The 286,042-nt window shown below is 43.5% G+C and overlaps 5 protein-coding genes across 8 annotated transcripts in view; 3 read left to right on the top strand and 2 right to left on the bottom strand.

The window, feature by feature from the left end:
• Positions 1–9,723, bottom strand: part of SYNM (synemin) — a 20,813-nt gene extending 11,090 nt beyond the window's left edge. Inside the window, exons 1-2 of the mRNA XM_039723554.1 lie at positions 8,847–9,723; positions 3,402–3,526 (exon numbers count right to left, since the gene is read on the bottom strand). Coding sequence (XP_039579488.1) covers positions 3,402–3,526; positions 8,847–9,632 — 911 coding nt within the window. The 5' untranslated portion in view covers positions 9,633–9,723. The remainder of the gene's footprint in view (positions 1–3,401; positions 3,527–8,846) is intronic.
• Positions 9,724–57,810: 48,087 nt separating this feature from the next.
• IGF1R (insulin like growth factor 1 receptor) lies at positions 57,811–227,909 on the top strand. Of its 2 annotated transcripts, none has more exons than XM_039722726.1 (21): positions 57,811–57,974; positions 87,386–87,931; positions 184,250–184,562; positions 187,007–187,152; positions 188,608–188,752; positions 191,685–191,899; positions 193,864–193,990; positions 195,232–195,470; positions 195,935–196,102; positions 196,216–196,420; positions 200,530–200,816; positions 202,261–202,397; positions 202,693–202,852; positions 203,872–203,977; positions 205,331–205,401; positions 206,697–206,926; positions 207,188–207,298; positions 207,920–208,079; positions 210,213–210,342; positions 213,926–214,060; positions 220,449–227,909. In XM_039722726.1, exons 1-21 carry the CDS (start codon positions 57,881–57,883, stop codon positions 220,813–220,815), a joined length of 4,092 nt encoding a protein of 1,363 aa, XP_039578660.1. In that variant the 5' UTR covers positions 57,811–57,880; the 3' UTR covers positions 220,816–227,909. The 2 variants fall into 2 exon arrangements, with proteins under 2 accessions (XP_039578660.1, XP_039578661.1); XM_039722727.1 differs by having other exon boundaries at positions 57,881–57,974; positions 203,875–203,977; positions 220,449–220,815.
• A 1,283-nt stretch (positions 227,910–229,192) lies between these two features.
• PGPEP1L (pyroglutamyl-peptidase I like) lies at positions 229,193–240,316 on the bottom strand. 3 transcript variants are annotated; one of them, XM_039723493.1, is made up of 7 exons: positions 240,093–240,316; positions 239,184–239,265; positions 237,436–237,488; positions 231,729–231,806; positions 231,163–231,279; positions 230,504–230,733; positions 229,193–229,602 (listed from the first exon to the last, which is right to left on the bottom strand). In XM_039723493.1, the coding sequence occupies exons 2-7, from the start codon at positions 239,215–239,217 to the stop codon at positions 229,413–229,415; spliced, it is 702 nt and encodes a 233-aa protein (XP_039579427.1). In that variant the 5' UTR covers positions 239,218–239,265; positions 240,093–240,316; the 3' UTR covers positions 229,193–229,412. The 3 variants fall into 3 exon arrangements, with proteins under 3 accessions (XP_039579427.1, XP_039579426.1, XP_039579428.1); XM_039723492.1 differs by lacking the exon at positions 239,184–239,265 and having other exon boundaries at positions 240,093–240,315; XM_039723494.1 differs by lacking the exons at positions 231,729–231,806; positions 239,184–239,265 and having other exon boundaries at positions 240,093–240,311.
• A 4,695-nt stretch (positions 240,317–245,011) lies between these two features.
• LOC120509150 (protein FAM169B-like) lies at positions 245,012–280,804 on the top strand. The gene is made up of 9 exons (XM_039723491.1): positions 245,012–245,077; positions 256,859–256,992; positions 259,689–259,788; positions 265,817–265,902; positions 267,438–267,612; positions 274,198–274,380; positions 276,732–276,860; positions 279,485–279,555; positions 280,513–280,804. The coding sequence occupies exons 1-9, from the start codon at positions 245,044–245,046 to the stop codon at positions 280,540–280,542; spliced, it is 942 nt and encodes a 313-aa protein (XP_039579425.1). The 5' UTR covers positions 245,012–245,043; the 3' UTR covers positions 280,543–280,804.
• Positions 280,805–281,030: 226 nt separating this feature from the next.
• LOC120509149 (crooked neck-like protein 1) lies at positions 281,031–284,856 on the top strand. The gene is made up of 2 exons (XM_039723490.1): positions 281,031–283,148; positions 284,761–284,856. Exon 1 carries the CDS (start codon positions 281,048–281,050, stop codon positions 283,106–283,108), a length of 2,061 nt encoding a protein of 686 aa, XP_039579424.1. The 5' UTR covers positions 281,031–281,047; the 3' UTR covers positions 283,109–283,148; positions 284,761–284,856.
• The last annotated feature ends 1,186 nt before the right edge of the window (positions 284,857–286,042 follow it).

The raw sequence follows: 286,042 nt of genomic DNA, 5'->3' as shown, positions 1-286,042 counted from the left end.
AAGGGGGGTCAAGGCCATTCCACATCCTTTTTCCATCCTCCCAGTGTGAATAACAGCAGGTAACTGCATGTTAAATTCCCCAGGTATTGAAAACTCAGTGTGTTCTCAAAATAAAACCCATACAGGAGTAGAGCCTATTGGATGAAGTAATGAGACTGACTGAAAAAGCTGTGGTAAGTAGCTCAGAGGAGCTTAATGCTGGTGATGATTCTGTGAGAGGAAGGCATGGAAAGGGTCAGAAGTGCTGATGGAGGAACACAAAGTCCAAGTTCACCTGGCAAGTGTGTTCAGAGATCCTAACAATGGCCATGGAAATAAAAAAGAAAAAAGGTGTGTAGCCTTTGGTGCTTCAGAATGCAGGGTGCTAACCTGAACAGAACACTTCTATGACACTGCAATTTCAATGTGAAATATTTTACCCTTGAACAACATATTTTAGAGAGGACAAAGAAGCTCCTGAACCTATTGGTACAGGTTCTGGGCAGCCTCTGCTATGAGAAGAGAAGTTTCTGCTAGGTAAGGAGAAAGGCCTGAGAATAATTCAGATTCTAGGCAGGTTTTCCATCTCCTTTTAAAATCAAGAGTTTTACAAGGTGACTAATTCACCACTTCTCTCTGGAAATAAAACCTAAGCATAGTTAAGTAGCTGTGGTTTCGAAGGATTCCAAGGACACAGAACAAAACTGTGAGACACTTGATAAATATTTACTTCAACAGTGAGAAAAGGGCTTAGGAATGAATATTCCCATGAGGTGTAAATCCTCAAAGCCACATATTTCTCTTCCTGAGTGAATCTCGGCTCCCAGAGCAGGAAGGGTGAGCAGAGTCAGAGAGGAAATCCACTCGGACCTTAAGGAAGGGTGTTCCTTGCCACAGTGATCCTTCTTCCCAGTCCAGGAGCAGTGGTGACTAATGGAAAGAACTGACCTTGTAACAGAACTGAAGGAGTTGTAAAACAAAGAGAAAACACAGGGTGGGAGGTAAAAAGAAGGCTCCAAGACCAGCTACCACACCCTTAACCTATAGGACCAGGAGGAAAGGAAACACCAGGGCCTTGGTGGGAAGCTCTCCATGGAAAGTTCAGGATGTTGCACTGAGTGTGGATAGGAGCCTTTTGTTCCCAGTATGCATAAGCCAGGGTATATGCCAGCATCCTCTGTGAAAACCAGCTGAATCTATGTTCACATGCCCTTTATTTCACAGGTAAAAAGACCTGGGAGAGGAACAGGATTTGAAAAGCACATGAGGGAGCTGTCCAGAATTCTCCTACTCAACCTTACTGACTGGGTGCCCTCCCACAGCAGGGCTGACAGAGACACAAAAGAAGAAGGAACTATTTTCTTGAACAAAGGGAGAAAAAGAAGAGAAGAAGAATAGGTAAAACTGCATAAATGTAAAACCACAGAACGATAGTTCTTCAGCTTCTGATATTTTAAAATAATTTTGTTTGCTAGCATTTGCATGTTTTTTATCTGTAGCAAGGCCCATTCTCTTGTTCTCATCTCATCTTCAGTGGGCAGATGCTCACTTTTCCACTGACATCTGCCTTGCCAAGGCCATCAGTGACCCAAGCTGCATTCACATCCACCAGGTGAAGAAACCCTACAGATTAAGGAGCTCTTAACTGGACAACAAACACACTGCAGGTGATGCTGAATTGTTCTCCTTCCATTAACCAGGGCAGGGAATCCTTAGACAAACCAATAATGCTCAGATAATCAGTGATATAACTCTGGAGAAATTCCAGAATTTCATGGGCTTAGAAGGTTTTCAAACAACTGAATATCTGGGCATTATCATTCCTAGTTCTGGATGAATACTAATCATCAAAACAACTCTGATAATTCCGTTATTGAGACAGTGCTAATCCTGTTTTGCAGATGAATAAACCAAGGGAGAAAGTTTAATGGCAGCAGTGAAGGTCAACAACAGAGCTGGGATTAAATTCAGAAGAATCATGTTTTTTAGCAAAGTTAACAGAATTAACACACAGAGACAAGGATCACAACTGGCTACCACTGCCACAGTAATGCTCCAGACACTACTGGCTTTCCAAGGACCACAGGGATCCCACTCCACCAACAAACATCAAGCAACATACTGCTCTTATCAAGTGACTGCAGGTTACTTGTTCCCCACTGTTTGTGATTTTATCTCATCCAGAAACCAGCCTTGGTTTGTGCCTCCTTGCAGTCATTCTCAAGCCATCTTGAACAGAGTTTTGGTGCTCTTTCATGAAGACATTCTCTGCTCACTACTCCTTACCAAGCTCCTCAGAAGTTATTTCAAGTTTCTCATGTTTTCAGTTATGTAACTGAAACTAAATTTCAAAGGCATCATTGGAGTGATAGTCCACACACCTCACCCATAACTCAACTGGTGCTATCTTTATCCACACTTACTCATTCACACAGGACACAGCATTAATGCTTTAGGACACAGAAACACATATTGTATTTACTGGAAATACCCCATCTATTTACACTGGCTGAATATTAATAATGCACCCAGTGTAGACAAGGTAACGTCAGAGGCAGTCTCCTCAAAAAAACAGAGAAGTAGCCTGACATTAAATTTTTGCAAATTATCCCAAGAATTGCACATCTCTCTGTATTTGAAGATCAGTATCTCAATGAAATTTATGGAAAACATTGTGCTGTTTTGTAGAAAAAACACATCATCTTTACAAGAAGGAAGGATCTTCCTCCAGTTCATCAGTTTTGGGTTACTTAGGATTTTTTTCATTCCAAATCAGTTTTGTGCCATGTACATCATGATTCTTGGCTTTTCAACCTCACTACTTTTCAATTTTAGGCTTTTCAACTACTTAGTGGCTAGAGAGAGGTACAGTCCTGAAGATCCATTAGCAGAGATGTTGTTTGCTCTTATCTCACACTTCATCTAAACATGTTTTCATAACAAATCAAGGATGGAGAAAGCCAGGACTTAATCAAACAGACTTTTCTGTTGTCTTCCCACTATCCTACAACTGCAACAAGGATGTGGAACTCACAGCTCACATCAGTGCTGCAGGTTGTCACTAATCAACATATTTAAAAAATGAAATGTGCCAAGTAAGTTGATGGCAACTACATAACCTCAAGTTTTATTGATTGCAATGTAGGGATATTGTCTCCTCAGCTTGTAACCAAATATTGCCCCAAAAATCCCCATCAATCTGATATCCACTTGACCAGGACTAAGAAGGTTTCTTCTATACCACTATATTTGTACCAAGTTAATAGGACTCCTATGAATTATATTGGCTTTAGAGCCTTGAGACTCCCAAAGTCACTGTTTATATTTTAAATGCTGGAAAGGGGATGAATGGGGCTCCCACATCTACAAAAAGGGATTTAAATTATCCTCTGTCTAGACAGTAGTGTGACCACAAATCTTACCTGTAGGTTTCAATTTCAAGGATGAGGCCTGCTTTCACCTGCAGGAGTTCTTGGTAGTCCCTCAGGTAATCTGTGATTGACATGGTCAGGAACTGCTTTTCTTCTTCCAAGGCATCAATTATTCTCTGAACAGAAACAAATTATTTTTAGTTTTGAAAGAACATAAAAATCTGTACACTTCAATGCCTTAAAACATAAAATTTTTAATTAAGAAAAAAAACTGATACAAAAATACATCAATGCTCTAATGCTTCAAAAACCAGAAGAAATCAGCTCCATGACCTCCCCATGTAACAAACTGAAGTAAATTGTTCCTGAAGCAAGTTTTATGCTAAGTTCATTTTATTCCTTACTAGGCTGGTTAAATTATTTCAGTTAAACCCATTCAGATGCCCTGTGCAAAAGTTATTAAGCACACATAGCAAGGAAAATACACTTCTTTATAAGATTTATATGTGACTAATTTGGCCATTTTAAGACATGCTTAAATCACACCTGAGATCAGAAATTTCAGCAATTGTTTTGCCATGAGAACCTTATTTCAGTTCCAGTATTTTCAGTTCCACAGATGTGTGGGTTCAAACCAGTTTTGGAATTTGAGCATCTGAAGACACTCACAGTGCCCACAAGGTAAAGATGAACCTCCAGTGGCTCCTTCAAGTTTTTTACAGGATTTGGATGCCTGCTTTGAGGCCCACCCAGCTCTGTCCTAACTGCTGCTCAGAAGATGGATAAAAGATTGCTCATTTTCATCTCAATAGCTATATATGACCTTATGCAACACAAATAAATATCAAAGGTTATATATATATATACACACACACTAAATGGCAGAAGGAAGAAAAGACTAGAAAATGCTTTAATCACTGGTGTTACCTCTCACATGAAGGGTGAATTGTCATTTTAATATATATATATATTTTTTTTTTTTTTTTTTTGTACCAAATCTAACCTTGCTAACTAATATGCTATAGATTGCACTTTGTTCTGGGGGCTGGCAAGACATAAATTAAATATCAACAAAGGCCAATTCCGTTCTGTTCCCATCACTCTGCACTATGCAGGAGCTCTGAAATGTCATTTACAGAGCAAAACCTCATACACATGTACAACACTGAACAGGAATTCACAACAGTGTATTTTAGATTTCATCCAGAAAACTGCTTTGCAATCAAACTGGAAAATCAAAGCACTGATGGTTTAGTTTTAAAAAATTCAAGATATATCACTTATAGGCAGCAAGTGCTCCAGTATCACAGTATGAGCAATAGCATAAAAATCAAGATACAGCAGGGGACTCTGCTGTTAATGCCAGCATGATGTGCTAGGCAGGAGTAAGAACTAAGAATATAAAGTGCTGGCATGTCAAACATTAATAGTTTTGGGGTTTTTTAAGTAAAACTAAAAAGAAAGCTCCATGAAGGAAGCTGCCTATATTTGCCTTTACACGTGGGTACAGTTCTCTATAGAACATAAATTTCCTTCTTCATTTGCCTTTGCAGCTCTTGCTAAAGGATTACACTGATGTTTCCCTTGACACAACAATCCTTGCCTACAGGCTTCCGTGTACTTAAAATTCCCTTTTTATGGCAGAAGACAAATCATATCTGCATATCTGAAAGAGCACCACAAACCCCCAAGAGCCTCCTGCAGACCCCAGTGGAGGCACCATCCCATGGCCAGGCAGACATTCAGCAGCTCTGAGGTAACAATCCTGCTCAAGAACAGCACAGACACAATGGAAAATCCCGAGGGGAGAAGGGAAGAAAAGTAAAAGGACTGTTTTTTAAAGGACAAGGTTACCCAGCAAGAATGACCAGGGTGCAACAGAACCAGGAGTCAGCAGAAGGTGCAGAAGAAAACCAATCCCTAAGAGCTCTGGTACAAAAGTTAAATGATTCATACGTTTCTTGCCTCTACAATTAAACACAGAATAACCTATACATGTGAGTGCATTCCTTAAAAAGAGATTTAAAATGCTGCAGTCCCAGAAAAATCAATACAGGAAATTTCTACACTGGACTACAGAGTGTGGGGAGCTCTGACAGACAGGGGCTGTTCAAACAGGAGCTTCAGTCCCTCACCCCCAGGTTCTCCAGTCTGGGTTTGAAAAGCCACCTGGATTGTGCCCATGGGGCTGGAGAGCACTGGGGATCCAAGAGCTGGAGTCAATGATTACCATAAGGGGCCACACAACCCAGCCAGCTGTGCAGTAGCTCCAAAGGAATTAATTCCTCTATGGAGTGGGTGGCAGACAGCCAGATACCCAGCTCTCCATCACTGATGCTCAAACATAAAGCAGAAGACAACTGGACTCAAGTCCTGTCTCCAAGCACACCAAAAGCACAGAAACCAATCCATCAAAGTCCAGGAGACTGCGAGCCAACAAACCCATTTTGCAGAAGGTAACCTCTGCTTGGCAGATCTGGTGTTTTCTTCACACAGGACTCTCTTGGAAAGATCTGCTTCCCAGCCACATCAATCACAGCCCCCAAATCCCAGTGATGTCCTGCTAGGACTAAGTAAAGGAATAGAAACTGTTTTCTCACCCTCCATGTGTTCCTTTCCAGGCAGCACTGGGAAATTTTAGAAGGGCAGCAGGGGGGAAAGAATTTACTTGGGTTGTCCAAGCTGTACCTACTGAGGGAATAGAGGATTCCAGGCCCCAGCCCTTTCCATCTGGAACTATTTACTGATCCCACAGCTCATTCATGGCTCAGCAGGGGAGGAACTCACCCTGCACTTGGCTGGCTCAGAACTGGTGCACAAAGGCACATGACATATCTATTGACATTAAATGTGCATTTGACAAGATGTTTGCTCCTTCTCTTGAGCTCACAGCACTGACACAGGAACTGATCCTAAACCCACCCTTATCAGTGAAAAATACCTGCCTCATCTCAGAGCTGCAGGATGGGCCATGGACATTTACATCCAAATAATTCAGGGTTCTCAAACCACCAGGAGTTTTTGCATCAGTATTCTCATGGCACACAGCTAAAATTATGGAAGAGACCTACTGAGTTCATCCCTTTAGCACTCAGGAGCAGTGAAAACTTTCCAGTGTATGATTTACTGCCTGCCTGGTTCAGCTACATTATAACTCCAAATACTTTTTTTCTATTTAACACTGCTGAAAGCTTCAGTGAGGATAAGGGCAGTTCAGGAGGCAAAGATGAACATATAAGGCAACTGGATGATATATGGAAAATATGAATAAATCTAATTGCCATTGCAGCTGCAATGAACAATAATAACTTGACTTTAATCTGTACATACATATCATTTCTGCATGACACTCTACAGTAAATAAGCACGGAATTGATGCTTTTTAAAGAGTAGTTTAAAACCCATGCTGAACATACTTCAACCAGTAAGAGAAATGAGTGAGAAAAAAACAACTTTGATCCCAAGAACGAAACCTGAAACAGCTGCTCCTAGGCATTCCGTAATTTTTCTTCCTGGATGTGAGCAAAAGATTTTATTTGTCATGTACAGGAGACTGGCAACTGCAAAAAAGGCCTTTCTCATTAAAACCCAAACAAAAGACCACTCAGAATTAATAAACTCTATGACATATCTGAATATACATCTAGATAATATTTCATTTCCGGTGGAAATGGTCAGATATTTTCAATACACTTTTTTCTTCTTCTTGTATTATTAAGATTTGAAACTATTTTTCAAATAGTAAAATCTAAAGATGCCAAATGTCCATGAGAGTAACAGAGAAGTCTGTGATGTTGGTGTCAAAATAACAATCCATTTTGGAGCACTGCATCAGGACCATTCAAGGGCATCCATTTATTTTAATTATTTGACTTCTGCAATAGATTGCTGGCATCTACAACGGGTTTCTCCAGTTGCTCTTTCAAAGAAAATTCTTTAAAAATACAACCACATACACAGAAAACTGGTTTAAAAACACCTTGCTGAGCTGAAAAAGTTAAATAAAAGCCATTCTCACCGGCTTTAGAAGAAAAACTTGTGGCATGGACAGCAAGCTACACAAAATGTTCTCTTTACTCCATATTTAGAGGTTTTCAGTTTGAGCAATGATGACTCTTATTATAAATCCGTAATAAAAACATAGACAGCAAGAAGGCCATGTTTTGGAAATCTAAGAAATTTTAAATATAAAATGGAAAAAATGAAGAGGTTTATTTCTTCTTTACATTTTCAGCAGCTTTGGCCTGCTGGATAGATTTAATTAATGAGGGATTTACAAATGTCATCTTCTACAGCTTTGGGAATGTTTACATATGTGACTGTCAGAATGAATTGTCCTGTCAAAAACGGAAAAAAAAAAAATTTAAAAGTTAAGAGCCTTTCCCATTACTTCTTACATACCTAATCTGTCTCAGTTCACAGCATCTGCAAACTATGCAGCTTCCAAACAACCCAGCAGAGTACAAAAACCAGACACGCACACAGCAACAGGTCCCAGTCCCCCGCCAGCTGCCAACATCTCCATAATCTGCACAAAGCTGGGCAAACACGGGGTCCAGGCACACACCGAGCTCCAGCAGGGTGTTAATAAAGGGTCTAACAGTGAACAAAAGAAATGTTGCCCTCGGGAAATGGATGGATGGGCTGCATGATCTAATACGTGCCCACCCCTCGGAGCGGGATGAGCGGACACTGATCCTCCCACCACGGGGGATCGCACAGCACAGGGAACATCACCATCATCCTGACAGCAAACAAACCCCAGCTGCAGGGTATGCCTGTTTGACACCACCAACATCCACCTCCAGCATCTTCTCGCCTCTACACAAACTTTTCTTAACTACGCTGGGGACCACAAGCTTTTCCTGAGGCTCAAAGCGCACTGGAATGGGTGTAAAACAGAAAGAAATTGCAGATTATTTCTCTGATGGGGACAGGCCACCCTCAAGCCTCAGGGTTCATTTTCTCCCAGGGGCTGCTCCGTGTCCCAAGCGCTCCTGCCAGGAGCCCTGGCAAGCCCGTGTGCCCGCTCCATGCTCCTGGCCACCTGCCCAGGGCAGGTCGGGAAGGGAGCACCTGTCACCAGGATGATGTCCTCAGGGTCACTGTCTCCCTTCTCAGTCACACCCTTCGCACCCAGCTCTCCCCAAACCCCTCGGGGGGCTCCGAGGGGCTCCCTGCCCACACAGAGAAGGGAGCGAGAGGTTCCTGCTGGACCACCTCCTTCTGCAGCCTAGGGAAATCCCACTGCCAGGAGGTAAAGGGAGCCCGGACCACCTCCTCTTGCAGCCTGGGGAAATCCCACTGCCAGAGGCAAAGTGAGCCTGGACCACACCGAGTCAGAGCGGCTTTGGCAGCTCCCAGAGCAGAGCGAGGAGGAGGGACAGGGAAGCCGGGCTCACATCGCGCCACGGACCAGAACTGAAGGGAAAACGCGAGTGACAGGAGTGTCATGGGAAGCGGGAGAGCCCCGGGGCCCGTGCGCCACCCACCCACCTGGTACTCCTCCAGCTCGGCGCCGTGGCGGTCCTGCAGGGCCAGCATCTCCTGCTCCAGCCGCTCCCGCAGCGCGCACAGCTCCTGGCCCTGGCGGTGCAGATCCTCCAGGTGCTGCCGGCACTGCCGGCTCTCCTCCCGCAGCAGCTCCAGGTTCTCCCGGTTGCGCTGCGCCTCCTGCTCCTGCAGCACCTGGATCTGCTCCTGGTAGCGCAGCAGGGTCTCCCGGCAGCTCTGGTTGAGCAGCATCTCGTAGGTCTCCTCCAGCTCCTCCAGGCTCAGCCCGGCCAAGGGGGGCGGCAAGGCGGCCAGGTTCAGCCGCAGCTCCCGCATCTCCACCGCCTCCCGCCGCTGCCGCTCCGCCATGTGCCCGTGCTCGGCCTGCAGCTCCAGCAGCAGCTCCTCCAGGGCCACGCACTCGCCCCGCAGCCGCTCCAGCAGCGCCCGCTGCCCGGCCAGCTCGGGCTCCAGGCGCCGCCGCATGCCCAGCACCTCCGCGCCCAGCGCCCGCAGCTCCTCCAGCTCCCGCCGCAGCCCGTCCCGCTCCAGCTCCGCTTCCAGCTTCGCCCGGCTCAGCTCCTCCAGCTGCATCCGCAGCCAGGCCAGCTCCTGCTCGGGCACCTGGAGCCCGATCAGCTCCTGCTCCCGCAGCTCCGCCAGCTCCCGCGCCAGAAAGCGGTTCTCCTCCTCCAGCTCCCGCACGCGGGTCACGAAGACCCGCAGGCGGGAGTTGAGCTCCTGCAGCTCCCTCTTCTCGTCCCATCCCGCTTCCCAGCGCCGCCACATCTTGCCGGGCCGCGGGGTCGGGGCGCGGTGGCCCCGGGGCTGCGGGCGCTGCGGCGGGAGCGGCGGGCAGTGAGCGGCACCGGGACGGGCCCCGCCCTCAGCCCCGGCCCTCAGCCCCGGCCCCGCCCCCGGCCCCGCCCTCTGCACCGCGGCGCCCCCTGCCGGGCTCATGGCGGCTCCCGCCGAATTCCTGTGGGGGACTCAGAGCCCGGCTTAAGGAGCAGTGCCCAGTTTAAGGAGCAGTGCCCAGTTTAAGGAGCAGGGCTCGGTTTAAGGAGCAGGGCTCGGTTTAAGGAGCCAAGTCCTGCTCAGGGAGCAAAGCTTCATTCAGAGAGCAAAGTCCTTCTAAAGGAGCAAAGCCGGGCTTGGGAAGCAAAATCGAGCTCAGGGAGCAAGGCCAGGCTTGAGAAGTAAAGTCAAGCTCAGGGAGCCAGTCCTGCTTGGAGAACAAGGCCCTGTTTAGTCAGGAGCCCAGCCCTGCTTAGGGAGTTCCCACATTGCTGTCCTGATCCCGTTTCCTCGGCATTCCCGTTCTCCCTGCTGGCACCGCACTGTTGGGGCACAGCCCCGGCTGCTCTGCTCCCCACCAGGGATTTCTGGATTTACCCTCTTTGCCACCCCCTGCTGCTGGTACTGCACCTGGCCGGGCTTATATTTATATAAAGAGTCAAATGCCGCTTCATAGCACTACTTTTAAGTGGAACACCTCCAGTTTTGACTTGGTGTCACAAGCATAAACCTTTGCCCGGCAGAAGAACGCCTCACCTCGGGGCCGAGGCGCCTGCACGTCCCTGGGCCCGCTTGTCCCGGCCTCATTTTGCTCCATATAAGGGCTGGATCCAGCTGGATCCTTTCATTGACTGCCTGGAACTCAGCGAGGAGGCAGTGAAGCATCACACCCTGTATTATCTACCAAATTAGACAAAAAAGACGAGGAGTGACTCATTTCAGCCTTTCTCATCTCCCCAGGCATTCTTCTCTCCCTCTCTGACACACACACACACACACACATTTCTGTTTCGCCCAGTGCTGCAGCACTGGGAGTTTTGCAGAGATTTGCTGCTTCACTCAAGGCAGCGCAGCTCCCACCTCCGTGGCTGCCCCTCAGGACCACTCCCAACCAAAGTTCTCTCATGGAAAGGACTGGAATTTGGCACAAGCCCCACAGAGCTGGGATCAGGGCACAGATGTACCACACTGACCTGCTCTGAGCACTGCTGCTCTGTGCCACCCTTCCCAAAGCCCTCCCACAGAGCTGCACCTCCCTGCCCTCAGAAAGGCGAAATTTTGGCTTTGCTCTCTGCTGAGCAAGTTTTCTTCTAATCTCAATAAAGCCTCCAGGATTTGAGCCTAACCAACACAGATAAATCGTTGGCTTTGGCCTAAAATTCAGCCAGTTTAGCCTTGGCAAGTTTGCTCCCTCAGAGGTCACTGAGAAGCCGAGGTTTACTAAAGGCACTTGAGTTTTGCTGGCTTTGTGGCCAAAGTCCCTGGGTGACACTCCAACACCTGCTGCTCTTTTATGAGGGAAACCACTGTGCTTCTGGGAAGAGCTACCTCCCTGTGGTTTACGAGGCTGTTTCTGCCTCTGATGTCACTGTTGTCCTAAAAACCCCGAGTGACACTGACACCCTCACAGAGCGGCCACAGCTGGACTCAACAAGCTCCCAGGGTCCACTGTGGGTGTCCAGCCAAATGTCCAGCCCTCAGCACCTTGTCATCTCTTACTGACAATTTGACTGCTTTCTTGCTGCAGCCATATTAATAAAATTTTATTATTTTGCCATTGAAAACAGGAGATGCTGAGTCTCTGCTTTTACGAAAAATGTCTGGTTTCTTGAGAAAACACCATAAGTCAATCTCTCTAGATGTGGGACAGCTTTCCAGGCTGGGGGATCTGCCTCTCCATTGGCTGTATGTATGTGGTGGATCTGCAATTGAGCAAGGAATTTGTGGGCTAGGGCAGGGAAGGCTTAAAGGGGCAAAGTTTGGGCAAGTGATTTCTGAGACAGATCTTGAAGTTTTGTGGCTGGCTTCCAGCACTCAGTGGACCAACAAGAATTGCCTGATTGGTGCAAATATGTGAACACATTAACTCATTTTCACCTGCAGGAAAAGGGAAAGAAACCTGACATAGTCAACCAATGGTGGGCAAATTAAAACCTGCTTTTGCTGCCACAGCTATTTCTCTTTCTCTGTGGGAGGAAACACTTTAGAGACCTTGACAGAAGGGAAAGTGAAGAACTTCAGCGCTTCCAAGGTGGAGGTGTGGAGCATCCCTCCTTCCAAGGTAAATCCCTGCTGCCAGAGGCCACATCCTGCCCCTAGGAATTCAGCTGCGTGCACAGATAATAGAACCAAAGACCTGGGGAGGGGGAATTTACAATCTCCTTTGCCAATTCAGTGACAGCTGAGGCAAACTGGGGCTCTGTGTCACTTCAGCCCCAGCAAAGGCCTCGTGCTTTGGCGAGGCTCCTTGTCAGCATCCTCCAAACTACAAAGTGTCACCCTGGTAACTCCTAATCCTGCCTCAGCACAGCTTGTTCCGCGTGCTCTCTCATCTGCAGAGTTTAAAGGATGGAGCTGTCACTGGGGAAATGCTCTGATTCCGACGCTCCTGAGATGGATTTGACGGGAAGAAAACAGGGTTCATTAAAATGGTGCAAGATGTTGTGGTTGCTATTTATATGGGAGGTTCAAAACAGGTTTTTGTTTACAGACGGTTCCTGCAATTAGATCAGTGGAGGAATATTCCCGCTGTGGTGGGTGGGAGGGAGTGTGAAGTGCAGTATTTCCCGTCCTCACCTTTTGGCTTTCATGGCCACCCTGCTTTATAACAGAGAAAATAAAGCAAACACCGGCCATTTCCTGTTAAATGAGTATCAGATATATCCCCAGTACCAGCAAAAGGTGGACTTCAGCTCTCTGCTCCCCTTCCCGGGGTTCTACAAACCCTGGAGACCCTCAAAACTGGCTAAAATATTGCTGGGGCAGGGAGTGATTCTCCATGGGCCAGAACTGAGGCTCCTCTGTGCTTCCAGCCCTGGGAATGCTTTGCCACTTCCACAATCCCTGCAGCACCTCAACCATCCTGATTCCATTGGTAGTTTCACAGTTTATGGCTTTATTCTTCCTTTTAGGAAGATCAGTTCCCTACATGCCATCCTATCCTCTTTGCACCCCTTTGGATAAATCTTTGCCGAGCTATGACTCGAAATAGCAAGAGCGTGTGGGGAGAGCCATTGGTGCATCCCTACCTGCCACAGCCCCCAGCAAAGCACCTCCCTCCTCCTGTGCCCTTCAGGTGTTCCAGCAGCGACCTGCATCTCCTTTGGAAAGCCTTTGAAAGCAGCAGCCTCACCTGACCCGCTGCAGAAGGGCCTTTGTTTGGAGCTCCCTCGGAAATACTCATTTCCAAGAAGGCAGAGGTAGTGATCAAAGCACTTTGTTGCCTGTATCAAGGTGATTTTCCGTCCCGGGGAGAGGTTTGGCCACTTCTGCCTGCGTTTTGCGGAGGAGCATTTGCAGACGCGGTGGCCACCTCTAGATGGTGCGTTTTACCCAGGAGAACTCTGTGCCCGGCCCTTTACATAACTTCAGCTCCCTGTCTGAGGATGCAAACACTCCAACCAAACCACACAGATTTTAGTATGTTCTTGTTTCCTTTACTCAAGAACCTGGCTGCAGCAGTGCAAAAAAAAAAAAAAAAAAAAAAAGATATGCCTTAGATACTTAAAAAAGTATTATGTGGCACATTTAGTTGGACCTCAGAGGTATCTACTATGTGTAATATCTGCCATATAACTGTTGGCATTCCCTGTCTTCTGGGTTCCTCCTGTGCTAAACTAATCTAATTTTTTTTAAATACAAAACTCTGCTCTTGTACATGAATGCAAAGAAAGAGGGAAGGAGCAAAGATGGGTAATGCCTTAGAGATAAAATGATGGTGATGTTGCAATAACTTACGCCATCTATGGTATCTATACTTCTTTTCTCTGGACAGCATTTCCCTGCTTGAAGGAACAACACAAGATAATTTAACTGCCCCAGTTTTGGTCGCTTTAGAAAAGCCATGAGGAGGCCATAGAGAATTAACATCACTAATTTGGGGCTGGGGATAAAGGCCATTTGGTTTTGCTGCTTTTTGTTGTGGGTTATTTCATTTTATTTTTAGGAAATTGAAAGAACATGTAGTTGTCTTCAGCATTCTTAGGCATAGGAATGGTACAATTAAATTATCCAGGAGCAGAAAAGACACCAAACTTCTTGCACTGTCCAGCTCTACAGACAGTAATTAAAATGGAATAAATAATGAAAAATACATTCGATTAAAAAATCTGCTGGGCTTTCATAAGCTGAGATGTTCTTCACAACACAGGTAAGGGAATTGCTTGTGCTTCTTCAATGGGTCCAAGATTTTCTCCACGATTTCTCACCTGAAACTGCTGCTTTTAGAAGCTTATGAAAAGGCCACGTATGGAATAAACTCTTCCAGTGCATTATGAGTAATATCCACTGCTCCTGTTTTACATCTCAGCCTAGCGACAGAGCTCCCTTGTAAATAAGGGTTATTTCCACTCAAAGGCTATATTATGAAGCTATCTTTGATGCCGAGGCTACAGTCTCAGCTCCCAGGCGTAAAAGAACACTTTAGGATATAAATAGCTTTGTTCCGGCTGTTTAAACACCGCGTTTTGTGCAGGAGCAGCGCGGGGAGCAGCGGGGACACAACCTGGGCTGCTGCGTGCGACATTCCGCAGCTCCGGCAGAGGCCGGGGGCAGAGCCCGCCTTTCATGTGGTTATCGCAGGCTGGGGCTACAGGGCTTTCACCGGGCTTTTACGAGGAGATTGTTGCTCCCGATAGCCGAGAGGCCCATAAATGCCATCAGAAGCGCCTCTCCCGCCGGCCCCTCTCCGGTTGTGTTTGATGTCACCCGGGCTGAGCAGTTTTGTGGCTGTTGCTGGGTCCCGATCTAATGTGATGCTCTCCTTCAGTGGTTTAGGATGCTGGAGGTGGGAGTTGAGATTCATTCTTACACCATTTGAGTTTTTAAAATTTTTTCTTCTTTTTTTTTTCTCCTGGTTTATATCCCCAGTTTCAGCGTGGATGACAGCTATTCCTTGCTGCAACGCAGGAGCCACTGGGAAAAGATGGCACTTGGAGCCTTCTTGGAGGACACCTCTGTCTCCCTCCCACTTCTTCTTGCTCTTCTGGTCTCCAACCTCCCATCCTCTGCCAGTGTCTCACTCCTCCCAGCCTCCCATCCCACTTTTGGGTCTCCCATTCCCTGTCCTAGGAACCCCAGCCCCTCCTGGTCTCCAATTCTTTTGCAATCTCCCACTGACTCCAGGCCTCCCACTGGTTTTTTGCCTCCCACCCATCTTTGGCCTCCCTCCCTTTCTGGCCTCCCATCCCACTATTCAGCCTCCAACCCCTTTTCTGCATCACAACCCTTCCTAAACTCCCACTCCTCTTTTTGGCCTGACACCCCCATTTTTTGGCTGGACACTCTTTTTTACAGCTGGACACTCCTCTTACACCCCTTTTTGAACCTTCCTCCCCTTCCCTCTGGGACTGCAGTCCTGTTTTCCTCTTGCTGTCTTTTTTTTTTTTTTTTTTTTTTTTTTTTTTTTTTTTTTTTTTTTTTTTCTGCCTGCAACCCTCTTTTTAGCCTGGCACCCTATTTCAGCTGTTTTTCATCCTCTCACCCCTTTTTAGCCTTCTACACTGTTTTGGCCTCCAGCCTCCTGCTGCTGTCCTCCCACCCATGTTTTGGCTGCCCCAGTTTGGGGGTTGGTGAAGGGCAGCACTGCATCTGGGCTATTTTAGATTCTGGAAAACACACCTGAGAGGCTGTTGATCACATTTTTTTAACAGCAGGTTGTTTGCAAGGAAACTGCTGAGAGCATTTGCACTCGGAATTTAATCAGTCCCAGAATATTCAGAGGAGCCTCAGCAACAGCGCTGCTCTTCTGCTGTCTGTCAGCCGGGCGTCTGTGCAGGCAGCAGGGGCAGATCTGCTCACAAAGAGCCACCACCTCTGGCTTCAGCTGCACCATCCTGTTTTCCCCACAACCTTTTGGCCATGTCTGACCATCAGCTGTAATTGTTGTTTAAGGTTGAAAGCCCCTGTACTCTTGGGAGGGGGTGGTAGCTCTGGGGTGGTGGTCCTGCCTCAGCTGGGGCAGTGGCACAGGGACAGGAGAGCCTGGTTAGGGCAGCTCACGGGAGCCAGGCTGGGCTCTCATCTCCTCTTAGCTGTGCTAGCTTGGGTTAAACCTTCAAAATGGGAGTTTCCATCCCATGTGTTGATACAACATCTTCCCCAAATTTTCCACACCCCGTTCCACTCTCTGTGTCCTTCTGGTTGGGAACGCACTGGCTGTTTCCGCATAGGAGATACATTTTAATGTTGTTCATACACAAACAAATGCATTTATCAAGCTATGCAATGATTTTCAGTGTTCTATAAAGCAGTGGTGGGACAGACCTTTCCAAATTTATCCCAGTTTTATCTCAGACTTGTCTAAACTTCAAGCAATTGAATTGGCAGGACAAATCTTAACTCTCCTCTTCCCATGCCCTTGTCCATTTTGATGGTCAGCTAAGGAGGATGAGTTTGATTTGTTATTCCAGTCATACTGACCATTAACCCATCCTCATTTAGGACAATATTTAATCACAAGCTCAAAAAGCCTTGAAAGGAGTAATTTTTATAAATGATAGTCTGAGCCATTTGTCCTGCTGGAGGCCTTGAGGGTTAACAACAGGAACATCTGCAAGGCAGTTATTGTGGCAATCAATCCCAAAATACAAATAACTCAATAATTTATAACAGACCCCCACCATTAAATTGTACTGTGCTATTTTCATTTATCTCAGTGCTTATTATGGTGTTACACTGATTTTTAATAATCTCTCTGGCCTTTTCATTTGCCTGCTGGTGCTTGTCAGATTTAGCTCTGGTTTGGTATTGGGGAGCCTGTGAGCCAGGCTGGATCTACCATTTTAATTATTCCAATTCACTGGATGAAACAAATCTGAATTAGGAAGTAACATTTAGCCATGTCAGAGTGATGAATTCCTGTCATTCAGAGAAACAAATACATGCACTTATTTTGTCTTTTCAGGGTTCAGTGATCCAGTCCAAATGTTAAGTTTTGCCCCCATTTTGCCCCTCATTAGGTCTGTCTCAGAGAGTAAAGTCACCTGGTCCTTACCTCACCTTTGCCAGCACCTCTGAAGCAGCACTTTTTTGGTACATTCAGAACCAAAACAATGGTCTGGTTCCTGCTCTGAGATCTTTTATAACACCAAAGCTCTCAACATTCCTGTGCCCTGGACACATCCCCAGCTCCCAGGTGGAAGCTCTGGCTCTGTGGTCGGAGGGTGCAGAACTGGAAACCCAGAAACTCAGCCCTGTGAGCAGCGGGTGTGAGGATAAGCAGACAGGAAAGAGGCACAAAGATACTGTGATTTTGGGCATTGCTGCAGTTCCTCTACAGCCTGAGGGCATCTGCATCCTTAGTCATGCAGCAGAGGTGGCTTGTGCAGGGAATGTGCTTCCTGTCTTTTCCTGTGCCAGGGTTCTCTCAGGTTTTCCTCGCCAGACAACACCAAAACGAGACAGATGTAGGGTAAAAGCCCTGGGACAAGCGAGTGAGGTGGTGCCAGGGGTTTCAGGGGTGTTGTTTCTGAGTGAGAGCAGAGGCGGTGTTGGGAAGGGCGTTGTGTTGTGCTGGCTGGGGTGAGTTGGGAAAACCAGGTCACTGGGGATGTTGTGCAGCACCAGGAAGGTTTTACAGCTCCTCAGCCTCGCCTGGAATCTCTGGTTCCTACAGATTAAGGAGCTCCATGCAAACCCTCCTTTCCCAGAGGAATCAGATCAGGTGCTTGCTCAGAATCCAGTGATTTGGTTTTTAGACATCTTTCACCAGAGAGTTACACAAATCTGTTTTTCAGAAGGGAGGCCTTTCCACAGCAGACTTGCTCGCGCTGTTCCTCAGATGGTTTCCAGCTCCCAGCAGCCAAGGCTGTGCTCCTGCTCCCTTGGCATTTCGGAGGGGTGGGCTGATCCCCGCCGCTGTTCGCAGAGGGCTGCGCTCCAGTCCCCATGGAAACAATTTGGAGAGTTTTCCAGCTTGTGTAGCATCGCTGAGCTGTGTTTAGCCTTCCCTTTCGCTTCCATCAGGAGGGCGGCAAAGCTTTAACGCATTCATGTTTGAAAAGCACTTTGAGGTGCTTGAGGAAGGTGCTACAGAAGAGAGAAGTGTTATTACCCAGGTTAACTGTTTCTGTTTTGCCTGGGAGTCACAGCTGTGAGTGTCACCGTGCAGCGAGGTCCCCGTGTGCCCCTGGCCTTGTGGACAGCTCTTCTGCAGGGTCACCTCGACACCAAGGGAAGGCTGGGCAGGGCTTCCACAGCTGCAGTCACGCAGGGAATGCATTCTGGAAAGCTCAATGGCCTGATTTGCACAGGCTAAATGGAGGGAATTCGCCACAAGGAATGGCTCCACACGCTTCAGGTGCAACAGGAGAACAAAGCCAGGCGAGAGCTGGGCGGGGAGCTGGGGATCCAGTGCTGCCTTGGATGTGAGGCCCCCCCCAAAGCTCTTTTAGGAGACACTATTTGTGCTGCTGAACTACCCGTGTCAGGGGTGTTTATCCCCTCCAGGCCCTGCAGTTAGGCCAGCTCCTGCTCCTGACTGTGAGTGCAGAGCCCTCTGCACAGGCTGCACCCGGTGCTGTGGCAGGGTAAAACCACATACTTGTCTGGAGCTCAGGAATGTAACACGCTAGGGCCTAAGGGATTTCACATTTCTACTCCCTGCCGAGTGCCTCAGCACCTTCCAAGCGCCTGCTGTGCTCCAGACACACCTAAGCTCTGCTAATCCATCTGTACTTGGGAATCGCTGCACAGCTCTGGCCACTGCTGCATCTAGGAACTGGGCTCCAGTTCCCCCACCCCTCATTCCTCTACCTGCTTCCCACAGGGTGGGTCTCCTGCAAAATCCTCTCCAGTTTCTAGGCACATTGTCGTTCCCCGCTCTGGAAGAGGAGCCTGAAGCTGATGACAAGGGTTTGTGAGGATTCTGCCAAGGGATATTTTCTCTGGGCTGCCCCTCCTTCAATTCTGGTTTGGTTTTGTCATTTTTTGCGGGGGGATTGGTGGTTGTTTGCAATTTTCCAAATTATTTTTCTAAACTTATTATTTGTAACTTTCTGAAAAAGAACATTTTTAACAAACACCAGCTGAATCTGCACTGCCTGCCTTGTTGAGGGTATAGTGAGCTGGGACCACATTACCCCATCCCTGCTCTTAGTTTCAGCAACAATTAAAAAAATCCAGTTATAAACCACTTGTTTTAACATTTGAAACAAATCTTTTCCCATCCATGCTCTCTCTCCAGTTCAGTGTGATCAGCTGAAAACAAACCATACCAAAAAATGAAGGGATTGACTTCCATCTGTCAGGTCCTCACCCGCCAGGCTGCCCAAACCCTCGGAAGGGAGAGCCCGTGGGACACGCGGAGGGTGAGTGCAGCCAGAAGGGGCCCTTTCTGTCACAGCAAGCTTTAGTCAGCTTCAGCCACCCACGAGTACACCCTCACTTCGCTCTCATCTTTCCTGGAAAGGCTCTGGCCCCTTCCAGCCTGTCCCCTCGCTCCTGGCCCTCAGCAGTGCCAGCTGCTCCCTCTCCTGGCCTGCCTCAGTTCCCCTTCCCCCTTGCATACATCCTCCCTGTGCTGTTGCTGTGATTCATTAACGCCCCAGAGACACCGGTCTGAGTGGAAAAAACCCAAGCAAGCACCAGGTTGTGCCGCTCTGTACATTTTCTATAGTGACTCACAGGCCTGACCAGGTAACTCCCCTTCCCTCTCACTTAGTCACTGTCTCCCTCCCGGATGGGCTGGTCTGACTCCTCACTTCACTTACTGCTCTTGTTTTCTTTGCTCTCCCCTCCCCAGCTCTACGTGTGAGCTTGAGGATGGGAAGTTCTCCCTCGCTGACCCGTGGCACACAATGAAGAGCAAAGGAAAACACTGACTGCAGCAACTTTGCCTGTGGAGGGACCACAGAGCAGAGCTGCCCCCCTTTCCCCCTGTGGGCCACGCACAAATTACTTTGTCATTGTGGAGAAACAAATAAGGCTTCGTTCTCATTACCATCCTGATGGGAGTAAACAAGTTTATTTACACTTGAGCACTGCTGAAGAATAAAGTCATAGAGAAAAGTTCAGGGTAGGTGGCCTGTCTTTGTCATTAGGGCCAGCTTTTACAAAATCCCTGCCCGCCCGGCCAGACAGGCTGCTATTCAGGCAGGCCCGGGTTAATGAAAGTACGGTGTGTGCTTGTTAAAAGGAGGACTACAACACTTGTAATCATGGGTGGTCACATTTTTATTTAATGATACGTATCTTTCCTTTCTCCGGCCTTCCCTCATAACCCTTTGCCTCCCACTCAGCCATCCTTCTGCAGTGACTAATTATGAGTCCTCAACTAAAATCTGATACCGGGGCCACAACCAGCTAAACCCACTAAACAAGTGATTTTTTATTTTAAAATAATCTGTTCATTAACAGCCCTGGGATTCTGTCGGAGCAAAAAGCCCTCAAAGCATGAGGGGCCCCACATGTGTAATCGCTGGAGCTAAGATAATAATAAAAGGACAGCTGCAAACAAACTTTGGAGAAGAAAGGGCTGTGAAACAGAACTGCTTCCTCTCTTTCAAGGCCTTCGTGTGGCCCCGGTGATAAATCTGTTGGGACAAGGATACTTCAAAGCCAGAGGTCGAACTCTGCTCTCATTTGTGTGAGTCTCATAACCCGTGTCAATGGAGTTTCACCCAGGCAGGAGGCTCAGACCTGCTTCTCTGCTCTCATGAATGCAGTGAAAGGCAAAGCCAGCCATGGTGGGGAAAATATCTATTTATCTGTGACACGACCTTGCTGAAGTGCTGAGTACAACCAAGCTACACTAGAAAACCTCCCAATGTCTCCCAACTTTCCAGCTATTTCTAAAGACTAACCAGTCTGAAGTGCTTGTGTCTGGGCTGAGGAGAAGCTCAAGCTCAAATGTATTTTTTTGGCATTTCCTGGGTGTATTGAGGATTCTCACAGAAGGATGTGCTCACACTAAAAGCATCACTCACCCAGCACTTTCACCTGCCTGTTGCAGGCTGTTGCTTCTTTCTGTGGTCATGGATGGAAAGTTTGTCTGTGTATACCCCACAGTCATTCTTGAACTTCACAGTCATTTTTGACAGAGGAGCAGAAATGTGAGGACACTAAATTTTTCCAATTTCTAGAAAACCCGCAGCTGTGTGAGAAGCTGATGCTTTGGTACACGTAAATTATCACTGTCACTGGGGTATCTCATTCACAAGCATTTTCTACTGTCAGTTAGGAATGTAAAACCCAGTTACAGGCAGTTTTGGGAATGGAGAAGTGTCCCTCCTCAGTGAGACTTCCCATCTGCTGGTCACCCCATCCACTGAGGACAGGGAGAGCAAAAACACTTAAGACAAAGTGTTGTGCAACAACGTTCCTTAGTTACAGTCTTTGTTTCTTTGTGAGGTTGGAAAAGACCTCACCTTGGTGTTCCTGCCCTACCTGTGCTTCCCTCACCTGGCTGGGCCCAGAAATGTGTCCCCACATCCCCATCCGAGGCCTGGGGCAGTGCTCAGCAGGAAGAGCTGCTCTGATACCGATGGGGAGTCAACAGGAGCGTGCCACTGCCTGCCCCAGTGCTCCCAGCACTCTCTGGCCCTGTTTTCACCTCTCTTTCAAGGCATATTTATTATTCCAGAGGAAACAGCCTGTTGGCTCTGTGAGTTACGGTGAGAGTGAAGGAAGGACTTCCAGACTTGGGTCAGCCTGAGCCTCAGCCTGCTTCAGGTTCAGCAAGGAAATCTCAGGTGGAGAAGGTACAGTTCAGTGGTATTTGCCACAAGCCAGTGGGAATTCACTCCACCAAGGCTCCCAGTGCATTCTGAAGAGCTCAGGAGCACTGCAGGTGATGAGCATCACCGAGGGGTTTGTGGGGTGCTGAGGCTGTGCCCCAGGCTGGAGGGGCAAGGAGAGCATGGCTGGGGCTGCAGGAGGCAAACAGGGCCTCTGAAGCAGTGCAGACTGACACATTTATTAAATAAACATGCTGAGGTAGCTGGCAATGCTAAACAATGTGCATAACTAATACTCACGGCTGGAAAATCATCAGCCTCCCCAAGTGCTTTGCACATATTAGTGAGCAACCCGTGGAGCACGGCTGCTCTCCCCAGTGGGAGGCAAGCTGAGATCCAGAGGGTGAAGGATTCCAATCCCTGATGCTGTCCCTCAGTTTGGGAGCATATAAGCAGCCCCCTAAACTCAAGGGAATTCTTTGAAAAAGGGAGATGAGAATGAGGGGGTTAATGCAGAATGGCAGGAGCTGTATGTCTGTATTTGCAGCAGAGATTAATTTGGGTGAAGAAATTTCACAGTGATAACAAGAACCTCTCCCTTTATTTACTGCTTCATGCTCAGAGGCAGACACAAACCCAAGCAGGGAAGCAGGAATAGCCAAGCCAAGGCCAGGCTGGATGGAGCTTTGGGCACCCTGATCTAGTGGAATGTGAACCTGCCCGTGGCCGGGGTGTGGAACCAGGTGATCTTCAAGGTCCCCTCCCATCCCAAACCAGTCTAGAATTCCATGATTCTGTGATTCAAAAGCCTCCCCTGAGCTCTGCAGCTAACAAAGGCACCTCTGAGTGTTTTCCTTCACCTTTTCCTCTTTTTTTCTTGGCTCTTTCCCCATCATTTCCAGAAAGCATCATCGGTGGTGTGAGGGTTAATGAACGCTCGCTCACACCTTGCTACAGCGAGGCACAAACTTATGAGTCCTCATGTTGTCACGAAGGTGTTGCTGAGCTTACGCTGCATGAAATATCCCAGAACTCCTGCAAACTGTGGGATTTAAATTCACAGGCTATAATTACAGAGTCTCCGGCACCCTCCCACACTTCGCAATGCCTTCACAAGTGGGAGCAGCAGGAACACCTGTCCTGGGCTCCTGTGGGCTTGTAGGTCCTTGCCTGCAGCCAGGCAGGTCTTGCTCCCTGGCAGGAGGCTCCCAACAAAGCCTGCTGCCACGCTGGGGTGATGGGCTGGGAGTCTGGACTCTCCTGGCTGTGTTTAGGAAACACCCCAAGGCAGAGTCAGCACGGTCACGTTTGCAAACAGGTGCTCACAGCCAGGTTAGCTGGATGCCATTTCACAGTCAGCCTGATGACAGCCTCGAACACAAGGTTTGGAGGATTTAGAGAAGCAAGGGAATGAAAAGAACTTGCCTGGGATTGCTCCTTCCTGAGGGAGCCTGGGGAACATCACAAGCGTGAACCCCAGCAATGCTCCTGAGGCTCCTGGGGCTCCCCCAGGTCAGCATCAGCAGACCTGGTACCAAACTGGTTCCCAGGGTGGGGACCAGTTCTGATCATGGGTGCTGTGGTGTAAATCAGGTGCACATAGAACGGGCAGGTTCAGCTGGGTGTGAGGGAATGGTTAAGTTGGTATAAAATCCCCAGTTAGCAAAAATGCCATCCTGGAGTGATCTTGGCCTTTGTTAGGCCAGTGCTGCTTGAGGTGAGGGTCACCTTCATGCATCTCCTGTGCCCTGGCAGGGGGCTGGGTGTCAGGCAGGGTCTCAGGGGCTCTGGGGACAGAGCAGAGAGTCCCTCTGAGGTTCCAGGCTGTCTGCTGTGCAGCGTGGATCCCGCAGGCAGAGCAGTTCCCTCCATGGCACAGGCAGGGTCTCCTCGGAGCCTTGTGGAGCTGCTTGGGAGCTGATGTCATGAGGGCTCTGCCCGGGCTGGCACAGGCAGGCTCTGCACTGAGGTGGTTCTCTCTGCCTCCAGGGCACTTTTTGGAGAGCCTTCCACAGCATCCTCCCCTCCCTGCCCCTGCAGCTGAGCAGCAAGGCAAGGAGGAGGAGGAGGAGGAGAACTTTCCAGGGCCACCTCAGGAACGTGGCTCCAGCCTTACCCAACAAATCCTCCTGCCAAGTGGGTAAATGTAGAGGCTGGAGCTGCCAAGGATACCCACAGCCACCAGCCAAAATGCAGCAGCTCTGGTGATGGTGGAGCCTTGGGTTGTGTGGGGACAGGGACACCCCCATTGCGTGGGGTAAGTGCATTCATGCTGGAAAAGCTCCTCAGTTCCTTCTCTATCCTTATGTGCTTAATTTTTTTTTTAATCCTGTGCTGATGCTTATCTCATCCCGTAGTGATACAGGAGGGTATTTCTCTCCATAATGAGTTGGAGAATTAATATTGGGCCCTCCTTTGTGTCAGGAGCTGCATTTAGTGCAGCCTTGCTGCAATGCCTGTCCCTGTATTTGTGTTTGCCTTCCCCTGCACCCCTCGGGCCCTGCTGAGCAGGACCCCCATAGCTGAGAGGAGCCTGTAGCTCCTCAGCCTTCAGCCCAGCTCTGCCCACAGCCTGGCTGCTCTAGCAACAAGTCCTGGAGCTGCAGGAAGGACCCTGAGAAGCCCTCTGGCATCCCAGCGCACAAACATCCTCCACATCCCAGGGGAGCAGAGGGGACATGGAGCCCCCTCTGTGCCTCTGCTCCAGCCTGTCCTGGTGGAACATCTGCTGGATCATCAGAGGGGACAACTGCACCCCAAGCAGCTCCTGCTCAGCCTGTGCTGGCATGACCCTGCCTGACCTTTCCAGCACTTGTGTGTCTGACTCTCTGCCTGGATTTGGGCTGACTGGAGCACCCCAAACACGGCTCTCATTTACTGGCAGCCATCACCACGGGAGCTCTGTCTTTATTAGCCCTTAGCAGTTGCTCCTCTGTGGTCTCACTCCGAGGTGACTGATGCAGATCTGATAAAGGGCGCCTGATATCACTGTGAATAGCTGATGTAAACTTAGCAGACAGTCCTGTGACACATCATGTGGGCAAATTAATAAACCCCTTCCCAATAAATTCAGCATGTGTCCTATAATCCCAGTTCAAGGGCATCTCTTATGTCAACATCACTAAGTTAGCTACTCTGCTCCCCTGGGAATGCAGCACCAGCACTGTCTGGTCAGAGGAATTCCCCCTCTTGCTGCTGCCACCACAGAGCAGCAGCTCTGGCTGCTGTGGGAGCCAGCTTTGTGCTGGGACATCCACCAGCTCCGGGACAGAGCAGCTCCAGCTCAGGGCTCTGCTTTCTGCAGGGTTACAGGCTGAGACCCCAGCAGCCTGTGGGACACCAGGGTCCCCACCTGCCACTGGGGTGTTCAGGGGATTGGCACCAGGACAGAGCAGCTCCAGCCCAGGGCTCTGCTTTCTGCAGGGTTACAGGCTGAGACCCAGCAGCCTGTGGGACACCAGGGTCTCCACCTGCCACTGGGGTGTTCAGGGGAATGGCACCGTTGGGACCAGCATTTCCCACTGGTTTCTCATCCCCACTGCTGGGGTTCCACCCTGCAGAGCTCCCGTGCTGCTGCTGAGGTGGCTGAGCCCCCAGTGCCCTCAGGTGCTCTGGGGGTCTCCCAGCAGGATCCCTGCATGGCCAGGCTCTGCTGCTGCAGGAGGGTGCCCCCAGCCCCACAGCACTGCTCAGGGTCTGCTCTGAGCACCCCATCCCTCAGCTGTGCTTTTCTGTGGGAGTAATCCCAATCCTGTGGGTGCTGGAGCAGCATCCCTCCCATGCCAGACATCAGACACCCCTTCAAAAAGGGCTCGTTCTGCCCCCAGATTCCCATTGGGATCAAGGCATTGTGGCTTCTCAAATGAGCTGTTTCAGTGCTTATTTTGCCCTTGCCCAAACAGAAAAGCAACCAGAGGGATATGGAAAAAGCAGAAATAGCGTTTTGTTTTTCAGAGTCCCCAGATGATCTGACTGAGGAACCAAAACATTAACAGGAGGGCTCAAACCATGTAAATGACATGGGCTGGCATGTCTCACAGGACCGAGTGGTTTGTCACCCTGCTCCAAGTCACCCTCCCATCAGCCAGCAGCTCTCCAGGGAGAGCACAGCCCAGCAGCATCAGGGCAACCCACGGGGGCCGAGGGCCACCCATGGAGCTCCACCAGCGTCACACTCGCTCCAGAGGGCTGAGCCCAGCCTGGCTGTCCCATCCAGGCTCCTCCAGGAGCAGCTCTGAGGTCCAAGGCTCTCTGCAGAGCCACCGCCACGGCCCCTGCTCAGCCCCGTGTGCTCTGTGAGATCCCCCTCGGTCCTGTTTGCTCTCCAGGACCTCCTGCTGTACCCACAGCCCCCAGTGATCCCTCCCTGCACACCTAAAATATCCCCAAAAACACCCCCAAAATCATGCTAAAAACACCACCAGAAACACCTCGAAAACACCCCTGAAAACACCCCTGAAAGCACACCTGAAAACACCCCCTAAATGCCCCTGAAAACATCCCTAAAAATACACCAAAACACCCCAGAACCATCCCTGAAACATCCCAAAATACCCCTGAGACATCCCCAAAAATCCTGCCAAAAACAACCTGAAAACATACCTAAAACCACCCCAAAACCACCCCCAAACACCCCAGCTTGCTCCTCGGCGCTGTTCCCCAGCGGATATTTATTTGAAGGGTTTCATTAAATTATCGCACAACATCACTTGGTACACAACTACAAATTAATTTAGTCAGTTTGCATTTGGCTGACCTAATATTCATTATATTCCAGTCAAGTGGATGTGTTTGCTGTTTGACGGGCTGCTCCACGATAAGATACGTGGTCCAAAGTACCGTACTTAGAACTAGAGGTAATATTTACAGACACTCCACGCAAATACTGCAATTACCTGATTAATTATAGCCCTTCTGTTTGGTTCTGCAGATCACACTCTTATCCCTCCCTTCCCCATTTCCATATTTGTCTATAATACATGGGAATAGCCCTTAGATCTATGTAAAGCAGAACTGGATGTTTTTTAAACACTCTGTGGTCACTCCAAGCCCTCCTCTCCCCGTGCTGTGCCTGCCTGCAGTGGTTTGTTGTGCTGGGATGCATGGAGCATTACCAGTGCTGCATTTTAATAACAATCTCAGTCCAGGAGATTGGAAATTGGAATCTAAACATAGCCCTGAAGAAGGACGAAAAAGGAAGTCAAGAGGGACTTGGAAATAGTGTTAAATGTGCAGGAGTGCTGTAACTGCAGATCCCCTTAACTGCAGGAACAAGCACACTCAGACTGTGCTCTGGAGATGGACAGACAGACAGATGGACAAAGAAATCTTACTGTTATACTGCCCTTTTCCTCCTGGGATCAAAAACACTTGAAAAATTGTGAAACTGAGCAAAATGCAGCTGCTGTCCCTGCAGCACCAGCATGCGTTATTAGCTGGTGCTTCTGCCCATGGTTTACTTTATTTTTTTTTAAATGTATGGTTAGTCAGAGAGAAAGATTCAGGCATCAACATTTGGCTTCATTCTTTCTGACACTGTGTTTTGCCCTTCCAATGTCAATGTAGTAATTTGTGATGGAGTGGAGTCACTCCTCCAGTTTAGGAGGGAATGGAGATGGGTGGTTTTTGCAACCCCAGCAAAGGCAGAGGTGTTTGCTCTGGCTCAGGAGGGAGGGTGGCTCCACCCCACACCCCAGTGATGCTCCTCATGGGGCAGCCTGGGCAGAGGTGAGCCCCTCCACCCATGGAGGAGCCCAGAGCAGAGCAGGGGGATGGAGCTCTGCCCTGGGCAGCTGCAGTGGCACTTGGCACTCAGCATTCCAGTTAAAGCCCATCTGCTCTCCTCAGAGCACAGGGTGACACTGGGGCTGGGCAGAGGGGAACCCTGGCTTGGCCACGTTTCCAAATCCCTTTCCCAAGTGGGAGAGCCACAGCAGCTCTGTGCACTTCCCAAAAGAGGAGATGGGAAGGGCTGGAATTTCTCCTGATGGCATTGGCACAGGAGTGGGATGAAAAAAGGAAATGATGGAAAGGAGCACTCGAGCTCAAACTGGCCCCATCACCCAGCTCAACATTTTCTTACCTTTGTAGGATCACTTCATCCTCCCTGTGCCCTTTCATCCTCCCCTTGCCCAGCTGGGACTGGGCACCTTCAGCCTCTGCTCTTTCTCACCTGCCTGCAGGTACAGCTTTTCCTGTCACCTCTTCCCTGCTCCCTGCCCATGCCAGGCTTCCTGCCCCCTGCCAGGAGGTTTCCTAGGGGCTTCCTTTTGTGCTTAAGCACCTTGCAGTCAGGGACCCTACAGCAATGCAGTCTCATTATCTGCCTGACAAACCCATCAATGAGAGGATCTCCAAGGTGAAATAAAACCATGCATTACAAATGAAATGCTCTGCTGCTCTCCTTTGCCTCCTGCCATCACCGGAGATCTTTGTGGTTAGTCTGCAAGACAGCTCTTCCCTGCTAATTAACATTTAAAAGTCTTCCTCTCTCACTCTGCCACCGTGACACGGGGGCTGCTATCGCCCAGGTTGTTCCTTGAAATAATTCATCACTTGGGAAACATCAGAGGCTCATTGTAATCCCACAGACCTGGCCTAAAACCAGATCTGTCCTCCTGCATTCCACACAGTGGTGTCTGCAAGGACTGGCTCAGGATGTCAACCAGATTTAATTCTCAGAAAACACCTTTCCAAACTCTGTGTGTCTGATTTTACAAGCAGGATTTTGTTTTTCACATCAGTAAATAGTCTGAGCAATGAAAATACCCTGTGTGGCCTGTGAAAAATCACTGAATATATGCGTGTTTTCACCTCTCTGTTGCAATTCCACCCATTTTTGTAGCTGGGGAGAGAAATTGCCCTTTCCTTTGCATATTTGCAGTGCTTAGTACAAGGGTCTAATTCCTCAAAGCTTTTCTCTTGTCCTAAAAAATACATCAAATGCAATTTACCTGCATCTTCAGCTCTCACAGAGGAGCAGAGGAATTTGGGGGATGGAGGGACTTGCTGAGTCCCCATTTCCACAGGGCTGTGCTGCTGCTTCAGGTCATGGTGTGCATTGCAAAAGGGCCCCCAAGCCACCCTGGGCATCAACCTCAGAGGGATGGTGCTCACCCTGTCCCCATCCTGGCCACAAACCTGCAGGATCAGGGAAAACCCAATCTCTCCAGCTCACCTCCCACATCCTCAGGGCCTCAAACCACGCTGGCAGCTGCTCCTGTTCTCTCTGTTCATGGACTCTTGCAGCAGCAATGAACTTTGGAGGTCTTAACAGTTCTGGTCGTGCCTCCTTTTCCTTCCAGTGATATTCCCACTGCCAGATGGAGAGCAGATTGGTTTTCAGTGCAAGCCAGGCATTACCCACCAACTGCTCCTGCCACAGAGCTGGTTCTGCTCAGGCTTTATGCAAACACCTCGGAGGCTTTTATCAGCAGACACCAGGGATTTTGTAGTTGGACCTGTGCTTCATTTAGTCAGGGGAGAAGACAACAGAGTGGATCTCCACAACACTGGCTCAGCCTTGGAAGGTGGGGGAAAAGTATTAAATCAGTGACTGTCAGTGTCTCTGGTCTAAAGCAGCAGAACCAAACTCACTTTGCTCAGGCACTTTTCACACGGCAGCAGGAGTGCTCTGGGGTTTGCTGCAGCTCCTGCAGCTCTGTTGGTTTGCCATGGGATGTGATGGGGGATCTGCAGGCAGCACCATGCATGGCTCTGACAGAGAGGAGTGTCTGTGACACAGCCTGTGCCAGGCGTGGGCCACTGTCACCTCAGGAGCAGGCCTGGCAAGGAAGCATCCCTTGTTTTTATGTTCTTCAGTGGTTTTGGCCTTGTTGTGCTGTCCTGCAGCAAGCCCTTGAAGACTATTGGAAATAATCTCATAAATAGAGCGGCACCCTCCAGGAATGTCTGCCTGGCTCCCCTCAGGCACAGCAAGTCCCACGGCTGCTTTTATGGGATGTGTTGCTTGAACAACAACCCTCTCTAAGAAGAAGGATCTTGCACGTGCTGCACAGGAGCCAAAATCTGGACTGTCCCAGCAGGGGCTGCTTCTCGCTCTCCTTAGGGCACAGGAGAGTCAAGTTCAATCCAAACCAGCTGCACCTGTGAAGATCCTGCTCATGATACAAGACGAGAAGGGCCAAGTCTCGATGATTACTTGGAAATGTGAGCCTTGGAGAAAGAGTCACAGTTTTGGGAGCGGATGGTGACAGAACGGTAAATTACATAATGTCCCGTAAACGGAGCCCGTTCGTAGCCCAATTACCCGTCCCACAGCCCCATGCAGCTGATTGCAGGATTATATAAAGGGCTTTTCATTAGTCAGAGAGTCACAAAGGGAGCTCTTTCCACGTCCTCCTCAGGATTACTTAACCATCACTCTGGACAGGACCAGCAGAGCGTTATTGGGATGTGCCAGAGCAATATCCACCAACCTTTCCCCAGGCACGTCCGCGCCGCTCAAGCATCATCCTGCAGAGGGTACAGGGACATGGTGGTGGCTTCCAGACAGGGTTACCCACACACCGTGCCCTGGGGTGGAGGGAGGTCTGCTGTGCCTCTGCCAGGCCAGGACATCTCCAGCTGGGAGCACCCGGCCCTGTGGTGTGGGCTGGGCGAGGGCAGCCAAACCCACCCGGCACCCAAAACGAGCACTGGTGAGCTGGTGGAGCTCCTCTGCTGCCACAGCCAAACAAATGCAGTGGCAGCACTTTGCAGATATCCCTCCCTTTCTCCTGCAGCCCAGGGATTGACAGGCTTTTCCAATTTCCCCTGAGCTGGTGCACATAATAAAGACGCAGAGCGCTTGTGACAGCGGCGCTGGGGTGGTGGCACTGGAGGATGTGGCCAGGGAAGCAGGTCCTCATCACGTTCTTATCGCTGCCTGCTGATGTGACCTTAGAGGAGTTGCCTAATATAGCTCGTCCGCGTTTCCCTCTCCCTGTGGCAGAGATAATAACAGTTCCTGGGTGTTGCAGAACTCATTCATTCCCATTTGTTTCTGGTATCTCAGATTATCAAAGAGCAGTCAGGAGGAAGACTGGCAAAGAACAAGCTCTTATTCACTTGTCAGTTAGAAACAGTAACCTATTTTAGACTTTAAAAAAGGGGGGAAAATATAATCCTGATAGAGGTTTTTCCTTGGCTTTTCCTGCTGCTCAATTTAAAATCTCCCCCAGCCTCCACCCTGCCATGGCTGGGGTGAAATGTTGACCATTTCACAGAGCACCAAATTGGTGTCTTCCCTCCCCTGGCAGGAATGACAATGCAAACAAAAATAGATAATGCATTTAAAAAATCTCCAGTGGATCGTCATGGCGATAAATAATTGTAGCATGTTGCCATAGTAACTCTGGCTGTAATAAAGAGAGGCCTATCTGCAGCTTAGCTAAATTTAGTTGTTCCAAACTATTAAAAATATTTTCAAATACTCTGGTAACTCTTTTTAACATTTTCTGGGGCTGGAAGCAAGACTTAATCTTCATTCATGCCTTTGTGTTGTCTCCATATTCCAAATACACTTCATCACTGAAATAATCAATGCCATCCAATTAAAAAGTTGTAAAACTGAGGAAATTGCTGAGGATCTTTCTGTTTCCCACATCTTCAAGCCTTTTCACCTGGAAGTGTTAAATCTGCCTGTAGAAGGATCCAATTTTGCCAGGCCTGGTGGGAGCCCAGGATTTGGCCCCAGCGTGTACTGGTGGGCACTGGGAGATGGGAGGGGGAAGAGCTTGTGTGTGGGGTTTTTGGGGGGAAAGGATTTGGGAGCCTGGGCCCTCAGCTAACACAGAGGAGTGCGGGGGTGCTGTGCAGAGCAGATGGGATCTCTCCAGTCCCAAACTGGGTTGGGTGTAACTTTCCCAGTGACCTGTCTTGTTTAAAACAGAGCCACATCTAATGACATTTAAACACGGCTCAAAAGTCCCAAATCCCTCCCTGCCTCCCCCAGCTCGCTGCCTGTTTGAACTGGCAGCTCCATCCTGTCTGGAGACCTCCCCTCTACCAAATGGGCTTTGTTTTCCCAGAAGGAAACCCTAACACCTGTAATTCCTGAATGTTTTCAGGCTGTGACACAAGTTGGTCTCTTCCAGCTACATCTCTCTGGGAGGAGGAATGGCAACACACTGCAGGGGGTATTAAATTAATTTATTTTCTTGGTGGTGCCACCTGTGGGCTGAAAAACCCCGAGTTTCCCCCCAGCCCCGTCGTTCTGCTCCTCCTCAGCAGGAAGGAGCCTCACACTTGTCCCCAGGGACAGGGTTTCCAGGTTGCCAGCTCTCAAAGGCACTTTCTGCCTGTCTGATTCTGCCTCCTTGGCTTCACATTTCTGAGCTTATCTGGCTCCACGACAGCAAAACTTCCGGAGCTGGAGCCTTTCATGTCAGTGCTCGATAACCGGGGCTGCGGTTTCCCCAAAACCCCTGGGACCCAGAGCCAGGCTGGAGGCATGGGGCCTCCTCCCCTGCTCCCCCAGGACCCTCTGCTGCTGCCTTCTGCAGGCCCAGCTTGCTGGAATTGTCTGAGATTTCTCCATTCCTCAGTAAAAGGTGGTTTCCAGCTGCACTAGTGTGGGTTTTTCCTGCAGAGGGTGAGTGTAAGCCTCGTGTCTGAGGTGGCTGCAGAGCAGCAAGGCAGTCTGTGCCTTTGCTCTGGGCTCTGTCCTGCCAGTCCTGGCAGCAGCAGCTCTCCCTCGTTTTGGTGGGACCTGCTGGGCTGCCCAGGACACCTCTGTCCATCCAGCAAGGTTAAAGTCAGCTCTTACTGTCTTGCTTGGATTTTCTAAGCCGCAGAGGAAGAGAATCCCAGAATGGTTTGTGTTAGAAGGGAGCTCAGAGCTCATCTCTAATCCCCTGTCACGGGCAGGGGCACCTTCCCCTGGACCAGGGTGTTTAAAGGCTCATCCAGCCTGGCCTTGAAACATGTTAATGACCCTCTTGCACGAGCAAAGCCACGCTTCCAAAAGGCGCTGTGCAGTGCTCTGGTATCCTCTGAAAAGGAACAAAAGCAAGTCATTCCATTGTTTCCTTACTGACAAGAGACTGCAGCCTATGGCTCAAAAACAACACAGCACAAAAACAGGACGAGCAGCTCCGTGGGCAGAAATACTTAAATTCCAAATAACCGCATGATTTAGGAAAAAAAGAAACCATGCATGCCTGCTTGCTCCCATGCAAAACCAGGGGAAAGCATCTGGGGTGCTCTTAACACATCAGTGCCTGTCATTATGGAAGTTTTCTTCCCTGAGTGCCCTAAAAATCCACTGGAGTCAAGGAGAGGGCAGGAAATGCAGCCACCAGCCCGAGGCAGGGAGAAGAGCAGGTGATCACAGCCCCAGAGCTTTGCTCAGCTTTATCTTGGACTTTTGGTAGGACCTTGGGGAAAATCACCTGCCAGTGCACTGCTGCTGCTGCTGCTGCAGAAGGAGAGGAATGCATTCAGTGCCTTTCAGAGGGTCAGTGCACCAGGGCTGGGCTTTGCCCGTCACCCAGCCCAGGCTCCAGCCAAGCCCCGGCCACAGCCAAAGGGACAGGCAGTGACAGCTCTTGTCCTGCCTTCCCCGGGCTGTGCAGCAGCGTTTTCCCCACCAGGACCCTGCTGATGTCCTGCTCCAAGCAGCCACAACCCTGTGGCAATGACGGGGATGTGTCTGGGCCCTTGTTGGGGCTGGCAAATGGCCACGTTTGCTGCTGCAGCAGGCATCCTGGGGCTGGAGCCTGCTCCCCTGGGCAGGAGCTGCTCATTCCCACCTGCCCACGGCCCTGGGCAGCTCCCCGGCAGTGCAGGCTCATCCCTCCCAACCTCTGGGATAGCACTTCATCCCCTTGTCCTGCCTCTCCTCCCCTCGGGTGCAGTGACAGCCAGCAGTGACACCCCAACAATGACACCAGAGCAGTGACACCCCAACAATGACACCCAGCAGTGACACCCAGCAATGACAGACACCCAGCAGTGACACCCCAACAATGACACCCCAGCAGTGACACCAGCAGTGACACCAGCAGTGACACCCCACAGGAGCTCCCAAAGCCCGTGGGAGGGAGCAGGGCGGATGCTCTGCCTTTCCCGTGGGACAAAGCCAGTTTTTAGGGCCAAAGGGACACCCCTGGATGTGGAGGCTGTGCCCTGGGCTGTCTGCTGCTGCGGGAGCCCCTGGGGGTGACACAATGGCACAATGGCACCACCTGCACTGGCGCAGGACAAAGGCTGGCGGCTCCCCTGCCCAGCGGGGCTCCCGGTGCCCTCATTTCCATGAAAAACCTTGGAGAAGGGAGCATAATCCCCCCTCATTCATGCTCTGTTGTGACTGATATTTTGGATACCAGCTCTAAATTAGGTTTTAAAAATAGAGCAGTGGTCTTTTTTTTTTTTCTTATTCTTTTTTTTCCTTTCTTTCTTATTATAAACAGAAATTATTGTCTCATGGAAACATTTAACCTCAAATGGAACCTCATCAGATTTTTGCTGTGTTTATTATAGCCTGTGAAGCAGGAATGAGCATCGCTGATAGAACTCCAGATGATGGTGGAGCTGTGATGGGGCAGCTGGAAAAGCCTCAGCTGTTTGGATAAAGAACTGAAAGTTCTGATATCGTCCTGATCTTTATTTGAGTGATCCCAACCTCTGAGGCACAGAATGTTGGCTCAGAAAGCTCTGGGAATTGGCCCTTCTAGTTGGATTTTATTGTTTCTGACCCTGGTCGTGGCTGCAGTCAGGAAACACAAGAGTCAATGGGAAAAATGCATAACAGGTTGAAAAGTTACTAATTTGCTTGCAAAAAAATTTAAAAAAAAAAGAAAATTAATTGAAAAACATTAGGTTTACACTTTTATTTTTTCAGTTATTAAAAGTTTCTCTAATGCAGTGTGTTGGAATTCATGCTTCCCTTTTTGATGCAACCCTAAGTAATATATTTATTATTATATTATATAAATATTTATTTACCATATGATATTCTGAATATATGAAATACATTAGAAATATATCATGTTAAATTTAGAGTGGGTCCCTCCCAGCTCAGGATATTCTGTGGCTCTGTGAGTATAGACAATATAAAAAATACATAAAATAAAACTGCAATGGGAAAATGTTGCCTGATCCTACATAAAAGTATGGGTTTGTTTCCCTTTCATTTGAGCCAGTAGTTTTGACATTATAAACTTAAAATCAAAATAATACTTTAAGCAAATCTTACCAATCCTGCAAACAGTTCCTGAAAACCACCGTGACTTAGTCAGGTTGGGGAATTCAAGGATTATCTTTTGGCTCTGGCTCTCCCTGGCATCACATTTCAGAGCTGGGTTTTCCAGACATTATTCTGAGAATCATCAAATCAGGGACTGGTTTAGGTTGGAACAGACCTCTAAAATCTTTAATCCCAGTGATCAGAACCCTAACCAAGGCTGATAGAGCTGTGGAAGGACAGTGCTCAGGTTTCAGAAGGGAGCAAGGGAAGTTTTTAAGTTTTTTTAAATTTTAAGTCTCTTTAAACTTCAAAGAAACTTTTCAGACTCCTCACTTACAAATTAATTTATGCAATTGGGGAAAAGAAGGGTGTATTAATAAAACTATACAAAGTTTCCCACTTTTAAATATTCCTTTAATTTTTTTAAAGTGGAAAGGCACAGATGAGAGGATGAGCCCCTCTGGGGATAGGAGAGACCCTGCACCACGAGAGCCACCACAACTCATATTTTGCAGATTTGGGGGCTGCAAATAGCAGGGAGGTTTTAAAAATAAAGGGGTACAAATTCCAGGGTGTCAATCAGAGAAAATCAAGTTTCCAGTTGGATTGCTGTTGGGAAAAGCTGCATTTCAGTGTTCCTCACAGTGGTTTTACACAAACACTGCTCCACTGGGTGCAGCACTTACACCTGATTTACTCTCGTGGTATGAGGTGGAAATTGGACCTACCTCAAGGCCTGTTTTCAGATAAATCCCTGTTACTCTCAGAGGAAAATTAACTTTGTGAGCAATCTGTGTACAGCACTGATTTTCACAAAGCCTCTGCAGAAGCCTATTGGAAAATGTAACAGATTTAATTTCACTTATTGGATATTCCCTGAAAAATCCTAAATTGGAGAACCCCAGGATTTTTCCAAAGGAAACAAAGAAAACAAAAATATTCTGAATTATCAGTACAGTTTTCAGGTCAATTCTCAACCACTTTGTAAAGAGGTTTCACTCTAGAAATTGATTGTAGTGTTTGTAAGTTTTACCTTAAATCTGTGCTTAAAACAATTAACTTTTAAAAAGAAAATATTAAAATAAGTTACTATTATTAAAAATGTTAAAATAGTTACAATTAATGCCTCTTCATGAAATGAGCAGATAAATATTTCCATTGAAAATGGCAGAACTGTCCTGAAGCACAAATAAAATATGGCAAATAAAAGACCAATTATATTGATTTCTTTCCACTGGAATTTTCCTACTTTTACATATGGTACTTTTAGGGTAGAAATAATGTAACTTAATTTCAGCAATGCATTAAAAAAATTAATTTTGCTTGTGGGCAAGGTGTTTTAGTATGGAAATAACTAAATAAAATTATGTTGGGGTTTTTTCAAGCAACAAAATAAAACAGTTGAATAATCAAAGAGCTACATATGATGAAAACAGAGATAATTCTGTGGGACATCCTTATTATTAGTTATGTTATTTAATAATTCTATTGCTTTTTAGGTGCCCAGCATTTAATTTTTGAGTGGTGTGCTCTCTGCTTAGCTAAACAGAGATTAATTTATATTCTACAATAAAATGTTATCTACTATCTTGGGGTTTTTTTATTGTCTATTTAAAACCACCCAGAGATGAGAAATCGCTCAGTGTCTCATGTTCATTTTACACAGCATATAATTTAAAATATATGCAGGGGCTGAGCTCTCTTTGTAGGCTCCCAAATACCCAACACCCATGATTACTCTGAAATAATAATAATAATAATAATAATAATAATAATAATAATAATAATAATAATAATAATAATAATTGCCATTAAGCCATTTGGATGCCAGAATCGTCCTGTGAGGGAAATAATTCTCCACGCTCGTGGGGAGGGAGCAGCTTTTGGGGTAAGAGCCCCCCTGGTTCCCTGGGGCAGTCTCCAGTCTGTTTTTCCTCTTGGCAGCTTGAATCTGCATCCCAAAAATCCCGTTTTTCCTGGATCTCCCCTGCAGTGCCCCAGCAGGACCAAGAAGCCACTGCTGCCTCTCCAGGGAGAGGGGAAGGACAGCAGTTTGCAGTTCAGACAGAAAAGGGTTAATGATGAGAAGTGTGCGCTTGATCTTCCTGTCCTCAGAGCTAAAAAATATTGAAAAATAATAAAAAAAAATGTTTATGAGCAATTACAGAACCACGGAATTGTTAAGGTCAGAAAAGCCCTTCAAGATCATCAAGTCCAGCCATGAAATGCTGCTCAGAGATGTCAGATCCCCTGGCTAAACCAGGGAGAGCAGGAGGACGTTTAGAGAAAGGGATGGAGGCTGCCAGAACAAAATTGAAAGCACCCACATGGTCTGTGCTCTGTTAAAAATATAAATTTAATTTTCTGAGCATCTCGGGCTGCGGTGCTGAGCGATGGGACAGAGGGACAGAGTGGCTCAGAGATGGTGCTCAGGAAAAGCTGCCTCCAGCCCAGCCTCCTCCCATTCACACCAGGAAACACCCAGGGTGGCTTTGAACGCTCCTGGAAATTTGCCAGCATTTGTCTTGATGTCAGAAAGTGTGAGTGCTACATCATAACAACAACAGAATCATTGAATCACTGGAGTCAGAAAAAATCTCAAATCGTCAATTCCAGCCTTCAGTCTGGTGCAGGAGGTGATCCAGACGAAGCAAAATGCAAAAAGAGGGAACAGTTTTTAGATTTTTTATTAATTTTTTTTTTTTCCTCTCAGCCTGGTGCAGAAAACTTTAAGACCCAAACTTTGAGTCACCCCGAGACGGCTCCAGAGGAGAGATCTGGGCTGTGCCGCGTGTGAGCTGATGGCATCTGCAGGGAAGCGCCGAGGAGGGGCACAGGGAGCGGGCTGTGACAGGCAGTGATAAGTGGTGTCCTGCCCATCCCCACCTTCCATCTGGGAGCATCCTTCGGGGCCAGCGGGATGCTCAGGTGCAGAGGAACCTGCTCGCCAGGGCTGCCAGTCCGGTATTCATCAGGCAACGCTGACGGCCCAGTGCTTAAACATCTCATTGATGGTCTTTTAATTAAGCAGGCGAGGGCGGCTGGAGCTGCCCCGGGCTCTGAGTCCCAGGCTCTCCCTGGATTTGCCAAGCACTCCAGCATTTGCTGACTTGGGGTTAGGGAAGGTGGAGGCACCCAAAGAGCCTCATTGACTCATGATATTTTCCAGCCTGGCTTGTTTGTTTTCATTGTGCACACAAGTCCTGTTTACCTGGATCAAAGATGGCAAAATCAACAACAACACTGTGCAGACAGGGACTTGCAAAATTCCTACTGAAGGCATGGCTGTGCCCGGACCTGCAGCTCCTGCTCTTCCCCCCATGCTCTGCTTCTGCCATCGCTCCTGCCTCACCCAGACCCGTCTGCCAGCCCCCAGCCTCCCGTTGTTTTTCTCAAGAGTGGCACAATGAAATCCAAATTTCCCTGGCAGGACCGGCAGCAGAGATGGGAGGAAGGAGGTGCAGAGGCACTGCAAGCTCCTGCTGCCCTGCTCGTGGTGTACCTGCTCCTCTCCCCGCCCTGGACTTTCAGGCACCGCTGGATTTTCAGCCTTGCAGCAGCACCTCCTTGTCATGGTTTATGGAATGGGCTCCTGGAGTGCATTCCCCACCGAGGGGCTCCCCTGGCACAGCACACAGCTGGCAGCCTGTCTTCCCTGCACTGGGGTCTGCTCAGCTTTTGGGGATCAGGGAGAAGCAGAGAATTAATGAGGACAGTCCTGGAATTCTGAGCTTGCAGTTGGTCCCGAGCAAGTTTCTGCACAGCCCCAGAGCACAAACCCTTCACCACCCAGATTAGGATCTTCTGTCTGCTCCAGCCTCTGGAAAGCTTCTGCTCCTTGGAGGAGCCACCTCAGACACCCAGAGCGTGGGGTAACAACAGAATTAAAAGTGGAGAGTTATGCAAAATCCTCCTGCAGCTCACAGCTGTGATGCAATGGTGCAGCCTCGAGCAGCTCTTGCACAGGTTTGTGCAGTGCTTGCAATCCCAAGGACCCAACCCTGGGCAACGTGAGCGGCCCCAAGCAGCTCTGCCAGCCCTCAGAGGGGAGACAGAAGGAAAGAAATGACATTTTCTTTTTTAAATTCTTTGCTCCCTAGGCCCATTTTAATTGTTTAAATTTAAAGGCTGTCAATACTTTGGGTTCCTATTGTCCAGGTGGAATCTGTGGCAGCTTCTTCATCTGATCACAAGGGTGATTTTGTACAGGAAAGGCACTGGGGAAAGTTGTGCTCCTGCTAAGATGACGTGAAGGGGATGCCCACCTGTGGTCCTGTCTCAAGACTTCACAACTCCAAATAATTCACACCACACACCTTTCATTTAATTTCATTTCATTTCCCCATAGCATCCCAGCTTGGAAGATTTTATGAATGATCAAAGCAAAAGAAAGGGACCAAGGGACATCAGCACCAGGGCAGAGCTCTGGGCTGCAGTGAACGGGTGTGGGATAAGCAGCGCCTCTGCAGCGGAGCACAGCCGGGGTTCTCGGGGGTTTTCCTTCTCTCCGCTCGGGATGAATGAGTTTCCCTGAGAGGCTCCAGGCTCCCCCGGCAGAGTCCGCCCCGGGTCTTGGCGCCAGCCCCGCCCTATGTCATGGGCAAAGCATGCGGCGCCCCAAAACCCGGAGCGGATCCGGCCCGGGATCGGGAGCGGGGGAGCAGCCGGGGCACTCCTGGGGAGGGAGCGGGGGGAGACATCCAGGAGCGTCCCAGCACCCCAGCATCCCAGCACTCCAGCATCCCAGCTCCCCAGAATCCCAGCACGCCAGCATCCCGGTATCCCAGCATCCCAGCACCCCAGCACCCCAGCATCCCAGCATCCCAGCACCCCAGAATCCCGGTATCCCAGAATCCCGGTATCCCAGCATCCCAACATCCCAGCATCCCAGTATCCCAGAGTCCCAGCACCCCAGTATCCCAGCACCCCAGCATCCCAGCATCCCAGTATCTCAGCACCCCAGCAGCCCAGCATCCCAGCGCCCCGCTCCCCACCGAGCTGCGGGCTCCTCCCGCAGCCCCCGAGCACGGGCTCGGCCCGGGCTGGTGCTGCCCCAGCGCTCGGGGCTGACACGCTCGCACAGACCGATAGACAGACAGACAGACAGACAGACACACGAGAGCAAAGTGATTTCCGTGCCCCCGCGGCTCCCATGGGATGTGGGTGGTGCCGGCGGCAGGAATGCGAGCGGTGGGACCCGCGGAGCCCCGGGGTCATCCCTAACCCCGGAGCATCCCCATGACCTCGGAGCATCCCTAAAAAGAGTTGTGGGGTTTTTTTTTCTTTTTTCTTTTTTAATTTTAAAAATTTTTTTATTTTTTAAATTTACCTCCACACCAACAAAAAGGACGGGAAGAATAAAGCGTGGCTAACCCCCCCCGGTGCCTCCCCACGACACAGATTTACATCTCTGAGTCAGCTCTCTGCAGCTCCCCGCGCACGGTCCGCATGGGATGCGGCTCCTGGGCAGTGACTCACTGCACACCGCCGGAAAGGAGCCGTTCCAAGGGAGCATCCCCAGCTCTCCCGGTGGGATGCGGGACACGGCCCGAGCCGGTCAGCCCGGGCCGGCTCTCCCGGGATAGGCAGGAGCGGCTCCGCCGGATCCTCTCCCATTCCTTTCAGAGTTCCTTAAAATCGCCTTTCCGCCTGATTTTTTTGCTGTGGTCAAAACTGATGTCTAAGGTTACAAAAATTGAAAGAGATAAGAAGAATGGGTTTATCTCTTTCTTTGCAGGTTGTTTACTTGGTTCATTCGATATCACTTTGCGGAGAGGGTGTTTGGTTTCAGTGTTTCCACTGTGCGGTCACTCGGGGAGTTTCCTTTTGTTCTTCGTCTGGGGTTTTTTTTCATAGTGATGTAAAGAGAGTGAGAGGGAAAAGCCTTTCAAACCTGGTGGTTAAAGCCACAAAAACTGGCAGGTGGACTCACACATGTCAAGTCACAGAAACTCAATCCAATCAGCTACTCATTAATAAAAGAAGAATTTATTGTGGAATTGATTAAATTTCCAGTGGACATTATGCTAGATGAGCTCACGGTCAGATCTGTGGTGTCAGGTTTGCATGACATTTAGATTGCTTTTTTTTGGGGGGGGTAGTTTTGAAATTTTTAAGTCACTTTAAAAACATGCAATTCAGCTGTCCTTATAAAAGAAAAATAACCACGGTAGGGAAAATTGCTGAAATCATATAATCTAGAATTTTTCACAAAGAGAGTTATCAGAAACCCCACAGAAACTCATCTCTTGATTTTGTGGGCTGTGCTGGTTCCCAGCACTTTTCCCCTTTGTACACTCAAGAATTCCAAATTCAGAACCTGGAAATAATCCTCTGTAACTGAGCAAACAGACTGCAAAAAGTCTCAGGAATCCCAGAATTAATTCACATAGCTATCTTTAACCTCCCTTCTTTTTATTTAAAAGAGTAATATGAGATCCAAAGCCATTTAATTAATTGGAAATTGTTACACTTAAGCATGTACAAAGGAGGGATCAAAAGGGATGCTACAGCCATTAAATAATCAAATAGCAATACCATTAAGTAAGTGATTAGTATGTGCAATAAATGGCCAGACTGTGCTAATGAGATCTCCCATATATCCTAAATCAGGTCTGATCCTTTGCGCAGGAAAGATCACCTCGTGTGTTGATTCTCTGCTGAGGGATGAGAGCGTTTCCTTTCCTTTTCCAGGATATCTCCTGTGTGCACAACATCTTCTATCCAGCCTCAAGTCCCAGCATTTGTATTCTCAGCAGTCCTTTTTCTAGGAAAGACTTCCAGAATGTCCCTGGAAATTCTGACTGAGGAGAAAATCTGGATCCTTTTTTTTTCCTGAGAGCACTGAGGGATGAAGCACTATCATCCTCCCTGATGGAATGAGTGGTGGGCAGGTGATTCCTGTGCTCAAGTCCCAAACCAGTGACTGCTATTGAAGAAACAGAACATCCTCACTCTCCTGATGGCTCTTCCACAGCCAAATGGAGGAAAATCCACAGGAATAACAGGTGCTGACAATAAGCAGGTGTGATAGATTAGAATAAAGGAACATTAAAAAAAAAAGATGAAAAGCATGAGATGATTTTGACCATAAGGTCTGTGGAAGAATTCATGGCAGTGTTAGGAGGAGGAAGCTCCAAACTGTGTCCAGATGAGAGCATCCTGAAACCTCCTCAGACCTGATTCCATTTGCTTGTTCCCCCCTGAGCTGCAGCAGCACCTTGGGGTGCCTGGCTCCAGCACAGGTAAGGGCACCTGCAGAGCCCAGGAGCAGGAAAATAAAGTTTAGAGATTGTGGGCAGGGACAGGAGAAGTGTCTTGGCTGTTGCCAAACAGGTCAAAAAGGAGCTTAGGAGCAAATCCCAGGACTTGGAAATCCTCCTCTGGAGATGGTTCCTTGCACCACGCTGCTTTCACATGAGCAGCCTCACAAACAGAGGATAAATGACAATTTTTTGTGAAAAGAACCTGGTCCCCATGATAATGCAGGTGCAGCTGTTGGGATTTTGGGCAAAACTACATCTTTTGTGCTGACCAGTAAAAAAACCCTAAAGAAAAGAGATTCAAAAGTAACCCAACTCCTTTTACAAGCGATTTCCTGATCTTGCCTGCTTGCAGTCTGCCACCCTGGCTCTGGAAAAGTTAATCCAGGCTATGCACATTCCTGGGAGTGGATCCCACCAGACAATGTAACACTCTAATTAGTACCAAGGCAACTGTTTACAAGTCTGTTCCAAATGCCTCCCTTGCGTTTGCACCCTCCTACCACACCAGCAATATTTAGTAGGTGTCCTAGGTAAAACTCTCCTGGGGCTTATTCACATGTCAGTCAGCTCAGCACAAGCACACTGTGAAAATGGATGAAAACAAAAGAGGATGAGTTTCTGCCTTCCTTGGGAAGCAGCAGGTTTGTCAGGAGAAGGTTTTGGATGCACCAGTGAATGTTCTCTAGTAGAGGCTGTAAGAAATAAAACAGGAGCCCATCGTGGGAAGGGCTGCCCTGAAGCCTGGATTCACTGCCCAGTGAATCCCAGTGTATTCCCAGTGGACAGTCACGGGGGGGATGGAAGTTTTTGCATCCCTGTGCCACCAGTCCCTTCCTGCCTCAGCTGCTCGGCTGTAAAGCTTCGTGAGGGAGGATGGGAAAGCACAGCCACCCTCACTAATGTTTCCTCTGTAGCCATGATGCATCGGCTTTTCTTGCTCTTGGAAGTGGGCTCTGCTGAGCTGGGGCTGAAACAAAGCAGAGGATGGGATGTCTGGGCTGCTTGAGGGACACGGGGAGTGCTCCTGTCACTGCACATCCCGGCAAGGAGGAGGTGGTGAGGGATGGGGAGACGGGAAAACGCTGCTCTGGGAGCTCAGGGTGTGATGGATGAGGCTCTGCTGTGGCTGCCTGCAATACTCTCCTTTTCATCCACCTCACACCATATGCTCTTGGCAAAATAGCTGTGATATAAAGGAATCACTTCACTTCCATTGAAATGCAGCTGCGTTAGACTACTCAGCTGTAATCAATGGAAGAAAAATACCCCGTGCCTTTTAAGCTGTAAGGGGAATTTACAGAAGCATAATGAAATTATTCAGTATGAATTCAGCTGGGCTGCAAGTATGGGTAAAACCTTCCTCTTCCAAATCAAGAAGCAAAACTTTATCCAGAAGTTACTTTGCTTTTCTGTGATCACCAGAAGGAAAATGACACTAAAAGGTCACGGATATTTCTGAGCTGATATGACTAGGTCTGACTCAGACCAGTGGAAATTACAGGATATTGTCTTGGAGGGCTCTTGTGAGTTAATATAAAGTTTCCTGGAATGATTTACAAATCTGAATTGCACAAAGGGATACAATGAAGGGAAATGGGGAAACTCAGGTTACACAAAGCGCTGCAGAACATTTGTGAAAGTCATTTTCTAACAGTCATGAGTAAAGAGTGGATGTCTACGAGTTTCTGGCATTTTGCACACTGCTAAGTACTTATTTACCTTAATACGTAACATTTCATAACTAAAATAAGTGGTTTCACCTCTCAAGTTTGTTTTGTTTTGTTTTGTCTTTTTAAAGGAGCTCTCTTGAGTGTGCTTCCTATTGAACCAGCTTGTGCTGCATAGTCAGGCTGGTGCATTCTTTCAGAGAAGAGGCTTGGATTAGAACTGCAGGCTCGCCTTGAAAATAAGTTGACCTTCAAACACTTGTTTGGGTAAGGCATGGAATAGCTGAGGAGTTAATGGAGGGCTGGAAGAAAAGCCTGGTCGGTAGAATGTTCAGGGGACAACCGAATAATGATCCTAACATCTGGCTTGCCACTCTAATGCAAGCAGCATGACAATAAAACCTGCCATGAGGTTTTTACAGTGGAATATCCAGGAGGATCATCAGACAGGTGACTTCAATGGATTCTGCTGGGTTATGCCAGCTGGGGAGCTCCTCTCCCTTGCAGCACAGGGAGGGCTTTGAGAGGAGAACCTGCAGGTGGGGAGGGTGGGCAGCAATCCCAGCCAGTGGGAAATGAGTTTATCTCTGTGCATATGGGAAAGGAAGGAGCAGGGCGTGCTTCTCTGCAGGACCAAAATGTGAGGAGTACAGAGGAGGTCTAAAGAGACAATTCTTGGTTCAGAGTGGATGTGAATGGCAGCTGAGAGCCCAGAGGCTGGCAGCGATGGGGTAGGATGCCATGGTGGGGCAGGGCTGGCTGGTAACATAAAGCTGCACTTTCCCCACAATGCATCTGCAATTATTTTTTTGTTTTCCTTCCCACGTGAGGCCCCTGAGCTCAGCTCAGGTCTGGCCCCTGAAAACTGCTGCTAGGCTGCTACCAGTGAGGTTTCACTGGGAGGAACTGGGCTCATGAGCTTCCTGTGGCTGAAATGGCCCCAAAGGCTCCTGCTACCTCCCCTGGATTTGGGAAGGTGTGTCCCAGCTTCTCACTCAATCTCTGCAGAGGACTTGTGTGTGTTTTCTTCTCCTTTTCTAATCACTCAAATTCAAATAGCAGTCAGATAATAGCTGTAAAATATTAACCTGTTATACAACACATTGTGTGGCAGACAGTCCTGGTATGAAGGGAATTTCTTCAGAGTTACACACTGGTGAGAAATGCCAGGCTTGCAATTAGGAGGAAAAAAAGACTGAAAGAATAGAGTAACACAGCTGGATATTCCCCTTCTTATTTAGAAGTAGGCAGCTAACATTGGACTATTCAGGATTCTGGCATTACTATAGAAAAGCCCTAATTAATATGCATGAAAGTTTTTTCATGGGTTTGTGGTGACAAATTTATATAAGTTTATCTAGAAGATTTCTAAAACTAATAGCATTTGTCGTATGAATATTATACAATTAATGTCTAGCTGAAATACCAGCAGTCTACTATTAATTTTAACATAAGAATGGAAATGTTAACATTATCTGAATTCCAATTAGTGTGGGAAGGAGCAAAATACCACTAATGGGGAAAAAACCTGGTCTCTACTATTCCCTTCTGTCCTGTGCTCACTGCTCAGGTGCTGGGACATTGCTGCTGCTGGGGAGTTGTTTCAAGGCACTGGGAACCCAAAACGAAAAAGATTTTCTGAGCAAGATGCTCTCAATTTGAAAATGTGATGACATTTGGTATATCACAGACTTAATTTGTGTTAGCCCTGCATATGTGACAGTAATTACCAGCACCCAAATTTTCCAAAGTGGCAATGCATTGTACACTGTTCCTGTCATTTTCCACTGCTGTTCACACACCTCTTACTGATGGCAAATAAGGGATGCATTGCAGACACAGTGCTGCTTCTTGCTCAGTCATCCTTCCAAAAAAAAAAAAAAAATCTGGGAAAAAGAGTAATTTAACCCCTACTTTTCCTAAGTGCAGGACCATCCCATAAAACCACACAGGCAATGCAAGCTGAGCTTGATCCTACCCACCAACAGTGACCTCAGAAACCTTCTCCAGCTGATTTTTGGAGGGAATGTTCGGTTTTGGGTCTTTCTAGATTGGTTTAGGGGTTTGGTTTCTCTTTTTTTAGGTGAGTCCTTCCACAGGAATGGAATGTCAGGAAAATATTTCAGGCACACCAGCCTGTGATCAGCTGCTAAGGCTTGTGTAGTGCCAGGAGGCTGCTCTAGGCATGATGCTCCTGTGACTCCTATAGAGAGGCAGAGGAAAGTAAAGCCCAAAGGCAAGGCAGTTTTTAACCTTAATTTCCAGCTATTTTCAGAGAGCAGATGGGAAGATGGAGACAAGTTCTGCTCTCTGGACCCTCACAAGAATCCGGAGGCTGCAGAAGTGCCAAATGCCAGAGCTGAGAAGAGCATCATCCATGTTGAGTGGGGAGAGGGCTGTAATGTAGCTCAAATCTTGATTATTCCCTTGCGGGAACAAGGACAAGATGATTTTGAGGAGTGGTCTCACTGGGGCAAATGGAAAATAAGTTCTCAAAATGTTGATTTGATCTGGGGTGTTTGGCACATGCTGTGGGATGTGCCACTATGGAGGTGGCCTTGAGTCCTGGCTTGGGGTTAAAGTGTGGAGGAGAGCTTGTTCTTAGAGGAAAAAAAACCTGGATGGGTGCCATGAGCAAAGAAAACTTATTCTCCCTTTGAAAATGTCTCTGCTACTGCAATGTAGGTCATCCCTAGCAGCAAATAAGCCAAATTCCCATCTTTGGCTACACCTGCACCACTGCAGAAAGCTCCCCCTCAGCCTCCCTGACAGCACTGCAATCCTGAGCAGCACTGCCCAGCTCCCACTGGAGGGGATGACACCGATCCTGGGACTGGGAGTGCTGGAAATCACCCCCTGCTGTGCCAGAATTCAGGAGCAGCAGCACTGCTCGTTATCTGATATTAATAGTGTGATCTGAAGAGGCCACTGCCGCATTGGGGCTCTGAAGTTATGCAGCACCATAAGCTGCTAAACACATAAAAACACATAAGAACCTCGTATTACCCTCTAAGACCTTGATTGTCTTCAGTTTACTGTGCCTGCTCCACAGTGCTGGGCTTTACAAGGGACAATATTCCAGCACAATATCCCAATATTTTATGGGATAAAACTCCTGTATCATCACTACAGCCAGAGTGGCTCGTGCTGTGCTCCGTGAGGACATGTGGAGAAACCAGGAGGTTTCAGTGTTTAAATGCAGGATTAATACCTGGGATCCAGGAGGAAAAAAGTGACTGAATAGACCTGTTGTTGTTCTTCAGGCGCAATGAGAACCCCCAGCCCCAAAAGCTGATATTCTTCAAAGCCTTTCCTGAGGTGTTTCAGACTTGGTAAAATCAGAAGATGCTTTTCGCAGTAATTGATGAAATACTTTTCTCCCCATATCAGGCTCTGCACAAGTATTTCTAGTGAGGAAAATCTTTGGTTTGAGCTGATGCAGGATGGTGTTCAGGACCATGAGCAGAAAGTTTGAAAGGCTGCTTACAGACCATATCTTCTAGTATTGCCTGCTCAATCTGACTCAGAAATCTCACAATTTTTTCCCCTGGGCATGGTTCCTCTGGGTTTGTTGAAGGAGTTGATATATCTTTAATATATAAATGACAATAATCTGGATTAAAAGCAATTTAGAAGATCACACAATTATGGCATGGTTTTGTTTGATTTGTGAGCAATAGCTGCTACTGTGAGTATCTGGAGTGAAGGAAAAACCACCACCTAGAAAGAAAAATAAGGAAGAAAACACCTTGAATCTCCCTGGCACCCCTGCCACGCATCTTCCTCTGATGGAACTGCCCTGCTGCCTCCTCAGGAAAATTCCTGCAGGTTTGCTTCTTGGAAAGTGAAAATAACATTTCATAAATGTCCACAGGCAGATTTCTGCCAGCTAGAAGCTTACGAGAGGATTTTTCAAAGGCATGTTTGACAGTGAGTGTGGTGGCACTAAATGATGGGAGGAACATTTTGACAACTCTGCTCGAGCAGGTGAGGACGTGGCCTTGTCTCAGTTATTTCTATCTGGATTGAGAAGATGGAGAAAGTAGCCAGGCATCCTCCTATCTCACTCAGCACTTTATCTCGAATTTACATAAACTAATCTATGCCAAACTCCTGCGAGAAGAGCCCTGCCTGATAAGAACCTGCCCCTACGATGATGGACATCCCCCTGAAAAATCTGCTCTCACCAGATTTCGCTGACGAATCGGAATCTCATGCCTTAACCCACACATCATTTTGCCTGGAGATTATAATGCTATTTTAATTTTTCTACACTTGCTGTTGCAAATACTACAAAATGCAAATCCTCTGGTATGAAGATACAGTTATGTAAGACCTCATTCAAAGGGTCTTATTTAAGAATGTACTTAAGCATATGTTCAGTTTCAGCGACACATCCCAAAATGTGAGGGTCTTAAAAATGCACCTGAGAGTTTTCCCTCCCCTCTCAGGGATTTAAATAAAACGTTCTGGTGCTATTTTCCTCTGTAGGATGACTTAGCAGAAAGAAGATTTCTTCAGACAAAATCATGTTCCTTTTCAGGAGAGATTCTTTCTGAAATTATTTGCATTAGAAGGTTTTTACAGTGATGTTTAAAATTCATTGCATAAGAAATACTGTGTCATGAAGGAAAAAAAAAGACAAAATGAATTCTCCCTTTTAAGCCTCAGTTAAAAAAGAAAAGGGATATCTTGGACTCACCATCTTTAGACAAGGGGAAGTGTGAGTTCAAGAGAACATGTCAGATGTTCACACTGGGGCACAATGGCAAGAGCAGCTCTGCAAGACTGGCAGGTATTTTTTTCTCTACAGTCTGTTGAAAAGACAGACTGATTCCTTTCCTAGGGACAGCAGAGAAGTGTATTAAGCTTTGGTTCATTCCCAGCATTCAGTGAAGAGAGTTTTTGGGAAAGGTGCCAGATACTATGGACCGAGTTCAGCTCCAGCCCAAGCAGACAGAATTCCCACTGAAATCAATGGGAGTTGCACCTGCTGACTTTGGAGTTGAATATGGCCCAATATGTGGATACTATAAAGGTTCTGTTTCCAAAGTTTCTTCTGGCTTGTTTTGTGGGAATGCAGACCTGGCGCCAGGAACGTCAGAAGACCAATAAATTCACTATGGGAACTTCCAGACAAATGACAACTCTCCCCCACAAAACAAATCCAGAAGCTCACACGATGCTGAAGGACAAATTGTCAGTGTTCCCCCAGTTCATTTGCATGAATACCAGTTCCAGAAATGCTGTGAGAGAAGAAAATGGGGAGTGTGTGGCTGGGAGAGATACGAGGGGAAATGCTTTGATTGGTTTGTCCAAAGTATTTAGATAAATATTTAATTGATCCCAAATGTTTGTTAACTTGCAGGAAAAGTGATCCTAAGTGACTAAGGAGTGTATATTATATTTACACAAACTATTTGATGGCTGGTCTCAAGAGCTGCTATTCTACATCTTCCCAATTTGGATGGAATTTAAGCTGTGACTGTCTCCAGGGGCAGAATAAAAGTCCAGACAGGCTAGAGGAGTCCATCCAGAAAAAAAAGCAGTAGCTTGAATGTATCCACGTGGCACTGAATACAGAGGAGTTAACAAAGGCATTATGTAAAGGAGCCAGTTTGTCTCTGTTGGGGTTATAATTGGCTGGTAACTGGGATTTAAACAAGTGAGATTCAAAGTCCATTTTTTGAGTAATTGGTGTATAATGGCACCAGTCTCCTCGGAAAGCACACGTGTTCTTGGCAAGTGGTTTGGAGGTAGTGGAAGCACCGGAGGAGAAAGTTAAGAGCACAACACAAGAAATAATCTTGAAGGCCCTGCATTACAAAACTAGTCAGTTTTAATTCTTTCAAAATTCTAAATAAAACCAGCATTAGATTCACAGCCTGTACGCTGATTTAACCTAAAGTTTGAAAGTACTTAAAGTTCATATTTCTAGTTCATTTCCTTGATAACACAAACCAAGAACTTTCTGTATTTGACTGATTTATTTAAATGCAGTAGTTTTCTAAACAAGGTGTGGAGAAGGAGACACTTCATTTCGTGGGCACTCACATGTGGAAAAAGGGAAAGGACAGAGGAAGGGGTTAAAGGCAGTGAGTGCCCGGGTGCTGATCTGATGGAAACCCATCTTTCAAAGGAATATTGTAACTTCTTGTAGTTGGCATGTCCTGGAAAAAAAACTGTTTTGAGATTTCTTTTCCAAGCTGCTTATGATTAACAACTTTCTTTCCATGTCCTCCATCTCTAGCCCAATATTCCTTCTTCTACCACTAAACCCATATGAGTCATCCCTTTTAAAATCCGTGGTGGTCACACAGAGCACTCACACACACACACAGAGCAAATTAGGGGAAAATTGATGTCAAGACCTATCGAGTATGAAGGGCCTTTTAAAACCAGCCTTCAGAATGTGCTAATATTTACACATTCCCAAACCACCTGGAAATATGTTCCAACAGCTTTAAAGCATTTGCAATATGATTTAGATGTATATGCAGCCATTCAGGGTTGCACATTAATTTACCCTAAAATCCAATTTGATCCAATCCATGATTTGATGTCTTTGAAAAAATACCTACCCAGCCCTGGATTTTATAGGAAGTCAAAAATCTTCTTTCAGCCAAGAAGGAGTCAGGGTTTTTTCCTTGAACAATTTTCTGAAACTTTTTTTTTTTCTTTTTATGCTGGAGATACAATTTATTAGTCTTAAGGCTGTGCTTTTCCATAATATTTTTGAATAAACGCTTTACTTCTTGTAAATGTGAGATAGTTTGGAGTTCTTTAGATTTGAAGGAGTTTTGATGATAATTGAAGTGATGGAAATGTGGATAAATATAAACATGTATTTTTGTATATATTGTGCTTTTATAATGTTTAGGTCCTTTTATTCTGTATAGAAGTCTATCAAATATTTTATATAAATTAATACCTACAGCCTATAATTCTATTGTTTAAGCCTATTTAACCCCGTGTTTACTTTATTTTGGGTTCCATTTATAAGTTCTGCCAAACTAGAACAAATAATCTTAAATTTCATATATTCAGCTCCATCTTGAGTCAGCTGCAAATGTAGAGACAAGCAAGAATTTTATTTTGAAATCTGTCATAAATAAATGATTGTATACCTAAGATTTTTTAAAAAAACAAACGTCCCCCCCCAAAAAAAAAAAAAAATCAGGTTGGGTTCTTTTAATGCTCCTGCAGGTAACAGGGGTGAGCTTAAAGTCACTGGAGTAAATTCTTCACCTGTATTTCTTTCTTTACAGCAGCAATAATTATTCTCCTTACAAATGAACTGTGACATTTAATTGCCTATAAATACGTTATAAGATCTAGTGATGATGTTACTAATCAATTGGAAAATGCAGCAAGTTTCTTCCAGGTATTGATACGAGCATGTCCCTCTCACTGCTGTGGGTCAGCATCACATCATCCCTGGGCCTGGTTCACAGAATCCTGGAATGGTTTGGGTTGGAAGGGGCTTTAAACATCTTCTCTTTCCAACCCCTTTGCCATGGGCTGCAACATTTTCTGCTAGACCAGGTTGCTTCATGTTCCATCCACACCCATATTTAAATTTAAGATGTGAAAACCCAAAGTGGTCAATGCAAATATCACATAACACAGTAGGGACAGCCCCTTGCTGCACAGTACATGGGGTAAAAATCAGATCCCTCTCCTTGTTAGCTTGGTGAAATCCTTGCTGGTGATGCTAAAGCTCAAATGCACGTTGCTTTGAAAGAGTTAACAATACAAGATTAATAGCTGTTATAAGCACGTTGCAGACATCGGGAGGTTGTGCTATAAAATGCAATAAGCACATCAACAGATGGCCTGGTGGATGCTCATAAGCCACGGTTACAAGCACGCAATTGACCTGTTGGACTCTGCACCAATCTCCACAACTGACTGGCCACGTCTTCCAACACCTCCCAGGCACTCATTAACTCTTTGTAAACTATTTACACACACACCATTAATATGCAGCTTGATCACCTCAACACTGCCTGCAACAGGCGCAGAATAGAGCCCTAATTACTTGCAACAGTTTATTAATTCAATCCATTAACAGGAGGCAGGTTCTGACAGCCGGAGTGGGGAACCTACAGGCGCTGGGAGCAGCTGGTCCCCTGCACCTCTGGCTCACTCTGCTCACCTTCGAGGTGCCTTTTGTCACAAATTTCTCACACCCAGAAGCACAAGAGGGGACGCAGGCACGGGGTCTGGTAGGGAAGGGGTTTGGCTGCTGCTGTGCCGTGCCACAAAGGCTCAGCGTGGCTGCAGAGTGCACTGACAGCCCTTTAAAACCCTGTCAAAAAGGCACAAACATCAGCATAATTTATCGGTGGCTATTTTAGGCAGGTGCACGGGAACTCTAAATATATGGCATTCACCGCTTGCTGCAGTTGCTATGGATATGATATCTCAGGCCTGTAACTAGGGTTATAAATGCTGTTGTGTGCTTATTATTGTTGTTGTTATTAAAACATGAATTTTATAGTTATTCCTACTCAGCTGCTGCCCTTAAATCATCCATGTAACTGCATATCCCTGGTTTGAAGGAGGGATGTGAATGGGAAAGAGGTAATAAACAGTACCCTTTCTTCCTTCTGCTTTTTCTTTCCTCCAGAAGGGAACAATCTTCAGCTCCTGCTTGCAGTAGTTTTAGGGCCAGGAGAAATAGAAATCACTCAGAGCCAAAGAAATATCCTTCATTTGGGTCTATCTGATTAGCTCTCCGGTAGTTAAATCTTTCACACATCAAACGTGTCCAATTGTTGAGGTTTTTTCCCCTTCTCTTTGTCCTGAGAGGTTGTTCTCCTGCAGCTGCAGGATTCTGCACAACCCTCTCCATGTTGCAGTGAGATGTTCACTTCTACCCTATTCCTGCAGATCTGGGAAAGAGAAGATGGTCAGAGGCCAAAGAGGCTCTACAGACACAGGAGTTAATAATGCCAACCTGCCCACCCAGGGTCCATCTGAGGTGTGCTGTGCTCCTGTCCCCTTGCAGGGAGGAGACTCAGCATCCTCCTGCAGTCGGGAGCCTGAAGGTCATTGGTACAGGGTGTGATTCAATACAGAGCAAAAACCGGCAAAAAGTGAAAAACGTGGTAGAAAGGGGCAACCCACATTTTGCCTGGCTTGTTATGAGTCCATAAAATGCTGTTTATAAGGGGACATTTGGAGAGGGGGAAAAGAGTGAATTCCCGGAAAGAAGGATTTCTCTTTGCCTTTCAGGTGTACAAAACCCACTCACCCAGGCTGTGTAAAAGATGTATCACTCACCCAGGCACAATTCCCACCTGGAACTCTTGCCTACCCACACCTCCCCACAAGGAGAACGTTCACCCTGAAGCAGAGGCTGAACAAGGTGAGCTGGCAGCACCAGCAGCTCCTGGAGCAGACGAGGTGGCTGCAGTGGGTGCTCTCAGCTGCTGGCCCGTGGCAGAGAGCTGCAGAGACCTTCCAAAAAGCAGCCCCTGGAGCAGACAGAGGCAGTGCTCCGTGGTGGCTGACCTTCATCCCGGGGAGCTGACACGGCTGGAGAAGGCAGGAGAATAAATTTCAGCAGCTCCTTTCTGCCGGTAATACAAAATGTTCAGAGGCATAAAGGTTATGACAAGCGAGCGTCTGGTAAAGAGGTCAGGCTGCCCTGAATGTGCTGCAGAAGCCAAAATAAAGTCTAGTCAAGCCTATACGGAGTCCGAGCACCGAGGCAGGGGAATGAGTGAGGCCTCTTCCTCCCCAGTGATGGCCCCAGAAAGCAGTGGTGAGGCTGCTGTTAAAACAAAAGTATGGCTGAGTGTGAGGATATTTGCCTTGGGCAGATACATGTTTTGAGAGACCGAGGTCAGTGGCTGTTTTAACCAAGTTGTTTCATCCCCACTGCCACATTTCCTGAGTTTTCCACTTAAGTGGCACTTTAAACAGGACACAGCTATGCTGGTGGCATTCAGCATCACGCTCTAGAGGGTAAAATGTGTGCGTGTAACCAGGTGTTTCTTTCTGTCCATCTATCTCAGGGACTACAAAGCAGTGGACCAAGGGGGAGCACAAAGCCTAGTGCAAACAGAGAGGAGGAATGACTGTAGAACCAACAGGACAGAGAAGAGGAGCCATCATTTTATGATTTCATCACGAAGCATATTGTTTTGAAAATTAACTTTAATTTGTCCAAATTACAACTTTAATTTTGCACATGGTACAGGAACAGTGTGCTTGAGGTTTTCATTGTCAAGGATATGACTATGGAGTGGTTGTACATGTTGAAAAATCCTGATTTAAATATCTCCACTGAAAAGAGCAGGAGCCCTGCTGGAGAAAGATGCCAACATACAGGAGCCAGGTCTGATTAAAAGAGTGCACTAAAGCTGAGCATGTGCGAGTGCATGGCTGGCACTGGAAGCTGCTGAACATGGGAAAGCATGAGGAAAGCTGAACATTGTGCACAGCTCTCCTCTTAGGAGGTTAAGAGAACAGAGCTATGGGCATTCACAGAAAAAGGAATTCCTCCCTCATACCTCCACAGAATAAAAGGTAAAGCCATCCTGGCAGAATCCAGCCAGATCATTACAAATTATGAATTTCACATCAGCAGCTCAGGAGGATGGAGAGCACTGCAAATGCCTCCCATTCAATGATGTGCTGTTATTACCAGATTTTATTTTTTAACTTTTTAAAAGAATCTGTCAGATTCCACAAACAAACAATGTTATGACACCTATAGGGCTGTGTTTATATGAGAACTGTGAGCTCTTTGGGGGCACAGCACATCTTTCTGCTCTCTGCCTGTACGTCACCCAGTACAACGGGCTTGTCCATGACTTACCCTATTCGCCAAAGTAATGAAAGAAAGGCTATTTGACAAAAATAAAAGTTCTTTATGACAGCAGAATGATGAAGGATAGACACGCAGTTCCCACTTCAGCTCTGCCTTTACACAACAATACATTAATTGGTAAATAAGACATTACAATTTATGCTGCATCAATGCCATGACATGCACAGAGAGGACACTTGTTCTGCTCAGAACCGGTGCCCGTAGCAGCCACAGCTGTACCAAGCAACAGTAAAAATTTATGGCACATGAAGATCTCTCTGGTTCAGTTTGAGGACGTGAGAGCCTGTGTGTGGTTGATAAAATCAACGACAGACACACACATGGCAGTCCAGGATGGTGTCAGGTGAAAATGCCTGATTTCCCTACAAGGAATCTCAGGGGAGTTGTGCTACCACCCAAATGCACACAGTTTTGAGTTATTCTTGAATTACTGACAGAGTCCTGCATAGGTGTGCTCATGTAGCAATTGTGTGGCTCCTGTTGTACTCAGTGATGATTTTCCCTTCAATTTCTGTGACACAGAATTGAACCTTTCCATCTTTCCTAAGGGGTACGAGAGGTGATGAGTAACTCAGACAACTGGACCATTCACAAGGCAAACAGTAGAAGAATGGATGGAGAAGCTACAAGAAGAAAAACATGTACAGTACAAAGTTGTTGGAAATTATGGGGTAGCATCACTGAGGGATATTCTAATACAAGATGCTCAAGAAGAATTCAGGTTTAAATGTAAAAACTTAATTTTGACATTTGAATTAATAATGTGACATTTGCAAATTTCTTAATGTACTTAAAAAAAAAAAACAACCAACAGCCTAGAATATAGCTAATGCTCACAGATGTCTGCTTTCTTATACTTCAGCATCATTTTGCTATCTCCCCATGCCAAAGTATCGCAACAAATCTGTGATTACTCAGGACACCCATATGCCGCGCAGCATGGCTACTACGAGCTCCGGCGAAACAGCGGGAACACGGCCCACGTCTTCCGATTCCCAAAAGCCCAAACCTCTTCTGCTTCAACTCAGCCCGTGTCCCCACCATTTGGGGCCTGGGTGGCCAATGTCATTGAGGGATACGAGTGAACAGCTGAGAAACAGAGTGACAATGTTGGAGCGTTGGATGGCACGGTGAGCGCGCGAGGGGAGGACGGTGAGTGTGGATGGGGACATGTTCCACCGTGCTTTGTCCCCTGCACTGGGCCAAACCTTGGCATGCCTGTTCCTTGCTGCTGACCCACATCCCTGGAATAAAGCCCCAGGGTCAGCCCTTGGCCCTGCTCTCAGTATGAAACTGAGGAGCGGCTTCCATTAAATGCCATAAATAAATAAGCATGCCATGTAAAAATCCCAGCTATAGATCTCTCCTTCCTCCTAACACCATCCCTGCCTTTTAAATATGTTTAATTTAATTAATTTATTAATTAATCAGTCAGGAACACAGCAGCGTTTCCACTGGCAGGGCTCGCTCGTGGGCTCTCCCGCCGCGCCGCAGGATGCTCGCTGCTCATCCACCAGGTCTCCTTCTCCCGCCTCCCCGTTAGGGAAGGCCGGGGCAGAGGCAGGAGCAGCGGCGGCCCCGCAGCATCCCGAGGCGCAGCATCCTCCCGGTCCCGCTCCGCTCCGGGTTTTGCTCGGCGCTCGCTCGCGCCGCCGCCGCCAGGGTCTGCTGCTCTCAGCGAGGGCCGGAAGGGAAGGGAAGGGAAGGGAAGGGAAGGGAAGGGAAGGGAAGGGAAGGGCGGGCGCGAGCCCCGTCCCCGCGCGGCCGCAGAGCGGAGCAGCGCCGGCGGAGCGACGCCGAGCTCTTGTTTACCAGCGCTCACTCTCTGTCGTGCACAGGGAGGCAGCGCGGAGGAGAAGGAGGAGGAGGAGGATTGAAGCGGGGGGGGAAGGCAGACGCGGCAGCAGAGCGCTGCGAACCGTGCTGCAAGCGAGCGGCGAATTAATCGGGAGGAGCAGCAGAGCAGCAGACCCTTCCCCCCCGTCTCCCTCCCCGCCCCGTTCCCTCCCCGGAGGAATTACAGACCCTTCGCAACAAGCTCCTGGGGTTTGACCTTCAGCAAACCGGATCGCCTTCCTCGCCCCCCGCAGCCCCCCCTGCTCACTCACTCACTCTCACACACACACACACACACACCCCCACACCTCTCCCGGATCCCCCTCCCCCTGCCTTGGGCTGGGCAGCGCCGGGGGAAGGTTCGCAGCGCGCGCGCACCCAGAGGAGGAGGGAAAAGAGGAGGAAAGGGAGGAAAGGAAAAAAAAAAAAAAAAAAAAAAGGAAAAGGATTTACAAATTCGTTGGGTGGTTTTTGTTGTTGTTGTTGTTGTCGTCGTCCTCCTCCCCCCCGCCCCCGCCGCGATGGCAAGGCGGCTCGGAGGGATGCGAAGAGGAGAGCTGCGGGGGGAGGAGGCGGGGTGCTGAGCGCTCCGCTCGCCCCGCTGCTGCTGCTGCTGCTGCCGCTGCTGCTGCTTTGTGTGTGTGTCCTGGATTCGGCTTTTTTTTCTTTTTTTTTTTTTTTTTTTTTTTTTCTTTTTTTTTTTGAGAAGGAGCTTGTGGCAGCCGCGCCGAGGAGAGGAAGAGGAGGAGTAGGGGGGAAGCCTTTTTAATTCATTTTCGACCCAAATTCTGCATTTCGAACCTCTGCAGGCAGCCGGACTCGTGGTGGCGGCGGCGGTGTTGTTGTGGGTGGTGGTTGTGCGTGGGGTGTCCCCCCCAACCTCCCCGGCGGAGCGGGGAGCGGAGCCGCGGGGATCCCGCCGGGGCAGCCCCGTCCCCGCGCGGGGGGACGGCGGAGCTGTTGTTGTTTTGTAATAGGATTGTCTGGGTCGCGCCCCCCCCCTTCCCCTCCCTCCGCGGCCCTCCCAGTTTTTGTGTCTCTGTGTGTGTGCGTGTGTGCGGTGTTTGAAAATGGAGGTTGAAGATGCCGACTGCCAGCCCCGATGTGCCTCGTGTTTGCGGCTCCTGTGCACGATGTACCACCGCAGCCAGCGCTGAGGGGAGACGGCGGCGCCCCCCGCCCGCCGCCCCGAGCCCGCCCCGCCGCCCCGGAGACAGCGTCGCCCCGGGGCTTCCATGCCTTGTTGTTGTTGCCGTTAATACATCGTGAATATCTGTGTATTTTTGGTGTGGTTGCTCCGGAAGATCAACACCCAGGGACCTCAACAACCCTCCGGTTTGCCGCTCCGAAGGGTCGTGGTTTTTTTTTTTTTTTTTTTCCTTCATTTCTTGAGGCAACGTGGATTTATTTACCCTGCCCCGCTGCTCCTCCGCCGCTCGTTATTTTTAGAGGACGGCGAGAGGAAAGAAAGCGAACAATTTTGGACTTCTTTTTGCTTTGTTTTGTTTTCGGAAAGGGGGATTTTGTCCAATTAAAGAAAGAGGAATGAAGTCTGGCGCTGGAGGAGGGTCCCTCGCCGTCGTCTGGGGGTTCCTGCTCGTCTTCGCCGCACTTTGTCTGTGGCCAACAAATGGGGAAAGTGAGTACAGTGCGTGCCCGGGGGGTGCGGCGAGGGACCCCGCCGTGAGGGAGCCCCCGAGTGAGGGGCTGCCGGGGAGGGGGGCGAGGGCGGCGGCTGCCTCTGTGTGTTTGGGGGGCGTGAGGGGGTCCCTGTGTTTGTGTGTGGGGGGAATGTTATTCTGTTAATGTGCGCGTGTGTGTGTGTGTGTTTATGTGGGTGTTGTGCGCGTATGTGAGGGGGGGTCCCTGTATGAATGTGTGTGAGTGGGCTGGTGATGGGGGGGCCTCCCTGCGTGTGTGGATGCGTGAGGGGCTCCCTGTGTTTGGGTGTGTGTGTGAGGGGCTCCCTGTGTGTGCGAGGGGGCTGCCGGAGGGGTTCCCTGTGTGTGCGAAGGGGTTCCCCGTGTATGTGAGGGGGTTCCCTGTGCGAGGGGCTCCCTCACCGTGTGTGTGTGTGCGTGAGGGGCTTCCCTGCGTGGCTGAGCTGTGTGCGAGGAGCTCCCTGTCCTTGGGGGGGGTTGTGAGGGCTCCCCGTTCGTACCGGGGTCCGTGTGAGGGGCTCCCTGCCCGTGGCTGTGAGGGGGGCTCCCGGGGCTCGCGCCGTTTCCCGCCGCGGCGCCGAGCGGGTCTCGCCCCTGCCCGCGGGGCTCTGCGTGTTTTCCTCCTGTTACGCGTCTGCTCCTCGAGCACGTTTAACAACCCGGGGCCGCGCGTCTCCCTCCCTGCCGTGCCCGCCTTCCTTCCCGGGAGGCGGCTGCCTGGTTGTACACACGGGTCGGCAGCACCGCAGCCCCGAGCCCGGCGGAGGGGGCCGTGCCCCTCCTTTGTGTCCCCCCCGAGCGCGGGGCAGCGCTCAGACGCCGCAGCCAGGGCTGCGAGCTGCGTAGTAAACACTCGCAGGCTGGGAAGGACGCCGCTCGCTTTCCCCGCATGGAAGGAGCTTGATCTCTGTCAATATTTAGAGGCTGTATGCAATAACCTGCCGTAGTGAGTGAGGAATTCCTGGAAATGAACGCCTTGCCTTTTATTGCCGCTTTACCGCCGAGGAGGGGTTTCACTCGCTGTGCGCGGGGTGCGGAATTACGGCGGCATCCCGCAATCTAAAGGTCACAGGCTGCCGTTAATTAAAAAAAAATAAAAAATTAATTCACACTTTGACGCCTTACGTTTGTGGTTAAATAGAAAGGTTTGATGGCCGAACGCGCTGCGATCTTAGGGGTGATGCATTTTCCTGAGCGGCCGTGGCGCACCCAGCGCCGAGGCTGGAGCAGCGCGCGAGCCGCTTCCCCGGGAACACCGGGAACACCGGGAGAACGTGGATCGGGGTGCGGGCCCCGCTCCCTCCTGCTGCCGCGATCCCCAGCCCATCCCCGCGGCCGCCCGCCTCGCTCGGGAGCTGCCGGAGCCCCGACTTTGTTTTCGTGCCTTTCCAACCTGTGATTGTGTTGCAGTGCCCGCCCCTCTCGGGCGCAGGGGGAATCGAGGGGGCAGGGAGGGCTGCGCTGCCATTGATTACACTGCAATCATCGCCGGATTAATCCCGGGGCTGATCGGTTTTCTCCTGGTATGTCGGGCTCACGCTGGATTGAGGATCTCTTGCATGAAATTAGCCTTCCCTTGTTTCCTGGAGTATCTCTGTGGACGGGGAGATGGTAAATGTGCCTTGGAGCCCGACCATTTTAAACAGTGCTCCCTCTCCTTCAGCGTCTGCAGAAACAGGGATGTTCCTGTACTGCATCCTGATGCTTTAATTTCTTCTGCCGTGTGTTTTTCAGTACCCTCCTGGAGCTGTTGTTGTGTGCCTCTCCCTTTCGGAAAGATACGCATTGTTGGAGGGAAGGAACGAGGAGATCAAATTTCTCCATTTTAAATGTAAAGGGAAAGAATTTAGGAGGCAGGAGGGCTTTCTGAAAGAAGTGGTTTCAGATTGAAAAGAAAGGGAAGTTCTTTGGATGCACTGGCAGTGAGGCTAAGCACACAAAAAAAGATAAGTGAGCAAGAAGCACATAGACGGAGCCTGTAATGCATGTTGAGTAATAATTATGTTTCGTTAGGCAGTAAATGCCTGTTAACTCCTTTCAAATGAAGGCCCAGCTTAGGCTTTTGGGCCAGCCAGGGCTGGAGAGCTGCAGTCTTACTTCCATGAGTTGAACTTTTTGGCTAGAGCTGTTTTCAAGAGGGGAGATTAATCTTTAAGTTTAAAAACAAAACCCCCGTGCCCTTCTTCAGGGAAGGGCTTACAAAGGATCCAGTAGCGTGGAGAAACAGAGCAGGAGGAGGAGGAGATTTGGTGCATTCTTAAACTGCTAGGATACACACTTAGAATTGTTTTCCTTGTCTTACCTGGTACAAAGTACCTTGAAATAAAAATGCTCACCCAGCTCTGGCAATGAAGTAATGCAGGAAGAATATGTTAGGATTTTAGGTTCTAGTCCTCTGAAGTGTTTGTGGTTACCACTTACCTAAAATGAGCATCCCGAATGAAATATCTTCTGAAGAAGATCCAGGCATTTAAATAAGGGAAGATATGCTGAAAAACTTGTCTTAGCTGAATACTGCCTCTAATCGATTGTCTTTGTAGTTTACAGTTTAATAGCCTTTGTTTTCACGAGTTATTGCTGAAAGAATTTTGCTGTTAGGGGGAAAAATGATCTCCAGAGCAGATGTTTTACATCTCTTCATATTCTTCTCTCTCCCCACAATAGTGGAAGGAAGATTAATCTTAATTTTTATTTGTTTTTCATATATACTGTGTCATAGCTAAAAGGCACTTCCATTTTCGGTCAAACAAGCAAGGCATTCCTAAATAGGAATACAAAGGAGTTACAACTGGAGGGGAGAGACCCATCCCTTTAATGCTAAATTATATAAAATGTGTGTGTAGTTATGTGACAGAAACCTCTTTAAAATGCAGGTAGCTTCAGTGGAGAGCTTCTGATTCAGAAAAAGTCATTAAAAAATGCTGAGAATTCCCTGAGATTGTGTTAGAACGGCACAAAAATGGAAATGAGAAGACCTTTCATTAAGCTAGAGTTTGTGGTGCTGTACCCGTGCGTTTGATGTGTAATTCTACAACTGTTGGAGGCTGTTTGATGCTGGGGGTGGGTTTAGGATGAGGCATAAACACGGTGTGTTTTCTTCTTTTTCTCCCTACAGCATGATGGGTGGTTTGATTTTCAGTGTATTTACAGAGGGAATGTCTAGGAGGGAACGGGTTAAACACTTAGAAGGAAAATAATAGTTTTAGGTGTGATAATACTTCAGATTGATGGATATCTTGATGGGTCCGCTCATGTCAGCGCCGAGCTTCTGTTTGTCTATCCAGGCTGGATGTTGTGTTTCTGATAATGAGCAGTAGCTCATGCTGATGCCTAATCTCTCTCCCAGGTTGCTTGGTAAAGCCCTCATGACCTGCTGAGTGTCTGCGTTACACACACCTCGCTTTTGCATCAGCATTGTCCTGTACGCCCAGTGGTTAGGGAATGGTGGTAACCGGGAGTTGGATAATTCCTGCTGTAATTTGGGCTGTGAGTAGAAAATGCCAGAGCCAGTGAGGAGTTGGCGTCAGGGGGGTTCAGCACAAAGGGGAGAGGAGGGAAGTGTGCAGGGAGTGATGGTGCCTGGAGTCCGGGGCAGGGAGGGTGAGCCAGGCACTACTTGGACCTTTTTTTCATTGTGTTGGGTTGGACTCCTGGTTTGCAAACCAGAACTGGAGCAAAGGCTTGTGTGAGTCAGAAACTGAGAGGGTTAGGAAATGGAAGGGACTTAGCTAATATCAGGCAAAATGTGTTAAACGTGAGGAAGCAGAGGGATGGGTGTGGAAAAAGGGTGTGTTGGAAGTTTCAGTGTTGAACCAGCACTGGGGGGTTTTGTGTGTGTAAAGTGAAGAAAATTTAACTTAGTTTTTATGTTCTGAGAAGTGAGGGAAGGAAGGGGCTGCCGAGAGCAAGAAGACAGATCAATTAGATTGACTTCAGCAAAACAGAAGACATCATTTATTTGGTTTAATAGGGAAATTGCTCAGATATGATCAACTACTGTGTTAATTTTCATGTCAGCTTTTCCCTGACGTGTTTTTCCTCCAAACTAATTCTAGGGTATAGCTAAAGCACACGCCAGTGATGCTGAAATTGTTTTCATCTCGAAAGATACGCACGAAATCTAATGTTAAAGAGCATCCACGTGATGATTTTTGAATCTTTCTTCATTGGTAAATAATTAATTTCTATCAGTATGTGTTACCATGGGAAAAGTTGTTTCAAATCCTGTTTAATTTTCTGCTAAACTGGCAATTTACTAAGGAGCTCTTGGAGGAGAATTTTTTTTGAGCATCTAACATTTAAAATTAAAATCCATTTCAGGGCTGAAACTATTAGCTTTAAAGGATAATTTCAGTTCATGTTTAACTAATGCCTTTTCTCTTCCCCAGTAATTTCTGTTTTCTTTTTACTCTGAGGTAGATTTTACCAGTGATCACTGGAACGATTATCTCAGTGAGAGCAGAAGAGGCAGTTTTGTTAAATGATTAATTATATTGTGTGTATATTCCACCTGTGTGAATTGTGAGCTACCGCAAACTTCATTGTAGAGAAGTTTGTTTATGGTCCTGAACTTTGAGAGAGAGAGGGAGAGAGAGAGGCAATAACCCATGCAGGAAACCTGTTTTTCTCACACTGGATGTTAACTTTGTGATCCCACACAGCAAACAACTTATCTAGCTCATCATCTCTAATGGCTCTAAAGTTCATAACTTACAAAATGTGATGAATTAAATTATTTTCAAGAAGTTAATGTATTTATCTGAATTATCTGTAGTTAAATTAATGAACTTCATGGGCATTATTGAACTTGAAAAGTGGATGGCAACTGAAAAAAATTCCTGGAACTTTGGTTTATGAAATTAAATACATTCTTACTTGCATCTCAGTGTAAAGCTTTCACATTTGGAAATGCTTTCGGATGTTATCAAGTAGCAGCTGTTTTTTATTTATATGTGATTGCGTACATAGGAATGGGTAAACTGCAGTTTATTATTGAAAACTATTGTGGATGCTAAATTTAAAAAAAAAGCTGCAGTTTAACTAATTGTCTTGGGAGTCTCATAATTAAAGTTGTTGCAGATTTGTAGTTGCAGTTTAATTTGGATCTTCCTGACAGAGCTGAGCTTTTAAGGTTTCTGGGCTTTGGTGCTAATGGAACGTGCTGCTTTTAAGAGTTTATGTGCAGAAAGACTTTGAGAATGCAGTGATGTGTTTGAAAGGTAGAAATACTGTTTTAGTATTTTGATCTATTTGACATGTATAATTTTTCTATCACTGTAAATTGTATAGACAGCTTCTTTGTGTAGGTTAGTTGGATTAGTTTTTATGATTTATGAAAGCCACTTAAAAAAGAATAGTTTCACTTTTTTTTTTTTTGTACAAAAGCAGAACTCAACAAACAGCAGTAGATGAAGACACATTGGTGGTTGTTAGCCAGCCTGTCTTGTGTGTGGTTTTTTTGGGCTGCTTTTTTTCCCTGTTAGCCAAGTCATGACAGGTACAATCTGGACTGATTTCTGGAGTACTGTATTTGTCTTTTTTTGTGTCCAGAACTGTCTGAGTGAAACTTTGAGGACAGGCAAATGATCAGCAGCACACAGTGTTCATTCATATGTTCCTGTGCTCTGCAAACAGCTGTACCGAGTCCTCAAGCTCAAAGATAGATTCTGGTTCCTTTGGACAGGACTTGTTGGTTTTGCTCATTAAGTTTGATAACAGTTTGACTTATTAATTAATTAAGGAGATGCATTTTGGCAAACCTAAGTGTGTTGTGAAGGTTTAACTCACCCTTATCGCTGAAAGTTTTGCTTTCTAACCTTTGCAAATGCAAAACATGAACCGTTCCCTTAGGATATCTTGCAAGACACCAATTAACTTCTTCAGTGTTGATATCCTCAGGAAGTTGCTGTTGTGGCACAAGATTGTTTAAAATGTGCTGAAAAGCAAAGTTGTTGTTTCTTTATTTACAGATTGATTTGCATATGACTCCTGAGCTTTAATGTAACAGAATTGTATTTTTTTGTTTGTTTTGGAATGTACATTTCCAGTTAGTCTGTTTCTTTCTTGGTAAACTTGATGGTATGAGCAGAAACAAACATTTGTATATTTCAGCAACTTCCCAGAGAATTTTTTTCAATGAGACTGTTTTCTTTGACCTATCTGAGGAAAATGGATCTTGTGCCCCAATAAAGTACTAAGTTTATTCCTTTTGAGGACCAATCCACTAGTAAATAATTGGGTAGAATACCAAATGCACACTTTTGACACAGCACAAAGTAATTTTAATAATAATAATTTAGAACAGTAATTCCCGCTGTCACTAAAGTGCTGACCGGGTTGATTTTTAAGACTGTTTCATTGTTGACTTTAAAAAAAGTGTCCATGATACAAATAAATCTTTTAAAGCAGGAAACAGTTGTGCTGCTCGTGTATGTGCTTTACCACCACAGTTTGTAAGTGCGGTGTGTGTGCCCTGCTTTGGTTTGTGGAGGTGTGTTTGGGGCATTCCCCTGGCCGAATGAGTTTGTTTGCCTGTGCTGCCAGCGAGGCACACGTTGCTGCAATGGCTCTGTGACCGGTCAGGGAATGTTATCTCCAGCCCCTTATTGGTGCCATTACATGCTGTAAAGATAGCTCTGTTTACTTGGAAGTGTGAGCATCAACTGATCAAAACACTTTCTCTTAACAGGTGGGCTTTTTTTGGAGTTCTTTGTTGAACATCCCTTCTGCCTGTGCTGGGAGCGGTGTCTGAAAGTGACAATATCAGGCAGATGCAGGAAATATTAAGAGGTTTTAATGATGGAGGCAAACTTTACACAAGTGGTTATCCCCTGCTGTTGAATTGGTGATGGGTCATTTTTACTGACTGTTTCCAGCAGCTTTGTAGTTTTTTCCTTTAATATGAACAATTTGCAAATTACTACACTACTCATTTAAGTGAGCTCCTTACACAATACTGTTCAAATAGCAGAGGGTTTGATTGGAGGCAGGAAAGAAGAATTTTTTGAAGTTCAGAATGCATGAAATGAATACATGCTGAAGTAGTCAAAGATCCCTTGTACTTTATCAGAGAGCAGTCTGCTTGAATGAAAGGTACTGTACCTGCTGTTAAGTTTATAAACTTGGTTTATACAGATTACTTTTTAAATTATTCATGATGCTATGTTACAAGTATATCTGACAGGTTTAAAATAAATGGCTTGATGGTAAGAGGGAGCATGCATAAATTAGAGCTGGGATAATGTGCTCTTTGAAGTATCTCTCCCATTTGTTACTACTGGAATACAGTAGGTAACTGCAGCTGAGTGTGTGATTCTGAAGCGAGAGTACATCATTATCTTCAAACTGTGGTGTAGTGGCAGTTCTTGTGTAAGACAGATGAGACGAAGCTGCAGGGAGGACCAAGGTGCTCGCTTTGTTTTTAGTTACAGACGCATTTCTGCTGAAACAGGCAGAGCGTTTATGGGCTGAAAAGTTTAAGCGCAGCAGTTGAAAGGGTCTGCTGATTGCTGTGTGTTGCTGAGGTTAGGGTGGCATCGCTTTGTTTTATTTACTCTTCCCTGTTAGCATTGCTGTGGGTTTGTAAGAGCTGTTCTAGCAAGGTGCTTGTACTTAGTGGGACCTGGTGTCTGATTTGCATATGGATCGTGGTACTCAGCTTGAGAAATCTTCCAGGAGAAGTTTGCAAGAGCTGAGCCTTTGTGTTTGGAGAGCGTTTTTGGTGGGGAAAGAGAATTCCAGGTCTCTTGGATGCAGAAACAGCTTCCCCAAACATAAATTGACTCAGTGCTGATTTTCATGATTCTGTAGACAGGCAGCTCATCATATTGAGAAGCCAGGTCCCAAAGGAGTTTATGGGATAGGGGAAAAAGCCCTCATAATGATGTGTGATAGAGCAGCCATAAAAATGATTGCAGGATTTTCTGAAAGTGGAAGGTCTTCTTGTAGACAGGGATAGTTCAAATCTTAAGCCTTAGTCAAAGGGATACAGCATTTTGGAGAAAGATCTGGTGACAGCTGCCCCTGGAAACTGTCTATAACCAACTTCTTACAAGAGAATTGGCTTGTGCTTGCAGGGAAGGGTTTTATCCTGGATCTCGCTGGGCTGCTTTCCTTATTATTTCCATTGGCTTCAGTTTGGAGTTGTCTCCACATTTTGACCTTCTACAAGTAGTACTTTTTACTCCCCTGCTGCTCTTCTCACATCCCCTTGGTATGTCTGTGTGAGAGCAGGCTTGAAAGGTTTGCAGAGTGCACTCTGTTCGTGTTGGGCAGGGAGTGAGGAGCCAGCCCTGCACGGTAGGAACGGGCAGCTGACCTCGGAGTAACACCTGGCTGAAGTGTGAAGGGTTGAAATGGCAATGGAAGTTCCTTGTTTGCCGTGTCTCTGTGCTCTGCCAGGGCAGGAATTAGTTTTATTGTGTTCTTTTTTTCTCTTTTTTGGGATTTTTGGTGTGTAGATCAGTTGTTGTCTTCCTTAGTCAATTCAGTGTGTCCCTCTGGGGATTTGGTTTGTTCTCCAGAATACTGCTGGACTTACATAGCATGGATTGGTTTGGATAGAAGGGGGAGCCCACTGGAATTGTGATGGAGCCTGACTTCCACTACTGGATCAGCTGTTGCTTCTCTCTGGTTGTTCTGAACCCCAGCAGGATGAAGCAGCTTGTGATGCTGTACTGCTTGCAGTTAACATCATCTTTCAGTTCATTGTGGCTGAAGCTTTTGTCATGTTGTTTGTTTGTGAGATGGATGTCAATTATTGGTCCCTTGCAAACACTGTGTGTCCTGTGATGTATGGAATGAGTGAATATCCACCTGTGTTCAGAGATACAGGTAAGTTACTGTTACTCTGTGCACTTTCCTCCTCTTCCTCACGCCGGAGAGATGGGAGGCTGGGGGAAACTGAAGACAAACAGGATATGTGACCACTTGGATGTGCAGGAGGATGCAGAAAGTCAAAGAGTCTGTTGTTAGTCCTGTTGCTTGTGCACCTTGGATGTGGAGGATTTGTGTTATTAAGTGATGTTGTTTTCCCTGCAGCTACGCCTTTGGTGGAGCTGGGGTCTCTGCAGTTGTCCCTGTAGAGAAGAGTAGCATTGGGGTGTAAGAAAAACAAGTTTGTTACTTCAAACTTGAGACTTGGCTTGGTTAGAGACTGACTTGAGCCTGCCAGGGTCCTGCCTGGGAGTGACTGAAGGTTTGTTTGTTTCGTTTTTTGCGTGACTGCTAATAAAATGTTTATATTTTTGTCACATTGGAGTAGACTGACTACGTGTACAAATATTTTCACTTATACTGTCCCAACAAGAGGCATGACATACATATTGAATGTTCATATTCTGGTGTGAGAGTCTCTTTTAAGATTCAAGCTTAGATATTCCTGGCTGGGTTGTGGTTCTGAATGGCCAGTGAAGGAGCAAAGGCCCTTCCAAGTCAGTGCAGTTGTTGTCCTGCAGGAATCAGGCAGAGAAGTGCAGTGGAGTGTGTGTGCTGGAGGTTCTGGGCTGCAGCAGAGCACACATGGAACACACATCTGTTTGTACACGGGCTGTGCAGCTCTTTGGGTAGTTCATTGTTTAAATAAACATGTTGCATTAGCTGTGAGGCTGCAGTGCCAAATGCCCACTGATGAGATGTATGAGGGTTTTGTTGTTCCCAAGCCACAGTGAGGAACACAACAGCTTTATAATTCAACACGTTTGAGGAAGATTACAGAAAGAATTTGGGGTGGATCGAAATCAGCACTTCAAAAGCGACAGCTTTAGAGTAACTCCGCTACAGCACAGCGCAGCCCATGGAAAATCACTGTCATCTTAACAGATGCAGTGTTATTTTGGAGATTCCACTGTATAAATACATGGACTGTGGTTAAATTGTGATGGTAACAGATGCAATCTCAGTTCTCGATTCTTTCATCTCCTTAATATTTAAAAATACCCCACAAAGTGAAAAAAAAACCCCATCCAACATCAAGGCTGAAAATATTCCTTCTGTAAATCGCTGGGGCTGTACCTTTAGGGCCTGATATTATTTTGGGTGCATCACTGTGGATGAAATTTGGGGAGAGTAAATGCTCATCTCTGTGACGGAGCTGCAAATGCTGCTACTCACGATTTATTGTACCATTTGCATATGAATGGAATTATTCAGCTGTACTTAAGAAATGTCAGCGAGATTGAAGTCAGAGTTGGTTAACCTGGCAAAAAGATATTTCCAGTATTTTTCATGAAAGAAAGTGATAGTATGTAGACAAGAATTACACATTCCACTGGCTAAGCCAGCACTGTCTGAGGATTTTCTTGGTGTCTTTGTAGTTGATATCAGTGACTTTATTTTTAAATTTGTCTGTAATACATTGCAGTGTTGAAGGGAAAGAGAGTTGCAATGTGGGAATCAGATGCTGTATCATAATGCTGCATAGTTGTGTTCACATTTGTTTTTCTTTCCAGATTTGATTTTGTTTAAATACTGTTTTGAAAAGTATAAATTCAAGGCAAGGGTCTTCCTTTTAACGAAGAGCAAATAAAGCATAGCAAGATGTTGCTACCAGTGCATTCACCTTTATCCATCCACTAGTTGGATAGAAAAGCCTCAAGTTAAATACTGTAATTTTAAATACAGGATTTTAAAAGGAACTAGATAATTTGTGTGAGCATTGGTAGTCATGCATGCTAAAATAAGGAGTGATCACATCTCGTGCTTCAAGAGCTGCCAGTATTGAAGAAATTGTATTCCTCCTCCAGGTGTCTGTATTTCCCTCCCCATTTGTAAAATACAGAAAGTGCTGCCCTTGGGGGGTGGTTAAAGGCTTAGTTTCTGCAGCAGGGACATGACTTGGGATGCTCGTGTGGCTCTGTCATCCAGGTGACAGCACTTTCACTGGGAAGCTGCTCCTTGCCAGGCGTTCTATGACTGTACTCTGAACAGAAGTGTGAGGATGGGGGTGTTGGCATCAGCTGACTGATGAGGAGAATAGTATATTACACTAAAAATACACCCAGGTCTTCACAGGCAGCTGTGAACATTACCTGGTGTCATGTGCAGCAAGAATGAAACAAGAGTTGAGGCGGGTTGAGCGTGGCTCGGCCTCGCAGCGAGGATGTGCTGGGATGCTCTCCGTTCCTTCCGTAGGATTTCTGTTCCTTCAGGAGCAGCTGCTCACAGAAATGTGCAGCTCTTCAGTGTTTCCTGCTTGTTGCACGTGTGGCCACAGCCCTTGTTCAGTGCAGGACCAAAACGCTGCTCTGAGCTCAGCATGACTGTCCCTGCTCCCAGTGTCTCGTGCCTCCAGTTTGTGTTCAGTGCCCTTGCAGCTTCTCCCAGAGCTGCTGGCATGGGAGGAGGTGAATCCTGTTTTCATGGGGAGAAGGGCAGAGCAGAGGGGCTGAGGATGTAATTCCCATGTCATGTTTCCTGATTTTTGCAGGGGGAGGGAGGGATGCTCCATTTGGGATGTCTGCACACCCTGGTTGTGTGCATTCCCCTCTGTTCTCATGGAGGTGCTCTGTGAGAGGCCAGGGGGATGGGATTGTGTGGCTTTGCAGCCTTCTGGCGAAAATGTTGTGAATTTTGGTCCAATTTGTCCTTCAATGTTTATTTCTTCCTTAGTATGAAGGCCTCAGAGCACTACTAGTATGTATTCTTTTTCCTTTTCTTGAGATGAAGTAAATGGTTTTCATAGTGACTTACAACAGCAAGCAGGAAGAGCTCGCTCGGAATACACAGTTTTAATCTCATTTTGCATATTTTTAGTTGGATTTTTTTAATGACTGAGCTGTTAGAACTCTGATTCACAAACAACCATTTTTGAAAGTACAGACCTTTTTGCTAGTGAATAGCAATGTGTTTCTACAAATTCATGTAAATAATTAGATGCCTTGGATGCATTGGCTCAGATCCTTAATTTTCACATTTTTAAGTGACAAAATGGCAAATGATGTATTTTCTGGTAGATTACTTCTCATTTGTGTTATTTTTTTATTTGGATGGAAAATGGAATTTTAATTGAAATGCAGAAGATCTGGGTTTTGAGACTTAATTAAAACTCCAAGTGTGAAGGAGAGGCATGATTAAAATAAAATAAACAGAGAAAATAGTTTTTCATTGTTTCTCAAAAGTTTAGAGTTCATAGATCTTGCCCACTGACTGCTTCCCAGGTTTCTATGCAGGGAGTCCTTTTTAATTTGGGATTAAGAGTGAACTGTTGGAGTAACCTGAAATGAGGCACTGCAGAAGTAGCTGTTGAAGGTAAAAGCTCTCTGAGCATTGCATCAAAGGGTGGCTCCAAGAGAGCGCTGAACAGCAAATTCGCCAGTCCCAGCTTTTTTTTGGGTGTAAATTATATGCTTACTATTTTTATTTTATTTAAATTACAGTAGGCATTTGCCCTAATATATGCTGTTACAATTTCATGTTAGATTTGTAATTAAGTTTATTTTTAGAAGAATGCATTTAAGTGGTTTATATAAAATGATTTTCTATTTTTGTAAATGAAATAATTGTTTTTTATTGACTTTCGATTTCATGCAAATGTGGGGTTTTTTTCTTTGGCTTGAAGGTTGTGTAAGCAGAAAGAAATTAATGATTTGAGAGTGTTTTCATAATACGAAGAATAGAAGATTTGTTGTCAGTAGCTGGGGACACTGATGGGCAGAGTTAACTCTTATTTAAACGTGTTCAAATTGAGCGATGGATGGATGTTAGAGGGTGTGGTACAGTTGGTTGGTATAATAAAATTTGCCATTGATTATTTTTCTTGGTTGAAATGAGAAAGACAAATTGTGAGTGCGTTCGGGATCTGACGCAAAACCGTCAGAATGTCGCAATCCCAAAAATTTCGCAATCCGGGGAAAATCTGATGGACAAGTGAGTGTTAATTGTGAGTGAGCCAGATTTGCTATTTTTAATTTGGCCTCGCTATCACGTCTCTTCACAGATGAATTCAAAGGCTACGGGGAGTTGAATGATGAGTCACTATTGAGTTAGTAAAATCACAATTGATCTCCATTTCCTGTTGATTCCAAAATTACTGAAGTGTGAAAGCTGAGAGTGACTGATCACTTCTTGGAGGGGAGTTCGAGGGTGGAATGTGGAAGTGACTGTCTCTGCAGTACCTCAGCGCTGCCCCGGTGCCGGCACAGGGGAGTGCAGCGGGAGCAGGTGTGTGTGTGATGGGCTGAGTTACCTCCCAGCAATGACAGTCCGCACACTCCAACACGCTCGCCCCGCAGCCAGCTGGGGGGAAGAGGTGTCTGAAGTGGCTAATGATAGAAGCTGAAGATTAAAGTTTGCATGAGTCTCCTCGGTACTGGAGTTCTTTCTAACTGGCCTGTGTTCCTGTTGCTTGGCTCAGACCATTCATTCTCCCCCGAAATCCCAGTGCTCCCAGTGCTGCTGCTGTGGCAGTGCCCTGCTCCTCTGCAGCAAGGCACAGTGGCACAGGAGGGATGCAGGGGCAGCAGTGGGGTGGGACACAGAACATTTTGTGTGTCTGTTGTTGTTTGTAATTACCTTTTGATGGATGGCAAATCGTCTGTCATTCTGCAGCTTTGTTCTTTTCTTGTGATGGAAATGCTCTTTTGACAGATACTAATTAGAAACACTGTGGTTATGTGCAGGTAAGATTTAAAATTTGTCTTTTTTCCTTCCTAGAACTTACTCTTAGCAGAACCTTTTCTTCCTTTGGTTAGGAACTATTAAGTCACATTACTAGACTCTGCCCACGTTGCATATGTGAGAGTAAATTCTGCTGAAAGGGGATTTGTTGGAAGAAATTAAAGGGAGGATGTACACTGTTCTGAGTTATACTGGAAGCAGGCTATAAAGAAGCCTTGAATTATCACTTCAGGAAAAGAGAACTTAGTTTAGTTCCCTGGAGGACTAAGAGGAGGTGGGAGGATGCTCTTCTGGTGCATCCCTCAGAAAATTCAGATTTTAAAGAATCTTTCTGAAGGGGTATTTTCAAAGGGGAGGTAACAGCCTGTGTTCTGCCTAACTTTTCAGATGGTCTTTGAACCACTGTAACTTGTCTTGGCTGTACATTCTGATATACTGTGTTAAAAAAGAAATAAAGAACCAAGAGAAGAAGAAATGCTTTTCCTTGGAAAGCATTTACAAGTTTTCCTCAATGTTGCCATAATTAGGATTGTCGAAAACTGAGAGTGGGGGAAAAAGGGATGGCTGACCCTCCTGTCTGTGAACAGCTCAGTTTTTGAATTTGTAAACAAAACAGGAAAAAAAAAATCCTGCCGGCTTCCTGACAGGCAGGGTGTGCGGTTTTCAGTCAGAGGAGCTGATTCAGTTGGTCTGGCTTTTGCAAGGGAACAACGAGAGGAATAAATTGCTCTGAGAGGGTGTAAAGAACTTTCCTTTCCTCCAGAAAAAAGTTGAGCAAACATGGAGCACTGAGTTGCATGGTTGAAATTTGGTGAGGCGTGGAAAGGACACTGGTTTTCAGCAAAGTATGATGTTTGTTCAGGGTGTTGTGAATTCAGGAGTAAGAGCTGCCACACTTTAAAGACACCTCTCAGTCGAACTGAGGTTTAGAGGAGCTGCAAGAAGCTTTATGAGGAGCGATCTTGGCAGTTCTCAATGCTGCCGCTTGCAGAGCATCTTCAAATACTTACAGCCACACCTTGACACCTTATATCTTGTTTTGTAGGATCTCTGTTGATGTGCCCACTACAAGAGCACTTTGTTAAGACCAATTAAGTGGATAATATTTTTATAATACTTGTGTTTTGGAAAAATCAATATGACCAGTTTCCCTTTGAAATGACAAGAAGCCTGTTGTGCTGACAGAGTAGAACGCATTAGGAAGTGGTGCTTTGTATCCTCTCAAGTGTAATGTGCTCTTGTTTTCTCTTAATCAGCAGGATGTTCTCCTGTATGTCAGATGTCTTAGTTGTTTTTGTGATCTCTATCAGAGAAGAGTGAGGGGGGAAAATGTCAGAGGAACAGAACAGGTTTAAAAGCTCCATAGCAGAGAAAGCCTGCAGCTCTGCATTTCTGTTTAAGTAAAAGTGGTAATCACCACCTTAGGGTTGGACACTTCGTGTTTATGTTTGTGCTTTAAACAATAAATAAAAGAACAACTTGCCCTTCAGAAGAACATAATGCAAAGCCTGTTGAAATACTCTGGAGCATAAGGAATATAATTAACCCTTTTCCCTTTAACGTGGTTGTGTTTCAGAAGCAAGATGTCGAACACATTATTTGCCAGTTCACTGAAGTAAGGATTTTTCAAGTTGATTGTCTGAAAATTAGACTTCTTCTTCCTCCCTCCATTGCCTTCCCCTCCTTCCCTATTTGCAGTTTCCAAATTTGTAATAGGTCTAGTAGTGGTTGCTTTTTTTTTTTTTTAACTTAAAAGTAGCCATTGAGAGGGAAAGCTTATTTCCCATCACTCTTGCTCAAGGCTATAGAGAATAGATCTTGGAAGTTCAGGCGCTTGTCCAGGCTTTTCAGAGGAATTTTTAAGAGATGCTTTTGATGCAGTGAAGGAAGAGCAAAGACTTGAAAGGACTGACAGCACAACCAGGATTTGGCTCAATGCATGAACAAAACCTCTTCCCGCGATCCTTGAATATTTTGCTTTACTGATCAGGTCTTGGGTAGCACAAATCAATTCTTAACTATTCCCTCAGATAATTTTGGTATGATTCAGTGAAAATGGGCTGAAATAAGACAGAACCTGAAATGCTTCCAACTCTTTTTTTTTCCCCATCTTGACTCTCCTTGAAGTATGTGAGTTAGTGTGAGAAAGTGTCTGTAGCTCCCACCGGGTCAAATGGAGGTTGAGATAAAAATACTCGTCTCTGTGTGTATTGTAATATTGATCGTGGTGTGGTAAATAATTCCTTGGCAGCAGGATTGCCAAGTCTGATGTTTTACACTTCATTTGTAAGTTCTGGTGCAGTCTTGCTTCTGGCTCTGTGCTCAGACCTGCTTTTTGTTCTTTGATGGATATCTGCTTCATTACTTCCTTTTGACCAGCCTTTCCTTTCGGATAAACCGTCATCCTTTGGATTGGTTTAGCTGCCTGGAGCTCCCAGGGTCTGTTAGTCACAGTATTCTCTCTTTGTTGTGACATTTAAATAAATTAATGGTCTCCATGAAGACCCATTCCTGTTTCTCACCTCTCTGCCACGGGGATGCACCAGTTCACACCAAAACAAAGATTGCTTCCCGGTCTCTTTCTTTGAATTTCTTTGTTTTTATCACTTCTATTGTATACATCTTTACACAGTGTTACCCAACACGGTCATTCCTGTCACTTAGGGACCTCCTTCTTTGGGCACTCATGTTTTGCAAAGCGGACTAGGAAGTTTTCTGTTAGAGGCAGTGTGGCCCTTCCACAGATCGGGGCGTTCAGGACTCTGTCCGTGTCCTAAATTGCTGGTTAACTGTGGAGGCAGTGAGGAGACCGAGTCCTGGTTTCTGACTCTGAAGCTGAATGAAGCTGGCATGTGGTAAAGCAAAGCACTGTCGGCTCAGATGTGTTTTCTTAACATGGAACCAACTAGCCTTGCACAAATACCGTGGTTTTCTTTCACAACAGCGGAGCGGGGCCGGCGGCGCTGTCAGGCGGGTGAGGCGAGGCCGAGGGCTGTCCGTCACCTCTGCTCCCACACCAGTTCACCTTCAGGCTGGCAGCTGGAAAGGAGGGTGTTCTTGTCCAAATCCTTTTTACCTCTGCTTTCCCCCCCTCCTTCTGCTTTGTTTTTCTTTCTCTGGCTTGGTTTAAAGCTTTGTGTTTGGACGTGGATGTGGCACTGTTGCCCGGCGCGGTTGTGGCACCGCCTGGCAGCCCAGCTTGTGTTGGCAGGAGCTGCTTGGCTGATGGGACTCCGTGTTGTTTGGGCAGGCAGATCATAACTACAGGCAGAAGAATGCCTTTTTTTGGGGTGGCTGTAGTGGCACAGTGGAGATTAGATTCTTCTTCTACCTCCCAGATTGGCAGCTGGTTTTGCTGTTGATGATGGTGGGGAAGGATGTGGAGTGCTATAATTAGTTGCGGGATTTCAGAGCTTGGAGAAGCCTTCCTTGTGTCCGAAGGAAACAGTCTCACCAAAACTTTTTTTGGATGTAGTGTGGGTCCAGAGAGAGGTTTGCTTTGATCCAGTCATGTAGCCTAATTCTAAAGTCTTGTGAGCAGCTTCTGCCCGTGTGTCAATTTCCTTCTCATCAGGAGATGTTCAGAATTATTTTTTGGGGTGGTCCCTCTGTTTGAGAGATGGCAGCCATTGAGATCAGCTAATATTTTTTTTTCTATCTTACAGAATGTAAAGTGTCTGAATTGTTACCATGATAAAAAAGGTTTCTGAATGCAATGAAACTAAAGAATGTGTCATTTAGGTTTATATATTTAGGAGTGTATTACAGGGTTCATGTGGTTTCTCTTGCTTCCCTTTGTCTAGTTCCTCCTTTCATCTGTTGCAGTGGATAAAGTTCACTGTTTAATTTTTAATCAAAGTTCTCTAAGGATAGATTTCTTATCATAAGTTAATTATAAATATATTTTCTATAATAATTTAAATATTAAGTAGTGCACATTTGCTAATACTTTGCCGAAGAAACACACCTGCTCACTGGCTGAGGTTCCAGGTGTTCTAGTGCTAAACCACTTTTGACAGCAGTTGCTCACTCCACAGTTCCTCCAGGGAGGATATTTTTATTTTAATTCCATCAACCAGGTCATGGCAGTTAAGTTCCACTGCAGTTAAGAAAATTTGAGTCTAAAAACTTATAGTGTGTCTTGTCACCCCTGCCTAAGATGAAAATTGCTTTGTGAGAGGATGAGATCTTTTGAAATAGTGACCTTTCCAAAAATGGTGCATTTCAAGAATCAGTTCAGGTTAAACCTAGAAAAGCATGTTTAGATCCACTTTTTCCTGGTGAATGCAATAAGCTAATTTTAATGACGACTTTAAAGTCGTGTGCCTGAGTTAAAAATCTCATTTTGTGTACATCCCTCTGTAGATATCCACTACAAAAACAAAGCAAAACTTTCACTCCCTTATTTTTCTCTCCTTGATGTTATCCATCTTTTCTGACTCAAATTTCTTCTAATTTCTTACATTATCTTTTTCATGACCAGAACAAATAGTAAAATAGTATCAGGGGGCTGGCTACAGTCAGGTTAAGTGTCTGTTCTTCATCTGTGCCTTTAGGTAGGAGAGGGGTATGTATACAAGGTAAAGGGTGAAAACAGTGATGAAGACTGAGCCCTCCATCTTGGTCTTGCCTTGATTTACCCTCTGGAATAAATCTGTGCTGCTGCAGATCCCAGTGAGGGGAGGCTCCTGAAGTTGAGGGTGCCTAGAGCAGCATCCAGGTTTGATATTGCTGCTTGGTTTGTCCTAGTCCCATCTCCTGTGACTTCCTGCATCCTCTTCCCCCCCAAAGTTTTGCAACACCCTTCTTGCAACACTCTCCCCCCCCAGTTTTGGCTAAGAAGGGGAGTGGAGTAGGTAATCCCTTCTGAGGAGCTGCTGAATGAAAGGTGCCATGGATTTATTTGTCTCACCCTGTTGGACCCACTGCTTTCTCACGGGGGAATTTGTTAGAAATGCATCAGGGTAACGTGTTGCACCCCAGGCTCTCCAGAAGCACCTGCCAGAGGGTGAACAGTAATTCTCCTGCTTGCTCTGCTATTTCAGTGCTCTTCTGATGAAAGTGGATATGGTGACAGGAATTGCAGTTGCCAAGCAATAGAACTTAGCAGAGCCTGGCTGGTTAAATACCCAAACTGTTCTGCTCACCAGAATTGCAGTATCATGCATCACCCACAGTGCATCTAGGCAGTGTTTAAAAACTGTGTGTATGAAGTTGGAAATACAATGTCTTGGGTAGTATGTAAATGTAAAACAGACAGTATGGGCTGAAATGTCACCCTGAATGTAAGTGTGGAAAGCAGCTGGAAGTAAACCACTGTTGGCTCTTCTCTTTTTAACAAGTTATATATATTTAGGTTGTTTTATTTTTTATTTTTGCTGTTTTTCAGTAAGTTTCAATCAATTGCTGATGAGAACATCTGCATAAATACGTTGAAAATCCTATACTCAAGCTTTCCTTGTATTTTCGAAGAAATCAAACTCCTGGAATTCCAGTGCTTGGCTGTGCCTAAAGAGCTCTGGTTTCCCATGCTACCTTGTTTATCTGGTAGCTTCTCACCTGTATGCATTACGGATGTTTTGTTTGAGGAGGGACTCGCCTTTAGTGGTATCACAGAGGTGTTTGGTTCTCTTTTTCCATGGTTATTGTGCTGTGATGCCTCTGAGACAATAAATACCGTGTGAACGCTGCCCTCGTGAACAAAGGACACTTCCCTTGCTTGGGCTGGGTTTGTGGTACTAAAAGTGAGTCAGAAACATCCAATTCACCAGAAAAGTCAGTTCACATAAGAACTCCTCCTGGTATGGCAACTTTGGTTTACATTTGCCTTAAATTGTGTTTTGGTGCAAGTGTTTTTGGTTGATGAGGCCTGAACTATGTTTACCTTGTCTCTGGCGCCAGCCCACGTGTTTTACCTTGTACTTGGAGAGGAAGGTTCTTTTTTCAGTCTAGTTAGCTCATGGCTGGAAAGCCCCACAGCACCTGCATATATGTAATTTAATACCTTTAAAGCCCTTTTTGGGGATTGCAAGTTGGTCATATTTTAACTGCCTTGAGAAAGCAGGTTACAGCATGACCTATGTGATTTTTAAGCTGTGTAGCTGCCATGTGAAGGGAGGGGTGGGAGAGCTCCCTGTTCTGTTAAATGAAGTTTGGTAGCATTAACTTTTTCCTCTGTTCAGTTAGATCATTATTTTTTTTTAGCACCATGTTAAATTTCTATTTTGTTAGAAATAAGGGGCTAATGGAAGTCTTAGTTCAGTTTGTTAAAACAGAAACATTGCTGTGGAAGGCCAGAGAATGTGGGATTTCTGTGTTTGATTGCTTAAGAGCTGGTTAGCACAGCATAGTAGGGCCCTGTGTTGCATATTGTTAAGAGTAATTGCATCAGACTTGTAATTTTTCTGTGGATCTATGACTCACTATTAAATCCTTTGCTGACCATTATGGATGCAATTGTATGTTATGATATTGTTTTGTCAGTTGGCTTCTAATGAAGCCTGAATGATCTGGCCTGATTAGCCAGCCATTTTTGGGAAATAATAATACTGAACAAATTCCCCAAAAGCTTTTAAAGAGTGGCAGCTTTCCTAGATTACTGCAGGGTGGCAACCTGGCAGGCAACTAAGGGCATGGTAAAGTCTTCCTAAATGTGAGTTGCTGAGCCCAGCCACATGATGAATTTTCATTCTGGAAGAATTTGGCTGCTTATCCCAGCTACCTAAGTGTATATCCCATAGGTTTCTGTCAGCCAGTTGCTGAGTCACTTGGATGTGCAGACAGCTGTTTTAAAAACAAATAAATAATATCGTGCGCACAACTATTTTTTTTTAAAGGTGGAAAGAACAGTCCCCAGGAGAGACAATTTTTGCTAAGCTCTATTGTCATCACAGATTGTGAAACATAAATTCAGTGTTATAAACAGCTTGTAATTTCAGTCTTCCATTTTTGCTTTAGCAGGCATTAGACTGAAGCTGCTGGCATTGGGTTTAAACATTATTAGCACCATTAAAAATGTTTTACTCTCAGAGTTATTGATCATAATGTGCCACCTACTCACTTGTATGTTACATATTTTGTGTAGAATGGCACGTGCTCATTTTGTGATGCTGTGAGGGAAGTTATAGTGTGGGATAAGAAAAAGTGGAGAAGTTTGAAGACTGTCTGCTGCAAGGAGGGGGCTCATCTTTAGTGATTTAGGCATTACCTGCTTTCTTCTGCAGTTTTTGTTGTTGTTTGACAATTTTCTCACAAACTCCACCAGGCTGTGACTCTGCAGTGTTGCAGGGAATTATCCTGGAATTGCATTCAGCTGATGTTTCTAACAATTTTCTCTTGCCTATAAATGCACAGGAGCAGCTGGCCAGGGGTCAGAGTGCTCAGCTCCAGCCACGGTAAGGTTCAAACAATGGCTTTCTGTGTTTGGCACCTACGGAGTGTTAATGGGTGAGGAATTTGCTGGTGAGGTTCACCTTGCAGTTAGCAGAGAATCTTACAGGCAGTGCCCATAACCTGGGCACTACAGATCAGGGTTAAAAGTTTGCTGCTTCTTTTCCTGGCTTTGATAGCTGGGGATTCTGGCCTGGATGTTATCCTCCCTCCATTCCTGCCCAGTGCACCCATGAGGATGAGCAGGAATCCGCGCCAGCCGAGCTGCTGATGTGCTATTTCAGCAGCAGGAGGTAATGGATGTGGCTTCACAGGAACCCCTGAGGGATGTGGTGTATCAGAGCAGCCTTGGTCAGAGAGGATTAATTTGGGGATGACTTGTCATGAGGATGCTTTCACGTGAGCTGGGCTAATTCTAGACCTCCTTGCTCTGGTGAGCTGTGTAGCGAAGGCATCAATCAGTGTTATTAAAGGGATTCAGTTCATTTTGTTGGCTCCATTTTTGCTAAGCTGCTGTTCCTGTTGATATTCAAAGTAAAATGTTGGCGGAGAGAACCCAAGTGAGATGAGGGACAAAAACGTGATTTATTCTGAAGTTTTATTTGTGTAAACTTATGGGATGGGGAAGTTGGAGGAAGTTCATGGAAAGCAACAATGCCAGGGATATCTTTAGCCAATGACAGCTGAAAATTGCAAGAGCAAAAAGGCAGAGACAGTTTGAGTTTGTGATGTGGGTTGTCGCCCTTTTGTGTGTTATTTTTGTGAATGTTTTGTTCTGGCCAGCGTGGTAACACAGTGGCCCTTGGATTTGGAATATATAGTTAGTAGAGTGGCAGAAGAGAAGATTAAAGTAGGTTGTGTGTATTTTTCTAAGGGCTGTGGGAGATGAGGAAAATGTGTGTGGAGAAGGGGAATCTAGTTGCCTTTTAAAGTATTTGCACCAAATTTGATTGGCCTCTTGTGACACCACTTTTTCCTTCCAAATCTAGGTGAAAATAATTCTGTAAAAGGTTGATAGGAGTGATGAGTAGCATGAGGTAAATTAATGGTAATAGACTATGTTTCTCAGAAATTACAAGCTACATTGCAATATAATCTCCAGTCCCGTGAGTGTTTTGAAGATCATAGTGGTCTGGCTTTGTCCTCCAAAGCTTAACATGTAATCAAATGAAAAAAAAAAAAGCCCCAAGCCCTCCTTCTTGGCCTTAGATATATTATGAAGAATGTTCTCAGGACTTATATTCAAATGGAAACAGTGGGGTTTTGTTTGGGTTTGAGTATTCCCTTTCATGTTTTGAAAGCCAAAGATGGCAGTGTTATGCTAGTGCTGGAAATACAGAAGTTGAAATTCAATTATGGTCTTGCTTAGCAAAATCTGAAATGATTGACGTTGTCTGGGTCGTGGGGTGCCTTTTATCTATCCCTCCCCCACCTTGAGAGATGTAGCTTCATAAAATCTTGGTAAATGTAAAGAGGTTTATGTAGCATATTCAGTGAAGAGAAATAGTTCAGTGGGTAGAGAAGCAGCTTGAATCGTGATGTAGATTTAGTTCCCTCCTTGTTACTGGTTCTGACATCCCAAGAGGTAACACAGAAGCTGGCTTCCCTGGGAAGAGATCTAGTGATTGATGTGACACATACAGGATAGGTGAGCTTAGAGAGTACAGAAATTTTGTGGGAGGTTGTGTAAGTACATTAAAGACACTAAAATATATATCTCATTCATAGTGTCACTACGGAGGCAAAACCAAGAGCTCAGTGGGTGGTGGAATCCTGTGTTAATGTAAAGTGTCATAAGCAATCTCTCCAACCACTGATTTCTGTGAACTCCACATTTAATTTCTTCTTTGCAGAGTATGCAATTAAAGAATCCTGAGACTTCAGTAGTAATTTTTTTTTTCCTTATGTCTGCAAATGGTGCAACTGTACTGAAACTTTTCATGGGCTCAAAGGGAAATTGTAGTTGCTAAGCTGTTCCTTCTCAGACTTTCTAGCTTTGCCTTCCATGTCATTGAAACTACAGGAGCAAGAAAGGCTTAGGCCCAGGCCGTGCAGTGACTCTCTCGTCAGTGATGACTGAATAACACTTAAAAGGGTTTTTTTAAGGGCTATATGATAGTCCTGATGGCTTCCTTAAAACATGCATAATTCGTAAGAATAAGAATGAAGAGAGATATTAAGGTCAAGTTTACTTTCCTCTGTTTCTAGTCTGTATGGGCATCTCATTTTTGGACTATTCTTTCTGTTTTCACTCATGTGTCCTTCTGCTTCTCTTCTGTGTAATGGCAGTCATATAGGATAGAGGCTCCCTTTAAACCTGATATGATTGGCTTTATCTGAAGTTCAGTTCCTTTTCCCTAACATCATTCAACCTTTTAGTGTCTTCAAGGAATTTTTTCAGAGCCCTAAGTTTTTTTCTGGTGTGGCAGACAACCCCTCCATTGAGTTGATCCAGTAGATAGTAAACGTGTCAGTATGCAGCCCGTGGTAGTTATGCAGATCTAAATCCACTCAGTGCAATAAACATGTTTTGTTTTTGTGAGAGAGGGATGGGAACTCTGGAGATGCTTGCCTGAAAAGGGATGTGCTGCATGCTGGGAATCTGGGATGAGGGCAGCTGGACCACAGCCACATTCAGTAGCTGTTTTGGACTCCTTCTTTATAAGGACCTGCCATAGATTAAAACTAAAAAACACATGATGAAAAGGAAGTGGCTCTGTTGGGAATAAATAACAACACTGTTCAGAAGATGTGCTGATCTCCCAGAAAGACCCACAGCTCTGAGCTGACATTACTGAGGGGTGATGTGGTCAGGCCTCTTTCATTAGAGCAGTTTGGGAGAGAGCAATGTTCTGTACTCAGTAACATCAGCTCTCTGCTGACCAGAGAGCAGCAGTAGCTGTCTGGGAAAGCCAACCTCTTCTTGGAGTGGAGTGTGCTCAGAAAAGCCATTATTGGCAAAGTGAGCTGTGGTGGTGTGAGCAAGCTACTCTCTAAAAGTAGAACCAGCCACAATTGTGTTCTTGTATTAAGCCTTGTAGTTCTTTGTGTGGGAATTCGTCCAGCACTGATGGTAACACACTGTGCTTGTTACCAGCTGTGCAGAATTTCAGGGTAGATGAGAAGTTGAAGCAACCTCATGCCCTCCCATAAAAAAGAACCCTTTGGAACCTTGTGGATCACAGACTTGGCCCTCAGAATGGGTGTTACAACCCCTGGACAGGAAAGCAATATGGAATTAAAACAATTTCTGCACCTTCAGTACTTGTTTTCAGCAATCAGTGTCAAGGGATGCTCTTTGTAAAATGGAAACACTGAAGGTACCCTCATTTAAAATTAACTTTGCATCTCTACTGTGAAGTAAAAGAAACAGTTCTCACAGAAGCAAAGTCAGAAGGGGGAAAACAAAGGGAAATCAGAAGAAAGGTGAGTGTGAGCTGATATCGAGGTTGCTGGTGAGATGCTCATGGCAGGCTGTCTATCCTCATTCTCGTTTCAGAGATGTAAAGGACTGCTCAGGCTGAACAAGTCTCTGTTGCTAGGGAAAGCCTGACCCAGCTGGATTAGACTTGTGTTGAAAAGGCCTTAGGATTGTGAAAGGGATGGGCTGGATTGACTCAGAGGAGGCTTGGTGCTGCTTTGTCTGAGACCTTTTGGTGTTGAGAGAGCTGGGTAGTGGTGGTTGCTCCATCTTTAACTTCTGGCTAGTTGAGAGGATATTTGGACTGTGCAGTACAGCCTTCTAATATCATCCCAAAAAGTCAAGGGTCAAAGGCAAGGCTTAAAATGTCGAAGTGTGGCTTTTTCCAAGATAAACATACATAGTTGTGTGTCTTTAGAACTTTTAAATGGAGCAACCTGGAGGAATACAAAACTTGTAACTACACCATGATGAAATTGCTTCTTGTGGGACATGAATCCTCTTATTAAAACCAGTGAATGTGTGAGCTGTCAATGCTGCCCACGAACACCTTGGTATTGATAGTGAATTAGCTGTCATGAATTTATGTTCAGCTGGGATGTGGTGTAGCAAGCAGTGGTTGCAGTGTAGAGTCAGTGTTGAACAGAAAGCTCTCTGCTGCTTTGTCGGTGCTAGCATGAGATTTTGCAGAAAAAAGGGAAGGGTTCCTTCCAAACACTGAAGGGCAACAGCCAAGTGCTTTCAGGAGTCACCAGTGACCTGAAGTAACTGGTGGATATAGGAAAAGATGAAGAGCTGCTGTGTGGAGTAAGTGACTGTTTGTAAATAGATGGTGATGAGATAGCAGGTGTTTCTCAAGGTGACAAGGCAGCTCTGCATGTCAAAATGGTTTTAATGATCCAAGTGAGCTTTGGCAAATCATAGTTAAGGTCGAGAGGAATCTGCTGGATCACTACAGTGTGTGACACAGCTTGTTTGGAGCCTGCCCAGCCTGTCCTCAGCAGAGGTGCTGTGAGTGTGTGTTCACAGCCCCAGCTCTGCTCCCAGCCAGGGCACCACTTACACAGAGACTTGCCAGGAGGCTCTGCCAGATCAAGGAGCATTAATTACTCTTGTCGTATGAACCTGTTACGTGCAATCACTTTTCCTGGTAGTTCATTGACCCCATCTCAGTTACATGAGCAGGCTTGGATCTGTCCTCTGACTAGGAATGGGCTGCAGATCGTCTGGATGATGGGGGTGTGGAGTGGGTATTTCTATTGCCATTGGAAGTTTACGTGCCCTGCAGTTTGCCCACGGGATGCTCCCAGAAAAAAAAAGCACAGCAAAGCTTCTTGTTGGATACCAGGTAGAGCTCAGGACTTCTTGACTGAAGAGCTGTTTCCAGGGAGGCATTTGTGTTTGTCTAGGTACACACTGTGGTGCTTCACTTTGGTATTTTACCGTATTGGGGAGTTATCTTTCAAACAAATAAATACATTCTTCTTTAAAGAACAAATTTCTGACTCTGAATTAGGTATTTGGTTTAGGCCGAGTCTGATAAATGATAGGCAGTTTAAGGAAAGGCTTGGAAATCTGTAGGCAGCTGAATGAAAACAGCATGAATCTGACTATTGGTAATTATCCTGGGTGTTTATAATCTACCCAGAACTAGTGGGGCTGGGTAATAAACAGCTGTTGCATTTTTATGTTCTGTTAGTGAGCAAAATAAATACATAATAGTTAATTTCCAGTTCTGAATTAAATGTAAAACAAAGGAAAGTTATCCTAGTCATATTAAAAAAGTTCTCTAAACTGGAATATCCAAAACTGTTAAATGGAGTATAAATGCTCTAAAGAGCATTTTCTGTGCACTTCATTGTGTCTGACAGACCAGTTTATATTGTGAGTCTGTATACGCTTTCTCTCAAATGGCATCCAAAGAAAACACAGCACAGCCAGATGGAAATTGGAGTTGACTTTGAGCTCTGATTAATTTGTTTTTCATATAATCCTTTTCAGGGCAGAGAGAGAAACGTGAGAAAAAGATGATGTATTGTGGTATAATTAACTCTGGTGAACAATGTGAACTTAAAAGAAATTTCTTTAAAAAAATATCTGGTTTAATGGGAACTGATTTTTCCAAGTGTCATGATGGCCTGAGATGCTTGTCCTATTTCACATTTGTGTCTCTGCAGTTCTCATTATAGTGTGTGTAAAGTTCTGCAAAACATAACTCACTAGATGAACTAATAAGTTCTTAAATCAGCAATGTCAACAGCCACTCATCTGTGATCAATTTCTAATGTGGGACCCCACTGGACTTCATCCTTTTCCATACTGAGGGGATGATGTTTCATAACTGAGGCAAGTGAGCGCATGCTTTTGCCATAAAGCTCTAGAAATTTAATTGATTTATAAAAGCATTAAATATCTAAAATTAAGTAACTTTTGAGCTGAAGCAAACATAAAGCTAAAAGCAGGATGACTTTGAAAGCCCAGCCTCAAACAGAGACACGAACAGATATATAATGCTTTAGTTAACGGTTGCTGCCATTTCTCTTACAAATTGTTCTTTAGGGTATTGTAACTCAGCTGTTTTTAAACCCATCACTCTGGAACCTTGCCTGCAAAATGTCAGCGCAAGTGCAAATTTTATTTCTTTAACAAAATAAAGGGCTTGGAGCAGTTAGGCTTTCTAAACTTTTATGGCAGGAAAATAAATTCTGCTACTTCTGCTTTGCCATAGCAGGAGCCATACTGTTCACCTTGGCCTGCCAGCAGGCAGAGATGGAAGCCAAAAGGGTTTAATGGGGGACACTGTGTGTGTTTTAACTTGCCTTTTCAAAACAAGAGAAGCCCACTGTCAGAGTGTAAAATACCCTTTGGGCAGAGGCCACAGTCCCTAGGGTGGATGGAGGGTTCGTGGCTTTAGAACATGATTTCTGAAGTTAAAAGCAAGATGTGGGTACCAGCTCATTAAAGGAATTTCATAAGGCTCGAGGTTGTTTTTCCTAGAGGTTCAGGGGAGAACCCCTCACTTCTTCTGCACTAACCAGTGCATCTCTTAGCAGATCTCCTACCTTGGAGTTCTTTAATGTTCTCCCTCTGCTGTCTGGCTTCTAAAACTTAGTGCACACTCATTCATGCTTTTTAATGTTTTCCTGAAGATCAAGCCTTGACACATATTCCAGCAGTAGAGTCCAATTTTTCTGAAATCAGTATGTACAGAAATGGAGATTTCCTGTCTCAGTGCTCATGGGGACCAAGAGTTCCTGGTGGTACATTAGTCTTGGTGTTTATTATTTTTTTTTAAGGTCTAGGGAATGAGCTTTCTTGCACATAGCTACTTGAGTGCGGCAAGTCACATTTAATAGCCTTTGCTTTCAGCTTGAATCTTTACAGAAGGAAGATTAGGTAATAGTTTGTGTAGAAACATCTGTTTCCTAACAAAGATTTCGCCCTATTTTATTTTTTTATGCTGTCCCTCTAACCAGAAAGTCCTTTAGTCTTTTAAAGACTTAGAAGTCTTTAAGTCCTTGTTGGGTATTAGAGTTGCTGTGGTTTTAGCATGCTCATGCTCTGGATCCTTTGTTAGCTTAAGTTATTAGCCTTAGATAAGTGTTGTGGGATGGAAGGACTGCTTTCTATTGTCAGCGCAATTTCTGAATCTCTGGACAATTTGTCTGGGTTAGAATTTAAGTTTTTTGGCTCCAGTGCTTGTTTAGACCTTTCCCTTGTCTGAGGAAAAGATGTTTTTAAAATAATTAAGCATAGCATGCATTAAAAGAGAACCTTTCCACAAAATTGAATTGCTTGGTGTTTATTTGAGTTTTGGGTTGCTTAAATAAATAGGCATTTTGCTTTGTTTGCTTACAAGCAACTTAGTATCTCTAATGGGGAATCTTTTTTCCATGTTTTCCAAAGAAGACCAGCTTTGAGGGTTTTGAAGAACAACGTCTCTCTACACTCTGTAGTTCTTTGTTTTACATCCAAGTGGATTGTATGTGTCTAAATATTACATTGTTAACACACGTCTTTCAGCCCCTTTAATGTTATTTAATGTTATTGTGATGTGTCTCTAATATGGAAAAATTCAATACATAGATTTATTAGGGAATAATCCTTTTGGTCATTGTTTTCTTGAGAGTTCATAGAGTTCAGTCTGCTGTTTTCAAGGAAAGATTCTTCACTGTGATGCTCCATGTTCTTGTAAATAAATTTATCCTGTGTTTCTTAGAACTCAAGAGACTTTTTTATATCTTGGTGCCAAAATTAGTGAAACTTGGTTTACTGGAATATGCAAACAGGAATTCAGTGCTGTAAGTCCAAGCACTTTGTTTTCTTCCCAGTCACAGAGCAGGAAGTGCTGACCAGCTTTCAGTGGATTTAGTGTTGTTGCTGACCTACTGCAAGACTAGTATTCCAAGAATTAGAGCTTGTTTGGTGTGTGACCCTGGAAAGAAAGAGTGATTTGAGGCCGAAGTTGTCATTTTCTGGGAAATGCCCTCTTTGTGTGCATGTGTCTTAAGCGGGGTGGGGAGTGAATTAGTAATGTAGTGACCAGTGGACCACTTCTGTTTTACCTGACTGGTTTGAAGTGAAGTGGCTCAAACCCTGCTCTGGGCACACATTCATGATCTAATTTGAAGCAGGGTGTGCAAATACATTTGGTTTATCTTTGTATTCTTCAGGGTAATGCAGCTCTTGTCATCAGTGGTAATAAACCAGCATTTCTCTGTGTGCTGCAGAGTACAGAGAGAGCTGCCATCCCCGTGCTGCTCCTGGTAGTCCTTAGCGTGATAGGCTGAATGAAATGAAGGGTCCATGTAGGTGTAAATCAAGCACTCAATTTCTATTTTAACACTGCAACCTAATTAAAAGTTAGAAACCTTATGGCCATCAGAATATCCTTCTTGTGTTCCAGTTTCAAAAGGTTTAGGAATGCCTTATTTGCTAACTTTTCTTCCTCCTTTTGCATTTCAGTTTGCGGGCCAAATGTCGACATTCGCAACGACATCCATGAGCTGAAGCGCCTGGAGAACTGCACGGTGATCGAGGGTTTCCTGCAGATCCTGCTCATCTCCAAAGCGGAGGATTACCGCAACTTCCGCTTCCCAAAGCTCACCGTCATCACTGACTACTTGCTGCTGTTCCGTGTGGCAGGCTTGGAAAGCCTCAGTGATCTCTTCCCCAACCTCACAGTCATTCGTGGCAGGAACCTCTTCTACAACTATGCCTTGGTTATCTTTGAAATGACAAATCTGAAAGAGATCGGGCTTCACAACTTGAGGAACATCACCCGCGGGGCCATCCGCATCGAGAAGAACTCTGACCTGTGTTACCTCTCCACAGTGGACTGGTCTCTCATCCTAGATGCAGTGTCCAATAACTACATCGTTGGGAATAAACCTCCAAAGGAATGTGGGGACTTGTGTCCAGGAACAATGGAAGAGAAGCCATTGTGTGAGAAGACATCTATTAACAATGAGTACAACTACCGCTGCTGGACCACCAACCACTGCCAGAAAAGTAAGATTTGAGGAGATATCCTGTTTTTGTTACCTCTTTTGGAAGTAAATGTTTAGTTTTGTGGTTTTATTTTAAGCTCTTCAGCAACTGAAACTTTTATTCTAGTTGTGTGTAGTTTGCATGAGTTACCCATTTGCCACACAAATAGATTCTTCCCCAATCAGTAAAGGCTTGTCTCACATAATTTAAAAAAAAAAAAAAAGAAAACAACAAATCAGTAACTGTAAAACAAACCCCAACAAACTCCCTGAGTTACTTCCTCATGGAGAAGGTGGAAAGTGTAAGTATGGAACCAGTGCTGTTGCAGCAAAGCTGGAGGCAGCTTTACCTGCCTTGAGGACTTTAGCAGGAGGTGGCCATCGAGTGCCATCTCCTCCTGCTGAAGTGACATTCCGTGTGTGCCAGAGCTGTTGCTGTGCATGCTGAAGCTGTTAACTGGACTTTGTTTTTTGCTTCTCTTGGCATGCACCTCCAGACATTCCTGTAATGGTAAATCCTGTACGTAAGGACTTGTTTACTGACATTAGTTTTCACAGTACAGTCTGTAGAGTCAAAGAGTCCATGAATATCTTGACTCCCAGCGAAGTTACTCTTACCTGTTTTGTTCTTATCTGGCAGGTTTGTGTCTTTCTGATAGCAAGTATTAGCAAAAACAAAACCTGATCTCTTCTCACTTTTTAAAAATAGAGTAAACAAACTCATAGTTTACTCAAGTAACCTGATTACATGGCAGGCTTTTTGAGTTCATCCTGTGACTTTACGAAAGCTGAGCCCTGCAGTATCAGTAGGGCTTAATTACAACGTTGTCCCTGGGAGGAACAGTTCCTAAATTCCACACGAAGTCTTGACCAAAGCTGCCATAATGACAGGAAACACCACAGTGTGAGAGAAATCAGGACTCTATTCAGGTTGCCTTCATCTGGGGATGTTGTGTTTTTCTAAAGTGGCTTGTCAGTTGCTTGTGGAGTCCTCCTGTTCAATTAGAACTGCAATTAAAGTAGCTCGTGGGGCAGTTTCAGTCAACACATGCCAAAAATACCTCTGCAAAAAGGCATTTGGAGTATGTGCTTTTATCAATACTTACAGGAAATAAAGTTCGTTTTTTAAACAAAGCAAAGAAACCCCCTCAGCCTGTTACTGGGAGACATTGTGCTTTGCCCAGGGTGAGGGGAGTGTTTCTATGAGTCCTGCAGGCCAAATTTATGTCTTCATTAAGAGAGTGTAACTCTGTTGTCTGCAGAGGGTGACCAAGGTGACTCCTGTGCAACCTCATTGCCCTTGGTGGTTTGAATGGATGCAACAAGAGTGTATTTAATGAGATATAATGACTTGCTTTCTATTGAGTGCTTTGCCTATTTGGAGTAGACAAAAGTAACGTGCAAAAAACCTTTTTTTGGCATCTGAGTGACTGTTAAAATAATTTGGATCCCAAATACACATGAGAAGAAATTTGTTTAAATAAAATGAGGTCATAGTTAGACTGTGATAGCAGGACTTTGAAGGCCAGGGTGTAGGTAATGGGGTTTTTTTCCATATATGCTTTCATCTCCTTTCATGGGAGATTGTTTTTCCACACTGTAATGCTCTTAACGAGCCTTTCAAGGCTCTTTTCCAATACTTGCTTTCTTCTTCACAATTTGGTTTAGAGTATCTTAGGATGTACAGCATATAAAGAAATTATCAAGTTCTAATCAATAACCAGAGTGAGAAATTTGGACCTGTTCTAATCTGTTTGTTGTGATAAGCCACAGACTTTGAGGAAGATGACTTTAAATTTGCAGGCCATTCATGTAAAAACAAAACAACCCCAAAGTACTCCTGCTCTGAAGAAAAACAAGGGAGGTACAAAAGTGCAGTTGTTCCAAAGGAAGCTTTTTGTCTCCCCTGCTCTATTGCTCGGGCACTTTGGCAATGAACTCCTGATCAGGAGAGGACTCTTGCAGTACAAAGCTTCTGAAAAAGAACAGAAGGAAGGACTTTCCAGTTACTGAGTGGTTCAGTTGGCGTTTTCCTACAGGATGAGATACGACACCTATGTTATTTTCCAGGGAATATTTTTCTAGTGCAGTATCTAATTTAACCCTGACATTCTCCTTGTGTGCCACAGTAATGTCAAGCTGAAAATGCTCTCTATCATTCAGGGTTCCTTTGTGCCTTTTTATTTTTCTTTGCCCTGGCTCTGTGGAGGAGTGTGTATTAAATCTCTCTTGTCCTTGTTTAGGTTTTACGCTGAAAGATCTGAAGTTGGTGGGTAAATGTTGTGTGGGAACACTTGGTACTTTAAGTAGCCTGGCTCCTGTTTAGTTTTGCCATTGAGTGGAAGTTGTTTTTTTCCTTCTTTTTCTTGCCCACAAACAAAGGAAGAAACTTGTGCTTCCTTCAATATAACTTGTGCAGGAACAATGCTGCGGGAGGAGGGAGGGAAGGATATGCTGTGTCTGACTTAGAATAATCCACGGCACTTCTATAAAAGAGCAAGCTACAAAGAAACTGCAACTTCTAAATTTTTCTGGGTATTTTTAAGGTTCAGCATAAAGCGTCAGCAGCTCTCCTGCCAGTTTTGTTGCCCTGGTTTCTGTGTAGTGTACATTCCTTTACCTTCGAGTGCCCCAAGGCAGCAGCAATACTAGTTTGCTCTCTTTGGAGCTGCAGCATGTTGTGTTGGGCTTGGCACGCTCTCTTCTCTCCGACTTGCACCTACTTTTATGTTGGTGTATTCAATGCCAGCTGTGCCTCACTGGGGTTGCAAGGCCACATAGAAGAATCCCTCAAGATAAAAGGAGAGTATTGAAGTTGTTTGTTTGCATCAGTGCTTTGGGGCACAGGTAGAGATGGAAAAGATAAAAACTGAGTGTCCAGACATACAAATGAGACTATGGCCTTTTATGTTTTTCTTTCTTTTTTCTGGCAGTTGTGACTGCTGGAAAGGTTTATGGAAGCTGCCTGCATCTCACTCAGCAACTGATGTGAGAACCAGAAAAACTGTTCCTGCTGTACCCCTTGCAAGACTCGTGTCTGATGACACACTAGCTCTGCCAGTCCAGTGGTCTGCTGTAAAGAAAACTTTGGTTGTTTTCTGTATTCCTCTTGCTGATGATTAACTTTTGAGGTCTGCTGCCTTAGTCACTAGGCCAAGCCTGCAGAAACCAAATGAAAATTACACCCTTGAAAGCCTGCCTGGAAGTTCAGGATCCCTTGTCTACCATAACCTTTGTGTTCTTTTTCAAGCAAGTCCAGCTAATGCTTCCTAAGACACTTTGGCTATTGCTTGGGCTATAAGAAATGAACTGGGCAAACTGTTTGGGAAAGGAATAGCAAAACTAGCAGTGATGTGTGTATAAGACCTATGGTGCCCTGTTGGGTTTTTTCTCTTAATTATTTGTCTTCTCTCCCCTAATAAAGCTGGAGGTGCTCAGTGTCAAGTACTTGCTGAAACTTTTCCTACTCAGAGAAGACAATGGATCTGGTTATGGGAGAGGCTGTTACCTCTGTGAGGAAAGGGGTGTTGGCTTCAGCTGCTGCTTCTGTGGGTCAGGATGAGAGCACTGTCTGGGTCCCCCCTTGTGAGAGAGCAAATTAGAGCTCCCATATTTCCCAAATTGGGTGGAATAGCCAAGCTTCCCATAAAAACAGTGACAGGGAGTATCTGAAATGTGTGTATGAGCTTTAAGATTAGAGTTAAGGCATTAAAAAAAGGATGTGTAAGCTGGCATTGTAGAGAGGACATGGATGTGGGCTGTAAGCATTAAGCACTTGGCTCAGGAGATGAATTTGACATGAAACAATAGCTCATGTAGACCTCGCTGCACAATACAGCAGGAGAAAACTTTGAGCTTCTCAATGTGTGAAACTGAGGACCATGGAAAAGGCATGTGAGGATTTGGAGGCCGATGAAGCAGATGGCAGCTAAGCACAAAATGTTTTTAATGAAAATGTATCCTTATTCATTTTTGAATTAGTTTGACAATGGCCCGAGAAGATGCGGTGTATGAGGAGCAGGAGGGAGAAAATGACAGTGAGTGGGAAGAGTGGTCCATATGTGCCTTCTACTAAAATGTTTAAACATATGGAGACAGTAACATGATGTATTCTCACAAATATTCGGAATCTGCTCCTGTTTGTTTACACGGAGCTCAGAAGATAATGCAGTTGAGTGGTGTCGTTTGACATGGCTCCATTGACTTGTGCAGTGCTTACAGTGTGCACCAGCTGGGAATCTGCTCCCTGTTGATTCAGCAGAGTAGTGCTGAAAAACATGTGCTGCACTTTTTTTCCCTCCTCCTTTCTCTCCTTGTCTTCCCCTCTCTGAGGAGTATTCACTGTATTCCTCTGTCCTTTAGAAATGGTGAACGTACATGAACTGTGTAGGCAGCAAGTGAGGGGAAGAAGTTGGGAGCCAGAGATGATTAATCAAATTATTCTTATTTTGCTTAAAATTGTTTGCATGCTTATTTTTTTTCTGTTTGCTGTGGGGTTTTTATTCCCCCCTTAAACACTGAAATATAGTAGATATTATATATGTCAGCAGAGGACAACATGCTTTTAAATTTTACTCTTTCAGCAGGCAAATTAGATGTGGTATGATGTTAAGTGCTGGTCTATGTAACACTAATCCTACCTTTGTTGGTTTAAAAAAATTAGGTGTCATATAAACCTGACCATATTTTGAAATGGACAGGTTGTTTGTTGGTTGTGTTTGGTTGGTATCCAAACTCTCCAGCAAATAAACATCTTCTGAAAGGAATAAACACACAAAAAAGATAATAATTGTAAAAGGCACAGTTGGTGCCACTGAGTTAGAAAAATCTGGAGTACGTTAAAAAAAATTTGTTAGTGTTTTCCTTCTGAATGAAGTTTTTTGCTGACTTTTGCTCCCCTCCTGAGAAGTTTGCTCTCCAGCCAGAGGTTTCCCAGAATTTTTATTATGGCTGTGAGAGCATATTTAATTAGTAAGCTGGAATGGCCGCACAGCAGTTTAGGCCAATCTGCAGTTAATTACTGTAGCAGTGGTTTATATTCTGAGAAAAGGGCTAAAATTAAACAAATGTATACTTGCCATTTTTCTTTGTTCTATTATAAAATGGCATAACCTGGGAAGAATCTTGCAGCCTGCACTAGCCACCTAAAACTATGTGATAATGTTAAGTACTCATTGTGGCTTCCTAGTTTCTTTTGGCACAAAGATTTGTAGAGGACTGTTTGTTTTTAGAGGTCTTTAAATTTGGGAGTTTCATTTTCCAGTATGAAAAGATGATGCAGTGAGCTCAGTCCGGCGCTTTGCTGTGTGTTCCAAAAAAAAAAAAAAAGAGAAAGTAACTAACTTTTAAAAATACTGTGAAAACATTTAGAACTTTCCCCCACATTTTGGAATAAAGAATGAAAAAGGTTTGAAGTTTTTGGAAATACTCTGTCTTTTCCACTCATATTTACACACACACATGCATTGATCTTCTGAAAACATCACATCACACTTGCTTCAACTTGCTTTATCTTTGTCAGTCTAGAGGTGTGTTTATGGTCACCAGGTGATGTGCAGCTACATTTTAGTTAGTGGCCATCCATGCTATTGGAGAATTTTTTTTTCCTTGTGTTGTTTAAGATGATGGGAAGGGGTCATCCAAGTGTTGTAGAATGAGACGGTAAATGAGGCCATGATTTCAGTGGCACAACAATTTGTTTTGGTGATGGGGTGATTAAATGTATGTGCACAGTTACTCTGAGTAGTACAAACTGTTTTACATAGAGATCATTCTAATGGATTTGCTTGAATTGTTTTGTGCCAAGAAACTGTTTCACTGTCAGAAAAAAGCCCTGTGGAAGTGCAGTTGGGAGGTCGCTGATAGGAAATAGTAATTCCTTGGGTTTCTGGGTTGTGTGTGTTCGTTTCTCTGCTGTGTGGTAAAGGAAGAAAAGAGTGCCAGTTCTTCCTTACAGGAGGATGCAAAACATCACCAGGTTGCACACTGTGTGCCTGACAACCTTCTGATGGAGAGTGCTTGAAAAGAAGTCCTGCTCTAACCTCAGGAAGCTCATGGGAGAGGGGAATGACTCTGCAGCCCAAGGGGCCTGAGCCTGTGGAGCAGAGGGGGAGAGGGAAATGATGGCTGTGATCACACTGAGTGAGGATTTCGAAGATGATGTTTATTTATTTTGAACTTAAAATAAGAAGAATAAAAGGAAGTGCTTTAAAAGTTCAGTAACATCCTAAATTTACTTTTAGAGGTACTGTGTGTTAGTGATGTTTCAGAAATTTGATAATCTGGTGCTAGCTAGGGTTGGAAATGGAATGATTTTGATTTTACTTGCAGCACTTTGCTGTTCTTAATGGTTTGTTTTCATCCTGGAGCAGACTGAGAGTGATGCCCTGTTTAGAGAATTTTTTGGTTTACTTTCCTGTGCAGCAGTGCCACGTTAAATCTATGCAATTAAATACAAATCTAAACTTGAACCGAATCTTTCATTAATGTGCTTAAGGTGGATTTCCAGGCCCCATTGATATATATTAGACAAATGTTTGTTAATAGAATAGACAATTGTATTGGATAGCTAATTAGATGTAATGTAAGGCTTTAATTTTATGATGAATTTGCAAAACAACTGGGAGCTGGGAGCAGCTAGCAGTGTTATAGGGAAAATGTCAGGGAAATGTCAAGTGTAAAACTAAAAGAAAGCTGTGTTTTTGCTGTGTTCTTGTAGATGTCACAGGGACAAGGCAAACTCAGCCTGGCTTAGCATTTTCTGCAGTTCTGTGGCTGTTATCCATGCAATGAGCCCAGCTTGGAGTGGGTTGTGAGTTTTCCCAGGGATTTCAGTTTTGGCAGGTAATGCTTGTATAGATGTCAGACAAGGGGTGAGCTTGAGCTGCAGTCTTCTTATCTTGGTGGGGGGCCCTAAAGTGTTCTGTCCTCCACCTGTCCAGTTGTCCCGTTTTCATGGAATGTGTAGAAATACAACCTTTTGTGATGACTAATTTGCAATTAAATTTGAAATGGACTGAAGGAAGGGGAAACTTAGGCTCAATCCTGGGTAGGAATCATGTTCTCTAAAAATTTTGCACAGGAGGAGCCATTTTCCTATTTGTCCTTCCCCAACACACATGAATGCAGGAATTAATTGTCCTTAAGCATTTTCATAAATCGTTTTTATGTGGCAAACAAGTTTTTCAGTGTTTAACAATCCTGAAGAAGCCTTTGTTTGGCCTTTTTTTCCCCATTAATAGTGGGATTTCCTTCTCGAGTCTATCTGTGAGAATTAACTTCTAATAAAAAGATGCTGGAATAATAAATAACATGTTAATACAGAATGTTGAATTGCCTTTTTCTTCTGAGGTGAACTCAGCCTGGTTCAGTTGTCGAGTGTCTCTTCCTCCCCCTCCTTTTGAGCGTTGGGAATGGAATGTGCATGTGCTATCAGGCGAGCGCTAAAAATGATTTAGCAACGAGTTTGCCCACCATAAAATGGGGAGAGTCTGAGGTGCCCCAGAGCCTGGCTTTTTAAAGCTGGAAACCATGTGCCATTCTCTCAGTATTTTTTTGTTTACTGTTTCTTGCTGGGCAAAGTGAGCATGTAGTTACCTGCCCAAAGCACAGTTCTGTATGCCCGGGCTAATTATTAAATGTATTTGTGTAGCCCTTGACAGTGTAGGCGAGAATGACTTCAGCACATGACTCTTGGGAAAGGCTGGTGGTTTTTTTGAATTTGGTTGCTGAGAGGGATTTGAGGGGCAACTCAAAAGTTGTTGCTAGTTAAAGTTCAACTTATGCTCTTAGGTGGATCAAACTTCTGCTTTGTATACCAAGTGTGACCCTCTGGATGTGCTTTTTCCTGGTTGCAACATAATGGGTTTACAGCACTTAACTGTTCCCCCCTTAATGAACACTGCTCAATGGCTGTCCAGGCTCATCTTCCCCATTAATGGCTTCTCTAACTTTTCAATCAACTATGGGGTCAATTTGTCTTAATTTGGTTTTTTAAATTATTTTTTCCAGTTGATGTGCGAGGGATATAGATGGATGATTAATGGTTATGGTTTTGGGAAATGATGCCATTTGGGAAGCATGTTTGAAGTGTTGGGCGCGCAGAGAAAGTCTTTTATATCAACGCAGGCCTTGGGAGGAGGAGATGTTTTTCTATGTATAGAAACTTCCCGTATAGGATAGCAAGGGAAGGTTGCAGGGGGGTTGCCTGTCTCTTTAAGTGGGTTTATAATTGGCTAGGAATTTTTGTCAGCTTAGTCACTGCAGCATTCAGCGGATGAGGGAAAAAAACCACAGGCCCCAACCGTTAGGGCCGTGGATAGGCTCTGTCATCCCAAAGGAATGCATGTGAACAAAACACTTTGTGCGGTGCAACCGTTGGCCTAAACAGTATTGCATTCTTAAAGCAGCTCTGAGTCACATGGAGCAGATGGATTGTTTCACTAAAATGGAAGTTATGTATCACTGAATGCTCCGATCGAGCTTTCAAGTGTGGTTCCAGTAGGTCAGGGTGATGAAAGGGTGTAAAGGAAAAAAAAAATAAAATTCAGCTCCTTCTTGTGCGGTTGAAATAGTTTCTGTGGTGTTGAAAAGGTAAGAAAAGTGTTTCACTTTGTTAATTACTGGGCTGGCGCACTGGCCTCAAAAGTTTCTCCTTAGATTTCAGACGAGCATGGTCTTCATTCTGAGGCACTTTTTTTCATGCTACCCAAACTAATCCAAAGAAACCCCTGTTTTGAGGGGGAAAAGGAGAGGAGAGAAACCCCGCTCTAAGCCCCAAACCTGTTGGCTCTTCTCCCAATGCAACCAGCTGCTCTGCTCTTCCCCTCCCTGCCAGCCTTTTGCCCCAAAATCTTTCTTGAAGCTGTTCTCTCTAGAGCCTGGAGTATATTGATCGGTGAGGGAGTTGCTCTGTCTCTGAGGATGCCCTATCCCTTTATTTGGTTTTATCTTTTCCCTTTGAGGGATTTGAAAGGATCTGATAGGAGCATTTTCAGTCTCCAGCCTTGAAAGCGTGCCGGGGAGGAGCTGTGACTTCTGGCTAAACAAATTCAGAGCTGTCAAGAAGGGTGTTTTTTCTGTTTTTGTCCCCATCCCATTTTATGGGGAATCCTCTTTCAAGAGTGCTCTAGGATTTAGTGAAAACCCAGCCTCCAGTTGGTCGATATTGACAACTGCTGTCATTTGGCAGGCTGGCACTGGTAGCAGTGCAGCAAGTTTGGAGGTCTTAATCCAGTTACCACGAAGGCAGGTGTTTCGGAATTAGTGCCTCCCTGTGCTGTATTAATTGAATCTTAAATCATTACAGCACAAAGGGGAAACATTGACTAAATTCCCTTCCATCTCTGGAGCTTTCCTCATGAAGGCAGCACATGAATAGGAACTCTTTCTTGGAGAAGCTGGTTTACTTTGAGTGCCTGTGAAGGCTGTTTGGCAGAATCAGAATTGACTGGTCCACGTGAAGCGCTACATGCAGAACCGAAATTGCAGTGAGTCACTGTCTGCTCTGTCTTTTGTGATCTGAGAGTCTGGGATAAAGTACTGCAGTGGGTGTTACAGATAAAACCAGTATGCAAATCCCTAATTCAGAGATGAAGCCTTCTTCCTCTTCTGCTCACTGCAGTTGTTTGTCTGTGTGCATCCATTTCTCTTCTGTAGAAAAGAAATTAAAATAATCAGTAATACCTTGCACCAGGAGATGAAGAGAGTGGTGGCAGGGAAAACAAATACTGCTTCTAGCAAACCAGCTGTAGAGATCTTAAATTCAAGGGCTGCTTTAGGATCAAGTGGTTTACAGGAGAATATAAGTAATTGGAATTCATCTTACAGATGAAAAAAATCAGTCTTCCTAGGCAAAAATTTTATTATTTTCTACCCCTAGGATGCTGCTTAGAATGGTTAGTGTTATCTGCGCCTGTCAGATGATCTTTTTAGGAGAAAAGGTATGAGCAAGTGAGAGGACATTTTTGGAGTGGAGAATGCAGTGGAAATCTTTCAGCGTGTCCCTGGTGATAGTGGGAGGCCCCATAGTCTGTGGTGATCACAGGCCCCAGCTCCAGCTTCTTGCCTGGTCTAAAAGGAACATTTTGCTCTGTGAACCAGCATTGCTGTTTTAATCATGGCACTGTTTTGATGGTACTCAGATCAGTGTGCTGTACCTGTCCTGTGCTGTTCATGCTCTGACCCTGGATACAGTGTCCATATGCTTTCCAGTAGATAAATTCAACATCATGTGTGTAGTACCTGAAAACTTCAAGCTGTGAAGCTTTCTGGGTTTTCTTGTCTACTTATTAAATATTTATTGAAATGGTAGCTGGCCTGGGATGAGGGAGGAGGAAGAAATGTTGTTCAACAACACTGGGCTCACCTGTCACCATAAATGGTGCGAAGCTCTGTTTACATTCAGTGTGCTATAATGGGGTTACTTCAAGGAAATTACATAGCAAGAAGAAAAACATTTGCTTTTCTGTGCGTGCTGAGTGGGCTGCATGATCTGACCTGTATATGAGGGTGCTGCCTGGACAAAGAATGCCATGAGCAAGTGGACAGCTATTTTGCAATGTTATCCTACTCATTCTTCTAGTATCCAGGAGACACTGGAATTGGTGTGAATAACTGTGCCATGCCTGGTTAAACACAATGCCTTAAAGAAGGAGTTTAAAAGAACCCTAAAAGGATGACATCCCCACCGCCAAATCTTACAGCAAAGGGAAAGGAGATTCTCACAACAGCAGCAAGTGTGGCAGTAACTTTCCTGGGTTCTCATAAGCTGTGTTTCTTCTCAAACCTCTGCTTTTCTGTTCTCCTTCCCAATATGTGTTTGGGAAACTGGGAGCCTTCCCTTTGCCTGCCTGGCCCTTATCTCTGCAGCAGCACAGAAATGATGTGCCTGTCCAGTTCATTCTGCTGCTGCTTGGTAAACTAATGAGCAGAGGCACTGCAGCTGCCAGGAGGAATTCCTTTCCAGCAGTTTTGCGAGAAAAGTCAGCAGGATTAGGGCCTGGTTCAAACTTGATTGTTCAGCATATCTGCTATGCAAACCATTTGGGTGAGGGAGAGAGCAACCAGAGTGGCAACCAACTTTGCTTGAGGCAGAAACGAACTGTGGGAACAAGGAGGAGACTGTCTTGTTCTTTATAAACCATAGTCTGCTTAGAGCGTTTTGGTGTGCTTGAATACAGACATATATATGTATATATATGTATTTTTTTCTTCTCTGCAGCAACACCCTGAGTTAGTGTCTATCCTGGCTTAGAGGAAACAATTATTTCAAAAGCCTTTCTTAATAGCTTTCTTAATCGCCTTTTGAGCGTCTCTCATGTTTTGCTGTTTGGATGTGCCTGCTCGTGCCAGATCGTGCACTGGATCTCACAGGTCTGGAGCACCTACTTAGTTACCTATCCAGGCAGGGAGTATTGGGGCACCTCCCAAGTATTTAAAAATAGAAATAAACATCTCATGCTTACTCTTCCTTCCTTGATTAAATTTATAGGGTTTGTGCTGGGCTTGTTTTGCTTTGTGTGGGTGAGTGGGTGTGTCTTGTGGATGAAAAATTAATTGTGTGAGAGCTGGAATATGTTTGTCCCTTAGTTTGGAAGCTGTAAGATCTTTGGTCGTTTTGCTTTCTGGAGTCAGTTTACATGAAGGTTCAGCTTTCTGTGCTTTTAAGTTTATTTTGGTGGGTTTTTTTGGTTCTCAGTGACTATCTAGTGAAATGCTGCTGCTGTGGGAGGCTGCACTCCCAGCAGTGAGAGGTGAACTCTTGGCTAGCTTGAGCCATTTCCATGTAGCATTTGAAGTATCTGGAGAGAGACCTTGAACTGTATTACCTGGAATTGCAGGTACAGAAGGTTGATATTGTCATTGTACTGTTGGAAAGACAGTCTGGAAATGGGAACTTTCTAGGATATGATAGCTGAGTGTAGTAACTGAAATATCAACAGTGGAAGAGTCTAGAAATGTGATTATAGTAATATGTTCCTGAGTAGAATTGAGTGAAGGAGGTATTCAGCTCTCTTTTAATTTACTTGTTAAGTGCTTTGTTGCACTAGTAATTTCTTTTTCCATTCTTGTGAAGCAGGTGTGGTTTAACCTACCCACATGCTGGAGTAATAAACACTTAGTGTTGTATGTAATACATGGAAAATAAGATTAGCAGAAATAATGAAAACAGTGTTTGTGCTGCTGCAGATGTGGGAGCTGAAGGGACAGCCAGGGGCGAGTGATGAACCAGTTAAACAGGGACCAGGAACTCTGGTTTAGCAAGCCCTTCTCTTCTGAGCACAAACGTGGATACAAGTTACACTCTGATTGCAAACTTGTTTGTTTGCCTTTGCTTCCCTGCTCCCTGAGCCAAGCTGCCTTAATTATACAAGAGAATTGCTTCTCAAAACGACTTCCAGATAAATCATTATCTGTACTTGAATGACTCTTACATCTGTAGCAGTCTTGTCTCCAGGTGAGGAAAGTATTCCTGAGGGTCTGTTCTAAGTGCGTTTCCTTTGGAAGGCTTCTCTTGACGTGCTTCAGTCTGTTTCCTCACTACCTATTGTGTAGGACTAGGCAAGAAAATAGTGCTTGTAGAGAAAAATATTCTGGGCCAGATGGTTTGCTTTGTAGCATGGAGTATAGAGGGCTGCTTGATTTCTTACATCTTTTATTTCTGCTACTCTGGGCTGTGCCTTGGGTGGAGAAACTCTTTGCTAGCTGGAGACACAGTGGTGCAGGTATCAGCAGCTTCAGATAAAGCCCAGACTGGGCTGTGTTTTAGAGGCCTGTCCTCATCAAGTGAACTTTAATTAAGGAAGCATCTCGTATTCTTATTCTCTGGACATTGTGTCAAAATGAGTTTGCAAGCCAGGGCTTCTAAATGAGTGCTGAGTGTTTCTCTGTGAATGCATCGTTCTCCATCCTAAGGCAATATGGATAAAATAAAGCATCCTTCAATTTATAGGAAGGATTTTTGTATCTATCAACTTTCTGTCACTGGCAGAGCTGCTGCAGTCTTGCCACTGATTTCTTATCTTGCTCCCTGCTCCTTATGTCGTCAGTGTGTTTTTTTCCTATGAAGCAGTGGCGTCATACTCTAACATAATATTTGGATTCTCATTTTAACAATTGATATGGGTTATCACCATTTTCTGTGAATGAAAAAGAAAAAAGGTGAAATTTGGTTTGTCGGTGACGTATCCTGATTGATTAACAGATTTTATTTCTCTTAAGAAGTGTTCTGGTCTGCAGCACTCTGGTGGGTGGTCTGACAAATCAAATGGAAGGTGCCTGAAACCAGTAGTCCTATTTGAAAATCTAGGCCAGAGGACTTTGCCAAGTGTAAACATTGTCTCATGGTGTGAAAAACAACCAAACAATTTTGGTTCATTAATATAATTTACTTGAAGAGTGACAATGCACTTGACATGGCTGTTTATACCCAGGCTTTTATGCCATTCATATATCTGATGGGTTTTTAAATTGGTTGGTTTAGAGCAGGCCAACCAGAAGTGGCTTTTATAATCCATAGTAGTAATTTCTAGATTCTGCAATTACACTGGATTTATTTATTTAAGCAGACACCTTATAATTAATCTTCTAGTTGGCTTTGACAGCAGTTTTGCTGCGTCTTTCCTTTGCTTTTTTCCCCCTTTTTTTGAAAACCTGGAAGTCAGAGAGCCTTTGATTATTGTAGCTATTTCTGTAGGTAGCTAGAAAAAAAATCCCCAGCTTAGCTGTGAAGTTGGGTTCCATTCCACTCCTGTTGGAGCCAGTGGTGGGCACTCCTTGTGATTTCACTGTGCTTCATGGCAGAAGCTCCAAACCCAGCATCTGAGCTGCCCTGGAGGCACAGAGAGGTGGGGAAGGTGCTGCAGGTGTGTCCCAGCATGGGCAATGTCCCTTCCTGGCACAGAGCAGCACCTGGGCTGTGTCTGTCTCGTGCTCCATGCACAAAAAGGAGGTGGAAGTGCCAGGCTGTTGCTGTGTCTCTTCCTCTCTGTGGATCCTCTCGGATTTTGTGGGCTTGTTCTCCATTTTTAATTTTTTTCAGAGCAATTCCACCCCACATGGGTCACGTGGCTCTAATTGGGCTGGTGGAATCTCCACAGTCCTGTGTGTTCCCCAGGGTTTGTTGTTGTCAGACCTCATTTTACCCCCCACACCCTTCATCCTTTTTTGTTAATCCATCAGTTTTGGGAATGTCTGAATAGTGTTTATTACTTTTATTGTTTGGGTGGGAAAATGGCCATGGAGCTTTGATTGTTTTATGGTAAGAGAAAGGCCTTGTGGAACCCCAGGCACTTTGTTGTTGTTTTTTTTTTTTTTCATTTAACCCCAACAAGGAGTGCAGAAAAGTAACCAGTAATTTAATTGTAAGTGAAGAATTTCTTGCTGGTTATAGCCTAGGGACACGTTTTATTTGAATTCAAAAATCAACCAGAAAATAAATTTAATTACTTTCTAATATGTCTTGTTAAAGCATGGATCAGTCTGTGCTGCAAATGAGCTTTGGAGGTTCTGGTGAGAGAATGCAGACTCCAGTTTTGTTGGTAGATTAAATGCTGGATGTCAGCATTTCTCTGATAACAATGTTGTTGAGAACTGCTCTGGCACACCAGATTCCCTTGCATGCCTGTAGCTTGCTGTAGAAGTTAACTCAGGACTTCAGCTTTTGTCATGCTCCATTTGAAAAGTTTGGATTTCAGAAGGGGGAAAATAATGCTGCTTGCTTTTAGCATCTAAAACAAAACTGTAGAAAGCTGGAGCAACTGATTTTGAAACTTGTGAAAGAAATCTTACATATCTTTCTTCAAAGAATAACTTAATTTTATCTTGTAGCTTTCACAAGCTCAATCATTAGATCATTTGTATTATTAAAATATCAACGGACAAATGATGAATGTTTTGTCTTGCCTTGCTGTATTTTTATTGGGTTGTTTAATTTGGGTTTGTTCTTTAAGATACTTTTCTGCAAGACGAAGCCATTTCTCCCAGCACATTTGACATTTATTAACTATATTAGTTTTAGGAAGATGCTGAGCAGTGCTTCTTCTCCTCTGTATTCTTTCTCCTTTTCCTGTGGGCAAAGAGAAAAAGCATTTAATTATTTACTGTGTTCCAAACAGTTTAAAAATAAATGTTTGTAGACCCTTTGTGTCTTTGTCAATTTACATGCTAAACACTGTTGATAATGATGGGAAACATGTCAGTTAAATGTTTCTTATATACAGAAATTTATGTGACTATGGGTTTAAAATTGTCTTGACTAACCCTAGTAAGAAAAGTAAGGTCATTTATTACTATTGTTCTCTTTGTAAAATACATTGAAAAATCCTTAAACAGATTTTTTGTTCTATTTTCTGATATTTTAAAATCTTTATAATCTCTGACATGTCTGAATTTTGAAGGACTTTACCTGATGCTATGTGTCTGTGTCTCCCTGTGTTACCTCTCTGTGTGGGCAGCTCTTTAAAATGGGTTTTGCATTTTAAGGTGTGAGATTGAGCTTGGTTTATGGGACAGTCACTTAAGTTGCAATGTCTCATCTCTCCCCTAAGGAGGATAATCATATTTAACATCAGTATTGTGGTGCACCAGTGTTTGTGAGTGGCTGCAGGTACCTTTTATCTGCAACATAAGAATTAATGAACATCTAGTTGTTAAAGGCATTTTTTGTTGCTATGTAACCCTCTTTTTCTTTTATTTCCCTGGACCAGTGATGTATAGGACTATATACTACATATTTCATCTTGCTGCTTCTGGAAAAGAAATCTGTTTGTGTGGGTATACTGGAGTTGCTCTGGAAGCACATAAAGCAAAATGGATTTAAATTCATCACTTGAGTATAAATACCCAACAGGACAGCTTACAGATTTTTCTTCCAGCTTGCTGCCTGGAGAGTTGAGGTGTTGTAGAGGAAGAAGTACCCAAGAAGGAATACCCACTTCTCTGTTAATTTTTAACTCCCTCTTTTATGTCTCTACTCATATAGGTGAGGCAAGAACAAAATGCATTAAGTTTTTTCTTAAGTAAGGGAACAAACAGTCTGTTTAGATAATATTCTGATTATCTTGGTGGTTATATTAATTGTTCTGTCACTACTGATGGAGAAGTAGCTAATGAAAATGAACTACATGAGTTTTGGAAGGCCTGACTTTTAAGCTTCTCAGTGAGAGAAGCCAATGTTACCTGTTAGCAGCTTGAATGAATCACTCAAACTCTAGCTCTTTTAAAAGATTGACAATAAATTAAATACTTTATTTTATAATTTGTTCATTATTTGGTTCTATTAGGAACTTACCTGTTTTACTTAGTTGTATCTGCATTAAGAACAAGACAAATTTCAAACCCTTTTCTCATCTCCAGGGTGAGTTTAGTTAGGCATAAAAGGAGTGTAAGCACTGTGAATCTAGAATTGTGTAGTCAAGGTGATGGGAAGGTGAAATGCATTATCTGCTGAAGTGCTGGTGCAGGTATGTCTTTGGGAACATGAACTGCTGTGCTGATATTTGCTGAGAAGCCTGCAGTGTGTGTGCATCCTGACACTGCTTTTCCCCCTCGTGAGGGAGAACCGTCATTTCAAAAATAACATCTGCCATGACAGCCTGAAAACCCATGTAAATGAACCCTCTTTTTTTGAATTTGTAGTTGAAATGTCTCATGGGTTTTTTTTTGACTTCTGTTTACAGTGGTGTAAAAACTGTTTGTCTCCTTTTAGCATCTTTCTGCAGCCAAGTTCAGTTACGAAGGAATAATGTAAATTTGGCCTAGGAAAATAGGTCAGTTCTGTACTTAAGTGTGTGTGTAAGTGGTAGTTAGTGGGTAGCCTGCAGAAAGGAGCAGTGACTTTGTTTTGTTGGTTGATAAACATGTCAGCCATGGCACAGCCCTGCCCGGCTGATCTGGCCTCTCTTGAGGCCACTCCAGACAGCACAAAAAAAGCATCACTGCACATGAAATGACAACTCTGTCAAATTACTTAGTCCAGGTATCACTCAGCAATATATTATGTATAATGTTTTGGTGCATATTTATTTTCATTTTAAAGGAGCAAACCAACACTGATGTGTCTTCTTATAGTCAGCTTAAATCACCTGGAATGCTCTTTTGAGCCTTCTAGGAGCATGGCTGTTCTTTGGGACATAAAAGAAATTGGAAAGGTTTTCTTGTAATAAAATAAACCTTTAGCAAGCAGAAATTGTACAAAGAGGAGATTTTGTTTGTTTTAAATGGAACAATTTCCCTCAGGAATAACTGGTTTGTGGGAGCAAATACAGAGATTTAAATGTTGTGGTAGGAGAATGTTGGAAAGACACAAATTTATGTCAGTTTCTGTGACTGAACCAAAAGCTCTTTCTGGAGGATCCTTTCTCAGAAGGTAAGGCATGGCTTGGCAAGGTAAAGGTCAAGTCAGCTCGAGGGAGAGAGGCTTAGATCTCCACATGAGGGAGAACATCCCGATCCTCAGCAGCTTTGCTGGTGGGATAATGCTGCTGCAGGGACAGGGACAGGATGTGCTCATGTGTGGGGAAAATGAGATGCAGGACACTGAGATGGCTTGATCAGATGCACGTGCCTAGGAGGGTGGCAGTGGAAGGAGGAGCACATGCTGCTTGCCTGGTAATCCATTGAGGAGCTTGTGCCTTGCCAGCTTAGTGGCAATGGCAAGGACGTGATGTTCAGTGGGAGGATCTTGCTTAAAAATCTGTGGATTTTTAAACTTAAAAATCCCCCTTTGTGCATCTGTTTTATGTTTAACCACAGTCCACAGACTAACATGAGATGGTGGCATGGGTTTGTTTTTCTGACTCTTTTATCCACCTGTCGGACTTGGGGATTTACTGGAGTGTGTATGCATAGTGAGCATTTAATTTGCTGCAGCTAGAAGAAGGATGCTGCAAACCTGAATTCTGAAGAAGCTCAAGCTTTTCAAAACAATCCTCCAGGGAGTCATCCCTGTGAACTGCATTGACTGAGCAGCACTGACTTGGTCAGGTTACATTTGTAGAAACAAACATGTTTCCCCAAGCCCTCGTTACAATTCCAAATGGTTGTTTTTAGAGGCCCTTGTCCCTGGGAGGTGGCTGGGGCACTGTCAGTGCTCTCTGTGCTCTCTTTGGATTCCCTGTAGCTGGAGAGCACATGGCTTTTGTGTGGCTCCTGATCCTCTGTCTGAGCATCGTCCTCCAGCTCAGCGCAGAGAGACGGAAGCTGTGCTGCACAGGAGTTCAGCCAGCAGCATTTTTATCAATTTTTATCAATGTATCATCAATCCAGTGAACCCAAGCAAGCGGAGTAACAGTGGGATTTTTTTGTAGTTTATAGGTGGCAAACAGTTTGCTGTGGATGAGGAGTCGGGGTCGCTGTTCCTGGGTTGTAGCTTGGTGTTTTTTTGCTTGGCTCACACGCACAGACTAAGCTCTTTGTCTAGGACGCTCTGCCAAAGTCTAGGGCTGGACAGTACTGAACTGTGACCTGCAACAGTTTACTTAGTAATCTTCCATGTCCCTGTTTTACACGAAAGATTCTTCTGGAAATGCCCAAGGGAAAAAAGAGGGGTTGGAGGTGGCTGGTTGTTGAAAGCAGTCAAGTTGTAGTAAAACTGGGCCAATTTGAGAGTTACTGGCACAATTACGTGAATTTATTCATTATATTTGGCTTGTTTTGCTTTTTGGATGAGACTTACATGAAAGGAAGACTTCAGATAGTGAGGAAGAAATTACTATTTCAGTTCTTCCTCCTTGTTCTAAAGCAGGTAGGGAGGTGTTGCCATTTTCATGCACCAACAATGTGAAAGTGGCAAACTTCTTTAGGCAACACTTGCAGAATCGTATGTAAGACTATTAAATTCCCCTCATTTCCCTGCCAAAAATAGTAAACCTTGAAAAATATGCGAAGCATTCCAAAACTTGTAAGTACCAGTATGCTGATCTACCAAGTTTCTGCATTTTTAGAGCCCCATTTCAGATGCACTGTGGACTTGTTTGTGTTGTTGTCCTGCAGGCTACCCTGGGCTGCTGCCTTGTCAGATCTACTACACACAGGAGGGTCAGGACTGCTCAGTCCTGGAAGGGAGAACTTCAAAGAAAACTTAAGCCTTGGAAGAGCTTGACTGATTGGCATTAGGATTCTATTTTTAATTATTGATGCTGCAGTTTAATACTGGAGGCATTGTTGTGCTCCAAACAGTGGTTTTACAGAGTTCAGTGCAGATCTTCACTGCTTGAATCAGCACTTAGCAAAGGTACTTTTTCTCCAGAATTATGGGAGCTGTTTCAGTAGTTCAGAATACACAACTATTTGGTGTTTTCCTTGCTTTTCAATTTGATATTGTCATCATGGCTTTGTGGACTTAAGTGTGATACACTATTAATCACTTTCAGAGCAGCTGCTCCCGAGAAGTGAGTGAAAACAGGATACAGATTGCAAAGCATGGTGGGATGTTTTGAAATAAAAAACACTTAATCAACATTATTTAGATCAGACAATCTTTCTATTAAGTATTTGAGCCCTGTGCTACTGGATGATGCTCTGAGACAAGACAGTTTTACATTTAAAAAAGTATTATCCCCATCACATAATACTCAACGATTTAATGTTGGAGTGTGCTTTTATGTTAGGATCTTGTTAAAATTCTGCAAGAGATTACCTTTGCATTTTGCCTGATCTGAAACCCTGAAATGCTTGATGTTAAATCTGTGAAGTTGTTTTTTTATTTTAAAAAGTCATTGCAAATCAAGCAAGTAAAAGGAAGAAAACTAGTCATGCTTACATGCATTTAAGTAGATGTGTGAAGTATTTGGATTTCATATTTGCACCAAACCAATACATTTTTTCAGACAATTAAATATTTTGCAAATTAGTCACACTTAAACTGGCAATTTTTTGAAGTAACCATAAAAGCATTTACTGAGCTAAAAAAGTCTTTCGTTTTTTCAGCTAATCCACATTAATTTTTCTAATTCATCTACCCATCATTGCCTTTAAGATTTCTTGTTCTTTGAAATGCACAAATAAATTTCATCCTTGTATTTGGGAGCAATTTTATAAAACAAAAAATTAAAAACCCTCACCATTGTTTTTTCAATTTTGCCACACCCACCACAAGATAAATTCCTTAATTTTGTGCCTGGTTGCAGGATAATCACAGGCAATGGTGCTCCAGCAGCTGCGTGTGTTCAGCTGCTGTTTGTGACCACACCTACGTAAGTCAGCATTGAATGTGGATTTTTGGGATTGTGTTGGAAGTAAGAAAACTTCATCTGGGAATTATCTTTAGCTGTAACGTGCTGAATTGCTGGAAGCTTCAAGCCTCTCTTTCTGCACACAAATCTACTCTGTAAGTACCAGTGCAGTGAGGCACAAGATTAGAAATATTACAAAAGTGAGGCAAAGCACTTGGGGTTTGTAAGAGTGAAGATGTGTAGTGTTACGTCTCTATTTGGAGAACCATGATCTAATCTTATTTATAAGTATCAAATGAAGAAAGAAAATACGCTATCGTTGTGTGCTCAACATCAGCATCTGCAAAAAGATGGCCCTTATTTCCTTTAAAACAAAATAGTCTCCATGAAAAAGGCTGATTGGAGGCACTCAGTGGTGATTTACATTCTTGCTGACATTTTTCTATGCTAGGTCTAGGTTTGAAAATGAAAATACTTCAGGCCCGTGGCTGATTCCTTTGGTCTCAAGTAAAGGCCATGCTTGCATCAGCACCTCCTTGCTGAAGCTGATTTTCCTCTCTGTAGCTGGGCAGGAGGACATGAGCTGGTGGTTCCCAGCGTGGGGCTGGGATGGGATTCCCATCTGTTGTGCAGAGTGAGGCTGACACACAAAAAATCCTTCAGCTGTTACCACTGTGAAGAAAACCTTCAGGTGGTGGGGAAACGAAAACCTGTGGAGTCAGAAATAAGTCTTGATGAGTGGGTGGGGGTTTTTTTTCTGTGTGTGTTTGAACTTTTGGGGGAGTTTTTTGGTTGTGGATTTTTTCCCCCTTGGGTGCCAGTTTAAATTCTAGGAATCTCACCTTGAATAGAGCCACAGGTATTACTGATGATGGCAGAGGAGGGGATGTTCACAGGGGTGTAGGGTTGGGGGACCCTGGATGGCTCTTTAGAAGGATCTGGGAATGTAAGGATTTTTTTTGTGGATTGCTGTAGTGGCAGTGAAATTGGTATTACATAGGTACTAAAGGAAAAATACCTTGAGGATGCCAGTCCTCAATCCCAAGCACAGCTGTGCTTTTCTCTTTCTATTTTTTTATTCCTCCCCTCCTAGTAGCATGGCTGGCTTAAATGCTTCCTTGCCCTGTAGCAACCTCTGTGCTGGTACAATTGTTTATGGACTCGAGCAGTGACTGGGAGCAGAGAACTCCATCTGGTTAAAAATAACTTGGTCCCAGAAAATAAACTGTATTTTTAACTTGGATCAAGTTTCCTGGTCCAGAACACTGTACAGCCCTACAAATACTTGCAGTGACACAAGGAAGGTGCTGCCCTGGTCCTTGGTGCAACTGGGGCACTTTAAGCCAGGTTTTATGTTAAATCCCAGTTGTAATAAGCTTTGCAAAGAGATATGGGAACCATTTTCAGCTGTATCCCAAGCTTGCAGTGCAGGAATGTGTTTTGTGGGTGTTTGGGGCCTTTTTGAGTTCTAAGTATTGTGTTAACAAAACAGCTTTTTTTTTTTTTTGATCAAGTAACCAATCAGGCTTAACTTTCAACAATAAAAATAGCTAAAAAAAGTTTCATCCATTTAATACTGAAGTGTTTTAGTGGAATGGCTTGGGGAGCATCTGCTGTGCAACAGAAGGGAGAAAAGGTGAATTCTGGAGGCTCACAAAGTGTAGTTCTGCAGGTTCTGTCCTCCTGGGTGCTTGGTGGGGCTCAGCTGCAAAGGTAGGAATGGCATTGGAGGCTTGTCATGTGAGGACAGAATGTCATCCATACCTTTTAGAGACATCCAGGGGCTGCCAGGGATCCACGTGGCTCTCAGGGAGACCTTTGCTACAAGTGTGTGTCATCCACCTGATGGGATGTGCCAGTTCACAAGTTGTCTGTCTATTGTCTCCTGTCACCCTCCCTCGGTGGCCTCTGTCTCACATGTCTTCCACTACCTAGAAAAACACATACTGAGCCATTTTCTAGTCCCAGCAGTGTCATAGAAACAACACAGGTCTTTGGGACTTGCTTTTAGCAGGTAAAAATTGGAATATTTTGGAAGCAAAACCATTCCTTTTTTCAATTCCAGCAAAAAGCAAAGCCCTGTGTATCTTCCATGTGGATAGCAATGAACATGCAGTTGCTAAGGAATGAGCACATCCTGCTTTTCATGTGTGAAGTTTGCCAGAAGGCTCAGTCTCCTTCTGAATGTGGATCTTAATTTCAGGCTTCTCCTCAGGACAGCAAAAAATTGGGTGTGGGGAGGAGAGTGGAGTGCACCCCATGGGCTTGGGGGTTTTGAACTTGACCATGCATCTGGTTGAGACAACTGAGAGTGCCTGGGGTCAGTCTTCTGCCTTCTTGGAACTTTGTTTCTGCCTGAGTGTGATGGAGAGCTGTGAGGATCACAGCTGAGCCATCAGCGTTTTGGGAACAGTGGATCCATGTATGATGTGGGGTTGGGGGCAAAGTTGGTATGTGGGTTGTTGTGATTGTTGTTTTTCTTATTTTTCTTTTTTTTTTTTTTTTTAATGTTGTTTAGAAGTGTTAGGAAATGGAGTGAAACCACCTTGGTTTTTTCCCCCTTCACATCAGAAAACTCCTCTAGCATGGTCAACCTACTCTAATGAGGGATCTAGCAGTGGGATGCCTTGGTTCCTAATATGGCAGATACTACATCTGCTTCCTGTATGTTATCAGACATGTTTTTAGGTCTGGGCTGTAATCTGCAAAGCTCTTGTGGAACTGGCCCTGGTTATTTTAGAGGCCTTTTCAGTCTGTGGTCTGGAATAACGCAGTAATCAGGGGCTCCAAGTGGACAGCGTTTAAAGTGATCATATCTGGGACCATGGGGAGCTTTTCTAGCAGCACTTAGCTTGGAACTCTGTTATGTGTGATACCAGCCTGAACCTGGAATTCACTGGTTTTAGGGTGAGATGTGAGAAGATGGGTTTTACAGCAGGTTTATCTGTACTGGTAGCTAGGAGAATGCTCCAAGTGAGGGACCTTCTAAGAGATCTTCTCTGTGCCAGTGCCTGAAAATCATGTGTGAAGTTCTTCAGGGTTTTAATTTGTTTTTTACATAATTACCATGTTTTTCTATGTCTTATTTTTCTTTTTTTCTTTATCTTGTAAAGAAATATAATGTATTTTGCTGTAGCAAAAAATACCTTTATTTTGCCTGTGTCATGAGCATAACTTTAAAGAATTGCATGTGAGAAATGCTGACGTAATCGTCTAGCTTGGGAGGTGTGTGTGATTTTCAGAGATATCCCTATTTCACACTCCCTTTGGATTTTTCTGGTGAGAAGAAATAAATTCCAATTCCTGAAAATTCTCATGTATAAAAATCCAAACTATTTGTGGATGTCTGCTGCTGAATGAAAGTGTGTTGGCTATCGGGTGCTAAGATGTTTGACAAAAGACTTCAGAGTGGCAGGAGGGGAGGAGGGGGGGAGAATAATGTTTGTTTGAAGATCAGTGCACCCTGGAGAAGAAATTTATTATGATAGTATCAGAGTAAATAAAGTCCTCCTTTGGTGTAGTTTTGTTTGTGTCTTTTTAATTAGCACGATTCCTTGGGGACTGCTGAGATTGACCTGTGTGGGCTTATGATAAGGATGCGTAAGAAATTTTTTTGTATTTTGTTCTAAGTAGGGTTTTTTTTTCCTCTACAACTGATGGTTGTAACTTTGGTTACCAGTAACAAAGGAGAAAATTTTGTCTTAATCATTCTGTTGCAGTGGGTGGGAATTATCCCAGGTTTAGTGTTTCTGGTACTATGTCTGCTGGGAAAAGGGAAAAGGCAGTAGATGCAAGCTCCAGTTATGAGTTCAGTTTCTTTTGTCCTGCATTCTGAGGTCAGCTTCAGCATGACCCATCAGAGAAATGGGACTAATCCCAGACCCTCTCAGTTGTGGCGGGTATTTTATGTTACAAGAAGCATGTTTTGTGTCAGGAATTGAGTGGAATTGGCATTGCAGATGGAAGGTAGAGCACTCAGATAAATGCTTATTTTAGCTTCTGAGTAAAGCCAGAATCTGTGAACTCTGGGGATGTTCTGAGGGCATAGCATGCTCAGAAATGTGTGACTTTGTTTTGTGCAGCAGCTTCTTCCCCTTCATTGGCTTCAGCTGCTGATCACTGCCTTTCCCTGCTGTGCATGAACCTTATAATCTCCCCTGGAGTCACCCAGGCCTCAGAAGCTCCTCTGAGTGTTGCCAAGGCAGACAACCACAGCCCAAGGTGCTGAGCAGATCTTTGGCACCCAACTCCCTCCTGCAGGCACAGGGGATGTGGGCAGAGCTCCTGGTGTGTCAGGCAGGGAAGGTGGAGGGCCCTGGCAATGCTTTGCCTGCTCTCCTGCAGTGCCAGTGCCACATGCCAGCCAGGGAAGGAGCCTTGCTGCCCATCCTGTGCTCCAGGGCTGCTTGTCGTGCCTGCTCCAGCACTGCCTTTCCTTCCCCAGCCTGGATTTATAGGGTTAGACTGGGCACCAATTAATCCACTGGTGTAATTTTATGAAGAATTGAAGCAAATTGCTTTCCCACTCATGCGTTTTTACAGAGAGAAGAGTAGTTTGTCTCATAATTCCATGAATTATTGATTACTCTGGGCTTCCTTTCCATCTCAGATCGTGCTGCTGCAAAGGTAGAGGTGTCCCTGCTCTGCAGCATGGCTGAGACCTGGTGGCAGAGAGGGGACTTCATCAGGTTCAGTGTTAGAGTGAACTAACAGTGAGATAGCAGAAGCCCTGTGAGACTCAGGGCTACTTTAGCCCTGATAATCACCACTTACAAGAAATGTCTGTGGTTAGCAGCAGATCTGCAGTAACACAGGGCACTGTGATTATTCTTTTACCCTGAAGAAAGCAGTGGTTGGAGAGCTGTGTAATGTGTGTGTATTCTTATGTTCCCATCCCTAGGACTTAGACTGCAATAAGTAAAGTTTTCTAAAGCTTCCAGTGTTTTTCTTCTTTACTTATAATAAAGGGATGGAAAAACCCTGTCATGGTATTGGCATCAAGTCCTTTGCTTAGAAAATAGGGTGTTGCAGTTTCCCTAGACAGCAGGATTTAGAGCAGAGACATGTGGGATTTTCTGTCTTGGGGTGGATGATGAGCTTGTTGTGTGTGCTGCTCTCAGCTGAAACATCATCATTTTACCTGTCACCTCAGCCTGTGGGGTTTTTTTTCCTCATTTATGAGAACTGGGCACTGCTTCCTTGCAGGACTGCCATGCCTGTAGTGGACATTGCAGTGGCCCTTTTCTCTCCCCACAGAAATGCACTCAGCATGTGGCATGTGCTGCTGTGGGGCTGCAGGTCAGGCACTGTGCAAATGCCCGAGTGTTGATGGAGGGGCTGTAGAAATATCCATAATGTTGCTGCTGCTCTAATCCTGCCCTTGAAAGCAAGAATGTTGATGGAATCTTGGTCGTATTCTTTAGGTCTTGCATTCCTCAGTAAATAACAGGATTTGACTGTAAAATGCCATTTGGGGTTTGAGTAAGGAAATGCATGAGAGGCCCAAATGCAGTCGGGATGCTCTTGGTCTGTGCCTTCTGAGCAGGGAGAACAGGCTGTGGAGTCAGTTTTTGAGGCTGTACTTCAGCTCTCTGCTAAAGTGCTTGAAATTTATATTATCTGTCCTCTGGAAAAGAAACACCCCCCTGTCCTTACTCTTTTCATGCAGAATTAAAGGAGGTAAATCTGGGATTTTTATCTGCTGAGGTGGAGGCTCAGTCTTCTGCAGTGTAATGCTCTCTGTAAGAAATGCACTGAGGTTGATCCATTCTCCCATCTGACAGTAATGAGGGGGGTTGACTTGAGGCAGGAAGCATCTTCCCATCCTTCTCTGATAATCCAGGCAGCTTGGAAAAGCTTAATCAATGCGGGCCGGTTTACGCTGTTTACTGTGTGTGGCAGAGAAGAACTGCGGCACTTATCACCCCTCCTGTTTTTCCTGTCTCTAGAAGCTTAAAACTGTCACTCCTCAGGAATTCCTCATGCTGCAAATCCCCATTTCTCTGGTGTGCTTGTGCTTCCTAAGTGACCCTTATCTATAGTGACAAGGCTTTAGTGACCAGTCGATCTGGATCTGGGTGGCCACTCTGTCTTATCTTGCCACATTGACTTTATTTTGAGAGCAAATTCTGCTGGTCATAAATGGAAATTACTGCAGTTCTTGCTGACTCCCTGGCAGTTTGAATCCTGCTTTAGAAGCTGGATAAGAGTTTTTAGATAAGAACCCTTTAAAAAAAGTAGAAAAGTAAAAAAGATTTGGGCTTTTGAGACTGTGCCTTTCTGATGGTTGAATGTGGGACTGGTAAGCAGCTCTGCCATTAACAGCAATGTAAATTCCAGCATATCCAGTATCCTGTGGTAGCTGTGCTGATTTAAATTGTATTAGTCAGTGCAGAGGGCACAGTTAACTGCTGCTGGTGGCATTCAGGCAGCTGCCTCTGGTAGTTCTGTTCATCACTTCCTTTTAATCACACAGAATTTCAAAAGCAATGCATTTTTTTTCCCTCAGTTGATTGATTTAATAGAACAGGTAGAACCAGTGTGGACAATGTCCATCCTGTAAGATCAGGCACTGAGGCCATGGAGTCCTGCAGCTGGGTTGGGTGGCTGTCCCCATCACTTTGAAAGAGACCCAGTGGTAAGTGGTTTTGAAAATCCAGCAGCAAAGAGCTCAGTCTGTTCTCTGGCCTACACCAGAATCTTCTAGGGAGGCAAAGGCACATGGAGAACACACCACTGTGGTGTTGGTGGGGTTTTTTTGTTGGAAAATGTCTCTATTTGAAGGCTCTGGTTGCACAAACTCAAAACGGAGAGCGAGGCTTTGTCCTCTTTGTCCCTGTGGATCTCTGGAGTTTTGTACAATTAGTCCCCTATCAGTGTCAAACATTTTGAAGTCTCTCCAAGGCTTATAGCTTACGTTGAAGTCACGTCAGTATTTTTCCATTTTAGAAGGATCCCTCTGATTCAAATGAGATGCATGTGTGAGGACAAAAGCTGCCTGTGCCTGCCAGGCTGTTAGGTCAAGCAGATAGCAGGGAACTCTGGCTTTCCATGCCCATTGATTGAATTTTTAACCCAATGGGATCCAGACCTGTTGTCTTCCCTTCCCAGCACAGCATGGACATCCAGCATGAATATAGAGGATAGAGACTTCCCTTGCTTCCTGGATGACCTTAAAAGGCATCTCTCAAGGACTTTTGGTTTTGAAAGACATGTAGCTTTTTATGAGCAGTTCACCATGCAAGCTAAAACTCTTATATCATGGTCTTCAGGAGAGTCCAGCATGTGCTGTTACTCCATAAACGCCTTTGCAGGCCATACATGGTAGCTCAGGACCCTCCTTAACATGTGTTGCTGAATTGTCCTACCAGAATAAAATCTCCTGGAGCATCCCAATAAGCAGCTGCAGATGGGAAACCTCCATCTCACTGAGGAGAGTGTTACTGGCTCTTGCAGGGACCTCAGTGATACCATTTTTCTCTATCTTAATGAAGCATTACAGTTAGTTTACATAGTGATAAATATAATAATTATTGTAGAGATGGCTGTGTGCCCGAAATGCCTAGAAAGCTGAACATGAAATCTTTTTAATGGCATCATAATGGTCTTTGTAAGTGTTACAGATTTCCTAGTGTTACATATAATAAATAATGCGCATTATTTTCTGGTGAACTTGTACAGCTCGACAGTGTGTACAGACAGAAAAGACTTCATCTTGAGAAGTTTCATTATTTCTGGGGCAACTTTCTCTGGTAGGACAGTGTTCTGCAGGGGAAATGCACAATTTAGGCAAACTTATTTCATTAGGATGAAGTGTGATTGTGAAACTAGGGGGAGATGAAATGGAAAAATATACCAGGCTTTGGAGAGTGAGTTCTGTGTCTGCCTCTCTTTGCTAATACATTTTTATGTGTTAATTTCTGATTTGTAAATAATGCATTTCAGAGGACACCCAGCCCTACCCCAATATGCCTTCCTTCCCTTCTGCCTCTTAAATCTCTCAAAGGACACAGTCTGTAGCCAGTGTGAGATGCTTGTTTGTGGATTCTGCTTCACTTGGCAAACTATGACTCTTTTCACTTTGGGTCCTATTCCTGGCAAGGGTCAACCGTTTAACTACAGAAATCAGTAGGAAGCTGTTGGACCAAGATGCATCAGGCCAGAGAAAAGCTGTTTGTACTTTTTTTCTTTGGTTCTTCCGGCAGATTTGAATAAAAAGTATGTGGAAAAGGGTTAGGCCCTTGAATTTTTAATACTGGAGTGTATTCCTTCCTCATATTTAAAATTCTGTGCTAAGAGTGTCTGCACCACAATAATCTGTTGAAGATGAACCATGAATTTTTGGAATTAGTGCTGAATCCTGTATGGCCCCACCTTCCCTTATGCCTAAGGACCAGGGTTTCCAGCAGCTCCACGTTTTTAGGAAGCGTGAGTCGAGAGTTAACAGTCAAACTATTAATGCAGGATAGAACAAAATACTGCATCCATGGCAACTACAAATGAGACAGCACTAAAATCAGTGATTTTTTAAAAATGCCATATTTGTAGTGTTCTGTGAAAAGCAAAATGGGAACAACTAATAAGATGAGAAAATATTTATATCTCTGGTGACTTTCAGAGCCATGGTTTATTACTTTGACCCATCTTGGTAATTTCAGTTTTTGCTTGTAGAGAGCACAGTATCAAAAGCATCTGGTATGGTGATGTTGTGCAGATACTTGATGAACTCAGTATTAGGGACCTATTTTTCCTGTGATTTTGATGCTTTGGCAGGAAATAGAATGAAAAAGAGATGAGACAAAAAGGGTGGGTAGTGAATAAAATATATAGCCTTTTCCTTTAGGAATACAACGTACGTGGTCTGCTCTCAGTGAAAGTTTTTTGAAGTCCTCATTCCAGTGAGTTCAAGCAGAAATAAGAAGGGTCTTTTAAAATTCTGGTTTCATTATGAATCTTGTCCAGCAGGGCCTTTCCTGCATATCCAAGTGGTTCATTTGCCGTGTGGTTGTCATATTCCAGTACTGCCTTTGAACAGGGGCTTCAGGGTATGTCCCCAGTTGCACCTGTGGCTGAGGAGTGGGGCTCACCTGAAATGTGTTCTGGGGCACAGCTTTTCCTTTTTGTAGGCACAGTGTAGCCTTCTAAATATGAAGAATTTTGACATATCCTGAAGAGCTCTCCACAGACTTTACACTCACATAAATTGGATGTCCCATGTTCTGTGTAGGGGGCGTTTGTTTGAAGAAAATAATGTATGCAGGGCTTTTTGCATATTCAGAGAGAAATAGACATATAATATGCACACAAATATTTTTATACTGTATGCAAGGTAATTAATCTAGTGAATCTTTTATATTTTAATTACCCTCTTTCACCCTGCAGACTACCAATTTAGAGGGCTGAGCAGTTCCAGGCTAGTAGTCATCAGTCTTGTCTGCTGTTATTCTGTTTGAATTGTTGCTTATGCTTCATTTCTGTCCTAACCAGAGACTTCTCAGGGCAGCCCACAATGCCCAGATGCTGTTCATTTGCAGTGGTCAATATGTTGAAATAGTGTGGTGGATGTGGAGGTCTCTTGTCTCCGAGGTGACTGGAAGTGCTGGTTGTGGATTCAGTCATTTCACACTGAGTGCTGCTCCAAACTGTGAGCTCTTTCCTCCTCCATGCCACTGGAAATAAATGGGTTTGCTTTGCCCTTTTGGACAACAAGCTGATGTGCTGGAAGATGTTGCCAATACCTGTTTTTCCTAATAGTTTAAAAAGCTCATTAAATCTGCTTGCTTGGTGGAATTGCCAGTGAGCTCCTTCATACTATGTAAAGTGTTCCCTTGTTTCTGTCCTTGGGTCCTGGGCGGCTGCTGGTTGGAACAGGGAGCCTGGCAGCGAGGGCTTGGTGCCTCAGGCTGCTGCATGGCTAAAAGATGTGCTTTGAGAAGGAGACATGAAGTCTCCCTGGCTGTGGAAAGCCAATTACTGTGGGGCTGTGCAGCGTTAGAGCTAACCTTGGCTCTGTGGTGAGTGTTGAGGGCAAATGTACAGCTATGAGATGCTTCCTCAGAGCTTGTGTTGGCCCAAGGAATAGGAACAGAGGCAGCCACAGCCCTCAAATCTGCCCTGCTGAAATGCAGGAGCAAGGATGCACAATGATTGGCAGTGCTGGGAGAGGAAACAGGGAGGGAGATGTGCTTGGTGCAGCAGCATGCAGAAAGCCAGAGGGGTCTGCTGGCTCAAGCTCAGGCTGGAGGTTACAGACAATATACTTCCTCTGACCTCGAGTCAATCACTTAATCTGAGTAATCTTACTTTGTGGTTTGTGTTCCTGTTTAAGGTAGGAGTGATAGTGTTAGTGGCTGCTGTCTGTCTCAGGTGTGCTGGGATTAGTGGGTTAAATTTAGTTAAGACATGTCAGGCAGAAGTAGGACATAAGTGTAGCAAAACTGCTGCTCTTACTGGAATACTGTCTAGGAGTAATCTTCTTGTAAAACTTCCCAAGCACAAGTCTGCCTTGGACAGGGCATTTCAGAGTTTGAACTGTGGAAGGCACAACAATACTCCAATATTGGAAGCTTCTAAATCATAATGAGGTGGGATTATTATTGTCATGTTGTCTCTTACAACCATTAAACAGTTTTGTTCACACAAAAAATCAGTTACATACAGCAGATGAAGCTGTCACTTTGAGTCTTTCTGCAGCATGTTAAAATGATGATTGTATTGTGGGGGTCAAGTAGGTGTGTTGGTGAGAAGGATGACAGGTTGCAGCTGAGCTGGAGGAAATTCAAGTTGTCTCAGCTTGTTCTCACTGAGATGGACTGCACACCCAGCTTGGATTACCTCTGCAGCTCCTGCTGTCTGGCACAGATATTGTTTCCCTCCAAAGGCTGTGGAAGTGAGGGTTAACTATCAGTGGAAATTTCGGCTGCCTAAATTGGCTACTTCTGACTTGGCTAAGCAAGATAATGAGTTACTGCTCCCTGATGTAATAATTTATTAGCTTATGGGGTTTTTAAAGGCTTTTAAGTAAGTCCTTCTTAGGAAGTAGTATAGAAGGAATTGCCAACTCTTTTTCTAATTTTTTTTTTTTATTCCCCCCTCAACCCCCCTTGGAGAAACCCTAAACCTGCCTTGAGTCTGTAAGAGGGGTTTTTGGGGGGCTGGGTGGGAGGAGCTGCAGAATGGGAGGGTATTGGATGTTTTGCTTCTCCCTTGGCTGGAATGCCTGAGATTGAGTAACCAGGGTATCGTCTGGCATATCTGAGGCCAGGGCTAAAGCTTACAAAAGAGCTTAAGTCATTTCAGTAAATGAATTTAGCTGTTGTCCATCTACATCCTGTGCTTGTTGAGACTTTGCTGATTCCCAGCTGTTTTCTATTGCTCCTGTGCCAGCAGTTGCTCCACCTCCTCTCAAGAGCTGGTGGAATAATTGGAGTGCTAACTTCCTCCAGGCAAAGTCTGTCAAGTTTGCCTAAACCTCCCAAGTGATGGGAAGAGCGGCGCTGGCTCAGGCTCCTTCAGTGGATTGGGAGTGCTCCTGCAGCTCCTCCTTCATCTGTGCACTAGGGATGGCAGTGACTCCTGCCTTTGCCTTTGACTGCATTTGGAGAAGTGATTTTGATATCCTTGGGAGCATTTATCTTTTGTGTACGCTGAGTTGCACCAGTTCTAGTGCTGCAGCAGCTTGTTGGAGTAGAGGAGGAGGGAAGCTGTAGGAATGCTTTCTACAAATTGCTCAGATTTCCTGGAGGCAGTAAGGGACAAGAATGCCGTGGTAATGTTGAAATCTATGGGAAGCAGGGCCTTTGCATGTGCTCGTAGGAAGACTGTTGATAGTAAAAGAGTAGGAGATTAAACATGTGTTTTTCGTAGAGGGTGTGAATTTCCAGAAAAGAGGAAAGATAGTTGGGGTTTCTGATCTCCTTCTTTATGCTGTCTGTACCATCCAGTTAAAGTTATCCATCCCATCAGATCTGTAGAGAAGGATGATTGGAGCACAGTAGACATCAGTCCATCTCAGCCATGATTTCTGTATTCAACTCAAGTCCTGGTATGACAGAAAATGTATTCAGGCTTCTTTTTCAAAGAAAAAAGAGGTGATCTACTTTTCCCACAAATTATTTCTCATGGGCTAAAAGCTAATTTTTGCTTTTCAGTCACTTTGTCCCTCTGATTCAGTAAAAATCTTCTAGTGGAGTCTTTCTGAAGACAGAGTGTTTTTATTAACTTGGAGGTAGTCAAAGTACACGACAAAATCCCTAGAAAGTTCTTTCAGTGCTCAGATTTTTAACAAACACAGCCTTGGGAAACTCTTAAGTATTTAGAGGATTGTTATGATTCACTTTGAAACACAGGGAAATGAGAGGCAGGGCTGAAACCTGGTCTGCAGCTCTGGATGTTTGGAGGTTTTAAGCTCTTTGTATGTGACTTTTTTGCCTGGAGTGAAGTCTCTAAGTCTGCATTCAGTTAGTGTTGGCTGGGTAGTAAGGGAACATGGAATAGACTTGTCCTGATTGTAACCTGGGAGTCTGGAAATCGTTTTAAATTGAGAAAGTGATCCAGATTTGTGCTTTTGTTACTGAAAACAGCCATCCTTGGAGCATCTGTCTCACTGTCCCTCTGTTTCAGTCATGAAATACTACAGGTTCTGCTGGGATGAGAGGGGCAGAAGTATTAGTCAGAAATCTCTTGGAATACTGAACATTTTTCTGAGTACTGGAGGAAAACTTGAAAATTTAACTTTTTAATACTTTTCCCCTCTCCAAACAAATCTTCCTCCCCAATGAGCTCCAATTTTAGTATCACAGGTTAAGACTCGTGGCACTGATTTCAGTGTAGCTTCTGCCACTCTGTGGACAGAGGAGCCTTGTGTGTCTTCACGTTTTCTTCTCTCCCCCTCTCTTCCCCTACTTGTTCTGGAATACTGGGATTCTGCAGTTTCTTCAGTTGTAGTAGTTGCTCAGTGGGAGTGTGAGAACTTGTGATGTAAAGCTCAGTTCTCACTTTCAAATTTCTTAGTAATTGGTACAGGAAAATAGACCTCTGCAGAACTACACTCACTGGCTAGTCAATAAATGTAGTTAGAGAACTCAAAAGAAGAAAAAAAGTGTAAATGACATCACTCTTTTCATTCTTGGTGCACCTTTCAGCTCTGTAAATGTTACTAAATAAAAAAAAAAAAGAAAATACTCTTTATTAAGCTTTGACTAAGTAGGGCAAAACTTTTAACAAAATATAACCAGACTTATTGCAAAAAGCCCTTTTAAAATGAAGTGACTGAAATAATTAAAAAATATTAATAAGCTTGATTAGTTTAATGTGAGCTGAACATCTAAAATTAGAGATGTTTTGCATTGGTTCATGTTCTTGCATATATTTTGCTCTCACTTATGGAGGTTATATTTTCTGAGCAGGGATTAGGAGTGTGGAGCAAGTTATGGATACTTAACTTGGCAAATAAATCTGTCCACACCTTATTTTCCTTCTGGGAGATTTGCTGGGAGAGAGGTGGTATGAAAGCAAGAAAGGAAGATGTGGAACTTGTGGGGAAGTCCCAGACGTTGCCAGATCACCCACCAAAACAGAGACTGAGCTGCTGCTGGCACTTGTTCCCTGCAGTGCTTTGTAAAACCTGGAAGCCCAAAGGGGCTGCTGAGGGTGCTGGGGTGTGCTGGGGGTTTCAGGAGAAGGTGGATTTCAGACTGCATTTCAGGATGTGTGCCACTAGCTGGGATACATTTATGCACATCTGGGGTTCTGGGGCTCAGTGATTCAGGACTTCCAGCTGCAAACAAAAGATGTTGCTTTTGGAGGTGAACCCTTCCTCACTGCTACTGTGAGAGCACACAGAGAGCCTGACAAAGCTGAGATGGTTAATGTTCTTCTGCAGGGAATAATCCAGTGGTTTTTATCCAAAGACGCTGTTTCATCAGAGTTTCTCAGCCAGAGATGCTGTATCTAAAAGCTGTTGGTGTCAGGAAGCGGGAAGAGGATTTGGGATTAAAATTACTTGCTGCCTGCTATGTGCTATAGATAGCTGTGAAATAGTGCAGTTTGTTCAGGGACAGCTTTGCTACCTGGAAATAGAAAATAATCCTGGAGGGAAGCTGTGTCCCGCCATGCAAATTTGGTGAGTAAAGAAAGGAGCCTTGTCTGGAATGACAGGTGAAGCCACCCAAGTCTGTGTGCTGTCAGAGGTGTGCGAGCACAGCCCTGTTGTAAAGATGAGTGTTCTCTGTGCTTTTTGTGGTGAAAATGGAATTAAAGTTGTGGATTGATTGGGGGGATCAAATAAAATTGCATGTTGGATAAACGATCTTTAAACTTGTTTCTAATGATTTGACAGCTCCAATGTACATAGAATAAAGGGGTTGAGACAAACCCCTGTAAGAATTAAGTACCTGTCTGCCAGTGTGCTGCCAGCAGATCAGCAGTGACATTCTGTGGTTAACTGGCATGCTGAATAATATTTTTCCATCATTGAAACCTACTGTTTCCTTTTGAATTTATGGATGTTCTTTTTCTGGAAAAAGAGTGTTTGCTTTACCTCGTGTTCCTGATAAAGATGTGGAGTTCAAAACAGAACAGTTTATTGAAATTTATTTATGTAATGAAATATTAATTTATTTCTGCAACGGTCAGTTGGCCAGGAATCTAAACTTTGAACTGGCACTGGGCTGTAAAGCACTTGAAGTACTGTTGTTATAACAGGGTCACTGTCAACTTTGTTTTAGCTCTAAATTTAAGTCCTGTTTACTTAATTTTAAGAAAAGAAACAAGGCAGTGGAATGGCCTGATATAAATAAGAATGTTTTCTGTCTTAATCAAAAATGGTTGGTTTATCTCCTTATGCTTAGAAGGATCAGTCCCAGCCCAGAGCACTGCTCTGGGATGCTTTTGCAACTGAAAGGGGAAACTGAGAATTGTGATTTTTTTAGGGTGGGGAAGGTTTCACTTCACTGAACGGCAGGAGGAGAAGACAGTCATGAAGCAAAGCCACAAAATGCATTTTGAGTCGATGTCAGTTGTGATGATTGATTAAAAATAGGTAAATAATTACACACAAGAGTTTTTAACACTGGCATTTATGAATGCTATGAATATTTTATAGCAGTGAGCCTTGTGAATTTTCATTGTCCTAGGATAAAGCATCCATTTGAGAGAAGAAAAAAAAGTAATCTAGATAATGATTAATCCAGTACTTGAAAACATGCAACCCCTTGTTTCTGAAAGGATTAAAGCATCCCAGCTCCTCCTTGCACAGTGAAGTCTGTACCTTAACAGCTGGTGAAGTGACTTGTTCAAGGTCACAGCATTGCTTGAAATAGAAGTGTGATGCCAGCCTCGCTGTCCTCTGACATAACCAGCAGACATGCTCTCCCCAAGTGCATCCTGGAGCTGTGGCTGCTCCCAGCCTCAGAGCACAGGAGAGCTCTGGAGAAGCAGCCACTGAGGTTTCCCCAGCCCTGGGTTTACTTTCTGCACACACAGAGCGTGATCTGAGTGCAAGGAGGCAGCGTGCAATCAGGTGAAGGCACAGGAATTACAGGGTGTCTGCAGAGAACACAGCTGACACTAAAAGAGTCAGTTGGCTTCATGCAGTGCAGCAGGGTTTTCCTTAAAAAAGGCTGGAAACAAAGTGAATGTAAACAGTTGAATATTTCTGTTATCATTTTCCTTGGCTTTTTGATCTATCAAGCAGGTATTCCTCAAATTCCTTCAGTTCTTGATGAATTACTTGAACAAACATAGACTTTATCAAGGATTTATTCTGGTGTCTGGTTGTCTGGTAGTCTGTCTACTGGTTTTTCTCATCATGGTGTTGCAAACATTTTTTCCTCTTTGCTTGCCTAAAACAAAAATCTGCAACTTCAGAAAGAATTTGCACCATTTGAATAGAAGAAATGGAAAAGCATTTATTTGCAATGCATAGATATGTTTTCCACTGACTGCCAAAGTCAGCCTAGTCTTTAGGCATCAAAGATGCTGCTACCAGAATTTGAAAATGTTGCTAGGAGTTAAGGTTAAAGAGTAAATTCTCGTTGCTATATGGACAGCTTGTAACAGAGCTCATGAAAAGCTAATGCATGAGATGAATATAAACCTTTTTTCTTTATTTTTTTTCCCCTCTCACTGAGTGTACAGAAGATTTGCAGTTCATTTTGGGAAAAGGATGCATTGAGAGGAACGGAGTAGGAGTGATTCAGCTCTGATTTTAGAGGTTCACAGAAATGCTGGTACTTCAGCTCAGTGACCCTGTGGAGTTCTGTAAGGTGCCGTGGTTCAGAGGCTGGCACGTGTGCATCCTGCAGCTTCCTGGGCAGCTTTTGCATCTGGAGTTTTCCCCAAGAACTGGAGTTTTCTTTCTGGCTGTAGTAGAAGCAGATCCTTTGTCACATTTATTGAGCTATATAATGATCTCAGTGCTTGCCTTCCAGGCTTGTATTGTGGAGTTATACTAATTTTGATAGACTGTTCTTTAAATTTCTTCAAATCCTGACACAACAAGTGCCAACATAGGGTATTGTGATACTGATTCATTGCTGGGGAGACCAAAAATGGGTGATTTCTTCAAAAACACACCCAGCTCTCAGCCTATTTCTGTAGCAGAGCTTCTCCCTCCCTTGGAGCATCCTTGTGGCCTCCCCTGGACTTGTTCCAGCAGCTCCACGTTTTCCTGATGTTTGGGACCCCAGAGCTGAAGGCAGCACAGCAGATGGGATCTCACCAGAGCAGAGGATGAAAATCCCCTTGCTCAACCTGCTGGGGACCAGCCCAGGACCGGGTTCCAATATGTACCTACAATTTTGGTCTTTCTAATTTTTTTAAATGAATCAGTGATGTGTATATACACATCAATAGCAAATCATCTGAAAACTAGCTTGAATGTTTCAAAAATAAAGGTGTTGATGCAATTACTTGGCGTTTTTCAGGTTGAAAGAGCTGTGCTGCAGGTCTGTTACCTGCAAAAGGCTGCTGAGACAGTTCACTTAACTTTGTGCTCTGTTCGCTGGTGTCTTGATTCCACACAAAACTTGGGTGTGTGAAATCCGGCACTCTGCTTTTAGAGTAGAGAGGTTGGTTTGTTTTATTCCCAGAGCCTGGTAGATGTCTCTGGACGTGTCAGATGCCATCTCAACCCTTTGCCAGAGCAGCAGTTGGAGCAACAGTTGGCAATGCTTGGAAGCATCACCTGATGGCTTTAGTCATCCCAAGGCTGTGTTTTTGTCAGTGCTGCTGGAGAGGTGACTGCAGGGCTTGGATGGCTCAAAAGCTCTGCAGTACCTGCGCAGTGGTTTGGAGTTTCCTTTAAGGCCACAGCAGACCTGTGAAACCCACACAACAGAAAATATTAATGTTTTGTGCACACTACAGAATGCTTTTGCTTGCTGTTGGAATAGACTACGTCTCATGTTACCAAAAGAGATGGAAATAGACTGTAAATGTGGTATTTTCTTTTTCCCCCTCACGTTTAATTCCTTTGTATGTTGGCTAAGATCCTTGTTCTAATCAGTGGCAGGTTTTTGCCCTTGGCCAAATCAGCCTGTTGAGAGGGGATGGAGTGCATCCCACATGGTGAAGCCTCTTTATTGCTCCCTAGAGGGAAGAAGGCTTCAGATCTACCACCTGGACCCCTGCCCCTCGCTGCTTAGACCTCGCTTGGCTGCTGGATCTCTGCTGGCAGCCACGGCTGGCCAGGGAAGCCTTTCATTATTTCCTGGAGTACTTCCTGAAAAGTCTGTAGGGGCTCAGTGAGATAAACCTGCTCGTTTCCTCTAGGGTTTCCTGATGACTGGTCTGCAGTACAACTTTTCCTGTTTCTAAGATGGGGGAAGTTTTTCTTCCCCACCCATCTGACTGGCCAGTCACAGTCATGGGATGTTGGTTTGTCCATCCTTTAGTTGTAACCCTGTTTTACCTTTCTGGTGTTAGTCTTATTGTTTTTTTTTTTGTTTGGTTTTTTTTTGTTTTGTTTTTTTTGTTTGTTTTTCTCATCCAGACAGTTTAGGAACCATTTCAACTTCTGCCATGCAGAGAAAGGGTTTTTTTGTTTGATATTTTCCCCCCTCAAGCGGATTTCTCTCTGGGATCCCTCTCAGTGCTGAAAGAGTAGATGGCATTTGCACTCCTCACCCTTTAACCTCAGTATTTTTCTAACTGTTAAAGCTTGTACATTTTCTATTGCATTTGGTCAGTTCTCTGATAATTTGTGAGCAGAGCTTTCCCCTCAGCTGAGTGAAAATAACCTCACCTTTGGTGGTCTCATTGCTGCACTTTGTGTGTTGCTGACTAATTTGAAATACAAGTTACTGCATTAATTTAATTTGCAGATTGAATATATTGTGATCATGTATGAGTGTGTATAGTATATTCTGTGTATATATGCAGTGTTACATACAAATGAATAATGCATTTGTTCTCTGTAAGCAGTTTGTTTCTGGCTCCTTCAGAAAGGATGTAAAAAAAGAGAAAAAAGTGGATAGATGCATGTTTTTTCTGCTGGGTTTAGTTGCAGCCTGTCATCGCTTTCTTATTGTCTAGTTATCATACAGTCAAGTATTTTAACTGCAACTCCCAACTGATTTATGGTAGTTATTTTTAACAATAAAAATAATTTCTGCTACTTTAAAATAGGCAAATGTAGTCAGGGAACTAAGAATGCAAACGTAAACTTTGTTTTGGGTGGGAGAAGAGCCAGAACTGACTAGAAGTTGCAGTGGTAGCTCAGGTTGTAATTAGCTCTGAGAAACTGGAAGTGCCATTAACTGCAATGTATTTCAGGCTTCCGAATTTCCAGAGCTTTGAAGTGAAGAATAATAAAGTGTAGCATGTGGAAAAAATTTTCAGGACAGTCAAATCTGTTATTTGTGAATAAATCTTAAAAAGAGCACCACAACTTAGAACAGTCTATATGGTAGTTCAAGAATGAACTACCACACCTTGCACTTTAGGAAAAGCAGACCCTTAACTGCATCTTTAGCCTAACTGGCTGCAGGAAATAACCTTAAATTTTATCAGTCTTGGACTTGATTTTCAGTTCTTTTTCCATGCCCGCCCTTGCGCGAGCCTGTGTTAGGAGTGCAATCCTAGCAGAGCTGGCAGTGGACTAATAAATCCTTTTAATTTAACTTAGGCATCATTGATGGTCCAGAGGCAACCTGAGTTTCACCATGTGTGAAACCACACAGAGGCAGTGTGTGATGAGCCAGCAGTGCTGGTACTTTGGATATGGGATCAATGTGTTTCCTACCTGTTAGGCAAGTTACTGATTCCCATCTCTTGTTGTACACAGAAGTGCCTTTGAAAGGCTGAGACCTGAGCTCGGGATGGTTTTGGCTTTTGAAAGGCTTGAACACGTGGCTGTGCATCTTAGAGCCACTGGCTGCTGTGAACTTGTATTGCTCTGTATTAGTTCCCTTTCCCATGAGCAAGATCTTTCTGTGGCTGAAATGAACAGGTAGTCTGATCGTTTGTATTATCTGGTGATGACACCATTTTCTCTGATTTTCTGTAGAACAAACAAGTCCTTACTGGTACTTACTTGTGGCAAAAGATGAATGCTGTAATGGCAGCTTGTCAGTTAAATTAATTTTTTTCCTTGGTAGTATTATATTAATTTGGGGTGGAGCTATAACTGTTCTTTATAATCTCGGCATGGTGAGGAGCAGCAAAGCCAACAGCTGGGAGCGTCTGCTCAGTGGGGACCTGCTGCCAGAAACTGAGCTGATAATGATGAGCAGCTCATAGTGTAATTAAGGTCATATTAACTCAAACATCTCCTCCTACCTTAAGCACAAAAATCCAGAAAGCCTGTCATGCAGGAGAGCAGTCAGGAGTGGGTCCTGTTGGGTAGAGACAGCTCTAAATCCATGTGCTGAAAAACAAAGGGAAGTTCAGAGAAATCAAAGTTCATTGTAGAACAATGTTTGATACAAACATCCTACAGTTTCAGGACAATTTCCACGTCACGTTGCTGCAGATCCTTCCTCAGCATTCCATTCCTGGCATGCACCACTCCGTGCTCTGCTGGAGGATTCCTCAGAGTAGTTGGAAAGGTTTTGTTGCTTCCAAAGCTGGAGGAAGGTGGTGTATTGGCTGTCATGTAGTCTGTGCTCTGGTGGGGACAGTCAGTGAGTTGGCAAGACTTGGAGATCAGGGTGACCAAGGGATGGTCCCAGGGGATGGCTTGTCACAGCCTGGCAGTGTCCCATTGTGTTGCAGGGGCAAATGACAAGTTCCTCTGTGAAAATCCTCCTTGTGTAGCTCCTGAGCAGAGGGCTCTGCTGCTTACCCTTCTCTGTACAGGGAGCTAAGTGTAGCTGTAAGGAGTAGCTGTACATTTTTTCAGTGGATATTAAAATCCAAGAATCCTTTAGAAGAGTAGCCAAGTAGGGTTGAAATGGATTTGCACCCCATACAGGAATGCTGTGCTTCTGTTGTATTTGCTGTGTGGATTTTAAAGCACTGCAAAGGCAAAATGCTAGGAAAAATAAGTTTCTAGTGATTTTACAAAAGTATAAAAGTATTGAATGTGTGTGAGTAAGTTTGAATAACTCTGATTTGAAAATGTGTCCTGTCCTGAGAGGCTCAGTTCCAAAGCTTGTGTCCAGCATGCAGCATTGCAGGGAATGAGCAGCTGCTCTGAGGAATGAGGCTGGTGTGCCAGGGCATCAGAGCTTTGTAAGGTGCTTTTCCTCAGTCTCATCAATAATTAAACAAACACCTGGAAATCTGTCTTTCCAGTTTCCCCTTTATGAAATGAAATTGGCCATCTCATGAGTGTTTTGAAATCTTGAACACAGAAAACACTTAAGAGTCCTCAGAAAAAGCTGTGGTCTGTGCTTCATTTGCAGTCTCAATTCCTTAGAAAGGAAAGAGATGATGTTGTTGACTGAAATTTTTAATGCTTTGGACAACAGGTTTCTGTGGCTGTGGGGTTTGTACTGTATTTTCTTGCACTTTTGGAAAACATCAGCATTTCTTTTGCATAAAGATTGATGAGTGTTTATCAATCTTTAAGGCTTGTAATGCTTCTCCAGAGTTGCTGCTTTCATGTGTCGGTGGAGCAGATTTTTGCTCTTTGTTCCTGGGAATGTAGAAGTGCCTTTTCTGCTCCAGGTGCCTGACTGGGATGTGGGGCTGTCTGTGCAGCAGCTCTCTGGGCAGAGCTGGTGCTTTGCCATAGCAGAGGATTTTTCGGTGCCAGGCATGTGTTTATCCAAGTAATGCATGCATGTAAATCAGCCCGTGTTTATGATTTTCTTATTCCAGGGTGCGGTTGTAGCAGGCTGGCGCTTTCTGCGCTCCGAGTCAGGAAAACAAGCGGCAACAACGGGAGGGGTGAAGCCGAGGAAGGGCTGAGCGGAGTGAGGGAGGGCAGCTCGGTGCCTCCTCCTCGCCTCTTTTTGAGGCCCCGTGTCTCTTTTAAGCTGCTCCAGGCGCTGCAGCCTCGTCTGAGGGAGCGTGAGGCGCCTGGAAAGGGGAGAGGAGAGGGTGGCCTGGTTCTGCCCTGTGAGTCCGTGTGTGTGGGAAGAGGAATGATACGGAGTTTGGCTCTCCACACGGCTTTTTAAACCCATAGCCTCCCCAGGCTTCAACTGAGGATGCTTGTTTGCCTTGGGACCAGAGGTTTTATTGCTGCCTGTATCCCAGAAAGAGGTTTCTCCTGGCTCTGTTTAGAGGCAGCGCTGTTTGAGCTGGCTGTGACTGGGAGGAAGGAGGGAGTGAGTGTTGTGCCCTCTTGTTTTTCTCTTGTACAGGAAGAAAAAAGCTGAGGAGCCTGTCCTCCTCCTCTGAGTCAGCTGTGGTTACCGTTTGCTGAGTAGGCGTGCGTGTTTGGAAGGGAAAAGTAGCTTCAAATTAAGTCAGCTAAATACTGTACCCAAATAAGTTTGGGGAGGTTCCCCCGCCTTGGACAGACTCTTGCTAGAGCTGACAGCTTAGAGTAAAACTGGTTTATGATAATAATTAAAACTATTGTGTGCATTGGGTAATGCTTGAAAAACAGGAAAACAGGTTCCATGCCCTGGTGAGGTTTCCATTTTGGTGGCTGCTGTTGCCACAGCGCACTGAGGTACAAATCCACATTAGGAGTAAATATGACCCCAGATTAGGATCTCCCTCCTGTGGGTGCATCCAGGTCTGGGTAGAAATCAGGGGTGAACTCTCTGCACATACCCGGTGTGATGCACACAGTATGACTTGTGGGCAACGTGGAAAAAGAGGGTCTGGAAGAGGCCTTGCTAAAATTAGACAGTACTGGGGAGGCAGAAGTGAGCATCCTCCATCTGGTGGAAGAGCAGATGAAAGGATGTCCAAGGAGTTCCTGTCGGAATTTAACGGCATAAGAAAAGTAATATGGAAGTTGACAGGTAGATGTAATCATGCTATGAAGCAGCTCTCTGACAGTATTAGAAAACTACACAGAGACACAACCCCCTGCTGTTGTGTTTGGCCTCTGTGTCATACACAGCAAAACCATTTGTGGAGAACCTCAATTAAGAAACAAAATAACTGATGAGTGTTTGTCTTCTGCAAATGCTTTAAGACTATACTGCACTTCAAATTTGTGAATAGTCTTGTTGATACTGGTTGAGTACTCCAGGGAAGTGAGAACTAACTTAAATCAGCACCAGTTCTTTCCACATGAGAATAAATGTGTGCTCTGTAAGGTGTCCTGCTTCTCTTTCCAGTATCAACTGTGGAAAGTACTGGGACACACTTGAATTTCTAACTGAGGCACGCAGAGATGCTTTGAGATCAAGTGGTGACACCTGCAGTCCCAATTACAGTGCTGAAATATGGGCTAGAGGTGATGAGGAGAGGACTGACAGGTGAGTGAAAAAATGGGAAGTACAAGAATATCAGTGTCCACACAGCAATAAAATGGGTGACCTGGTGCTGAGATAAAATGGAGATAAGTGAAGTTCCTGTTCCAGTGGTGACTCAAGGACTGTTCTCTGGGATTGGGACACAGGGAATACTGTTGATACTGGCTTGACTCTTGCATGTGATTTCTCCAGTGTTTTGTAGGGCAGCCTGGCTCCAAGCCATACACCTCCTGATGGTGGTTGTTAGTGTAGAGGAAATGTTAATTCCTTACTTTTGTCTCCGATTTGCTTTATCTTTGCTAACAGAAGTAGTCTCTTCTTGTTTGGTGACAGAGATGGAAACTTATTTGCTCTGTGTGTTTTTGTGTATCTTATCTTTTTTTCCTGCTGGCATGAATATAATATGATTTGTACTGGTTATTTTTTGGACAAACTGATCTGAAATGGAACGTAAATGATACTGTGTGTTTTGCCAGCACAACTGAAGTTCTAAGTATACATCCTGTTTGTCACTTTGTGTTGCTGTTTTGTGAGGACTTTGATCATAGTGAAGTTGCAGGAAAGTACATAATGATGTTTAAGTGGAAGAGGAATGTATAAAAGCTGTTTTACTAGTCATAAGCAGTGTTCAGCCTATGTAAGAGACTTTAAGCTGACACCCCCAGGAAAAAAATAGAAAAATATGTGGGCTTTCTGGCTGGCTGCAAACATAATGGTTTTGATGTATATTAAGTACTAAGCTGTCTCCTAGAGTCTCTCATTTAAGGTGAACAAGTTATTTCCATCACCTAATGTTGTCTTGGGTCTTGGTAGATTGCTGAGATCTGAGACCAGGTTTCCTCCTGCAAGATACAATCGCTGGCACTTGCAGTTTGTGGCTTCTGGTTTTGTCCCAGAAGCTCTACTTCAGCTATAGAGTGCTGGGGTGTGTCTCGTGGCTCATGGTGTTTGGATGGAGGTGACATGGATATTTGTGGGCAAAAAGCATATCTCTGCAGCTTGAGCTCATGGAGGATTGAGGTTAAGACAGGGAGCACCTCGTTTAGCTTGCCATATTTGCTAGATGAGAAGATCTAATTCACAAACAGGAGGAAGAGCTGTGGTTTATAGGCTGCAAAAACAACCCAACGTGCTGTTTATCTGCAAAACTTGATCTGCTTTTGATACAAAAAACCAGTGTATTGCAGAGTTTTAAATGATATCATAATCCCAAGTTTGGATTGGGTTTTGGATTTTTTTTGCTGTTATTGTTTGTTTGGGGGTACCTGAAGGGGCTATTTCCCTTCTGAAGCTGTTCAGGGACTATCTATCATCACATAGTATCTCTGCAAAAGATGTACTTTAAGGCCATAGCCACGAAATTGAAGGGAAATTGAGGAACTTCATCCCCCTGGGTTGTTTCCTGGGATGCTGTGCTATGAAGCAGGCTACAATAAATATATCATGTCTGTATATGTATTTTATATGTATATGTACATACATAAATATAAACATGAATGCTCATGGTAGGTGGTACTTTTGAAATGTGGCCAGTGTACAGTGGCTCGGGGCATGTGGCCATGTGCACTGGGAATGTGGAACTGTCTGGCATGTGCCTTGGCCAAACAAAAAACTCCTTCTGGATGATTTGGGACAAACAAGCAGCTGAATGGGTACTGCTCTTTGATTCACCTGTCCTGCAGGAGGCCCAGATGATAAACACATAAGAGTTTAGTCTTATAAACTCTTGGATTTTTCTGTCCTTGCTAGTGCTGTTTTAGTGAAAATGGTTCCACCAGTGTTAATGGAAATGACGCCCATAGAAAACTGGTGCTGATGTGTTCATGCTCTCCTGCAGGGCTTGTGGGTTCAGCTCTTTTTTTGGGAGTGGAAAATCTCCAGTGATCACACCTGTGGGGAGCAACATATTCATCAAATGCCAGTGGGAATCTCTCTCCAGAAGTATACTTTAGACTTAGACAACTTGCAGAATATTTCACAAATAGTTCTTCAGGGGAGAGATGCCAGCTGTGGTTTGTCTTTGGCTCTGGTAACAGTACCAGTTCTTCAGAAGCCATGCTATGGATTAAAAAATTGACTTAACAGGTTTCACAGATGTGTGACAAGAGGAGATGGAGCCCGAGAGGTGATGTGGGGTGGGAGCAGGGTGGACACTGCCTGCATTTTTAAAGTGCTTTCTGAGTCTTAGATGATTGATGCATGTGTGGAGTAAACTCCTTTTGGTAACTGCAGACATCCAGGTGAATCAGGTGTGGTAATGGTTGCCTGGTTGGGAGTTTGGAAATTCTCTTTTGAAATGCCTGTGAGATGATGGATCAGTGCTGAGGATCTTGCACCATCTCACAGTATTCTGTGGGCACTTTTTGAAATGTTGACATGGAAATCTCCATCTTTAATCTGTTTAATTCAAGTTTGAGCTTGTGTTAATCCAAGGCCTTTTTTTTTTTCCTGGTCTAGAGAGAAAACTGTTTTGGTGATAAAAGATGTACCTGGGATCTTGAGTTAGTTCTGCAAGACCTTTATTTTTTTACCAGTGTAAATGTGATCCTTCCTTTCTTCCTACCCAGTGTGAAATGAAAAGGAGGAGGGCAGGCTGCCTTTTCCTGCTGGTGAGCTGGGCAGATGCCTGCTCCCACTTGCCTGCTGTTTGGGCTGGGGCCCCTCTGGAGGGTTAGCAGAACGGAAGAGAGATGTTATTTGTCATCTTTTACATTGTCAAATTATTCTAATTTTGGAATAAGAAACTGCTTTCTTAAGGGAATTGCTTATCTTCTTGGAAAGTTGGCTGTAGAAGTAAGTCTGTTATTAAATGGCTTTTTAAGAAGTGGATTAAAGTCCTGATTTATTGTTTAGCAGGAGAATTGCTCATTTTTCAGCAGGAATTTTTGTTTACCAGGAGAATCAGAAATAAGTAACTGATGGTGACAATTTCAGTAAGTTAATTTATTTTCTGGTAATGAAATAAGGTCCTTGGTCAGGCCTTGGCTTCCTTCACCGTCTATAATTAATTATTCAGTTTTTGGGCAATGCCTAGAAACAATTTTCCTAATATTCCTGGATCTGTGTAAGTCCAAGTCCTGAGCATAACGGGTGGGTTCTTTACCTTCCTTCATGCATCTGCCTTGCTTCTGTGCACACTTTTTCATTTTTCTTCCTTTTTTTCTTTTTGAAAAAGGCATTTTGGAAATTCCCCTTTGTAGCTACAAACAGTAGGATACTGTATAGCCCATGATTTATTAGTACTGATACTGTTATGGCACGTTTGAGTCTTGTTCTTCCTAATTAAAATGTTCTGAAGGAATTCTTAGCTTCAAACATAGGGAACACCAGAATTACCTACATTCACCTAAGCTGGCCGTGCAAAGGAAAGCGTTTTCATTGCTTTTAACAAGATTGGGTGATGATTTCTTCGTGAAATCTCGCCTCGTTCGTTCGTTTCTCTCTGTACACACATCAGCTGGGCTCGGTGATGCCGGGTGGGTCGGCTCGGCTCGCTCTGTGGTTCTGTGCTGTAGCATTCGATCTTTTCCCAGCGGGATCTTTTCCCAGCGGGATCTTTTCCCAGCAGCCTCCTCCGGAGCCAGGCGAGCTCTGCGGGGCCGGGCCGGGCTGGCAGCAGAGCGCGGAGCCTCTGGAGCCTCAGCTCCGAGGGACCGGCACCCCCACGGCGGGACGGCCCCTGCTGCCGAGCAAACCTCCCCAGAGCCTTCCTGCCCCGCTTGCAGGCCGGGGGAGGTGCCGGGAGCAGGGACAGCGGGCGGCTGTGTGTGAGGAGCAGCGAGGCGCTGGCAGGCCGGGCCGTGCCCCGTGCGCCGAGCCCGGCTGTGCCGCCAGCCCCAGCAGCCATTTATGAATGAGGCACCAGAAGGGGAGGAGGGACTGCAGCTACAATAGCAGCCTGCGCTGCCTTTCATTCACCCGCTGCCTTTCAGCAATACTATGTCCTGCTTTTTCAAAAAACAAATTACATCGCTTCTGTTTTCTCGCGGAATCTGCCGTGTGGCTCTCTTCGCCTCCATGCTGTTGCCTTCCTGCCCCTGCTCCCCTTTCCCCCCTGAAGCCCACCCATACACTAAAGCTCGTGGCTCCTGGTTTTGCCTTTCCTCCAAACCGCCCACCCTGTCCTTAATGCCCTGTGTCCCCTCCGTGTGCTGGGCTCGGTGCAGCCGAGGGCAGCTCCCTGTGCTGCCGCCCGGCCCTGGCACGCCCGGCCCGCTCGCAGGGCCGGCAGAAGGAGCCGTGGCTATCCCGGAGCTCCCTCTCCTTCCTCTCCCGGACACTTTAGGTAGCCCATTATTTTCGGCACTTCAGAGCCCTTTGTTGTGACTGCATTGAAGCCGGGTGACAACGGCACCCTTGCTTCCTATTCAGCCAAAATGAAGAGACAGGCCATTGTCCTGAGCATAATTGAGCTTCTTTCAAAACAAACCCACAAAGAGACGGGCAGCTCAGTTAAAGCTGCTGGTTTGAGCTCTAACAGTAGAGGCAGTTAGGAACTAGAAACTTAATTACCAACAGTACCTTTCTAAATGCCAGGGAGCATAGCTTTTGAATTTAAGGTGTGCAAGTTAATGTCTCTTTTTAAGATGGCTCAGTTAAAGCTGCTGGTTTGAGCTCTAACAGTAGAGGCAGTTAGGGACTAGAAACTTGATTACCGACAGTACCTTTCTAAAGCTAGGGAGCATTGCTTTTGAATGTAAGGTGTGCAAGTTAATGTGTCTTTTTAAGATATTGACTAATTTTCAAGTCATGATATTGCTGATGACAGCTCGCAAAACACCTGCTTCCCAAATTTCTTTATTTTTTGTAACCCAGACCACATCCACAAGATACCACAAGTTCCAGCATGAAGAATGTGTCCTCAGCTAAGCCAGAAGTTTCAGAAAGTTTTTAAGCAGCATGTGTTGGGTTGAGTTTATATTCTCTTGCAGTTTTCACTTTCCCCAGTGAAGTTCTGGTGTTGGCACTTGTTCATCCTGTCTTTGGAAGTCTCAAAAATAATTGCCCAGAGAAGCTGTGGCTGCCCCATCCCTGGAGGTGTTCAAGGCCAGGTTGGATGGAGCAGCCTGGGATAGTGGGAGGTGTCCCTGCTTATGGCAAGGGGGTTGGAATAAGATGAGCTTCAAGGTCCCTTCCAACCCAAACTATTCTGGGATTTCGTGATAATTTCTCATTTCCCACTTCATTCACATTAATGCATTATTTTTCTGTAATCAGTCTCATCAGAACTGCCAGAAATACTCTATTTGTAAATTAATTTTCCCAGCCTAGATGGGAATCATTGCAAGTCACTTCACTGCAGGTCATTACTTGGATGTAGGAGAATTGTCTCAGGGGTGGGGGAGGCAGGTTCATCCTGTTTATTTCCTGTTAATATTAGGATTCTGAAATAATTTTTTAACTGGGTGGGCACTTTACCTTTGCATTTACATTCCACTCCCCATGTGTGTGGGCAGGCAGAGTTGAGCAGAGCTTTGCTCACCTCCCCAAAGCAAATTCTAGCCAGACTAGTTTGCATTCTGGTGATATCAAAGCAAGCAGTGATAAACTTCTAATGATATGAAATCTGGTTCCCTCTGATCCATCTCCTTTTTAGTGTTGGCAGGTTAAGGGCCACTTTGTGACTCGTATCCATTAGTGCAGACTCCTCTCTGAAGTAAAGCCTTGAGGGTTGAGTAAGCTGAGATGACTTGAGAGACTTGTGGGCTACAAAGGCTGGCTCACAACAGCTGGATGAGGCTTCAGGTTGCTACAGAAGATGTCTGCAGATGATGTTGGTTTTTTGATGATGATACAGATAATGGACTATAGTGCAGAAATAAGTTTTCATGTGAAGATGTGGGTACTTGGGGCATAGTTTAGACATAGGAGTTGCACCTTCAAGACCCAGCTAATGGAAAACTTTTGAGCAAAGTAGAACCAGGCAGACTTGGCTGTTCTTCCACCCAGAGTGCACAATCTTATTTCCATTTGTTTTTCCTGAGAGTCAACCAAACCAACATGGTGTTTCTGTGTGAATGTAGGCTGCAAACATGTTTAGTATGACCCCATCAAAGTGGTGCAGAGGCATCTGCAAAATCCTGCTCTGAATGTGTTGGGAAATGTGTTTGGGACAGTTTTTTTGTAAGTTTTCTATAAACAAGGAAGATACTGGAATACTTTGTGTATCTCTTCTGGAAGGGCCTTGTCAGTCTCTCTCTGCAATTCTGTATCAATTATTTTGGTAGGATGCTCAGCAAAGTACACACTAAACTATTTTGTGAGATTGTTGGCTTATCATGTTTAGTTCAGGAGATATCCTTGACGCTGGAACTCGTGATCTCTTGTGGACCTGGCTCATAAAAAAAAAATCACATTTTGTGAGGTAGATGGTTTGCGGGTTGTCGTCAGCGATATCACCACTTGTAAATTCTTGACAAGCTATTTTTTAAAAAATATTTGGAAACGTGCAAAGCCTGTCAGTGTGCCAGTTTTTTTAGAACCGTGGAAGAAAGTGTAGGAAAGAGCTCATCTTGCACCACGTAAGTGAGCTCTTCCTGTGGAGGTTAAGTAAGCGGACTCTGAACTCGGCGGATCAAAGGCAGGCGTGCTTCGCCAAGGAGGAACTTTAGAGGTTTAGCTCCAGGCAGCATTCAGTGGTTGCCCTCCAATTCTGAGCCCTCTGCTAATAAAACTCTGTTCTCCTTCCCTTTACCTCGTTGCACATTAGGGACTAGGACTTGGGAAGGGAAGTGGGGAGGGATGTGTTTGTGGCTTTGCAGTTTCAGACATGTTCTTTGGGGGTTTTATGTGCTATTTAGTGAAACTGAGCTGAAACAAAGAAGGAAAATACCTCTTAGTTTCCTCATATTAATATATTATTAAACAAACAAACCCCTAACGATTGTCAGTTATTTTTAGTATGTGGAAAATATGTATTATTTTATTTTGTGGTTATCTTTTCTTGAAATTAAATTCATTTGTTGCCAATGTTAGGCTGAAAGGAGATGGGGAAATCCCAGATTTTTTAATCTTTATATTTAGCATGAGCTAAGCTTCTGTTCTGTGCTTGTTAGGTGATTTCCATTTGAGCAGCTCGAACTTAAGAAAATTAAAGATTGGAAGTGAGCCCATGGGGTAAACTGATGGATTATTCCCATTCTTCCAAGAGAAGCCACGTGGAGAGAGCCAGGGCTGGCTGCATGCAGAATTCTATGTAGGTACATGGAGCTGTGACCTTGTTGCAGGTTAAAATCCTGCACAAACTGCAGGCTTGGATACATTTGTCAGTTCATGCATTTGAGAAGAAACTCTGTCCTGCTGCATCTTGGCTGCATCTGGTTTTAAAACATCCCTGTGATCTCCATGGGAATTCTTTTTCCTGTAGGATACACCCTTAGTGCAGTGCTTCCAGAGCAGTTGGGTGTTTTGAACCAAAGAACACGTTATCTCTATCTCTGCCTGTCTCACTGATTTCTTTCCTTGCAGAGCTTTTCTTGCATGACGTAAATTTGCCTTTGCTTATTTATGTCTGGAGCAGAAACTTTTTATCTGTGGTTCATGAGCAATGGGCTGATAAATAAGGTGATACTGTGTGATGTTATTACAGATTGTTCTGGGCTTTAGTTGATTCTAAGCTACTGCAGGAATTTTTTAATTGCCACTGACCTGAACACTTTTTAAACAAATTAAAAAACAAACCCCAACCCCACCACTAAAGCAAAACATTGCCCTTCTGTGTTTTTGTGTGCTGGAATTTTTGCCTTGGAGGTAATTAAAAATATAGCTGTTCTCCTTAGTGGGATTTCTACACAGCTGTATTTTTTACCAAGCAAGTCTGTGTGCAGCTGGTTGAACAGAAACACAACAAACATGAGAAATGGCTGGCGTTGTACTTAGGTTTTTAAATACATATGTCTGTTATATATTTATTTAAGAGCAGATCCTGCAGAGCAGCTTGAGCTATACAGAGTAGCCTGGAGAGCTTTTTGAAGTGACCTTGGGAAGGGCAGGTGCAGTTATGGGGTGCAGGTTTGGCTGGTACATCTCTGTCCTCTGGCCATGCAGATGCACAGACCATGTTGTACTTGCCAAGGGAGGTGCAGAGGGGCAGGTTATTATTTGCTTGTGTGTTTTGTTTCTTTTTATTTTATTTAGTTCTTTGTTTTGTTTCTGTTTTTTAGACTACTGTAGCATGACTCCATGCCCCTGTGTCTCCAACAAAAAAGATGGGCTTGGATGTAGGTCAGAGCTGTAATTCCTTACCATTGGGGATGACTTGCTTTGAAACTGGCCCCATCTATGATAACCTTGCAGTTTGTCCTTCTCAAATCATAACTCTGTACTGGGGACTTGACATCTCATGGCCAGAGATGAAAGTCTTTCATCATAATTTGAGCACCCTGACTTCATTGGAAGACGAAACTCCACAAAGCACACTCAGGGGAAGGGTGGTACAAAGTGCCTTGGCAGCCTTGGGTTATACAGTTTATGTAGTTTTTCAGTACAGTTTTAGGTGTTTGCTCCCGTAAGGTGGTTTTGGAGGAGTCTTGTTTAACAATAAATGGATTTTCTTTTTTCCAGCAGTTCATGGAAGTTTTGTGTCCCTTGTATGTTTCCTTCCTCCACAGTCTAAGCACAAGCAGCTCACAGCTGGGCAGCTTTGCCTCTGTGTGTGTTGCTATCACTGCTGTGGAGGTGCAAAATGCCTTCACATTTCAGTTCTCCAGGTACAGCTTCAGACCTATTCAGTTTTTCTTATGTAGTAATTCTGACCTCTGGATCAAGACATGCTTTTTTCTCTTGCCTTTGCTCACTGCCATTTTTCAGGTAGCTACTGAGGTACCTCCACCTCTGGAGCTGACAACCACGGGGGCCCAGGCATAGAAGCTGTGAGTGCCTGACCTCCTCCCTGGGTGGAATAGGACAAACAGGTTAGACAGTGTTTGTCAGCAGTGCTGTTAGCAGGGCCGTGAGGCTGGGAAGGTAAAGAAAAATGCAGGATCACCAACCTTCACCTTAAAGGCAATGCACTGCCTCTGAAAGGCTTGGCTTATAGCCCGGGAAATTTAAGCAAAACAAAAAAGCAACGATTGTGGTGATAGCAGAGAAGGTTATTGACCAGCGATATTTTGGTTGCTTGGCAGGACTTGGGAGACTGTCTGCTGCTTCTCAGAAAACACAGAGCTCTGAAGTGCAGCCTTGGAAAACAGCAAAAAACCCAGCAAAATCCCCCAACCAAGCAGCCCCACCACAGAAGCAGCCTTTGTTCAGCCTTGGGTGTTTGCAGGTGCTGTTACTGCTGCAGGCTTGCTCCCATGGATTCTGTGCAGGGTGAGAAGCCCAGGCTGGTGGCCAGGTCGTGTTCAGAGTCTCTCTTTACTGGGCTGCCCTGCTGAAACAGAGACCAGTAAATACAAAACTAAATATTATGTGTTGAGCCCTTGATGATGCTGCTGTTCATAAATAGGGAACCAAGTAACAGCACGTGGAAGTTGTCTCTAGGTTTCTTCTAACGTACTGGAGGACTGAATGTACCCTATCAAGTTATTACATGCTGCTTTCTTTCCATTGCCATCTGTTATCTCTCTTCTGGTCCTTATCTTTAACTCTGCAAATCCTCTTAGAATTTTCTTGAAAATACTGAGAGGGGAAGCTGGCTCTGAGGTAATGCTTTTATTCATAGGGTATTTGTTTTTGTTTGCACCACCCTCTTTATTTCATCCTGGTATCTTTTTATGTATTTTGATGTGCAAGACTGGTGATCTAACTTGTTGATTCCAGTAATATCATGTCATGTAATTTAAGAAGGAAGCACTGGAAAGCCTAAGTTATGTAAGCTTGTGCCTCAAAGTAAAAAAGAAATAGTATTACATGCCTTTTCAATCCAACGAACACCCAGTGTATAAGCAATTTATTTTCATAGTCACAGAAGCTTTTTCTTCCCAATCTCAAATTTTAGAAACTCTGAGAGGGGGCTCCTGCTACATGTAGTGCCTTATGTTTAATGTTGTTGCAGGGATTTAGTTCATTTGGAAGGTCAATGCGAGTTCCCAAGGATTCTCTCTGTGTGTGATACTGATGTTCCTCTGTCCTTTAATATTCTCACACTAAAGTCTTCTGATCTAATGAATAAGGGGGAATAAAAGGAAAACAGGCAATGAGATGCTGATGATGTTTATGGCATTTGGGGTGTGAAAGCAAGGAGAGTGTATGTGAAGAGCTTTTGGTTATGTGCTTGGATTTTTTTTTTAGGATAAGAGAACTACTATCTTGAAACGCTGCACGTCCTTATGGCTGCAGAGCTGCTTTGGAGTATTGAGAAGTTTCAAAACAGGGTAACAGAAGGATTGTTCTGTTTGTGAGGGTGGGAAAGGCCTTTCCCCCCTTCTCTCTGTAACTCAGAATCCTTTGGTTTTCTCGCTCTCAAAATGAAGGCAGTCACAAGCGATAGCTGAATATGATACTGTTTGTTCCGTTTGTATAAATTCTGCTTTGAGTTGAGTTCTGGCAGCTTTGCTGAGTGGGAAGCTGATATGTTTGGCCTCTGTAATGGCTGTGTGGGCTGTCATTAGGAGGTGTTTTGCAGAAGTTGCTGTATCTTACCTTCTCACTTTGTTACAAAGCTTCAACATGCGATCTGCCCTCTCCCAGCTGGCACTGAATTTGTGGGTCTGAAGTGGTTTGGAAATCCTTGGGTTGCCAGGCTTGCACAGAGCAGAGCTCATGCTGCAGATCGGGTGGGAGCTGCTGCGCTGCCTTTCTGCTTCTGTACACTGAGTATTTTTTACTAGCAAAGTACCTGCCTTGCTGTGGAATTATGGAATACTACCTTGCATTGCAAAGCAGGGTTTCCACATTCAGATGAGCCTAAGCACATGATCCTAACCTAGGATAATACTATATCTTGTTGTTGGAAGCAAAATGGGATAGACTGGGGAAAAAAACCAATAAGGAAAAGATGAAATACCCCAGATCACTGCATAAGGGCCTGTGCTTGATTGAGGATGGTGAGAAACTCCTTGCTTTGTTAAGTAAACGGCTCATCCTACAAGATCACAGAAATAAATTACACCAACAAATCAGCTTTTTGAAAGTCAAACTAAAAAATGAAGTTACAGAGGGAAATTAATTTTTCTGGCAATTTGTGCATGTGACTTATGGGCAAACTTCATGGAGACCCCAACACTGGTCATGTGGGTATGTAGGAGACTCTTGACAATGTTGGCAAGGCTGCACCACATGTAAAGGAGGCAGATATAGTTCCTACATTCTCCAGAAAAACACAGGAGATTTCCCTCTAAATTATCTCTGTGTGTGGAGGAATTTTAACTTGCATAGCCATTAAATTCTCTTTAGAGTTTAGGCAAACATTCATTGTGGAGTCCTACAAAACATCAAGGCAGAAATGAGAAGAGCAGCTAGCAGATAAGCATTGCAAATGCTCAGATACTTATCTGAATCTTTTTGGTTTAGAAATTGGGTTTGGGAATCTTGAGAGAGCCTGTTCTCACGATAAGGTGCCTTGTAAAGCCCAGGCTCCCACTAGTCAAGAATAGCACAGGTTTAGCCTTTCATTTAAAGGACTGAATCCCAGTCCTGAACTGAGGTGGTGTAAGATGTGCCTCACATCTAAATATTACTGTTTGGCTCTCAAGATAAAAGTTCTTGGGAAGTACAGAATTTGGTATTAGAAACAAATGTTTTGTTAACTAACTGCTTCTCTTAACCTTCTTATGTTTTTTATCCATGTTTTTCAAAGTGTAATACATGTGTTTTATAAAGTGTAAAAAAGCAATAGGAATAGGTATAAATGTCCTTTTCTGGTGCTTGGCTCTGGTGATGCACACAACGCCTGGATCTCCCAAGCCCTCACTAATACAAAATGTACCAGTGATTGACCACTCTCCCAAAATCATCCATGGTCTGAGCGGAGGGATTTACTGAGCCCAGGCTGGAGATTGTCAGGACAGAGGTTGGTTGAAGTAGGCTGTGGAATGAGCTTCTAAAGCAGTTTTGGACTAATTTGATTTATACTCAGGATTTTCACTCTCTAGTGTATACATGATGTTACCGTGTCTCTCAAATACATTTCCACATGTTCTGACTTCAGTCAGAACCTTCTGTTACCTGAGAGGAGGGAAACACAGAACCACTGTAACCCCAAACCAAGCTCTCACAGATATGGATTGTGAAAATGTTAGTTGATGGGTGGTGGCTTAAATCTCTCTGCAAATTATCAGCAATGAGTCTGGAGGTAAAAATAGGTACCTATGTGTAGAAAGGTGGGGCAAATACTTCTGACTAAAAAAATAAAGGTGCTTCATTAATTTTATTCTTTCTTACATGCCTTAGTGAAGTTTGGCTGAGTCTGTGTTAGTTTACTTGGGAAGTGCTGGTGCCCTGAGGTGGACAGGCAGAGGCTGAAGGGGCTCCAAAGTGCAGAGGAGCCAGTGCTGCCCTGCCAGGCCAGGGCTGGCAGAGGTGAGGTCACACAGCTCTGATTTGGGACAGGGAGGGACCCTTCAGATGTTCAGGTATTCTGTGGCTGTCACGTGACTTAAAGAAATTCTCCTTTTGTAGAAAAGGAGAACATTGTTCAAACAGACTCTCGTGCCTCGAAGCACGTTTCTAAAAGCATGACCAGGTAAGGTCAGTGATAAGGTGATTTTGCTCCATTAGCCTTTCCCCACTTTCTGTGTGCCTCTTTATGCCTTAGCCTATGGAAAAACAGGCAGTGTCTCCATCTCTAGATGCACCTTGGAAAGTGTTTTGACTATACATTTTCCTTCTATATTGTGTGGTTCTTCTTTTCCTGCCAGTTTTGCAGCAGGTGTTTTGCATAAATTTGTCATAAATTTGGTTTACTTTCTGTGGCCAGCACCTGTCCCTTGTTTTCTGTGCACCTGACGTGGTGGGTGTTTTGAAGTGTGGTTCAGATCATTTTACCTGCACTGATGCATTTATTGATGTCTTTTTGCTGCACTTAAAAACCCAAACAAAACAACCTGATTTATTGCAAGCTTGGCACAACTACCTGTGCTCTTGCAACTGGCCAAGTGTCCTCTGCTTGGTTCTGTTGTAACGCAGACTCTGTTTGGTCTCACAGCTGACTTCATGCTATTATAGTTGGTTTACACAGAATAATATACTAGGTTATATATAAACAATATTACAGTAAACATGTGGCTTTGGGGAGATGACAGTGCCGAGGTGGTACAAGTACAGGCTGCTCTGCTAAGGAGAATTAATGCATATTTTGGGCAGGCAGGGTTGGGCACTCCTGTTACTCTGGCTTTTCCCAGCCTGAGTACTTCCTCATGCAGGTGATAAAAAAATATATATATAATTTTTTTGAGTGTGCTTATCTCCGAGGTGGGGCAGGCACCTTCAATCATCTGTTTGGAAGAAATGTTTTGCACAGAGCCTGGGACAGGCAAAGCTGTTTCTGGTTTGGGTTCCGGGCTGGCACAGGAAAGGGGAGCAGTGCCTGCCTGGGGACTGGGGAGCACTGGGGCTCCTTTGATGTTGCCAGGGCAGGTGGTTTTCCAGTTCTGAATGTGAAGGAGGAAGGTGAATCAGTGTGGGAATTACAGCGCTCAGCTTTCCCAATTCGAATGGGTGACTCTTTCAAAACACCTTATAGGCAGGAAAGGTCTTTTGATTGTTTTCTTTTAATATCCCTCAGCTTGACCGGAGACCCAGCCAGGGCTGGGCTCCTTTGGTGGCACTTGATGGGCCAGGGGAGCAGTGTGACCAGTGGGTGCAGCCCTTGGCTGTCACCAGCACCCCCAAATGACTCCCCAGTGTCCCCTCCTGGGGAACAAAGCGGTGTTGCTCCATGTGAGGTCTGTGGCAGGGCCAGAGGGGCTTCATAACTTGTGTTTGTTTGCTTTTGCTGCCTGTTGTTGTGTGTGTGCAGCAGCAGCCTCCGATGGCCGGTCCCAGCGAGGGCCAGCAGGGAAGGGAAGGAGTAGGAAGGGAGTAGGAAGGGAGCAAGGCTGGCGGAGCAGGAGCGAGAGGCCCCAAGCCCTGAAAGCCAGCCTTTGTGTCCCCCTCCCCCCGGGCCCTGCCTGGGGCAAAACATTACACAATCCAGCTATTGTCTGCTTGGAAAAGTCTATGGCATCCTATTGCAATTATTTATGAAAGGAAATATTTGATGTTTTTGTGGAAGGTGGGTGGGGGAAGCTGAGTTTACCTCTCTTCTTGTTTGGCGCTTAGTATTTCTTGCTTTTGTTCTTCCTGTCCAGTTGTTCCAAATTTTTTCTGAGCAGCAGAGAGTGCCCATGCCTGCAGTCTGTGCTGCAGGGAAAGTCCTGCTGTGAAAACCGCCTCCCCCCCACCTCCAATTCTACAGAATTTCATTCAGTGTTATAAATAAAAGATACCCACAAGCTCCTTCTTGGGATTTGGTTCATGTCCTTCACGTTTTGTCTAGTATGTTTTTTATATGTGGCAGCATTTGGAGGTGTTAGATTTTCCTTAGTTTTCCCTGGAAGTGTAGGCGGAGTGAGAGAAGGAAGGAGCTAGGGAGGATCCAGAAGCTGATCTTGATGGAGAGACTCAAAATAAATGGCATCACTTGAACCCATTTTTCTCAGCTTGAGCCCTCTCTGCAGGTGACATAGAAGGCATTGCAAGTGTAGTTTCTTGCTTATAAATGCAAGCCTTTCCACATTTGCAAAAGAGAACTACACTAGAAAATCCTAAAAGCGAGAAATAAATGTGCAACAGGTGTAAAACCTCGCACTTTGTGCCAGTACTGTGCAAAATAAATCTCAGAACCATTTTCTTAAAAAATGTTGTCCTATGCTTGTTTAAATTGAGCTTGAGAAACTCTGTTTTAGGTGACCAGTGGTTGCTACAGAATGATTTCTAAAAGAAATCCACCTGAGACTGATGCTTGTCAGTCTTATTTCATCACCTGGGAGCTTGCTTTCTTTTTATGTTTGGGGAGCTCTTTCACTGGATTTGGGAACTTCCATGCTTGCTGGCTTTGATTCATCTGCAGAAACTGTCTCATGATGCCTTGTCTTGCATGGTCTTACCATTGGCTTGTGATGGAAGGATCCTCTTGCAGTGGTGACTCTTCCAGTCCTCCTCTTGGGACATTTTTGGGCTGAAACTTCTGGTTCGTTGGTTGAAAGAATGTTAGGAAGGCTCATTGAAGTCTGTGGTAGTTAGGGGGAAAAGTCTGGAAACTTTCAGAGTCTCATAGCCAACATCAGGGTGAGGAGAGCTCAATTTCGTAATTCTTTGAAAAAGCTGTATCAGACCAGCCAGTAAACATTTTCCTTTTGCCAAAGGAGCTAAAGAAGTGCCATTTCCCTGGAAACTAGGATGGTTCCACAAAGCCATCCCTGCTCCAGGGTATGCTCAGGTGCAGTGTTGGGCACTCTTGCTGAGTTGTGTGGAGGAAGAATGAGCGTTCTTGTGAGTGATGAGAATGCCCTGCTTTGTGCAAAATGGATTGCTTGGAGTTTTAGAGCATTCTAGAAAGTGTGTGATAAATAAAGAAGTTACATGTCCTGCTCACTGCAGCCTGTTTGCTGAAGTCGGGGAAAGCTTTCTGAGCCAGAGGGCTCAATGTGGTGCTCCAAGCATGACCTGCTCCCTTGTGATGGTAGCAGAGAGCAGATCTGTCTTCCAGCAGCTCTCAGAGCAGATTGTGCTGCAACTCTTACCTGTGTTGTCCCTGATCCACGGGGAATTCACCCTGTTAACCCAGCTCTACACGTGTTGAGGAGACCAAATTCTGCATTTTCAAGTCTTTTCTCACATGGCAGGAAGAAAACTTTGATCACTGACATCATGGCTTGTGGAAAATACCCTTGTGAAATCCCATAGTCCAAACCACACATGGTAAACAAAAGAAAATCTCACTCTGTATTTCCTTAATTTCACCAGTGGTTTTTCCTCATCTTGTCGCTGTCTAGGAGCTGAAGCCAGAAGAGTTTTATAGCATTTTTATTTCATTTGCACATAAAAGCATTCAGTTTCCTTGGGTCTAAGAGGGCTGAATTATTGTCCTGGTAAAACATGCCAAGGTAGGAATGTCATGAATGAGTATTTTGGGGGATGCACCACCACAAGGAAGCAGTATATATAAAATTTAAATTAAGATGCAGCCTTAAAAGTAGTTCAGGTGTTTGGGAGATAGTTTTTAAAATAAAACCAAACACATTGATTTAATGTTCTGAAATACTGATGTTCTCTTAATATAGGAGAAATAGTGGCATCATAAAGTGTAAAATTGATGTAGGGTAGTGATGCTGTATGTGAATTAAGGTAGAACTTGAAGTTACATTGGCTTGAGTTTATACAGTGCTTTGTGGTAGGGCCTGTCATGCACAAGGAGCTTTTCTTGGTAGCTGTGTTGGGACAGCAGTGCAGCCTGTCTGAGCTCCACTCCTGCATGGCAAGGTGCCTGTCCATATCCCTGGGAATGGGTCAGAGGCTCGGGATTTGTAGGACGGCTGTCCTTCAGATTGTGTTCTTTTCATGGGATAGTATGGGTTGTGGGATGCACCCTTCAAATGCACGCTGCTGGGAGTGAGCAGAAAACACATTTTGTAGATGAATTCGTTTTGAGAGCATGAGCATGCTTGTTTAATTGATTTTGTGTAAATTGCTCATAACATGTTTTTCAGATGCAGGCTCTGCAGGTACTTTTGTATCTGTGAGCAGGCAGGTGCAGTACACCGTGCCTGAGAGCAGTCACTCAAGCTTAGCATTGACTTAGGTGTTTTTGTACTTGCTGGAAACTGATCTTTTGCCTGATTGATCTGTGTTTGTGTGCACATGAATAATTCACAGATATATGCGTTTGGATATACTCACACACATCCTGGTGTGTGCTGAACAGAAAACATAGTGGGTAGGAGGTACCCAGAGGCAGAGCAGCCCTTTCTTCAGTTTATTTTCCCAAAGCATTGTTGTAGACCAGATATATTTTCCTACTCTTTTATGCGCTATAAAATAATATTTTTCAAGATGGGGAAAATATCAAGTTACTTCCATTCTGTGCTTTTACAAAAATCACTTGAGAAATTAACATTCTTGTGTATCAGGTTACAGACGTCTGAGTTCAGAAGGGGCGAGCGTGTAAGGCAGGATGTGAGCTTGGAACAAAGGCAGCCTCGTGTTGTGGAGGGGCAAACAGGGATGATACTGCTTTGTGGTGGATCCCTTACGGGTGCTAACAAAAGAATGGATACTGTGGATGAGCAGTCTGCACTGTTTCCATACACGCTGTTACATCCATGTGCAATTCCGCCTGTGTGCATGGGTGTTGTTAACTCTGCTCTTGCGTTGCATGTGGTTTCCATTTGCCAGTCTCCAGGTCTTTTTCTGCAACAAATTTCTTAAGGATTTTGCTTTAACTCTTGCTGTAAGCCCATGACCCCTGGTTGGCCTCCCAGCACCGTCGCCTTTCCCAGCTCCAGAGCAGCCAGAGGGGCCTGTTCTCCTCCGGCTGTTCCGGGCTCCGAGGTGGGGACAGCGGCTCGGACACGCTGCCTCGCTCCCCTCGGCTCCCAGGAGCTGTGTGAGGTCCGGAGGTCCCTGAAAGGGGGAAGCTGAAATGCAAACACGAGGCTGAATAATAAAATGATGTCAGTGGCAGCCAATCCAGAGGGCTGATGTCACACGCCTGGCAGCACCAGCAGCCCCCTCTCGCCACTTGTCCCTTCCTCACTGGGAACTGCCGAGGAGAAAACCTGCTGAAGTTCATTATTTCAGAGCTAAGTGCACATAAAACACAATCCATCACTCCTGCAGTTCATGAGATTCCAAAGTTTCCCAAGACTGTAGAGCTGGGTGGGAGCTCTTCCATGGAGCACATGACAAGCAGGCAAAGTGATTTTCTTTGGTTTTTTTTTTCTTTACAGCACTTGCTGTTCTTGTGTGTGCTGGGTAGGATACATGTGTTTGCTACTTTTGATGTGTATTGTACACCATTATTATTAATTAAATTTATTTTGTGTTATACATTTAAGCATTATTTTATATTAGCAAATCCCACAGATAGGCTCTGAATTGCTCACATTGTTTCTGTCTGTCCTATCCACTCAGCAGAGGCTGTGTTGGGTCTTGGTGGTTCAAGCTGTTGGAGGCTGTAAGAGCTGTTTATTATTTCTGAGTGAAATGTAATAGTTTTTCAAACCAGAGAGCTGAGGCACCCTTTTTGATATTCAAAACAATGACTGTATCTACAGTTTGAGGTAGATTTAAAAGAAATAAATAATTTTACTCTATGAGGTCATTGTTGATGCCAGGAAAGAAAAATATGAGCAAACAGATCTAGAACAAAAAATCTAGTTTTAAAGGATAGACAAGGTCCTCTATTATAATTTGTAGTACTTCCTTCTTTTATTTTAATGTTTTTCTTCAGAAGCATAGTGGTGAGGAGGATGGAAGGAAGTCTGTAAGTTTTGTTACATAGACTTTATCTGCATTTGGGATAAGGAGTAGTGTCAGAGGGCTCTGATGGTTTTAGCTTTTCAGGGATAGATAATCTTCTCCAGCCCAGGTACTGGAGTTTCTTTCCTAATGTAGTCTGCACTGGATTTCCCATGACATGTGCAAGAGATGTTTGATCGACTTCAAGGACAGCCATGTGACCCAGTTTGGGGTGCCTGAAACCCTTGCTGGAATGAGAGCCAAGCACAAGGTGGGATCCCTTCTGTGGGGCACGAGAAGAGAGGAGCTGTGTTGTCCTTATAAACTGAGAAAGGGTCAGATTAAAGCTGGTGGTTCCTCCTGAGCTGGAGCTGCTGCAGGCAGGGAGTGAAGCAGAGGAGCAGCCTGAGTGTCCTGTACAAACTGTTCAGATCATAACCCAAATTAAAGGTTTTTGTTTTCATAGTGTGTTATAAAAGTGATTTAATGTTTTGTAATTGTTTTCTTGGAGGGAAAAAAAAAAGAAATTTATGTAAGCTTCAGTTAAAGATGTAGCTACTGTAATTCATCTCTGAAGGAGCTGGAATACTTTTTACATGCATTCAGCAGTCTAAGATACCTGTATTATGGAGAAACCACACTGGAGCTATAAATCAAAAGCCATCTCTGAATTTATTTTCTTCATTGCCAGGTGTATGGAGAACTGCACCATTAGGCCAACAGGAAAAAAGATTTAAGATTTCAGTCCTTCTCACAGTTTTATTCTTTTTTTGGTAAAGAATCCTGCTGTAATGACAAGCACTGACATAAAAACAAGATGTTTTAGAAAAATAATTAAAATAACATGAGGCATTTAAGTTCATCTTGAGTGGTTTAGCAGCATTGATGCTGAGCTTAGGAAGATGCTTCCCATATTTTACAGCAATCAATGTGCTCCAAAACAGCAGAAGAGACTGTAAAATATTCCAGCTGATGGTTGCCTGTTTGTGTGGACTCTTGTATGTGCATGGAGATACAGAGTGTGGATTCCATGAAAATGGAATAGCCAAGGGTACGTGAAGAGATTCCCATGAGATCGGCAGAGGAAGATGCTCCCAGAGGAACCATCACCACTGCTGTTCACACGTTTCCTGTGCTCATGGCAAACTTGGGTTGGTGCTTCAGGGCTTCTGTAACCAGGGAGCTGAAGCCCAAGCAGATCCTTGTCCCCTTTAAACTGGGAAGTTACAGCTTTCTGTACTGGGCAGCCACTTGTTATAGGCCATTGTTGAAAACCAGCAACTAATTCTTTTTTTCAATCTCAATTTATAGGACATCTATCATATGTGGTTTCCTAGAGGAGCATTTGTTACTTGAAAGCAAACCCAGTTAAACTTAAGTGCTTCCATTAATAGCCTGTTTAATTCTGGAAAAGCCTTACATAGCTCAGTTAAAAACTGATGACTAGACATAAAGATCCTTTTCCTACCTGCAACTGGCACTCACATTATTTCCTGATGCATTAAAATGGTAAATTTTGTATTGTAACAAAAACTGAAGATGTTTGTGTGGCTGAGTTTGCCAGCAGAATGACCATAGAACAGGTTTTTTGGTAAAGTGTGATATAAAAATGCAGCAGCCTGCATGGCCCAAGCACAAGTGTAGGTGTATCCTTGTTCCTTCTGCAGCTGTAAACAGGGCACAGTTGGGATTGTTTATGGTAACAGAAATAATAACCTGACACAGGAGATTGCTTATCCCTAAAGTAAACCTGGTGGAATGGTAACATGCTGAACTTGTACCAAACTGCTGAGGTCCTTTAATACAGTTTTACATTCCTAAGGTGGATTTGTGAGCCGTGTGAATTGGGTAGTGCACAGCAGTGCTCTGAGTCTGCATTAAGTTCTAGACTGGCCTTTTGGGTCCCATGTCAGGAATTTTTGAGCTATTGCTGATGTGTTTGACTTGGGCTGACTTACTTGGTAGCCTGGTTCTCTTCTAGTAGTTCAGTGTGGTGGTTGGTGAGGATTTCCCACTGTAGCACCAGGGCTGGGGATGTGGTGCTAACTCAGCTGGTGGTGGAGATGACTCCAGTTTTGGCAGATGGCTTGGACATTCTTCCCTCTCCACCCTCTGCACTTCCCCTTCAGCAGCCCCTTCTTTGCCAGCAGGATGCTTTGATCGAAGAACTGAGGTAGTGGTGAGATTTTTCTCCTCTTAAAACCCAGACTGGCATTTAAGAGGCTGAATAAAGGAGCTAGGGGTCGAACGAACTGTAGGCGGTTGGTTAGAAAATGTTGGCTGGCACTGCTGGAAGAGTTGAAATCATACAGCTTCCCTTTCCATCAGAGCCTTCTAGTGTATGAACTTTAATTTTATATGTCAGTTATTTGACCAAAGCTGCATTCTGAGGTTGGACTCACTTTGAGTAAGCTGATACTAAATTTAAATTGATAGACAGAGTTACTCAGAGGGCTTGGATCTGTTTGTGCTCTTTGTTCTCTCCTTCCTCTTTCCCACTTCTCAGCTGTTGGTGGCTGAAGTGACATCCCTGGAGATGTGTCCATGGAGCTGCCTAGCCCAAGCTCTGTGTCTTACCTGAATGCTGCAGGATGGCTCTGCCTCCTTGGATTCCAGAGTTGGAAAGAGCAGTGAGCAGGATTCTGGTGTTGCACTTGGAGATTCTTGCCTGTAGAGGGATGGTGGCTGCTCTAATTCAGTTTGTTTCTCTAGGAAGTAGACTGAGGAGTACTGGAGTGATTTTGTCCCAAGAGAGCATCGTCCTAATGACTCCAGGCTGTTTTGGAACATTTTGTGGCTTTTAAACCTTATAACATGTACCAGTTATAACCCAGAAAGAGGGTGGCTGTATTGGCATTAGTCTATTGGAAATTTTTTCCTGGATATGATCAAGCTGGAGACCAAAACCATTTCAAATGGACAAGAAATGACATCAGGCCATTTACGATCTTAGCATGGCTCAATGAAGTTCAGTGTTGATACTCTGTTTTCACCACCCTTTTTGGTGGAAAAAATAGGTGTTTCTTGTTTTAATATGAGCATTTGGTAATTTTGCACTGTTGAGACATTTAGCCATTTCATTTCTGACTGCACCTTCAGGGAAAAAGAGTCACAGCTGATACCCTTCTTCCACATCCAAATGAATCTTCGAGGTACTAACAAAATACTGTAGAAAACCATTTAACTAGAATAAAAGTTTATGGAAGCAGCTTTTTAGTGAACTAAAAAAAGCAAGTGAGTGATCTGTACTCAGGATTTCCTAATGCATTTATACATGGGTGCTTATCAGCATGATCTGCTCTGGAATGATGGATTCTCACTCTGGGATGTGAATTCCAGGTATTTTTTGGCATTGGACCTGTTGAGTGTGGAGTAAAATATGCTTTTATAATCTCAAATGGGAATGTAGAATCTTGTTTTGGGTTGGAGAGATTCTTGTCTTGCAGAACTGTCTTGTGCAGTTTTTAGTAGCAGTACACAGGATGCAGTGGGGCATCAGGAGAGTTTCTTGAATTAAAGTGATAAATTGTACAATCTAGCTTCCATGTAGAGGTACTCACAGTATACAGGTCCACCTTATTTATGCAAATCTACCACAAACATTTGAAATTCATGAGTGGTCACATGGTGCAGGAGTGTTTTTTTATTTGGAAATAATAACTTCAGATTTCTCTGAAATGTCACACATTACGCCTTAGTTTAGACAGAATCTTTTAGATCAAGTTGTGAACTGTCGAGGAAAATGAGTTATTAATGGGAACACAAAAAAGGTAACACCAGTGGAGTGAGCAGTGGAGGTGAAATGTCTCTCTGGAGAGAAATGCAGCATCTCAAGGTAGAAAAACATTTTTTTAAAGAAGGCACTATTTCAAAGGCTGAGGGTTTTTGAAAACAATTTGGTGCCAAAAGCTTAACCTGTTTTTCATAAACACAGTTGCTGGTTGGAGCCAAAACAAACAATTAAGGTCCTTAAATGAACCGAAGTGAGGAATCATAGCTGTCCCAGCAGACTGCTAAAAATTAACTGTGGCTTCATGTGAACCAGGGAGGACAGTCAGGAGCAGGGACTTGGGGATGGGCTGGGTTTCCTGGTCACTTCTTCCTTGGTGCTGCTTTTCTTGGAGGTGTACAGGATAGATGGGAGTGAGGAATGGAGCTGGTCATGCCCTAACCTAGAAACCAAGCTGGCTGTACCTTGACAGAAGAGCAAAGCCAGTACAGATTGTGGGGCCAGAGGGGTTCCTGTGCTGAGTATTTTTATTCATTATCTTTGCTCTCTCTCCTTTTCACCTCCTGCAGCCCCTCCTGCTGAAGGTTTCATTTATGTATTGCAGCACCTGTGTCCCAGCCCAGCCTCTGCCTGGCTGGGCTGACACCACTGAGCTCTGGAAATGGAAAAATGTTCCCACTTCCATGGCCTTTGGGGCTGAGCAGCTCTCTGGGGGGATGGATGCCTCTGAGGTGCTGAGGGAACTCCTGCACGTACAGAGGCATCAGGACAGACAGGAGGAGCTGGATGTGTCTTCACTCTGAGCACGCAGTGGCTGCAAGATGCAATCACAACATGTTATTTTCAGCAGTTTTAAAAGCAGCCCTCCCATACCACCTTCCAGAATATTATTATTATTATTATTACAGATTTTGTGGGATGGGTGTAGAGCATTGGGAAGGCTCTGGCATCTGTGGGGATCTTGGGCAAGGCTGTTTATGATTTTGCTTTGATTTTCTTTTTTAAACTGTATTTATAAAGATTTGCAGGAGAAATCCATGTGTCCTACTTGGCTGTAGAATTGCATATACTGGTTGAGAGATGCACTGCATGGTCTTCAAATGGCCTCAGCTGTCCAAAAACCCAGAATTTCTGGAGAGATACCATTGTTAACCATCATAGCAATTGAATTTAATTTGGTTTTTTGTACATTTCTGCTTGGGCATTAGTTCCAATCTGTTCTAGAAGGCAGAGAGCCGAACTATAAGCAAGAGCACTTTCTTGTGGACAAATATTCTTATTGTGAGAGACACTGTGTAGTGGCAGCATTTCTCTTCACCTGTGTGTTCCTTCCCTGGCAGGTTAGAGAAGCTGGCAGGGAGAGTTAAGCTCTAGAAAGCTGTAAGAATGCAGTTTTCTCCTATGTTCCTTTATAATCCCAGCTGTGGAAAGGACAGGCAGAGGTGAGGATTATTCACAACCATAAAACGAAATGGAGTTTGAAGTTAATTTTAAATTTACCTACATAAACAAACCACGGGTGGTACATTTTTGTTCCTCCTTTTAGCTGTGTCTGTGATAGAAGTGTCAAACGGTGCATTATTTATGAGCTGTTGTAGATATTGGACTTCTGCATGACATCTTCACCTCATAAATGCCTTCATGGAGAAAGAAGAATAGCTGGCGTGTCTCATTTTCCAGTCCAACTCCACAGCCATACCCTGGCTATCTCAGGGACTGTGGGGCAGCCTTTGGCAGTCCAGAGATTTTTGCCAAGTGAACTTGCAGGAAGTACTCGGAGATCAGCTGGATGTGTGCTCAGTTCACTATAAACAAAATATTTGTCCTTAGGCATAAACCAGAAAGGAAATGAAGCAATGAGATGTTAGTAATACTCCTTAAAAACTGTAAGTAACAATGTCAATGTTAATTCTGTATTAAAAAAAAAATCTCTGCCTGTTAAAATGCTTTTCTGGTGAATGCAGAGTTTTTTCCAAGGCACTAGAATTCCTGTCTCCTACAGAGATACTTGCTGGTTGTTGGAATTGCATGGCTTTTGCATTTTTAACATTTCCTGAAATTTAGGAGCTAAATCACAGCTTCAGGACCTACATATCACTGGAGAAATTGCTTGAAGAGAGCAGGTAAAGGTTCCACAGATGGTGGAACAGGAACACTCTTAAACAGGATTTGAGCAGTGCTGCCCAAGAGCTGCACACTGCCAGTGCCTGGTTCCTACTGAGCAAGAGTGAGGAATTCTGGCCTGATCCACAGGTGGGTCATAGAGGTTCCCTTAGCTGGAGGTGGGCATGGCCTTGGTGAGACCTAGAAGTTTGTGTTAAAACTCAAACCTTGAATTTAGTCATGGGAAAGAACCTGTGGCCTTAGACTGGGACTTCAGCTAACGTGGGAACTCTGCTGACACACTTCTAGTGTTGGGTTTTTCTGTGTGTATATTCTTACCAAACATCAACAAGATTTTTCTTGTTGAAACCAATAAGAACTCTGCTTTTTAAAATGTTCCCTATGGCAATAGCCAAGTGACAGAACCTTTTTTAATAGTTTCAGTGAGAAGTCAGATGTCAGAACTATAGAGCAGTGATTTAGTAAAGTACTTAAAACTAAAGGAGAATAAACCTTGATTAGTGGAGATGAATCTCAAATACTTAAAGGCACTTGGACAGAGCTTTTAACTAGCTGTTGCATGAGTAAATACTGTACAGGCAGAAGCTGAAATTAATATCAATGTGCATGACATGTTGGGCAGCTTCTGCAGTGCAGAATCACAAAATACTGTTTCTTCTCTTGTCACCCCAAACCAACAGATGTTGCCCTGGTTGCAGGGGTAGAGCCCTTTGGGGAACACAGGGATATTTGGCAGAGCACAAACAAATTCTTTAAATACTTGAGAACTTTTTTAGAAAGCAGCTTTGAATCTTTGTTATCGCTTTGTTGCCGAAATAAATGTTAGGCTCCTTAGCAGGCAGAAACAAATCATGAGCCTAATGCTGGACTTTGTGCAGCCATGACTGTAGTAGATGGGGATTCTTTTCCCTCTCCAAAGGAAGGGCTTCTCTCTTTGTTTTTGGCTTTTGGCACACGTTACCAAAATATTTGCAGTGCAGTAACATGTATTTTTTCATCTGGAAAGTGGGAAATAAAACATATTTGTTCCTATGTGTAAATACTCTTTCCCCACAAAAAACAATGTTTGCTTTGTAAATCCAGCCTGCTTCTCCCCTCTGAGTGTGAATTCCTGTGAGCTCTGTTTGGGAGAGCAGGCACATGCACTTCCAGCTTATCACTGAAATAAAGGGGGCTCACAGCTCTCCCCTTCACGTTTGTAGGAATAGGTGAGACTTCTTCAAGGGAGGACCCTTTAAAGTGGTGGTTAAAGTGACCTTCTTAGGAAATGCCATTCATGCCAGAGCACATAACCTTCCTCCCCATCTCTTCCCCTGCATAGGAGGGTTTGTGGGACACAAAGCAGCCTGGGAAAGGGAATGCACATTCTTCTGTACAAAGGAAGCTCAGAACCTCATGGTATATACATAGGTCTCTCTGTTTTCCCCCTTGAAAATGTTTTTCTTGACCCTGTAATCAGTGAAATTTTTCCTTATTAATTTCCCTTTGGGTGGAGAGAAAAGGGGAAGATCTATTGTTGGGCTGGAAGTTGCTGCCGGGGGCGACAATTGGGCTATTGTTGGGCTGTAATTCTAGTCCGGGGCTCGAGGGGAGGTGGAAAGGAGGAACAGGAGTATGAACAAACCCAAGTATTAACTCTGTAATGAACTCCTGTTGTTTACCTGAGCCAGGACAGCAGAGGTTTGGTTTTGTTTGTCCTGAAGGCTGATGAAACACAGTGTTATTACCACTGGTGATGCTGCTCTCCTGTGAGCATCTGGGAGAGGAGGAAGAAGGGAACTTTTTTCCCTCCAGCTGAGGACATGCAGTTATTTTTCTAAAGCCGAAATCAAAACTGTTAGTTGAAGGCAGAAACAGGCCTCAGGAAATGCTGTTTCTTCTGGCAGCAAGAGACAAAGATCCTTGTTCTTTAGACCAGCCTTTGTATAGTTCAGAACAATAATAATTTTTTTAAAATGTCTGATAAAGAACAAGTACTTATTATCATAATGTGTTAACAGAGCTATAATTAAGATTGTTCTTGTCACTTTTTTTTTAATATTCCATCTTCCTTTGAGAGTTCTTAATTGTTCAAAAAAAATTAGTGTGTATTTACATTTGTCAAAAAGAGGTTTGGGGACCAAATGTTTTAGAGCAGCACTGTTTGCTTTTCTGGGCTCTTACCATGAATACAAGAGAGAGACACTGAGAAAGAAATTAAAAGATCCTGGGAATTAACTCAGGTGTTGCTCAGGCTCCATTCAGAGGAGGAAGCAGCCACTTCACCCCTGGCTTCTTAAAGACTTACTGCCTTCCTGATGTTTCTGATCTCCAGATATCCTGGGACTGCTTTGACATCACTCCCCAACTCCATCCCTCCCAAGGACATGCTGTCAAGACATTTACACCACCAAACTGGAAATATGTGTTTCTGCTTTGAGAGACTCCTTTTGAGGTTAAATAACCTCTTTTATTATTTTGATTACAGCTACAAATGTTCATCCTTCTTGGTTTTTTTATTCTATTACACTGTATTGATCTCGAGTGCTGCTTGCTTCTAAATGCTGGTGCTCCCCTGGACTTTGATCCCTTGATGGAGAAGTCTCATGTGTTCCAATGAAGACTTGAATATTCAGTTTTCATTAGAACTGTGATTTCATCCTCAGTGAAACATGAATGCTGTTTTCACCCGTGGCCCTGCCAGCTGACAGTGCTGGGCAGGGAGGGACCTGGAGGTACCTGAGCTTTGCTCACCGTCTGCTTTGGCAGCTGGCTGCCTGCCAGAAGTAGGGAAGGTTGTCATTAATGCTCTTAATTTTTATGAGCCTTTGAGATTTAAAATGTTTACTCCGTGTTGTCGGTTGTAGAGCCTTTGTATTTAAAATAAATAATCTTGTTTTAAATTAGTGTTTCCTGGAGGAAGCTATCTGGCTATTGTAAAGTGCTCTGTCAACAGAGCTGCATCCTCATAGCAGCAGAAGGGGAAAGATCTCATATCAATACACAGAGCTTGGGAGAGCTGACACAGAAGAAATTCCTATGGACAGGGCTTTCTGCTTCCTACTTTTTTTGCACAGATGGGTCTCTTTGTTTTTGATTAAACATTAATCAAAAATCAATTTATGACTCCATGTAAGTGGTATTAGATAAGTCTCCGTTTATCCACGGTAAATAAAAACATTGTTCAGACATGAACAAACAACAGTCCTGGTTTGGTTGGAGTTTCAGGGTAGATGGGGATAGAAAATTGTAATTAAAATTGCAGATTTCATAATTGAATGTGTTCTTTTTTAATGAGAACATTTAGTTTAACTGTAGCAGGATAAAAAAACCATAATTGAACCAAACATCTGAATGTTTTGCAAAAGAACATGAAAATTGGATTTGAGAGATCCTTCAGTAAAAAAAAATAATTCTATTGGTAAAGAGGAGATCTCTGAGGAGGTGAGGTGTAACCTTGAGAATATTGGACAGTTTCATCAATCCACAAGATTTTGGAGTCTGAATACTCTGATTTGCTTCAAAGGCAGAATTAATTTCTGTGCATTAACAGTATCTCTGGGTAATAGCAGGAATGTGGAGGAGCAGTCCAGTTATTAGTAGGAATGAAATGTGGGTTTAAGCATTTTACTTGCAATTACTCTGACAGTAACTGGTTTTTAATTCTGTTTTTTTCTTCAGGCTGAAGTACTGAAGACAAGTCTTTGTTTTCATGCATGTGTGAATAGTTCTGGGTCTTTCTTATGCTGCTTTGTGCCTTTTCTAGTTTTTTTCCCATCGTTTTTGAGCAGAAGGGTTCAGAGTTGCAGTCTGTATTTGAGATGTGAGCAACCTGCACTTTTACTAGATTTTATTAGACTTTTTTTTAAGTATTACAACAAAAAATCTGCAATTTAAAGTCCTCCCTGGGGTGGGTTTTGGTGAGGTCACCCCTCTGGGTCCCAAAGAGAATGCAACTATGGGAAGGATGAGGAGAGGTGTTCTGTGGGGCCTCGGCACTGCAGCTTCCTGTAATGTGACAGAAAATGCTGGATGGAGCATTTGTTGTGCATGAATGATGTAGTACTTGGAAAAACTTTTTGGCCAGCTTTGACATGTTCTGTTTGTTAGTTTTGTTTGCACCCAGAGTGCAGGGAAGAGGATTGAATTAAGCTTTAGCATCCTCTCAGTTATTGGGCCAAATGCCACTACTTTCACTGCCAATACAGCCTACAGAAGATGTGTAGGCATGGGGAGTGTGGGAGTTTCAGAATACACAGCATCTTTTAATTGACACGGGATTTGTAAAGTGCAGCTTGTATAACTGGTGATACCTAATCTCCCCTGTCCCTTCCAAGAGGCACGTTGATGATCCATATGCTTGATGGAGGTGTTGCTTTGTCTACAGGAGATAAGAACTGCAGAGTTGATCAGAGATGTCTTGCCTCTGATTTGCCTGCAGGCATGCAAATCTAAGCCTTAAATTCTGAATATTCTCTAGCCTAAATGACTGTTTTATTTTTTAAGTTTTTTTAAAGAAGTTTTCCTCTTGCGGAGGGAGATTTTTCTCCCCCTTTAAAACGGGAAAAATGAGGTGTGGGGACGAGGGAGGGAGCTGCACTCTTTGGTGCAGGGTGCATAATGAAAGGTTACACCTCAAAGCCAGGTGCTGAGTGTTGCTGGCAGCCAGGTGGATGCAGGAAACACTGCTTTGCAGGTATTTTGTTACTTGCTACAGTGTCACTCCTCCCGAGTGACCTGGCATGTCTAACCTTGCCTGATCCCCAGGAATTGTCATCCTGCTTTTCCAAGGTTCCTTGTGGAGGAACCTGTTAGGACAGTGGCTCCAGTGGCTCTGGCCTCTGGGAATGGAAGGTGATGGCTCACACAGAGCATGCTGTGGGGTCTCAGGAGCCTGTCTCTGGGAAACAGGAGATACCTGAATCATGGAGTCATTTAGGTTGGCAAAGAGCTTTGGGGTCGTTGAATCCAGCCATGAACAGAACGCTGCCAAGTGGAGCAAAAGTCAGGCTTAGGCAGCTGAAAGTGAGTTTTCAGAGAATGTATGTCCAGCAGAGCAGAGGAAACTGGGAGAGGGAAGAAAGGAGAATGATCCATAAATATTTTATTACTAGGTATAGAAACACGGTGTGCTGACATCTGTTTTTCTTTCCCAGTGCAGCTGTTGCTGTGTAGTGTCTGCGGAATTGCTTCAGCCTTTCAGCCTTCCTGGTGGCTCTGTCCTCCTTAAAACTCAAATCAAGCACAGACAAAGCCCCCACAACACAGAGGAAGTGCAAACTCTACTAAGCCCACTGACAGCAAGCTAGCTGCTGTTATGTTATTAAGACTGCTTTTCACTGGAGCTCTGCATTCCAGGCTCAAATTCCCTGCTCTGGGGGTTTGGGGCATCCACTGTGCTCAGTGCAGCAGCCTGGGGCCTTGGGCTTTGTTGGTCAAGATCCTGAAGTTACTTCCTAATTTTAAGCATGGATAAAACCATGAGATTTAATGTAGGTTCTTCTTCATAGTCTTCGAGCCAGTCCAGGGTTTTCTTGTCATCATTACATCAGGAATTTAATGGCAAAACATGAAAGCGAGTACTGGGTGGATTGCAGTTCCTGCTTACTTTGCAGATGCTTTTACAGCAGGTCTTTTGTCCCTCCTCCTAAGCCCTTCTGTTTTGAATCTCAGCACCCTGACAATCCCCATGTCTCTTTATTTTCTACTGTGTATTTGGACAAAAGAATCAGTAGTGAGGAGCTGGGCACACATCTGAGAGCATTTCCTCCCTCCCTGCACCACCCTCTCTCTTTTCTTTTTTTAATACACAGATTTTGAGTGTTGTCAAAGGGTTCAATCTGATTGTTCTCTGTTTTGAGAGATGGAAACAAAATGTCAATGATGTTTCATTTAAATTTGTATTTAATTTAGTGTTTCTTGATGTGTGATATGTAGGCAGTGGTGGTAGGGACGTCTGCGTACAGCTGTGTAAAAATTAGGGAATGCTGGTTGTAGAGGAGTAAATGGAGGCCGAATTTGTGCTCCCTTATGATCCACTGTGTCTGTAGAACAGTGAGTTTTTTGATTACTGTAGTTGTGCAGCGATAGCAAGAAGCACAACTTTTCACAGTGATCTGAGTTTTAGATTTACTTCAGTTCTTATTTACTGCTGCTGCACTTTTCCCTTTTTTCGCTTTCAACATTTCCTACAATGCAGGTTGCTTTTAGAACACGATGCTGAGACTGTCGTGTCTAAAATACTCCAAATGTTTTCAGAGCTGGCTGGTTCCAGCCCCAACACACACAACTCTGTGCCTCCCAAAAATAGTCACCTGAAGGGAAAGACAGAGGCTGAAATGGAGCTGCTGAGCCTGAGCCTGCCTTGGGCTGTGCTCGCATTCCTCCAGCAGGGCCTGGGCCTCTTCTGAAAGCAACCTTTCAGCTCATGGAGCTGCATTGTGTAAACATCTTCAGCAATAATTTATTCTCTTGAAAGAGGCCAAACTAATCCCCCCATCCTGCTTAGAGCTGCCTTAGATGTGACTCTGAGCGGCACATTTTCTGTCTTGCAACAAGCGTGACATCACTCAAATATAGCAACAGAATGTGGTCAAATGGCATTTTTAACAAATTTAAAAATGCTCCCCTGTGGGGCAGATTTATTGGGAATGTTCTTCCTTCATCTGTATGTTATCAAGCTAAATACCAAGCCTTGGTTTTGCTAGCATGTTTCTATATGTGTAGAAAAACCGATGGCTGATTTGCGTGCATTGATATTTCCCTCCCCACCTTGTTTTCTGTCTTGGCAGAAAAAGCAGATGTTTGTAAAAGGAGGAGAAAGATCTTTATAAAATCTACCTGGATAGAAAATAAGTAAGATTATTTTCTGAATTTCAGAGCATTCGTGAACACAGTTTGTCGTAAACAAACTCGTAAAATTCTCTGGAGAAACATATGACTTTGATTTAATATTTTTTCTTTTCCTCTTATAGGAGCAGCATTCTTAACTTTTGCCTTACATTTTTTTTAGCCCAGCCTGAGAAGCTCCATGTTGTTTTTGTCCTGTAATAGCACTCGCTCCAGCAAGGACACGGCATCTTTGGGGTTTACCTCTGTCTCCAGCGCCTGGGAGGCTGTTTACTACTTTCAGCCTGGAATAACAGGCCAGTCCCAGGATCCTCCCTGGGGAGCAGGATTAGTGGCATCTGCCAAAATGCCGCCTCTGTGCAGGGCCGGGCGGCGGCGGGATGCTGCCCTGGGCGATGCCGGGCTGGGGTCCGGTGACCGTGGGGCATTCCCGGGGGGATGCTGCGGTGGGATGCAGGATGCTGCTGAGCTGCGGGGCAGGCACAGCCCCCGGCGCTGTCAGCTCAGCCCATGGCTCCTCTCAGGGCGGGAGGGAAACACTGAGACCCTTTTCAAGAGCGAGGTGTGTTGGAGCCTATATTTGGATGCTGTGCCTCTTCTAAATTTGGTTTACTCCTCATTAATACAGGAGCTGTTTCAGTCGCCCTGTAGGGAAAAACATGGGGTTGTTGTCGGGTGGGTTATTCTGGGGGGTTTTTTTCCACCCTTTATGAAAGGCTGAGGTCTGTGTGGAGGGCTGGAGGCGAGGGAAGCTGAAGGAAAGGGTGGAGGGCGGAGGGGAGGGTCCGCTGCTCTGAGCTCCTTTGTGCGGGAGCTCCGCGCCCGCCGCTCACCTCCCGCGGGTGCGGAGGGGGCACCGCAGTGGGGCCGCTCCTCTGCCTGCTAATGAGGGCACTGGGGCGGACACGGCTGCCCGGAGGGGCAGGGAGGCCCTGCCGTGCCAGGGGCATCCCGGTGATGGTGCTTCCATCTCCCTTCCCCAGGCAAAGGCAGCCTTGGGGCTTTCTGCAGGGAGATGCTCGTCCCCGTCTCGGGAGAGCGTGGAGAAGGAAGCGTGGCAGCGTCGTGTTAGAATAAGCGCATTTGTAGCTTTTGCCGTGACCCGAACCAGGTTTCCCCCATCGCAGCAGCACGAAGAGCTCGCAGTGGGTGTGATGGAGGAGTAGTGGATGGGAATTATTCGTGTCGGGGCCGCTGGCAGCCGCAGAGCGGAGCCGTGCGTGGGAACGGGCGGCGAAGGCAGCCGGGCTGCCGTGCTCTGTCACTGCGAGCCGGGACACTGTCACTGCTGTCACTGCCTGCTGCTGGCCCTGTCACGCCTGGACACCTTCCCTGGGCTGCCGGAGGGGTTTGTGCCCCAGCTCTGCCTGCCAGGGTTACAGGGATGTGGACAGCTGTGGGTCACATCTGGCTGTGGATGTGCTGGTGGTTTGTTCTGCCGGGTGCCCTGGGGGCTGCTCACGTCCAGCAGAGACCCGCAGAGCCTCCACATCCCTGTGCTGGATGAGCCTCACTAATTCCAGCAGCCCCAAGTTGCCTGCATCCTGCCCTTACTCAGGGACACAATTGACTGGTGGCCTTGGCATCACTGCGTTAATGGTTGGACTCTTAGATGCCTTTTCCAACATAAACAACTCTGTTCTTTAGGTATCTCTTAGGTATCTCGTGGTGGATGTAGTTTCACAGTAGGCGTTGGTAAATATGAATAATATGAAAGAGATTTAGGCCCCTACAAAATGTGTAAAGTACAAGTCCATCAGGTTATTGCAATAAAAGCATATGGGACTCTGGGTACTAAGCTAAAAAGTCCAGACAACCCAAGGAAATACAACAAAATTGAATTAGTTGCAGGAATTAATTAATTTTTTCTAACTCCTGCTATTAATCATTTAAATGACCTGGGATGGAAATTACAATTATAATAGTTACTTTTGCTGTATTTCAGGGTACTCTGCACTCCAATAATTTGACCTAGTTTATTGGTGGTTTAATTGCACTCTCTCATTTTGAGCACTTTATTCTTGTTACCGGCTTCATCAACTCTTCTAAATATTTTACTGTCTGCTCTGTTCCAGGGTCAAATGGGACAAGCATTAACTTCTGGCTAGAGAAAAACTGTGTTGAAAACCAGTGCTAGTGAAATCTGTTAATGGAACAGATGCATCTGACCTGAAAAATTACATGTATGCTCCAAAATTTACTTCCCCCCTCCTTCTCCAAGAATCTATTAAAAGATTTTTCTGCTGCAAAAATCCCTTGTCCATATCCTTAGAATGTTCAGGTTTCCAAACCCCACAGCTAACCACCTTTCTATACATATTTGCTCAAGTAAGGGCTTTTTCCCCCTGCTTTACTCTTCCAGTAGTCTTCTGTAGTGAAGATTAACTTCACAACTAGGATTTGCTTTTCAAAAAACAATGTTTGCCTTTTGTGAAACTTGTATGAGTTCCTGCTGGAATTATTTGTTCGCTGTGAATTTCATCACGTTGCAGAAACGATGCACATGCTGCAGGGGAAGCAGCAGATTCCAGAGGCAACGTGTGTATGGAGAAATCTTGCTTTGTTGTGATAGCTCTCCTTTCTAGGACAGATGTACTTAAATAATTTTTTAAAATTAAATTCAAATCATGGGGAGTGCGAGGTGGCAGTTTACCAGTGGCTTTTGAAATGTGTTTTTCTGTGAGGAGTGAAATGTGTGTCTTAGAGCAGCAGGCAGGGTATGAAGAGTTCCTTCACGTGTTCATTGAGGAGCAAACCTGACAGGTCCTTAGATTAAAACAATTATATTAGTGTTTATCCCTTTGACTTGTGCTCTAACATATTTTCCAGCAGATCTCTTCAAATATGTGGAGTATTATGGATCTGATAAAATCCTTCTATGGAATTAGGCCCAACTTGTAACAAGTTAAGTGTAGCAATTAATATTTCTACTGAGTGAATTTTGCTAGCAGAATTATATTACTGAGGTTAATCTCCTGACTTCCCAAGCTCTCTTCTGATTAAATAATACAGGCATGTAATTTCTTCTTTCACCAGAAAAATGGTTTTCTTGTGCCGTATGGTGCTTGTATCACATTTCTGCAATGATTGTGAAAAGGCACAGTGTTATTCTGTGGTCATATTTTTGGCTTTCAAAATCAACAGCAAAAGTTTTGCAGAAAATAATTTATGTTCAATTATCTCTTATTCTTGAACAAAAATAGAGCCTTTCCACCCCAGGTAACAATCCCAATTGCCATGGTTTCTAAAACAAAATTTTTAGTTTTCAGAAGTCAGGAATGGAGTACTGCTTAAAAAAAAAATTAGAGAAAAGCATAAATATGTTTTGTGCTTTGTTGTACTGAGCTGTGTGGGCTGATGGGCTTCCTGTTCCCTTCAGAGCTCAGCAGACTTGGGGTTTTGTGAGCTTGGGAATGAGTCCCTTTACCTGTGCAGGCTCCAGGCTGTGACCTGCATCTTTGGGTTTGTTGTTCCTTCACTGGGCCAAAAAGGGGAAAAGTCACATCACTCCCCAGATGATGTTCCTGGCTGGTGAGACAACCCAAGTGAAGCAAATGCAAACTCTGAGAGTACTGGGATAGCTGCTTCCTGGGTCTCTTTGGGATTTTTGGCCCCAAGCAGGAGGCCACAGTACCTGATAGTCCTGCATCACTCACAGGGACTGAGCTGCTCAGGTGATTTCAAAAACAAAGCCAGAAACCTGAGGTCCACCACCTCATGATCAGCTCTGAGAGGCATTAGGATAAATCATTATTCAGTGCATTTAAAATAAGAGTGCATCTAGAGCCCATGGGATTTGCTACCTGGATCTTCAAATTGATGGGATGTCTGTTCAGTGAAAGAAACAACCACTAAGGGGTGATGGATGGGGGATGGCCTTTGCAGCAAATCACAACAGGGTGGGAAATGAGGGGTGGATGTGAATGACTGATAAGTAAGACTTATTGTAAGGAGCTTAAAAATAAAGGAGTAATCCGAGAGCAGCTACAACACGCAGGAATTTGGGATGTGTCACTTGTGGCTGTGCTGAAATCTCTATTGCAGCTCTTCTTTTTATATCCTTTGTCCTTTGAAATACCTCACTGGTAGGGTTGGGCTCTTATTTATTTATTTCTTCCGCTCGGCAGCTGCAGTGCTCAGACTGAGATGCTCACAATGCGCTGCCTGCTGCCAAGAAAGGAGGTATTTGCATTCATTTTCACTTTCTTATTCTGAATACAGAAAACAAACAACCCCCCCATGGTCCTACTGAGTCCTGCCTCCCCTAAAATGTAAATACATGTGCAGATACATGATTTGGAGGATTTGGAGGGGGTGTGGTACCATGCACCAGGCAGGTAATAGGAGTGTCTGTATTCAGTGAACAAAGAAGTCTTACAGTAATCCAGAATAGCCATTTTTTAAAAAGTGTAAAAAATATCAGTAATATGTTTCATAGCAGTTATTTAACAGATTCAAAGACTGATACTTTATTCATATTACTTTTTCTGAATTATTTTCTTTTTTTCTCAAAATTGCAAGTTATTCACACTGATCCTGTCAGGAGTAGTCTGTGCTCAAAAGAAGCACATTATTCCCGTTTTTCACTCTTTAAGTAATTCTGACAATGATGCAAGGAGGAGAAATGAGACATTTGTTTGAAGTTGTGAGCAGTGCAGCTTTTGAGGTGCAGAGCTGGGTGTTGGAGTGACTCCCATATGGATTGGGGGCGTTCAGGATACGTGTGGGAGGCCGTGCCGTGCCTCTCGCTCCCTCTCCCTGGCAGTCTGAGGAGTGGGAAACAAATGGGATCACAACCTTTCTGAATGTGGAGCTTGGGATGTGCTGACTGGATTATGAAGGCAGCAATTTAACTAAAGGGACATAATTCAGGTGCTGAGGCTCAGAGAAGCCCAGAGATTGGAACTCCAGATTTTTATTTTGTGACTTATTGACTAAAACAGATACAAAAAATAATCGTATTGCCATGACATTTGTTTTTGTGCGTCTCCTCAGGTTTTAACAAGCCTCTTGTTATGATTCAGAGCACAGCATAGAAATCCACTGTGCCATCTTTTTTTAATGCATTAAATGATCCATAATGTGTTTCTTTTGTGGTGAAACCCCACAGCCTCAGCATGAAGAGTGCACATGTGTATTTGTTTAATTCAACATGTTTTCATCTCTCAGTACTGGAAATAGGACATTTTAATTCTCCAGTCACCACTGCAGCAAACCAGTGCATTGTGTGCAGTTTGTTTAGTTCTTTTCCACCTGAAACATCAGTGTGAAAAAACAGGGCTGAAGAGAAAAACCCAGTCTGCTGCTGGTACTTGTTTAGAAATATCAAATAACTCCAGTGTGAGGTTTTTATCTCGCTGTCTTTGTGGTGAGAATGGTAGAGAAAAGGCACGTGAAAGGCTGTGACAGTGTAGCCTGTAGCAGCTTTGCAGATTGATTCAGATGTTCCATTCAGAGCAGAGACTTGATACCCAGTAATGAAATCAAACGGCTTAAAATCATCTTCTATTGATTTTTATGAAGAGAAATCTATACCTACAGAATCCGACTGAGGTTACGATAAGCTCTGCCTTTAAATTTTTCTTTGTTTTGCGCATGTGAGCTCTTTAAAGAGCTTTTATTCTGCACTTCGAATGGCTGCTGCTCCTGCTTGGCTTTGCTGTGAAGCCTGGAGCCGGGAGCGGCGTGCGGGGCTGGGCAGGGATGTTTTTGGGAGCCGTGGCGTGGGGGCGGTGGCTGTCCCGGTCCCGGTCCCGTGGGGCAGCGCCTCGTGATGTGCTCCGGACTCACAAACAAACCATCACGTGTGCGGGCACCGGGGGGACAGCGCCGTTATCCCGCCGGGCTGCGGCTGCTCTCAGCGGGCTGGAGTGCTGCTCAATGGAACAGCACAAGGCGCCTTTCCCCCCCCTTCCCTCCTTTTTTTTTCCTTTTCTTCTTCCCTTCTTCCCTTCTTCCCTTCTTCCCTTCTTCCCTTCTTCCCTTCTTCCCTTCTTCCCTTCTTCCCTTCTTCCCTTCCCGTGGGATTTAGGATACACAAAGAGTCGCTGAACCTGTAAGAAGCCTCTCTAATGCAGGTGTTTGCTGATCTTCTTTGTTGACAAAAACGCACTAACACCAGCAAGTGCCACGCACTTGCTGTCGTGTGAGAAGGTGTAGAGGCTCAAATAATGATCGTACCTGAGGACTAAAAAATTTTGTTCTATGCATTTTCCCCTTTATTTAACCAGTATAGTTTTTATTAAAAATGGATTTCTCTGGTATGTAATTACTTAGACCCACTGTGTACCCGGTGGAAGCCACAGCCCTCTGGAATGTGACACGATTCTTTGGACTGGTCTGCTGAGCCTTGATTTGGAATGATTAGACTTTAAAAGCATTTAGCTCTAAATGTGACTGTAGCTCAATTATTGAGTCTTTTGATTGACAGCATGCACATTATAAATGAGTAGGATGCTGCCCATGAAACCATATACACTGCAGGACTTGGCTAAGAAAATAACTTGGATCATGAGATTAGACTTAGAGCTGCTGAATACTTCTTAGTTGTGATCTTCATCCTTAGATACAGGGGCTCAGCTGTAATTTGTTGGATGTATGTCAACATTGTTGTTTTACAAAGGTAACCCTGATTTAAATCAACAAAAACCAGATTCACATGTGCATCAAGTTTGTAGCTTCTGATTCTTGGTAGGGTGCCCAGTAGGCTGTATGGACCTTTGTGGAGTATCAGGTTCATGAGGATACTTTTTTAATGCTTTGTGGGTAATAGCTCATGAGGTTGCATTTTTAGTAGTCTGGATAGGAGTGAGGCTTGAGGAGTGATTTAAGAGCTCAAGGAAGAGGCTGCGGAGTGTTCAAGCTCCGGAAGGATAATTTAGGCTAACAGGGGAGCAGGGGAAAAGCTCATGGAGAGCAGGAGATGGCAGAGGGAGCAGGATCCTGTGTTCATCTGCCCAGGGATGAGAAGGATGTGAGTAAAACCATGCACTGCCGTGCAGGTGAGAGGGAATCTGAGGGAAGAGAAGCTGGCCAAAGGGGCTTGTGGCCTTGTACAGTTTCTTTTAAGTGTAACTTGGCAGATTTCAAACTGCATTTAAAAAGATTTTGGTTTCCACAGACATGGCTATTAAGTGATTTGTTCTGAGCCTATTAGGGTTTTGTTACCCATTGCACCAACAGCCACAAAATGCTTTTTAAATTGTCTTTTCTCAAAGACAGTGCTTAGGAACACATTGACCTGGTAATGTCATTTTCTAAATGATAATTTTTAAGGCAGATGCATTTGTTAATCTTAAAAAAGGCAGTTTGGAGCAATCTCCCAGGTTCAGATGCAGATGGTTTGGACCGTGTCCCAAGCAGTGCAGCTGTGGGCAGCTCATGGAGACTCCAGGTTCCATCTTTGTGCCGTGGGTGAAATCCTCTCACATCCCCACTGGTGTGTTGTAAAATCCAGCTGTGACTGCAGGGTACTGGGGCTGTTGGTGGCTGAGAAAATCCAGTTGTGGTTGACATTGGTTGTGTAGTGGAGGTTCCATCAAACATTGGAGAGTCAGCTGGGGACCAGAGATGAGAAGATGGGAGTTTTGTGTGGCTGGAAGTGGCTGAGCTCTGTCCATGTGTCTGCCCCTCAATGGAAGAAGTCACCATCTCTCTCCAGTGAGCATGAAAATAATTAGATTAACTTTTCTCAAGTGACAAATTTGGCAGTTTTATGCCTTAAAAACAATTATTGGCATGAAGTTAATTCAAAGACACTTAATGATGTAAGCGTGTAAATTTTCCCAGGTGGCACCATCTGCATATGTGATTAAAAAGCCCAGAATGACAAAACAAAGAAGAAAATGTATTTTAAGAAGTGAAATTAATTTGTAAAGCCATTTGGCTTATTAATTAGAAAACCTTCAAAAGAATGAAAAAATCCTTGAGTTCAGATATCTAAGATAGAATCCTTTGGAGAAGATACTTTGTGCATGTTCTCCTATAAGAATCCCAGTATTCTACTTTACATTCTTTACCCTACTGTAGTTTATAATGAGCCTTTCAGCTGAATTGTACTGTTAAATGATGTGGTGCTGGCTTGTCTGGATCAACTCAGTCCTGTGAGGAGCAGCTGGGAGAGCTGGGGGTGTTCAGCCTGGATAAGAGGAGGCTCAGGGGTGGCCTTATCGCTCTCTACACCTCCCTGGCACGAGGGAGTCGGGCTCTTGTCTCTGGCAAACAGCACAGGACCAGAGGAATGGCATCAAGCTGTGCCAGGAGAGGTTCAGGTTGGACATCGGGAAGAATTCCTTCACTGAGGCACTAGTCAGGCATTAGAAGGTGCTGCCAGGGAGGTGGTGGAGTCCCTGTCCCTGAAGTGACTGGACACAGCAGTGAATGCTCTGGTTTAGTGGAAAAGGTGGTGATGGGTCAAAGATTGGGTTTGATGATCTTGGAGGTCCTTTCCAACCTTTATTTTTCGTGTTACTGTGATCTGTCATATGTCACTGTGAAGCCTTTGGCTCAATACTCTTTGGTCAGACAAGCCTCACTTCTTTCCATGCTGAAGATGTTGCCATTTGTTGTCATCTCTTAAAGCCTTCAGAATCTTCACCAGAGTGTCTTTGTGTTTGTCTCAAAAGATCCAAGTTGGATATTGCAAAGATATTTTACATTTTAGACTAGGCTGGGGTTCACCCTTAGAGTGAAATATGTAGTTTTTTGTGGCTACTGACATATTCACTAGTAGAATTTTTTACAAGTACTCCCAAAGCAAGCTGATTTCAAAAATAATTTTTAAAAGATCACTTTGTCTTTTCTCTATTATGTGCTAACAGCCTGACAGGAAAATGCTTGAGTCCCAGGTCCTCTGAATAGCATTCAGTAGTTGTGTGCTGAAGTCTGTAATTCAGGACTGGTTGCATTTTAAAAGAAAGTTATTATGGTCACGAAGTGTCAGAGGCTTTTGCATATCAAGGCAAGCAGCTTCTTCTGTTCCTAAATCTTCTGCCTTTTGCTGTAACATGGAATAACTTATCCTTCTTTTTTTTAAATTACATTTATCCCCCCAAACCCTGCATCAAAACCAGCCACTTGATTAGAGTTCATACTTTGTAAAGCATTTTGAGAACTGCTGATTAAAAAGCACTGTATGAATGTGAAGTATGTATTTTTCTGTTACTAAGCATTAATCAAGTTTAATTTGTGGGAACCAAGGCCAAGAAGCTGATATTGGTAGGAACAAGCTCTTTAAAACCTGAGAAAGGGAGGCAGAAGCTTTATCAGATGAACTGTTGGTCGAAAAGCACTGCCCAGGAAAGGTATAAATGGATTAAAAGTTTGCCATGTGTGGGGAAGGACATGGTGTGGGGAGCAGGGAGGAGTTTGGAGATCTTCTGTAGCAGTTAATCCTGCAGCGGCAGCGGATGCTGCATCCTTGGGGATGATCTCTGGGAAGCTGCTTTACTGTCTGTCATCACTTTAACGAGCCGTGGTGCCTGCATAAAGTGCATCAAATGAATCTGAGAAATATTTAAGCTGAAATATGTATTAAGGGTAGTAGCTGGCCCAACCCCTTAATTTTTCCCCACGTCATTCCTAATTCATAAAAACAAACCATAGAACAGCCTTGAACTTTGTGCAAAAATCTGTTGCTCTGTAATTTGCAATTTAAATGATACTTCTGTATTTGACTGCAGGCAAGATCAGCTATTCTATTCCCATCCAATTTAATGCTTTTAGTTTTGGGTGTGTGCGTGGGACATCCTGGAATACTAATTATTTTTTCCCCTCCCTGTTTCTTGTTGCAGAGCCATCAACAAGCAGGATCTACTGTTTTTAGTAGTTCCCTTTCATTGTTTTTCAGTGAAGGTTCTGTCTGCAAATTTGGATTTGTCTGGGATTTGTTTGTTTTTTAACCAGTGTGATTTCTAAACAGTGTGTTCTGGCTAGTGTTTGCATAATTTACAGAAAACTTCATTTAATGGGTATGGAAGTTGAGGTTCATATAACTGCAGAGAAAGCAGGGCCTGCCCTTCTTGAAATAGAGACAGATCAATTTGTTGTTTTGTGTTGCAGTTGTAAACATTGGAAGAGAAATACCATTTCTACTGATGGAATAGGAAAGTGGTTCTCAAATTAAGTGATGGCAGTACAGCTCAGGCCCCCTCCAGCTGGCCAAAACCAGCCACTGGTCCCCTTTTATAGGGAGGACCAGCTGGATCAGAGGTGGTAAATAACTGTCACAACATTTCTCAGCATCAGCATTAAATGTTTGTGGGGGTGATATGGTATTGATATCTCCAGCATGACCAGAAATATTTTGTTCTTGGTCTGCTTTGTGTTCTGTAAATATACAGCTGGAGAATGTAGGGAATGGCATGGCTGGTGTGTTCAGAATAGATCAGTACAAGGAGGAGGATGTACCTCTGAATAGTAAAAATCCAGTGTAGCATCACGAGGAGGTGGAAAATGGGAAGTGTGGTGATGCTTTCACCCCTTTGACCTCTATAACCAAAGATATCTGCAGTTATTGGCTCAGGGAGACCAGTAACTGGAAGAAAAGGTAATTGCAGTCTTGTTACTACAGTATTATTGAGAAATAAAGCTTAGAATTCAATAAATTTTCCATTTGTAGGTGTTTGTGGGTGTCCCATAAATCCAATAATTTCTGGGGTAAACGAGGTTGTGGAAAGTTTCATGGCCTGTCTGAAGTCTGCACGTTCTGCATGAAGAACCTGTAAATACTGATATTACTGAATTGCAGAGCTTGTTTGTTTTGGGAACCTGGATTTTTTTCCTGTAACTAATACTAGCCCGCTGCAGAATTAATGAAATCCTTAGTGGAATTTTAACATTAAAAGCGAATTTCTAAAACCTGTAGAAAAGGGTCTGTCAAATTGTCACATGCTGTGGAAAAACATCATTGCTGTACTTCAGCATAAACGTTTTTTAAAGTATGTAAATAATATGAAACTTAAGAAGAAATAAATGGTAATACTAAGTTTTGCTCTATTCTATAAAAATCTTTTTATGATTTTACTCAGTGGTCTAGATGGATGAAAACATAATCCATATTTAAATCCTTTCCTCTAAGTGTAGTGAACTTTAGCTCCTTTGATAAATTTAGATAATTTTTCTTCTTGCTAAGCTGGAGGAGTGTTTAATAGCTCTTAAAAGTTTGTCTTGTGTGGCAAGTGATGGAAAACAATTCCACCAGTAGAATTGCTGTAGAGATGGGGAGAGGTACAGATCATGTTTTCTCTTTGAACATCTGACTCACCAGAGCTGCCTGTTAATCCTGACAGCTTTATTGCAAAGCAAAGAGAGCGGCTGAATAAATTCAGGGGAAAAAAGGCTGCAGCACCACTGCCTACCCACAGCAGAGACAGTGACCCTGGGATTACAGGGAAGGAGGGGCAGGTGTTCTTGGCTTGCCTTCTAGGAGGATTTAGGAGCTGTCACTCTCTCTCAGCAACAGTATTCTAAGGGAACATTTATTTTCCTAGGGGAAAACGTTCTCAGTTCAGTTACACAAAGTTGTCCATGTTCACCACTTGCTTTCCTGGTAATGTTTTATTTGAGCTTTAAACTTAGTAAGCATAGTCCAGATCTTGCCTTGCTTTTGTATGTGGAGCATTTAGACCCCTGGATAAATTCTTCTGAACTTGGTTCTCAGCAAAACCTCTTAGGAAGAGTTGTGGGTTTCTTGCTTCTTGTGAGTTTTTTATAGCTCTAGTACTATAATGAATCAGTGAAGCCTAGAATGTCTGGGGTTGGAAGGCACCTGAAGTCCCAAACCCCCTGCCATGGGCAAGGACAATTCCCACTAGTTCAGTTTACTCAAGGCTTTATCCATCCTGGCCTTGTAATGAATCCAGCTCCATGAGTGTTAGACCCTAATCCCAGCCACCAGCAATAAATTTTGAATGTTAAAAAATGTCTGTACCTATTTCCCTCTGCTTTTTGGATAAATATTTATTTATATTGAGCATATATAGGAGCTGTGAATTAAAAAAAGCTTTGTGCCCCACGGGTGCCTGGCATGAGTTAAAAATGCATTGTGAGGCACCTCTACAATGACAAAATCTCAGATTTCTTGCTGGGATTTTTGAACTAGAAAAGCATTTCTGTTCAAAAGATGGGATATGATTGCATGAGTCTAGGGTGGATAGGGGGGGTTCATATGTCACCCAGCCCTCATTTGTGTGTAATCCAGTTTTTCCTTATTTTGATGCATTTAGATACCTGATAGAGTCTCTTTCTCTGCCAGCCACTGGAGGTCTGTAGTGGGCCAGCATCAGTGAACACACCATGCTCTTGGGGATGTTCTCGATAAAATTTGAGGGGTTTGCCTCCTTTAGGTTTTGAAGGGCCAATGATTCTGTCAGGCTTGGGTTTGCCTGGTGCCTGTGGTGTCTGTGCTGCAGGTGACCCAGGAGCCGCTCAGCGGAGCGCTGCAGTCGCTGGGTGAGTGAGTGGGAATCCCAGAGGGTTTGTGCTGCAGACAGAGCATCGATCCCCAGCCCGGTGCCAGCTCGGCGTGTCACTGCCCAGACATGGCCTCTAATACCAGCTTCAAGATGAGCTGCCAAAACCACAGTGCTCGAGGCCTCTCCCTCTGCGTTCGGCCAATGCTCGAACGAAACAGCCCCCAGCTTGTTCCTCCGGGACACAGGCCTGCCTTGTTAGGAAATCGGTGAAGTTTGGGAACCCACAATACCTCACATAGCTCTGTGTACAGTAATGGAGGGTGGAAATAGGGCCATAGGCATGAGCAACCAGACGAGTTATAAATATAGAATACTCTCTCAATTCCAGTTTCGTTAGTCATGGGAGGACAGTGAGAGTTTTATAAACTTATAAGGAATATACAAACAGTTCTGAATTTAAAATAACTCTGTATAATTTTTTTAGTGTGTGAAAAGAATATTCTTTTTTGAGAGCATCCTTGTAAGTATCTGCTATACACAGAGCGTAAGGATCTGCGTATTTATATGTTCATGTGAATGTGACTTGAGATGACAAAAAAAGGTACCGGAGAAGAAAAACGTAGCTCAAACGTGCCAAACTCGAGCAAAAACAGAGTGGGAAGCAGCGTGCTTCCCACTTTGTGCCAATATCAAAAACATTAATCCCCTCTTTTTCTTTAATAAGTGCTGTCTGATGCCATCTCCAGCTTCTGAGCAGCCAGGCGGTGTCTCTGGGCTGGCTTTGCTGCAGCCTGGAGCCCCTGTCAGATCCAGGGATACAGCTCACCTTCGCTGTCCTTCCTACAAATAAATAAATAAACCTCTGCTACTCCCTAATCTGATCACAAATCCTTACTACAGGGAAGGATTTAGAAAGTCCGAAGCAATGTCATGATTATTTTTTCCCAGTCATGCTAGCAGGAATTCCTCAAAAGCGTGTGGAAGTGTATCAGCAGCGACAGCCCAAGCGTCGCAGTCTGAGCTGTGTGAGCGCGCGGCCGGCAGCGCTGTGCGCGCCGTTTGTCCCGTGAGTACATTCTGTGTTTGCAGTTTCTGGGGGATGTCACAGTCAAACAGTTTATTTATCAAGCTGTTGGAAGAACCAAAATAGTTCAGTCTCACAACGGAGGAGGTTTTTAAAGATAGTGAGCTGAGCACAGGCAGGATGACACTGTCATCCCTCACTTGGGTTAGCAGGAAGCACTGAGCACTCCCAGCTGCTGCTGTTCCATCCGTGCTCCTTGCTGACCCAAGGCACTTTTCCCCAGTGCCTTCTGACTCAGGTGCTTGAGTCCTTTGCTTGGCTTGAGCTGTCTGGGGATTCAGAGCTGCTGAACTTGCAGCAGTGCACTTGGGGCCTGCTTTGGGTTTGTGGTTGTGTCCACTGCCACAATGGACTGGGAGCATCCTTGCACTTCCCAAAGCAGGTTCTGCACTCCCGCTCCAGCTTTCTTGTGCACACACAGAGATGGTCAGGAACCCATAAGCAAACAGGCAGCTGTTGCAGCAGTTCTGTTGTTTGCAGATCAGACAGACCGTGGAGGGTGGAGTTAAAATTTTAGATCCAGATAGTTCAGGGTGATTTACAGATTAATAAAGCAATTTGCATCAAGTCTAAAAAGATAACATTTTCCCATTTCCCTCTGGGACACTTCCATCCATGGTTGTGGTGTATAAGAGGAAAGTAATTCTAATACAGCTTTAAAGTCAGCTGTATCCTTCTCACTGTCAGTGTTGCCTGTAAATTTGTTAAAATGCATTAAGAAATGGATTAATGCACAATCTTCCTGTCTGCTTTTAGGTATTAGAAATTCTGGAACTTTCTGTATTCCCTCTGCGTTATAATAGAGGAAGTTTCAAAATGAAAAATATATTCCATGGTTATGAAAACCAAGGAAAGAGCTCACCCTTTGATTGTTGTGGATCTCTAGAGCACAATCTTCAGTTGCTGTCAGATTTGCTTACACTCTTGTATTTCTGGAAGTCCTGAAGGAAATACTTTATTTGATCATTTTAGCATAATTGCCTTAATATTGTTTGGAGCATTGTTGCTGTTGTTGTTAACAGGGTACCCCTAACAGGGTACTTGCAATGTACAAATATCATAAGTGATGTCGTACTCCCAGATTTAGTAGTTTTTTATTTAAAACAGATGCACCAGGTGTCTGATAATTTTTCAAACCATCAGTATTCTTGCAACTTGTTCTGCCCTTCCAGTATCATCCTGCTCTTTTCTCGGGCTCCTGAACATCTGGATCTTAATCCTGGTTTTAATGGCCTATCTCACTTACCGGTGAACAGTTTGAAAAATCTTGCTCTGTAGTAAAGCAGTTTGCATGTTCTTGGTCCTTCTGCCTGTTGCCTTGAATTTTCATCTTTCTAATGTTTAGAACTAAACAGGTTTTGTCATTTGTTGTTGTCGTCTGAGTTGGAGATGAACAAAAACTTTCTAGGTTTGTCCCACTGTGTGTGTTATGAACGGTTTTCCTGAAGCTTTTTTTTCCAGTATTCTTGCAACTTGTTCTGCCCTTCCAGTATCATTCTGCTCTTTTCTCGGGCTCCTGAACATCTGGATCTTAATCCTGGTTTTAATGGCCTATCTCACTTACCGGTGAACAGTTTGAAAAATCTTGCTCTGTAGTAAAGCAGTTTGCATGTTCTTGGTCCTTCTGCCTGTTGCCTTGAATTTTCATCTTTCTAATGTTTAGAACTAAACAGGTTTTGTCATTTGTTGTTGTCGTCTGAGTTGGAGATGAACAAAAACTTTCTAGGTTTGTCCCACTGTGTGGGTTATGAACGGTTTTCCTGAAGCTTTAATTTTAGCGTAATTAGCCTTTGGCTGGAGCAGTGTTGATTCAGCCTCCAAGACGAACATTCTGTTTCGTTGCTGGTGCCAGAATGGTTAAGCTCTTGATGGGTGTAAGGCATGAAAGCAAAAGGGCATTCCTGAAATGGAGCAGGAGCTGAATCCCTCCGAACCAGTGACTCTTGTTTGCCCTGGATTAAACTGCTGTGATCCTTGGGCATTAAGAGAACTACATAATTTAGGCCAGTGTGATAATGTTATCAGCCTGTCTTCCTCCTTTAGAATAAATCTGGAATGTGAATAGTAGTCCTCCTCCAGCTGGGCTTTTGCCAGGAGATGGCTGACCAGCACTCCTTGCTTGCAGTATATTAATTAAATCCTGTAAAGCTTATTGCCTTACACTTGCAGCATTTGGAAGACAGGCAGATTAAATCTAGCTTTAAGCAAGAACAAGCAAAACCCCAATATATCGCTCGTAATCTGCAGCAAAAAGAAAAATAATTTGCCTCAGAGCTGTTCTTCAGCAGCACTTTGCTTTCCTTATCTGTTACTGCAGAGTTCAGGAACTTCAGTTGTCCCTTTAGGAATGTGGACAAAGCTGTGGGGGATGGCAGTGGATGGGGAGCAGCTTTCACCACCATGGGGGGACCCTCATGTTCCTGCCTTCATCCCCATTGTGATCATTGTTACTGTTCTGATTTGCATCTTCCAGTGGGAAATTTCCTGGTGCGTAGAGGAAATGTTTCTGGAACAGTGCAGTACTGATGGTAAAACATTCCCAGCCAGTTTGTTTACCCTGTGTTGAAGATAGAGTGCAACTGGCCCCAAATCCCCAGAGATGGTTGTGTATCTGCCTCCGTGGGTTTGTTTATGTGCTGAATTCATACTGGCGTGGAAGGGACTAAATGGACTTGTTTTTTTCCTCATTCTCCCGAGTGCCAGCTGCAATGATGCCAGTCTGGGCTGTGCTGGGCAACATAAACTGTTTTGAAAGAGAATGCAATTCATGCTGCCTGGGTTTGTCAATAACACGTGTTTATTTGCACCTTCCTTACGCACGCTACTTGTGCTGTCCATGGGTTCCTGTTGACTGTGGGATAAGGTGGTTGTTTTCTTCACACAGGTTTCCATCTGCTCTCATTTCGGTGTGATGGGAGTTGTTGTGATGCTGCTGGAGCATTTAGCAGGGTTGATTGCTTCATTTGCAGAAAACTGAAGGGATATGGGAGTTTTGCAGTGCCAAAGAGTGTCCCCAAGTCCTCTGCTCTGAGTAAAATGGATCTGGCACACATGTTGTTTTGTATCACAGCTGGGAAGCCTGGAAGCTGTTTTGGTATAACTTCTTGGGTAAGGAATGAATGAGAGGTGGCCAAAAGAGGGATGTGTGGGTCATCAAACTCCAGTGTATCCAACTGGAATATGCTCATTGAATGATGAATGTTTCCTCTCTGCTTTATAGATCTCATTGCATCTGGTGGAATCTGAGTTTCCAGGTGCTGGATGGTGCTGTCTTCTTCTCCTAACCTGTCTCCCACTCGTTTCTTCCACTTCCTTTGTTCCAGAAGCATCTACAGGTTCTTCCATCTGAGCAGTTGGCTCCAACTGCTGCACAACTGGCTGTGTATTGTTTTTCACCTGTAAAATCCTGAGGAAGGGAATGCAAGAACAGATTCCTTGATCAGTCTTTCATATGATTAAAAATTGTGCAGTTAGTGGGCTGATATCAGGCTGGGCAAATCCACTGAGGTTACTTTGAGGTTCTGGATGCTTCATCACACCCACTCCTTCATGCAGGGATAAAGGCACGTACAGCATCTGTGACAAACAGAAATACCCAGAAGCAAGAGACCAAAAAGCTTTGTGTGGAGGCTGACCAGGTGTAGTGGGAAGAAAATAATTCCCTGAACAACTCCAGAATAATTTCAGGATCCTTGGAAAGGTCCCAGGGATAAAAATGGGTTGGTAGTGACTAGGATTTAAGCATGGAAACGCATGACTGATCTTGAGTCAGACATAGCTTGTGGGCCATAGACTTAATGCCCTCATGGTGTATGTTTGTATATATCCAAGTATTTTGCTGGTGGACATGACTGTATGTACTGGAGGTTTAAAAGGAGGAGATGATCTCTTTCAGGTCCTAGATCTGTGCTGGATTGAACTGAACTTTTGAGATCTGGCAGTTAATGTCAAAAGCTGCCAGACTTTGTGCCTTAACTATTAGAAAATGGTTTGACATGGCAGTTTTTTTTGCCTGCAAGATTTTCACTGAATAGGAGATAACTAGTTTTAGAGATGGGGGAACAGAAAAGAGAAAAACTACACTATTGTTGAGAAGCTGCTAATAGTTGTTTCTGTGGAAATATAAAGATTTACACAACTGCTCTGAGTGGTCTCTTCAGTGCCTTGGAGATGACTTTTAACCATATTTCTGTGATCAGAACACACTACTGCATGTATTTAATATGTGTATTTCCTTTTATTCTGTACTTTTTGATTCCAGCCCTGACCATGAATCACTGGAACTGGATTTTCTGAGTAATGTCTCTCCAGTCTCTCTATTCTCACAGAATATTGGGCAAAAGAAATCAGGTCTTGTATAGGCTGTTTGAGCTTTTAAAGTCAGCTGTTTGAAAGGCCGAACCAAAGTTTAGCCCATTAAAATGCAATATTTTTTAAATCCTGTCATGTAGAAGGATTAACATTCCAAAAGTGACTGTATTTTTCTGTCTTTGTGGATAAATTTAGACAGCTAATTTTTTTTGGTAGTTGGCTAGGAGAAAACACTCCCTTCCTCCTCTGGTTTCTGCTCAAAATGGGATGCTTTTTCCCCCCCTCTATTTTTTTTTTTTTCTGAAACATTATTTTATCTGAAAGATGCTCTTAAAAAGACAAAAAGGGTATAAAAAACCCAAACAAACCCCAAAGAAAGATGAAATATCTTTTTACAAGGAGAGAAAGAATCTTTAAAAAATATTTATCCCACACTTGGCAACCTTTTGCTTGCCCGCATGTGACTGGCGCGGTGCCATCCTTGGCCGAGGCCGGCGCCTCTGCTTGCCAGGAGTCTTCCTCCTCTGGCTTCATTTTCACTCCCTGTGACTGATTGTTTATTCACCTGATTTTTCTGCTCCAGCATCGCTGAAGTCATGGCGTCTTGGAGATGATAAGAACACTTTGTCTGCCCAAACTCTACCATAGCTATGATGTCAATGCGGGCGTTTGCAGCGAGCCCTGGCGTGCTGCACACTCGGCATAGCAGGGAGGGATTAGATGTCAGACAAACTTACTGCCACCTCCTCAGCCTCAGCCTGTCCAAAAGGGAACTCTTGTAAAGACAGGCAGATGATTTGTTGCTTGCTTTTGAAATATTTTTTCCCCCCACAGAGCTGTGTTTGAGGATTTCCAAACCTTGCTTTGTGTTTGCAGTTCTGGTTTAGCATCTTGGGGGTTTTAATTGAGGATAATGAGTCTCTGAGTCAGATTCTCTTGGGGCTGCTTGTGTTTCTAAGATGTTTCTTGCATTTAGTTTTAAGGTGTCCCCTTGCTGTATGTCAGGTCTGAATCTGATTCGCTAAGTAAGTCTGAGCATCTTGGAATGAAAAATTTTGCCTTTTTTTTTTCTATCAGTGATCATAGTATCTTAATAGTATTTGGAAGATCTTGTGGATTTTTTGTTGACAGGGAAAACTCATTTGAAGAAATCGGAGAGAACGTATAGTACGGATGGCCAATGAGAGTTTTGTTAGTTTTGCTCCTGGAAATTGGATTTGTGGCTACTGATACTCTTGTACTGTCTTTCTCTAAAGATCTGACACCTCTTTCACTCCCTAAATATAAGTGGGTGCTAGTCTAGTCAGGCCTCTATAATCTCTTTATTAAAGTACTTAAGGGTCTGCCCTTCTCCACATCTTGCTTTGACTTCCTCCTCCCATGGCTGCCCTCCAAGGTCTCTGAAATTTTCCATTATTTTGGTATCTCCATGTGATGACAATTAAGCATTTTTTGCCCTTGGGCTTGTCAGCAAGGATTTGTTCAGGGTTTGTTTTTTTTTTGTGTATCGTCATCAGCCTTCATGTTCTGAGACACTGTTGTACCTGGCTGATAAGTTCTGTCCCCAAATGTCAGCCCACTGTTTGCTCCTGTTTGTGTCTCTAATGTTCTTGCAGAATAAAGTCAACAAGTTACTGAGTGTATTGCAGGGCACTTTTTTTGGCCAGAGTATTTGGAACCTGCATTTTACGTGATTTGGTGCAAATCTAGGAGCCCAAGCAGCACAGTTTGGGAGGGTGGGGGGAGGATGGGTGGGTTTGGACTGTGAGGTCAGCCAGTGTTGTTTAGTAAGGTTTTTAGAACAGGGATATCTGAGGGAGCTGGCGTGTAAGGCAGATAAAGCTTTTTTGTTGTTGATAATATGTCCTACACACACACACAGAAGTTCTTGTTCTGCCTCTTCAAAGAAACAGGATACCCGTATTGTCTCCAGGCTGAAAACTCTGCCAGCGTTAGCAAGAACAAGCAGAAAATAGGACTGAGGAAAAGCGAGGTTGCTGAGCTTTTAAAAAATTATCTTTATAAAGTTTTCAAGAGTTCACGTTAAAATGGTTGTGATTAAAATATTACTATAGTTTTGAAAACCTGTTTCACTGATTGCCTTTTTCATGTGAACTTGTGTATCCTTCTGTGCTCCAATTTTTATTTCCATAGACCAGAGTCAGCAGATTTAGCAGGAGATGCAGGGAATCCTATTTTTATAGCAGACTGCTCATGAATGGCAGAGGCATTAAGGGAATACAGGAGTCTTTCCCAGGAATGAAATAAACTTAATCTATGTTTATCCCAATACTTAGTACAGCAGTGTTTGTTTTCCAGCAAATTGTTCAGATGAAAACAAAGAAATCATGTATTTAATCAATACATCCAGTAATGAACTTTGTGGAGGCATGGGTTGGGGGGTGTGTGTGTTTTTTTTTTTCAGTAGGGCTTTGAACTGGAAATGTAGCTACCACATGAAATCTGAGTTCTGGCACCCACTCAGCACAGCAGTCCATCTGCTAGCAAGACACACTGATTTATTTTTTTTATTTAATCCCTTAGTAGTGCCAGATGCAAGTCCTGTGTACCTTAAGGTGAAACACAATTTGTGATGCCTTACTAAGGTGGCATCTGGGCAGACTTCTTTTGCACTGGTGCAGATTACAGTCAAAAAGAGAATACACACCTGCATGCATGTCTTATTTTGGTATATGAATTTGGTGTATATGGTTTGTTTCCTTTTCAAGAGAATAAATCACCCAGCATCTTCAGACAGTGAATTATTTAACAGTAATTGTCTGTACATTTCTGCTTTCTGTAGTCCTACAGGCTCTGCAAAAATTTTCTTAATTTGGTTTTCATGTGATGGTTGTGGTACCCGAGCATGCACCAGCAGTGTTCATGGTCCCACCTCCTTGTTCTCACAGTCTCCCCCCTCCATCTATTTCAAAACAAGGTGGTTCAAATTAATTAGACTTGATATAGAATCATTCTGACAAGAAATGCAAAATTCTTCAATGGCATTTTGACAAGTCCTCTTTAAGGTGGGCACTACTTAAAGCTGTTAGAAAATAGCTGTTTATAATCAAAAGTCAGTATGTCAATATCCTGGGTGCAGAGCTCTGAGCAATGGGGGTTTTTGTGGTTTTTGGTTTGTTTTTGTGGGAGAATTGTTGTTGTTATTACTGTTGTTATTATTATTGCTTAATAGCAGTCTTGAGCATTTTGTCCTGTGTCAAGATGGAGTTCTGCTGAATGGCACTGTAAAAACTGGAAAGCCTGGACTTCATGGGAAGAGGGGGGCGTTAAAATTTTAGGGTGTTTAGTCCTGCATTAAAACAACACCGTAGCTGCAAACTACAGTGAGATAAATCACAATGAAGACCTTGTGTGGAGTTTCATCAGCAGCTTCCATGGTCATTTTGGGATGTTAACTTTTCTCCTAATTCTCTGCTTTCTGCTGAAATCATTCTGTTTAAATGTCTGTGTTGCTTCACTGTAGTGGCACCACTGAAATCCAGTTTTCTGCTGTTGTTACTGATACAGTCTTTTAGCTAAGTTAGAAAGTGGCAAACAGCTACTTAATGCAAACCAGATTTGCAATCTCTGTGTTTCCAGAGCCTCTGGCACATGGCTCGTGTGGCTAAAAGGCCATAGAGTGCTGTAATCAAAATGCTGTTGTTACATAAATATGATGCTGCCACTTCTTTTGATCTAGCAGTGGTGAGCTCGGCTGCTGAGGATTCTGCTCTTTGTTCGTGTCTTCCAAGCTGAAATGCTTTCACATAAAACAAATGTCTCCATAAATTTGCACCCCCTTTTTTTCCCCTCCCTTTCATATTTTGTTCTGTGAACCCAGAATTTGAGGATAAGGCAGAATTCTGTTATGCTCTTCAGGGGAAAATAGTAGCTCCGTAATTCCTCGGTATTTGATGTGGATGATGATTTGATACTTTATTAAACCGCATTTTGCACACATAAGCAACATTGGGATGCTGCACTGGGGTCAGCCCAACCATGTGTGCTGCACAGAGCAGTGCTTCCTTCTACAAGTGTAATTAAGTTGTTTTGAAGGAAGCTTGTTTTCTTGCCAATAAAAGACCAATTTGAAGTACAGATAGGAAAGGCAAGAAATGCTTAGAAAGACAATAAGTCAGCATGCCAAAAAAAAATTTGTCCATAATACTAGGGCTATAGAAAAGGTTCCAGTACTGCCTGTTTCTATTATCCTTATGTTGATCTTGCTTTCAGCAGTTTTCTTTATTACTTACTTGTTTCATGTCATAAATTTGATCTGAGAAAATGATACTTTCAGGCAACTAAAGCTGAGAAAACCAGAATTTTTTTACAGTAGCGGGTTTGGATTTTTTTCAGAGACGCTCTAGAGCACAGGGAATGAATGCCATAGTGTTGCACAGAGCAGATTTTCTCCTTTAATGCCACCCACCTCAGCAGGTGATGCTCATGCTCCCTTGCTTTGTGTCCTGCAGTGTGCCCCAGCTCGTGCGGGAAGCGAGCCTGCACAGACCAAAACGAGTGTTGCCACCCCGAGTGCCTGGGGAGCTGCACGGCGCCCGACAACAACACGGCGTGCGTGGCCTGCCGCAACTACTACTACGAGGGCGTGTGCCTGCCCACCTGCCCCCCCAACACCTACAAGTTCGAGGGCTGGCGCTGTGTCACCAGGGAGTTCTGCTCCAAAGTCCCCGCCACGGACGCCAGCGAGTACGAGAAGTTTGTGATCCACAACGACGAGTGCATGGCCGAGTGTCCCTCGGGCTTCATCCGCAACGGGAGCCAAAGGTAACGCAGTTCTGTCTGGTTGGCCATTCCCTGTTCAGGGCAGCTTGGGGTGCAGATTACTTGGGGTAGAGGGGAGGATTAGGAGGGGGAATTTCAGTGGGGGATTACACGGCTCCCCAGTAGAAGCTGATGTGGATCCTTCCATGAGGAATCCACCTGAGGGTTTGTGCGGTCCTGTGCAGTGTCAGTGGGCTCTGGTTCTCCAAAGGCCTGGAGGAGGTCATGCCATGCAGAACCAGTCTTCAACTAGAGAGTAACAAAGCAAAAGTGAAGCTCAAGAACAAAGCGAAGCCCAAGGTTGGAGTTGGTTGATGACCATCATCACACAGAACAAACCATAGGAGTTACCTTGCCTTGCATATTATTTGCTTTATGTGTGCCTGCATTTTAGACATGTGTATTCTTCAGTGTATTTAATTTAATTATTTAATTTAATTTTCCTTTTTTCACTATTTCCAGGAGATAACAATGGTGTTTTAGAATGAAGTAATCATATAGATGGTGACAAAAATAATGCAGCAGCCAACAGTATAACACAGAATAATTTCTTGTACAGGTGTCACTCTCCTCCTGTTATTTAATTTCAACAGTTGGAGCAATGTTTGCTTGTGATTTTTGTAATTTCCAGTGGCTTAAGCAAGCAGCCTTCATTGCCTACTGTCCCTTGGAAATCACAGACTTTCAGTAAAGGATAGTCAGTGGCCTAAAATTTGTAGTGCTTCAGTATTATGCTAAAAGACGTCTTTGTACGCTGCTGTGTTTTTGGAAAGGTGATTGTGGTGATGCAGCAGTTGTGTGTCTCTGTGTGCATGTCATCCATCTGTTCCAGGCAGTCTCCAGTTGGCATTTGGATACAAGCAACTTAACACAGCCTTTGCCCAAATCCAGATATCCACCTGAGAAATGCAGCTTTTGTTATCTCCTGGAGCTTGTAGTAGCAGCTGTTTGAGCTGCTTACGCTGGAGTGCGTGGCCATCCTGTCTTATCTCGGTGTTGTGCTCTCTGCAGAGATTGAAAGGAGCTGTAACTCAAGGCTAGTGAATGTTCTGTTCCCCAGAGGTGCTGTTAACAAATAGTTGCAAATGGAAAGCATTTCCAGCATTCTTTGTACATTTACTTGAATCCTCTTTCTTGTGTCTGCAGCTTTTAGTGGTTTGTGGCATGTTGAAGAGCAGGATTTTGAAATAGGAGCCTACTACTTAGAAAAGGAGCTTCTTTCTCTTATGGTTTATGCATGGAAAACTGTTATCAATTTACATGTTTCTTTAAGCCTCAGAGGAAAGTGGGTTCACTTTCTTTTTAAAAAAATAAATAGTAAGCCTCTGTCCATCAGTGTTGTCAGGAGAAGCCTTTGTCTTTGAAGCTGAGTTTGGGTTTTTTTCATTTTTATTTTTCCTCTCTAAAGTGATACTAGGTGGAGTAAGTAATCATGACATACTAAGTAAAATGCTAGAATAAATTGGAAAATAAAAATTTCCTTCAATGAGGAAAGACATTTACCAGTAAGAGTGATCAGAGGGCCTGTGTTGTGCACACATGAGGTGTCCAACTTTGAGATGAATGTGTAGGAAAAAAACATGGAGCATTTAAAAAGCTCCTGCAGCCAAAGGCTGGTCTGCCTTGAGTTCTTGTTGCTTGAGTTTGGCTGCTAAAAATGCTTCTGAGTGCCTGTGAGTATGAGGAGAAATGAGTCTGTGTTTCAGTGTTCCTCTGTTTCTTGATGTTTCCATCTGTATCACCCATTTTGAACCTGCTTAGACTTCTGGCCTTCCTCTCCCAATTTCTGTTGCCAATTAGTTGTGCTTGCATCAAGACACAATCTTCTGTTTCCTTAACTTGCTGCTTTAATGCCTCTTAAGCTGTAAGAAGTAGTGACTAATTGACTGCTCACTTTCTCCACATCCGTCCTGACTGTCCTCACACTTGTCTTTCTGAGTTAAATGGCCAGGAGCATGGAATTCCCTAGTGCAGAGCTTTAAATATTGGTTTATGGACATGGACACAGACAACTTTATAAGAATGTGAACAGTATTTTCCCATCTCCAGTTCTTGGCTGGCCTATTTTGTGTTGAAACCTCCCTGCACTCTGAGGCTGCCTTTGTAAATGGGAGGGGAGGGGTTCCTGGGAACAATTCAGTTGGAGTAAACGCACAGTTGTAAGGGCACTGGGATTTACCTGAAGTGCCTTTGACTTTGGAAGGACCACAGAGCCTTCCAGAAGCTGGCAGACCATGGGTATGGGTCACTGTATGAGGTACAATGCTCCAGCTTCTCTGGAGTGCAGCAGGCAAGTGTATCCTGAACAAGCATGGCAGCTTTCATTCTGGCCTGGAGGACTTGCCAAAGCTTTAGAGGGAAATATCTTCCAAAATTCAACTCAGAGCAGTCTGTAGACAGAGTTGCATATCACTGTTTATTTTCAATATCCTCCTCTTTCCTCACAGCATGTTCTGCAGCCCTTGTGAGGGGCCTTGCCCCAAAATTTGTGAGGATGGGAAAACAAAGACCATTGACTCAGTCACATCAGCACAAATGTTGCAGGGATGCACAATTCTCAAGGGAAATCTGCTGATCAACATCCGGCGTGGAAGTAAGTGATTGCCCTCTCTTTCGGAACCCTGATAAGGCTGCTTTTCACATTTTTCCTTCTGTCGTCAGCGTGATGATAAGAACATTAAAAACTCAGCAAGCTGTTTGCTTTCCAGGCCCAGAGCAGTGCTCCTGTTTGAATTGGCCCTCTGCAGCACCGTCCTGCCCCGCGTGGGTGGAATGGGTATTCAGCTCCCAGGGAAAGCTGGTATTTTTGTTAGGTTTTTTGGCAGGACAGGGAGCCAGGATTAGGCAGTTAGACAAGCAGTGGTCCCAAAGGAGTAATAAAGGCCCAAGAAGGTGGAAAAGTTGAAAATCCTTGTATCTGGGTAGGTAAATAACTTGTCACGTGGCATTGTAAGACTGCAGAGCTTCACTTTTTAAGGCAAGGTGTGGTGTTTTGCTAGAACAGGGAATCCAGAGTGCTGAGAGCTCTTATAAAGCCCAACACTGTGCTGCTGGATGGTCAGCATTAGTGAGCTGGCCACTTCTGTCACATGTCTTGAGCAAGCAATGGATTAAATTTGTCAGAGCAGTGATTCATCAGCCAGGGAGGTGTTGACAGTTGATGAGCTCTTAAGAGCAGAGTAAAAATTGCTGTTAGTTTTTATTGGACTTGTATGTCCCTATGGAAGATCCCTTTTAGTTTCATGAATAGGATTGAAAGATTGGGATCTGTTTGATTTCCTGCCTCATGCTGAATGAAAGTTCCAGGGTTTAGTTACAGCAGCATGTGGATTTTTTTAATTTGTGGTCCCACTGCTACAGGTACAATTTTCTCTTAGGGGAGATGTTCCAGTTAGCTGGGGCAAGCGTGTGGGAGTTTTTTAAATTTTAGTTAAGCATTATTTTAGAGTGCTAAAGAGCATCTGATTATTTGGTATGGGAGAGTGAGTTATCTGGAACATGCTCCATGGCAGGAGGACTTCCTGATGGTTTTATCTGTGCTGTTTCATCAACTTGGTTCAGTTTTGTAGCTTTTCAGGCCATGGAAAGCAATGCTCTGTGACCCAGAGCAGACCAGGAACGTATCTCTCCTCTTCATCTTCAGTCTCATTCTCTGTTTTCCAGTGGAGCTTTCTGCCTGACCTTTGCTCCATACCCAAAGAGCAATTCCATCTCATGGTGTGTGCATTTACACAAGGGTCTTTTCATCCCTGCCAGAATGCTGGCTCACCATTTGGTGCTGGCTTCAGAGAGCAATGCCCACGGAAAAATCAGGTGTTTCAGCATGGAAAAGCAAGACTGGTTTCCCACTGTTACTCTGTGGCTTTATTTTGCCCTTCAACCATCTGGCTGCACAGGCAACTGTTCTGGGGGAGGAAAACCAGTGTCTCTCATTTTCAAAAGCAGCAAGTACAAACACTATCTTTTACTGAGCTACTGCTGCACAAAGCACACTATTAGTCAAAGCTGTGCATTCTTTACAATAATGGTTATCTTTTTCTCACTGTAGATAACATTGCCTCAGAGCTGGAGAATTTTATGGGTCTGATTGAGACAGTGACAGGGTACGTGAAGATTCGGCATTCCCATGCCTTGGTCTCCCTGTCTTTCCTGAAGAACCTGCGCTACATTCTGGGAGAGGAACAGGTGGATGGGTAAGTGTTCAGATATTTGTGGATGCAATTTCACTTTAATAGAAAGCTGTGGAGAATAAGTCTCCTAAAACCCATTCACTTTCATTTATGGAGTCTCTAATAGGCAGTGTTTTTCTCCTCATGAACACCTCTGCACAGCATTGCTCATTTGCATTACTGTCCAAATCAGCATGTTAAATTGAGTATATGACAAGTATTTTATGATATCTTTGCTGTTGCTTTTCACTTTAGGTTTTTCTAGGTAGATTCTTTATATCAGTAAAGCAGTTTTGTTTGTTCTCTTTGCTCTCTTTGAGAAAAGAGTATCTTCAGAAACAGTTGGATTTCTTTGTAGTTCTTTACTGTTGGGTTTTAGAAGAGTTCTATGGAGAAGTCAGCTGAAAGGAAATATGAATTTTACTGGCCAGGGAGTGCAACTGGAAGTGAAACACAGTGCAAGTTACAATTGTTTGCAACTCCCTGAAATGTTAACATTACATGGATTATCTACTGAGCATGCAAAAGACTGGTCAGGAAAAGTTGATCCCTTGAAATGTTTGCTGTGGATTATATTGCTTCTATAATTACTCACCATGTGATGCTTATTGCTGTACATAACTCCTGTTTTCCTATGATGGTAAAAGTTTGTCAAGGCAAAAGTTTTTATCCCTGCAGAGTGTGTGATGCTGAGGCGTGGTGAGGATCCTTCAGCAAATTGTCTTGCTCTTTCTCATCCCAAATCAAGTAGCCATCCCAACTTTAAACCAGTGTTCTGTGGAAGAAATCAGTCCCCTCCATTTTGACAGAACTATTAAATTATTTGTCAGCTGTGGTACTGACCTGCTCTGATGTTGTGTTTCAACCTCTTCAGCAAACTGGGGGACAGCCTATAAAGTCAAAACAGCCTCCCTCCTGTTTTCTACACCATGTTGAGGCAGAGGCATCTGCTGTCAGGCCTGTTGGAAGGTGTGAACAGGATCTCTAGCAGTTGTGTGGTTCCTCACTGAGGAATTCACGGCTTGTTTTCCTGGGATCATTGTTGTCAGGGTGTGGTGAATTCAGTCTTCAGGAGAGCAGCAAGGCCTGATCTAACCCAGAGCATTCCAGCAGAGCAGGCACCCTGTGCTGAGGGTGGGTGGGGGATGAATGACACCCTCCAGACCTGTGGTGACACCTGACAGTGCAGGCTCCCATGGGGATGCTCCTCAGCTCAGTCCTGATTTTGGGAGGGTTTCTCAACTGCCTGTGTGTGAGTGAAGTTTGGAAAAGTGAGTTGGGTAGCTGGTACACTGAGGTGTGAGGCTGGGTTTGTATGGAGGTTTCAGAAGCTCATATATTTACCTTTTCAAACAAGACAAAAAAGCACTAAACTTCAGTAAGGTGCAGTACTTTCAAATCAACAGAACGTTTGGTGATGTCTGTCAAATCCCACAGGCAGTTCAACATCCTTGTTCTCTGCTGGCAAAATGCATTTAAAGCACAAACATGTCTCTGCTCTCTTGTTAACTGAGCACATTCTTCTCAGCATCTGTGTGAAGTGGTACCAGGTATAGCAACTTCATTAGAAATCAAGTCCTGGGTAATTAGGAGACAGATGGAAATAAGAAAAACAACTTGTCTTTCACATTCTTCTGAAAATGTGCTCTACATTACAAGAAATGGCAAATTGTGCAGATTGGAGCCAGAATGCAGAGTTCTTGTTTCAGGTTGGGTTAGAGAGGAATTAATGCTAAATTTTAAATGGAATAATAGATGGAAAAACCATAAATGAATAACATGGCAGCTTTTTATGAGCCCTGTGGTTTGTTTGCCACATTTCCCTGCAGAAACTCTGTAGTTAGAAGGGTTTGTAGGAAGTCCAGTGTAGCTCTGTTGGCAAGGGCTTAGCAGTGTAAGATGGGCTTCATTGTGTTAATAGTGGTAGTTAATGATGGGGGAACTTCCCATCAGAGTGAAATAAATGCTGCCATGGTGGGTTATCTTGATTTGGGTTCATCAGCTACACACCCTTTATCTCATTTCCCAGTGGTGCATTCCTGTCCCTGCTATCCCAAAGTATCAGTGTCCTTGCAGGTGTTGTCTTGCAGCTGATGTAGAGTCTACAATCTTGCTTCTGTTGCATGTATTTTTTTTCTTTTCAGTTCAGCCCAATTGAGTAGTACCAGGAATTTCTTTATAATATTTATTAGTACCAGGAATTTCTTCATAATATTTAATAGGGCTTTAATAATATTTAATAGGCCTTTTGCATACAGCTTTGTATACAGTATCTGTGGAAATAAAGGATGTGCATGTTATTCCAGGGCTGTGCTTAGGGAGTGGGCTCAGCACAGCTGCCTGTGTTTGGTTCTGTGCTCTGAAGTGTGGATCCTGTGCAGTCAGTATAACTGTTTGCTGTTGGTTTTCCATGTGCAGGTGCAACTTTACTTGGCACAATATAGGAAATCTTTATTGGACCAAGAGGTAGAACAGAGAGGCAAGGAAACCTCACTATGCAAACTCTTGGAGTTGCTTTTGTAAACATAAGCAAGAGCTGTGTTAATGACTGTGTTTTATTGTCATAACTCCAGAAGGCTTTTCCTTCCATAAAGTATCTAAGGTTACTGCTTCCCATTTGCCACCAGATGGAAAATCCAGTGTAGAGACCTGCTGTTCAGACTACATGAATTTATATGTTCCTCATAGCAGCTCCTATACAACTCTTAAAACACGTTGGAGTGGGGTTTAGATGGTGTGGTCTCACCTTTGGAGTCCTGTGTCACACTCATTTCCTTGTCCCCTAAACAGTCAGGGTTAACTTGCTCCATGGGAGAGAAGAAAGTCCTTTGCTGAACACCAATTTAAAGTAAGAGGGAACAAATACAGTATTTCAGTTTTCTTATAGTAAGTTATTCTTCGTTGGAATGAGCTGTGAATTAAAACAAGTATTTTTTCTTCAAAAACTTTCTTCTAGGAATTATTCCTTCTATGTGCTTGACAACCACAATCTTCAGCAGCTGTGGGACTGGAACCATCATAACTTGACAATCAGTGAGGGGAAAATGTACTTTGCATTTAATCCTAAACTGTGTGTTTCTGAGATTTACCGTATGGAGGAAGTTTCAGGAACCAAGGGACGACAGAGCAAAGGAGATATAAATCCAAGGAACAATGGGGAGAGAGCCTCTTGTAAGTAAACAAAAAAATCTCAATGCCAGTTGCACAGGAGGGTGTCACAAGAACAAACCCAACATACTGACACGTTGCTGACCATTGCAATATTTAGAGTTTAGGATTTGCAGGAGGCTTTCAGCATGTTTGTTCATGCTTTCATCTGTAGATGTGAAGGTACCTTTACATGAGTGGAAAATGATGTGGTTACACAGTCCCTATCTCATCTGTAAAACCCACTTGTAGATGACTTCTTCCCAAATGCCCTGTTTTTCGACAGCAGCAACAATAGGAACATACCTAGGAAATGAGAAATGAAATCCAGTAGTTTGGTGTATCCAACAAGGACCAACTTCTCATTCTCCTTTGTAGCTGTGCATCATTTTAGGGGTTTTCCTCTCTCTGATACTTATTCTTTCTTGATACTAAGGAAGCTGCTGAATAACAATTCCATAGACACCAAACCAAACAGTTTCTGTTACATTCACCTTCATTTAAGCTCCTGTCAAATATTGTAGCTGGTTGCTAGAAATGCTTGTTTCAAAACTTTGTTTGCTCTGCTTTGTTTTCAAATTACTTGCTTTTGGATTGAGAACACTTTTTAATGTTCTGTAGTATTCTTAAGCCTGAGTTTATCTGCATTTAATTTTGGATTCTGCAATGCTCAGAGTTATTGGAAAGTCCTCTCTTGGCTTTGGTGGTCTGCACATCAGGTCTCCAGGTGTAACAGCACGTTTAAAGGCAATCTCTCTTCTAGGAATTAAGAATGCCTACAAATTTTGCCTCAAGCCCTTAAAACTGGCAGTGCATTTTTCCCTTGGTCGCTTCGTGGTGTTTTTGGAGCTGAGTAAACTAAAATGGATCTTGTGTATAAGTCAAGTCCCCTTGTTGTGGATGGTGCTTACAAAACTCGGACACGTAGCCTGCTGAATGTCTCTTTGGGCACGATGCAGACGCGCAGATGGCCCAGATCCTTGTTGTAAGCACCCTCCATTCTTTGCACGTTCAATAGAGCAAAGCCTTGCAGTCCTGGAGGAGTTACAGACACACAGCCAGGCCTTACTACCACTGAGGCCAGTGCCAGCCGCTGCCTGCTTTTTTAAGAAACCAGTACAGAAAGCTTTCTGACTCTGAGAAGGGCAAAAGAATCAACAAAAGCTCAACTGCCTTTGCAAAGATAGCACCAACAGTGCCAGTGTACACGAGGGTGAAAACCTCTTTATTTTCAGAGCTTCTATGGAACATTAGAAACCAGCTCACAGTTGACAGAACACAATTTCTTCATCCAAGAATTAAGTTTTTAAAATGCTATTTTGTTTTGGGTTGGAAAGCTCAGTGAGTTGGTAGTGGGAAGCCATTCATTTCAAAGCTGTGGGCTTCCATCCAGGTCTGTTCAGAAGAGTAGCTGGAAGCTGCTGCCATCAAATGGTTGTGCCGTATATGAACTGAGTTTTGGAGTTCTTGGTCCAGCCACTGATGAATGGGAATGTAAACTCCTTTGTCTTTTCCATGTTGTTCAGTCTCCAGAAAAACAAATGGTAGTTGTCAAAAGTTGTCCTGGAGAGTGAGCACACAGAGGCCGGTGACTGCTCGGCGCGTGCTTTGGAGCCAGATGATGAATTCAGTGCTTCCAAAACCAGTCCTGTGGATAAACAGGGCTTCCATTCCTCCCTCAGGGAGACTCTGAAGTAGTTTTCAAGAGCTTTCTGATGATGCATTAAAAGAAAATCTGCTTCAAAAAAATTAATAACAGGTGGCTCAAGCATTTTTTAGACTGATTGCCAAGGTCACTGCTTACCCTTAAGCTCTAAAGGTAGTAGCAGAAAAGAGGAAGCTCTACAGAGACAAAGGCTGTTGGTGTCCTGTGGTGTCACAGGTGCTACTGGAAAGGCTCATTAGCCAAAACTGATACCTAAGAAACAAAAAACACTGAGGGGTGATGTGGTGCCAACTCTGGCATGTCCTGTCCTTTTGCATTGCAGGTGAAAGCAAAATTCTGCATTTTGTTTCCAACACGACGCTCAAGAATCGGATTAAGCTGACATGGGAGCGGTATCGCCCTCCAGATTACAGAGATCTCATCAGCTTCACTGTTTACTACAAAGAGGCGTAAGTAGATGTCATCAGAGATGAACCAGGGCAGTCCAAGGCAGAGCAGAAGATTCTGTTCCTACTGCAGGATGGCTCATCCAGTTTGTGTATTTCATCCTCAAGTCCTGCTTTTGTTCTGATTCTTTTCTTGGTGGACCACAAGCCTGCTTTAAAAAGAGGATTGGTTTGAATGAGTCCTACAAATGGATAGCAAATCCATCAGGAGGTTTCAGATTTTCAAAAAGAGAAAGGTGGATGGCTTGGCTCATCTCAGGGGTCTGATTTTGAGCTCCTCCTAAGTCCTAATGTTTACTGAGATACTTGCTTTTTCTAATCAAAGTTCTGACTAGAGATCATTACAGGTCAGGAGTAATGCTCTCTTGCCACCTGGATGATTTGTCTGCTCAGGGTTTGGGGTTATTTAGACTGTCCAGCTTTGGTCATTTCCTGCATTAGTATCTCTTGATAATAGAGGTGTGGGGCAGTTACTGGAGAAATCCAAACTACTTAGGAGAGGCCTCTGCCTTTGCATATCCTTGTAATGGCTCAGATTTAAAATAATAAAAAACCCTAAATGAACGCAGAAATAACTGTCCAAGCAGTGTGGAGGTGTGAAAGGGAGGTTTGGAATGCTGGTAGTGATACATGGAGCAAAGATGTGAGACATGGAAGCGCAAATGGTTCATGTTCAACATCACTTGAAAAAGATCATTGTGATGTACAATGAAGCCAGTGCTGGCAAGTGTACAGACAGTAATGAGTTTATATGCTCTTGCACCAGTGTTATGGCTTCTGAAAAGTAAAACTGTGTAAGTGTGTTTGTATTGTGTGGAAATAAAAGGGTAAAAAGCCCATTGGACTGGTCAAGGCCGATCGTGGAACTTTGGGTTCTTTATGGTGAAAAGCTTGGCCATTATCAATAATTGTTTTGAGTGCCTTCTGTTTGATACATGTTTATTTAAAGTCTAAATATGTCTTAAACATTTCACTGCCTGTTTTGAGTTAAAAAAAAAAAAAGAGATAAATGTAGTGTTTTCTCAGAGGATGTTGCTTTATTGCTCATGACCAAAACTAAACTCTGAATTTTCTACTGCTTGGAAATACAGGTATATTTTTTTTTCAGGTATATTCTGCTGTGAAAAGCAAGTAAGCTTTATTTGCTTCATTGAGCAACTTTGAAGCGAGGCACTCTTATACATATATGACAATCTTTGGGAGAAAATAAATATTTGTGCTACTCTTCTTGTTGAATATTTCAGACCATTCAAAAATGTGACAGAATATGATGGGCAAGATGCGTGTGGCTCCAATAGCTGGAACATGGTTGATGTTGACCTGCCACCAAACAAAGAGAACAATCCTGGAATTCTGCTGCAAGGGTTGAAACCTTGGACTCAGTATGCCATTTATGTCAAGGCTGTTACCCTCACAATGATGGAAAATCATCATATTCATGGAGCAAAAAGTGAAATTATATATATTCGAACCAATGCTGCAGGTGAGATTCTGGGCTCTGGGGTGAGAGGTTGATAATGCCACAGTTGAGATTAGTGCATTGTTGTGCAAGTTCTGTTGTTGATACAGAAATAAAATTTATGTGCAGGTTATGTACCTAGTTCTAGCAGTTTGACTAATTATGAAAGTAATATTAAAATTTGAATTAAAACTGTTTTTTCATATATTACCTTCATTAGGAACTATGGGAGCTTCTTGGAGTTAGAATTTCAGGTTTCGTTCCATTGTAAAGATTAATTTAAGTACTACTTTGGGTTGGGACTTGGTTGCAGTTGAGCCCTTAACTGTTGGCATAAGTAGAAAATCCTTTCTTTGAAATAAGGTGGTGTTTTTCCTTGCAGTATAAAAATGCATTGGGATTCACTCAAAAACTTTCATGGAAATACATTGTAGACTGCTCTAGATTTAAATTCCTTTCTTTTTTCTTTATTTTTTTTCCTTCTCTAGTGCCATCCATTCCCCTGGATGTTATTTCAGCATCCAACTCCTCATCCCAGCTGATTGTGAAATGGAATCCTCCCTCTCTTCCCAATGGGAACCTCTCCTACTACATCGTGCGCTGGCAGCAGCAGCCTCAGGACAGTTACCTGTACAGACACAATTACTGCTCCAAAGGTAGGAGAACTCAATGCTCTTGTGTTGGACAGCCAGCAGAGGGAATGGGTAAATACAGATTCTTGCTGTATAATCTGGAGAGAAAGAAACCAGCTCTGTTCTTTCCTTTCAAGATAAAGTCCCAATTCGAAGATATGCTGATGGGACCATTGATACAGAGGAAGCCACTGAACCCACCAAGCCAGAGGGCTGTGGGGGAGAAAAAGGACCTTGTTGTGCTTGTCCCAAGACAGAGGCAGAAAAGCAGGCGGAGAAGGAGGAAGCAGAGTACCGGAAAGTCTTTGAGAACTTCCTTCATAACTCCATCTTTGTCCCCAGGTAAAGGGTTTTGGACTCTTCTTTGGAAGGAGGGCTGATCATTTCATCTTTTAATGTTTCCTAGAGCTGAGGTTTCCTGGACGTGACAGCACAGAAACACCTGAAACATTACCTTTCCTTTCATGTGAGACAATCCACAGCCTTACTTTGCAGTTTCTCTTCTTTGCCTATTTTCATTTCTTTCTTTCAGTTCTAGCCCATAGTAAGGGTTCTTACCTGTATTGATCAAGGATTTCAGTGATGGTTTCTTTTCAGACTCAAGAGTCACTTAAGGAGCTCATTGTCTCTAAGGATTTCAGAGACCAGCAGCATGAGGCAGGCAGAGGGTTTCAGATGTGATTTCTCTCTAAATAACCATTTAAGTACTTGTGCTTCTAATCTGAATTTATCTTTGAAATTAAGGGCACAGTTGCCGTACAGAATTGAAACTGGTTTTCTTTTCTCACTGCACTAATTGCGAAGGGCTTGTGTGTTTCCCGGGTCAGCGCTGCAGAGAAGTATTAAATAGTTCCACTCTTCCACCATAAACACCTGCTTACATGTGAAGTGGAATTGTAATGATTCTGTGCTGCAGCACAGAGTAGATCCCACTGAATTAATTGGTGATTTTGATCCTTGAGTTTCCAATTTCTCTTTCAGGTAAGGTGTTGTTACTTCGGGTGATTGGATGCTGGGGCAGGGCACACAGTGTACAGCTGTTGTGTTACAGTCTTTAATATCCTGTTAGATCTCAGTGGTGCACCTTGTCTCGTTCTCCCTCCTGGCAGGGGAAGTCCATGGTCAAATCCTGTGTTTGAGAACTCTAGTGTGGCATTGTTGCTGGTTCATATCATTCTCCATTGTGATTTTTTGATTTTTATTCAGGGATGTGTTGGATTGACTTGTTGGGTTTGAGACTTTGATATTCGCAGTGCTTCCTAGCTTTATCCAAAGAATGAGGAGCTAAATACTGCCTCTCTTGGGAGGTGTGAAGTATCTTATCTGAGCTGTGTTGGGGTCACACTGAGTGTTTGTGCAGTGATGATGAGAAGCAGCAGCCAACATCAGGTACAGGGAAGTTACAGCCTGAGCCATGGGAAATCGTAAGATCTGATTTTGGACTTAATGAAGTAGCACAGTGAGGAGTTTTGAAAGCCATGTGTCAAGTCTAAACTGCTTGAAAGTCTGTTGAAAAGGAAGTTTTTCTATTTCCCCAAACATTTGTAATTCAGAATGTGTTGTCTTCTCCCAAATTTTCTTGCAGTCCTGCCCCCCTCCAAGAAAACTCATAGAACCTTGAACTCAGTAACAAATAAACTGATCAGTTCACAGAGAATTTCCTGAAAGCTTGTCCTTTTCTCTTAAATTACTGTCATTAGACTGTTTTGTAACAGCAGGAGCAGATAAGGGACAATGCTCAGCAATAGCTGCATAGCCAAGCAACTTTTAAGAGACTGTATGTCAGGGAAATTAAAGTTTATGAGCTGGTGAGACATCTCCATGGGACAAATCTAAGCAGCTTGTTACTTGATGTCATTTTTTTCCTCTCTTTCCCAAGGGAGAAGTTAATTAATGTGTTAGTGCAAGCCTCAATAGTAGTATTTGTTTCCAGTGTTCTACCTGTGTCCAGGTTATTATGAAAGAGTTGCAGTAGGTAATACAGCATAAAATTATTTGACTGGGTGATTTTAAGATTGTTTTAGAAATCTGTTGATCTAATCTCTTGTGCAACTTCTGGATGACCACATGTGTATTAGTGCTGTGGTGGATTTCAAACAGGGCTGTGCTTAGTCGTGAAGAGACACTCACTACCAGAGGAGAATGAGTTTCTCATTCAAGGTTTTTGTTTCTCTAATGAGGAGGATGGGCAAGGCTCTTTGTGTAGTCTGAGCAGTAACATTAAAATTGCCATGAACTACAGAAAGAGTGAGCTTTGCTGTTAAATAGCCCAAAGTTTTTAAAAATCTTTTTTATTTTATTGAATTTCTATAGTGTTATTTTTAATTTTTTTCTTGCATTTCTTTTCCTTCTTCTCCCTTAATAGAATAAATGACTTTTCAAGTTTTTATCTATAGACTTTTCCTTACTTCCTTGGATGCTTGTTTTTTGCCTTTGTCTCTGCATTTCATGAATGCAGGAAGCTTTTGACCAAAAAGCACTGAGGTCAAATCTCGTGATGTTTTAATTACTTTTGCCTTGTGGTTATCCTGCAGCTCTTTTCTCTTCCTGACACCACTGTATTTTTCACCAACAAGTTTTGTGTTCCTTTATCTTTTTCTCCAAAGACAAGGTAGGGCTGTACTCTCCTCCACCCCCAGATACCACCAAAGATTTGAAGCTCCTTACATCCCATAAAAGCAGTGAAAAGTCAGGCCTTTTGGGTTCTTGCATCGGCACATGCTTTTGTGGTTGACTGAAAATAAACTTTTTATTTTCACTGCTTTAACCACAGAATCTGTGCAAATGTTCATCAGTTGAGAGCTAGGTATCCAGCTTCTTACTGATGAGAAGTTTGTTGTTTCCACTGAGCTAAAGCAGTAAATCAATACACATTGTAAACAGGGTGAATAGGTTTAGTAACTTCCACAGATACCAGTGTAGACAAGGCACAAATGCTTATATCCTATGAAATTGCCTTAACTGACAAGATACTCACTTGTGTGTTGCTTAAACAATTTGTTGTTAACTTAGGAAATTCTTTCTTGTCTGTGTTTATTTCTGTGACATGGTTTACATGGTGGTTAGAGTGTCAAAACGACTACTCACTACGTAGTAAAGGGATTTTGGAAATTTTTGTAGTGAGCTCCTAAAGAAAAAAATTCATCCAGCCTCTGCCAGAAGGTTTCAAAACTGAGTGAGCCTGTTCTTGGCTCTCTCTGCAGCGTGCTGCTCTGTGGCTGCATGTACTCAGATGATATATTTGTCAGTGAATTAAGTTCTCCTGTTGAGTCATCTTTCCTCCTGTTGTGTGCTCGAGGGAGACCTCATTTGCCTGGTTTGTAACTTGCTCTCTGGTAGAGCTGTTGGACCTCATGCCCTTGGTACCTGTTGCACTGGCCAGGTGTTCCGTGGGCAGTGATGAAGTGATTTCAGGGACAGGATTCAAGCCCAAATTGGTTTTGTAGTGTGACTCTTGTACCTTTCTCCTTTACCTGCCCTTGGCTGTTGCTTTCTGGGTGTGAGCATTGCTGCAGCCCTTGGAGAGAAAGGAGCAGGAGCAGTGAAGCCAGACTGCCCCATGTAGTTGGTGCCCCTGTACAGAACAGCCTCAGATCTGGGGCAGGACCGAGGGACAGGTCCAGTGTATGGCCACAGGGTGCTGGTTACCTGATCCATGTGGTTCTGAGAGAACCTTGATCCTTGTCCTGTCACTTGGGGCTGTCCACTACAACAATCCCCTGGGCTTGATAAAGCAATGGTGTGGCTGTAAATCCTCAACTTCTTAACTCTGCTTGAATTTCTCCCAGATGCCTGTAAGGCAAAGCTGCTTATTGAACTTTACACAATATTAGTGCTGGGTTTTCTTACATAGGAGCATTGTTCCTCTGCAGAGCTTTTGTTTGGGTGAGAGAAGCAGAGATAGAGATGACCACCAGAGTGGTGGTGAGCCTTCATGGCCTTCAGCTGCCTTCCAGGGTTTCTCTCTCAGTGCAATACATTCTCATTTCATCACAACTGCTAAGCTAACTCTCAGTAGGCTCAGCTTCCTTTGCTAATCCAGCAAACTTCAAAACTATTTTTCCTTCCTAACCATTTCAACCTTTAGCATCTGATTTTTATTTTAAACATCAACATCGCTGTCGTGAAACACAAATACAGGATGCTTGTTGAGTAACGGTGAAGCTGTTCTTTGCTGGTTGGTTTATTGTGTGAGGTCAGAAGTTTGCATGTTCATCTTGGGACACAGTGTGAGCTTCAGAGATTTATTGGGTTCCTGACCAGAAGAGAGAGAAATGAGACGTGATGACACGTGACAGGTTCAGATTTAGAGAAGGTTTTCCTCTTGTTTTGTAGTTTCCTTTATTTAGCTTTTTTATTAGCTGTTGCCTGTTTTGCTGGGGTGTTTGGCACGGTTTTCTGGAGAAGAAGTGGATTTTCTCTAAAGAGCCCTTTCTGTGTGTGCTCCTCAGGCCCGACCGGAAGCGGAGGGACGTGTTCCGAATCGCCAACGCCACCTTGGCCACTCGGAGCCGGAACGCGACCGGGACCGAGCACTTCACCAACGCCTCTGACACGGAGGAGAGCGAGGTGGAATATCCCTTCTTTGAGACCAAGGTGGATGGCAAGGAGAGGACCGTGATCTCCCATCTCCAGCCTTTCACTCTTTACCGCATCGATATTCACAGCTGCAACCACGAGGCCGACACGCTCGGCTGCAGCGCGTCCAACTTCGTGTTTGCCAGAACGATGCCCTCAGGTATGCTCACAAAGAGGCAACTCTGCCTTTCCTGGGCAGAGATCAAGCTCAGGGGGACACGCTCTCCCAAACCAGTTAGAATTACGTTGGGATATAGTAAAAAATTCAGTGTAATCAGATAAATTGAAGCTGCGTAGATTTTTTATTTCGCGTCCTTGACTGGTGTGTTGTGTGTACTGAGTGATGTGTTTGAGTCTGTGCTGGGGAGCTGGAGAAAGGGAGAAGTTGACTGCCAGGATAATTAGGAGAGACTCTGTTTCCCAGCAATGGAAGTGAGACCCCCAGACATGGTGGGCTGAAAGGTTTTGTTCCTCAGCTCCCTGTGTGCTGAATAGAGCCGCAGCAACGTTTCTCTGCTAATGTTTGGTTTTGCTGTGTTCACTCGGAACTGTTTGCAGATGTTGGAGTTTTGCTGGTGGGAATGTTTGCCAAATGTTTCTTCTGTCACAGTACGACCATGCATTTGTCCAGCCTGGGAACAGGAGGAATACTGTGTTTCTTTGTGCCCAATCCCTGGCCTCTAGACTGCTTCAAATAGGAAGCATTGAATGCTGTGCTCGTCTGTGGGACTTTTGCAGATTGTACTTCTGAGAAGAATAGAGATGATTTTAGTGTAAGCTCATATGCATCCAGCAACGAGCTTCTGACTCCAGCAGATGTCTGGGGATATTGGATGCAGAATGGTAGCAATTTTGTTTTGTTTCTGGAAGGAAGGGCTATCATAATCCAGATCCAGCTGTGTCAGTAAAAAAAGCAAAAAGTATCGCTTATTTCAAGGAAATAAGGAAATCTGTGAGATCAGGGAAGAGGAAAGAAGTGTTCTCAGATTTTTAACACATGCTCTGAAAACTCTGAAAATTAAAGGCTAAACAATCCTATTTTCTTCTGTTAAATTTGAGAAGGTGGTATTTTTTTCAGTCCAGACTGAAACATGCTTCACATTCCTGTTAAGTTTTTAATAAGTCATGTAAAATTATTAGGAACTTAATAGGGATAAAGCAGTTCCTGAATTGCTGGTGAGACTGTTTTAAATGGGGATGGATTTCCTATGACTGCTTTAGGAAAAGGCTGTCAGTGGGGCAGATGTTGTGTGTTTACAGCTGTTTGCAGCCATTTGGTGGGAATAGCTCCCTGCACTGTTTTGGGTTTGGGGAGAGTTGGGAAGGAAGGATCAGGTGCTAGTAACCAGGGGTTTTTGGCACACAGAGTCCATGCCTGGTGGAGCTGTATGCTCTGCACTGATTTTCTGGGAGCCAGTAGTTCAGAGTGAGCTAATCTCCAGCAGGCCCTTGGCCAGTGGAGTTTGTTTCCTGGATTTGAATGGCTCTTGCTGCAGAGCTTCTGCACCTGAAGAATATTCTGAACTTTGTTTTCTTCCACTCTTGCTGCAGTTCCTGTTCTAGTCATAGGTGTTGTTCTCACATCACCTGTAAATATTTTACAGAGGGAGCAGATAACATTCCAGGAACGGTGTCATGGGAAGCAAAAGAGGAAAATACAGTCTACCTGAAGTGGTTGGAGCCTGCAAATCCAAATGGGCTGATCCTGATGTATGAAATCAAATATGGACAGCATGGTGAGGTGAGGATTTGACATTATTGCTCATTATTCTTAATTTATGCACAAAAAGGATCTTTCTTAACATGCTTTTGTGCAGTGCTGCACAAAGAGAAATTGTGGTTTCAGACACCCAGCACCTGCCATGTCTTTCCTTCATTTCCTTTGAGTTCTTAAATTCCACATATCTCCTTATGGTGTTTGAAGTAAAACTGATCAGGTGGGGCTTTTAGTTACAAAAATGAGCTTATCCTGCAGCTATATTGCCTTCTCCAGAATGTGAAGATAATAACATGTGTAAATTGCTTTTTCCTTCTAGGAGAAGCGGGAATGTGTTTCCAGACAGGAATACAAGAAGCTTGGAGGAGCTAAACTGACTCACTTGAACCCTGGAAACTATTCTGCCAGAGTTCAGGCCACTTCCTTAGCTGGGAATGGGTCCTGGACTGAGCCCATCTCTTTCTATGTGCAGCCCAAATGTAAGACAAATGTTAATAGTCTGTGTCAAATTGGGGGGTTATTGTCTTTTCAATAATTCCTGATGTTGATGTGACTGTGTATCTGAGCCTCTTGCCTCTGAACACTCCTCTGACTTGCTGATGGTTCTTTGGGACCTCTTCTCTGATCCATTTTTTTGGGGGGCAAGTGTTGACAGCCAGGAGGGGTATGTGAGGTGTGGTCCTTTCCTTACAGCTTTGGGTGTCTGTAGGAGGTGCACCCAGGTGTGGGGGTGGAGAACACCCTGCTGTGGCTTTCTGGGATGTGCAGCTATGTTGGGAATGTGATGTTAGCTGTAACAGCAGGGAGCTGCCATGTACAAAACCTGTGGCAACAAGGCAAACCTGCTTAAAATTGCAAAATAATCGGAGAAACAAATCATTTGTGTAGATTTTTGGCTGGCAGGTTGACCTGTTCTGAGTGACATTTGATAAAAAGGTGTCCTGATGAAAGGGTGATGCTGGTCCTGACAATGGGAGTAATTTATATTTTGGAAGAACCTCACCACAGAGACCCTCTTTAGGACATTCTGTGTTTAGTTGTAGAGCAGATATATCCCCAGAAAACTGCAACTCCACCTTTTTTCCCTTTCTGGTTTTCTGGTTGCTGAACTTGGAACAATTTGAAGTAAAGAGCAGTGCATGTATATTCTGAATATGAGCAGCTGCAAGGTGAACAAAAGGTGGAAAAAAAGGTGAATGTGCAAGTGAACAATTGGATATTGTTTGCTGAGGAATGCAAGTCCTTTAAGCATAACTTGTGAAAACAAAGCCCAGACAGACACTGTTCTGTACAAAATTAATGCCTTTCAGTGTCTGCTTTCTTGTTTCACTCATCTGCAGTCAGGGAGGGTTTTGAGTGCATTTTTCCACATCAGACAAGAAAATGAGAACTTTGATTTCTTCCCTGTATGGAAATACACTGAGTGGGTATTGAATGTTTCTTTGTTAACAGAGGTTTTATAGAAACCCTGATACAATTGTTTTCTTGTTGGTTGCAGCAGCAAACTATGGAAACTTCCTGCACTTGGTAATTGTGCTCCCTATTGCTCTGCTGCTCATCCTTGGGGGATTGCTGATAATGCTCTATGTCTTTAACAAAAAGAGGTGAGTTCCACGTGCTGGTGCTTAAACCTGCAGGAGGGGAGTTGTTTATTTTCAAATCCGTGCCTGTGGAGCGAGTTAGAGATTAAAAAGAGAAATGGCATTCAGAGGAGTTGAGAGGCTGAGGTGGATTCTGCCTTGTTGGTATGGAAAAGGAGGTGGTTTAGAGTTAGCAGCATCTGGCTGCTGCTGCTGGAGATATGAAGAGGGTTTTTATTGCAGTATCATGATTGAGTGGGAAGAGGAAGGCTTGTGAGGAGCATATCTGTGAGGCATTGGTGGCACACACTGGACCTGTATAATCAGCAGATTTGACTGAAATATGAGTCAATATCAATAATGAAAAGTTAATTCCATTTAGGTTAATCTGATTTTTTTTCAAATTCTGGAGGGTTTTTTGAAGTCTTGCATCCACTTAAAAATTGTATTCTGGCCAGGCCAAGAACTGTCACTGGGACTGTTCTGGTAATTTGTTTTCCTTGGTTTTGTTTTCTGTAACTAGTGATTTTTTAAAAATCTCATTGAAATACATAATGAGGACTTAATAGCGGTACAAATATTCAGTCTTGCAACTTTCTAGCTGTGGATGTTTTTTGTTACCTTCACATTAATTATGCTCATTGAGTATCCCATGATTTCCAGCTCTAATTCACTGGTAGCACTGCAGACAGTGGTACCAGTTCTGCTCAAGCTCTCCAGACAGGGCTTTGTCTCTGGTGATTACAATACCTGCTTTGCCTTCCTTAGGCTCTCCTAGGTGAAATTTCTGATACTTTTTCCTTGTTTAAACTGTTGTTCTAACACAGGAATATTTTCTCTGTGAGCCTGTCTCCTGCAAAAGCTCTCAAAGTGCATTTATTGCATGTCTTATTCTGAAACTCATCCCTGTAAAATTGGGAGTGTGGCGTTGTGTGGTTTTAAAATAAAATATTAGAAACACTTGGGAAATAGTTGAATGGTATCCCCCACTTTTGTCTTTTGCTAAAAACCTTCACTCCCACAGCAGAGCTAATGATGGTAAAGTGCATTCTCAGCCACGGGTCTCCTGGCTGTATAAAAATATAGCTGCCTTTCTTAAAAGAAGTTTACCCAGAATCTAGAAGTACCTTTTATTTACATTTTCTGGTGCTGATTTGGTAGAGAAGACTCCAGAACTCCTGACAAGCTATTCTGGACTGTGTTCCCATTGATTATGTGATGTAGATAAGATCTCAGTTTGTCCCCTTTGTCTGAAGAACTCCACGTGCAGTAAATAATATTCTGTGGTTGAGCAAGCAGTGGAAAAGCTGTAGAAGAGATGGTCTGAAATATACTCAGATTTAAAGATAAAATAAATAAACCCCAATATTTCTACAGGAACAGTGACAGACTGGGCAATGGAGTACTTTATGCTTCTGTGAACCCTGAGTACTTCAGTGCCTCAGATGGTGAGTGTGACCTTAACTTGTGATGCCTTTACTGCCCTGTGTTCTGTTGGTGTCTGACTTGTAAAGGTATGAAACCCTAAAAGATGTGCTGTAAACTCACCTTTCCTATTTTATTAGGACAGCCCTGGAATCCACAATTGCTGATATATAAATGCCATTTGTCTGTTGAAACTGGGGAGTTTTTGAATTGTTTTCCAGTACTTTTATCCACCTGAGGCAAATTTGGATTCACTAGTTTCACTTTCAGATTAACATCTACTCATCCAGTGATGTTCTCACTGGAATGGAGGAAGAATGAATGAATTTGTGGTCTTTCATTCATGTTTGCCTTTTTAAGCTCTGTTTGGTCCTATTGAAACAAGCCCACTACTTAAAGAAATCACAGCATCAGACAAATGTCCTTGAGGCCTCAGTTTTCCTATTTACGATTGAGTTTGGTGCTGCTGCTGTAGAATTCTTGCTGGAATAGTATTTCCCAAAGCCCACAGGAGAGTAATGGGTTTTCCCAGAGTGGCAGCAGACTATTTTATTGTTATTTTTTGTAGCAACACCATTAGGGTTAAAGGTCTGCCACTGTTGATGATATAATCCTCTGTTTTCATCCTGTCATTTCACCCATGCAGAGCATGTGACACAACTGTCCCCTCCTTTGGTGACTGATAGGCAGCAGCATCAGTCAGTACTTGGATGTCTTCTTGCCTGAGGCAGTCCTGCCTCCTGGCAGTCACCTTCTGAGAGCTCTTTTCTGCCTCAGATCAAAGACCTGCAGCTGCAGCAGCAAGTTCTGCCTTTGCTGGTGCAGTGGTGTGTGTGCAAGGGATCAGAATAGTGCCATGCAAAGAACTGCTGGATCAGAGTCTGCTTCCCTCTAGCCATAAAATCAGTGTTAATAGAGAATACAGCAGACACTAAACTGATACAGATGATCAAGTATGTTTGATGCTGTCTGGGAGAGAATTAGGAGAGCAAGGATTCCAAGAAAAGATTTGACCTAAAGCATTGATTTGAGCCTCTTCCCACACTGGTTTTGGCTTTGGTGTTCTTTATTTCTTTCCCAATATGTCAGTACCATAGTGAGGCCACTTCAAGATTTCTTTCAGATGTATTTGTATGCCACCATCCCCCTGCTCTGAGTGGGACAGCCCCTGCCCTGTTTGCACACATGGTGCAAGGTCTTAGCATTCTGTGTGGGGTTTGAACTCCACTGTTGGGGCAGTTGCTGTTGTGGAGCAGGGAAGGATCCCAGCACGAGCAGCTGTGGAAGGAACATCAGGGCCTGTTCTCTCTCCCCTCAGTGTATGTTCCAGACGAGTGGGAGGTGCCCCGGGAGAAGATCACCATGTGTCGGGAGCTCGGGCAAGGCTCCTTTGGAATGGTGTACGAGGGAATAGCCAAGGGAGTGGTGAAGGATGAGCCAGAGACCAGGGTGGCCATCAAGACGGTCAATGAGTCCGCAAGCATGCGCGAGAGGATCGAGTTCCTGAACGAGGCCTCGGTGATGAAGGAGTTCAACTGTCACCATGTGGTGAGTCCTGGAGATGTGACGAGGCTGTGACTCATCCAGCCCTGGTGCTCACTGACATGAGGCTGTTCCGGGACTGAAGTGGGAATTTGGGATTTTAGCTTCAACTCTGCGCAGCTTTGTAATGTTATCGTGAAACCCCAGTCAGAAAGTGGAACCAAATCTACATTCAGACCTTTCCCACAGGACTACACATCAACATGAATAAATGATAATTAGCTGTACTTGTACACTTGTACTGAACATTTGTTTTTCCTCTGCCAGGTTCGGCTGCTTGGTGTTGTTTCTCAGGGCCAGCCCACACTGGTTATCATGGAGCTGATGACACGTGGGGACCTCAAAAGTTACCTGAGATCATTGAGGCCAGACACAGAGGTGAGTCATGAGTGGCTGGATGTTTATTTCTTCAGTTTGAATCATCTTGAACAAGACAGCCTCACGTTGGAAGCAGCAGGCAATTAGCCTTTCCTGCCCTTCTCTTTCAGTCTAAGGACAAAACATGAGCTGTTGTGTGATCTCCAACAGCTCTTTCATGAGGGTGCCGCATGGAATAGGTCCCTTCTTGTGCCACTGAGCCCTCTTTTCCAGATTTGCATTGGGCCTCTTGTCTGATCTACTTTCTCATCAAGATGTTACAGAAATTGGCTGGTTTAAGAACATGTGTTAGGATAATTGTTTCTTGTTGTGTGTCCTGCCCATTGCCCCTGCTGGAAAGTAAATATCTGTTATCTTAGCTCCTGTGCAAACTCTCATGAATAAGCCATCAGTCTAACAGCTAAAATTGTCTCATATGATGCAGAGTCTGAAGGATAAAGATGACACACAGGTCACTTGCCACTGAAATCACAGCAGCCTATGTAGAAAATGAGCTCAGCAGCTCTTGCCCTTGATCTAGAAATTCCAGCATGGATAAATTAAAGGAGCAGAACACAAGGACAGTATGTGCACAGGAGAATGGATGTGGTCTGTTAACTGTTTGACCTTCCTGTTGCTCAGAGCAACCCCGGGCAGGCGCCCCCGACGCTGAAGAAGATGATCCAGATGGCCGGGGAGATCGCGGACGGCATGGCCTATCTCAACGCCAACAAGTTCGTGCACAGGGACCTCGCCGCCAGGAACTGCATGGTGGCTGAGGACTTCACAGTCAAAATTGGAGGTGGGCTGTCCTGACCCTGACTCAGCTCATAGAAGCACCCTGGAAAATCAGTGTCCTAGAAGGCTTTTTATTTATTTATATTTTTTTTAGCTGAGCTCTAGTTGAAATATCTCCAGAATGAAATATGTTCCTTGTGAAGATTACTGTGATTTAAGACCTGTGAGCAGTTAACACTGAGTTGAAACCTCTGGAATACCTCTGCTTTCTGTTGTTCCAGTGTGCCAACAGTACAGCATGTGGGTTTTAAAAAGAGGCAGTGATTTAGGTGCGGGTACTGCAGACATCTGGGTGGATGGTGTAGTTACCACTGGTGTGTCATTCATGTCTCTGACAATGCACAAAAATAATTCTACCTCCTGTTTATTGATTCAAGAATGAGAATTTTAGGATTATTTTAAATCGTATCTGAGTTGGAAGTGGAATGGCTTCAGCTGGGTGCTTTCCAGTCTAAACTGGAGTTCTGCTTCCCAGACAGTTGAATGGCTTTTCTTCTGCTCTGCTGTTAGATCACCAATTTTTTTTTTCCTTTCACCATCCCTCCAAAATAGTGTCAGATGAGTTTTTTCAGTCTTCTCTCCAGAGAGAGTGATTTTAAGCTGTTGGCTGTTTTTGAGTTGTGCATATTAAAATAACATGTATAGCAACAGCCTTCTGCTGCAGGAAACTAATTCTTTTTCTCTGAGCTTAACTCAGCTATTTTGATAATTTGTGTAAGTAATCCTGTCATTTGGGAGAAAGAAAAAAATGATTTCATTTTGAGTCAGTTAATTAGGAAATAAGATCTTTTGGGGATTTTGTGTATTTTCTGCAGGTTCGTGGGAAGTCAGCCTAAATCCTTCCCATTCCAGTTTTCTCCTCTTGCCCCCATCAGCTTGTTTTACAATTCTGTAAACTGAAGATATGGTGCACTCCTTCCCCTTACTGTGTTCATGGTTACCCCAAAAGCACTTTGTAAATGTGCTGCACTGCTCTTGTTTATGTAGCAGCATTGAAAATCCCCTCATGCTGAAACAGTTTAGGAGCATCTTGGCTGGAATACACCAACTCAGACTGTTCAGATCTCAGAGGAAGAGCTTTATGCCACACTACCCTGTGCTCACTGCCTGTCTGTTTCTTATTTGCATTACATTTTGAAAGAATCTTCCGTTCAGGCAGGATAAAGTCACCCTGGTGTGTGGGAGTGATGGAAGAGCTGCACAGATGGGCTTTTTAGTCATAATCACCCTGGGTACCCGTGTCCCTGGTACCCCTGCTTGGTCACTCACCACAGACTGGTGATAACAGAGAGCTGGGGGAGTTCTGTGCATGTTTCCTGGGGGAAAAAAGGGGCATTTACAGGTCTGTGTTGGTAAAATGGATTTTGCCGTGTGTGTCATCAGACAGCATTTAATATCAGTCAGAGGACTGATGACCTCTTATTTATTAACTTTTTGAGAAAACAGCAACTGGACTCAATAGGCAAGTGTGAGACCCAGCAATTCTGTCTCAGACTGATGGTATAGAAAAAACACTGGAATAAATCTGAGTTACAGTCAGGGGGATGAACATCTTTAGATACAAGTTGTGCAAATGCTTATGAATTTACAGCTAAGCATGAATATAAACCAGAAGCATGTCTTTAATATTTGGGTGTGTTAATCACAAATGAACAGCATAATCCTTTGTAGCACTTGAAATGGAATATTGTACAGAAACTGGGAATTGCCTTTGGAAATAGGAAAAAGAAAACCAAGAGAAGTATTTCCTTCAGCATGTGAGATTGTTCAGTTAAACACTATGGTTATAAGTACTAAAGGAGCTCCTTAAAAAAAAAAAAAGAAAATCACTGAATTTGGGGAACAATTAGTGAATTATGTGACCTTCAGAAGACTCATCTTACTGCAAAGCTTGAGCATAAATGCTGCAACTTTTCACATTCCTATATTTAAACCATTCAGACTTGTCACCCCCGAAGTCTGTTGGTGTTGGGAGGGAAGGTCACCAGCCCCGAGGCAGCAGCTGAAGTGTCTGCAGAGCCGAGTGTCGTGGGAACACAGCGCAGATTCCTCACATCCAAGTGTGATTCTCTGCCTTGTAGGAAGGGGAAGTGTTCCTCATTTTCTCACACCAACTCAGAGTATTGCTACCTTCTAGATTTCGGCATGACGAGAGATATCTACGAGACAGATTATTACCGGAAAGGAGGGAAGGGTTTGCTGCCTGTGCGCTGGATGTCCCCGGAATCGCTGAAAGACGGAGTCTTCACAACGCACTCCGACGTCTGGTAACAAAAAAGGGGCTCTGAAAACTGCTTTAGCCTCCTTCTTTCTAGCCTCTCTTCTTGTTTTAATAGACTTAACTAAGTGTGCTGCTTCTCCTGTCCGTTCAGGAGGTAGCTCTCTAGTTCCATGAGTTTATGTTTCAGCAAGAACTCGTGAGGTTAAATTTTGCTCTCAGGGAGAGCAGAATTAAATGGATTTCCAGAACTGGAGGTGGCAGCATGTTTCCTGCTGTTAGTTGTAAAATCAGTTGTGCAGTGAAAAACATTACCTTCACCTGGAAGAGCAGGTTGTCATTTTTTAAATTGTCCTCCTTCAAGAAAAGCATTTAAAGTTGCCAAGAATATAGAAGGGTTCCTAGTGCTGACCTGCTTTTCCATCAAAACCTTCTGTGTAAATAACATCACTTTTCCCCAGATGGGTTGTGTACACTCTCAGGCTTTTTTGGGGAGTTCTCCCTTGTGCATATCCCTCTCCATTTGGAGCTTTGTTTGCTTGGTTTATATACTGCAAGATGCAGAAACAGGTTTTTCTTTCAAAGCACACTGCATGCTTGCTGTATCTGTGCAGTTATTAATAGAGGCGTGTACTTAGGAGAAGTAATCCCCTGGAACAATTCCCCACACACCCCCCAGCTTTTGGAGATAGGTAGAGAGGACTTGGCAGAAGATGGTTGTGTACTGGCAAAACCTCTCCTCTGTCTTTTATGGTTTCTCTGCCTTCCTAACAAGATGTTTTTACTGCTGATCTGTTACAGAATTGGCAGCTGATTGCCTCCAAATGTCTAGAAGTCAGTAGGAGTGGTGTTTTAGGAGTAAACTGCATTTTCCATGAGCAGCTTGAGGAGTTTGGAGTCAGTGGTCTGTAGTTCACAGCACCAGCTCTGAACAAAAAGTTCCTAAGAGGAATTCAAGTGAAAAAGCAAAGCACCAGAATGATGCTTAAATTTTATTTTACATATGGCTAGTAACTTACTTTTGAATCCGCTAACCCTCAGACTTGGAAGCAGATGAAAACAACCACATTGAGTTGAAGGGAAGCCCTGTATCAGCCATTTATCTGATTGAACAGTGCAGGCATGCTTTTGGCAGTCCCCCCAGTAAAAGAATTTTGGGACTTGTAATGGCTTCATAAAGCAGACAGAAATTTGGATTATATCACTAGAAAATCCCCAGATGCAGAACTGACCAAGCCTAGAGTGAGGAGCTGGCAGATCTGCGTGTTCCAACCACACAAGAGGAATTTTCAGGTCCAGCCATTGCCTCCAAGGGGTTCAGCAGCAGCTCAGGGTGAGCACTGAGGATGTCCCATGTGTGTTCCACACATGCTTTCTTTTAGCCTGGAACTCGTAAGTGATGTTATTCTTTATTAAATATAACTCAAATTCCAAACAAAAAACCCCCAGGTGATGCCAAATAAGGTGTCAGATGTAAATTAGTGCTGTAGTTGTTGCAGGAAGTACACTGAGTTCTTCCCTAACAAGGAAGAGAGGAGTTTTAGGTTGAATATTGGGAAGAATTTCTTCCTTGTGAGGGTGGTGAGGCCCTGGCACAGGATGCCCAGAAGAGCTGTGGCTGCTCCATCTCTGAAAGTGTCCAAGGCCAGGTTGGATGGGGCTTGGAGCAGCCTGGGATGGTGGAAGTTGTCCCTGCCCATGGCAGGGGATGGGACAAGATGGGCTTTAAGTTCCCTTCCAGCCCAAGCCATCCTGGAATTCCATGATTTGGCATTTGTTGGTTGTGCAAACGGTACTGCACTTCATCAGTGGGACAATCTGAGTGAATATCCTGGCCTGGAAAGTAGTTTGCTGATTACAGGATTGGACAGCTGAAGAGGAGGAGCAGTAAAATCTCGACAGATTTTTTACTTGTAAGCATAGAGAGGAAAAAAATTGTTTTGTGGAGAGGAGGCTCACAGTACTCGTGGGTATTTCAGAGAGTTTCTCCTCGGGATGGTTTGGCATCTTAATTGTTGGAAGTGATTTACTCTGAAATTTGGTTCACAGGGGTGTACTTGTGTGGAGGCACAAAAAAACAGGCTCAACATGAGAAATTTGCTGTTTGTTTAGAACATGTATCCACAGCTACAGAGAAATTTCAATCTAAATTCCAAATGTAGTGGAACTTAACACTGTCATGAAGTACTGTCTGTTTACTTAATCTGCTTATGGCTACACAGATCATTCCTTCTCAGTGACTTTTACATCAGGCACTATACATTGGAGGTCTCTTCATGCCAGGAAAAATTCCCTGAATCCTTTTACTGGTTCAGATTTGAAGTTGCTCAGTGTAAACTGTGGAGCTTGGCTGTTTTAGGGGCCATTTATTTGCATTAAACAGTAAAGAAAAGGTTGAGATTGTTTTCCTGCCTTTCTGGGCAGATATTGTGACATGTAGTTCCATGTTCTTCGAGATCAGTTCTAGAAGCCAAGATGTCAAAAAGACAGAACCCTGTTGAGTGGTTGGAGTCCAGGATTTATAAGCTGTAAGGTGAAATGGCAACTGCAGGAAGGAAGAGTGTCTGGAGGTTTGAAGGGTGGAGCTTTATTTTAGCAACTCATTCTTTTAATGCTTTTCAGGCTGAAGAATGAGGTAATTAGACAGGGCTGGTTTTGTTGTAGTTAGGGAAGGAGGACATTTTAAAATTAATGTAATGCTGTTCAGGGTGAGGGTGGATTTCTATAAATAAATCCTCAGCATCTTGCATTCTTTCAAGGCTGGTAGTTGCCTGGAAGGAGCAATCTGAGTTTATTTGTTAGGATAATCTGACAAGTAGGTGTGCAAGACTTGTCCTCCTTATCCCTGCAGTGATCAAAGAAGCTTCAAAGGCACCCAAATGTTGAGTTGACCCCCTGTCCCTCCCTCCCCTAAAAGGAAAACAATTGCAAGGCAGTTTGTGGCTTCTGGCTCCAGATGCAAACCAGTTTAGATCCCAGGGATATCTGAAAGATAAAACCACAGGGCCATAACCAGCTAATGACACTGGACTCCTGTTTTCATAACTCCCCCCCAGTGGAACTGTGTGTTTTTCACTCAGCTTGACTCAGCATTTTACCACACAAGTCAGACAGCATTGAGATTTTCCTTCTTTGCCCAGCAGCTCTAAAAGTGGATGACTCTTCAGTGCAGGGCAGACAATTTGAGCTGTGTCTGCTCAATAATCTAATTTTAAGTGGAGATATTTTTAGAAAGTGTCAATACTTACGTCCAAACTACCCAATTACACAACTATGCTTATCTTCCTTTGCCAGTAATCAATTCCTATTATTAGACAAACTGCTTTTTTCACTTCTGCTGTCCTTTGTAGTTATCTGGAAGGAGCTGGAAGCTGTGTTTCAAGAACACAGTTACATGCATGTCACAAAGGGGTGACTGAGTTCTTCTCACCTTTTCTCACTAGAGGGGAGGTGTTTGAAGTCAGCAGTCTCTTGAGAGAGGGGTTGTGCCTGTCACCACAGGCTCGTGTTTTTTGAGCAACTGGAATTCTTTGGTGAAAGAAAACACCCGTGGACACCCAGCACTCAGCATCTTGTAAGAAATACACCTTTGTAAAGCTGGCTGGAGCCCTAAAGCTGTGCTGTTCCTGCAGGTCCTTCGGAGTGGTGCTGTGGGAGATCGCGACGCTGGCGGAGCAGCCGTACCAGGGCATGACCAACGAGCAGGTGCTGCGCTTCGTCATGGAAGGGGGGCTGCTGGAGAAGCCAGACAATTGTCCTGACATGCTGTAAGTGCCACCACTGCCCTGTGGGCACAGCCCTGCAGGGTCTGCTCCTGGCAGCTACCACAGGAGGGGCTCTTAGAGAGTGAGTCATTCCAGCAAACAACTTTGCTTGGGCTATCTCCTCTAATAAGCAAACAAAATCCAAGCTTTGTGCTACTGAATAAAATTAGGCTTAATAAAAATGTCACTTCATAAGTGACATTTGCTACATGAGGAGGCTCTGTGCCTAAATAATATCTCTTCTGCTGAAAGTAATTCTGGTGAGCATAAAGAGAGAAAAGAGCATGGGACAGGCTGAAATGTGTGTAAATACTGGAATTCAAGTCTTTAGTTCAGCATACAGATAAATCAATGTATCTGAAGCTGGATTGGATCTGCTGTTTCAGCCACAGCACTTGTCCCATTGAGATAAACCAATCCCCCCTGCTAAGTTTCCTTCCCTGCAAGCACAGGGTGAGGTTTTCCACAGAAAAACCTCTCCCTGCCCCAGGATCGACCCAAAGCCTCACAGCAGCAGAGGGTGTGCAGTGCAGCAGCTTCAGTTTTTAGCTTTACATTGCTGAAATACTTCTGCTGGCCTTTGTGTACAGCAGTTTCAGTTGTTCAGACTTTATTGCTTTGATATACTTCCCAAACTGACTTTTGGGAAGGAAATACTGTGTCTTGCAGTTACTGAAATTTGTTGGAGGCCCCCAGAAGGGATACAATCACTTAAGGGCCTCAGCTGCTTGGGATTCTTAGGAAAATAGCTTTTTTGGCTGGAGCCTGGCTGTGGTTTCAGATGACAGGCAGTGTTGTTTTGTTGTTTGAGGGGGGTGGGTGGTATATGCAGGGGGAGGTGTAGCTGCCATGTGATTCCTTGGTTTCACATTCCTTCCCTTGCGAGATGCTGTGGAGAATTCCTGGCAGTCGGATTGACTGGACATTGTTGGACACAGTCAGAGCTGGGTAATGGGCTGGGCACAGATGGGGAGGGACAGGGATGTGATGGCTTCAGCTCCCTGGGTTCACAGGAGAGAACACCTCTGCAGTGAGAACAGCCTCAGTGGGGAGAGATCCAGTGTTAGAAATTCCCTGTTAAGCTGGGTGTGTGGGGTGTGAGCAGGGGTGGGAGAGGAGTCAGGCCAGAAGTTCTCTCTGCTGCAGCCCACCCAGGTCTCCTTCCTGCCCTCCCCAGGGAATCTCCCAGGGCTCTTGCTGCTTGATGAATCCACTTTCAAGGTCCTGGCTTGTGAGCTGGGAGAACTTGGTTAAAGTCTGGCAGAGCAAATCTTTGCACCAATGTGTAAGAGCTGAGGCCTTTCTTGTGCTGCTCCTCATGGAGAAGCTGCTCACACGCTGGTTCTGCCCAGCAGGATTCAGCCTGACAGTGCAGAGGTGCTGAACAAAAAAAAAATCTGCCTTTGAATTGTGCTGCTTTGCTCTGTCAGAAAAAGGAATGAGGCTGAACTCAGACCTAAGGCACAGCCACACTGGTGGTGATTTTTTTGTTTTGTGTTTTTTTACTGATAAAGTTGAGTATAAAACATCTTGGCTTTATCCCAAATGTAAAAAGGGAAAAAAAGTATGACCTTATTGTGACTTGCTTTTGCTCCCTTTCAACTTGTTTTGTCTTTGTTTTAGTACAGACATCCAAATGTGCTGAAATTCAAGTAGGCATTTGTAGGAATAACAGTAGAGAGCTCCAGGAGTAATCTTCACCTTTGTTCCCTGCACATGCACTTGGCAATCAAAAAACCTCTTATGTTCCTGTGGTGCTTTATTCTTTGCATGTTTTCACTTCTTTCCCTGCCCAGGAAGCTGTGACAGTGCTGTGCCACCCTCAGTGACCTCCCCACTGCTCCCAGCCCTCACCCACACACTGCTGGCAGGACCAGAGGTCTCTCTGGAGGCAGGGGTCCTCCCCAGGGCCCATAACCTCCTTCTCAGCTGGGGACCTGCAGGAAGATGAGGACATGGGCAGAAGGGTTTCTAACTGTGTCTAGGAGCCCTGAAATGGCACATGGATCTTACTCTGCATCCCAGGCCACTGCTTTTCCTAGTGCTTTATGAAACCCTTTGTAAACCAAGGGATCCTCTCTGTGGAGATTGCTACAGGATTGTGTTTGAAGGCAGCTTTCTTGGCATGTCTGTGCTAGTGGGAGGCACTTCTTAGACAGCCCAGATTCGTGCTGGTGGAGACTGGTCTGTGACAAGGTGCTGAACACTCCTGATGTTAACTCCTGATGTTAACTCCAGATGTCCCAAAAGCAGAGCCTGGCTGCAGGGAGGTCACTTGGGCTTGGGGCTGCCTGGAAGCAGGTGAGAAGAGGAGCTCTATGCTCCTGTGTCTCGTGGGGTACCTACAAAAGCACAGAGACTTTGTTCTTTAAATTAGTTTGGCTTGGAAGCAGCTGAAACTCTGGTCAGAACATCAGTGGAGCTGTCTGTGAAGAGAGAAGGGTGTGCTGACAGAGAGAAACCTCCAGAACAGATGGAGGAGCTAACTGCTGTGGGGAGGTGTAGATGAGAACAGAGAGAAGGACCAAACCTGCCCTTCTCAGCCATGCAGGTGAAGTGATGGTGACACAGCCCTGCACCCTCCAGCCACAGAGCAGGAGCTCCCCTCAGGCCCCTGTGTTCCCCCCATGAATTCTGCAGGGTGCAGGCAGGCTGGGACCCTCTGTGTCTCCATCCCTGCCCTGCTGGTCGTGCTTGTCAGTGCCTGTGCTCCCCTGACCCTGGCACAGTGGGTCAGTAGCTTTTAGGTTCTGGAGAGGTTCTGTTCTACAGGGTGGCTGTGCAGGGCAAAGGATGCTTGGGAAAGAGGGATTTTACAGGGGATTGTCCTGTGGCTGGGAGGTGGTGAATCCCTGTGAAAAGGGCAAAGCACAAAGGGGAGGGTATTTCTGGAGGCTCTCTACTGTTGTACAGGGTGAAACAAGCCTCAGTTGTGTTTATGCTACACCCTCTTGGCATAGCTCGCGTGGCTCTGCAGACAGAACCATGCAATAAGACAGATGGTTCAGTAAGACAGTGCCAGGAGAAGCTTTGCTGTTTTTCTCCTCTTCCTGTGCACTCAGTGATGTTTTTATGTCCTCCCATTGTTATGGCACTGCTCATCAGGTGACGGCTGCATGGCACCGAGCTTTGGTACAGCTGAAGCTCTCAGACAGTGTGTTCCCATGAGGCTTTTAAAAGTTGTGGAGGCTGGAATTCCACTCTGTTTTTGAAGCAGGATTGCTTCCCCCACATGCATTGTAGACTATTTACGCAGTGCTGATTTCCCTTTGTTCCTGCTTAGAGCCTGGGGTCTGCTCTGCAGAGGCACTGGCAGCACAGGGCACCAGCAGGGGAGGAGAGCTCCTTTTGCTTTTCCCCACCAAATCGAGTGTATTGCAAAGCACAAATGGAATGCAGCTTCTATAGAAACTTTCCATTTTCTGTTTTTTTAATTTTTATTGTCTCAGTTCAAAACAGAACTCAGTTTCTGCTCAGTTCCTTGAGCAAAAGATGCACAGAGGGATGCTGGCTATTCCCCTAACCCATGGTGGTGCCTCCAGCTCCCTGGAGCTCACTTGCCACCAGTCAGGAACGTACTTTATAAATCTGCTCAGGTTGTATTAACAGCCTGTAAATTCCTCCATTGTCTATTGGAAAGGTTTTTATTTTGTTTAAGATAATGTAAACAAGGCCTGCGAACACACAGAGTTAAAAAGGAAAAAAAATCCTTTTATGGGAACTCTGTAGGGTTTTTAAATCTGGAATGGCTTAAAAGAAACATCACATGTCCTTGTTTGTGCTGATGTCACATGCATTACTCCGCTGCTTGTGGTATCTCCTTAGCATTGCCCTTAGGCCTCGGGGCGCAGCGCCAGCGAATATCCAGAGTTCCTGGCTCCAGCCAAGCTTCTATTCAGGGACACAGCAGTCAGCTGGAAGGGAAACAGCAATGAAGTAACAGAAATGGATTTTATATATTTATGTCTCAAGCTTTCCTCACCCTTGTGGGTGAGGGTACGGTGCAGTTTTATAGTCTGGCTCCGCTTTTGCTCTGAAAGGCTTTTCAGACTCAAAAACAAGCAGGAGCTGGGCAGTGTTTACGTGTCTACGTGCGGTTACAATGCAGCATTGAGTACCCGGGGAGCTCTCCCAGCACAGACTGGTTTTGCCAGCTCTTGTTGGGTGTCACAAGGCCATTCTCAGGTGGCTGACGTTTGCTCACGCGGAGCGCTGCCAGTGCAGCTCTGGCAGGGGATGTTGGGCACTTTAGATGCACTTCAGTGAAGATTGCTTTGGGTTTGGTTGAGGCACTCAGCAGTGTTTGCAGCCCAAACACAGCCACTTGCCCTCTCTGCTGGTTCACATCAGCTGAGAGCACAGTGGAGGTGCAACAGCATTTCCCAATTTCCTGAGCTTCTGGGCTGGGGCTTTCTTTGCTGGGGTTTTGTTTCAGACCAGGGTTCCTGAACTCTCTCCAGACCCACCATGGGCTGCAGAGCCCAGGCTTCTCCACCTCAGTGTCAGTCCTGTTGGAAAGGTTGTTCTAGAGCAGGGACATTACTCTGGGATGAACTTGGGTCCTGAATTTGTTTTTGTCTACTTAATTTAAAAATAAATTTTTTTCATACTGATGCAGAGATTTGGTAAACTGAGGGCACGAGGCAGTGAGAGCTAATGAAAAGTTCAAATAGAGTTGCTTGTTTGAGCACTGAAAATCTGTGGAAGTTGGAAATACGGCGTTGTTATTCTCTAGAATTGAAGCTAAAAGTTTAGGTGACCTGGCTTAAGGGAAGGATGGCAGAGGTGGGAAATAAACCCCAGGAAGCCAAAGGGGTCTGATGGGGCTGCAGGTCCCAGTGCTGGCAGGTGAGTCAGAGACATGTATTACCTTAACTGAGAGATCTTTCTTGGCTTTATTTTATTTTTAGATCCTTATTCTAGCACAGAGTAGTAGTTTTGGCCAGCAGTGACTTCCTCCACACAGCATGTTCCTCTCAGCACTGTGTACACAGAGGATTGGCTCGAAGAATTGATGCTAATCTTCCTTTTCTTATTTAAATTTGTCCTATTACTGTGCTGTGTTAACAGAAGACATCCCTATTCCACCTTCACAGACAGTGAAATCCTTTCTTGTGTTATGTTTAAAGCTCAGGGCGGTCTCCTGGGAATATCCAATTTTGCTGTGTCATGAAAATGCTGTTTTCATTATGTCTGTATTACAGTTTCATTTTGTGGTTTTGTTTTGCCAGCATGGGACATTGTACAGATCTAATCATGGATGTGCTTAAACAGATGATCTCACACTCCGTAAAATATTAATGCATCCCTGGCCATAAATGAAAACAACCTAATTTTAAAATAAAAAGATTAGAGAATGTCTTTGAGGTTGGCAAATGTCCACTGGGGATTACAATTAATTTTAATGTAATTTTCTTCTTTCAGGGGAAAAAGGCGGTGCTTTACCTTGTGTGTATTTCCTATTTTTATTTTTTTCCAAGTCAGTATTGATGGGGTGGGGTGAGTTGTTTGAAAAAGATACTCTGAGAGCATCTACAATCATGTAGCCTATGGCTGAGTAAACATAGGGTAATTTAGAGGAAAAAGAGAAGTACCAAATCAGAATAAAAAGTATGCAATGCTTCTGGATGTCATGTACCCACAGGACATGAGGTGTGGGCAGGTGTGTGTGAGGGAGCAGGAGAGGTGAGGAAGGAGGTGTGGGAGTAAATGGGTGATGAGAGGGAAGGTGGAAATGTGACACAGAGGTTGACAGCATGTTGTGAGCTGCAGGGGACCCACCAGGATCATCAAGTCCAGCTCTTGTGTAAATGGCCAGTTATGGGTGTTGAACCCACCACCCTGGGGATCTCAGCCTGTGGAAGTTCTGTCACTTTGGCTTCCCTGGAGATGGAATGATTCCCTAAAGTGCGTGGTTTGATATGGTTGTGTTTGAGGGTCCCAGGATGAGTGAAGAGATGAGAATGTTGACTCCATGTTTCAGAAGGCTGGTTTATTGTATTATGATATTATATTATATTAAAATGCTATACTAAAACTATATTAAAAGAATAGAGAGAAGGCTAGAAAGAAACAGCAAGGAATGAATAACAAAAGCTCATGACTATCAAGAGTCTGACTCAGCTGCATCTTTGATTGGTTATTAAGTAGAAACAACTCACAGGAACCAATCAAAGATGCACCTGTTGGTAAACAATGTCCAGACCACACTCCACAGCCATCAGATAGTTAATTGTTTACATTTCTTTTCTGAGGCTTCTCAATTAGAATAAGAGAAAAATCCTAGCAAAGGATTTTTCATAAAATATCATGGCGACAGCCTGACCCAGTCATGGCTCTGAAAGTGTAAGTGTTTCTCAGTAAGTGTTTCTCCTGTGTGTTCCCTGCCCAGGTTCGAGCTGATGCGCATGTGCTGGCAGTACAACCCGAAAATGAGACCCTCCTTCCTGGAAATCATCGGCAGCATCAAAGACGAGCTGGACCCAGCCTTCAAAGAGGTCTCCTTCTTCTACAGTGAGGAGAACAAGCCTCCGGACACAGAGGAGCTTGACCTGGAGACTGAGAACATGGAGAGCATTCCTTTAGACCCCTCCTCCACCCTGCAACCCAGTGACAAGCACTCAGGACACAAGGCCGAGAACGGCCCGGGCGTGGTGGTGCTGCGGGCCAGCTTCGAGGAGCGGCAGCCGTACGCGCACATGAACGGCGGCCGCAAGAACGAGCGGGCGCTGCCGCTGCCCCAGTCCTCGGCCTGCTGATCCTCACGGAAACAAACACACACACACACACAGGCATTGGGGGAAGAAAGAAAGAAAATCACAATATATTCAAAAGCCTACTGTACCTCAGTGGATCTTCAGAACTGCCATAGCTGCACTTGGGAGAACCCTTTTTTCAGTAAACAAGTTACCGTCTTTTTCTTTTTTTTTTTTTTCAATATGCAAGCAGATGTTTGTTTCAGTCAAGGACTCCAGTAATGGGGCACACAGTTGGCCTTTTAAAACTCTTAAATGTTAACACTTAATAGCAACAGAAAACTTGAGATCTGATGTCTCTCCTCTCTCTTCTTTCTCTTTCTTTCTGTCTCTCTTCTTGCTTCATAATGGGAAACATATCTGCGTGCAAGTTCAACCGTACAGCACTTTTATCAGATCAAAGATATTGCAGGCCAGGTGGTTCCCGGTACCCCTGCAAGCACCTGCCTAACACTGTAGGTCTTTATAAAAAAACACAAACAACAAAAAAAAAACAAACCACAAAGAAACAAAAAAAACCACACACAAAAAAACCCCTAAACTAAAAAAGACTGGATTTTTAATGTTGCTCTTTAATCTTTTTAGGAACATGTAAAAGAATAAAAAAGGGCCATCATTCGTCCAAGGCTGTTACCATTTTCAACGCTGCCAAATTTTGCCAAAAAAATGAACTCTTTGTTTTCTGTTTTTGTTTGTTTTTTTGCTTTCTTTTTTGTTTTTTTGTAGTCATGGAAGGAGCACAGTAATCAACTGCTCTGTTCAAAACAGATCCTGACCAATGTTCTATTCAGTCATGCACTGGTATTTAAAAAAAAAAATTAAAAAAAGTCAAATTGTCTAGATCTTTTTTCAAAACTGGACAAAATGTGATTTTTATTTCTTTTTTCTTGTGATGGAGAAGATAAAAGGGATGGGGTAAAGAACCAGCCCTCCCTCCACCCCTGTTCCCATCCCAGTGAATTCTGGACAAAACTGGCAGTGGTGAGCTAAACAAACACGTGCATTTCGTACAAAAAAAGTCAACCGCCCGCCAAAAATGAGTTATGAAAACCTGAAAATAAGCGGCCGAGATCTCCATCGTTGCAGCCTGCCTTCCTTCCCAGGCTTGCAAGGAAAAAACACCTAGAAACATAAATTGGAGAAGACAAAAAAAAGCAGTAACCGGATTCAAGTATACGATGCTTTGTTGACCTTTTCTCTTTATTATTAAGACTTCTCGAAGGGTCTTGCAGTTCTATGTTAGACCATGGATCATTTGCATACACATTGTCTTTTGTGTCACTTTTATAACTTTCTTACGGTTCAGATACTCATCTATATGTCTGTACAGAAAAAAGCTGCTATTTTTTTTGTTCTTTATCTTTGTGGATTTAATCTATGAAAACCTTCAGGTCTGCCCTCCTTCCCTTCCCTTCCACTTCAACAAATTTTCTTATGCTTTGTACTATAGTGTGTAACTTTTACTTCCTCCTTCCCAGTAACTGATACCTTTCATATGATTTGCCATGAACTGTTTAATGCCTTTTTATAAATACATTTCCTCCTTTTTTTTAAAATTTTTTTTTTAAATTTTATTTTCCTTCCCATTAGTTGTTTTACAACATCTTGGCTGTGTGGGCTACAGGGCTTTGGAGGGGGACAAGGAGAAAGAAGGGACACCCCGCACAGGAACACTCTGGCAGTGCTATGGTGTGGTGTTTTTAAGCCCCTGTTTTCCTTCCTTCCCACTAACCTCTGCCCAGACAGCACAGAGTCTCTTACAGTGCAAGGCGTGATACAAACTCAGGTCAGAAACAAAAGGTTAACTATTTAGTACATCCTTGTTCAGTGTTTATATTCATTGTTGTGCAAGGGTCCTACCCCTCCTGCCCTCCCCGCTTGTTCACACATCCACCCGCCCATCCCCACACAGACACACACACTCATGTATTCTTTTTAAATTATTAGTTGGGTACAACAGCAGACACCAGGCTTTTGGGTCACTGATCCTTAAAAAGATTCTTTTAACCCTTCCACCCTGTGAACAAGAGCTGTGCCAGGTGCAGCTGGCGATGCCAGGCATTCCTAAGGTGGCCATGGATCACCTGGCTCCAGCCAGCCCCAGCCTTTCCCTTCCTGATGGGGAAGCCCTCCTGGAGGGAGCCCTCGTGGAGGGCACCTGGGCTGCACTTCCAGCCCTGGTGAAGAAAACCACCCCCAACCAAAGGGAAGCTGTTTCCGTGGGGCTGGTGGGAAGCTGGGAGCTGGGGCCGGCTTGGCTGGCAAACAGTGAACTGTTGGCAGCTATGGAAACCTGTACAAGTCCAAGCTTGTGGCTTAAATCACAGACCAAACCTCAGAACAAAAGAAGACGAGTGAGCTTGTTTGTTCAGTTGCAGAAGCCTTGGTGAGAGGGGAAGGAGGGGCCGTCAGGAAGTCGGCACCCAAGGAGTCGCAGCAGTTGCTCATCTTACCTTAGTTCCAGTCTAGGCCTTTGTTTAGCACTGATCCAACCAAACGATGGCAGAAGAGGTGGTTCTGGGATGGAAATGTTCAAATCTTTTGAGTAAGAACAATGAGTAAAAATATACTGATTGCTAGTTTTGACTGGAGATTTTTAAAAGTTTGTAGTGCTTTTTGCTTGTGTAGTTTAGGTCCCATTATCTTCCCTTCCTCTGTCCCATAGTTATTTTTCCCTTTTGAAAATGAAAAAGACAAAAAAGTTAATTAAGAAGGTATTCTATGTAGGATTTTTTATTTATTTTTGTGATATCAGTTTAAATCACTGTAGAGATGCCCCATAACGAATTTAAATACTGAGATAAGGGTTTTAGAGTATGACAGGGGGACAGTTTTTGATTTTTTTTTTTCAAACATTTATCTACCTCACTCTTATTTTTTTATATGTGTGTATATAAAAAAAATACATCTCACATTTCTCAGCAGCCAATAAATGCCGTTGATACTGGTAACCTCTCACTCCATATACCACATGCTCTAGGTTCTGGAGGGGAACAGTCACTGCCTGTCACAGAGGGTCACCTCAGAATATTTGCCTCAATTCCAAGGGGTTTCTCCCATTTCTTAAAATTTGTTGTTGTGAGGAGAAATCCAAGAGTTGTCTGACTTAGGGTGACCATTCTTTAAGGAAACACAGAGGCTTTTTAATGTGCTGTCACAGCAGCCCTTGGGTCAGCAGCAAAATGCTGTGTTTGGATGAGTGGAAATGCCGCTGGCCTGATATGGGAACTCCAAATTGTGAGTATTTCATGAAATCTGTTATGGAATTCAAATGTTTACAATGTTGAAAGGTCCAGAAGAAATACTAAAGGGAATGTTCTTTCTGTTTGTCCTGTAGAATGGACTAAGTCATTCCTGCAAGTTCTTGCTCAGATGTGACAAGCATCAAAAAGATATTTGGCTGAATCAGAACCCAAAAATAAATTGGCTCATATGGGAGGGCATTGCTTTCTTGACCAAAACCTGTCACTGGCTGCTACATCAAATTTACAGCTTTGGTCTTTGCTGCTTCTGTTTGATGAGAGCACTGATTTTTTTTTTAAATTTTTTTTTTTTCAAAACTAACATTGAATTGATTTCTTTTAATGTGCCAGTAAAAAGTCAGTTCCCCTTTCTTCCCCTGTTTATATGCATTGTAACTGTGGATTCTGATGGACCAGCCATCAAATTTTAACTGCCCTCTGACAGCGTGTAACTGGTTTACAAGCACACAGGACTAACACGAGCTTGCCATCAGCTTGCTGTATAATGTTTCCTTTTTTCCAGCTCTGGCAGCTGTTCGTGCAGGTGTTGGTTGTGGTATCTGAGTAATGTGGTGCTTGGCTACTTGGAGTTGTACCCGGCCTCTTGGATACACAGTGCTGTGGTTAACTACTACAGTTTGTCTTTGGAGGGAGCTTTTCTCCCTAGTCCTGAGAAACCAGCAAAATTGGAAGTTTTCACTATATTCGTTTGGTTTTCCGTGTTTGATGTTCAAGTGACCTTTGGGTGCAGTGGCTGTTCCCCTCCCTTGCACATATTGATTACCACAACTGGAGATCCTCAGATCTTTCAGCTGGCTAGGAGGGTTTTGGTAAAACTGTCCGAGTTTCTGGTTTGTAGAATTGTATGTAGGTGGTTTTACAATGCATTAGGAAGAAACACTAATGACGTAGCATCACAAGAAGCATTTCAAAAAGCACTTCAGTAGAAGACAGCCACGAGGCCTCGTGTCCGTGTGTGATGGCAGTCAGCTCTCCTGGACCAAACCACCTTCATGATACCATTGCATTCTGTGTTTGCAATTCAAGCTTAATTCCTTTTTTGTTCTGTTTGTTTCCATAGCTTTTTTTGTTGTGTTTTGTGCATTTTGAATAGCTTTATTCACATGGGTTTTTCATGCAGACTTCCCTTGGACAGTAAATCGAGTTGTTTGTGCATGTGAACAACTGAGAATTAATGTTGGCTTGATAGAGTCATAATATGGTTTGTAATGTTGTTCTTCCCTGAGACCACTGGCTTGTCTGGTATGGAAAATTTATTTAGAACTTCAGCTATGTTTGAATAAAGTTAAAGTAATCCAGTTTGTTTATAAATTAAACACAAAAGCCCACCCAGCCCTGCAAACCAGCATGTTGAGGAACGGCAGCAGGATGTTCCGATGCGGTGGGATAACGAGCCGGCGTCGCCGAGGGGAGCAGGCGGCTGGGACTGCAGGGCTCGGCTCTGGGGCTCTCCTGAGTGGCACTGCAGGGTGCCCTGGCAGAGGAGGTGGTTTGGTTGCAGGGAACACGATTGCTGTGCAGACGCAGCCGTGGCACTAAATCAGGTGCTCCCTGGTGGGATGATAAACCAGAGGCGGCAGCCGAGCACGGTGCGAGGTGTGGAGCCACCCTGTGTGATGCCCCTGCTCCTCCCAGCTGGTGCCAAGTGCTCTGTGGTTCCAGGTGCACTGATGCTCCTCTTGGTCTCTTAAAACAAAGGAAAGAAAGCCCAGTTTGCCCAGGATGACTGGTGAGCAGAGGGTGCTGCTGTCAGGCCCTCTGAGAACTGCTGAGGGGTGTTGGGTTCAATCTGAGTCGAAGTGAACAACACTCCTATTGTTGGTGTAACTCCATACATATATATCTATATATACATATATATATCTGAATATGTATATCTATAATATAGATATATATCTATTTAAACCCTTTTCATTCCATTAGTACAAGTAACACTTGTTTCCTGTTATTCTTATTTTGTTTGTCAACCGTGTATTCAATCACTGGGCTGAACAACAGTGGAGGAAGGTGCAAGGGATCCACTCCTTACTAACCAGTGATAAAGCCAGATATTGCAACTTAACCCATGAGTAGATGTGCAGACAAGGATTGAAGAGTGATGTGTAGAAACAACACAAGTGGCCAGGGGTGCTGAAGATACAGAACTCAAGTAGACAGGAGGGCTTCAAAGGACACCTTGGTTCAGAAGTGGTTGCTCAGAGGTGCTGAACAGCCTCTGACATGGAGCAGCTGGGTCAGTCAGCTCGGAGGAGTTTGTGGGGAGACACCTGACAACAAAGGATGCAGCAGTGGGGATTTACAGAGACGCAGGGTTTGGCAGAAGTTTGAGGTAGTATCCTGAGCTTAATCTGTGGCACTCAGGTGTCCCAATTCTGATTGTTGGTACTTGTAAATGAACCTCTGGATTTGGCAGCTGGAGCAGTAAATTCCTTACCAGGAGTGTGACAGTGCTTGGTCATCGGCCTGTACGGATTGGTCTCGCCTACAGTCAGCCTGTTCTGCAAGTACCTTAGGACTTCATTAGTTTGTGTGTGTGCATTTGCGTGTGTGCTCATATATATTTTTTTGGGTATGCGTTCTGTTGATTAGTAACCATTAATTAGCATTTTCAATAGGGCTTTAAGTCCAGTAGATTACGGGTAGTCAGTTGACGAAGATCTGGTTTACAAGAACTAACTAAATGTTTCATTGCGTTTTGTAAGTACATAGAATAATTTTATAAAATGTTTGTAGTTTATAAATGCCTAAAATATAATTTAAGGGCACTTTTCTGTGTCCGTGTGTGGGTGTGTCTGTCTGTGATCAGTTTTTCCATGGTACCAGTTACTAGTTAGCTTTACAATATGCCAAAAAGGAATCGCTGACTTGTCCAATTCATGGCTTGTCCCTCTCCCCCGTCCCGCCCAAGTTTTGTGACCCAGTATACAGCGAGTGAGTAAAGGAGGTGGGAAAATGTTCTGTATCTTCAGTATCCTGGTCTTCCAGAGCCCTCTGGTTGGGGTGGGATCCTCTTTCCTGGTCATTTCACTTTGCTGTCTAGGGCAGTTGCCTTCATGGATGTCAGGAGCCTCACTGGTCAGGGAAGCAGAGCGGGGTTTGCTGCTCCCCAGCTCCCGGGCCGCTGGCGCCTGCGCCTCGGGGGCATGTGAAGGATGCCACTGCGTAAGGGAAAGAGGGAAGGTGGTTTTGGTAATTGCTATTGAAGAATTCTTTGCAAATTTCTTATCACTTTAAATGCTTGTGTGCAGCCTCTAAAGCTGTTGAGCACCATTGGAAGCTTTGTTGAAATGAGCAAGGGAGGGTCCCTATTTATTGTTATTTAAAAATCTCAAAGATCCAACCTCTCTGCTGTGGACAGGGATGCCTTTCTCTTCTTCTGTTTTCTGAACCAGTGAGGTTTGAGATGAAAGGATTGGCCAGAGTTTGTCTACCTCTGGGACAAAAAATGAGAAAGTGCTAAGGAATGGATGCAGTTGCAAATACATTTTCCAATTTTTCTTGTTTAAATTTTTTTAAGAGAAAATTAAACAATAACATGGCCAATTTATTACATAAAAAGACTTGCTGTGTATAAATTATTCCTAAAGAAATTCCTGTGTTTATATTAAAATGAATCAGTAGATTAAAAAAATTTCAAAATGTTTTTGTATATTCTGTTGTAAGAATTTATTCCTGTTATTGCGATATACTCGGGATTCTTTACATTATGAAAAGAAGAAACTTTGTCTATTTTGAATGGCTGAAGCTAAGGCTCCTTTAGTTTCTCTTACTCTGCTTTTTTCTAGTAGTTTCAGTACTACATGATTTAAGTTAAATAAAAGAATTCTGTATGCATTTGTTTGTTTCTGATTTTGTTGCTCCTTATGCAAACCGAGTACAGATTGGAAAACTCAGAGCAAAGCTGCTCTGGTGTTCCTCTGCCCTTTCTGGCTGCATCTAATTGAGCTACTCTTAATAGGAGTCAGTGCCATTGTTTGGTTGAAATCAAAAGCATTTTCATCCAGAGACACCGAGCTTTTGGATCCTTCATGGCTGAGATTTGAGCAGTTTTGCACGAGGCGGTTCCTGTGAATAAGGTGAGCATTGTTAGTTATTTATTTACCTGCAGAGCAATCCCCATGTGAGGCATTCAGCCAGCCAGTACCTGGTTTTCAGCTTTCTGTAACACTGGAAAGGACAGTGGCCAGAAAGCCAGCATTATCTTGGCATTCCCAGTTCCTCAGACTCTTGGCACCAACGTGTTGACTAAAACAAGCTCAGTGATGGCCTGAAGCCCCAGCAGCTGCCTGTGCTGTTGCATTTGTCTCTTGTCCTTTTCACTGATGGTGCTTGAGGAACAGGCTTTTGTTTCCCTCAGGAAATCCCAGGTGTCCAGATTAAGCTGCTGCTGTGCTGTTCCTGACTGATTTCATCTTGTCCCTGTGTCCTGGCAGCAGGATTTCAGAGGAGAGTGTGGACGTTCCCTGTGTGCTGAAGGGCAGTGCTCTGACCCTCTGTGGTCCCAGCACATCTGTATGGAGCTGCTTGAGATGGGGAAGAGTCTGCTCCCATGTTTAACAGTTTTTACACCATGTTTGGTGCCTGTTCTGTAGGTAACCTCACGTGCCCTAATCCTCACCACAGTGCTTCAGGATTGCATCTCTTGGGACAGGTTATCTTTGGATTTGCCTTTGGGCTGTGCTCTGTGGAAGGACTAAGGGGTTTTCCCTTGGGACAGGCACTGAGAATCTGGGGACAGTGGCTGTTCTGGGTTGAAACTCAAGTTACCAGCAGCATTATAGATCCTGCTGGTTTCCAGTTTTCTGTGCTCTCTGAAGTCGCTCTAGCTCAGAGCCCGTTGCTGATGTGGAAAGCAGCATCTACAGCAGGTCAGTAAGAGAGAACTGTAAAACTTCACATACCAGAATCTCCAAGCGTGTTTTGGTTTCTCCCATACCCAGATTTTTTGTGGGCTGAACCTTGGACTCAGGGGCTGAAGGGGATCTCTGTTACTTCCATCCTCTGCTGAGTCCTTACAGCTGTGAGATCCATCTGGGGTCAGCAAGTCTTTATTGATGACTTTCTAACCAACAGAACCAGGATTAAGCATCTAAAATGTTTTCAATCCAGTATCACAATTTCTGAAATCTGAACAACTTTATTGTTAGCAATATGAACAACCAATCATTTTGCTTTTTTCCCCCTCAAGCCTTTTCTATGAGATGCAAATGGTTGGTTGAGTTTGCAAAGAAATTTCACTGAAAATAATGTGGGCTATAAAATCCTTTGTGTGGGGGTTTTAAATAATCTTTAAATCTGCTTAATTTCAGAGGTAAGGAATTGCATTCTAAGAAGTCATCATTTTTTCCCTCTGTGATCCATCTCTCTTTGTTCCCCACACTGTTCCAACATTGCTAAGATAATGGTCTGTAATGCTTTTCCTAGAAATTCTGCTGTTACCGACTCAGATAATGGAGGGACATGGATGAAAGCAGCTCTTCCATTGCCATAATACAGAGAAGTGTAGTAGGTGTAATCACAGATGTACCTGCAATATTAAGAACAAAACAAAACCAGAAACCTGAATTTAGGCTCAGTAAACCTTGTTTAATTTAAATATTCTAAGTAGCCAAACCAGATCTGGTTTATTAAATTATTAAGAACATATTTGCTTAGTGAATAAAGGAAATGCTGAAATAAACCAAGTTTGAGAAACAAATGTTGCTTATCTGATGGTTTGGTTTCTCAGACACCCACCCACAAAGAACTTTAAATAAAAAAATATCACAAGACAGGCATTCTTGTGGGGTGGGAAAGGTAACACACCCTGCTGGAAATTACAACCATGTAACACAGTTTTTGTCTAAGTCATAAAATCTCCCTGTCTGAAGGGATTTTTCTGGTCATTCCACCTTTTAAAATTCAGGTGCAAATCTTGAATTTAAGGGCCAATATTAGCTGATTTTTATTTAAAATAAAAATTACTGGTTTGTTTTCCTTTCCAGTGAAGACTAGCATAGTAGAAAATTGCTTCAGTGCTACTGGAATACATAATGAGATCACAGGCCTGGTTCTAACAGTACCTGTAATTGCTATTCTCCAGTGTATCTGTTTACATTTTGTATCCCTCCCAGTTGAGAAAAATAGATTAAAATCTGCTACAAGTCTGTATTGCTTTCAGACTCTCTTAATAGCTGAGGTTTACGGGAGTTGCTCATCACAGGGTGTGCTATGTTGAAACTTGTTTCTTTTGGAATTTAAAAATCTATGGAAAAATATCTACTGGCTGTAGCTTTTCATGAAGGCTGCTTTACATAAAATTTAAAATCATCCCAGTTTCATACTTGTGCCCCTCTGAAGAGTCTGCTTTGGAGTGATTTTGTTTGGAGGAGAGCTCCTGAATGAGCAGATTGAGTTGTTTCTGTGAGCCCCTGATTCGTGACGTTTACCTTCCCGCGTCTCTGGAAAGGATGATATCAATCCCTTCCACTGAGATGTTCTTCCAGAGAGTCTTCATATTAATTGTAGATTCAATCTTTTCTGGGCCATCTAGCACGCAGCAGGCACCTTCTGGGTGAAAACCACCAGCATCCCTCTCCTGGTAGCCTTTGTTCTTCCCACACTGCTCCAGGATGATGAGCGCTGTGGTGGACGAAGCCAGCCCAACGTGAACTGTAAGCTGGTTTTTCCCACCAGGGTGAATAATAGCAGATTAAAAATGAGACCTGCTTTTTGAAAACATGTTGCAAAAGGTCCAAGGGAGTCTTGCTCATGTCTAAAGAAAACTTTGATAAGGTTATAAATGAGAACCAAATTAGTCCGCAGTTTTTGTTGTGTCTAGTCAGGACTGCAGAGCAGCAGTATCTTTTTTGCAGTTTATGGTAGATATTTTCCTTTCCTTTGTTCAGCATGAGTTATGCTGTTTAACTGGCACGGGGTTAAACCAGCATGCTAATTAGTGTGTGCACTGAATTTCAGCTTGGAACCTTGATCACAGTTTCAATAGTCACTTCCCAGAGTTGTTTGATGTTTTGCAATACTCTCTTGGAGATTTTTTTCATTGTATTCAGGGGAGGGGAGGAGGTTGTTTAACTTCAGCATTACCCACCAGTGGCTGAAGCGTTGTCCATATCTTGCAGACTTTCTCCTTTGCTTTTTGGTAAACCACTGGCAGCTGCATGATCTGGAGATCAATGTTTTCACCAAGGCCTCTCTTGGACAGCTCCTGTGTTTACAAAAAAGCCACCGAGGACTTGAAGGAGCATTGGATTTCTGACTGTGATAAAGAAACAGGGCTGATTCAACTGAGGAAACACCTGAAAGAGCTACACCCTTAGCCCGTGGTTCCTGAACATTGGTCTGCAATGAGATTTGTTTTGTGGTTGCTCCCTCTCTTTTAACTGGAAGAGACTAAAATGTGCTAAACAGTTTCCTAATGTCACGTCTGTCCGTGTGGAGACATTGTTGTGTTTTCCAAGGAGATGCTCAGTCTCCAGTGGGTGGGAGGGGTTATTGCTTTGGGATTGGTCCCTGGAGAACCATGAGGCAGTGTCTCTCAGAAAAGCTCCACCCTTGAAAGCATCTAAACAGGCTTTGCTGTAGGTAAGAGCTGTTTCTCTGAAAGATCTGGTAGAAAAACTGCACTGCCAAGAGACAAAACCAAGGAGAATTCACCTTAAGCATGACATTTTCACTCCAGGGGCACGAGATCTGCTGGCTTGACCAGGTTCTGGTAAGATGTGCTGAAGGTCGCTGTCAACACGAGGAAGTCACATTTAGAATGAGTTTAATTTATTTTTTGTTCTAGAACATTTCTCTGGTAAAAGGAAATGTCACTGAGCCGTTACTTCTCTGTCAATTATGTACAGTTGAATTTCCACAGAGGACCAATTGTCCTGAAGAAAAAATTATGCCCAGAACTGAGGTAAATGGAACAAGGGCACCCTTCAAAGCAGCAGGTTGGCCAGGTGGCTGGAAGATGGTCTGGAGAAGAAATGTCACATGGAAGTGACTTGAAATGATTTTGTCAGTGGAACAGGGCTAACGAACCAGGCCTAGGCCTCAGCAGAAGGTAAGCAGCTGCAGAGGCAGGATGAAAAAGGAATTCATCTGAGGTGGGAAGCTTTGTCCCAGAAAATAGAATGGTGGTTGAAAACCCCTGTTCCATTTGAGTAAACCATTACCAAAGGATTATATAGGATAGGTTTTTAAGCAGGCACAGGCAAAAGTGGAGGTGTCTGATTAGCCCAGGAGACCTGTAACTGTATTCAGTGTCATCATCTTCTCAGGGTTTTGTTTCTCACTCAGGATACCCATGTGGATGAGGCCCACAGCTCTGGGAAATTTGCCCTTCCACACTTGCTTCCTATATAAACTGTTCCAATTTTCTTGTCAGCGGAAGCATTGATTAGCTGTGCTCAATAAACTATTTGACACAAGCAAGGAAACAATGCCTGCAGGGAAGTAAACACATTTGGAGAACAGTGCCAGCCTTTTTTCCTGTGGGCGCTGACAGTCTTTGAGAGCCCATTGCATCATCTCGCTGAAGAATGCTGTACTGTGCCTGAGCCTCCACGCAAGAAAACCCCAGCTGGTTCACAATTAGCATTTTCTTTTCCAAAGCATTTTTAATTTTTACATCTAATGAGAGTCTTTCTTTCAAACTATAAGGCTTAGAGGACTTGACTACCCCTAACTTTGGTGCAGAACATGGAGACCCAAAGCCAGCTGTAATGCTGTTCTCCTCTCGTGCTCTCTGGGTCAAGACATCCAGTTGTCATGGCAGAAACACACAGAAATACTTTTGTGCAGGACAAAACTGAAGCTGGCCGATAGCAAATGGCTGAGAATTTGTGTCAAAGGAAGATGGTTGTCTGTGTCCTAAGCAATTTCAGCGTGTTGTCAATAATGTGTATTACTGTGTATAACAGTCCCAGCCATGGGTTTACACCCTGTTAGACCAGATGTGTAAACACAGAGTAAAGTAAAAAAAGGCTGTTCCTTGTCTTGGCCTTAACCAGAACCAATTCTGCATTTAAGGTGGGAGACTGAAGATGGAGGGTTAGAGGAGGGTAACTGCACCTGGAAACCAGAGCTCACACTGGTGAGTGAATTCAGTAAACAAATGCCTGTCTTTTGTAGTTGAAACAGGAAAGGAAATTTTAAAGGAGAGGAAGAGTTTTGGAGGGTTGTTTTGTGGGAAGAGTGGTTCAAAAGAAAACATGAAGATTCTTTCTTGGGAGATTCTTCTAGGAGGGAGAAGAAATCCAGCATTATCAGCTGCTGACCTTGAGCTGTTGTGAGTTGTGGTCCACTGGTGTTCTGGTGCAAAGAGAAGTGATTTGCACAGCACTGTGCTCAGGTTTGCGCTGGAAACTCTGTGCGTTGGAAATAGCTTGAACTTCTAGAAAACTCTGGAAAACATCACTGATTTTGCCTGAGTTCTCCCTGATTTGGGTTGCTGGGAAGGTGGTTGCATGTGTTAATTTTGTGAACTGCTCGTGCTGGTGCAGAAAGGAAACCAGAAGGTTTCAGTTGCCCCAGCCAGACTGCAAAACATTGCAAACAAAGGTGTTTTGTGTGGCTGGTTAGTGGGGGTTTTGTTTATGTGTTGGGTTTGGATTTTTGGTTGTTTTAAGTTGTTGGGTTTTTTCCTAAACCTGTAGATACCTTCTTAAAACTTCAGGGATGTAAGAAAGTTCCAACACAGAAACGAAGGCACTAAATAGCAATGTCTTAGTTTCACAGATGATGAAACTAAAGCAGAGAGGGAGAGAGACAGATTAAATGACAGATTTCCAAAGACCACATGGTCAGTGGCAGGATGAAAAACTGTGCTGGGAGACCTGATCCTCATCTCCTGATAGCAGACATAGTTCCCAGAAGCAGTTGGAAATGTGACCTGTTCTTTGCACTAACAGTTTAATTACTATGAATGTTGTCAGTCAACTTATATTTGTGCCCTATTAACTGGGGACTCTGACCTTGATGGTGGAGTGCCCTGAGAGGTCATTTTGCTGCCAAGCTGCAGACAGGACTTTCTGGAGGAGACACAGCAACAGGGTTGGATCAAGGGTTATTGGGTGGGACCATTAATCTGTAGCATGGAATAAATAAATCAGGAGATCTGGGATTCTGAAGGTCCCATGTGGTGCTGCAGCACTAACACATTGTGTTAACTCTTTCATTTGTCAACAAATACAGAGTAAACACCTGGTGGTGTTTTCCTTTAGTGAGAATGTCCTGCACTTCCAGAGTTAAAAGTGTTGCTGGCAGAGCTTTCGTGCATGTTTTAGGAGGGTATTTCAGGTGAATGAAGTTATGAGAACCATGAAGAACTTAGTGAGACAGGTTTCTAAAAGATAAGCTGTCTTTCTAGTGCTAGACATGCTGGGCCAGGTGATGGTGTCTGTAAGAGCCCTGAAGCTTTTCTCCATGACCTTGAATTGACAGGTTTATCTGTGCTTTTGGGTCCATTTGATCCCCTTTTCCCTGAACACTCAAGGGGTACCTGCTGAGGAACAAAAGCTTTGTGGATGAAGAATGCAATGCTGATGAATGCCATGTGTGAGAGTCTTTGTCGTGAGAATTTAGGTCCATGCAAAAACAATGGGGTATTCCTCACATTCTTGGAAAATTACATCTTCATATCCTTAAAGAGGAAATTCAGGACAAATACCCTTTTCAAACCAGTAAATATAGAGATTTGTAGAGTTTTACTCACATTTATCATTGGATTCCTGAGGAATTCAAGGGAAATTGGCTTATTCACCAAAAAGGCAGTAGTAGTACATAGTTAATTTGTAAGAGAAATAGTATTTTTCTGCATGCCCAGTGAGGATATAGAAGGGATGTAGCAATTGGAATGGGCTGTGCTCATTGGATCAATCTCTGATCCTCCTTACCACAAGAAGTGGTTCAGGGGCAGAGATGATCCCATCAGCAGCATCTTGTGGAGGAGCTGAAGGAAGCAGTGAGTAAGAGCAAGTATTGCTCAGAGAAGGGCAGCCATGGTTCTTTGGACAAGGATCCATTTCAAGAGCATGGAGAGTGAGGCTATGCTTTGGAATTAGGACTCTGGAACTGTTAAATGTATTTTTACAGGATTTCAGATGCTTTTGGTATGAGGACCCTTCTGGGATGTGAACTTCTAAGACTGTGTGTATCAGTATTACATCATCACTGAGGGTGCCATCCAGGCTTTTGATAAGCACCTCCTGCATTTTGGGGTAGTAATGAGGATAGTTCTGGGTAATGCTACAAAGGCATTAGGCCTGACCAGTCATATTTAGCACGTCTGTTCTGGCTGCTCAGCACGTTGCTCAGGATGAATCTGAGTGCACACTTGCGTGGTTCACAGCAAAGAGACTTGGCAGGAGGGTTTATGTCACTCCAGTGATCTATGCAGGTACCCCAAGCCAAGACAGGATTACTTCCAGATGTAACTACTAAATTTTGCTATCTTTAATATAGGTGCATAAGCTTCCTGAAGATCATAGGGCTACTCCCATGAATGAGGCCAATGGAACAATACTACGAGATTGCTATTTAGTGTGGAGAAGCCCATCAAAATTCAAAGTGCTTCCAGATTTGCAGCAAATTTCTCTGAATTGCCTGAATTAACCACCTTTGCCAGGGAGTAGGAAACCAAAGCAGCATCCCCAGTCTGAATACAAATTAATTCCACATAGAGGGTGCCACATCAGAGTGAAATGGGTTTGCTCTCCTCCATGCACAAGGACTGACATCTGTTTTGCTAGGGAATGCTGTGGCCCTTGTTATGTAACTCCCTGGCATAGCCAGCTCGTGGCATTGTTACAGAAAACTCATCCCATCGGTGCGTTCTCGCTCGAGGCTGTTTTGCTTGCAGATAAAGAACATGCTCTATTTTCAGCCAGAAGAGGATGGTCTTGCACCCAAAATTAGAACCAATAGGAATCGGGAAATAATGAGCAAGAGCACTGTCAACTGACAAATAGTTGTGGTTTAGGGCACATGTAAAGTTGGAGTTAGGATAATTTACGGGTCTCCTGTCATGACTGGGGTGTGGAAAGGTATCACAGAAGTATTTTTGTTTCTTGTTAGCCTACAGGGATAACATCCCTCATTACTTGGAAGGGGCAATAGATTTATTCTACCAAACACCAAGCTGCAGTCAGCATTCTTCACCCAACAAAGCTAGAATAGAAAAGATGTATGTTTTGGTGGAATTACTATAGCTTTGGTCTTTGGGAAAACATACTGGCTCTTTGTTTTTCAATCATCTTGGCTTGAGTGCACTTCATTCAGTAGCTGTCACCAAAATTTGCACTGTGGTTATAGTCCTGTAGAGCCATCACCTTTCTGTCACTACTAATACTTTCCTATAGCTGACTTTCTCATTTCAGTGTCCAAAAGCATTTAAAAAATGTATGGATTTGTTTCAGTCTTCATAATAGAACACAATCCCCTTGGTTTGTTTTACATCTCCTATTTTCCATTTTACCAATATTAGTTGTCATTTCTTGTACATTTTGGACCAATGCTCCAATTTAATTTTGCTACTTTGACTGTTCCCCCACTAGTTTCAGATTTCATTGTGTAACCTCCTTTCTACCTTGGGATTGCTAAAAACTTATGTGGAAGATCCTCTCACAATAACTCTGTTCATAGGTACCTTATGAGAGTAACTGAACTCCAGGAAAGGCTGCTGTCTGTGACAGGGAGAATGAATCAGTTGATGCTGAAAGCCAGGTATCCAAACCATGTCTTTGTATCCCCCAGCTAAATTTGTTCTACTACACAGATTTAGGAAACAAGCAGGAATTTTCAAGACTGTATCTGAGACTTGTTATTTCCAGTCGAGGTGTATGGAGGAAAAAAACCCCTCTGAACGACCTTGTTTTCAATTTAACTGTAGAATTCAGTGTCATTTGAAAGTGGAAGCCAAAGCTGAAATGCAAATTCACACTTAGAGCTGGCACAGTTTAGGTTCTGTGTTCCCAAAGCAGGCAGTGAGAACTCAATAGGCCACACCTGTGTGAGAAGGAAATCACCTCACAAAGGATAAAATTAACTGTAGTAGGTGATGGTTTACTGCAGACAGACATAACCTGTGGCACATGCAATAGTTGTAGAGAGGGCACTATGAATAAAAATAAATTTTTAAAATAAAGAATAATATTTTAAAGTGCTTAAAGGGCACTAAAAATAATGCAAGTAAAATAATATTTCACTGCATCATCCTCTTTGTTCCATGTTGGGTGTCTGCTCCATGAGGCACAACTTTGTTTAATGAGTCATGAAAAGGGAATGGAAAGCCTAAAACCAGTTTGTGTTGGGATGTCTGAAAAATAAAATGCCTCCCTCCTTTTTTTTTTATTATTTTATTTTAAATGCCTACCTTCACTGCTTCCCAGCTGGAATTAACCAGGTATTGTCTGAAGGGACCAAAACCTGAAAAGAAAGAAAGGTGGTTTTAACCTGTGCTTACTCTACAATTGCAGATTAGGTGCTGATGTGTGCACACACATATTTGATCTTTATCTTCCTATTTTTGGTTATGGAGGTTGAGTTTTTAGATGGGATTTAGCTTTTATAACTCTTAAGGGAATGGTATTTTCAATTTGTGTATTCACTGATAAAAGAACTAATCCTGCAATCTCCATTCATGTCAAGGCTTTCTTATGAGAGAGCCTTAACTGGAGCTGGTTAAATGTACCTCCAATAGGACAGATCATGTAAATGATGATTTTGGGTCATCATCCACAGAAATAGCACTACTAAAAGTTATGTTATTAAATACTCCCAGGTCACAGTTAATGTATCTTTCTTATTGTTAAAGCTCATGAAGATGAAGATATGAAAATGTATTTAATGAAAATGTTTGAAAGAGTAAAATTTATTTAATCCGTGATTTATTTTAATAGCAAGTAATGAAAATTTACAGTTTTCTATCTGGTAAAATGTGGGTTTTTGTGATGCTGGGAAAAATGTCTTCACTTTTTCCCCCAGAAAAAGAGAGGAGAAAAGGGGAAAGAACACTTTGACTCCAAAGTATTACATTCAATTTTATGCATCTTTTTTTGTGAAAGGATTTTTTTTTTTTTAATAAAAAGGGAAAAGAACTAATTTTGAGCAGATGGGCATTTTGTCATTAAAAAGTTTGAAGGAAAACTCCCACTATCTTTATTAATCTCAATTAATGTTCTCAATCCAGAGTGTTGCTAAGTCCTAGATACTGGGTGTCAGGAAAATGAGTTTGTGAAATGGTTTTAATGCTATAACTCTTAAATATTTAAAATCCTTAAATGGACAAGTAAATACTTGACAGCAGATGATTGCCATTTTGCACAGTGAAAACTACTTGTATGTAGAGACAATTAAGCCTAAATGCAGGCTTGTGACAGCTTAATTAGTGCTAGACTTTATGCATTTCTTAATTTATTAATATTTATTTCATAACTGCTCCATCTTTTCTCTTTAATGTTACGAAAAGCTTATATTTTTGACAATATTTTTTCCAGGTTTGAGTTTCTCCTGTGGTGAGGGAACAAAGAAAATGGTGCTCATTTCATATTTCCAGGAAACACAAAACCCCATTATTCCCACTCTGCTTTGAGAGGAAAATTTGGGTGGCACCTGCTCCATTTTGGAGCTGTAGTTGTACAATTTTCTGTACCTGTGTGTGCAGAACTGCAGAATTACAGTAAAGTTATTAAGTAGATCACAATGAAACACTTGTGTCAGTGGTGGCCCTAAGAAACTACTGCTTAGGATGAAATTGCTACGAAAAATAACGAAATGTATGAGAGTTTTACTGCAATACCTCCAGCAATGTGGAGAGGTAACTGGCTGAATGTTACTGGGCTCCATGTAATAAACTGGGCTCCCTGCCAGCAGGTTTATATTCTGAGCAGGTGAAAATGTGACAGAGACATGCTGTGATAATCTCTGTAGTAGATTAAAGATGCACGTGTGTCTTAACTAGTCTAAAGCTTTTTGACCAAGGAGATTTCTGGACATAAATGGTGATCAAAAGGGAGGAAAAAACTAACAGGGTGCTAAGAAGTGTTCCCAACAAGGGTATGTGCCATAAATATCATAGGAGAGAGAACCAGACTGTCAGCCTTTTAGGAGGTTAGCAAATACCTCTTGCCCTCTCCTGCACTCCCATGCAGCTCATCTGCAGTTATGGCTGGAGCAAGCCAGACTAGTTCTGCCCATCTTGCAGCTATTAAAAAAAAAAAAGAGAAGTGTTTAATTGAAAACAGCAAGATGCAAATCTCTTTGATGTAGCTTCACCCTCGTTCCTATATCCTCAGATGACCTGCAGTGGAAAATTATCCAGCAACTCACATGTCAAGATATGTGTAATGATTGCCCTCAGATGAGCCAGTGGCAACAAGAGGAACAGCGAGCAGCAGCATTCCTCAGGAGCTTTAACCTTTTACAGCTCAGCCCTCTCTGAGCTGCTGGTTCTGCCGCTGTGATGCTGCACTAGTTGGAGCCAGCAAGAGAAACTCCAAATTTGGTCCCTTGTGCTGCATGTTCAGACATGTTCCTTTGGTATATTTAAATGGGATGGTTTAGTTTAGCAGTGATGAGGCAGCATCTCCTGTTTAAAACGCCCTTACCTTGCCATGAAACTGAGCCCCTGAAAGTTGCCATGTGCTGCTCTAATTCTGGACACTGACTGTATGACATTGTGATGCAACCTGGTTTTCTTGCTTCAGAGCTTCTTTTGGGTAAGCTTTATCTAATAGTAGCCCACACTGCCTTGAGCTATGTGGTTTGGATCAGAGAGAATGTCAACAAAGATTAAAACATGGAGAGAATGAACAACAAACCAAACTGGATGGCAGTGAAGAGGGCAGACTGCAGTCTGTTTCCTCTGACATGCATCTGATTTTTCTTAGGAAGGCACAGCAAGTTATTTTCCATTTGGAAATGTTAGTATGACCATTTGCTACTCTTTTTCCCTCCAGGAAACTGTTTATGACAAAGATCAAGCATGCGTGCATACTGTCTCTGGCTCAAAGAATGAAATACAAATCTTACCAGTCACCACCACAGTGTTGGAATTTGAATCCATGATATCTATGCTCCAGAAGGTGGAATCTTCTTGTCTTTCAGTGCCAAACAGTATTATAACTCAGGTATCTGTGGCAAACTTCATTTGGGGCACCTTTTTTCTTCCAACTGTGATGAGTCTGGCTTCACATGACAGGGATGATTTGTGACTCATGTAACTTTTAAAGCAAAAATGATTACGTCTCTATTAAAGATAGAAGTCTGACTGACTGGCTGACTGGGACTGCCCCAAACTCTTTCCTCTCCCAGGCATGGAGTATTTAGGAAGAAGAGAAAAAGCTTAAGGAACTTCCTGCAAAATATCCAGCAATATTTTTCATCACTTGTTTATGTGCAAGTAAACAGAAAATTAATTGAATCAGTTTGATTATATCTCTGTGGGTTCCTGTTTTTAGCAGTTGTAACTCACTTTAATGGTGAGGAATGACAACTACAAAAACTTATCTGTCCATTTCCACCGTTCTTGGATTTCTTCTTAGTAACTTAAGCTCAGGGGTAACTTTGCTGTTCTTCTTCACAGAACTTATCTGATTTACTACTCTCGATCTTTATCTCAGGCTTGTTATGAAAGAGTCCAAGCACTGTACACTTTTCAAACCAAACACCAACAGGAAAATGTGTGTATTTGCTAACCCAAAACATTTACTCGGTAATACCCTTTAACAGGCAACATGTTAGAAAATCTCACTCCAACTTGCAAGGTCAGAGGAACTCTAGAAGCTGGGTTATAGCTTGCTGAAACTGGTGAGTTTAATAGCTGGTCTGTCTTCATTAAAGTGGAGCCTGAGAGCCAATGGGGGGGGCCTGAAATCAAAACATATGCACATTGTCACTGCCCAAAACAAAAGCATATGCAAGTTCTCTTGGGAATTATAACTATGTGGGCAGAGGGTTTCACTGGGTCTTGTTTTTAGTAGGAAGTGTGTGTGTGTGTGTGTGTGAGAGAGAGAGAGAGAGAGAGAGGGAGAGGGAGGGGAGAAATAAGCTAAGAATAGAAAGCCACTATATTATCTCAAGAGAGCTGGTAATTGTGAGACCTTAGGGGAAAAAAGAGAAAAATCTCTGAAGAAATCCCTTGGGTTGGGTGGTGGCTGAATGAGGTTTGGAGCCATGACCTGTGTCTGTCATTTAAATCGTCCTGTGCTGAGACACAAAAAGATGCATGGATTCTCTTTATTTAAAAGACTCCGATTCCACCATCCATTTCTTCCCCTAACACAACATGCAGAATTAACTTTTGCTGGCTGCTGGGGCTGAAGGAGCTTCCAATACAGGAAACAGAGCTTTCTGCAGCTTTAAATAAAGCAGAATCTGCCACTGGCAGCACTGAATCACTTTTAAAATCCTACAGTCCTTCATACTCCTATGTCAATCAAGATTTTTATCCATTAATTTTTATGCTTGACCAGTCATTAAAACACTTCCTGGGATTCTGAACAGTCTTCTCATAGTTATTTTTGTTTTGGGTTTTTTTTAGAAAAAAATCTAAGTACAGGGTGGTCTAATGAACAAAGAATTTGTAACGAATAAGGTAAGATTTAAAGTCTTAATTAATTTCCAAGTGAGACTTTCTATTTTCTTTGGGACATGAGAGCTGCTTTATACATATATATATGAAGGGTATTACTTGAACGCTGTAAAATATTAGGTATTTCATGAGATATTCTTCCAGGGGGGAGATGTAAGTCTATTAGTTCCATGCACTCTGTAACATCTGATATGATCTTTTTGGAATGTAGTACTAGTTTTTAAAGTTTTTACAGCTGGCAAAAGGGAGTAGAAAAGAAATAGAGAGTAGCAAAGATTAATTCACTAAGCCTTTATGAAGAAGCTAATAGAAATTTGTAAGGGGGGGGGGAAGTACTGTCTTGAATAGTTAAGTTAGTGCCTTTTCTTGAGCAGATGTTTGTTGAATTGGAAGTCAAGATTCTGAGACCTGATTCTGATTCAGTGTTGGTAAATCCTTGTGCAAGTGTGGGAGGAATGCTAGTGAAATTTGACAGAGACCACTGAAATTAACTTTTGCACTGATTTAATTGGTTGCTCATGTTCCCAAGCATTGTGTGCAAGGTAGTATACTTGGAGGAATAATGCATTTATTGCAGCTGTGCAACACAGTTAAAAAGAAATTGAAAGATTCGAATTAGGCCTTACTCAGAAATTATTCAGAAATGAAATAAATTATTCAGAAATTAAATAAAACCTTTTCTTTCCTCTAACATTTCTTCCGCTGAAGTTGAAGCCACCCTTGATGATTGTAGCTTTAATATTAGCACTCCCATGGGTATCTGTGCCCAAAACAATGGATTTGAGGGTCACTGGATATTTGAGGTCTGTGCAAGTTAATCACCCCATCCATAATTAAGAACCCAAGCCTTGCTATTTGAAGGCAAGTCACAGACACAGCTGACTCAGCTAACTCTGGGTGTTTTTCTTCTTGCTGTACGGATGTGATTGGCACAGCACACATCTTGAGGTAGAGAAGAAATGGAAGCAACTCAACTATGAAAATCCTGGTTATCACCTTGAATATTTTTCTCCACATTTGTCTGATGCTTTCAAAAACTGTTTGAACTGCTGCTGAGTAAGAGAAAAATATATTTTCTGCAAATGCATTCTGACCACACTGCAGAGCTGGCAGCACACTGCTTGAGTAGCTTTTTAGTAGATGGGGAGAAGAACAGAATATGGCTCTTCATTTAGAACCAGCTCTTTAATTTTTATCTCTTTTATTATTACTTATATATATATATAATTATATATATTTCTTTTATTTCTTGTTATTGGCAGGCACTGACCAGTGTTTTAAACTGTGAAGTGGAAGTGTTCAATACATTCCAATTTTTATCTCAGCTGTTCAACACTTAATGAGAGGAGGGAGAAATCAAGCTGTTATGCTATTTAACACTAAACTATAATGGGACTTTAAATAGAAATTTCAGGATCTAAAACTCCGTATTTGTTTTCCATTCTAATAAAAATAAATGGTCCTCAGGAAAGACTGAAGCTGGTCTTTATGTAGATAGAGGTGTCACAAAAAGAGAGGACACAAACATTTCAGTGTAAAGCTCACTGTTCCCTGTGGAATGAGGCCTCTTCTACAACAAAATCCATAGAAATGGTAAATTGAAAAATATAATGGCAGTTTCACTTAGGGTTTTTTTGGCAGAGACAACTTCCACTATCCCAGGTTGCTCCAAACTCCATCCAACCTGTCCCTGAACACTTCCAATAATGGGGCAACCACAGATTCTCTGGGCAAGCTGTGCCAGGGTCTGGTGTTGGACAGGAATTTTCATGTGTTTTGTGTTGTTTGATTATTTATTTCAGTTCTTCAGCAATTGAATCCATTGGAATATACCTACGTTTATGGGGAAAATTGCAACTGAATATGAGTTGAATATAGCCAAGCTGCTGAGTGCTGTTATTATATCAGTTCTGGTCTTCTTGTAGTATTAGCAAAGTGAATGGCTGTGCATGGAGAGGTTTTTAAATTTAATTTTTTGTTTATAATAGGGAGAAAGGACTTAGCAGGGCACGTGCAACCCATGATCAACAGGTTGCTTTTTTCATTTACCAGCGCAGAGACTCTGCAAGCAGGATACACACAATTTAATTAACTATTTATCAGCTAATATGCAAAATAACTACAACTAACAGATTGCTGGGCTGAACAGTAACATGCTTACCACTGCTGATAAGAAAATTGATGAGTTTTAGCTGGCCAGGAAGTTTCTAATAGATTGGGGAAAGTTAGTCTCTGACATTTATTGGTGTGGGCTGATCCTCACCATTAGAGTTATCATCACGTTTTCTGGATTTTGATGGTTTTTTTTCTTCTTTAGTATATTTTCTCTTTAATCTTTACCATTGTCATCCCACCAACAGCACTTGGATGGTTTCAGCTTCTTGTCTTTCCTGCTGCACCAAACCAGACCTTGGAGCACAGCAGTGCCCAGCCTCTGGGCTGTGGGTGACACTGACAAAGCTTCAAGGGATCACGAGCATGGGCTGAAATCCACTGAGGGTCTCTGAGGTGCAGTGACGTGACATCTGCTCTTTGGAGTGCCTGTGTATGGCCTGAAACCGCTTTGTCCTGTACAGGAAAAAAAAATAAAAAAATTATTCTACTGTGTGTTTTAAAGCATTAGAAAGGAGAAGCAATGCTGAGGGGTTTTGGCTGCTGACAGGCAATGGAGTCCCTGTTGAGTAAGGTCTCCAGGTCACAGCAGCGTGCTGGATGCTCAAAGTGCAAAGGTGAGTTTATTTCTTTGCAAACATAGTGTTGTTTCCATGTATCTGAGACCTCTATGACTTCGATACTTGTATCCGCTACTTTAAATATAACTGAGTGACCCTACTATGGGCGTATTAAGGCTGCCTTGAGTCACATCCTGAATTCTACTTTTAATTTTGACAACTGTGTATTGTTTTTAGCCCCTGTACCTCAGTTTTACTGTTTGTGGTAATGAACGGCAGGCAGCTGCTTAGGTTTTCCGAAAGCCTCTTTCAGATTAACAGCGGTCACTGCAGAATGCTATAAAAATGTTACTTTTCTACTTATTTTTCCCCTCGTAAGGTTTCTGCCTTAACACAAACTGGCGCTAGGTTTACGGTTTTTAATTCTGTGCCTTTCAAAGAAATAATCTGGCATTTTTGTCGGAGTGTCGTGAGTTCATATGCAGCGGGGGGCCGGCCCTCTCCCACGGCCGTGCCTCGATGGCGGGGGCTGTGGGCATTCCCCGGGGCTGAGGGCATTCCCCGAGCCTGTGGGCATTCCCGAGCCCGCAGCCCTCCTCGCCAGCCTCCCCTCGCCTCTCCGGGCACGGCCCCGCTGCTCCCCGCCCTGCTCTGCCCCCTCAGCCCCACCGCGGCCCGGCCCGCCCTCAGGGCTGCCCGCGCCGCCCCGCAGGAAGTGATGGCGGCCGAGGGAGGAGGAAGAGCGGCCGCGGGTAAGAGCGAGGAGGCGGCTCGGGGTGGCCACGGGCGGCCGAGACGCCGCGAAACACTCGGGGCTTTGCAGGGAAGCTCTGCCCGCTGCCTGCGGCCGGGCCCCGCTGGGGCCGGGCCCCTCATGGCCCCTCATGGCCGCGCTCCCGGCAGCGCCTGGCGCAGGCGGACAGCCCGAGCGCTGCGCGCAGACACCCACAGCAGGTGCTGCAGGGTTTGTTTTCCCATTTGCCAGCGTCCAGGTGACTTTTCCAGGTGTTCGGCTAGTCCAAGCCTGCCCGCTGTGGTTCGGCAGGTGATGCTGGGGAGAGGATGATCCCCGAACTCCTGTTTGCAGTGTGTGTTTGGGGCCTCAGCACAGGTGGATGACTCAAGACTTCAGTAGATCTCAAGTACTCGGCCATTAAGGAGCATTGGGAACATAGCATAAAAATACCCATTTTCAAGGGTGCCATGGGCAGTTGTTTACCCAAACTGAGCAAAAATTAGGGTTTAACAAAAGCATCAGGGTTTAACAGGGACAAAGGAGCAGTCAGTAAACACGTTTGTTCTTGACCGCACAAAAATAGTTGCACAGTTTTGGTGTTGAGATGTAAAAGGCTTTGTATACTGCAGAGTAGTGTACAAAGTATAGTATGCAAATATATTACTCTATACATATACTATATATTGCCCTTCCTTTTAAAAGTATTCATTAAAGCTTTTCTTTGCTATTGACGAGGTGACTAGAACAAGAAGCACATGGACATAGAGGATGAACTTTGTGAAAAAACCACTCTCCCCTTGTCTCCTTCCAGCAGGGGTTGATTTGCTGGTATTTTTGTAGTGAGTGAAGAGCTGCTCTGCCCAGCAGAACTCAGCCCTTCAGCGCCTGGTGCACTCACAGTGGTTTGAAATGAGCAGACATCGTGTCAGTTCCAAATGGCCAAGCTCCCAGTGCTTGGTAAGGGACGTGATTTTAGCACAGGTGGATCTTCTGTACATGCTCCAGCATGGATTTCCAGAGGAGTCTGGCATGTGCAGTGTTCTGGGTTTGTGTTTGGCTAGGAGGACTTCCAACAATCTCTGTTCACACACTTGTTTGGGTAAGGGCCCATTGCATCACCTCAGTTAGCTTTTGCACTGCTTTCTCTCCTGCTCTGTTTTTATACTCTTTCTTAATTTGTCACGCTAGCAGGTAAATGGAGAGAAAGTGAATTTATCTTCTGAAACACATTTTAAGTTACTGCCATTTATCTAAAGCACCTACTTCATCCCCTTCAGTAAAATAATGATGTTGTTCATTAGTTCCTCTAGCTGCTCATGGCTAAATGCACTGCAGTCAGATTGCTCTATTTTTCCCCTCCTATCAACCACTTATGGAAGTCAAACATTTGTAATAATGCTATTTTTTTGGGTGATGGGGAAAGATTCTCAGTTCTACTGATTTTCTTAAATAAAATACCTCTAGAGGAAGAGAACTTGGGTTTTCATGTCCAAGCAAGCATTGTAGTGTGGGGCAGTTCGATTCATGTCTACGTGTTTTCCCTTTTTCATCACCTTCAGATTGAATGTTTAGAATAGTTGTTCTTCCATCCACTTCCCTTTTGGGACAGCTGATGTTTTTTAGGTGTTGTCTGAGTTTTGGCGTAGTTATGTAATTGCATAGATTATGTTTAAAATAATTATGGAGCAGTTGCCAATAAGCGAGTTGAATATGCAGTACACTTTTAAGAGCACATAGAGTCAGCCATTAGCTCTTGTGCAAATATTGCTTTTCAGTTCCTGTTGTGCTGTAATTGAGATGCTACAACTCTTGATTGCTGTTCCTGTAACTGTTTTTCACAGGGAAAGAACGTTTACACTTCCAGGTTTCTAAACCCCTTTACCCCAGGCAAACCTTGCTGTTGAGAAGCAGGCCAGCTGTTGACCTAGAACTTCAGGTACTTGTTTTAAATTCAGCCTTCTTGCAAATTTATTTTGATTATAGAACACCTTGACAGGCAGATTTGTATGTGTTAACCACCTAACAGAAACAGTGAGCAACCACGTACATGCAGCTCTGGAGCCTGAGAAATAGTTAGTGGATGAGAAACCTGTATATCTAGTTTGGCAATTGCATTAATGAAGCCTGAAATTTCCATCTGTCTCTCTAGGAAGATGGAAATCTCCCTGCCCTCCATGAAATCCGTGTTAATCAGTTTATAGGAAGGAGGTCAGCAGCCTGGAAGGTGGAAACACAAAATTCAGGTAGTGTATAGGCACTGTCAGGAATATGGCCTCTGCATCTAAAAGAGCTTCTCAGAGCTTTAAGGTGAGACTGCTTAACAACCAGACTCCTACAGTGGAACTAAAATCTCATGTATGGAACAGAATTTTATTCAGACTGTGTGTACATTACAGGTAAGGGCTGCCATAGAATTGCCACAGCTAATGCAAGTTGTTGAAGCCTTGCTGTCTTTAACATAAATATGTAGTTACGGTCTAGAAAGAAAAGAAATCAGGAAACAAAATCCTAAATACTTCCCTCAAAGGAAAATTACAGCCCAAACCCAGCAAACAAACCAGAGTCCCTTTCCGTAGCAGCATTTGAGTGAGCACACTCCTTCCCTTGAGGGAAAGTTTGGGAAAACAAGCAGCACAGGAGAAAGTCTGGCCGGTTTCAATTTGCAAGTGGGAGGTGTGCAGGCATTATGGCTGCGAGTGTGTTATGGGAACCTACGTGATGAGGCTGGTATGTATTTGCCACATTGTGTAAAGGTTGCATACTGAGAGACTTCCAAACGCCTCGCCTGGCAATTCCCAGCTCTGGCATGTTGTCTGTGCAGAATGATTGGCAGACCCTCAGGTTGCACATATCTCTGAAGGAAACCGTGTCCTGCTCAGTTACCCAGAGGTCTGTGGATGCTTGAAAACGTTGTGTTTGTAACCTTTGAAACTGCTGTCTGGTGGCTGGGCTTTATGGTATTACTGACAACAGATGGCAAATGGCTCCGCTGATGTAATTCTTGCTGGTGTTTCATTCCTGTGAAGTTGCACAGTTTGAAAATCTCAGAAAGTGCCTCCATATTTTCCCTGCATAATGATTTCAAGCCAAACTAAATAAAAACATTTTCTATTATTCAGATTCCAGTGGTGTCATGTGACGCTGTGGTAACGACTGCCTTGCAGCAGTTTCAGATAAGTGCACGTTTGGTAGCAATTTTAAGGCCTGTGTCCTTTAAGTAATGCTTATTAGGACGTAACAGATGCCGTTTAGAAACATTATGCCTTTTAATAGGCTCTGCTTTTAGCCTACATGTTCCCATTCCAGGCAGACTGTGGATAAGGCAGGCTTGGAGGTATGCTGTCATTTATGCAAAGCCTAAGTCAATTTTCTGCTCTGAAGTCGAGCCATGTGTTTTTCCTTGTTTCTTCCATTCTGGTCATAGCTGCCTTGCTGTGTTTTTCCCCCTAGTCATATCTTTGGCTGATTGTCAAGCAATTGCAATCAAAACCTTTTGCATTTTTAACCACCAGCAGTGGTTTCTTTTGTCCTTACAGAAGAGCCTGTGTAAACTGAATTTGAACACACTGAGCCTCACTATCAAGAGCACAGCAAGCACAGAGTTAGCCCTCTGTTGCCAGCCTGTCTTTCCTTCTCTGCTTTTTCCTCCTCCCAAAAGGAGAAAAAGGGAAAAGCAGAGCCATGCTGATTTTGGAGCACCTTCAAAGACATGTAGAATAGCTGACACAATGGCACAGAGAAACAAGAGCAATGTTTACATATTTCCTCCACTACTGGCAGCTGTTTATTAAAGCAAGTTCTGAGACAGCCTTGTGATAGCTGGTGCAGGTGATGTATTAATTTGCAGCCATGTAATAAATTTAGCAAAGTGGAAATTAGTGGGGGAAGGGATTTTGGTTTTTGTTTCTTTCCTTTCCCCCCACCCCATCCAAATTAATTGCTTTATTTTGAAATTATTCTGGCTGTGCAAATTGGTCCTTGCAAGTAATTTGGAGAAAAGCTGCTAGGCTTTCTTAGGCAGACTTGTGCTCTCTGCTGGTGGGAGCAGTAGGCCTGTCAGATGTAAAGCATTTGCAGCTCAAATTATGTGGTATTTGAAGCTATCTCTGAAAATCCGGACAGTTGTCTCATATTTTCATTACTACTTTGTTTGCTTTGGGAATATTGTCCTTTGTAATAGCAAAGCAGGGCTTTCAGGTTCTCCTGGTGTGCCACATTCTGCTGTGATTTGTATGAAGTGATGTTAAGGGCTGGTGTGCCATTTAGGTTTCTCACACTTCCTTTGGATGATGGTAGTAAAGGGAAAACGTATTTGATGTGGTACTTAAATCCTAGCCCTGGTGCCAGGTTGTAACCGTGTGTGTTTCAGTAATAATTTTTAATTATTCAAACACAACCATTTTCTGAATGTGTCCTGTTGTTCTGCCTGGCTTCTCCCCATGAATTCATCTCCATGCTGGACCATTTGTCAAACTCATTTCCTGCCGTTTCACCATTCACTGTTCATCACAATGGGAGTCATTGTTTTCCTCCTTTCCCTCAAATTACAGGATGACTTTGGAGCAATGCATCCTCCTTTCTGCCTTCCATCTTTGTAGAGGATTGAATTGCCACTATCTGCATTTACACTTGTGCTTCATAAAAGATCTGCTGCTGTCCAAAGAACCTTTCCTGCCATTTTCCTTCAAATCAGTCTCTTTCCAGTTGTTCTGGAGAGCTTGTGTATTTTGTTTTGTTTAGGGGATAGGCAAATAATTAAGTTGACAAATTCTTGCCATTTGAGTATTTGCTTCCATATGCAAGAAAAGACAAGTTTGATGCCAGAGAAGCTTCCCCATCCCTGGCAGACTCCAAGGCCATTTTGGACCAGGCTTGGAGCAATCTGGGACAGCAGAAGGTGTCCCTGCCCATGGCAGGGAATTGATGATCTTTAAGGTCCCTTCCCACCTGAATCATTTTATAATTCCAAAATCCATTCCTCTGCCTTCAGTAGTCAAAGTTAGACTTTTCCAGGAGCACTTCTACCCATTTCTTGATTGTATGAAAACCAGTATTTATTAAGAACTGGATACTGATGTTCACAAATTCAGAGGTATTAGCAGCAATCACCCCGAATCATTAGAATTTTCTTTGGAAAACCTGATGTGAACATAAACCTCAAAGCCTGAATTAATGACAGTCCTGAATCTCCCTTTTCTCCAACAGTGCATTTTCTCCTGAATTATTCTGTAAGCTGCCTCTTTCTTTTTTACATCTAAGCTCTGTGAAAAACAAAGTTAAATGTGCAGAAGTATGAATTCTGATATGTCATAGCTATAGCTGGTAGCACTTCCATGGTTTAACAGTATGCTGCAGTTTTTATTTGTAAAGTCTGTTTCTGGGCTGTAATACCTCAGCTTTTTTCAATTACTTTGGGTTAAAACTTTGTGCTAAACATGCCAGTCCAGATGTGCATTGTGTGTGTAATAGGACAGGGGTAGCCTGTTTACACAGATGTATTTTAGTTTATTTGTACTATGAGTTGGATGTGGATTTATATTTGTGAGTGTAACACTGCTAAAGAGCCATCTGAGAAAAAACAGATATAGATGGAACCTATTTGCTGGAACTTTCATTATGGGTCTAGTGCAGGTTAGAGTGGAGGAAATATCCCTTCAATATGCAGTCAGCATTATGTGATTCCCCTCAATATGCACTGGCTTTTCTAGCCTTCAAAACATTTTAATTAATGTGGTTTCAGCTAAGTATTTTTATTTTAAAAAGCTAAATAATTAAATCAATTATTTAATTGTCTATTTTTTTTTTCATTTCAAAAATTGTGGATTACCTTAAGTTTTGGGAAATGAAAAGCACATGTTTTATAGACCTGGTAATAGAAGGTTTGGAAGGCCTTCAGAGCTTATGGAAGAGTGTGAAAATTGAAGGTGTTTTCCTTTTTCTCATCTATGTTCAGCTAAAAATATGTATATACCTAAAGCTTTTTTCTTCTCTTTCCTGAAATCAGTAGTAAAAATGTGTTTGTGGGAATGGCATGGCTAGTGGGATAGCAGCCTGTGCTTGGCATGCCTAGGATTTGGTTTGCTCTCCATTTGAGTGATGACATATATAGCTAAACTCATCTATTTAACCAAACAGGTTTCTTGATTGGGAGTGGGATTTGGATTATTTTTCCCCTCTGCCTTAAGTTATTAATTCCACAGCTGAAGATTGTTTGCAGACAAACTTTTATATATTTTGTCTTCTGAAGCCCTCCTGGCTGTTTGAGTTGTGATAGAGTAGTAAGTGATACATGAATGGAATTTTGGGATTGAAACATACAACCCTGAAACCTACATCCTGAATATTCCAAGAGTTCTTGTTCTGTTAGAAATGGGGGAAAGCAGAGCAGTGGGAAGGACATTGTTTTCATGGATGATGTGCAGCATGTGGTGCAGAGCTGCCTTGCTGTGCTGGACAGATTCCACAGCACGGTGTTCACCTGCTGGCTCAGCTGCCACCACACGCTGTTATGACACTGCAGTATCACTTGCACCAGAATTTGGGTTTTTGGCTTCTATTTGCTCAGTTAAATTCAGGATGTGAGAGTCAGGTTCTGCGTGTACTCCCGGGAGCGTGCCAAAGACCTCTTCCTTCCTCTGAAAGGTTAAACAAATATGGTTGTCTAACGATAACCACATGCCTGGAGCTGTTCAGGCTCATGGGAAGGGAAGGAGAAGAGTTGATGTGAAGCCCTGCTGTTCATCACAGAGCTCCTGCTCCCATGACAGGGTGAGAGACAGCACTGCAGTCACGTGTGTATGGCTCAGAAGGGCAAAAAAAAAGTAGTTATTCAAGGCTGGATACTGTCCTGGGTGTGCTTCTGTAGTATGGCAGTGGCAGTCCATGGAGAACTGAGAAGAATTTATGTTATGTGACTTCTTGGTCTTTTTACATAGTGGCTTCAGAGGCACTGATAAGGAAAACATCACACCCTTTTGAAGTGGTAGATAAGATAGACTTAACTGACAAGGAACCAGTCAGAAGATGCAGTGATTTGTCAGGGGCCACAAAAACACACCTGTGTTAAGAATAAATCTTAGGACTTCTAGTCTCAGTTGCATGGTTTAATTACAACACTCCTTCCTGAATATTGACCTGACATACTGTCATTTTGTTTTGGTGTATGTTTGTCTCATATTGCAAAGTGAGTTTTGAAATAAGAAGGAAAAAAAGCAAAAATACTTCTTGGAAAAAAACCCCTCAGAACATCGTCAGAAACACTTAAAACCTGCTGAAGTTGTTTTTTTTTTTTTTCTTTCTTTCTTTTTTTCCCCCTCTCTTTTGTTATTGTGAAACATATTGGCATGAAAATAAAGCCAATAAACAAAGCCAGTGCTGCTATTGCAAGCATTAGAAATGGCAAAACTGAATTAAAAAATAATGAAACTTGAAAATTAGAAATGTTAAGTTCTTTTTATCTCTCTTGTGCCTACACCAGTAGAAATCTGGCTGAGGTATTTTTCATATTTTTACATGCAAAATTATGCACAAATTTGCACAAATGTACAAAATCCAGATACAAGTCCTGTGGTGACTGATGGCTCTTGTGTAAACATACAGCTCTTAATGGATGCATGTAGTATCCTTCTCTGTGTTTGTAGAACATGAAAAAGTAGTTGTAGGATAAATGATTAATTCACTTCAGACATAACACTTTTCATGCTTCATCTACAGTGAGGTTGATGTATTTTGCTTTACAATCTGGCTGCATCCTAAATGCCCTTACTCTGAAATGGGCATTTCAACAAGTCTGACTTTCCTGGAAGGACCAGCAATACCTCAGTGCATCTTAATCATCAAGCCAGTGGTGTGTCTAGTCTGGAAAAAACTGCATCACCAACTTTGTTGGCTTAAGGGAACAGTATTAATTACCTACAAGTGAATGCAGGAATAGAAGATTCTTAAAAATTAAAGCAAATACCCCCAATCCCTGGAAGTGTCCAAGGCCAGGTTGGACAGGGCTTAGTGGAAGGTGTCCCTGCCCATATCAGGGGGTTGGAATGAGATGATCTTTACAGTCACTTTCCACTCAAACCATTCCCTGGTTCTAGGAAATAGCTCTTGTTTAGTACATTTTGTATGGTCTTCAAGGTCAAGAATAAAATCAGATACTTCAGAGTATCTGATTAGATGGAAGGATGTCCTTTGCCTTTGGACATTACAACAGTCTGTGGTTTCACTTCTGGAATTTCACATATGACTGCATGCACCATGTGTTTTCTGTTATATTGAGAATAAATTATTTTGCCCATGGAAAAATATTTCCTGCTTACTTTAACTGGTAGATGAAATGTTGCTAAATCTGTAGAGATGGGGGTCTGTCTCTAATAAATAAAAACTAATTCTGTGTTAGGGTAGAATATTGTCTCCCATTTTGTGATTGCATTTATGTACCTGATGCAGAACATGTGTGTGCTGATGAGATATGTCTGGATTCCCACATATTGATCTTTTTGGTCCTAAGTGAAGTGAATTTATCTGACTTTTACCTTTCAAGGAGGATATTTGTCGACTTGATGAAACCCCCATGAAATTTGGTCCTCTCTTCTGGAGGAGACATGGGGTAGAATAGCAGTGGGAGTAGAAAAAGCTGAGTTTAGGGGTTTAGACTGAAGCAGGGGCCTTGGTTTATTCCTTTTTTGCAGAGTTGGACAATGTTTTAGGCTGAGGTTTTAGAGGGTAGACTCTCCTAAAGATGACTGAGTTGTATGGGCAGTGCCTGCTGATATTTATAGCTGGTTTTAGCTGTAGCTTTTCACTTCAAAAAATCAGATTCTTCGTGCAAATTGATGACAGATCACCAGAGTGAGAGGAGATGTACTTGCACATCCTCGCTTGAGAATGTGGCCCAGACTGCTCCATGGAAACAAAAGAGAGAAGCAGATGCGCTGCTAGTTTTTGCTTTAAAATCTCTTCTGCACGCCTGAAATGGAAATGTGCTCGTTGGGTTTCTCATTTATTTGCATCTAGATAATTTTTCCCTGTGGAATTGCAAAGCTTCCCTGTCCTTTGCCCTGAAAGCAGGTGCCCTGCAGACAAAAGCTGGTACCTGTCTGTCACCCCTCCCTGTCATTGCTGTGCACCATCCTCCTCGAGGATGCCGTGACCTTGTGGAGCAGCTTTGGCTGTTTAAGATGTCAGTCCCAATGTCAGGAATCTCTCTGGTGCAGGAGGCCTCCCATTCTAAATTTACTGTCCTGGTTTATGGTCCCTCCTGTGGCTGCAGCAGGAGGCCCCTCGGGTAACCCTTTGTGCACAGAGCCCCTCGCAGGAGCTGCTGGCAGGGTCCTGGCAGAGTGGCTGCCACCATGTGCTCTTCTGCTGCTGCTAGGTAAGATCAAATGCAAATAAAATCCTGTAATTCCAATTAGGTTAACAGGCTGTCCTTGGAACGTTGTAATTTTGATGTCCCAAGATGCTGATGGGGCCTCGGACAAAAGTACTCCTGGGAGAAGAGCACTGTTTTTATTCTAAAACAAAGATTATTTAGCATTTGTTTTAGCAACCTTTATAACATCCTGTATGCCAGCAATAGTTATGGCTTTAGTTGAGTGCCTAATAATAATAATAATAGTTATGGATAGACTTTGAGGGTTTTTTTCTTGTGCCTGTGTACAAAAGAAGTGCAAAAGGCACATACACATCAGGGTAAATGTTATTTTTTCACTTTACACTGGGAAAAACTGGGAAACACATTAGTTGACATAAAAAGAAATTCAGGTGACACTTCTGTTCCATATTGTTCCTAAAACAACTTCAGTCTCTCTCCCCTGTCAACATTTTTCTTCTTCACAAGAAATTTTTTGTTTGTATAGGAACACATGCTCCTAATTCACTTGGGCCTTTTCAGTGTATTGCACAGGAAAGACAAGTTCACTGGAAATCTAAAAGCATTTTCTAAAGGAAAATAATACTTCTGTGCAAAGCTGTATTGATGGAAAGTCGATCAGAAGTTTCTTCTAATGCGTCATTATTTAATCTGTGACTTTATTTTGTCCTTCAAGTGGTCCTTGGTACCTTAGAGTACAAGCAAATTATGTAGCAGAAAGTTAATTGCTTTGTTCAGTGAGGAGAAAACATGACCGTGCTGTTAAGTTGCATTGGCTGCTCCGTGGCAGGAGGGAGCCTTGTAAGCAGCACCTCATGAACAGTATTTATTAGCATGGCAAATATTTTTCTTTGTGCTAAACTCAAGTCTTACATGCTGCTCTTTTGTGAAGGATTAATTTACCAGTAAATTTGCTTTTGTGAATTACCGAAGTTTTGAATAATAATTTTTAATTTCTCTCCTGACATAAGTTCTTTGCTCAATGGTGTTTAAGTTCTGCCTGGGATTTTGTAATGTGACTTGACTTGCCAGTGCTGCAATGCTCTTTTCTCTCCCATTTTGTCACATACAAACATGCTATGAAACCCTAAAATCTACAGAGTAGCTTCTCTGCAGCATTCTGAGTACACAGCTCTGCTGCCAAGCCTCAAGATGGAAGCTGGTTGCCTGCAAAGGGCAGGAAAATAGTGTTTAAGCATTTTAGGCATTTTAATTTTCTTATCTTTTTGCTGGGGAATCAGTTAATGAATACTGCTGGAGGGAGAGTGGAAGGACCATGGGGGAATAGTCTGACCTGGTACTACAAATCCCACGCTCCTACTTTTATGTGGAAAGATATCATTTTCAATAGGGTACCTATATGATTTATAGTTTGTTAATCTTAGTATAGACAGGTCTTGCACTGCTCCTTTTAAGACTTCCTTGTCTCAGCCATCATTAAAACCATCATTAAAAAGGGATGGGATTCAGAGCTAAGATACCAACTACACCTCTGGGTAGAAGATTTGGTCTTCACTTAGGCTTACAAGATTTGCAGGTGTAGCTTGTTGATTGAAAGCCCCTTAAATTGAAGCTGTTTTATTCCTGTGATAGAACAGTGACTGGACACCATTTGGTTTACTAACACATTTCTTGTCATGTTCTTTTTCTTGGGCTGGTGATGAGCCACCAGACAGTCTGCTTTGTTATATCAGAAGGAGGTTATTGCTTCTTCAGGAACACCAAGTTGGAGTTTGCATTTATGTTACAGGCATCAGATAGGTATATATATATATATAAAATTTTTGTTTGCATGCAATTAACAAATACCCTCCAGCATTGAGTCACATGGATTCAAAGTTACGTTGCATAAAAGAGGATGTTGCTATTTTGGAAAGACTTGTGTAGGTAAATTTTTTACATGATTTCATTGTTGTGAAAGTGCCCAACTGATGTTAGTCAAAAAGAAGGAAAAAATTAATGACAAACAACAGATCCTAGGCTGACCCAAAAAGGGGCAGTCTTCCAAGAAAGAATGGAAGCTTTGGAATTCTTTCCCTGTTATATTTTTGGACAGTGCAGAGTTTTTTAAACTCAGGCTGTGTTTTGAAGAATTTTTTTAAAGCTCTTCGAGCTTTAAAGCAATTTTCTTACACCTAGAGAAATTTGAGACTGTGCTTGTTGAATTCAAAGGAGACAAATGTGAATTGATGCTGTCATGGTTCTGCTTTGTAAAGATGCATGTTGAGAGGTAAATAACATACAGATAAATAACGTGCAGGCAGGTTTTTACCAGCCTTACTATTTTAGACTAGGCTTATACAAAAGGCTCTAATGAGATCATTAAGGGCCCAGCCACACCAAGCAGCTGCTGGGGAAACAGATTTTAAGACTTAGGTTTCTTACTTAATAGAAAAAGTAAAAATATCTTGTGTTTTATTTTAACCACAGGTCGACTTTACCTGGTTGATACAATAGCAGGAGATCCAGAGGTTCTGCAAGCAGATGCTGAAACATACTATGAAAAACTCTTGAAGAAGTCACTGTCCACTCCTGATGTTTTTTCCATCCCTGGAGGAGGAGAGGTAGTAGGCTGATGTTTCTCATGCTTGCAGTTAGATACTTGCAGATTAGTTTGTTGATTGTGCTCGTATATGCTGATAGGGTTAAACTGGTATGGCTGGATTGCAGAAAAAATCAGTAAATCCTGCCTTATTTCAAATAATTTGCATGCTGTAAATGAGAGATAAGCTTAAACTCAAAGTCTGAGTGTTGAAGAGGGTTTGAAGTATTTTGGTGAACTTTGCATCTTGACTTGCCTCCTTACAGGACTGAATCAAAAGCGAATTTTATAGAGATTTATACCACAGAGCTGCTCTGTATTCTGCCTCTGCTGTGCAGTTTACACAGGCATTGTGACACAGTCTATCTTTTGTTTCCATCCTTTCCAGTAATTTATATTGGTAATTTTGAGTGTGGATTTTCCCAAAGGAATTCTGTTCCTAAGACACCTGGGTGGAATAGAGATGACTGAACAGGCCTATTAAACATTTTTACTGCAGTCAACCTATGAAACCTTTAATTCTGGCATTTTGTAGGTCATAAAAGGTGTGCTGAGGTACCTGTTATTGTGCTATCAAAGCAGAAATTGGATTAGTTAAAATGAATGTTTGGAATACAGTTGCTTTTCTGCAATTTAGGAAAATAATATGCAGTAGTTTCCAGAAAAATGCTGTTCCAGGTGGGATCAGCTTTGGCTTTGAGCTGGGAATGTAACGGGGTTTAAATACTCTTTTAATGCCCTCTAGTGGAGCCTGTAGGGCTGAATACAGAGTGAACGTGCAAAGATCCCCCAGTTTAGGGCTTCTGTGTCCTTACCTTACCTTCCATGCCTGCTTGTACTTTCAGAGGTTCCAGTAGAAGGGAGAGGAGGTTAAAATCCCAGGCAGTGCTGTGTGTATTCCTGCAAAAGCCACACACACTGACATCTTTTAAAGGTGGACTTCTGGCTTTTGATTCACAACTGTCTTGATTTTGTAGCTTGTCACCAGCCCTTAAATATATCACATGACTGATTTGAGTCTCATAGCAACACATTTCTCTTTGCATTCATTTAATTCAGGTCTAATCTAATCTGCAGTCAGACAGTCAAGGGTATAAGTAATGGTAGTGTTCTTGCTGTATTGTTTTTTTCCTTATAGTCTATAATAAATAGCTCAAAGAATGTTGATGTTTTGTAATTTAAAATAACTCAAATATAATAAGGTAAAGCTTCCATTCCCAGTGAAGATCCCAGCTAACAGTCTCTATTATAGACCCACAACCTGAGGGATGAGGGGTTTGGTGTTTGAATAATGGCTGCATTACCAATAATTTTTTTCCCCTTCTGCATCTGAATTAAAACAGGTTTGAAGTGGCAGGACTGGCAACAGTGACTAATTATTTAGCAGGAGTTAAGTGGCTGTCAGCCCACTTGCTGGGGTCACAGAACTTCTTTTTGGTATGGCTTGGTCAGGCATTCAGGACACAAATAACAAGGATTCCTGCAAGTCAGGATGAGAGCCCCACAGGCTGGCAGCAGCCACACACAAAGCTGTGCTTGGCTCATGATGCTCTTGTTAACACCTGTGAAAGTGCACATTACCTTATCAAACAAAATAACAGTCATGGCAATATTGGGAGTAGTCCTGGCCTCTTCATTATGGAAATGCTCCCAGGTACTTAATGACATTGATGCTGTTATGTTTGAAGCATGCAAAGAACAACTGAATCCCCAGATTTAGGCAAGCTCATGAATACGGATTTCAAGTAGTTTTCAAGTTGGTTTTTTTTTTTCCTGGAGTCCAGTGTTTGCATAGATGCTTCCAGGATTCTGGCACTCATCAACTACTGAACACTGGTTTCAGCTTAGAGTTGTTATCCAGAATAATCCATATTCATATTTCTTCCATGTACCAAGAAATATTAAATGTAACACGTGACTGATTTGAGTTTCATAGCAAACTGACAAATGGGTGCAATTAGAGAGAGAGGCACACCCACACATACACAATGGACCAGATTTTGGAAAGTACAGTACATACTGTGCTAAGTCATGCACGCTCTTTGCCTGTACCTAAACTTACATGACAGCATTTGCAATATTCATATGGAAATCGTCATTTCTATGCATATAGAGCTGTTTGAGCACAGTAATTTTGTGTTTGTGTCACATCATTTAAAAGTTTAGTCTAAGAGCAGAAGCTTGAGAGCTGCATTTTGATTTTAGCTTTGCCTTCAACTTAACCACCTTGTGCCAATTATCTACCCTCGCTGTGCCTCGAGGATAAACTGCCCAGGCACTGCCCTAGTGCTTTGATACTCCCTGTACCCTGAGGCTTAAATCATTGTTTGCAAAACACCACAAGCACTCAGCTGGAGGATGCTGTAAGAAGTGCAAGTTGTATTTGTTTTCATTTGATGTGTCTGGTCTTTCATAACACCATTTGTCTGCGTGTGACAGTGCTCAGAGCCAGGTTATGTGCTAACCAGGGCAAGTCAGCATTAAGGTCTTCACTAACTTCAGTAGCTTGATTTCTTTTAAATTAACTTTCCTTATGGATAATATTAGAATATTATGTGTATTTCATTGCCTTGAAGTTGAGATTTGAGAGGGTGTTGTGCTAAGCTTGTACCATGCATGTCAGCAAAGCATGTCAATAAAACATGTCATAAGTGCATCTGATATGTGAAGTACTTGTTGTGAGCTACAAAGAGCTACAGGGCTTGTTTGTTTTTTTAGGTTAAACTTGAAGATTCCTGTGTGTGTTTTGTCCCTCTCTACCGAAATAATCCTACTTGCAAACTGTTGCTGTTAACTGATCCAAAGGATAAAGAGACAGGTTAGAATTGGTCAAAATATTTTGAAATCTGAGTAGTTGTAATTTCTTTACCTTTAAGATGGACTGCTTGTTTATGTATTTAAATATTCTGGGTTCTGTTTTGAATATGAAGTGGTTTCAGTTTATCTGTCAAGGATTTGTGTCAGTGGGCTGCTGATTAGGTGGAAGAATTGACAATCAGGGCTTTTAAGTTCCATGCATAAATTCTCTGCTGGTAGCTGAAAAATCACCTTGGGTAAATCTGTTATTCTTTCTGACTTTATTCAACAGGATAATATTTTTCTAATTCAGAGTGATGTGAAATTTAAACACATTATGGTTTGGATAGAATCCTGAAATCCTTAAACAATAAAATACAGGTATGAAATTGTATTGCTTTTTACTGATTCTTACTCATATTCTTTTTGCTTTGTGATTTTTTTTTTCAGTTCTAGGTTTTCTTTCCCCCAGTACTGGTGTGTCAGGGCTGTCTACTGGTGTGTAGATTTAAGTGAGGAGTGTTGGTGTTGTTGTGAAGCAATGGGCTGCAGAGTTTTTGGCATATCTGCAACGAGGACATGAACTTTTGCATTGACTCACTGTGTCACTTAGGAAATACAGAACACATGAAACCTTTTAGACTTCCAGCTTCCAAATGTGGCAGCAAACTAACGACATCTGTCATTAAAAGTGTACTTTTTAAAAAAGGAAAAGCTATAAATTATGCCTGAAAGGCTTTAATAGCCAGTATTCTTAATAACACAGCAAAGGCAAAGCAAAATCCTCTGTTCAGTTCCAAGTGTGGCAGGTAATGATCTTGCACTCCTAGAACAGGTTCTGTTAGTGTAAGTGTTCATTGTTCAGTCCTACCCTGTAACTAGGAAATTTCTTCAGAAGAACAAAAAGCAGATTAAGATCACCTGTGGTTAGAGGTGAACTCTGCAGTTTTCCAGCTCCTTCTACACAGGATTTCAGTTGGACCTTTGCTAATGGGCTGTGGTTCACAGGAGAAGGTAGGAGACCTTTCCAAATTCCAGGTGTAATCAAAAGACTTTCTGGTCCCTCTAAAACTACTGATGTAGAATTACTCTTCTGACACTAATTTATATATTCCATTAGTGGTTTTTTGAAGAGAGATACACACTGGTATGAAAAAGGGGAGAAGTATCTACACCAGAGGCCAGACTGGCTCTCGGTGCAGTTGTACTCATCTCCTGACTCACGTTCGGAGGAACGTGGCTGAAAACAGCACTGAGGTAGTTTAGGCTTCACAAGAGGCATTGGGATCTGTAACTACAGTGCAGAAACAAAGAATTATTAAATAGATGCAGGTGAAAGTGCATTTAGCACAGCTCTTCAGTTAAATGATCTCATTTAGTATTAGGAACAAGAAGTATTAATGAGATACAAGCACACAAGGAAAAATGATTTCTCACAGGAACAAGTCAAACAAGTCCAATTGGAGCCTAAATTACATGATAGCTATCTTCATTAAAAGCTTAAACCAACCAGAATAAACACCTTATTATATTATAAACAACAGCCTGACTGACTGCTGTGACCCCTGCCTTGCAAAATTCCAGCTTAAGTTACCAGTCCAGAGCCAGAGGAACAGAGAGATCTCTAAGCCTGCTACATCACCTGGCTTTTGGTATTTCCTTCCAAAAGTGTGATTTAAAGGATTTTGTGGAAGTTCTTTGTTTCTGGATTTTATATACTATAAACATGTGGCCAGTCTTCCTGCACACATCAAATTTGACTGATGTGTTTGGTTTTTCCTTCAGATGAGTGTTAATAAATTTCCATTAGTTCTTTAAAGCCTGCTGGGATGTGTGTGCATACCTATACATGTGGGTACATACATTTGAAGTATTTTGTCCTAAATTTTTCCAGCAGCTCTGCAGATTTGGAATTGACTTTTAGGGTGGCAGACTGTGTTAATGGGGCAAGTCCATCTGGATTTGCTCACCTATATGACCTTTTGTTCTCACCAGTGAACAGATCAAATTAATTCAGAACTAATTCCTTTGGAGATGGGCAATATATTTTAACTTAGTCTTTGTTACTTTAAGGATATTTGACTTTAAGGGCAGAAAATTAAAACATTTAACAAGTTACATAATTTTCTTTTCCTGAGTTGAGCTTTACATTTTTCTTGTGAAATAAGTTTCATCCAGATGGAAGAGGGAAACAATCATGCTGTAGGTGATATCTTCTCTTCCTCCACCTGTCCACTGCCTCTACCTTTTAGTTTTCTTCCACAGCAGGAGCACTCTTAGAAGCAAATTTCCTGGTTGTCCTCAGATACTCTATTTTAGTTTGATGGTATTTAATTCTTGAAAATTGGTTTAAAGAGGGGTGGATTCCACCAGTGAGATTTATTTCTGATCGTCCTGATAAGATGGGCTGTCCAGAAGTTATGTGTAGCTTGTGGTTTGAAATGATCTGCATATTTCAAAGAGAAAATGGGTATGGCAGCTTTTCTGTAGGACTTGGTCTTGGTTGGAAGCATTTTAAATTTATTTTTGATGGGCTGAGTGTTGTGTTCTGTTAGTATATCTGTACAGATATTTTTATGAGAATGTAAATTGCATTGTAAGGGCTTACAGAGCATAACATGGGTGATTAACATCTTTATAACACTAAATAAACATACCTTATTGTGGCATTTTCTGTATGCTGCATGTAATAATTCACAATAACTGTGAGATGCCTTGGAACATTTATCACAAGACATTTGCAACAAATCACTGAGTGAAGCCTGAATAGTAGAAGAAAATGTAACTGGTTGCAGGAAAGATCTGTCTGAGATACTTGAATGGCTGCCATTCCAACAGGAATCTGCCTGCCTCCCAAACTTTTATATTTTTTGGATAAAATTCCTAGAAAAGAGTGAGAAATGCTCTTACTTCATTTTAAAGACAGGGAACTGTGGGACCCAGCTAGTTCAGGGTATGTCAGTGCTGCAGAATGCAGTTCAGAGTAGGATTTCTGACCTTGCTCCAGTATCAGAGTATTTCCACAGTGGAAGTCTTACAAAAGTGACCTCTTTAAGTGTGTCAGTAATCTGAAACAGTGACAGGATTAAGGTAAAGATGACTTTACAGAATGTGCCACTACTTTATCTTAGATATTTATTAAACAAACTCTAATTACATCTCTCAAATGTAACATCACCTTTATTTAGTTTGTAACTGAGGGATGTCTTTCAGCAGTTCAGATAAGTCAGGGGAAAAAGAAGAGCCAAGCTGGATGTTGCTTTATTTTTTCTTTGCTCTGTGTGTAGAATCCTGATGTGCACATTTCATTTAAATAGCTGCACACCAGTGTGGGAACATTTGGCCAGCATAGCCTAGGAAGTAAAAATATAATCCAGGCCTGAGTTGGGAAGGGATCCATGTTTGCCCAGCAAAAGTAGACATTTCATAATCACAATTGCATTATGCTTGGTGCCTAATTCAGTTCAGTCCTGGATTCCAAACACCCTGTGCTGTGGAATCCTGTGCTCCACTGCCTGTCAGCTTCTTGCAACACTCTGTGTTTGTCTGAGTGAAGGTGATGAAAGTACTGAGGTTTAGCAAGCTGGTGCTTACAGGGCAAGCCACCCACCTGAGCATGTGTAAACCCCATTAATTGTGACCTGAGATGCATTTTACCTGGTCTTGCAACTGCAGGATCAAGCACATCAGGTTTTGCAGTTGCAAGGTCACTGCAGTCACACACGTGGTGATTCACTGGGTTCAGGTGATGTGTGCTGGCAGTAACTCCATCTCCTGTGATCAGGTGAACTTCACTGAATGTTTTGGAAAGAATAACAAGGCTGGGAAGGAAGAGAAAGGGAACATGTGGTCTCACAAATCATGTTTGCATTTGAAGTAGTGTTCCTCAAAGTTGATTATAAAATGAAAACGAGAGTATGGGGAAGCATGGATGGATTTAACTGTGGACCAGATGTTGACTTGAAAAATGATAACAAAAAGCAAAGTACATATGTTTGTGTGAAATCTGGAGAAATGTTTTTCCTTCAAGGAAGGCATCCATATAGATAAGGTTGCTCAAGTAATGTGATGTGACAGTTGCTATGTCAACTAGTGTTCCCTTCCACACATTTAAATTATTGAATAGCACAGTAAATGTTCTATAAAAGCAACTCCTTCCAACATGGTTATGCATCTTCCTGTTTTCCTCAAAGCTTTTAGAAACTTTTCTGACCTTTACTATGTGTCTTGTATGTCTGAACTGTGTGCCAAACCTCTTTGCAGCTCTTATTAAAGTCAGCATTTGGCCCATTATGTCCCCTTTGTGTGACTCAGCTCCCTTTGTAGCTGCATGTTTCATGGATGTGTAATGGAGCAGTGGCTGCTGCATTTGAAAGCAGAGGGAAGGGTTTGAGGGAACAGATTGAATCCATCACAGAAAGAGTATGAAAATCCCATGCAAGTAAGTGCATAATATTTAATGAATTGAGTCTGCTGCTATAAACAGGCATCTGCCCTTGCGTGCAATACTTCTTCCTTGTTAACCCAGCACACAAAGTGTAATGCTTTTTGGCACATGCTTTAATAATTTATTGGAAATATAAGTTAGCTAAGCGGAATCTCCAGCCTTAAAACCAGCAGGAGTGATAGAGTCTGAAGCAAAAAGGGAAATTAACCTGTGTGCATCAGTGACAATCGTAAAACCTGAGGCTAGAACAGGTAAATGATGAATCCTGTCCTTAAAGTAATTTCATTTCCTCATGTGTGAATTTGTTTCTAACTCACAGATAGTTTTGAATTTCTCATATTTGTCCCTAGCTGGGTAGGTTAGAGCCAGTTGTTGGAACACTCTTTCAGGACTCAAGACATTTGAACTCTGTGCTGTTCTTTGCAACATTGTTCCTATATATTATATTCTATCTTTCTGTATAAAAATGGACATGGTAGGTGCCCATGTCCATTTTTATACAGAATATTGAAGATACTGGTGTTCTTGAGCAATCCTGAAATCGTGGCCATGTACTTTAGGTGAATGTCATCAGTGTACAGATATTAAAAGTTCTTTTGGCTGAAATATTTGCTGTTTGATGTGTTTGTGGTCATAAATGATCAGATTTCTGTGTTTATTCCAAAACCTCATCTAAACCCTTGAAATTTATTCTCTATCCTTTGAAATGACCCCATGTCAAAATTTTTCTTTCCGAACAAGGCTTGGAAGTAATTTCAGTGTCATTGTTGCTGCTTCAAGTCTTTTCCTTGTAAATCTATTGGCAGGCAATGAATTCTGTAGATGAACATGTAGGAGTAGGGTTTAAATACTTGTTCCTGCAAATGTGAAAAATTGAGGAAGGATGGGAAGAAGTGGGGTGCAAGTTTTGCATCACACCTACATGAGGACTTGACTTGCGTGGGTTGCTGATACACTTTGCCCTGAAGCAAAAGTGAATCTTATTTTGTGTGTTTATGTCTGTCTTTTGTTGATAGGAACCTCTCTGTGTGCATTTGAACCTCGGAGAATATCTATCCATGCAGAGATTTAGGGGTCTGTACTCTAAAGCTACCCATAGATGGAAATTCAATCACAGAGAGCTGAAAAGCTGTTTGATAAAGCAGATATGAGAATTTTCGTGTTTGACTTGCATGAGTGCAAATATGTGCACTCAAATATATGCAAATATGTATGTGTGGGCAGGGGAAAGTTTGAAAGAAACTTGAAAACTGTAACCTTTATCCAGGTAGCTCCACTGTCCCAAATGCCACTCAAACCTACTCTGCTACTGAACTTAGTATTAAGCAGGAAGTGCTTTATTCATATGGAACACAGGCTGTCACACCAAAGTCACATCAATTCCTGAGAAAAATTACCTTCACTTGATACCTCGTGCAGTACTGAAAATTGGATATCAAGGGACGTGGAGGTGAAATTGAAATACAATTGTTGTTCTTCTGTCTCACAGCAGAACAGACTGGAGTCAGCTGGAGGGAGCAGTAGATCTGAGGCTGCCTGTGGAAAAATTGAGAAGCTACTTTGTATTTCTGGGTAACTCGCTCCCCTGTTTTTGTTTCTGTAGTTTTGGCAGTTTATTTGAGCCAGCGCTGGTGGCCTGTGGAAGATGTTGTGAAGACAGCTGATCCTGCTAGAGATGGGCTCATTTTGGTGAGGATGCTATTTTGAACAGTTGCCTTTACCCTGGAGCTTCCCAGCCAGAGCAATTATATGGAATTGTCTTTGGTCTCCAACAGCTCCTGCTCTGAACCTGTGGGATCTGGGCTCTGTGGCTCACCAAGTGCTCCACATCTCCAGGACACAGTGACATGCACATTGGCCCTCTCTAAACAATTCTGTGCATGCAGCTTATGATTCATCTGCGGGGTTTATTTTCTTTTGGTTTTTAGTTTACCCTTGCTGCCTACTAAGGAATAATCATAAACTGAATTACTACATTAGCAATAATTTCTCACATTAACTGTCTGGTGGGAGGTGTTACTACCCTTTGGAACAATGTCTTATCTAGCTAGTTCTGGTTTTTTCCCTTGGATAATGTTTATGTTGTATTCATTTTATAAAATAGTTTCTGTTTAGTAATTTTTATATCCATAATTCTTTTTCCAAATAAATTATTTTGGTAAAATAGAACTACTTTTTGATAATTTGAAAGATTTGGGTAGCCTGGAGTCTGTTTGCAGCCAAAAAGTCAGATGCCTGCTGCATATGAGCTTTGTGTTGCCACGAGGTTATTAAGTCAGTTTTGTTTCCTACCCAGCTCTCAGTATCTTTGGTCCTTAATGATTCCATTCCTTTATCATCTTTTCCTGTCACACATAGAGTTTAATTATTTGCAGAATTAAGTAGGCTTTTTATGGCTAACTGAACTGGAGGGATTTTGAGATACCAATCCTTGCAAGATAGAACTTGGAGCAGGGACACGAGCCTTCAGGCTTTCAAGCATCTGTGTATCAACAGAGAATGAAAATAATGTCTGAAAATAGAAATCTTACCCCCTCTAGCTCATTGCTAAAAGGTAAATTGCCATTATATGTGGAAACTCTCATTTCTTTTTCAGCATTCGTGTGAAGCTTGTTGGCAGCAGTTTTTACCTTGATGATCAATATAATCTTGTTCCTTTATATTCCTTCATCTCCCTGTCCTGTCATTTGTCTCTCAAGAATTCAGCACAGAATGATTGTTCATGTTACACCTAGTTTATAGCTTGTTGGGACAGACCATTCTCTGTTTTGTATAGTGTCTATCTCAGTAAGGTCCTGGCCCACTAAATCTTTGATGCTGTGGCAACACAGGTAATAGGGGAGAGGTGACCAGGCCCACAGTGTGAATCCAATCTTCATTTCACTTTTGAGTAGGATTAGATTGCCTTGATCCTGGTTCCAAATCTGTGACTGCAATCAGGATACTTCTGCTGCTTTAGAATTCCTTTCTGTGACAACAAGAGATATGTCAAGCTTTATAAATAGTTACTAAATTACTCTGTGCCCGCTGGATAGAGGGTGAAATACTAGGAAAAACTGTTTTTGTTATTCTAGCTGAACCAGGAGGTATTTTCCCCAAATTAAGTGTACGTGTTTCCTGACCTCCTCCTTCCCAGCCTCTTTTGATTTTGAAACTTTTTATGAGATGCAAAATACTATTCTCTGCCTCATTTTTCTTTGGTCTGTTTTTGTTTGTTCTCTTAGGTCCAGACATTTGGAGAAAGGATTGTCCTCTTTGTTCTGAACTGCATTATTTTTGGAATGCTGGAAGGGAGTTCAGCTAATGATGCATTCTTTCTACCTCACTCTGCCACCGAGCGTGCCAAGATACTCTGGAGGAACGGCGAGGCTGCTGCCTTTTACTCGGTCAAGATGAAAGGTAAGGTCATTTTAGAGACACATTTCCACTGGTTCCTAATAGCTAGAAATGTAATCCTTTTGTTTATCTTTCAGTATAAATAATCCTGGCTCTCATTTACATTTTTATATGAAATCTCCCTCTGAATTAATCTGGGGAACAAACCTTCCCAGAATTTGGAAGCCATCCATGTTACTTTCATTTAAACATGATAGTTCCAAACCCTATTCTGATCTGAGGTACTGCCTTACTCCAATAAAATGTGCTTAATGCAGCCAAGTAGGAGGTTGTACATCTAGGAACAAAGAATGTAGGGACTATCCACAGGATGGAGAACTGCATCCTGGAAAGAATGATACCTGAAAAAGGCGGGCAGTTCCCGTGGATAAACATACTGGGAGTTGGTGGTGGCAAGAAGAGGAAGGATCCTTGGATGTGTGAGGAGCGGTGGCTGGGTTGTGTAGAGAAAGGTGTGTGCACTAGATCAGTCCTGGAATGCTTTGTGCAGTTGTGGTACTCCCAGTTTAAAGGAGGATGATTAATTGATTTCATAATTAATTGATTAAGTGGCATAAAAAAGAAACAAAGTGTGTTTTAATTCTTCAGGGATACCTGATTAACTTTAGTAAAGGTCTTATTAAACAGCATCTGTATTAATGCAAATAATTGCTGTTAACCAGCGTGGAGTGGAAGAGGCTTAATTGGAATAACTCCAGTTATGCAGTTGAGCCTGTGCCCCCATGTGGGAGCTGGTTACCAGCCTGTGCTCAAGATTCTTGGGAATCACCTGGATACCAGCAGCTTAAACACAGAGAAGATGTGATCTTTGGAAGTAAAATATTGCCCAAGTCAGGACTCAGTAGCCATCTATCCAAAATGGGAGAAAAAGAAACAGCTTGAGAGCTGGGTTGTTTTGGATTCCAGAGGACACTCTGAAGGTGCCTTCTCTGCTGCAATCCCAAAGGCCAGCAACAAGAGATGTTCTGCTCCTTGGGATGGAAAATCCTGATACACACAGAGGTGTAGCTTGTGCAGCACTGTGCTGGTGCTGCTGCACCATCAGTGAGGAATCAGGACTCAGCTTTTGATCAAGGAGCTTTGTCCGTATCTCTGATTATGCTGATGAACTGGTTTGTAATGCCAAACACAAGTGCATTTTCCTTTAAGTCCGTAAATATTCCTGAGCAAAGCTTTTGGAAAGAAACACTTGTAGGGGCTGTAATGATTCATGCTCCACTGAAATGAATGTGCACAGTAGTCTGTTATGGGTGGAGTATTAGCCAAGTTGAAACTGTTTCTGAGTAAGTTGAGAGTCACAGTTTGGTTTTAAACCAGGTCCACATAAAATACAAATCCTTCAAGTCCAGCTTTGTCAGCATCTGCCTTTTCTTGCCAGTGTTTTTTTTCCTCTGGGCAGCTATATTTGTTAGCTTTTGGCCTGTGTCACAAATTACTGCAGTCTTTTGCCAAAGCCTTTTCGGGAAGCTTGAAGCTGATTGTTTTTGCTGCTTTTTGCTATTTGATGTACGCGTTTAGAAAATAATTCCTCTTTCTGAAGTTCTGTGATTTCAATTTCATACCAGCCATGCTGTGGCTTAATCTATTCTCTCTACTGTTTGGAAGAGCCCTGGATTTATTAGGCCCAAACAGACTAAGATAAATATCTTCACTCAGAAGCTGTATTTCACAAGGTTGTTTTACATATTTTCATAATTTATTTTTTTAAATCATAATGTAAGTTCTTTTTCCTTTTGCTGTCCTGGTCAGATTACTTAGTAGAGACAGCTTTAACTACAGGACTTTATATTGTTATAGCTTCTGTTATAGCTTCTGCTCTTAGGAAAAAATTATTTTCCTTTGTGCCCAACATGTGATTTTGATTCACTTTATTTCCATGCTCTGCAATTACCTGACCATTCTTTCCAGTTTGATTTTCTTCACTGGATAATTGAGATTCCCATATTGATGTTGTATTCAACTGTATTTCTCATCTGTGAATTTTTCATTATCTACAGCATGACAAAAAACATGCTTCAGTGGAGGCAAATAAGCCAGAAAAGGTCTGTGGAGCATGGCTCTTTCAAACATAATTCTTCTGGGTGAATCACAGAAGTGGTGACCAAGGAACAGTGAGTCTGTTCTATCTTTGCTACAGATTTAATGTGTCGTTATGCAAACTAAATTTTCAATGGACTTCAATGATTCCAATTAACTATCTTGGCAATACTGTAATGTCATTTCCATTTGCCAGTTCCTAGGTGGCCTGTACAAAGTGAACTTGGTAATTTTGGTTCAGTTCCATGCTTCCATCCATCTTATGACCATCCTTAACTGGATGTCTTTAATAGTCCAGCTAAAGAGGCACAGATGGTCTCGAGCACCCGCCTTGCTCAGAGATGCAGTAACTACTGCAAGTCAAGGTTTTGAGACAATTTGGCCACTTCTGGCACTGGCCACCCTGCACCTGTTGTGTAGATAAACAGAAATGTCATTCTTCAAGGCTATCACTTTCCGTGAGCATTAGACACCTTTATTAAAGCAAAATTTATTCATGACTGCACAGATCATCAACCTGGCCTCTCTGGAATGTGCCTATTCCTGTCCAATGACAGGCATGCAGCATTTACCACTGGGTATACTAAAGATTGATGAGATGTACTAAGCCACTAATGAGGCTGATAAGACACTTTGTCACGTGCCAAGATAAATGTCTCCAATTTTATCTATGTCAGCGGCTTCCATATCAGACAGCTGAGCAGTTAGACCTCACTAAATGGAGCTACTTAAAGGTACAATAGGAAATGGCAGTTCCCTCTTCCTGTACCTTTCTCTGCAGGTAGCAGCCTGAAAACGAAATATTTTGCAGAAAGCCTTCATATAGATACTTGGGGTTTGGGATCTGTTTTATGTTGTTTAAAGTATTTATTTTATGCTCTGTGTGAAAACCTCAGAAATAATGTGTTCTGTGTAGTGATGTAGGATTAATTACCACGGTTACTGACACTTGTTTCTTGTGCAGTGAGACCGTGTAATTCCCTGAAAGTTTTTCTTTTCTTATTTACTGAGGTCTAGTAATTACTGAAAATGGACTTTGCCACCTTCACATAAATGCCAGGAGAATGTAGAAGATTCATGATGCAAATAAATCAATAGGGAAGTTGGAGGATGCAATGAGCCAGGAGTGTCTTAGTGCTTTTAAGAACAAACCAGAACAAAATCCCTTTTTTATAGACCTTTTTTTCCCCCTACTGTTATGTATTACTGTCTCTGTAACGCACATGAGCTGCCCAGCTGCAGGCTGAGCTGTCTGTGGTATGAAAAACAAAACAGTCAGATTGTCAAAGCTTGTCCCTTCCCTCCTGACAAATCTTAGTAGTAAAAGTCTGGAGTAATGTGAATCAAACCAGCCTTAACCAAACTGAGTCCTTTGAGAAGACTGTAGAGCATACAAGTGTATCAGGAGTAAGGGCATTGTTGGCTTCTCATTCATTCTTTAGAAATTCTTCACAAGTCACAGTCTGGGAACACCTGACTGCAAAAACTCTTAAGCAGACATGGAGTAGGCAAAAAAGTAACCCTGGCTCCATCTCTGCTTTATTCCTATACCACAGCCTTAGAGATAGTCCTTGGAAGTGGCTTCCTGAGCTCAAATTCATTTCACACCTTTCTTCATACCTTTGATATTGGTGGCCCAGGTGCTATTCTGTAGAAAGAGATCCTTAAACAGGTAACAGGATTTTATTTTTTCATTGATTACATACATTTCTTTTAGAAAAAAAATGGCATTGAAGTTGACCTGACAGACAATTAGCTGAAATCTTGTTGAATAATTGCTTTTGTCTCCCTCTGTTTGCTAGCAATAATATTTTTAATGTGCATTTCTGAGGCGGATTGAAGATTCTGGCTGTAATGAAAATGAAATGACTACATACCAGTCCAGACATGAATTCATTTAATTTTATTGAAGCCAGAACCTTTGTTCGCCTTCTCACATACAAACTCACACAATGGGTTGACCTTGGGTTCTGCTCTGCAGAAATATTCCCCACCCTTTACACAAGTGCTCAGGCCTGTCCAAACATGTGTGTGCCAAGCCAAGTTGTTCAGCAGGGAAATAGTCAGTGTGCACAACCTTGTTTTGTTTGGGTCTGTTGGATGTGGGGACCGGATTGTTGTTTTTTTTTTTGCTGGTTTGTGGCTCTTTGGGAATGCTAATGGCTGTCTGCTTTCCTGCCCTTGTAATATCTGTTTGCCATTTTGCTGGCTCCTAAGTTGGTCATTTGGCACTCGTGACCTAACCAAGCAGATCAAAGGCTTTCAAAGGGCAGGCTGCATGAATGCTTCCCTCTCCATCACCAATGCCCTTATTTTCCCAGTCTCCTCCCTCACCTCAAAACTTTGTCTGTGGGTTCCAAACAAACCTTTCAACCAAATGTGTGAGAGCCCAGTGGCCACCTCCGGGCCACCATTAGCTTATGGTAACCTTGTACTATTTGATGGTAAACAGGGACAAAGTGGTCTTTGTTCCCAAAGGTTGGTTTGTTTGTTTATTTTATTTCAAATGCCTGTGGGCTGTGACTCTCCTAATGTGTTTCCCAGGGACAAGGTGAAGAATGGCTTCATGGTTTCTTTATTTATAGTGCCTTTAGACATGACAAGTTTTTGTCATCTTCTCAACACAAAATTAGGAGCTCAGACATAAATCACTCAGCTCCTGGGATTGCTGCACAGCACTCTCATCAGAATTTATAGGAGACAGACTATATGAGATAATAATAAACTTAAAAGAACACTTGCAACATGCAGGAATTCTTAAAGACTTCATGAGAAAAATTTTGTCCCTTAGAACGTATGGTGCAATTCTGCTGGAATTTGACATCTCTGTTGGCTTGGCAGCTAACAATGGGACTGGGGATATACTCAGTTTTTTGGCTTATGACAAAAAGAGTAACTACCCATCATGTGTTACAAATATTGAAAGGTTATAAACACCACCACAACCCACCCTCTTCCAACAATGTGCTGGAACATGTGTTTGAAGTTAAGCATGCGCTTTGATTGAGCAGGAGTGAGCCAAGCTTAATCAAGATGTGAATGGATGGTTATGGAGCTGCATACTCTTGTTGTATGGCTCAGTCTGTGAGACGTGGGTTCTTGCTAAATTATGAGCTTGACAAATCAGGGTCTAGAATTAAAAATAGTCACGTATGCTGTGCTGGATTGGCATCCTAGAAAAGAGAGTCATAAAAGTCAGGCCTGTCCAGTATCGGTGAAAGGTGTTGGACACCAAGTGAGGAAGCAGAAATAGATGCCAGTTTAAGACAGCTGTAGGAATGTGGAAAAAAAATGGACCTGTTAAGTAGAAGTCTTTTATTGGAATTTAGGAACAGGCATTCAACAGGACATAAAACTGTGAAATAGGTCTTAGTGAAGTGATGAAAGCTTCATGTCTCAGAACACTGAAAACTAGACTGAGTCAGGTCCACTAGGAAGTAGTGAGAAGGATAAACCAAGAAGGTCTTGATGAGACTTAAGCAACAAAGTATGAAAATGTAGCCATTTTCTGTTATAAAGGTCTGGATATCCATTTGTATTTAACCTGCTGTGTGTTCAAAAGCAGCATAAAATCTTCAAAAATATTTTCTAGGAATTAAAATAAATCCGTGAGGTTTTTCTATGGGGACCTTCTCCTATGTGTAGGTGCTTGGGGAACTGATGTTGATAATTAATTTCAGAACTGAGTGCTTATGCTGTAAAGTAGTTTGAAGTTCTATTTTTAGGGTATTCTGCATGCAGCAATAGGACCCTAGGTTGGTTGGGGTGAACACCAAAATTTTGGATGCTGAACGTCTGTTCTTAATCAATTCTTTCTTGACTCCAGTTTGACTTTGCAACTTGTAATTGCAAAATAAATCCCTTGATTCTGTTTTTGGGGGTTATTTTGGACAATTTTTACTGAGAACTAATTTTAATAGTTTGGAGGCTTATGCTTGAGTCTGTATTTTGTCCACATGTGGAGCATTATGTCATGACCCTGTGATTTCAGTTAACTGACTTAATGTGTTTGCTAGCAGGGACTGTCCTTGAGTGAAAGCCCTGGTTCAGCACTGATAGTGGTAGTTCAAGTGATGGAATAGAAGCACCTACATGTGTGATAAATTATCACTCAGTAGAAATGGAGTGACTTACAAACGAGGTCTTGCAGTGCTTTCCTAAAATGCACCACTGAGTTGTTTTTTTAAAGGAGTATACTGACATTACATTCAGAACAGTTACATCTCTTTGGTTTTAGGCCATTTAAATCTTTGCAGTGGGCTTTCCTATATACATTGCCTGTGTACCAAGATAGTGTGATGAAGAATCAGAGTCTGGAAAAGACTCTGGTGAGACCTGTCAGCCACGTTAGGCAGGTCCTCTCCATTTCATGGAAAAATCATCCTCCTGGAAAGTGTTTTGCTCTCTGTGCAAATACACTTCAGCTGGGATCATCCTCACAGCCTGTGGAAAGGTACCAGGGCGGTGTGTGTGGCTGAAATCACATAGCAGTTAGTGCAGCAATACCAATTTTGTTTGCAAATGGATGTGTTTTTCCCTGTCTGTTTTCAGGGAGCCTGTGTGATGGTACAACCAGTCAGTGTTACCTGCTGCCAGTTTTGGATACTATATTTGTCCAGAGAAAGTACAGAAGAGGTGGCCTAGGGACGAAAATGTTGCATGATTTCTGTCAGTCTTTCCTGGCTGAGGATGCCTTGGGGATCAGCTGCCCTATTTCTGCTGCCATGTATCAAGGTAAATCCTTTGATGTGGACACGTTAGGTAAGGGTCATGTATAATGTATAATTTTCAATATGGTCTTGGCAAGATTGTCCTCACTGTGTAAGAGTTCAGTGCCCTTGTCTGAACCAAACCGTTGTTTGCCTGCAACTGGTTCCTCTTCTGGAGCCATCTGGAATTTCCTGTGGAAAGGTAGGCCAATATTTATGTAAGACAACAAGAAGCACAAAAATCATGGTGCCTGTTTGATGGTGTGTGTTCCTAGAACTGCTCCCTCTCAGAACTATGTCATTGCTCTAGACAGGGACTTAACAGATTTTATTTGACACCACAGGGAAAAGACTCCTGAGATCTTGTCAAGCCCACATTGTGCACATAATACTCTGGTAGATCTTGCATTTTTATGAAATTACATTTAATAAGCCAAATACCCAGGCTCTACTCAGTCATCAGTTACATCAGTACTTGTTTTGTATCAACTGTCTTTGAACATTTGTCACTTTTAAAAGATCACAAAGTAGTCATATATCTTCTGTGTCTTCAGGTCAAAACTCTGGTTTTGCTAGTAAAATTCACAGAAAAAAAATCTGTGCTCACGTTATTAATAAAACTGTCTTCTTTAGAAAAGTACTTTTTTCTGAGGTTGCTCTCTGTGTGGTGCAGTCTTCACCATAATTTCTGGGGAGATGTTTTGATTGACTTACAGCTTTCCAGTTATTTCCTAATAAGTGTCAAGAAAATTTTGGCCCCATCTGTTTCTTTTTCTTGGTTATTATGTGCCCTTGAATGTATTCAAAAGCACCTGAGCAGGTACTGCTGCTTCTGATTTCAGGAGGGAATAGCATTGACAGCATTCCTTCTCTTCTCCCAATAATATCCATTTTTCCTTTGCCAGACCTCAGGGCTTTAGAAAGCCTGGAGGAGAAAGCTGCATTTCTTATGTGTTAACACTAGCAATATATTGGAAGACTGTGCTTTTGTCTCAATTAAATTTAGAGCTAATAGTGAATAGATTTGACTTGCATCATGTTTTAATTAGGTTTACTTTTATAAAAATACCAATACTGTTAGTTAAATTTTGAGTGTATTGAAGCCACTTTCTGTTTTTAATTTCAATGGAACCACATTTTCATGCTTTGACAAATGAATGCAACCTTTAAATCTCTGTACTGAAATCTCTGAAGCTGTGGACAGTTTATTTAACGTGGACATGGTGTTTAAGCTGCTGTAGAGGCCTAGAAGGAAGCAAAAAGCTGTGTGGCAGATACCTGGATTCTAGTATATATGTTAGTTTTAGTAGTTTTTATTGCAATGATTAATTTAGTCTGGATGTCCTTGGATAAAATTAATGTCTACGATCTGCTCATTAGTGTAAGGCAAATGTTTACATACCAGAATTAGGGTTTTTGTTTCAACATCCCATTGTTAAACTCAACTGAATGTTGAAGATAAATTGCCCATTCAGTAGTGTGGTGAACTACAGTGGACAGAGAATGGCAGTAATTTCGTTGTTTACAGATCACTATCTTAGTGCAGTTGATGCAACTGATAAGATGGCAGTTAAGGGAAGTTGAAAAATGCCCTTTAAATGATTTAAACTGTTTGTTCTACAGCATGTGCCTCCTCTTGACACTGCACACATCTTAAGGGTACCACTAAGTAGAACATACTTCAGTTTCATAACATAAGCAGACCTAAATTTTTGGATGGTCAGTGTGTGCTGACAGTGGTAGGAATCTGTGGTGATATGGTTTATAAAGGTGATTGCACATCTGTCACATGTATGCTGTAATTTTTCTGTTGGTTCTTCCCATTTCTTCTTTTCCACATCCAAAGAAATAAATGAACCTAACAATGGGGTGTAGGGTAGCAGTAGTGAAAAGAAGGGTGGTTTTGGCCCAAAAACCAAACTGAAGGAGAGCTTTTCTTTATAAACAGAAATTGAAGTAGCATTCTGAATGGCTAAAGCTGGAAGATAGAGGAGCACCTTTCCTTTCAGAGTAGTGAGGGTAAAAAACCCCACACTGCTGTGAAACCCACTGAGTGTCTGGACATTGTTCTGTGCTGCAGTGTCAGTAGAAGGTGCTCAGCAAATCGTTTCAAGACCTTTATTTCTGCACTCACAAGGAAATAATCTAGACTGAAGCAGATGGCAGGATTCACTCATGACTGTTTAGGCCATTTCACATAGACTTTTAGTAAAAGTCCCAGCCAAAACAAAGAGGAGGAAGATGAGAAGGGAGAAGAAAGATTTCTAAAGGAACTAATGAAAGTAGGTCTGAGAGAATTTCTGGGATAGAACATGTTCCCTCTTCCAACACACTTTTCATTCATTCATACTTTTACCCCTTGGTTCCTCCTTTCAGTATGCCAGAAATTCCTGCAGGCTCATCCTGAGGAGCAGAAGCGACTGTGGGAAGTGGAAGCACCAGGAGATTGGAGCCAGCGACTGAATATCTGGTTAAAAATTCAGATGGAGTCATCCCCTTCAGGAAGTGAGTTAAAACAGGCAGTGTGAACTTGTCTGTGTTACAGCTCTATAAAGATAAATGTAACCAAGGGTTAGGTAGTGATCATGGAGGGGTGATGCTTCTGTTGTTTGCACACAGAGGAACTACTGAGTGTGCAGTCCGGTTTCCTCATCTTTTCACAGTAAACAGGACAATTCTTAGAAATTATGAGGTAATTAAATGGAACCACAGAGCATCTGAGAGATCCTGAACAAAGCACAGCCTTGGCATAAAGTGGCTGGAACTCCTGTTGCAGTGCACTTAGAGCAGGGTAGAAGTTAGCCCAAAAAATCCCTGTTGCACAACACATTGTCTGGGTTATAGACAGGGGTTTGTTTCTCTGAAATTGTTATAAAGAAAAAATTTGTATGGCCAGTGGGCAGTGTGTTTAATTACCTTCAATTGCTGCCAATACCATTCTTGGATGGAAACACAAAGGTTTTCATTATGGGTTTTGGAAGATTCCAAGTACTCTCCTACGGGGTAAATCCTTTTTGCTGAGAGCATTTTCTGCCTGCTTCACAAAAGATAGTGACAGAATGGGGAAACCTTTTGACAGTTCATATGGGGACCTTGTTGATGTAATCTGTTCAGGTGGTTGGAGGACCCAGGCAGGCCCCTCTGCTGCGTGCACACAAGCTGTGATAAGCACTGAGTTCCAAAAAAAGGGCACACATTGTCTCTTTCTGGAAGTGAAGCAAATTTCTCCCATGCCTTCCCACATTCATCCTGCTCTGTTTTGGCTCAGGAACCTTCTGTTGAGACACCACGTTTCATCTTGTCTGCAGCACCCACAGGAGAGTTAAGTCAGACTTTAGCCCTAGGCTGGGTTCCTCTGAAGCCATTATATCTGTGTTCCTCGTGCTTTAAACCAGCAAAACCTTTAATCTTGCTAAGTGAAGTTTATTAATGGCAACTGAACAGAACTATGATCAGATCAAAACTCAGCAGATCCTGGGGGAGAGGATGCTTTCTTTTTTCTTTCTTCTTTTTGCCATCTTCTAGAAAAACAAATAGATGAATGACCCAAGGAGTGGGGAAATATCATTCCACTAGAATTGCTGTTAGCAAAAAATACACATGAGGCTGGGGAACTGCCCTGACTGCAGCTTTCCACCACCTAAAGCGGGACAGTAAGAAAGATGGGGATAAAGATTTTAGCCAAACCTGTCACAACAGGAAAAGGGATAATGATTTTAAACTAAAAGAGGATAGATTTAGGCTAGATATAAGGAAATAAATTTTTACTATGAGGGTGTTGAGGCCCTGGTACAGGCTGCCCAGAGAAGCTGTGGCAGCCCCATCCCTGGTCCAAGGTAAGGTCAGGTTGGATGGGGCTCGGAGAACCCGGTCGTGTAGAAGATGTCCCTGCTTGTTGGAGGGGATTGAATTAGATGACCTTTAAAAGTCTCTTCCAATCCAAACTATTCCATGATTCCATGATTCTATCTTTAGGGAGAGGTCTCTTGGGAACAAGGTCTTCATTCCTACTTTCTCTGGTATGCAGAAAGCAAAACACAATGTAATTCAATATTGTCAGCTCCAATCAGGATCTATGGCAACAACTGTGAAAATAGACAAGTCTTATTCTGCTCTGATTTCTTAGATTCCTGTTGACATTTGCAATGCTGTGCAGTGCTGTGTTTTGGAACAAAATTACTGAGAAGAAAAATTGAATATTTTGCTCATATTATGGATTTTTTCCCCACAACAGTACTCAGGATTGAATACCATTAATGTTCTTATAAGAATTCTACAGTCATACATATTCCAAAACAGGTTTCTGTAATCCTGAGGTCAGAATATTCAATTTTGCAAAGTGGTGTGGCTGCATCTAGTGGCAGTTCATATAAACTGCAGCCCTCTGTTTGCTGCACTTCAATGTGGATGTGCACAGATACATAGGCATGTATACACACACATTTCTGTCTGTACATATATCTATAAAAATCAAGCTTTTTACCATGTTGTCACACATAGCTGCAGTCATTCATTCTGAATTAATTCTTATTGTTTGAAAAATGTAGGAGATTTAGTTTCATCAAATAGTCTCAGCAACAGGAACATGGTGACATTTCTCTTCTGGGGCTGATTGGAGGAACTGAAATCATTTCACATGGTTTGCTCGTGGTTACTAAATCTACCAGGCAGTGAACAGAGCTGTTTGGAAGTAGTTTAGTAATATACATAAAGCATGTAAATGTGAAGCTAATGCAAAACCAAGCAGGCTGAGAAGAATTAAAATAAATTTCAAGTGATTGCATATAATTCCTTATCAGAATTGGTGAGAGTAACCTGTATTTTCTAAAGAGGATAAAGTAATATGAGTTTTCCAGGTGTGAGAGGTGAACAGATTATCTGTTTAGCAGCACTTTCAAGATCCACAGACATTTTGTTTCTAGTATAGTTGTTCACCTTAGGTTTTTGTGGTGGTGTCATGGGGCACTCTGGTTTGGTTAATTAACAAAAACAAGGCAAGAGGGATTGTAGGTAAGAGTCAGTTGGCTTTTTCTGGTGTTTTTTTAAAATGCAAATTGCCGTGGAAGTATGATAATGTTTTTTCCTTTAAAATCTCTTTCTGGGGCAAAATATTCCCCCAATTTCTCCAGAAACTGAAGTGGGCTCTTGTATGGAGAAGACTCCAACTACTAAACCCAGACAATCGGACCAGATGAATAAGGTACAGTAACTAATAATGCCATCTTATGACCTTGTTTTCTATTGGTGGCATTTTCCCTTTCCAGTGGAGAGTTCAAATATGAGAGATTTTCACAGGTACGTTGTACTACAGACTCATGTACCTATGTGAGTGGTTGTTGGAAAAAAATCAGCTGAGACTCCATTTTATTCATGCAGAAAGCCTATTCTTTATTCACAAAGCTCATAGGAAATATCAGAAGGCACTGTGTTAAACCTGAGTGGTCAGCAATGCAGTGAAACTCAGTTCATTGGATGGTAAGGGCTATTGTATATGTCTATCAAATTTTCTCTCTCTAGAAATGTTTACATTTTTCCTTTGTGGGCTCTCATGGGACAAATCTTATTGTTTACACAGGTGCATTTGTTTTTCACCCTCAGAGTATGTTGTTGTGTTTAACGAACTTCTCATTCTCAACATAGCTTCACACAGGAGCTTGCAAATTGCTTGTTAGCTGCACTTAGAAGAAAAGACAGGCCAACTTTGGCAGTTTTAGCAGAGGAAGGCCTGATTTCATAGGGCCTTTCTTTTATAATTCTTCTACCTGCCTATGACATCTCTTTTCATTAATTTTAAAAAGGCTCATATGTTCTGATGTTAAAACAGCTTGCTCTTGTGAGGGTATTATCTCATTAAGCTTATCACTGGTTATCTCTTAGATATGGGATAAGATACATAAAAGACTGATAACAATCAACAAAACTTATCAAATTCTGTCATGTCATTGACACAGGGTTTCATAGCATGAGAAAACAAAAGAATAATGTCCAATGTCTCTTAGGGAAATAGAAATGTCATTGTTTCATCACAGCTGTTTTAGTCTGAGGGTTTTTGTCTCTTAAAAGAAAGCAACTATATATCTTACAACATAGAAAATACTTAACTGTCTTAGGTTGCAATGCAAGATGTAACCACGTCTATTCTATCTGTTAAAACCAGGTGGGGCAGTGTTCTTTATCTTTTCCATGACCCATCCTCCCTCCAGGAGATATCTTCTGATAATGGCCCATTTAGCCTCCCTGCATGACTGATAAGATGACATCATCCCATTGGGAGATTCTCTGCCCAGGGGGAGGAGCCAAGCATTCCTACCTGGATATAATTTGAGCCCTGGAACACACAGGCAGCCTTTTTCCACAGGATTCCCAGAGGAATACTGGACACTTCTATGCCACCCCTGGACCTTCAGAGAGAAACTGCACCTTTCTACAGGATCACTGCTACAGCAGAACCACAGCTGTCACTGCAGGAGGGCTGCAGCCACCATTTATTCGGACTGCTACCAACACCCTGACCCACAGGGTGTCAGGTTGTATTCTGATTTTGTCTGCTTGAGCAGTAATTTTTTTTTTTTTTTGTGAGCTAATTATTTCCAGGCTTTAAATTCAAGGTTATAGGATCTAGATAAGAACTTAAAATTAATTGCTGCAAATAATCTTGGGGGAAGAGGAGAGTCACAGGCCGGGGCAGCAAGATGGCATCTATGGAAGCTGGGAAGCAGCACATCTCCAGAGTGGCAAAGGTGAAAAACAAGGCACCTGCTGAAGTTCAGGTCACTGCGGAGCAGCTTCTGAGAGAGGCAAAGGAGAGGGAACTTGAGCTTCTCCCACCGCCTCCACAGCAGAAGATCACAGATGCTGAAGAGCTAAATGACTATAAACTCCGGAAGAGGAAGACTTTTGAAGATAACATAAGAAAGAACAGGACTGTTATCAGTAACTGGATAAAGTACGCACAATGGGAGGAAAGCCTGAAGGAAATCCAGAGAGCCCGTTCCATTTATGAGCGTGCCCTGGATGTGGACTACAGGAATGTTACCCTCTGGCTGAAATATGCTGAGATGGAGATGAAGAACTGCCAGGTCAACCACGCCAGGAACATCTGGGACCGGGCCATCACCATCCTGCCCAGGGTGAACCAGTTCTGGTACAAGTACTCATACATGGAGGAGATGCTGGGGAATGTGGCTGGGTCGCGCCAGCTGTTTGAAAGGTGGATGGAGTGGCAGCCAGAGGAGCAAGCCTGGCATTCCTACATCAACTTTGAGCTCAGATACAAGGAGGTGGACAGAGCACGAAGCATTTACGAGAGATTTGTCCTCGTTCACCCTGATGTGAAGAACTGGATCAAGTATGCACACTTTGAGGAGAAGCACAGCTGCTTAGCCCACGCCAGGAAGGTGTATGAGAGGGCAGTGGATTTCTTTGGGGAGGAGAACATGGATGAGCACTTGTACGTGGCATTTGCCAAGTTTGAGGAGAACCAGAAAGAATTTGAAAGAGTGAGGGTTATCTACAAGTATGCCTTGGATAGAATTCCAAAGCAGGATGCCCAGAACCTCTTCAAGAATTACACCATCTTTGAGAAGAAGTTTGGAGACAGGAGGGGAATTGAGGACATCATTGTCAGCAAGAGGAGATTCCAGTATGAGGAGGAGGTGAAGGCAAACCCCCACAACTACGATGCGTGGTTCGACTACCTGCGACTGGTGGAGAACGACCTGGACCCTGAGACAGTGCGGGAGGTGTATGAGAGAGCCATTGCCAACGTGCCCCCCATCCAGGAGAAACGCCACTGGAAGAGGTACATCTACCTCTGGATTAACTATGCACTCTATGAGGAGCTGGAGGCAAAGGATGCAGAGCGAACCAGACGGGTGTACCAGGCATGCCTTGAGCTCCTGCCCCACAAGAAGTTTACATTTGCCAAAATGTGGCTGCTGTATGCACAGTTTGAAATTCGCCACAAAAACCTCCCCCTCGCCAGAAGGGTTTTGGGGACATCCATAGGTAAATGTCCAAAAAACAAGCTGTTTAAAGGTTACATCGAGCTGGAGTTACAGCTGCGTGAATTTGACCGTTGCCGAAAATTGTATGAAAAATTCCTGGAGTTTGCACCAGAAAACTGCACGTCCTGGATTAAATTTGCTGAGCTGGAAACCATCCTTGGCGATATCGACCGTGCCCGGGCCATCTACGAGCTGGCTATCAACCAGCCCCAGCTGGACATGCCAGAGGTGCTTTGGAAATCCTACATTGACTTTGAGATGGAGCAGGAGGAGTGCGAGAGAGCCAGGAGCCTTTACCGGCGGCTGCTGCAGCGCACGCAGCACGTCAGGGTGTGGCTCAGCCTGGCGCGCTTCGAGCTGTCGGCGCGGCACGAGGAGCGGCTGCAGCGCTGCCGCCACGTCTACCAGGAGGCCAACAAGGCCATGCGCAGCTGCGAGGAGAAGGAGGAGAGGGTCATGCTGCTGGAGTCCTGGAGGAGCTTCGAGGATGAGTTTGGCACTGATGCCACTAAGGAGAAGATAGATAAACTGATGCCTGAGAAAATAAAGAAGAGGAGAAAGCTGCAGGCTGGAGATGGGTCTGATGCTGGATGGGAGGAGTACTATGATTATATTTTCCCAGAAGACACTGCCAGTCAGCCCAACCTCAAACTCCTGGCTATGGCAAAGCTCTGGAAGAAGCAGCAGCAGGAGGGCAAAGCTGCAGACATGGATCCTGACAAGGACATTGATGGAAGCCAGACTTAATACCTTGCCTTTTCCCACCCCTTTCCTGGGCCATTGTACGGTATTTTCATTGGTGATAAATAAATGCATTTGGAGAGTTTTAGTAAAAAAAAAAAAAAACCAAACAAAAAAATCACAAAAAACCCAAAACAAAAAACCCAAAACAAAAACAAACAACCCCCCCCCACCAAAACCCCAAAACAAACAAAAAACCCCAAAAACCCTCAGACTTGCAGCAGCCAGGCCGTGCTGGGGCTTGAGTCCTGCATTTTGGCCACAATAACTCCCTGGGATGCTATAGGCTGGGGATGGTGTGGCTGGACAGTGCCCAGGCGGAGAGGGACCTGGGGTACTGGTCAGCAGCCGGCTGGACACGAGCCAGCAGTGTGCCTTGGTGGCCAAGAAGGCCAGTGGCTCCTGGCCTGGATCAGGAATGGTGTGGCCAGCAGAACCAGGGAGGTCATTCTTCCCCTGTGCTTGGCACTGGTGAGGGCACACCTCGAGTGCTGTGCCCAGCTCTGGGCCCTCAGTTTGGGAAGGACGTTGAGGTGCTGGAGTGTGTCCAGAGGAGGCAACGAGGCTGGTGAGGGGCTTGGAGCACAAACCCTGTGAGGAAGGGCTGAGGGAGCTGGGGGTGTTTAGCCTGGAAAAAAAAGGAAACTCAGAGGTGACCTTTTCGCTCTCTACAACCGCTGAAAGGTGGTTTTAGTCAGGTGGGGTTGGTCTCTTTCTCCAAGCAGCTACTGACAGAACCAGAGGACACAGTCTCAAGCTGCACCAAGGGAACTTTAGGTTGGATAATTGGAAAATGTTTTTCACAGAAAGAGTGATAAAGTTCTGGAATGGCCTGTCTGGGGAGGTGGTGGAATCACCATCCCTGGATGTGTTTAAAAAAAGACTGGACATGGTAGTTAGTGCCATGGTCTAGTTGAGGTGTTGGGGCATGGGTTGGACTTGATGGTCTTGAAGGTCTCTTCCAACCTAGTGAGTCTGTGAATTCTGTGTTTGCATATGGAGTAACTTTCTGAACTCCACTTGCACTCTTTTCTGTGCAGGAGCTTGAGCGTGACTTCAGAATGAATAAGCCTAACTCTTCATTGTCCTAATTACTTTATCTCACTGCTGAGCTGCAGATCTGGCCATGTTTAGCTTTTTATAGCACCTAGGCCTAAAACAGGCAGTGAGGTTTAAATGAAGCCTAAGCCATATATCTGAGAAAACAAATCACAGGAATGAAGCTTTTTCAAGTAATAAAGAAAAAGGCGAGATGAGTGGAAGCAAAACAGAGAGCTGCAGGGGTTGTTTCCCCAGCACGTTTTGGTTGCCACACAATTAAATCAGTTTGTTTCCTTCAGCCCTGAGTGTCCCAGGGGAGCTGTGATGGCTCCAGCCCCTGTGGTGCACACTCTTTTTGTGTGCTGTGGCCACGGCTTCAGAGCCCACCCAGCCAGATCAAGGCTCCCTGTGCTCCCAGTTTTCCTTATGCTGACACTTTGGGAAGGCAGGCAGAGCAGCAGGAATGAAGCTGTTCTATAAAAAAAATGCTGCTGAGTTTCTTGCTTTCATGTTTATAGCAGCCATGGCTGACAGAAGTGTTTGATATTAGGATCAAGTCACTGTTTATTTTGTTTGTGTATAATTTGCTGTTCATTCTGTCTTGGCTCTAATTTCAGGGTGTTGACTGCTTTCCTGGAGTTGGGCAAGTGGCAGGAGATGCCATGGAGGAGAAAGATGACACAACAGCAGCAGGGACTCCAGCCTCACAAGGTCCTGAAGAGGAGAACTTGGAACAAAGTGCAGGTGATGCTCAGCAACATAAAGGACTCAGGAAAAGAGAAGGTCCTGGGGACTTAGATGGAGACAAGGCCACCAAACAATTTAAAACTACACCCTAATTGCAATTTCAGAAATCAGCAAAATTCAGTATGATCTTAAAAGTTATAATTGACTGTTCATAATTTGTAACAGTGGAGAAATTTTTCCAGGTATGATGAAATTTTTATGCACTACACATTCTTTATTTTATGTTTTGTTTTAAATAAAGCTTTTGTTTACTAAGTATGGTTTTCTTTTTCTTCTCACCAAGTAATTAAGTAGTAGTTGAGCCTAGTTATTTCCCTGCTCTGAAAAGATTTTATTGGATTGCATGAGGTGTCCAAAGGGGAATAATTGGAGGGTTTTTAGGTACTGATGTAAGAAGATATTTCTATGGAAACCACATCCTGCATTATGGAAGAGAAATACCACAACACACGTTGGTATCAGAATGACAGTTGTAACCTTCCTTTCAGAGCAAACAATTGATCTTGAATTGCTTTCATTTCAGCTTTTCTAGCAGAAAAATCTGCCTTAAACCCTGTGGTGGACAGGATGGCACACAAAGGCCATTCATGCAGAAAAAGTTTGGTGCAGAGAAGAAGAGTGAACAAGCTACAGGCATTAAACTGCCTTTCAGTTCAGGCACTGAACTGTGATAATTCTGTGTGCAAGCTCAGGGTGTAGAACTTCATGTAGATTCCATATTGCATGTTTTATTTCCTGTAGGCTCTTCCCTTATGTTTTGCATTCAATTAACTTGGAAATATACTTCACTAGATTACCATGCTGTAGCTTGGTAAAGAAATTTTGCTCTTTTATCACAGGCTGGTTCTGTGGTAAAAGAGCAAAAATTGATTTTTTTTTTTTAAATTTTTTTTTAGTGGGGAATTTCAAAATCCTGAATGTTGTGTTAATGAATTACAGGTGAAACTTGTAAGGATCAAATCTTTAGCCCAGTGGCAGAGAAGGTTTTGCAAAGAGGTGAACAGCAGGAGAGTCCTGATAATCCTGAACAGATCCAGCAACCTGTAATTCTTAAGTGGCTGCCTTGGAACAAGGAGAGGTAGTTGTTTCTTTCCAGAAACTAATCCAGCATTTCCAGGGAGACAGATCTGTGGGCAGGCATTGTAGGTACAC

Source organism: Passer montanus, unplaced genomic scaffold (genome assembly GCF_014805655.1).
Source record: "Passer montanus isolate IOZ18808 unplaced genomic scaffold, ASM1480565v1 scaffold5, whole genome shotgun sequence".
NCBI lineage: Eukaryota > Metazoa > Chordata > Aves > Passeriformes > Passeridae > Passer > Passer montanus.
Note: the sequence above shows the minus strand (reverse complement) of the source record. Positions and strands in the feature narration are given on the sequence as shown.

What these genes read in the sequence shown, in the direction of transcription:
- IGF1R (XM_039722726.1), top strand. Translation starts at nt 57,881, where the DNA reads ATGAAGTCTGGCGCTGGAGGAGGGTCCCTCGCCGTCGTCTGGGGGTTC. An exon ending in ATCCGCAACGGGAGCCAAAG is followed by an intron (nt 184,563 to 187,006) that starts GTAACGCAGTTC and finishes CTTTCCTCACAG; the next exon opens with CATGTTCTGCAGCCCTTGTG. An exon ending in TGCCAGAACGATGCCCTCAG is followed by an intron (nt 200,817 to 202,260) that starts GTATGCTCACAA and finishes AATATTTTACAG; the next exon opens with AGGGAGCAGATAACATTCCA.
- PGPEP1L (XM_039723493.1), bottom strand. Translation starts at nt 239,217, where the DNA reads ATGAGCTGCATGGGAGTGCAGGAGAGGGCAAGAG. An exon ending in CCAGCTGGGAAGCAGTGAAG is followed by an intron (nt 231,807 to 237,435) that starts GTAGGCATTTAA and finishes TCGTGTTGACAG; the next exon opens with CGACCTTCAGCACATCTTAC. An exon ending in CTTTCCAGAGACGCGGGAAG is followed by an intron (nt 229,603 to 230,503) that starts GTAAACGTCACG and finishes TTAATATTGCAG; the next exon opens with GTACATCTGTGATTACACCT.
- LOC120509150 (XM_039723491.1), top strand. Translation starts at nt 245,044, where the DNA reads ATGGCGGCCGAGGGAGGAGGAAGAGCGGCCGCGG. An exon ending in GGAGTCATCCCCTTCAGGAA is followed by an intron (nt 276,861 to 279,484) that starts GTGAGTTAAAAC and finishes CAATTTCTCCAG; the next exon opens with AAACTGAAGTGGGCTCTTGT. An exon ending in AATCGGACCAGATGAATAAG is followed by an intron (nt 279,556 to 280,512) that starts GTACAGTAACTA and finishes TGTTAAAACCAG; the next exon opens with GTGGGGCAGTGTTCTTTATC.
- LOC120509149 (XM_039723490.1), top strand. Translation starts at nt 281,048, where the DNA reads ATGGCATCTATGGAAGCTGGGAAGCAGCACATCTCCAGAGTGGCAAAG.